Source organism: Podarcis melisellensis (genome assembly GCF_964234715.1).
Source record: "Podarcis melisellensis genome assembly, chromosome: 10".
Lineage (NCBI taxonomy): Eukaryota > Metazoa > Chordata > Lepidosauria > Squamata > Lacertidae > Podarcis > Podarcis melisellensis.
Window position 1 is genome coordinate 64,843,091 of NC_138542.1, and position 288,358 is coordinate 65,131,448.

The 288,358-nt window shown below is 44.2% G+C and overlaps 4 protein-coding genes and 1 long non-coding RNA gene across 42 annotated transcripts in view; 2 read left to right on the plus strand and 3 right to left on the minus strand.

Moving 5' to 3' along the window:
• Positions 1-6,126: 6,126 nt before the first annotated feature.
• Positions 6,127-38,460, minus strand: PROSER2 (proline and serine rich 2). Of its 2 annotated transcripts, none has more exons than XM_081927197.1 (4): positions 38,339-38,460; positions 14,799-15,120; positions 9,638-9,893; positions 6,127-7,612 (listed from the first exon to the last, which is right to left on the minus strand). In XM_081927197.1, the coding sequence occupies exons 2-4, from the start codon at positions 14,931-14,933 to the stop codon at positions 6,600-6,602; spliced, it is 1,404 nt and encodes a 467-aa protein (XP_081783323.1). In that variant the 5' UTR covers positions 14,934-15,120; positions 38,339-38,460; the 3' UTR covers positions 6,127-6,599. The 2 variants fall into 2 exon arrangements, with proteins under 2 accessions (XP_081783323.1, XP_081783324.1); XM_081927198.1 differs by lacking the exon at positions 38,339-38,460 and adding an exon at positions 31,950-32,027.
• A 19,967-nt stretch (positions 38,461-58,427) lies between these two features.
• Positions 58,428-68,033, minus strand: ECHDC3 (enoyl-CoA hydratase domain containing 3). The gene is made up of 5 exons (XM_081927969.1): positions 67,840-68,033; positions 66,048-66,169; positions 63,461-63,558; positions 62,384-62,584; positions 58,428-60,469 (listed from the first exon to the last, which is right to left on the minus strand). The coding sequence occupies exons 1-5, from the start codon at positions 68,016-68,018 to the stop codon at positions 60,155-60,157; spliced, it is 915 nt and encodes a 304-aa protein (XP_081784095.1). The 5' UTR covers positions 68,019-68,033; the 3' UTR covers positions 58,428-60,154.
• Positions 68,034-82,376: 14,343 nt separating this feature from the next.
• On the plus strand, positions 82,377-229,117 carry USP6NL (USP6 N-terminal like). 8 transcript variants are annotated; one of them, XM_081926911.1, is made up of 15 exons: positions 82,377-82,489; positions 95,535-95,624; positions 151,393-151,466; positions 152,761-152,843; positions 170,534-170,573; positions 175,019-175,099; positions 186,750-186,857; positions 189,760-189,869; positions 192,172-192,220; positions 196,772-196,892; positions 198,403-198,497; positions 203,145-203,210; positions 203,327-203,426; positions 204,549-204,701; positions 223,304-229,117. In XM_081926911.1, the coding sequence occupies exons 2-15, from the start codon at positions 95,621-95,623 to the stop codon at positions 224,722-224,724; spliced, it is 2,505 nt and encodes an 834-aa protein (XP_081783037.1). In that variant the 5' UTR covers positions 82,377-82,489; positions 95,535-95,620; the 3' UTR covers positions 224,725-229,117. The 8 variants fall into 8 exon arrangements, with proteins under 8 accessions (XP_081783037.1, XP_081783034.1, XP_081783036.1 ...); XM_081926908.1 differs by lacking the exon at positions 82,377-82,489 and adding an exon at positions 82,508-82,620; XM_081926910.1 differs by lacking the exon at positions 82,377-82,489 and adding an exon at positions 82,627-82,764.
• Positions 229,118-283,647: 54,530 nt separating this feature from the next.
• LOC309378870 lies at positions 283,648-288,192 on the plus strand. Its single transcript, XR_014172229.1, has 2 exons — positions 283,648-285,655; positions 287,286-288,192. It is a non-coding gene; the product is annotated as an uncharacterized lncRNA (long non-coding RNA).
• Positions 287,154-288,358, minus strand: part of CELF2 (CUGBP Elav-like family member 2) — a 518,056-nt gene continuing 516,851 nt past the window's right edge. For 29 of the 30 annotated variants that reach the window (XM_081927066.1, XM_081927087.1, XM_081927068.1 and 26 more), the window contains one exon: positions 287,564-288,358. This exon is cut by the window's right edge and continues 606 nt beyond it. The gene's annotated coding sequence lies outside the window, so the exon portion shown is untranslated. Of the gene's footprint in view, positions 287,337-287,563 lie in introns of those variants that run through there. The other variant, XM_081927063.1, reaches the window with a different exon arrangement.

The following is a 288,358-nucleotide window of genomic DNA, read 5'->3' on the forward strand; positions in this document are numbered from 1 at the left end:
CTAAAGTGGTGCTTCAGGTTAAGAACAGTTTCAGGTTAAGAATGGACCTCCGGAACGAATTAAGTACTTAACCCGAGGTAAGGTAAAGGTAAAGGTACCCCTGCCCGTACGGGCCAGTCGTGTCCGACTCTAGGGTTGTGTACTCATCTCACTTAAGAGGCCGGGAGCCAGCGCTGTCCGGAGACACTTCCGGGTCACGTGGCCAGCGTGACGAAGCTGCTCTGGCGAGCCAGCACCAGCGCAGCACACGGAAATACCGTTTACCTTTCCGCTATAAAGCGGTACCTATTTATCTACTTGCACTTAGGGGTGCTTTCGAACTGCTATGTGGGCAGGAGCTGGGACCGAACAGGAGCTCACCCCGCCGCGGGGATTCAAACCGCCGACCATACAATCGGCAAGTCCTAGGCACTGAGGTTTTACCCACAGCGCCACCCGAGGTAACACTGTATAAAAGAACTGGCAGTGATCTACCCATTGTTGGGTAGATTTTTTAAAGGGAGTTTTAGGGGTTTAATACTCTGAAGAAATAAAGGAGGGGGGACTATTTCAGTTCCAGAACGTTTCTAGAACGTTTCGCACCTTCGTTCCACTTTCAAAAGCACAACCACCTGTCTCCTTGATCCTTGCCCATCCTGGCTAATAAAAGCAAGCCGGGAAGGGCTGGGCGATGGGCTCTGCGGGGTGGTGAATGCTTCCCTCTGTGAGGGAACATTCCCAGATCCGCTGAAAGAGGCGGTGATTAAACCGCTTCTTAAAAAACCATCTTAGACCCGGCCAGTATGGCCAACTATCGCCCAGGCTCAAATCTTCCATTCTTGGGCAAGGTGATTGAGCGTGTGGTTGCTGAACAACTCCAGGCACGCCTGGAGGATGCGGACCATTTGGATCCCTTCCAATCGGGGTTCAGGCCTCATCATGGGACTGAAACTGCCTTGGTTGCACTGGTTGATGATCTCCGGCGAGCTAGGGACAAAGGTGAGAGTTGTTTCCTAGTTCTGCTGGATCTCTCAGCGGCCTTTGATACAATCGACCATAACATCCTTCTGGACCGTCTAGAGGGGCTGGGAGCTGGGGGCACTGTTATACAGTGGTTTCGCTCCTTCCTCCTGGGCCGTGTTCAGAAAGTGGTGGTGGGGGATGAGTGTTCAGACCCCTGGGCCCTCACTTGTGGGGTACCTCAGGGTTCCGTCCTCTCCCCCATGCTTTTTAACATCTATATGAAGCCGCTGGGAGAGATCATCAGGGGGTTTGGACTGGGTGTCCATCAATATGCAGATGATACCCAGCTCTACCTCTCTTTCAAATCAGAACCAGTGAAGGCGGTGAAGGTCCTGTGTGAGTGCCTGGAGGCAGTTGGAGGATGGATGGTGGATAACGGATTGAGGTTGAACCCTGACAAGACAGAAGTACTGTTTTTGGGGGACAGGGGGCGGGCTGGTGTGGAGGACTCCCTGGTCCTGAATAGGGTAACTGTGCCCCTGAAGGACCAGGTGCGTAGCCTGGGAGTCATTTTGGACTCACAGCTGTCCATGGAGGCGCAGGTCAATTCTGTATCCAGGGCAGCTGTCTACCAACTCCACCTGGTACGCAGGCTGAGACCCTACCTGCCCGTGGACTGTCTCGCCAGAGTGGTGCAGGCTCTAGTTATCTCCCGCTTGGACTACTGCAATGCGCTCTACGTGGGGCTACCTTTGAAGGTGACTCGGAAACTACAGCTAATCCAGAATGCGGCAGCTAGACTGGTGACTGGGGGCGGCCGCCGAGACCACATAACACCGGTCTTGAAAGACCTACATTGGCTCCCAGTACGTTTCCGAGCACAATTCAAAGTGTTGGTGTTGACCTTTAAAGCCCTAAACGGCCTCGGCCCAGTATACCTGAAGGAGCGTCTCCACCCCCATTGTTCTGCCCGGACGCTGAGGTCCAGTGCCGAGGGCCTTCTGGCGGTTCCCTCATTGCGAGAAGCAAAGCTACAGGGAACCAGGCAGAGGGCCTTTTCGGTAGTGGCGCCCGCCCTGTGGAACGCCCTCCCATCAGATGTCAAAACGATAAACAACTACTTGACATTCAGAAGACATCTTAAGGCAGCCCTGTTCAGGGAAGTTTTTAATGTATGATATTTTAGTGTTTTCTGGTTTCTATGGAAGCCGCCCAGAGTGGCTGGGGAAACCCAGCCAGATGGGCGGGGTACAAATAATAAATTATTATTATTATTATTATTATTATTATTATCTTTACAAGTCATAAAAGCATATATACCTATAAAAAGATAGCAAGCTGAATTTGGCAAGCTGCCATCATATTTCCTTCGCTCCCATGCAACAACAGCACAGACAGAGCCCTACTTAAAAACTAGGACAAAGTCTTAAGACGTGAGGACCACGTTTATTTCAACTGACAGAAGTAACAGCATTGTGGGTCATCAGTGGGGAAGTGTGAAAATTGGCATATAAATAGTTTTAGCACTCTGGAAGGATCTCTTCATGTATATAAAACCAAGTTTACGCCATTTTTAAAGAAGTAAGCAGATTAAATGCTATTCTTAACAACAACAAAATATGAGACACGTTTAACAGCCGTGAAAGATTTAAGTTCCTTCTCAACAGCTTTCATGTATATAAACCTGCAATGGTTTAAGCAATGCATCTAACAGAAAACATATGATAATTCACAACTGCAACGTTTTCCATGCACAAAATAGATGCCCTTATAACTACATACATAATAAAGACATTTCCCCTTATATTCAGGCTGTTAAGAACATAAACCTGCTTCTATGGCTCTTAAATCCTGCACAAATGAGCTTGATAGAACTATTGGGCCTATCTACATGGTCAACCCTATGCCAGTTTCATGGCAGAGTAACTGTCATGGCTTCCCCTCTCAAAGGATCCTGGGAAATGGCAGCCAGGAGTAGAGGTGAATGTTCTGTTAATAAGTCCCTTCCCCTCCCAACCTTGTACAAAACCTCAGCTCTCAGGAGAACATGTTAAACCAGTCTAAGTACACAGCAGAAATATAGCCCAGAGTAGAAAAGGTGGCTGAAATTTATCGAGAGAAAATGCAAACCTAATCACAGATGGTGCTAATTTCTAGTATTCCAAGAACACCGAAGAAGTTGCTTATCTTTCAGGTTCCAAATTGGTTTATAATTACCTACAGAATGATTTAAATCAAGGAAGGGGAAATTATTTTCTAGGGAAATGCTAGCTTTTGCTATATACTTATTTCAGCCTATGATTTCTAAAAAGAGTAATTGCCAGGATAAACACACAGCTGCAGGTTTCGTTTTGGTGTGTTTTTTTTTCCACAGGAAAATCTGTGCCTAGTTCCAAGCAGCCTTAGTGATGAGGAAACTGCAACTTTTCCCAGGTGCTGTTGAACTCCAACTCCTATCATCCCTTGCTTGTGCTGGCAGGGGCTGATGAGAGTTGGAGTCCAGCAATGTCCAGAGTGCCACAGGTCCCGTCCCCCTCATCCATCTCTGTCTTCAGTTGCAAGTAGACGATTATTTTGCATATGCTCACCAGGAGCGATGCAACCTTGGGCAGATACAGAAGACTCAGTCAGGAGGCCAATGAAAAAAAAATATTTATATGACATGATGGGGGGATCTCTTTGTATGTGGCATTTGTGTTCATGGTCAATGTAGCAGTGAGGTCCCAACTACTGGTGATAGTGGCAGTACATAGGAAGCTCCCTTATACCGGATCAAACCACTGGTATTGTCTACAGTACACTGACTGGCAGAAGCTCTCCAGAGTTTAACGCAGGAAGTCTTCCCAGCCCTACCTGGAGATGCAAGGGATCAAATCTGTGAGGCAGATCCTCTATCATATAGCTGCCCTTCCCACAAGAGTAGCAGGCTTTGCAAAGACCTAGACAAACCTAGACAGCATCTTTAAAAGCAGAGATATCACCTTGCCAACAAAGGTCCATATAGTTAAAGCCATGGTTTTCCCAGTAGTGATGTATGGAAGTGAGAGCTGGACCATAAAAAAGGCTGATCGCCAAAGAATTGACGCTTTTGAATTATGGTGCTGGAGGAGACTCTTGAGAGTCACATGGACTGCAAGAAGATCAAACCTCTCCATTCTGAAGGAAATCAGCCCTGAGTGCTCACTGGAAGGACAGGTCCTGAAGCTGAGGCTCCAATACTTTGGCCACCTCATGAGAAGAGAAGACTCCCTGGAAAAGACCCTGATGTTGGGAAAGATGGAGGGCACAAGGAGAAGGGGATGAAGATGGTTGGACAGTGTTCTCGAAGCTACCAGCATGAGTTTGACCAAACTGCGGGAGGCAGTGGAAGACAGGAGTGCCTGGCGTGCTCTGGTCCATGGGGTCACGAGGAGTCAGACACAACTAAACGACTAAACAACAACAAAAGCCAGAGAACCTGGTGAGATGCTAGAATGGCTGGCATAGGACCGTTCCATATGTCAAAGCATGCACAGGTTATTTTCATGCTGCCAAGGCATCATACAAAAACCTGCCCAATATTCTCAACAACAGGTGTTCTGTAGAGCAGTTGGTTTTAATGCTTTCAAGTGCAATAACGTACCATAAGGTTCCCCCGCAGTTTGAAGTTAATCTGTTCCTGCGGTTCCTGCTGATCCGGGCAAATTTAATCATGCCAAACGACAGTCTGTTTCTGGTCAAATTCACGAAGGGGACTATTGCGGGACAAGGCTAAGATGCTGTCCCCAGCAACAGAAGCAGGGTGTGGCCTGCACAGTGCAGCAAACCTAGAGCTGCAATTGTTGTTCTGACGCAACAGTAGCTTTGATACTGGCCCATTCTGAATTAGCATCAATCAGCAAACAGAATAGGTGGGTCAACAATGTTTCAGTTTACACCATTATCACCTGCAAGGAGGTACTTTTTTTACCTAAAAGCACCCAAAAGTGCTAGCTACATCATCCAGTTTTCAGGAAGCCTACACTTCTTCAGCTGCAAGGTGACATCCTACTTACAATGCCACTTTTCCCATACTAAGGTGAGGAGACATCCTCCGAAAGTCAACCATTTCAAAGCTCCAAGGGCCTTCTGGCAGTTCCCTCCCTGCGAGAAGCGAGGTTACAGGGAACCAAGCAGAGGGCCTTCTCGGTGGTGGCACCTGCCTTGTGGAACGCCCTCCCATCAGTTGTCAAAGAAATAAACAACTATCTGACTTTTAAATGACATCTGAAGGCAGCCCTGTTAGGGAATCAGATGGACAGGGTATTATTAATAATAATAATCACAATAATTAAAGGCACAGGCTGAACTGCAATCTTGCCCCCTTTGGCCAGGCAGGATATGAAGCAGCTGGGCTGGATTGGAGTCCCTTATAATCTCTCTCTCTCTCTCTCTCTCTCTCTCTCTCTCTCTCTCTCTCTCTCTCTCAATATATCCTTTGCAGCAGAGGCAACCCTGCTCTGCCAGGATCACTGTGTTGCTTCTAGAGCAAGACTGGCCAGGCTTCCGACTTCTCTAATAATAATTTATTATTTATCTGCCACCCATCTGACCGGGTTGTCCCAGCCACTCTGCCCCAGCTTGCAGGATATTACTAGAACCTCCATTATCCACCAACCAGAGCCTGGTGCAGAACTGGAGAATTCCGAGCCCAGGAATTCCTTCCGAGTTCCAGAACTCAGCTTCATGCAAAAACCCATTTAACAAAAACTTGCATTTACTGACAATGCAAAATTCCTTGCCGACCTTCCCAGCTTACTCAGGCTTTTCTTCAATATGGGGCAGGATAGTTGAGCGGGCAAGAAGACGTTTTGTTGCTGCTCTCTGGGCATTGGAAATCTTTGTCAGTCTGTTGCAAATCCCCTATATTGTCTACAGAAATACATGGAATCGGTTCCCCCAGACCAGTGTTTCCCAAACTTGGGTCTCCAGCTGTTTTTGGACTAAAATTCACATCATTCCTGACCACTGGTCTTGTGAGCTGGGGGTGATGGGAGTTGTACTCCAAAACCAGCCAGAAATCCAAATTTAGGAAACCCTGCCCCAGAAAAATCAAAATGGAAAAGGGGTGAATTCCTGCCAAAAATTACTTACAGATTATGCATGATTTAAACAGACAAATACATGCATGTGAAAGAAAGAAAGAAAGAGTGACAGACAGAAATGTGACAATCAGAAATAGCAGCTTTATTGTATATTTGACCTCTCCAGTACATTACATTATAAATATATATGCATCCCTATATAGTAATTCAAAAGATACATTCCCCCCCCCTTTACTTTTTGGCTTCATTAATGTAGGACTCCAAGGAAAACCCATCACACTTGTGACATACTTGACAGCTACTCACATACACACACACAAATACTGCACCATTAAAACTTCATTTAGTACGACGCCCCTTTTTTTTCATCTAGGTCTCCTGCTAATAAAATGCCTTTTTAAAATCCGGCAGAAGACCTATGTAAGCCATACGACTGGGCATTGTTAAGGAAACCCATGACAATCACAAGTCCCGTTCTGATATATTTAATCTTTCCTTAGACTGCAGGGGCAAGAGAACAGTCCATTTGATCTCTTCAGAAACCGAGTCCGCTGGGGGCGCGATGCTCCCACCATCGCAGAAACCGTCCTTCAACTAGTCTTTGAGAAGCCCGAGTTTCCGCAGCGCCTCTCTCCTAGCCTCTTCCGTAGACCCGCGTCCAGAGAACTGTACAGTTATGCCTTGCGGTCTCAATCCAGACGGTCTGGGCAGCGACCCAGACCTCCTCCTCATTTCCAGGCTGAGGTCCGGCAACCGGTGGTCGCAAAAGCTCTTGGCGGTGTTTTGCCGAACGGGCTTGCCATCGGGGAGATCAGCATCCGGTTTGACCGTCACCGTTTTGCTCACGCTCGGGAAGTGGCTGGTTTCCCTTCTCAAGATGTCGTGGATGTTTCGGTAGCCGTTCGACAAGGGCTGCTCTGGCCTTTTGTCTGTCGGTGCGGGAAGATCTGAGGACTGGTCCAGCGGGGCTGGTCCAGGATTTCTGTCCACCAAGCTAAGCCTGCTCAGGGCCTCGTGTCTCGCTTGCTCCGACGGCAAATCCCGCAAGGATGAGCTTCTGCTCTGTCCTGACAGGTCGTGTTTCTGAAGTCTCTCTTCCAGCTCGCTTATGAAGTAGGGCGAGCCGTTGACGTTGGCCAACACCCTGGCTTTGCGCTCTTGCACGTTGACGGCAGCCCGGGAGATAGTTTTGCTGAACTCCCTCTCGCCAACGTTGGTGATGCTGATGTTGCTGGGGAACCTTTGGGGCTTGGGGGCGGTTGGGGGCGGCAGAGCTTGCTTGAAGGCGGAGAAACGCTCTCTGTTGCGCAGTGGGGAAGACGAGGGTGTGGTCCTCCCCTCCACAGACCTCCCTTCCTTTGGAGAGGCGGGAGAGAAGGGGGTTCCCTCTGCCTGCTTCTCGGATATTTTCTGAGCGATGACGAGAGGGGTTGGGATACAGCGGACGAGTTTTGGGTGCTGAACTGCGGGCGCGGCAGGAAACACCTCGTAGATGGGCAGCGGTGGAGCTGATGGCAACACAGGGACAGGGATAGCAGACTCAGCGCAGGTGTCCTCAACGTTATATTTTGGCTTCAGTGTATCCAGTTTCCCTGCCTCCTCTGGGGCTAGAAAATAAAGGAGAGGGTAGCAGATTATTAGAACCGTTTCCTAGACCGGTACATCTGGAACCATGGAAGTGACAGCGTTTGTCGTAAAATTTGTACCCCGTCAGAAGCTTCCATAGAGGGGGGCTAGCAATATTGATCAGTGGTTCCCAAACCTTTTTCGGCCACCGTCCCCTTGGTTCCCTGAACTCACCCACAGTGCCCAATAAAAAGCATTACAGTGGTACCTTGGTTCTCAAACGCCTTGGTACTCAAATGCTGAAAACCCGGAAGTGTTCCAGTTTTCGAATGTTTTTCGGAAGCTGAACGTCCAAACTGGCTGTTGGTTATTGTTTCCTGGGCGCCTGCACCAATCAGAAGCTGTGCCTTGGTTTTTGAACATTTCAGAAGTCAAATGGACCTCCGGAACGGATTAAGTTTGGTGCTTTTCTTTTTGCTATTCATTTGCTTTTTTGTTTTTGAAGCTTTTTCGGTTAATTTGTTTTTGTGACCATGTCGAACCCAGTTTAGCTACTGATTGATTGACCGTCTGACCGTGGAAATAGATAAAAGCCCCCCCATCCAAACACTGAGTATCATCAGTGCAGGTAAGAAAAGAATTTAATTTTAATTTTTATCATCTACAATACTGTCTTATTTATTTTATAGTACAGTACATTGATTATTGAGGGACACCGGTGGCACGGTGGGTTAAGCCACAGAGCCTAGGGCTTGCCGATCAGAACGTTGGCGGTTCGAATCCCTGTGACGGGGTGAGCTCCTGTTGCTTGGTCCCAGCTCCTGCCAACCTAGCAGTTCAAAAGCACCTCAAAGTGCAAGTAAATAGGTACCGCTCTGGCGGGAAGGTAGACGGTGTTTCCGTGAGCTGCTCTGGTTCGCCAGAAACAGCTTAGTCATGCTGGCCACATGACCCAGAAGCTGTACGCCGCCTCTCTTGGACAGTAAAGCAAGATGAGTGTCGCAACCCCATCGCAGGGATTCGAACCGCCGACCTTCTGATCGGCAAGCCCAAGAGGCTCTGTGGTTCAGACCACAGCGCCACCCGCGTCCCCTGCCTTACATAGTTAAAACTATTTACTTTAATTAAATGGATGAACTTGATCTTGCGATATCAACTTTTCAGAGTATGATAGTGTCATGGTCTTGACGGAGAACGAAGGGGAGGAGGAGGAGAGACAAGCAGAGGAAGGGGGGCAGGAAGTGCCAATGGTGGAAAGGAGGGAAGGTCAGGAGGAAGGGAGGCTCTCAGATGTTGGAGCAGAGCCTCAACTCCGCACAGGAAGCTCTGGCACGGACAGCGATACAGTCCCGGTCCCATCTGCTCAGGAAAGGAGAGGGTTAAAGCGGAGGGGTCAGAGACATCACATGAGAATGCCTCGCCTCTTCTGTTGGAAAAGTCATTTCGGGAATCTGATTCACAGGATTCGGACGCATAATTATGTGTGCTGCTTGTACATATGTTAAATAAAGGATGTATATATGTATCTCCGAGTGAGCAGAGGCATTTCTTGCGGAGAGCACTCGCAAGCCATCACAGATAGTCATTGACATTTCCAGCACAACAGATTTAAAAAATGCAACGGTTAACAGAGCACAAAATAATAAGATGCCCCACCTCCCCACGCCCACTCAAAACAAAAAACCCACATTAGCACAATCATCATTACAATTAGCATGAGAAAAAATGCCCTCCCAGAAACAAGGAGGGATGAAATATTTTTATGCTGTGAACCACCCTGAGATTTACCAAAAATAAATCTAAAATAAAATAAAGTAAAATGAAATGAAGAATGCTGTCAGCAGCCACAATTTACGGCTGCCTACTATGCCAAACCATGGAACCGATCCCCTTGCCCCAAGGGTAACCTAGACCTTATTTTGCTTCACAAGAAGGTCGCCTCTAGAAGGAGGAATGCAGAACTCTCTCTTTCTCCATCTCCAGGAGAAGGTCCTCTTTGCTCACTGAGAGCAGACTCACATGATTATCAACACACTAAACCAGGCCCTGCCCCATCCAGTTTTTACCTGGTTCCATGTCTCCGCTAGGATCACAGTCCTGAACGCTGCTTTCCAGCACCGATTGGACCAGATCTATGATGTCTTCAGACTCCGACTGGCTGGACGTGTTTTCTTCCATTGACCTCGGAGAGTGGCAGTGGATGCCGCTGTCATGGAGAGCTTGCTCCTCCAAGTCATCTTCCAAGGCATCGATGGTTTCTTCAAAGAAGAGGAGGACGTCTTTTTCCTCGTGAGTGAGGTATTTCAGGGTCTCATCGTCATCCTGAGGGTCAACAACAGAGAGCGAGGGTTTGTGTATATATATCTATATGTTAAGACACATGTTTCCAGCCAGTCTTCAAACTCGAATCCTGAGCGATTCTTGAAGTAACCAAGAATCAGACACAACTCTGCTTCCTTGAAAATGCAACATCTCACCTTCTTCCAACCAAGGTAAGACTCATCTGATTATGGAACCAATGCGATTGATAGTCTCTGGTCTCAGGCTCCAGTTGCAACCATGTCTAGATTTTTGGATGCCATACATGGTTCACACCCTCCTCAGTTAATCCATACAATGACCCTGTGAGGTAGTTAAGAAGCTGTATCTCGCCCAAGGTCACCCAGTAAGCTTCACGACTGAATGGGGATTTGAACCCCTGATCTCCCAGGCCCTAGTCCAACCCTCTAACCACTACACCACCCTGGCTTCCCAGACTCCTTCTGCATTGGGGCAGCTCTATTAATTAAGTAGGTAAATAAATAGGGGGGAAACAAAATGTCACCTAGAGAGGGATCTGAAATATTTTCCTTAAAGCTTTATTCGTTTTATTCTGGGTTGTTTCATTTGACGTTTTAACGTGTTTTCAACCGCTTTGAGATTTGTTCTTTAAAATATAGAGCGGTATAGAAATGAAAGGAAATACTAATAATAATAAGAACAACAGTGAATTTCATAGCGGGGTATGGCGCCTAGGTTGTGGCAACCATAACCTAGGTTCAAGGTGACATTTGACGATTGGTGCAGTACCTGAGTTTCTAACACTGCCTGGTCCAACCCTTCTCTGGACACAAAGGGCAACATTACATGTTAAAACAGCCCATTCTCACCGTGAGCAACCAGAAGTTTATACAGGTTGCCAGGAGTTCTCCAGGATTTTAGGCACATGGCATTTCCAGAAAGAGGCTACACCTCATGCTCTCTGTCATTTATGTGGTTGGATAACCTCTCCATACTGAAGGAAATCAACCCTGAGTGCTTACTGGAAGGACAGATTGTGAAGCTGAGGCTCCAGTACTTTGGCCACCTCATGAGAAGAGAAGACTCCCTGGAGAAGACCATGATGTTGGGAAAGATGGAGGGCACAAGGAGAAGGGGGCGACAGAGGACGAGATGGTTGGATAGTGTTTTCGAGGTTACCAGCATGAGTTTGACCAAACTGCGGGAGGCAGTGGAGGACAGAGGTGCCTGGCATTCTCTGGTCCATGGGGTCACGAAGAGTCGGACACAACTAAACGACTAAACAACAACAACAACATGTGGTTGGATAACAATATCTATCATCTATCTATCTATCTATCTATCTATCTATCTATCTATCTATCTATCTATCTATCTATCTATCTATCTATCTATCTATCTACTGTATCTATCTATCTATCTATCTATCTATCTATCTATCTATCTATCTATCTATCTATCTATCCTTGACTTAGACAGAACAAAGGAAAACCCCAAGGTTGCTTTCCTTGGAATATATCCTGAAGACGTTGGGTGGAGAGACTATTATTAGCAGGAGGACCTGCTGTTATCTGGAGTTGTAAAACAATCTTGGCTGCCATTAAGTCCTCAAACACCAGCAGGTTCTGAAGAAACCTCCTTCTGAGTCACCACTCACCTTCCCAAACTGCTTTAGGCCCGAAAGCCATGCATAGCAGATCCATCTCTAATTTTTAGGACAAAAAAATTAATAAATGTCTGCTTGGAACAGAAATAAATAAATAAGCAGGGGGTTGGACTAGTTGGCCTTTGGGGGTCCCCGGCATCTCTACAATTCCATGATTCTATGAAAAGGGGCCTTGGCTGAAGGCAGGGATGCAGCCCTCCTCCAGATGTTTGTTGAAAGTTGTAGCATGCAGAGTCACAGAATTGTAGTTTTGGGAGGGACCTCAAGGGTCATCTAGCCCAACCCCCCTGCAATGTAGGAATCTTTTTGCCCAGTTTGGGATTCGAACCCATGACCCTGAAACAAAGAGTCTGGTGTTCTCCCTGACCACTGACTGTGTCAGGCCCACCACTGGGAAGGAACAAGTGGATTAGTAACCTAGCTAACCCTTCCCCTACCTGGTGCCCTTTGCAAATAGCTGGAGTTGGGAGTTTCGATGCTCAGGCACCGATCTAAAATAAGACAGCCACCCTCACCACCGCATGATGGAAAGGGCAGTGAGGGTGTCAGAAGGGGGCAGTGCCAGCCCCACCCATGGGGTAAGGTGTGATGCCTTGGGTGGCCAACTGCAGTGAACTCCTTGGAAGCAGGATCTGCCCACTTCTTGGCAGGCCGTCCCAGAGCAAATGCCACATCTACAGTAAAGGTAAAAAGGTAAAGGAGCCCTGAATGGTTAAGTCCAGTCAAAGGGTACTATGGGGTTGCAGCACTTATCTCGGTTTCAGGCCGAGGGAGCCGGTGTTTGTCCACAGACAGCTTTCTGGGTCATGTGGCCAGCAGGACTAAACCGCTTTTGGCGCAATGGAACACTGTGACGGAAGCCAGAGCGCACGGAAACGCCATTTACCTTCCCGCCACAGTGGTACCTATTTATCTACTTCCACTGGTGTGCTTTCGAACTGCTAGGTTGGCAGGAGCTGGGACAGAGCCACAGGAGCTCACTCCGTCATAGGGATTCAAACCGCCGACCTTCTGATTTGCAAGAGGCTCAGTGGTTTAGACCACAGCGCTACCTGCGTCCCTCATATTTGAAGTAGCCTCTTGGTAAAGAGGAGGCACTCCTGGTCTCCTCCCAGCCTTGTTCCCAAGACAGATCTTCACTCACCCCTTCTTTTTTGTGGTTTCACTGCAGGTGCCAAATTATCCTTGACCAGCCCTAAGGGGGGAGATCAAAGACTCTACAGGCACCAGAGGATGTTTCCAAGGGCATTATGCTTGAAATCAAGTCCATTACTAGGGCAAAGCCTGAACCAAAAGATTCACATCTTTTGCCCTTAGCAAGGCAGTTCTAAGGGTACATTCTGCAAAGGGAGATCCAAAAATCCAATACTGGTACGGCATTTCCTGCAAATGCAAACATTCTGCCATTTTGCTGCAGTGCAGGTTGAGAACTGTCGCATCTAAGAACTTGAGCTTGGCTTTCCCCTCCTCCCTCCTATATTTTTTCCTTGTGTCATGTATTTAACATTGAAGAGGAATTTAATATTATCTCTGTTTACCCTGGCATTTCATTGCTGAAGGATACAGTTCCTGTCAATACTGAAATTATTAGCTGTGAGAGCAACTGATTGTTTTTAGAAGGTTTTTAAAAAGACAGTTCAACTGTGTTGTTCTATTACTGACATGTTTGCCACCCTGTGTTCCCTTCAAAGGGAAACAAATAAATACTCTTTTTACATTGTGAGTTGAGTGCTGGGACCATATTAGAACCAATCTTTGTAAGCCACTCTTGTTGGCTAGAGAGCAGTTTATTTATGCTCTAAACTATTTTTATAATAATAATAATACACACACACATTTCCCTACTAAGAAGTATAGTCTCATTTCAAGAGAAGGCAACTTGCCCCATGCATTTCAGACAGAATTCTGCTCAAACAATTTGCCACCGGAAATCTCTTAATTCCAGGTGAGACTTTAAAACCACTACCCTCCATCACTGCAGCACAATTAAGTTGTTCCCACCCACATAAACACTACCTCAAAAAAAAAAAACACACCATGGCTTACCAAAAAAACAAAACACAGAATCTGGGGCTGCAGCCTAATTAAAGGATTAGAAAAAACGGGAAGAGCAACCTTCCTCACCTCAGCCAAAGACAGCTTTTCCTTACGCATCAGGTGTTTAAGACAAATCACTCAGAAGCGGCCAACAATTGTCCCAGGTACAACTCAATTGTGGTTTTAAGTTGCACATTCAGACTTTTAATAGCTGCTCTTAAAGGTATTTTACAAAAGGGAAGGCAGGTGGGTGGAAACTTGCCCTGAGGTAAGTTCAGCTGTGGAATCCTGGCTCACAAATCCCTGTGGATTTGCGTCTTTCGAAGGCGATGCCCAGCATCTGCCTTATGGCCCCCGCATTTATTTAGCTGAATGTCTCAACCCTGCTGAAAAAAGATTTCGCGTTTACACACTAGACATTTTCTTTGGAACAGGGCTGGGCGTCTGTGCCGTCGAATTAATTATCTTTTAAAGCCTATGTTTCGTTAAAGGCAGAAGAGGCATTTTGAACAACAAGCCCGATGTGATAATGACAAAACACAAATCAAATTTAAGTGGTATCAAGAAACAATGGCATTTACTGTATTTTTCGGCATATAAGACGACCCCCCCCCCCACTTTTCCAGTTAAAATACAGAGTTTGGGATATACTCGCCGTATAAGACTACCCCTCTTCCAACGCACACCAAATAAAAATTTAAAAAACAAGTCTCCAGTCCGGCTCAGAAATCCGCTCCACTTCCCAGTGGCCGGGGGCTTCTGGGGCCAATTTTCAAGTGTATTTCTGCTTCATCTAGAGAACTTGGTGTCCTCTGATTTAATTTGCTGTCGTTTTATCCTTTGGTGGGGAGTTGCTGCTGTAGCCGGGGTATAAGACGATCCCCAACTTTTGAGAAGATTTTCCTGGGTTAAAAAGTAGTCTTATACGCCAGAAAATACAGTATTTTTCAAGTGTGCTGTGACCACAACTGTAATGGTCTCTAGCCCAAAGCAGCCTTCCTCACCTCTGCTCACAGAGTTATGTTTGTGCAGGTGAGGTATTTGAAAAAAGCCACGTAGCCAGTAAATAAATAAACTAAGTCTTTAAAGGAGCATCGTGGCACTTTAAAAGTCCCAAAGAATCCTGGGAAGAACCCTAGTCTCAGCCTAAACTACCTCAAAGGGTTGTTGTTTTCCTTGGAGGAAAAGTTGGGGCATCAATGGATAATAGAGGCAACAACCAGGACGAAAACCAGGCTACCTACCAGTGTCGAACATCTTCTCCTTGGGCGACTCTTTCCGCTCTCCAGGCGATGCTTTTTTTCAAAGCTACCGAACTGACACTGGGGAGGGATCTCGCAGACCATTCCCGAGTAATCCGACATCACGCTCCTTGGCATCCCACCCAAAAAGGGGGACAGTGCGCTCCTTGAAACGGGGGGGGGGGGGTGTGTGTTTGTCTCGTCAAGCAGCGCGGAGAGATGAGAAACCGTTCACACAAGAAGACTCTCGGGCATCTCTGCACAGGATCGAGAAGGAAGAAGGAGGTGGCTGGATACGAAAGCTGGACGTCTGGTAGCTCCAATGCTGAAATGAGATTACGAATAATTTCAGTCAGTGGCTCTGGGAGTTTCTGCTAGGCTTCTGCCCAACTGATGTTCCTGTGAAATCTCCCACCCCAAACATCACACACAAGGGGCACCCCTCAAGACATTGCTTCTCATCAATTTCCCCCAACAACTCTGTAGTCCGCACCCCTCATACAAAACCCACAGGACACCCCAGCATTGGTTTAATGTTGCCAGCCCCCCCTGGGCAGTGGTATATTCAAAGGCAGGGTAGGAATGCTTCGGATAAATTGTTGGGTTGGCATCTGTCTCAAGAGACAATGGAGTGAGCCTCCAGGGGTCGGTCACTCAGTCAGTTTTATTGCACATCGCCAAAGGCTGCCGCAATGTACACAGAATCATTCAACAATTAAAAGAAAATATACTGGATTGATACAAAAAACTTAAAACTTATCAAGACATTACCTGCTCTAAACAGAGCTATCAAAGTACCTTAATATACAAATTAAGACATTAAACAATAAAATTTATAAGCTAAAATTATCACATGGCCACTAATATATTAAAAAATATAGGGGATCGCCCCAGGGCACAAGGCCAGACCGTGTGTATGGAGGTCCTGGGTGAGGTAACGGTAAAGGACCCCTGGACGGTCAAGTCCAGTCAAAGGCGACTATGGGATTGTGGTGCTCATCTCCGCTTTCAGGCCGAGGGAGCCAGCGTTTGTGCACAGGCAGCTTTCTGGATCATGTGGCCAGCAACGGGACACTGTGATGGAAACCAGAGCGCATGGAAATGCCGTTTACCTGGGATGCCCAGATCACAAGACCCGCCTCTCAGCCTCACTTATGTGGAAGGCAGAGCAAAATGTTTGGTACCAGCTTGGCTGTAGGAGTTGGCGGAAGGAGGCATACAAGGTGCCACCCAACCATCTTAGGGACTCCACTTTGTTTTTTGCGTAGAGTTTATTCCTTGGCCTTTTCTTCTCCCGAAGATAGCCTCATTTCTCACAAGATCTAATCTTTGGTACTTGGGCTTGCTTGCTTTCCTCTCCCCTCCTCATCCTTTTTTTCCTTTTGTGTCGTATCTTTTGGGATTGTTTTAAGCCCAAGGGCAGGAACTGCACTGTATTTTTATTGATTTGTAAGCTGCTCTGACAATGACGAACCTTAAATCTTAAAAAGATGCTTTTTAAGACAGCATCTTAAAAAGCAGAGACGCCACCTTGCCAACAAAGGCCTGTATAGTTAAAGCTATGGTTTTCCCAGTAGTGATGTATGGAAGTGAGAGCTGGACTATAAAGAAGGCTGATCGCCGAAGAATTGATGCTTTTGAATTATGGTGCTGGAGGAGACTCTTGAGAGTCCCCTGGACTGCAAGAAGATCAAACCTCTCCATTCTGAAGGAAATCAGCCCTGAGTGCTCACTGGAAGGACAGATCCTGAAGCTGAGGCTCCAATACTTTGGCCACCTCATGAGAAGAGAAGACTCCCTGAGATCACCTGCAGGAGTGTTGCTGGTGAGGCTTGTTTGACAACAACAACAAGAGACCAAATCTTTAGTACCATCAGCCTAGTCCTGTGGAACTCTCTGCCAATAGAGATTCACCAGGCTCCTTCTGCCCCAATCTTTAAAAGCCTGCTGGAAACTTTTCTATTCTGTCAAACTTATGCAGGCAGCAGTGGTGTAATGGTTAGAGTGTCAGACTATCATCTGGGGGACCAGGGTTCGAATCCTCACTCTGCCATGAAGCTCACTGGGGCGGCCTTGGGTCTCAGTCGCTGCTTCCCAGCCTAACCTACCTCCCAGATTAAATGGAGGAGTGGGTGGAACCAGGAAACCACCTCGAGCTCCTTCAAGGAAAAGATGGGGAACAAATGTAATCAATAAAATTCATTTTATTGAAGAAATGGAGGCAGTGAGAGATTTTACTTTCTTGGGCTCCATGATCACTGCAGATGGTGACAGCAGCCACGAAATTAAAAGACGCCTGATTCTTGGGAGAAAAGCAATGACCAACGTAGACAGCATCTTAAAAAGCAGAGACCTCACCTTGCCAGCAAAGGTCCGTATAGTTCAAGCTCTGGTTTTCCCAGTAGTGATGTATGGAAGTGAGAGCTGAGGCTCCAATACTTTGGCCACCTCATGAGAAGAGAAGACTCCCTGGAAAAGACCCTGATGTTGGGAAAGATGGAGGGCACAAGGGTTCTCGAAGCTACCAGCATGAGTTTGACCAAACTGCGGGAGGCAGTGGAAGACAGGAGTGCCTGGCGTGCTCTGGTCCAGGGGGTCACGAAGAGCCGGACACGAGTAAACGAGTAAACAACAACAACAGCAAAGCTGCTCTGGGAACCTTCCTGGCTGAAAGCAGCGTGCAGCGCTTTGAACGAAATAAGCCGGCACACACCCAGTTGCCTCCCCAAGCCTTTCAACGCAGCTCCCCAGCAGATGGGGCAACACGCCCCCTCCAACGGCTCACCCAGCGAGTGCCATTCCCACAGGTCTCGAGACCTAGGTCTGAACATTCCCACATTACGGCAATGTGTGATTCCACCTGTTCCCTGAATTTGCTCTTTAAAAACATTGAAGCAGGGAAGATTCGCAGGGGAAGGAACCCACAACTCCTCCTGCAATCTATTTCCCCCACGGGATGCCAAGACGATTGCCTAGGTAACCAACCGGGGCTCGTATTAAAGAGCATCCCTCCGAGATGGAACAGCAGGCTTGCAGGAAAGCTCTCCTCTCGACCTTCAGTCGCATTAAAAATTAAAGTTATTCGCAACAGGGCTTAAGCAGTGGGTCGCTGCTGAACTATTATGGAGGTATTAGAAGTGTCTGCGTACAAGGGCCAGGATGGGGGAAGACAGGGGCCCTGTTGTGAGGTTTGTGGAGCAGGGGAAGTGGGTCACTTTGCCCCACACTAACCCAGCACTAGAAGCAACAGGCTTTGCTTCAGCACTCCAGCCACCCACCCTGTAAAGGTAAAGGGACCCCTGACCATTAGGTCCAGTCGTGGCCGACCCTGGGGTTGCAGCGCTCATCTTGCTTTATTGGCCGAGGGAGCCGGCGTACAGCTTCCGGGTCATGTGGCCAGCATAACTAAGCTGCTTCTGGCGAACCAGAGCACGCATGGAAACGCCATTTACCTTCCCGCTGGAGTGGTACCTATTTATCTACTTGCACTTTGACGTGCTTTCGAACTGCTAGGTTGGCAGGAGCTGGGACCGAGCAACGGGAGCTCACCCCGTTGCGGGGATTTGAACCGCCAATCTTCTGATCGGTTTAACCCACAGCGCCACCCACATCCATCCACCCTGTAGCTACTCACAACTCAGCCATGCTCACTCCACCGTGCCATTCATGGCTAAGGGGGTTCGGGATCTTAAGCCTGTTTGCAGCCACATTCAAGGGCCATACCCAAGGGATGGCTCAGTCAGTAGAGCACAAGGCTCTTCATTTCAGGGCTGTGAGTTCGAGCCCCACGTTGGGCTAAAGATGCCTGCGTGGCTCCCGACCAGAGAAGAATGGCGGATTAAGCAGATGGGACTAAGCTGAAATGACCAGAAGAATTAAGAATCAGGAAGACCAAAAGTTTTCAGAAGGAATGGGGAAGATATATAATTTCCCTTAAAAATCATTGCAAGCAATTAAAATTATTAGTAGGATCGGAATGGTACTTGTAGTTGAATGTTGGACTACGGTTGTACAGGTGATTTAATAGAACTGGATTCATAGAGAAGATGCAGGAGGAAAAAAAGTTAACATAAGGACCCACAAAGGGGAGGAGGGAAGTCAATGGGAATTTATGGAATTTTCTTTTTGTTTTGATTGTTTGACGATTGTAAATTTCAAAATCTGAAAATTATTTTTTTTAAAAAAGACACCCGGATGCCAAGGGGTTGGACTAGAAGACCTTTGTGGGTCCCTTCCTCCAATTCTACAATTCTAAGATTCAAGGTCATATTTTCTCTCGCACATACAGAAAATTAATTCCTGGCTAGGAGCTCTCCTGGACGGTGCAACGCATCAGAATGCATTACCTGTGAAACGATACAATTTTTAAAAAGTACAAGAAGCTACATGAAGCAGAAATCAGCAAAGCTGGTAGAGCATGAGACTCTTCAATCTCAAGAGTCCTGGGTTCGAGTTCAGCCATGAAACTCAACTGGTGGCCTTGGGCCCATCGCTCGCTCTCAGCCTCACCTACCTCTCCCAGGGGTGTTGTGAGGTTAAAATGGAGAGGGGAAGAGAAGAAGGTACACCCGGATTTTGAGCTCCTTGGAGGTAAGGCGAAGTGTGGATGTATTAAATAAATGAAAGATTACTGTTCTGCTCCTTTTAACCTTCCGTTTACCTATTTCACATCCTGCTCTTCCCCATGGGCTCAGGACAGCCAAGAGCATTTCCCACACACCCTAGATGTTGATTATTCTGTCCCCAAAGGGCCTGCCACCCAAAGCAAGCAAATCTAGCAATAAATGACATTTTGCTCCGGCCAAGATGCAATCTCTCATAAAACAGCTTGTTGCGCCTTCCAGGAAACTGGGATTAAGAGCTTTGCTGAATCAGCAAGTTACTCCCAAGCCTATTTTAAGATGATGCAAGGCAACACTGAATGTTGAAGCTGGAAAAAAGGCAAAATCGGAAGGTGGTCAGCTGAGCATTGTGCTTATTGAAAGGACACAGACCCCCCCACCTATCCACCCCATTTTTCCTTTTTTGAAAAAAATAACCCCTTTGGATTCAAGCACTGGCTTTAAAGGCAGCGAGATCGGTTCTTCAAAACAGGAACTCATCCAAAGATTTAAGATAAGCAACATGGGCTTCAGTGAAACAAATATCGCTGAGTACATTTAAAAATACGATTCTAGTTTGGTGGGAAATGTTTTTGGGTGTGCTTTTGTTTTAGAAAGAAATAAATTGATCAACATTACAAGGATAGGACTGTTCCAGAATAACAGTGGTACACACAGAAAGATGTCAGCAAGAAATGAACGTTTTATAACTGTGGAAAGCAGGATTCTAGACTAGAAAGACCTTTTGGTCTAATCCGGCACGTTATGTCACTTGGAACAGGGCCGCCATCTTGTCTTTTATTGTGGCCCAATATTCATTCTTGGGGCCTCATCCGCCCCAACAATTGCTGTTGTGGCTTATCCCAAAAAATGTTGGGAATTATAGCTTGGGGAATGCACCAAGGATAAGGGATCCAAAGCACCCCTCATGGAACTACAGTTTCCAGGATTCTCTGGTGAGAGAGAATTGTTAAACCAGACAGGTCCTTAAGGTGTGGTGGCTAAACCTTAAGATGTGGGGAGGCATCTTAACCAATGACCCTCCAGATATTAGGTAAAGGAAACCCTGACCATTAGGTCCAGTCGTGAACGACTCTGGGGTTGCGGCGCTCATCTCACTTTACTGGCCGAGGGAGCCGGCGTACAGCATCCGGGTCATGTGGCCAGCATGACTAAGCCGCTTCTGGCGAACCAGAGCAGCGCATGGAAACGCCGTTGACCTTCCCGCCGGAGTGGTACCTATTCATCTACTTGCACTTTGACGTGCTTTCAAACTGCTAGGTTGGCAAGAGCAGGGACCGAGCAATGGGAGCTCACCCTGTCACGGGGATTCGAACCGCCGACCTTCTGATTGGCAAGTCCTAGGCTCTGTGGTTTAACCCACAGCGCCACCTGCGTCCCCTCCAGATGTTGCTGGACTCCAACTCCCATCAGCCCCAGCCAGGAGGACCAATGGTCAGGGATGATGGGAGTTGAAGTTCAGCAATATCTGGGTGGCTGCAGGCTCATCTTTAAAGCTACAGGAAAAACCAATGTATATGTGTCCACAATTGATGTGCGACAGAAACAGATTGCATCGCAGCGACCTGGAAGTGGCCGGAAAGGGGGGCAGGTGCGCAATAGGTTTATGCGCACTCTGAAATTGCATGCAATTATCCATGGTTGCCTGTATCTTTTCAGCCTCACGCCGTGCAGATACCATATGACCTATTTTCTCTCCAGCCTTTTGGCTGCAAAGCTCTAAGATCTGACTCAGTTCCGCAAGTGCAATTAATGACAGGCAAGGCCTACCGAGTTATTTGGGGTTTACTCCCCAAGTGTGCCATGGGACGCAGGTGGCGCTGTGGTCTAAATCACAGAGCCTAGGACTTGGCGATCGGAAGGTCGGCGGTTCGAATCCCCGCGATGGAATGAGTTCCTGTTGCTCGGTCCCAGCTCCTGCCATACTTGCAGTTCGAAAGCACGTCAAAGTGCAAGTAGATAAATAGGTACCGCTCCGGCAGGAAGGTAAACGGCGTTTCCGTGCGCTGCTCTGGTTTCGCCAGAAGCGGCTTGCAGTCCTGCTGGCCACATGACCCGGAAAAACTGTCTGCGGACAAACGCCGGCTCCTTTGGCCAGTAAAGCAAGATGAGTGCTGCAACCCCAGAGTTGTTTGCGACTGGATTTAACTGTCAGGGGTCCTTTATCTTTACCCCCAATTGTGCCAGTCCAGGAAGTCAGACAGCAGTATGGGATATGCTCACAACACTAGTTATGATGACCAAATTCAATTTGCTCTGGTTTCTGGTCTTACTGGATTTCCAGGCATAGCTTAGTGTTGAGAGAAGCACTCTTATGTAAGCAAGCTGTACGCAGGCCTGTAGCTAGCAGTGCTCTCTCGAGTGCACCTGTGGCTACGCAATGTCACACTGCTTTTATTTCGTAGGAACATAGAACAATAGAGTTGGAAGGAACCCCAAGGGCCATCGAGTCCACCCCCTGAAATGCAGGGGTCACAGCTAAAGCATTCCGGCCTTCGTGTGACCAGTGATGGAAATTCCCCAGGCGCATTTTCGGACTGGCATGAGTCCAACTGCGACCACGTGGAGATCTCTGGATGCCAGGATAGTGACTTGGGAAAGCAAAAGAGAAGGATCTGGAATATTTTCCTTGAAGCCTAAATTTGTTTTTATTCTGGATTGGTTTATTTGATGTTTTAATGTATTGGAAACCACTTTGAGAAATGGAATTAGTAATAATAATACTAACAACAACAATAATAATGATTCCATTGGTAAAAAAAGGCACCTAGGCATTCCATTGTGTTCGCCATAACTTGGCAATTAAATTATATATCTGAGTTTCTAACACTGTGCGTGACAGATAGCTTTCTGCTGAAATCCTGCTACTTTTTATATCACAAACATTATCACATATCAGAAATATACACCCCTGCTATAGCATAGGAGTGTCCATCAAAACAGCAATAATATGGCAGCATTATTATTAACATTATTATTATCATTATTATTAAAGGTAAAGGTAAAGGTACCCCTGCCCGTACGGGCCAGTCTTGACAGACTCTGGGGTTGTGCGCCCATCTCACTTAAGAGGCCAGGGGCCAGCGTTGTCCGGAGACACTTCCGGGTCACGTGGCCAGCGTGACATCGCTGCTCTGGCGAGCCAGAGCCGCACACGGAAACGCCGTTTACCTTCCCGCTGGTAAGTGGTCCCTATTTATCTACTTGCACCCGGAGGTGCTTTCGAATTGCTAGGTTGGCAGGCGCTGGGACCGAGCAGCGGGAGCGCACCCCGCCGCAGGGATTCGAACCGCCGACCTTTCGATCGGCAAGTCCTAGGCGCTGAGGCTTTAACCCACAGCGCCACCTGCGTCCCTTATCATTATTATTAGAACAGCTAATAATGCAGAACCATGTGTGGATAGCCCAGTTTGAATCTACCACTGACATGATTATTGGGTCAGTTACAGGATGCAGAATATACCTGTCAAAAACAAATCATCCGCCTGAAGGAACACTTATTCTTAAAGGGAATCGCAGTTGTCGTTTGGTCGTCTCTGCCAGTCATAATATGCAGTAGATCAATCAATCAAAATGTTTATTCGGCTTTACGCCCATCATGAAACACAACACAACAAAACAAATCAAATAAAACAGCGGACTCGTACAAACCACAAATAGTATAACACAATTCACAACTCACAAGGACAGCTATTAGCCATTCATAAGAAAAGTTTAAGATTAAGATTAAAAATTTTAGGCACTACACTAAAATCAATATAATATGCAGTAGAGCTGCCATATGTCCGGGAATCGGGCAGCGGAATGACGTAGGGGCAGATTTTTGCTAAATCAGCAAAATGTCCAGGAAAAACCCAGACACATGGCAGGGGATTTTCACTTTTGGGAATATGACAACCCTAGGTAACTGAGTGCCAGGAGCAAGGCCTCATCTTTAAAAATAAATACCGTATTTTTCGCTTTATAAGACGCACCAGACCATAAGATGCACCTAGTTTTTGGAGGAGGAAAACAAGAAAAAAAATATTCTGAATCTCAGAAGCCAGAACAACAAGAGGGATCGCTGCGCAGCGAAAGCAGCAATCCCTCTTGCTGTTCTGGCTTCTGGGATAGCAACACAGCCTGCATTCGCTCCATAAGACGCACACACATTTCCCCTTACTTTTTAGGAGGGAAAAAGTGAGTTATAGAGCAAAAAATACAGTAAATCATATTTCCCACATGTGCACTGAGGGCTAACACACTGTCTTGCGTGTTTGGGGCTAATTGTTCTGAACATACACAAACACACAGTTGCAGGACTACATCCCTAGCTTAACATCCACCAGGCTCATACCTGTGGCATGCATAGTATGTTAATTACAGGTGAGCTGCCAACTCATTCAGGCCTTCAGGCTGTGGACCAGCTGCCAATGTAGCCTTCGGTGTGAAACTGGGGGGTGTCACCCCTCCCCGAGTCAGTCAAAGGTCAAAGCTTGGCACAGGCTGCAATTTTGCACCTTGTTTATCCTCTCGACAGGTGTTTTACCTGGCAGAAATTATTTCAGGAACTAAGCTTAACTCCTTCACCTTAGGTGGGGCAGAGATCTCTGAGCGATGTTTCTCAATACGGTAAATTTCCTAGAACTAACTGGAGTTGTAGTTCCTCAGAAAGGCACAAAGTGGCTTTCTTGTAATGTCTTGCTCTAACGTGTACAGTGGTACCTCAGGTTAAGTACTTAATTCGTTCCGGAGGTCCGTACTTAACCTGAAACGGTTCTTAACCTGAAGCACCACTTTAGCTAATGGGGCCTCCTGCTGCTGCCGCGCAGCCAGAGCACAATTTCTGTTCTCATCCTGCAGCAAAGTTCTTAACCTGAAGCAATATTTATGGGTTAGCGGAGTCTGTAACCTGAAGTGTATGTGACCTGACGTACCACTGTACTGGCTTCCTTTTGGGATACCAATATCTTTGGGAGAAGAAAAGGCTAAGGAGTATAAACCCTACACAAATCTGGAGCGGAGTCCCTAAGGCAGTTGGATGGCACCTTGCACGCCTCCTTCCATCAACTCCTGTGCCAATCTGGTGCCAAATGTCTTGCTCTGCTTTCCTTTGGACCCCATCAGTGAGGCCGAGAAAGGGGTCTTGTCATCTGGGCATCCCAGGACTTCCATACTCACTGCCCAAGCTTGCGCCCTGGGAAGGTCTCTTTGGTGAAATGTGACTTCACCCCCAGAGGTGCACTCCATTGTCTATCGAGATGGATGGATGTCAACAACTGACGTGGACCAGACAGTCCTTCAAATATAGGATGCCTTCGAATAGTGGCATGACCTTTCTAAGGCAAGATAAGTGGTCACCCTGCTTTTCAATTCACCAAAATGGAGACCACAGAAAGACAGAAAGTGTCCCTATCTATGCTGCAACTATGGTGCTGCCCTCACCCCAGAAATTCACAACAGCCCCAGCATCTTTCAGAGGCATAGCTCAGTCAGAACGGCAGCACTTAGTTAGGGTGGATCTACACACAGGGGTAAAAAAACCCACTACGAATAAGTCAGAAATTAAGTCATTATAACAAAATAAAAAGTGCTATGGAAAATCGCTTAGATGTTTGTTTTGCTCCCCAGCGCCACCTGGTGTTTCATGTTTATAATGAATTCAAAACACTCTTTCTTGACTAATGTAGCTGAGTCCCCTGTGTACGTAATAAGACTTGCTTACGGTCCAAGATGCAAGCAGTTCAAGAGAGCAGCCCATGGGGAAAACAAATCGAGGAAGAGGTTAATTCTGAGGTGCTGAGAAGCAGGATGACCCAGGCAGGCACAGGCGAACAGTCAGCAGGAGGCTGGCAGGTAAGAACAGGACAGAAGAGTGTCACAGATACTACAGAAATCCTGGAATCTTAAGGAGACTGGCAATAAGCTTGGAGAAGCAAATCTTGTCCAGAGGCAAACACATTTTCCAGAGGCAAGTCCAGTGTTTTTACAGGGACAAGGACCAATGAGATGGCTCCCCATAGCTGCCCAATTCCAGGCCCCGCAATCTCTGGGTTGCGAAGGAGTTTTTTAAAATCCTGGAGGAATTACTGCCCTGTGTCTGAGGGTCACTTTGCCAGCTAAGGCCTCTGACAAACACATCCACTCGGGAGCATCGCAAATGGTACGCTTTAAGCCCGTTCTCCCTCCTTCCTAAAAATATTCCATTCCATGACAGCATTTCGTCTTGCTGCATTTAATATTCACTCTGAAGGTTCAAAAAAATGTGTGGTGGCAATTAAAGGCAGGCTTTTCAAGAACTTAGTTAGGAAACTCGGCTAAACACCGCTGTACGCTGCTGACTCCTTTGCTCGTTAAGGTAATGTGTTTTGATTGCTCAGATCTATGGTCTGGGAAGCAGACAGGACTTATGCTTCCCTCATTGAGGTCTTCCGGACCTGGCAGCTATGCTCCATTTGTGCTGAACAAATCCCCTATTTAATTGTTTATACATTATCTAGCCTTTTAATTTTCATCCTCATCCCCCTGCCAGCTAATTAAACCAGATTCTGCATGGCCTGTCATCTTAAGATTTTAACGGCGATCAGATAATTCCATTTGATTCTAAAATATCTCCATTTACATTGATTTTCAGCTGGACACAGACCAAGGAAGGTTACAGTGTAATCACCTTGAAAACCTCCACGTTTGAGAGGCAATGCTTTCTAACGGCGTCAGAAATTCAGACATATAAACTAATTGACAAATGGCACCTGAAACCTGAGTTGCAGTTGCCACAATGGTATGTCTGGGTGCTATTCCCCACCCCAGTGAGGTTTCTTATTCTTATTATCGTTATTATTATTGATTTCATATGTATACCGCTTTACATTTTAAAGAGAAAAAAATCTGATGGCAGTTTATAAAACGTTAAAGGTAAAGGAAGCCCATTAGGTCCAGTCGTGACTGACTCTGGGGTTGCGGCGCTCATCTCGCTTTATTGGCCGAGGCAGCCGGCGTACAGCTTCCAGGTCATGTGGCCAGCATGGCTAAGCCGCTTATGGCAAACCAGAGCAGCGCACGGAAACGCCGTTTACCTTCCCGCCAGAGCGGTACCTATTTATCTACTTGCACTTTTTGGTGTGATTTTGAACTGCTAGATTGGCAGGAGCAGGGACTGAACAACAGGAGCTCACCCTGTTGCGGGGATTCGAACCGCCGACCTTCTGATCGGCAAGTCCTAGGCTCTGTGGCTTAACCCACAGCACCACCCACATCCATCCACCCTCAAACAATCCAGAGCAAAACAAATCAAGGCTTCTAGGAAAGTATTTCAGATCCTTCTCTAAGTGACATTTTGCTTTCCCCATATTTATTCACTGACTTGATTTATAGAGCTGCCCCATCGCAGAAGTACTGGCTAGAAAGCCAGTGTAGTGGTTAGCAATTTGGACTAGGGCCTGGGAGGTCAGGGTTCAAATCCCCACTTAGTCATGAAGGTTGACCTTCATAGTCACAGCCTCTTAACCTACCTCACAGGGTCGATGTAGAGATTAACTGAGGTGGGGTATGAACCATGGACTCCTGGGAGGAAAAGGTGGAATATAAATGCAATAAATAAGCTGTTCTGCTGAGCTGCTTAGGAACGCTGGAGGGGCCAGCCAGATGGAGATGTCAGTTGCCAACAGTGTTAGAAACTCAGATATATGAAGTACGTGCCAAATGGCAGCTTAACCCTACAACGGAATGTCTATTCGCCAGGGGGGTTGGACTAGATGGCCCTTGTAGTCCCTTCCCACGCTACAGTTCTAGGATTCTGTGACCTCATTGCTTGACTGTAGCTTCCTCTTACAACAATTCGCTTGTCCCAGCACGCAAGGAGGAGAAACACACACAAGGGAAATGGTATTTACAGTCATACCTCGGGTTACAGAGGTTGTGGGTTTTTTTGGTTACAGACTGCCGAAACCCGGAAGTATCGGGATTCGGCAGTCGTGCATGCGCAGAAGAGCTGAATCATGCTTTGTGCATGCGCAGAAGTGCCGAATCGCGCTTTGTGCATGCACAGAAGCGCCAAATCGCAACCCACGTGTGTGCAGACGCGCTGCTCCGGGTTGCGAACGCTGTGGGTTGTGAACGTGCATCCCGCACGGATCACGTTCGCAACCCGAGCGTCCACTGTACTCTGGACTAAGGCAGAGGTTTTTAAACTGCAGCCGCCAACCTGTAACCCATAAATCTCCACATAGTTGCAAGTGGACCCACGCCAGAAGCAAAATGCCCCTGGCCCCTGGCTAATTTCGAACACTGCTTCTTAACACCAGCTGCCGAAGACTGTAAGAAGGGAGAATGGCGCTGTGCTCAGGTCCTGGCCTGGGGAATTCCCATGGGCATCTGCTTGGCCACTGAGGGAACAGGATACTGGACTCGATAGGCTCCTCTTACGCTTTTAAGTCTATTGGAACTTAGAAGTTAGTGCCTGAACTGCACCTCAACCCTAAATACGGTAAGTTGCTGGTGTTGCATGGATGAAGAACGGGCAGAAACGAAACATAAATATATTACAATAAATATTGTAATATAAACAAATTAGAAATTACTTGAAAGAAACAAATAGGCCTAGGATTAAATTAAGTTATAACCAAATAAATGGGATTTAGAATGTTAAGAAAAGTGAATAAGATGGACTATAATTGGAAATTGTTTTAGTTTAATAATGATATTGGGAAGCTGTTACTTTTAATTACAAGGAAACTCAGAAGGGAGGAATTTGAGGAAGTCAACCAAGATGTTTAAAAGGTTGGATGTGTGAAGAATTAAGTTTGTTGTTATTGTTTATCTTGTCCCCCCCCCCTTCCCCTTTCTTTGTTCCTTTTTCTTTTTCTGTTTTTGTGTATCATTTTGCTTTGTGGTTTGTGTTATCACTGTGGAAAATCTAATAAAAAATTACCGTATTTTTCACTCTATAAGACGCACCAGACCACAAGACACACCTAGTTTTTGGAGAAGAAAACAAGAAAAAATAAATTCTGAATTTCAGAAGCCAGAACAGCCGGAACAGCGCAGTGAAAGCAGCAATCCCTCTTGCTGTTCTGGCTTCTGGGATAGCCGCGCAGCCTGCATTCGCTCCATAAGACGCACACACATTTCCCCTTACTTTATAGGAGGGGAAAAGTGAGTCTTATAGAGCAAAAAAATACGGTATTAAAAAAAAAGAAAGAAAGAAAACATGCCATTATCCACCCTACTTTTCAGAACACGGTTAACCATTACATTGCCTGCTTTAACCTTCACAGGGGAGAAATCTTAGCTGAACAAGAGCCAGCTTTTGATAGAATATGGATACAAGGCAATCTAGGAAGCTGACGGTCTTAAGGCAGCTTAACGGTACCAAGAAGCCAAGGAAGCCTGAGCGACCTCAAACCACCTGCCTTGCCGTTCTGTTTCGTTCGAGAGAGGAGCAGCCGTTTTGCCAATGTTTTCGTACTGCCACTCCAGGAGCTGGGTTCCCCAGGCGAGGAACAACTGCAAACAGATCAAAACTTGCAGAGCCGATAAAAAACAAGCAACACAAAAATCCCCTGAAACAGGAACAACCTTATCGGAGCCGCAGTGCACACAAGTTCAGCCACAGCCGTGCAATTAGAGTGCGCCACAAAAAATGTCTTCATGGAGATACAAACCACATCCTAGAAATCACAGCAAAATGCAGTGAAGAAGAATGCCAAGAGAAATGATTTTGTTTTATTTTTTCAAGGCCAGGGGGTGTTTTTAAAAAGGCTTCACATGGTGCTAGAAAGACAATAGATTAAATATCAGGGGGGGTTTCTTCGGAGGGGGGGTGTTCCACAGCCAGTGGAAGAGTGGTGGCTATTATTGAAAAGATTTCTGAACTCCTTTTCATAGAATCATAGAATTGCATAGTTGGAAGGGACACTAAGAGTTATCTAGTCTAACACCCTGCAATGCAGTAGGGGCAGATAAAGGTAAAGGACCCCTGACCATTAGGTCCAGTCGTTTACCTTCCCGCCGGAGCGGTACCTATTTATCTACTTGCGCAAGTGTGCTTTCGAACTGCTAGGTTGGCAGGAGCCTGGACCGAGCAACGGGAGCTCACCCCATCGCAGGGATTCGAACCGTCAACCTTCCAATCGGCAAGCCCAAGATACTCCTGCCGAATTCACAAGACCTATGTTCATGCAAATCAGGAATGGAGGAACTGTGGCCCTCCAGATTTTGCCTGACTCCAACTCCCATTAGCAACAGCCAGCATGGTGAACGACCAGCATGATGGGAGTTGCAGTCCAACAACAACTGGAAGGCCACTGTAGCTGTACTTGCATATAGGAAAATCACCCCCACCATGGTATCTGCTACAGCTGCTAGAATAGTGATTGCTGCTAGGTGGAAGTCACAAACTATATCCACAAAGGAGGAATGGATTTGTAAACTAAATGAATATTTAATTTTGGCAAAAATTAACTGCTATAATAAGAAATCCGTCGAATCAAAAATCAAAAAAAGGAGTGGAAATGTTTTGATGAATATACGGCAAAATATTGCTCAAAAAAAAGATACGCTAATATGCCTAGATTAAAATGTGAAGTACTGGATGGAAGAAAAATTAGTAAGGAAAGATAATAAGAATATATAGATGACTTGAGAAGACTGTAGAAGGCAAAGATAATTGTAAATTGTATAATGTGGGGGAAATCGAGTGGGGGCGGAGGGGAAAAAGAATAATATGAGGGATTGAGGAGATATAAATGTAAATGTATGGGGGGACGGGGAGGAACTGGTGTTGGCTTTGGTACACATGTATTGCAATGTAATCTGTGAAAACCAATAAATAAATAACATATTTTTTGCTCTATAAGACTCACTTTTCCCTCCTAAAAAGTAAGGGGAAATGTGTGTGCATCTTATGGAGCGAGTGCAGGCTGCGCAGCTATCCCAGAAGCCAGAACAGCAAGAGGGATCGCTGCTTTCACTCCGCAGCGATCCCTCTTGCTGTTCTGGCTTCTGAGATTCAGAATATTTTTTTTCTTGTTTTCCTCCTCCAAAAACTAGGTGCGTCTTGTGGTCTGGTGCGTCTTATAGAGCGAAAAATACGGTAAATAAGAAAGAAAGTAAAAAACAAACAAACTGGAAGGCCACAGGTTGCCCAGTTTGTACTGGGAAAAGTACAAACAGCTTACCATTTCATAGCCTGACAGAGTTGGAAGGGACCCTGAGGGTCATCTAGCTCAACCCCCCTGCAATGAAGGAACATTTTGCCCAACGTGGGACTCAAACCCACAGCCCTGAGATTAAGGGTCTCATGCTCTACCAATGGAGCTATGGAGGTCTTAAACGAGGGATGGGTAATATCAGGCCCAGGGTCCAAATCCAGACCTCTCGAAGCACTTTGAAGTCTCTGCACCTTCCTCGCCTGGCTGAAAGGTGCCTTTGAACTCTCGCAAGTCTTCCTGGCAGCGCCTGAAAGGCAGACAGAAAATAGCCCGGAGGGGGCCACAACCAGAAAGAACCTGCAACCATATTTTACCTTCAAGGAGATGGCGGAACCCAGAGCAGGGGGGTCTATTGAAGACCTTGGCGAACCACATTTGTAAACCTGTGTATTGCAGATATAATACAGGTTACCTCAAATGTTGCCGTTTACAAGACACAGGCAAGTTTAAACGCCAATTGCACTTGAAAGCAAGCAGACTCTTTTGATATGCATTTCGGTGACAGCATCAAGGTGGATTAGCTGCTCACATAGCATACTGGACACAGAAATATGCAAGACACCAGAAGACACCCAAGCAAACTATTCAAGGGAAGGGCTGTAAGTCAGCTGTAGAGCATCTACTTCGTGGGCAAAGGTCTCTCTCTCCACCGCCCCCCCCCAATCCTTTCATCTTCCTTCTTTCCCACCTGATATGCAGGGCAACTGATTCCTGCTTCCTTCAGCTGGCAGAAAATGGAGCCAAGAGATAAAACGTACAGGCAGCAGGGCAGGATGAGATAGGAAGAAGATAGCAACAAGAATGGAATGCCATAGGTGCCTCATCTCTGAATTTACAAGCAATTTTAAAATAAGTGCCAAAGTCTCCAAACAGCAGCCTGGCAACCTTATCCCGAAGCAAGCAATGTCTGGGTGTGACCGCACCATAAGTAACAGACACCTGCGTGAGATAAACTTTCCAAACAAACCGATTTAAACCTTCTCATGTGGCTGCCTTTAGTGTCGTGCGCACTAAACTACAATGATGTCTATTTTTAAAATTGAGGAACTATTTGAATCAGTTTAAATCAAAACATGGTTTTGAAAGGGGGGGAAAGGGGGAGAGTTGGGAATGCGCTGAGATAATAGTTTTTACCAACACAAAAATGCTGGCAGGGGAGCAAACTTTTAAGCAGCACAGAAATCCTCATCTGGCAGGAGACTTGTTAGGAAATGGAAAGCCAGCAATGCTGTCCGCATCAGGGATTTGTCACCCAAACCTTGTTGCAGTTTTATTGGGAAGGCTGAGGAATAATTCCTAGCACAATCCCTTGCCCTTCCCAAAAAACCCCCACAAAACTTTACCTAAACTCTCAGCACTTGGAATATTCCTAGTTCTGCTCAGCAGACTGCATTCTTACGCTTCTGCATCCATTCCATCAGTTAAAATAAAATTTAAACATTCTGAATTGCTGGGGGTGGGATTTAAAAAGGAGAGAAGGGGAGACAATAGGTAAAGATTTTCCACACTTCACTCCTCCCCTAGTTTAAATGGGAGCAAGAAACCACAATCCTTTGTTTAGCATTACATCTGAACAGTGGCGTAGCGTGGGGGGTGCAGGGGGGCCGGGCGCACCAGGCACAACATCTGGGGGTTAGGGTTAGGGGGCGCAAATCCACAGGTTAGGGGGTGCAAATTACTTGCCTTGCCCCGGGTGCTGACAACCCACGCTACGCCACTGCATCTGAACAGAGGATCCTGGTTTGTGTCACTCAAACAAACTCTGATAAGCCAAGAATAAACCTTGGCTTCACATTGTGGTTTGTTTGGAGCATAAAACAATTATTGGTCCCCTGAGCGGACACAAAACTGCTAAGTCAGGGGTTGCAATCTGTTACTCACACCAGAGAAGAGCCACCTGAACATTCATAGCAAACTATTAACGGTGGTTTACTGTGATGTGTAAACACAGGCAGTTTTGAGTGTTCACCAGAGATGCAATCCTATCCTACACACACACACACACACTTAAGCAGGAGGAAATAGACCTGCACAGGATTGTGCCAAATTTATTTATTTATTTAAAATTGGCACTAACCCATAATACTCCCCACCACCACCCAAAACATTAGCCTACAGAATAGAAACAAACAGTCCAACTGCAAATGGCCATCAGGATAAAGTGAAATATTTGACAAACAGCAGCATTTAAAAAGGCAATGTTTTATATTTAAAAATAAAAGAGAGAGCATTGGGGTGGGAAGAAGATTCAAAGGACAAGCTTTCAGCAAAACAAACTCTGATAAGAAAGTGAGCCATGTCACCTTAGGGAGGGGACAGAGAAGATTTAGAGCTACAGGTCAGATTTAGTGACAAACCTACTCTAAAGTAGGCTGCTTCTGCAAAGCTGCAGGGACCCAAGGGTTAGATCTATATATAGCTGGTGCTCTATGTTATCTTACATCCAAGCTCATTTAGAGGCAAAATGCCAAATGTAGGAAGCATTGCAGGGTATGGTGTTAAACCAGGGGCGAGCAAGCTGTGGCCCTCCAGATGGAAATGTAGAGCTGGAAGGGGCCCTGGGGTCATCTAGTCCAGCCCGCTGGTGGACTCCGATTCCCATCAGCCTCAAGGTCAAGGATGACTCGAATCCAGCAATGTCTGGAAAGCCACAGGTGCGCTAAAGCTTTCGCACTGTGTCCCATGAAGCAAGAGCGATTGCCACTCGGAAAAAACAGACAAGAATGAAGGGATAAATAAGGGCAACTGTCTTCCTTCAATCCCAGGCAACTTGCTAACATCACGGCAGTTGTCACTTTAGCAACACTCACCTCCTGAAAGCATCCTAAAATCAAAACTACCTGCTTGGGAAGTGAGGCTCCCAGCTTTTAGGAAGGAACAGTTCCTTAGCCATATCCCCTTGAAAATACTCCCAACCCCCGCCAAAAAAAAAAAGAAAAAAAGAGAAAAAGGCCACGAGAGTTTTAATAGCACAAGGATGGAAGACTGAAGAAACCCCAACTAAAGAAGCATGGCAAGAAAATTTGATGGACTATGCAGAATTGGCAAAACTGACATACAAGCTACGGGATAAGGACAACTGTGACTTTAAAGATGAATGGAAACCCTTTACAAAGTATTTGAAGATGCAACAAAGCGAACTGGACTCCTTGGCTGGCTTTGAATAAACATTCACAAACTTTTTATTGATAATAACCAGCTAAATAGTTTGAGGATCTATACAACTGTGTAACATGCAGAAAACAGAATTCTTAGAGAAACCAAAGACTGGAACTGAGGGAAGTCGGGGGGGGGGGGTTCTGTGGGGGGAGGGAGGAAAAACAGGGGGAATAAGGATGATATGTTTCTGGATAATATGTTTTAATTTTGAATAAAAAAGTTATGAAAAAAGGAAAAAAGAAAAAGAAAATACCCCCAATCCTGGCCATTTGTAGCCCATTTGTCTCAGCGGGGCTCCAAAAGGAAAAACTCACCTAAGGGAGCAGTTTTGGAGGTGCATTTTTTGCAGGAGTGACCTCACAGGCACAGGAAAGGTTAAGCACCCCCTCTGCCTACAGATGCTCCCCCATATGTCCCCTGCCCCCAATTTCCCATTATCTCAGGTTTGGAAACACATGTTTGCTTAGGTTAAGAGGTATCTTCTGCAACCCCTGTTGCTCATTCACTGGTGAGCACTAGACCTTTTCCGGGATGCCAGGAGTTAAGCATTTCTCTCTCCAAAGCCGTGGTCTGTGAAATTCCAAGAGAGGGGTTGGGCCCAGAGGGTAAACAGGGCTGGACGGCTGGGCTCTGCCCAAGAGAGCCACCAGCAGCATGAAAAGCGCTTTAAATGATAGGCGGAGGTGGCGAACAAGGATAACAGTTTGCCAGCTGGGGGTGGGGGCTACTGGAAATTTAGCCTTGCAAAGGCTTCCTTTGTCCAAAATCTCCCCAACGTACCAAGGGCCGATGCAGACACCTCGCAGAGTTAAATATTAAATCAGCGGCTGAATGACAAACAAACCGGGGCTTGTTTTGCCAAAAGTACCAGTGAGCACCCACAACAGAGGATTGTAACCACTGTCTGAGCAACCTTGGCAGCGCAGATTTGGGAATTCAAGAGGGAAAAGAGAAAGTCTAGTCTGAAAAGGACAGGGTGCGATCTTCTAAGCCAGGCCAACAAAGCAATGAGAAAGCATGCTGCATTTCACCAAACTTTTCACCAGGAAAGGGAACTTCCATTCTGTCTCAGGAGTTTCCACGAAACTCAGAACGTTCCCAGCCCGAGGGACACATTTCCTGGTGCCACATGCCATTGACTGGCAAGGCAAGAACCAAGGATAGATATGGCCAGGAGCTAAATTGCAAAGAGCAACTTGATGCGAATCTCAAACTTTGCACAGCAAGACCAAATCCCAGCCATGCAAAAGCCAAAGATATCCACATGCAAACCCCTCTCTTTGCATGGGCAAGCAAGAGGCATTATCCTGGCTCAAGAGCACATTCTGGCAAGGCAATGGTGGAGGAGGGCAAGGGGCAGGGCTTCGAGGCAGCTCAAGGGGGCCACACAGGGAGGTCTGGAGGGCCACATCTGCGCCATGGGCCGAAGGTTCCCTCGCACCTGCTCTGCACCGATTCCCACAGGCTCAGGAGTAAATCTCGCGTTACCTCCTTGCATGTCCAGGCTTCGTTTTCTTGGAATAACATGGGGTGGGAGCAGGAGAAGGACTCTTTAGGGAAGTGAACCCAACACAGAGCTGGTGCAGAATAATTGCTAGGTGGAAACTCTGGTCAAAATGTCGGAACACAAGAAGTGGTCTAAGTTATACCAAGTCGGGCCATGAATCTATCTAGCTCCATAGTGTGGACAATAGGCTACAAGCATCTCTCTAGGGTTTCAGATACAAGTCCTCTCCCACCCCTACCAGGAGATGTTGGGGATTGAGATCTTTGGCATGCAAGGCAGATTCTCTTCCATTTAGCTACATGGCTCTGCAGACATGGGGCTCAATTCTATTTATCCATCCAGCTGAAAGCAGCTGTCCTTGGTTTTTGGGCTGGGAAATGCCTCTGCCTACCATCCAGGCTCCATTAAAGCTGGTGATGATGCTAGGAATTAAAACTGGGAACCTTTTTCACCTAGCAGAAGCTGTAGCAGCTGAGATGCTCTCCAGGGTAATCCCACTGGAAGCCTCACTTCAGCCAGTGACTGACAACCTGGCCTTCAAGACTAGCTTTCAGTTGCTCAGCCCGCCCACCCATCTCATTTGTATTATGCGGTTTGTTTTTGTTTTTAGTTCCTTATAAGAATATTTATAAACAGCTAGCATTATGGCGTGACCATTTCTAAGAATGCATATAAACTACCAACTCAAAAGAAATTTCTCAGGAGCATGGTTAAAACATCAAACAAATGCGGACACACAATCAAATTCATTTTCTAAAAGCACCTGGTGAAACATCAATTGCTGGGCCTGCCTTATAAGAATATTGTATTGAACCACTCTGAGAGCAGCAAAATTCTAACTATTGGTGAACGAAACAGAATAATGTATGTGCTGAATTCTGCCCTGTTACCATAAAGAAGGCTGATCGCCGAAGAAATGATGCTTTTGAATTATGGTGCTGGAGGAGACTCTTGAGAGTCCCATGGACTGCAAGAAGATCCAACCTCTCCATTCTGAAGGAAATCAGCCCTGAGTGCTCACTGGAAGGACAGATCCTGAAGCTGAGGCTCCAATACTTTGGCCACCTCATGAGAAGAGAAGACTCCCTGGAAAAGACCCTGATGCTGGGAAAGATGGAGGGCACAAGGAGAAGGGGACGACAGAGGACGAGATGGTTGGACAGTGTTCTCGAAGCCACAAACATGAGTCTGACCAAACTGCGGGTGGCAGTGGAAGACAGGAGTGCCTGGCATGCTCTGGTCCATGGGGTCATGAAGAGTCGGACACGACTAAACGACTAAACAACAACAACAACAACACCTGTAAGGTGCCAAGCAATCCAAACAAGGTAAACTGCCAAAGCTGGAAAGGATGTCCCCCCCAATTGCAAAAAAGGGTGAGGCAAAGCAAAAGGCTGATCTACGCAGCAAGACCAGAACTTGTTGTCCAGTAGGAATATTATTGCAAAGCCTCCCCAGCTATTCTCTCTCTCACACACACATTCAGCAAATAAGATTTACTGTAGAATTTCAAGGTTGCCATTTGAGCCACAAGTGAAATCAACTGTGGGTATAAAGAAATAATTGTTTTTAAGAGCAGAGCACAAGGTTGGAAAGCTAGTTTCCTTGTCTGCCTAAACGGCCCCCTGTGGCAAGGAAAGATAAGGTGGGGGGAGGGAGGGGAGGGGAGAAAGAGGCAAATAAATTCAGGGTTCAACAGCATCCATTTTCAGGCCTCATTTGCACAACAATGGCACATCTCAGTACTACAATTCACAAACTCAGGTGTCCTCATGATCATCATCATTGCATTTAATACAACACCCTCAATGTGCATAGAGCTTTGCAAGGTCTTAAGAGGGTAGGTACCTGCCCCAAGGTACATACAGCCAAAGGTTTGATACAGGGAAGGGAACAGAGGCAACTGCGCCAGGAAGCATCCAGTGCGATTTGTCTGCATGACCCCTTCCCTTGGAAACAGCAGTGCGATTCTTTGGATGCTGGGCACACTGGGCACTCAGCAAATTTGATCCTACAAACTGGCATAATTCCACCAAAGTTGTTGCCCTAATCCCAAAGTCATTTACTCAGAAGAAAATCCCACCAAATTCACTGGGCATTATTCCCAAGCAGACATGACCAGGACTGGAAACCCTGCCCTACACACACACACACTTGGGAGTAAGCCCCACTGACCTCATGCTTACTTCTGAGTAAACATGCATAGAATCAAACTCGAAATGACCCAGCGCAAGGAATACGGAAACCTGAAATCACATTCAGGTAGATTTAATCCAAAGGGGGCTGGAATTATTATTTCAATATTTCAGCATGCTGGGACAATTCTATTTTTCCCTTCACCTTTTTAAAAAGGTGGCTTGTTAAAGACCAATAGGTTTATCCTGCCACAAGCCTTTCGAGGACAGAATTTCACCCTATACATCTTCAGTTGGCAGATTATGTATAAAGACACATGCAGATGCTCACCCACGGAACTGGGAAGACTAAATAAGCAGTGGAGCCCAAAGTACCGAATACAAATGCATGTTGGGCTGCCAAATTTGCAACCCGAGACAGACAAGAAATTAGTAGAAGAAATCGTTCGGCAGCTAAATAAACACAGATGGGGAGGAGAAAACAACGCCGCAGCAAGGCAGGGAAGAAGTTTTGCTAAAATAGTTTCCAAACGTGCCCAACCTCCAGTCTAACCCGCTTGCGGACCCGTCTCCACGTTCCTGAAGCTGTGACCCACGCCCTCGGAATCCGAAAGCCGCTTAAGCCCCCGCGCGCTCGGCATCCCAACAGGGCGAGCTAACGTGGGAAAGCCTGGAGCGCGCGTTCCATCCGCCCTCCGGCTTAAGCCACTCGCGGATGGATCGCTCGCCAGGAGGAAAAGGAGCGCGGGGAGATCAGGCGTCGGGATCCGGCGAGGCTCCTCGGAAGCAAGCAGCTCCAAAGCGGCGCGCGTAGTTTCCAAGCCTGTGCCAAACCTCTCCGCGCCACGGCGAATACGCGCAGGACCTGGAGAGCCACGGATCCAAACTTTGGTGAAATGCAGATGCCCAAAGCCAAGCGCTTGGCACTTACCCGCTCGGTTGCTCGATCGCTCTCGCCGCGCAGCCGGGACGGGGCGTCCGCGGGACTCCGCCAAGGGAGGTGCGCTCGCTCGCGACGCGGGGCGCCCCGCCCGGGTGGGTGGGTGGGGACAGGTGCGCGCAGCAAACAGGCGGCGAGGCAACAATGCGGGGCGGGCGGGCGCTGCGCTGACTCAGCCCGCCCCGCAGGCGCTGACATCACGCCCGCCCGCCCGGCGCGTAAAGGCGCACGCGCGCCCAGCCGCTGCCAACGCCTGTCGCGGGTTCGAGTTCTGCTGGACCCGTATAGGAATCCGAGAGTTGGAAGGGACCGTTGACTGGCATAGCCAGGAGGGGCAAGGGGACAGGGAGGCAGTTGTCTCCCCTAAATCAAGGAAATAAATAAAAATACTAAACTAAAAGTAGAAACTGTAGAACGCAATTATTCTGAGCACTTTGGGTCCAAAGAAAGTGATTTAAAACAACTGCTGTTGAGACATTTCATTCCGAATCTACTAGTGTTTTTCAACCTTGGGTCCCCAGATGTTGTTGGACTACAACTCCCATCATCCCTGAGCTCTGGCCTTGCAAGCTAGGGGTGATGGGAGTTGTAGTTCAACAACATCTGGGGACCCAAGGTTGAGAAAGGCTGTGAGCCAGACAGAGGGTGGTGGGTGTCCCGCCCCTCCCCAAAATAAATCCTGGCTGCAGCTATGGAAGAGACTCCCCAAGGTCATTTAGTCCATCAGGATGGGTGGGCTTGAATCACCAACTTTCTGGTTAACAGCCAGACACACTCACCCATTGCGCCACAGGAGCTCTTCCCTCTCTTATTATGCAGTTATAATAACAACAACAATAATTTTATTATTTGTACACCGCCCATCTGGCTGGGTTTCCCCAGTTATTCGACACCTGGGCTTTTAGTTTGATTTATTGGCTTTCTGTGACACTTTCATTCATTGAATTTCAAATGAATCCCAAAGCAGCTTACAAACAGTATTCTATTTTATTTTTGTTTATAGCCCACCTTTTGATCCATGGAGCTCAAGGTGGTTTATGCATAGTTCTCCCACTCCTCATCTAATCAGCACAACAACCTTGTGAGGTAGGGCAGTTGGGAGAGGCAGAGACTGGCTCAAGTAGGAAGTCAAACCCAGGTCTATCAGGTCCTGGTCCAACACTCTAAGCACTGCACCTCCACCGGCTAACGATAACATAGTAGAGCGGTGCCTCTAAAAATGTTTACACATCACTTGGGAAGACAGGCGAACTCATGCCAATGTACTGGAAGAAGCAAAGATCACTAGTGTCAAAGCGATGATTCTTCAACTTCGTTGCACTGGTCATGTTGTGCGGATGCCTGATGATCGTCTTCCAAAGCAACTACTCTATTCCGAACTTAAAAATGGAAAGCGTAATGCTGGTGGCCAACAAAAGAGGTTTAAGTTTTCTCTCAAGGCAAATCTAAAAAAATGTAGTATAAACGCCGACAAACTGGGAAACACTGGCCTGCGAGCGCTCCAGTTGGAGAACAGTCTTTACTAAAGGTGTCATGGACTTCGAAGACGCTCAAGCTCAGGACGAAAGGGAGAAACGTGCTAAGAGGAAGGCATATTCAGCAAATCCACACCATGATCAGCTCCCGCCCGGAAACCAATGTCCCTACTGTGGAAGGACATGTGGATCCAGAATTGGCCTCCACAGTCACTTACGGACTCACTGTTAAGACCATTTTTTAAAAAAAGTAATATTTATTAAAAGTTTAAGGATTACAGAAAGAAAAAAAAACAAAGTTAAACAAAACAAAACATTACATTACAATACATAAAAAACCAAAAAACACTACTTATCTTAACAAAACAAAAACAAAAACAGAAACAATTAAAAACACATCGAATATTTCCACAACTTATCTTTCATTTACTTGTTTCATCGACCTCACACCTCCCTTTTTTGTATTCTAGTTCAGTTAGCTATTTCAGCAAATCCTTTCCATCTTTCTCAGTTTTTGTCCTATAATTTATGTTAAGACCATTTTCATGGAAGACAATCTTACTCATGCCAAAGAAGAAGTAGAGCATCAGAGATGCAGCATAAATTGCATAAATTATCAGTGAAACAATTACCATCTGTAAAGCACTATTAACAAAGCAGCAACTGAAAAATAAGCTAAACATCACAAATTCAGCAAAAGACCTGTTTTGTGATGAACACATCAATATGCCATTTATAATCTGTAAATCAATATTAAGAGAATAGCAACTAAAATAAACAAATTAAGCACTGTTAAGTTCACACACACAATCTCCACGCCCCCCTGACTCAAATTCTTTCTATTTGGTTCATTGAAATACACATAAAAGACACATGGCGTCTGTTCATCGACTTGTTTAATGCAGGGCATTCCAGTTATTTGGCTTAGTTTCTTGTTTTAATGTATGAAGTTAAAGTTAGCTACCTGACTAAATGATTTAATGTGTGGCTGATCGACTTAATTAATTGGTGGACGTTTTTGTCCCATTGTTCCTCCAGCTGACTGAGGGGACCCATTTCCTGCCTCGGTTTTCACCCTCCTCTCATTCTGAGCCAATTCTGAGTTGCTGGCATGTTTCGTATGTGTGCCTGAGCATGTGTGTGCATGCAATCAGATGCTGAGCACATGTGCGCCCGAGTGCATCCAGCGAGGGCAGAGGATTGGAGACACTCATGAACCGAGAATGCACTAGCCTCCTGAACCCTCGGTGACACATGTTTCATTTAACATAATGAAAGACACGAGGGTTCAGTTCACCACTGTGCTCTCAGTCTTGGTTCTGCCACCGTGAGTCACCGCAGTGCCATTTGTGGGCAGGTGTCGCTGTCACATGCTGGTTATTCAACAGCGTTACAGAAACCTGGTGCTGAGTCAACTCTCATGGGAAGGAGCGATGATGTACACCTAGCTTGTAGGTAATTGGCGATAACAAGCCAGCAAGCGCCAATTCTTTGGTTGATGCTGCTTACGAATAAAAGCCAACGTTAACTTGCAACCCTCCATGATGCTCTTCCAAAGTGAGCAGCTTTTGATGCTCAGAGAGAAGAAACAAATGGAAAACCCCAAATTTTGCAGAATGGTAAGCCCCATCACAAAGGCTCCATAGAGAAGGTAAAAATGGTTTCACAAAATCAGGTGAAAGACCGAAATGCGTTCTCAGCATGTGATTTCAACACACATGATGATCAAATCAGCGTAGGGAGGGTTGAGATGCCTTTAATGCCTTTAATGAAATCCACAAGCCTGGTCACTGATCACTGGCAATCTTAGAAAATGCATGCCCAAAATTCCTTCTAAAAAACAGGAGGAACACAGCCTTATGTAGAATCAGTGGATTGGTATTGCCATAAGGACATAAGAAGAGGCTGGTGGATCAGGCCAGTGGCTCTTATCTCGTCCTACCGGTGGTAAACCCGTGAGCAGGATTTGACCGCAAGAGCACTCTCCCCCTTCTCAAGGAGAAGCCCTTGCAAAGCCTCACTGCGAGACAGAATATCTATCCAGCTCAAAAACAAAGCTCCCTTACTTCCAGACCCATGAAATTCTCCTTCATCAGCTTCACTCTGTTACACTGGGCCCATTTCTGCAATCGGGCCAAACTGGAATACCCAAACACCTCTCCCTCTCTTTCTCCCTCCCTCTCTGGAACTGTTCCACCTACTCATAATTACATGCCAAATCCATAACGAGTGGTTAAGTAACAACCAGCTGCTGCTGCTCATGGCCTCCTGGCAATCTGCAGGACAGGAAAGAGCGGCATACCTGACATGCTTCTAAAAAGAGGCCAAACCGGTTGTTCTGAGGACTGTGTGAAGATTTCATTTCATTTTCATACCATGGTGTACGAATAGAGACGCAACATTCGCGGCCTGGATCCAAAGAGTGAGCAAATAACACACCTTCGCACAACTTGTTTCCTTGAACAACATCCACCCCCTCTGGATCTGGAAACAGTAATTGAGATGACTAATTACTACTCTCTGAAAAAAGAAATGAATGAAATATGAACAGAATGGAGCAACAAATTGTGTATTTTCTCTCTCTAAAATCCCCCCCTTTGCATCTGTGGCTACAAGGGGGGAAGAGATGCTCGAGGTAGAGGACAAAAGCACCACCATGATCCCAAAATTCTCACTTTTTTGAGTATGGATTCTGAAATTCTATCACACGCCCTCCAACATTGCTTTGATGAAAATAGGGACATCCTATTCAATTATTAGGGATGCGGGTGGTGCTGTGGGTTAAACCACAGAGCCTAGGACTTGCCAATCAGAAGGTCGTGGTTCGAATCCCTGCAACGATTTGATCCCAGTGCTTGGTCCCTGCTCCTGCCAACCTAGCAGTTCGAAAGCACGCCAAAGTGCAAGTAGATAAATAGGTACCACTCAGGCGAGAAGGTAAACAGCGTTTCCGTGCACTGCTCTGTTTCGCCAGAAGCGGCTTAGTCATGCTGACCACATGACCTGGAAGCTGTACGCTGGCTCCCTCGGCCAATAAAGCAAGATGAGCGCCGCAACCCCAGAGTCGGTCACGACTGGACCTAACGATCAGGGCTCCCTTTACCTTTATTCAATTATTATATTTATATCCAGGCCATCTGACTTGGTTGCCCCAGCCATGCTGGGTGCCTTCTGACACATATCAAAACATTAAAAAACATTTTTAAAAAATCCCTATACAGGGCTGCCTTCAGATGTCCCCTAAAAGTTGTATATTTACTTATCTTCTTGGCTTGGGGGTTGAATAATTCTATCTCCTCCAACATTTCTCCAATGAAAATAGGGATGTCCTACGGAAAAGTGGGACATTCTGGGATCAAATCAGAAACCAGAATGGCTCCTGTAAATCCGGGACTGTCCCTGTAAAATAGGGACACTTGGAGGACCATGTTGTTGTTATTTAGTCATGACCAACTCTTCGTGACCCCCTGGACCAGAGCACGCCAGGCCTTCCTGTCTTCCACTGCCTCCCGCAGTTTGATCAAACTCATGCTGGTAGCTTCGAGAACACTGCCCCTCTTTACCATGCTAAAACAGCATCATCCGAACAAAAAGGGAAGTATCAGGAAGCTTTGAAGGAAACCTCAAAGTTTGCAGAATTACCAAAAACATTGGGGGGGGGGACCCCAAACACCTCTTAGCTGCTGGAAGGGTGAACAGGAAACAGCCCAGTGAAAACTGAGCATGCTCAGTAGTAGTCATGGAATTCCGGGTTGGTTCTTGGAGCAACGGGTGGGAATGAAGAAATGAATGGAGTGTCCTGCAAAAGGAAATGAATGGAGTCTCCTGTAAAAGCAAAGGGGCACTTTCATGATTGTTTGCGAGGTCTAGAATTCAAAAGCAGGTGTTTCTGAATGCAAGTTCCTGGCAATGACAACTGTTGAAGTCAGTTTCTGCTTCTGGGCTTCCCGAATACCTCTGTTGTTGGCTACAGGGAGAACAGGATGCAGGATTAGAAGGGACTTTGGCCTGATCCAGACAGGCTCTTCTTCTGTTCCTAAAGAACAAACAGAAGTAGTTATAGCCTGGCACTCATAGGTAAAGGTAAAGGGACCCCTACCATTAGGTCCAGTCTGGGGTTGTGGCGCTCATCTCGCTTTATTGGCCGAGGGAGCCGGCGTACAGCTTCCGGGTCATGTGGCCAGCATGACTAAGCCGCTTCTGGCGAACCAGAGCAGTGCACGGAAAGGCCATTTACCTTCCTGCTGGAGCAGTACCTATTTATCTACTTGCACTTTGACGTGCTTTCAAACTGCTAGGTTGGCAGGAGCAGGGACCGAGCAACGGGAGCTCACCCCATCGCAGGGATTCAAACCGCCAACCTTCTGATCAGCAAGCCTGAGGCTCTGTGGTTTAACCCACAGTGCCACCTGCTCATAGTGAACCCATTAACAGAACCAGGATTGAGTCTTCTCCAGCCATGTGAACCTGTTCCACTCTCGAAGGTGACCACTGCTGATGCCGGACACACAAATCCATTCCTAGGTAGAGTTTTAGATGTTGTCTGAAGCCATGGAAAATATGTAATGAAATCGACTGGCAGGTGCACATCTCCCTACTAGCCCCACACATGGAAAGGGGACCATAGCTCAGTTGTAGAACATCTGCTTTGCATGCAGAAGGTCCTAGGTTCAATCCTTGGCATCGCCAGGTGAGACTGTAAGAGACTCCCTGTCTGAAACCCTGGAGAGATGCTGCCAGCAATGGACCAAAGGCCTGCATTAATGTAAGTCAGGCATAGGCAAACTCCGGCCTTCCAGATGTTTGGGACTACAATTCCCATCATCCCTGACCACTGGTCCTGTTAGCTAGGGATGATGGGAATTGTAGTCCCAAACATCTAGAAGGCCGGATTTTGCCTATGCCTGCTGTAAGGCATCTTCTTGTGTTCCTACCAACAACAAACTATAATTTCTAACATTCTTCCTGTCCCCAGAAGAAAGGCTAGATACCCTCCAGAGGAGAATCTAAATATAGACCCGATGCCTAAGCTTCTCATGATGAGCCAAATGGCAAAATAATTGGATTTGGCACCTCTATTAATTGATGTCAGCTTTTTCATCAGGGTAGCATTTGTGAGATCAGCTTAGCCAGCAGAGGAATGTTGAGGAACAGATCTGTTTCTGTTTTTTTCTAAAAGTAATAGGCTGTTTTGGCTTCCAGGGGAAGCGGAGATCTGCTTCCCAATCTTGTATGTGAAAAAAAGTAAAGATCCAAGGCATGGCTTGGTGAGAAGGGTGTGTGTGTTCGTGTGTGTTGGACCACCAACACTAGTAATAGTTGTGATGGGAGGGGGGTGTTTCTCCTTCAGGGCCAGTTGCCATAAAAGCAAGCTCCCTCCCATTGTTTTGAAGCTATAGGTCAAGTGATAGGTCAGGGATGAGGAACCTGCAGCCATCTACAGTTGTTGCACTACATCTCCCATAATTCTCGACCTTTCGCCCTGCAGACTGGGGCTGATGGGAGTTGGTTTCCAACAACATCTAGAGGGCCACGGGGTCTCCATCCCTGTTGTATGTCAAGGGCACATCCCAGCCAAAGGAACGCACATGGCAGATAGTTAGCTCTTCATTGTCAAAGATAACACTTACAGCCGCTTCTACAGCTCTAGGGACCTACATACACCAATATAGCATCTAGGCAGCTATTCCCAGGTCCTTGCTCTGTGGAGCAGCTGCATCAGCAGGGGATCAATGCTCCTTCACCAGTTTCCTTGCCTTCCCCTGCCAGGCTGCACACACGCAGCCAGAGACTGCACCTGCATGGCAACGTCCTCTGCTCTTCCCATTTCAATCCCCTACTGGTTCTGTGAGACAGTGGTGCAAGAGAAAGCAAGGAAGCCCCTGGTCCTTCACTTGCCTTACCTGCCTCTTCCTTCAACCCATCCTGGGCTCCACCTTCCAGCTCTGAAGATTCTCCTGCCTCTGGACTCCTGGCCAGTACAGTTCCCCACAAATCACTGACCCCCCCTCTCCCGTTTCAGACTCCGGCCCCTCTTCCCCCAATGAAGAAGAGTTTGGATTTGATATCCCGCGTTATCACTACCCGAAGGAGTCTCAAAGCGGCTAACATTCTCCTTTCCCTTCCTCCCCCACAACAAACACTCTGTGAGGTGAGTGGGGCTGAGAGACTTCAGAGAAGTGTGACTGGTCACCCAGCAGCTGCATGTGGAGGAGTGGGGAAGCGAACCCGGTTCACCAGATTACGAGTCCACCGCTCTTAACCACTACACCACACTGGCTCTCACATCCTGCCAGCCCCTGGCATGATATGACTTGGGTCAGGAATGGTTGTCTCAGGCCCCTTGGCTTCTTCAGGATCTGGTATGGTTTGGCAGCCCCATCAGGATGAGCAGAAGCAGGAAGGAGATGAAGCAGAATAGGGTGGAGATGAAGGCTGCTCCCAGCAATGGAGGATGGAGGTTCTCCCCTTTTGACTCCAGGAATCAGAGACGTGATCTTCCAGCTCTGACCACCATCCATCTAGCAGAGTGCAGAGCCTCTTTGGAGAGGGCTCCTCAACCAGCCTATTGGGTGGTCAAGCAGGGGCCAGGATGCAGTTTTGTTACCCAGAACCAGACACCACCTCCGCCATAAACACGATCAGATGCATCAACCCAATGCTCATTTGCATTCCTGTAAAGTGAGAGTGTCTCGAAAGTGAGCTCACCACACCACATCTTTAAAAGCTGGGTGGGGAAAGGCGTGGCATCGGTTGGGACATCTCTGCTGCTTTCGTTCAGCTCTGAATCTCCTGCCTTGCTTGCATACCTGGGCCCTCTGCTTGCCGCTGGGCCTCTACCCTTACCAGCATGAAGAAAGAACTCTTTCTTAACCTCTGTCGTTGTGGTTTGGGCAGACACAGGGCAGTGAACCCTCCTGTTGTTGTTGTGGACTGCAACTCCCATCAGTCCCAGCTGGTTGGGTCAATGGTCAGAGATGCTGGGAGTTGTAGTCTAAAGAATTCGGGGGGCACCCCACGGGTCGTCTCTGCCTTAGGTGGGTGGGCAAGCTTTTGCACAGCCCCAAACCTTGTCCAGTCCTGCCAAAGAGGAAGCCGTAGTCAGGTGGGGCAGAGGAAACAGACAAGCAAGTTTCAGCCACAGGTCAGAGCTCCTGGATACAAGAGTGGTCTCAGGGCTTGTCTTTCAGGACCCCGGACAGAGCAAATGAGCAAGCAAGCTCTTTTATACTTCCTGGTTTGGGCAACCTCCACAAGGGGTGCCCCTTTTGGAGGAATACAGAGCCTTAAAGACTCTGGTTGGGATCCAGCAACCTGCCAGCTCTCCTTGATTGGCTCCCAGTACGTTTCCAGGCACAGTTGTTGGTGCTCACCTTTAAAGCCCTAAATGGCCTCGGCCCAGTATACCTGAAGGAGCATCTCCACCCCTATTGTTGAGCCTGGACACTGAGGTCCAGCGCCAAGAGCCTTCTGGTGGTCCCCCTCACTGTGAGAAGCGAAGTTAAAGGGAACCAGGCAGAGGGCCTTCTTGGTAGTGGTGCCCACCCTGTGGAATGCCCTCCCATCAGATGTCAAGAAAATAAATAACTATACAATTTTTATAAGACATCTGGAGGCAGCCCTGTTTAGGGAAGTTTTTAATATTTGATGTTTTATGGCATTGTTGATATTCTGTTGGGAGCTGCCCAGAGAGGCTGGGGAAAGCCAGCAAGTTGGGCGGGGTATAAATAACAACAACAACAACATATTATAATTATTATAATAATTATTATTATTGCTTGCCCAGTGCATTGCCCTTCTACGTGAGCAGGCTCAGTGGAGCATGATAGTATAGTGGTACCTCGGGTTAAGAACTTTTCTGAGTCCGTTCTTAACCTGAAACTGTTCTTAACCTGAAGCACCACTTTAGCTAATGGGGCCTCCCACTGCCACCACTGTATGATTTCTGTTCTCATCCTGAAGCAAAGTTCTTGACCTGAGGTAGTATTTCTGGGTTAGTGGCGTCTGCAACCTGAAGCGTCTGTAACCTGAAGTGTCTGTAACCCAAGGTACCACTGTACTGCTGGGCTGGTTCCACCATTGAACCATAGAATTAATGTCCCCATGGGTCCATTTTTGCTTGCTTCTGCCCCTTCCAACAGATGGGCAGAGAAATCAGAATCCCCTTCCCGCTGGGCTGGGGGAAGAGTTTGGATTGGGTGCAAGTGTCCCTCCACACATCCCGGTTGAGCTGCATTCTCTTGCCTCTTCTTGCAGTGTGACGCCAGCCTCCCTCCACTGGTGTGGACCTCCCACTTTCTCCAGTGAGAAGGCCCAAGCAGAAAGTCCCCATATTGGGCATTGTGGCGCAAGGCAGGGCCGTGTCAATCCAAGATCTGCCAGATCTGGCCCTACTGCCATCACATGACAGCATTGGGCCCAATCTGTGTGCCAGCTTCCACCCTGTTCATGGAAGGACTGCAGATATCACTCCCTAAAGCCCAGCTGGGCTGTCATGGGGGAGGTTAGCCTTGCTTCTTAATTGGGTATAAAGAAGACAAGGAAGCCAGATGTCTTGCAAATGTCCAGGGTTGCTGCAGGCCTGATTGTAACCAAGGGAGACTGATAATGTCTTTATCCCTGCCTGGAGGCGATAAGCAGAAAGCCCTGCCACCCCTTTCTTGCCCTGGCCTCCCTCCTAGCACTTTGGGATATGACTGCAAGATTACAACATGGAAACTGCAATCTTTGTTGGTGCTTAATCGCTTAATGAACTATTCACTTTGCCTAAGTAGCTGCATTGTCAGCACCTCTTGTCATCTGTCCCGGCTCTAACAGCTGGCCTAGGCAAAGCTTGTTGTCCAACAACTAAAGGCAGACGCTGTTCCATCTTTCTGCATGGACTCCTGCCTTTGGAGAGTCAATGAAATACAGGGGCTTCTTCATTCGCTGCGGAGGGAAAGGGAAAGCAGAGCTTGGTACCTTTCTCTGGGCTTCTTAATGCCATGCCAGAAAGGGTTGCTCATTGATGAACAGTGTGACACCCATTCAGTTCCTACTCAAATGTTTTCAATGAAACTGCTCCAGCACAGAGAAGGGCACAAACACAAGAGTCTCAGAATGGAAGGGGGTCTTCACAGAATCATAGAATTGTAGTGTTGGAAGAAGAGACCCTCTGACCACTCACTGTCGTCCCACCACCAGTCTCCTGGCTCTGAGCCTTCTTCCCCTGGTTGGGGGTTCCCTTTGGGGTTCCCCAGCTGCTACCTCTCACCACTCATCTGAATCCAGTCAGTCCATGACACCAATTGATCACAGGTAGATGCCTTCGCTGTACTCTTTCTGGCACCTGCTAAAGCCATTTCTGTCCCAGCTGCATAGAGGGACGCGGGTGGCGCTGTGGGTTAAACCACAGAGCCTAGGACTTGCCGATCAGAAGGTTGGCGGTTCGAATCCCCGCGACGGGGTGAGCTCCCATTGCTCTGTCCCTGCTCCTGCCAACCTAGCAGTTCAAAAGCACATCAAAGTGCAAGTAGATAAATAGGTACCACTCTGGCAGGAAGGTAAACAGCATTTCCATGCGTTGCTCTGGTTCGCCAGAAGCGGCTTAGTCATGCTGGCCACATGACCCGGAAGCTGTACGCCGGCTCCCTCGGCTGATAAAGTGAGATGAGCGCCGCAACCCCAGAGTTGGCCACGACTGGACCTAATGGTCAGGGTTACCTTTACCTTTACCTTTTACCCAGCTGCATAGATTGATGGGGCAGTTGCCCTGCACCTCTCTGGATGCGGGTGGTCCTATGGTCTAAACCACCTAGCCTCTTGGGCTTGCCGATCAGAAGGTTGGTGGTTCAATTCCCCCGATGGAGTGAGCTCCCATTGCTCTGTCCCAGCTTCTGCCAACATAGCAGTTTGAAAGCACACCGGTGCGAGTAGATGAATAGGTACCACTGTAGAGGGAAGGTAAATAGCATTTTCATGTGCTCTGGTTTCCGTCACGGTGTTCCATTGTGCCAGAAGCGGTTTAGTCATGCTGGCTGCATTATCTGGAAAGCTGTCTGTGGACAAAGGCCAGCTCTCTAGGCCTGAAAGCGAGATGAGCGCTGCAAGCCTATAGTCGCCTTTGACTGGACTTAACCGTCCAGGAGTCCTTTACCATTACCTTTTACCTCTCCCTAATGAGCTGGCTTTCAGCAAGGAAGCCAATGCTGTGTAGAGCTACCCCAGGAACCGCTTAGAGAGCAGGGCAGCACTGTTCTCCTCAACAGAAACCTTCAAAACATTACACGTGGTAACAAAAGGAAGGCCCAGCAGAAACTGAGACGGAGAAGGAGAAGCAAGAAAAGCCAGAGAGAAAAACAATCTACAGGTATTTACTTTAAAAAAAAAAGAACAGCTTTTACTATCAAGAAGTTTCCGTTGATGTTCCATCAAAATCTACTATCCTGTAACTTAAGTGTGCTAAAGGGAGTCCTGCCCCCTGAATCAAGAGGACATGGCTTAGCCCTCTTATGATGATAGATGTTTAGCAGCTTCATAATATCCTGCACTGAGACAGGTAATTATCAAGGGCTCTCCTACACTGTTGCATATTTCTTGGGTATGTTGTTCCTAAATAGGAGCAGAGGCAGGATGAGATGGAATGAGTAGCCAATGGGCACTTGGGGAGGTATGGGGCTGAGGGCCATGTAGTCATATGGGACACTCATGATTACCATTCTCGAGGTTCCACAACAGAGGACATGCTTTGCATGATTAAGATGCCAAGTTCAATTCAATAAACCAGCTTCCATCCAATTAGAAAATGGAAGCCGTGGGTAAGCTGAGGTGTGTGCATTTGACCCTGTGATCATCATCTGAGGCCCTTCTTCATGAGCCTCCTCTACAATAAGTCTGGAGGGTGGCAACATGAGAACAGGGAGGCTCACCTGGCGCTTTCATTAAAAATCTTTAGGCACTAGGCAAAAACATTCCTCTTCTCCCAGGCCTTTGGCAAATTAAACAATCTACGGCCTTTTAAACTGGGGGGGGGGGCATTTTGTTTGTTTGTTACTACGTTATGTATTTTTGTGTTTTTATATTGTAAGGCCCCCTGTGATCCTGGGATGAAGGGAGGGACAGAAATTTAATAAATAATAATAATTTGTGGCAGCTGTTGCACATGTGCAGATTACAGCTTCCTTGAATGGGAGTTTGCGGGGCTGCAAGTGCAGGGAAACAAATCAGGTACTCCTCATTGGATGATGAGTCCCCTGCTCCCTCTATGGTATAGTGTCTCTCAAACTTGCCCCCCCCCAGCTGTTTCTGGACTACAACTCCCATCATCCCTGACCGCTGCTTCTGCTAGCTAGGGATGATGGGAGTTGTGGTCCGACAATAAACGGGGACCCAAGCTTGATCTCCTCGAAAGAAAACTGGGATATAGACGGAATCATAAATAAACTCTCTGGATGGCTGCTTCCTTGGTGCAACATTTAGATTTCCTGGGCACAGCCCAAGGTGGTAGCCAAGGGGGATAAGCTGCCCCCCAAACCAATAAAAAATATGCATAGCTAACTGAGGCTCTGCCCCAGCAACAAAAGGCCTGCCCCCCCCCAACAAAAATCCTGTCTACTCCCATGGCACAGCCTTTTCTGTTTATTATTTTTGGCAAGAAGGCGGTTCAGTGATTCAGTAAGGCAGTGATGTGCATGAGTGCTCTTCAGAAATATGTCTTATTGCCCTAAAAGTCAAAATGTTGCTTTAAGGTTCGTTTGTGTTGCTTTCCCGCCCTTTCCTCTCCTTCTTAGGATGGCTGTGACGGTGATGCTAAATCCCTGGCTATTTGAAGCAAATTCTACATCAGGCAGAGTCACTGGGATGAAGGCAAAAATCAAGTGGAGGAAATAAAGAACCTCCAATTTGTAAATTCCTCTTTGACACCGTTGACAACTTTCTAGCAGGCAAGCTGGATTTCTCATGAATGAAGAAATGTGGTCTCAGCAGGGTCATCTATGGAGGGTGGGGTTTTTCTCAGAAGGGTAGTAGGAGATGGGTGATTGACTCAGTGGGTATGGTAAACCTGTTGAGGACTGTTAACGGCTGCAATTAGTCCTACAGGAAAAAGCAAGGGATAGTATGCAGATGACCATACACATTAGCATATGTAATGAGAAAAAGAATCCAATATTTCTATTCAGACCAGGTCCTCTCCATAGTTTTCAGTTTAGTAATAAGTTGTAATTCAGCAACTTCTCTTTCAAGGCTGTTTCTGAAATTCTTTTGTAATAAGACAGCTGCTTTGCGATCCTGCATTGAATGTCCTGGGAGACCGAAGTGTTCTCCTATTGGCTTCTCTGTCTTGTGTTTCCTGATGTCAGCTTTGCGTGGCGAGTTCCCGCCCCCCGCCAGGATAAATAAAGACATGAGACACCAAATTTAAAGTTAATTGGGCGAATTAGGCCACAACTTTATTGAATTCAGGAATGAGAGGCATTGGCTTAGGCATTGGTCCTAAGGACTATCCGGCTCCAGCCCATTTGCTGGAGACACGGGGAAGGGTTAACCTTAAATCGGGGGAGTCTCCTGCCAAGGCACTTCGACTAGGAGCTCCCCCGGGTCACCGCTCTGGGGCGTGCCTTTGGCCCATACCTCCATAGGCTTCGGACAGGGCCACGCCCCCCGGAGTACTTTAACGGACCACCCTTCGCTCGCTGGGGGGAGGTGATGGCGTTCCTCCCCCCCCCACATCCTCTTAACCCCTTCTTACCAATGCCTACCGCCAAATGCCGAGAAGTTGTGACGAGTTGCTACGAGGTAGGCGAAAAACCAAAAGGCCAGAAATTGCCAATTGGGAAAAATTCCTACCATGCCCCTTGCGGCAACAGACCGAAGTCCATAGCAAAGTCAAAGACCTACCTAAGCCTACTTAAAGGGAGGGAGGGTGGGAAAACGTGAGGGCGAGCCGGCGAAAAGAGGGCGAGCCCCCTCCGTGCCGGCTCTAAATAGGGCAAACCACGCCCCCCAAACAGCCAGCTGAATGGCTGGCGGGGGGGGGGGCTGGCCCGGCCGGGATTCCCCTGCTCTCGCGGGGGCTGGGACCAGCCCCCGCTCAAGTGGGGTGGGCGTGAAGCCCGCAACCCCACCTCCTGGGCAGGCCGGAAGTGGCTTTATGTCCATTTATCCTTTGGCATAGGCCAGGCATGTCCAACAGGAAGGTCGTGATCTACTGGTAGATCACTGAACACCTGTGGTAGATCACTGGCCCCCCAATGAAGCTCAACTTTGCCCTGCACCCCCAAAAAACAAGGCTTTCCCCCTCCCTAAAAAAGCTCAAAAACTTTGACCTGAACCCCCAAAAAGTGGGGTAGATCACTGCCAGTTTTTAACTCTGTGAGTATATCGCAGTCTCCTGGGAGTTGGCCTGTTTGTCCAACAAAGAGAGCTGAAGGGCACTGCTGGCATTTGATATCAGTTTGTGGAAGAGAAAACCAGCACTTGGTTTTTGTGTGTGACACCTATAAAAGACAGGCCAATTTCCCTCGCACTCATGAAAGACGATTACCAGATTGGGGTGCTAGTCAAATCACCCCTTGTTCATATTTGAACGACCTCAGTCAACATTTGCTTTCCTGGGGAAGTCTTACAATCGTAAATGCGCTCAGGTTAAGGCTCTGGTGAACCTCCACAGGAAGTAAATTTCATAATAATGGAGCAGGTGCAGAGAACAATTACACTCCTGACTTTTTGTGTGTGGATCATATTGTTCCCTGGAAAAGAAGGTGGACTACTGGAAAAGATCAGACTGAAATTTTCAAATACGACATGGAAAAATCGACCCATCACAAGTCCATGTGTCAAGTGTGTGATTCTTTGGAAGAAAACTTTTGAGTATTCTTTCTTTCTTTCTTTTTTGAGCTCTAGCTATCAGTTTCTATTTCCACAGCAAACACCACAGCGATAACAACTTTGCTAAGCCCGAAGAGCTATTGACCACACCTTTGTTTTCCAAAGGTTTGATTCTTTAAACACTTGGCATTACAGAGTCCTTTAGAACTTCGATGCAGGAAAACTAGTCTCTGCAACATTCTTGGTTCCCAGCAAACAGTTTTAAAGCACTTTTAAAATAACATACTAACACACATGTATTTTTCATAACTGAATAAAATATGTATTTTTAACAAGCATTTTCCCTTAATGTGCTTGTCACTCTTCAGGCTGCAACAAAAGGTTCGGCTTCATTCTTCTCCTGTAGAAAAGGAACAAGCAAGCAAAACACAACACTAGGAGGAATGTGGAACAGAGCAACCAAAATGATGGGGGGCCTCGCTTCAGTAGCAGTTTTGCATGCAAAAGGTCCCAGGTTCAGCTCTTGGCATCCCTAGGCAGGGCTGGGAACATCCCCAGTCTGGAATCTTGGAGAACCACTACCAGCCAGTGTAGACAAGACTGAGCCAGCAGGGCCAATGGTCTGACTCAATAGGAGGTGTCTATCTGTGTCCCTACATTGAGAGTTGGCTAAGCTCATTTTCCTTGTGAAAAAGCCACATTGTATTACAGAAGAGCCGTAACTCAGGAGAACAGCATCTGTTTTGCATGCAGAAGGTACCATGCAAAACCTGCCTGCTTGGATCCTTGGAGAGCTGCTGCCAGTCCATGTTGACGTTATTGAACACGCTCATTCCCAGACCGTCCGCGGACTGGATTGAGAAGGCGATTGGGCTGCATCCGGCCCCCGGGCCTTAGGTTGCCTACCCATGCCATAACATCACAGAATGATCACTTCGCTTTTTAAAAATGTGTTTATTTTTTATTTCAAAGGACTTTAAACTAGTGCAATCGGACTTCTCCCCTCCTGAGCCTCCCCCCAATCTCAAAGGGGAGCTACAGTGGTACCTCAGGTTACAGACGCTTCAGGTTACAGACTCTGCTAACCCAGAAATATTACCTCGGGTTAAGAACTTTGCTTCAGGATGAGAACAGAAATCGTGCTCTGGCGGCACAGCAGCAGCAGGAGGCCCCATTAGCTAAAGGGGTGCTTCAGGTTAAGAATAGTATCAGGTTAAGTACGGACCTCCGGAACGAATTAAGTACTTAACCTGAGGTACCACTGTATTTCCTTCAGGGAAACATGAATGCTTGCACTGACAGAGCAACGTCCTTGGTGCTATGTCGAATTTCACCTTACAACCGGATGTTTGAAATCAACGGCCCATGCAGCTGAAACGGTTTCATTGGCTATCACCCACCTTCACCCAAAACCATTAAGTTCACAATTGCTTTCAACGTTTCCACAGTATGGCAAAAAAATTCTGAATGGTAATCGCTGGGAATTAAACTGTGTCCTACCCCACTGCAAAACACTCTCCCCCTCTCTTTTCTGTTATACTAGGAGAATCCCTGCTGCAGGCCTGTGTGAGGAGCCCTGCCAGGGACTTGTAAATAGTAAAGGTAAAGGGACCCCTGACCATTAGGTCCAGTTGTGACCGACTCTGCGGTTGGGGCACTCATCTCGCTTTATTGGCTGATGGAGCCGGCATACAGCTTCTGGGTCATGTGGCCAGCATGACTAAGCCGCTTCTGGAGAACAAGAGCAGCGCACGGAAATGCTGTTTGCCTTCCCGCCGTAGCGGTACCTATTTATCTACTTGCACTTTGATGTGCTTTCAAACTGCTAGGTTGGCAGGAGCAGGGACCAAGCAACAGGAGCTCACCCCGTTGCGGGGATTCGAACCGCCGACCTTCTGATCAGCAAGTCCTAGGCTCTGTGGTTTAACCCACAGTGCCTCCTGCATCCCTGACTTGTAAATAGTCCTGTTTAATAAACTGTTACACAACCAACACCACCCGCGAAGCTTGAATCGAGTAGCCAAGGTTCAACACACAACAGAAAGACATTGTTAGTGTTTGTTTATGGAACACACAGGGGGGAAAGCTCTGGCTTGGAGTCAAAAAACCCTAAAGCTGGCATTGTTTTATATATCTGCATTGATCAGATGGTTGCAAATAAAAGCTGTGGCAATTCTTTTCCACCTGCCCTGAGGCATTAAGGATGACTCTGCACAAAAACTGAATTACAAATACCCCATTGTTCTTTTTCCAGATCCAATGGGAAGGGAAACCGATAAAATCAGTTCCGCTTTTCAGCTGTGTTTTTGCTATCTCCAGAAAGATCTCTGGGGAACCTTTATAGGCTGCTCCATTAGGAAGTGATTTTAACCAAGCAGTTGGTGGCATTAATCAACCAGCAAGCCGACCCAATGCATGTTTCATCAAGTGTTAGGGTCCGATGGGAAGAACTTGCAACATATGAGGCAGCCCTATGTTAGAGTGCCTCAGGAAAAAACAGTTCAAGGTTCATCAAAGATTTCATGGATTTACAACACAAGGTCTTGCAGAGCTCCCCAATAGCATTTAGGGGATTGCAGCCGAAGTCTGTAGCCCTGAGGATCCTGCGCTCCGCAATATGCAGTTGGACTACAACTCCCATCATCCCAGACCACTGGCCACGCTGATGGGAGTTGGGAGCCCGATAACCTCTTTAGAGCTACAGATTCCCCATCCTTGCTATAGGCCTTAATGAACTTAATGGGGCTCACTCCTGAGCTAATATACATGTTGTTGTTTAGTTGTGCCCGACTCTTTGTGACCCCCTGGACCACAGCACGCCAGGCACCCCTGTCTTCCACTGCCTCCCGCAGTTTGGTCAAACTCATGCTGGTAGCTTCGAGAACACTGTCCAACCATCTCGTCCTCTGTCGTCGCCTTCTCCTTGTGCCCTCCATCTTTCCCAACATCAGGGTCTTTTCCAGGGAGTCTTCTCTTCTCATGAGGTGCCCAAAGTATTGGCGCCTCAGCTTCACAATCTGTCCTTCCAGTGAGCACTCAGGGCTGATTTCCTTAAGAATGGATAGGTTTGATATTCTTGCAGTCCATGGGACTCTCAAGAGTCTCCTCCACCACCATAATTCAAAAGCATCCATTCTTCGGCGATCAGCTTTCTTTATGGTCCAGCTCTCACTTCCACACATTACTAATGGGAAAACCACAGCTTTAACTATACAGACCTTTGTCGGCAAGGTGATGTCTCTGCTTTTTAAGATGCTGTCTATAATATAATATAATAGAAGTTGGCTTCTCTGGATCTCTGCTACTCCAGCCCAGCCGAGATACTTTTCAGCTGAAATGGGATCTGGCAGTGAAATAGATGATCTGCTACTGAGCTACACAAGGGCCGTTAACTCAGAAGAACAGCATCGGTTTTGCACGCAAACAACCCCAAATTCAATCTCTGGCATCTCCACTTAAGGCTGTGTGAATGCCATGGGATCATAGAATTGCAGAGTTGAAAGGGACCATGAGAAACATCTAGTCTAAGGTTACCAGACATCCCCGTTTCCCGGGGACAGTCCCCAGATTTACAAGTCAGTCCCCTGGCAAAATCCATCCATTCTGACTGAAGTTGAAGTGTGTCCCCGGGCTCATTGAAAAAAAATCTGGTAACCTTAATTTAGTCCAACCCCCCTGCAATGCGGCTGTCCCATATGGGGATTGAACCTGTAACCTTAGCCTCACCAGAACCACGCTCTAACCAACTGAGCAATCCCAGCTGACTCCCTGGTCCTGAATGGGGTAACTGCGCCCCTGAAGGACCAGGTGCACAGTCTGGGAGTCATTCTGGACTCACAGCTGTCCATGGAGGTGCAGGTTAATTCTGTGTCCAGGGCAGCTGTCTGAGACCCTACCTGCCTGCGGACTGTCTTGCCAGAGTGGTGCATACTCTGGTTATCTCCCGCTTGGACTACTGCAATGCGCTCTACGTGGGGCTACCTTTGAAAGTGACCCGGAAACTGCAATTAATCCAGAATGCGGCAGCTAGACTGGTGACTGGGAGTGGCCACCGGGACCACATAACACCAGTCCGGAGAGATCTGCATTGGCTCCCAGTACGTTTCCGAGCACAATTCACAGTGTTGGTGCTGACCTTTAAAGCCCTAAACAGCCTCGGTCCTGTAAACCTGAAGGAGCACCTCCACCCCCATCGTTCTTCCCGGACACTGAGATCCAGCGCTGAGGACCTTCTGGCGGTTCCCTCATTGCGAGGTTACAGGGAACCAGACAGAGGGCCTTCTCGGTAGTGGCGCCCGCCCTCCCTTCAGATGTGAAGGAAATAAGCAGCTATCTTATCTTTAAAAGACATCTGAAGGCAGCCCTGTTTAGGGAAGTTTTTAATATTTAATGCTGTATTGTTTTTAACACTTGATTGGAAGCCGCCCAGAGTGGCTGGGGAAACTCATCCAGATGGGCGGGGCATAAATAAATTATTATTATTATTATTATTATTATTATTATTGTTGTTGTTGTTGTTGTTATTGTTGTTATTGCCCCTTGCATGAAACCTTGGAGAGGCGTTGCCAGTCAGTGCAGAATAGACAATACTGAGCTAGATGGACCAACAGCCTGAATCATTTCAAGGCTGTTTCCTACGGCTCCTCTTCTTCCCAGACCCCATTCATGCTCTAGATTGGCCTGAGCGTCACTGATTGCAGCTGGTCCTATTGCAACATTCAGAGCTGTTTAGAACAACTCGCACCTTTTAGAAATCAGAAACAGCAACGATCGAAGAACTTGGTGCATGCGGAGATAACGCTAAAATACTTGGCTTTTTATTGTTTCCTAGATTCGGACCAGGGAAGCTAAAAAAACCATACAGGACCGAAAAAGGCACTGTGCATTGCAACATGAATGGATACCGCCCTCTGGCGACCATGCAAGGAGTAGCTCACTTCCTCCTTTCAAAACGCAAAGCAACCCAGTTTGCAAAGGTGATTCAGAGCACCCCTTCCAGCTTACAGTCAGGCAGCTGCAGGTGCAATTGCTGGGGTTTCCTGTGCGGTGCCTTGTGATAAGATCTCACCTGTGCCTTTCTGGGGAAATGGTGCAAACATCCCGGTTTTTGAAATCATAGGCTTATAGGGTTAGCTGGAGAAATAAATCACATCTGCTCTCTATCCGGTTGCAATGCAGCAGCCAGGAAGATCATGGCTCTTGGTGAGAAATTGTTGTCAGCAAAACTCCTCTGCGATTCATCCAAGATCTAATAAAGATCAAGGCGAGGGGAATGGGGAGTCAGGGGCTCCTCAAAACTCCTTCCAAAAGAAAAGAACCATTTGCAAAATATTTCTGGAGCTATTCTCTATTTTTTGCTGAGAAGCTCCTTGCTGAAAACGCAAACCTGGTAGCCATTTGTCATTGTCTTTTTGATCCAGGTCCTGTTCCCACAGGAATGCATTTCTTCTAAGCTTTTCCAAACACCCTCCCCTCTAGTCTGGCTCCCAAGACCCTGCCTACACCTGCCTGCTGCCCTCAGAGGGCAACTCCTATCACCCCTGTCTGCAGGCCCTGCAGGCTAGGAACGATGGGAGCTGTAGTCCAGCAACCTCTGGAGGGCACTAGGTTGGGGAAGCCCAGGCCACACACACCTCTCCCCCTTCCAATAATTGCCTATTGATAACCTACTATTCATCCAAGGCTGGCTACCAAAACCTGCACAAATATGGCAGTATAACTCGGGATATAACTTTGGGACGTGTGTAGGGGGTCTTCTGATCCACAGCAACTGGAGGGACTGGTGGAAGACAGTCTTCCATGGTGGAAGACAGGAGGGACTGCAGACTCAGAGCTGGCTTAGTAGCAAAGATGCCAACACATAAAACAGGGGAAGGGGCACCTGTGGTCCTTGAGCTGTTGACAGACTACAACTCCCATCGGCCATGGCAACAGGGGCTGATGGGAGTTGTAGTCCAACAACGTCTTGGAAGGCCACAGGTCCCCCATCATCTGAATCAGATATAACTAGCTAATAGACAACACTTCTTTAAAAGGTTCCACAGTGCTGAGTGGGACTTGGCGTGCCGTTCAGAAAGTGGCTAAGGCTAGTGGCATGCCTTGCACAGATGGCCTTGGGTTCGATCCCTTGCATCTCCAGTTAAAACAACAACAAGACTCAAGGAGGAGAGTCAGAAGAAGAAAGAGGCTGCCTGTGAGAGTATTGGCTGAATGTTCTGGCTCAGCGTCAAGGCAGTACTTTATATCCCTATATCTACATAGCACCGAAGGAAGCCTGAATTAAAAATCACTTTGTTTTGATATTGCAACAAGCATCTCTTTCCTGTTTGGTATTGCACCTCTACAGATTAACAGATCAATGTGTATCAGACAGACATTTTCAAAGGCGGACCTGTTGCATAATCAAGGGATCACTTTTAACAGGATGATAGTCCCTAGGATTTTCAGAGAGAGAAGGCACCAGCTATGACGATCTCAATCGATTTGGCTCTTAAAAGAGGCTGGGCATCCCATGGGAAGTTTCGGTTCAGGAATGCGACCAGGCCGGCTTGCGTTTGGAGACGAAGGCCTTGATGCCCTCCTGCCCATCCTGCAAGGCCAGGTTCTCCACCATGACCCGGGAGGCCGTTCTGTAGGCAGTGCCGACGTCCTGCTCCATCTGTTTGTAAAAGGTGGATTTGCCCAGAGCCACGACAGGCCGGCTGCTCTCGCATATCCTGCGGGCGATTCTCAGGGTCTCGTCTTCCAGCTTGTCCTCTGGGACCACTTTGCTGATGAGCCCGTGCAGAAGAGCCTCCTGAGCGGTCATGGGCTCTCCCGTCAACAGCATCTCCATCGCAACCTGGAAAGAATTGTCGCAAACAAAGAAATTAGGAGCCAGGCGGCCAGAGCGGCAAATGCAAAATGTACAGTGGGCCAGATTCTGCTCTCTAGTCTTCATCCAGGCGAGCAAGAATCCTGATCAGATTTCAAGGACGCAGTTTCCAAAAGCTTGGGTCGCCATCTGTTTTTTTTTGGACTACAATTCCCATTGTCCCCAACCACTGGCCCTGTTAGCTAGGGATGATGGGAGTTGTAGTAGGGTTTTTTTTCCTGAACCACCTGGCTCTGTCATTCTGTTGGAGGACAGAGCGGTGTATAAGGATGGAGAAACCTATCCACTTTGGTTTCTCTTTGTCCCAGTTTTAAGTACAGTTCTCCACATCAGCTCACAATTTTCTTTTGAAGTCCTCATGAAAATTCACCAGCATTTGAATGCAAATTTCTCCAAATAGGCATGTTTGTTTGCAGTTTTGCCTAATATATACCGTATTTTTCGCCCTATAGGACGCACTTTTTCCCCTCCAAAAATGAAGGGGAAATGCGTGTGCGTCCTATGGGGCGAATGCAGGCTTTCGCTGAAGCCTGGAGAGCGAGAGGGGTCGGTGCGCACTGACCCCTCTCGCTCTCCAGGCTTCAGGAGAGCCGCAGCGCCAGTGCCACAAGGTCGGGGGACAGCGGGGAGGCGGAACGCCGCCATCCCGCTGTCTCCCGATGTGGTTTGGAGGCTGAAGGCGGGGAGACGCGTGCTTCTCCCGGCCGCCAGCCCCGCAAGCTCCGGGGACAGCTGGGAGGCGCAGCACGTCCTCCCTCTGTCCCCGGACCTGATCTGCAGGCGGGCGATGGGGAGAAGAGCGCTTCTCCCCGCTGCCTGCCCCACAGGCTCCAGGGACAGTTGGGAGGCGCAGCGTGTCCTCCCTCTGTCCCCGGACCTGATCTGCAGGCGGGCTGCGGGGAGAAGAGCGCTTCTCCCCGCTGCCGGCCCCACAAGCGCCTGGGGGGGAAATAATTTTTTTTTCTTTATTTCCCCCCAAAAAAACTTGGTACGTCCTATGGGCCGGTGCGTCCTATGGGGTGAAAAATACGGTACATTTTTTTTGCAAATCAATTTTCCCTAATGTAATGCACCTTTGTATGTTACTTTCCGTAATGCATGCACATAAGTCCATTTTGGCTCAACTGAAGAAGACGAAAAAAGATGTTTCAACTGTCCAAAAACAACCGGAGACCCAAGTGTGGGAAGCTCTCTTCTAGTCCGTCGAAAGAAATTGAGGGAAGGTATGAAGTAAGGCCAGTGAAGAGAGTGGCTGGGAGAGGGGGACAGTGATGAGGGCCGGGCAGAGAAGTTTGGAGGGCTCCATTTGGACCTCAGGTCAGAGAGTCCCCACTCCTGTACTAGGAAGATCATAGTATTTGGTGGGAGCCATAGTATATACATGTTGGGAAATCCCATGGGATGATAAAAGAGGAATGAGCCCCACATGGATGACTGGCCCATGGAGACCAAGTCGCTGTGCACATATTGCCAGACCACAGGGAAATTCTTATTGTTTAATAATCAGTGGGGCGAGCCCAAACCTTTGCTGCCCAAGGCAGAACAGCAAATGTCTCCCTCCCACCTTGCTCAACCGAAGGCTGACCAAGTTATTTTAGTGCACGAGGCAGAACGTCACACAAGTGTGCCTCTCTGTGGGAGTCAAAATGCACAGGGTAAATAAATGAAAACTGCTGCCTTTTTCAAGACATCTTAAATCAGCTGCCTGAGGCAACAGCCTCACTCTGCCTAACGCTTTGGCCGGCCCTGATAATGGCACGTCCACAGTTCTGAAGCCCCTGTAGTTCAGGCGCCAACATGACCACTGTGTTTGGGGACTATCTGCAAGTAGAGCAAGTGAACAAATTACGGCAACAAAATCCTTCTTTTGACAAGGCCAACCTTTCTCGGGAGAGATCTCCCCAGGGCCACTCCAGGCGTTGAGCAGAACAGGCCAACGTTCACGCCCGGTGTGGCGAACCTGGATTTCTCGCTGGCCACAGCAATATCGCAGCTGGCCACCAACTGGCAGCCGGCGGCCGTGGCCAAGCCGTTGACTTTGGCGATTACAGGAACAGGTAGCTTGGGGAGCAACGTCATGACCTGTAAGAAAGCAGTTTTTTTAAGTGCTGGTGCTGACCTATAAAGCCTTACAGGGCTCAGGACCACAACACCTTAAGGAACGCCTCTCCCCATATGAACCGATCCAAACCCTGCATCTCAGGCCCTCCTCTGTGCCCCTACTCCCAGAGAAGTTTGGAGAGTGGCAACACGAGCAAGGGCCTTTTCCGTGGTGGCTCCCCATTTGTGGAATGCTCTGCCCAGAGAGGCTCACCAGGAACCATCATTGCAGGCCTTCAGCTAATATTAGACAATCCAGGGCCTTTTAAATGGGGGGGGACTATTATGATGTGATTGTTTTATTGCCCTTATTATTATGCTATGTGAATTATTTTGTAAATGTTGTACACTGCCCTGGGATCTTTGGATAAAGGGTGGTATATAAATCTTATTCTTATCATTATTATTGAGGAAAAGTGTCACCCGTATTCTTCTAACGACAAGATCCTTTATGACTTTCATTAAGGCAAATGAACGCATTTAATAATACAACACGATGCATTGCTAATCAAATACAGAAAACATCTCAAATCTATGGCCCCTAACCCATCTCAAAATTATGCTCAGACCATCCTGTTCCAAGTTAACAGTCCTCCAATACTATTCAAGGGGCAGGTCGTAGCAGTTGGGTCTTCTAGGTATCAAGGTAACTGGCTACACAGTTCCTTACCCTTGCCAACACTCAGCCAGATGTTATTCCATTGATTCTACCTTCAGAAAGATCAAGCAATGTTTTATCGTTTGTTTTTTTTGAGCAGACCATCCAATTAAAATTTTGTGGCATGATGGGAAGCCGATGAACTGCCTCCAGGCAGGCGAGCTCTTTAACAGTGGCAGCATCAATGTGAACCATCTCACCTCAGAGCAGGTCTCAAAGATTTCTCTGTGGTGCTTCTCCCCCTTCTCAAACTCCAGTTCCTTCAAGTCGTGCCCAGAGGAGAAAACGGGACCTTCTCCTGGGTGGGGGAAGGCATGTGAAAGGAAGCAAGAGAATTTTATGTGCATCTTGTACCCTTGACATGACCAAATCCCTGCCAAGAAAACAACAGGCCGACACACACATTACTGCAGAAATGGGGAACCTGCAGCCCTCCATTTCCTGTTTCTTCAGCATGCCCACGGTTCACTAGATGCCAGGACCAGACACCTCCCTATCCTCCCATTCTGAGGGGGAAAGCCCTGTTCATTTTGTGGAGGTCTGCCTCTTTTGTTCTTTGAGATGTGGCAGCCATTTTGTGTTACGCCACTGTAATGGTTCTAGGGGTTGCTCGTGCGTAAATCGACACCACACCTGGCTAGGTTACCTTGGTGAACCCTTTCTGTCTGGACAGCCTCTCACCCGTGGCTGTCTCAATCGCTGGCAGAATCCGTCAGTGGGCGTTTCTTGAACTTCTTCCAGCAAAGAAGCTCTTTGACGCCTAGTCTCCGCCTACTCTCCATGCGCAGAAGCCTTCTGCGCAGGGAGGGTGTGGGCAGCGGAGGACCTGTGCTCTCCCCGCTGGTCTCCGGCGAGGAGTCATGAGGCCACCTCGCCGATTCCCCCATCTGCCCCCCTTCTCCACTGGTGCTACGCTGATTTCCTTCCCCAGAAGATGGGCTGCTTCTCTCCCTCCCGGGACGCTCTCCGGAACCCCTCTGGAGCCCTCCCTCTCCCTCTGGCGCCGATGGCAGTTCCCTGACAGCCACGCACCGCACCTTCAAGCAGCTGCCATTTTGCAGTCTGGTACCCACTGACGTCCCTCGCCTTCAAATAGCACAATACAGTGGTACCCCGCAAGACGAACGCCTCGCGAGACGAAAAACTCGCAAAACGAAAGGTTTTTTCGTTTTCGAGTTGCCTCGCAAGACGAATTTCCCTATGGGCTTGCTTCGCAAAACGAAGCTTGCCCCGGGGACAGCGGGTCTTCTCTTTTGAAGCAAGGGGCGGCGGGGAGATCGCTTCTCCCCACCGCCCCTTGCTTCAAAAGAGGTCCGGGGGCAGCTCTTCCCGCTGCCCCCGGACCTCTTTTGAAGCAAGCGGCTGCGGGGAGATCGCGTCTCTCCGCTGCCGCTTGCTTCAAAAGAGATCCCGGACCTCTTTTGAAGCAAGCGGCTGCGGGGAGATCGCGTCTCTTCGCAGCCGCTTGCTTCAAAAGAGATCCCGGACCTCTTTTGAAGCAAGCGGCTGCGGGGAGATCGCGTCTCTCCGCAGCCGCTTGCTTCAAAAGAGATCCCGGACCTCTTTTGAAGCAAGCGGCTGCGGGGAGATCGCGTCTCTCCGCAGCCGCTTGCTTCAAAAGAGATCCCGGACACCTGCCCCAGCCGCTGGGCTTCGTAGCGCTGCTGCGAAGCCGGGCGGGGGGGCGGGAACACCTGCCCCAGCCACCCCGCTTCGGAACGCTGCTCCGAAGCAGGGGGGGGCGGGAACACCTGCCCCAGCCGCCGGGCTTCGTAGCGCTGCTGCGAAGCCGGGCGGGGGGGCGGGAACACCTGCCCCAGCCACCCCGCTTCGGAACGCTGCTCCGAAGCGGGGTGGGGGGGCGGGAACACCTGCCCCAGCCGCCGGGCTTCGTAGCGCTGCTGCGAAGCCGGGCGGGGGGCGGGAACACCTGCCCCAGCCACCCCGCTTCGGAACGCTGCTCCGAAGCGGGGTGGGGGGGCGGGAACACCTGCCCCAGCCGCCGGGCTTCGTAGCGCTGCTGCGAAGCCGGGCGGGGGGCGGGAACACCTGCCCCAGCCACCCCGCTTCGGAACGCTGCTCCAAAGCAGGGGGGGGGGCGGGAACACCTGCCCCAGCCGCCGGGCTTCGTAGCGCTGCTGCGAAGCCCGCGCCCCCCAGCCTTCAGAAGAGGTCCGGGGACAGACTGTCCCCGGACCTGGTCTGAAGGCGGTTTCCCTAGGAACGCATTAATTGATTTTCAATGCATTCCTATGGGAAACCGTGCATCGCAAGACGAAAAAACCGCAAGACGAAGAGACTTGCGGAACGAATTAATTTCGTCTTGCGAGGCACCACTGTAACTTCTGGTGGCAAAGCAAGATGGAAACGTAGCCAAATAACGAAATTGTAAGGATGCTTTAAAAGCAGAAAGGAGAGGAAAATTGTCCGAAGAGGGGAAGAAATTAAATATGATCTGATAGTGAAGAGATGTAGGAGAGGGTGGAATCTGGGGGTGAACAGATGGAGATGTCAGAGATAGAGTGAAGACAAGTCTCTTCTTAGACAAAAGACTGTTCAAGGATGACAAGGTGGCGCAAATACTTTGAATGGTTTTATAAGATCAATTTCCCCACATTATTATTATTATTATTATTATTATTATTATTAGTATTAGTATTACTATTACTATTATTATCTATTAAATTTCTCTACTACCCTCCATCCAAGACTCACAGAGCGGATTACAATATATAAAACCGAAATTGCATACCTACCCTCATACTGTAGGTTTGATGAGCAAAATACCTGAAATTATAATGACTCTCAGATCGGTGCTTTCAATATCACGCAGAATATCCTCACGGAGGGAGCTTATCATGGAGAGCGAAAGTGCATTTCTCTTGAGAGGATTGTTCAAAACAATATTCCTGTGAAATATAATTTTTATGAGAGACGCTTTCATACATAGCTGTCAGTACCGTGTTAAGATTTGTGGGTAACAAAGGATTGGGTTGTATCAATGTGCATGTAACCTCTCCAGTAAAAATATGATTCACATTACATCATGAAACGGTGGGCATGCATTCACACTAAACCACGGTTTGCTTCTAACTGTGGTTTCATGTGATTTGGCAGCTAGACTGGAGGTTGCGTTGAAGGATTTCACAGAGGGAAATTTCCAGTCCAACCCGGAGATGGCAGGAAGCGAACCAGTGACCTTCTGCAACCCATGGACCAAAAATGTAGCTCTCTAGCCTAGCATCCAGAGACATCAAATTTGCATCCCATAAATATATGTTAACTAGCTCACATGGTTGCGAAGAAAGTTATTTTTCTCTCTCCACCAGATAAAAAATGCCTAACGAACAAGCAGAGTTGCCAACAGCCACAAAGCAAAAGAACATTAAGTATAGCAGTTGCTGTTGTTTAATTTCCAATAATTCATAGAGTTAGACATTGTCTTATTACACAAATATAAACTCCTACAACGTTAGTTAATTCTGCTCTGTCAGTTCCCATATTCTTACTATCTAATCTTCAAATGTAGGGATAAAAAGAGTGTTTTAAAAACTTTCTGAGTACAGTGGTACCTTGGTTCTCAAAAAACCTTGGTACTCAAACAACCTGGAACCCAAACACTGCAAGTATTCAAGTAATTTATTTCTTGCTTGAAAACTTGGGAGCTTTGTAAAGCCGAGAGCCTCCTAGGTTGCAGCACAAAAGGCCTACGTTTTTGGTTCAGCTCCAGTTTTATTTGGGCAATAGGGTTTTCAAAGTCCACCATTAAGCTCCACCTTTGCCACTTGCCCCAGTTCAGCTCATGCATACATTCTGTAAACTACCATGCTCAGCGGCAGAACATTTCCATTGCATGCAGAAGGCCTCAGGCACAATCAACATCGTCTGCAGGTCCTAGCAGCAGGAACAACAGAATTTTGAAGTCAGAAGAGGTCCCCAAAGGTCAACCAGACTAGCCCTTGCTCACTGCAGGATCTTGCCCATTCTCTATGCTCATATGTTTAAAAGAGATGAAGCGGAACCCTCAAAAAAGCCATTTGCGCAGCATGAGGGGCGCGGGAACATGTTCCAGCTCTTGCTGGAACCCAACTCTCACCAGCCTCAGCCAGCATGACCAATGGTCACGGATGGCAGGAGTTTGCACCCCCCCCAAAAAAAAACCAGAGGAGGGTCAGTTTCTTCACCCCCTCCCTAAGCAATTTCCCTGTCCAAAAAAATGCCACTCACTCTCTTTCCAGTTGACATAAAAGCTCAAGGGACTTGGAAGGGACTAGAAACTTGACCCTGGCAAAGAGATGAGCAGTTGGTAGGGAGGCGAACAGGCAAACCTCCCTAACCCAAATTCTCTGGGTCCGTTCGTGCGTCACAGGCAGTGCTGTGCAGTGGTTAGAGCGTCGGACTAGGACGTGGGAGAGCGGGGTTCAAATCCCTAACCAACCTCACGGGGTGATTGTGAGGATGAAATGGAGAATGGTGCACGGGGTGAGAACCGCGCATGCCAAATTCCTGGAGCTTTTTGGAGGGGAAAGCGGAACAGAAATGCGAATAAACAAGCCCATTCCTCCTGTGTCCGGCCCACCTGATCCCATCCTGCTGCCACGTGCGAGTCAGCCTCGGCTCCGCGGGAACTTGCTGGCAATGCTGCCTCCGCCCGGGCGCGCCGCCGCCCCTTGCAAAGGCGCGCTGGGTGCGGAGCAGCGGCCGCGGGAGCTGCGCGCTGCAGAGCCCGGCGCCTCTCGCAAGAGCAGCTGCAGCCATTGCAACCTGCCTCCCTGTCCGGGCCGGGGGCGGAGCAGGAGGAGGAGCGGTTCTGCACTCTGCTGACCCCTGCCGGCTGCCAAAGGACAGCCGAAAACTGCTTCTCTCTCTTTTTTTTTTAAATATAAATTTTTATTAAGATTTTTTTTTTAAAAGGTTACAGAAAAACCAGAAAAAACAAATGAAGAAAAAATATAAGTAAAAAACAGACAACACAATAAAAAACAATACATAAAAGAAAACAGTACATAAAAACCCTTGACTTGCTTTCATTCACTTACTTCCTTGACCTCCTCACACCGCCCATTTTTGTATTCTAGTTCAGTTAGATATTTCAGCAAATCCTTTCCATCTTAATATATACAGTAATTTAATTTCTCTTCTTTCATCAATTCATTTTTACTTAATCCTTTATATCTTTTCTGCTAAAACCACATAGTTTTATTCCGACATCTTTCTAACATTCCTTAATTTTACAATATTTCTGTAAACGAAAACTGCTTTTCTCTCCCCCCTTTTTTATATAAAAATTTAAATCTCTTAAAACACTATACCAATCTTTAACCATTTCGATTAACCCCTTCACCTCCCTCCCCCACAACCCAGTACTTCCCTCCACCCGTGTGCGATCTTCTTTACTATTATTTTTTGTTATTGTTGCGTTATTCACTTTATTTGTTATTCCATCCTTGATATATTATTATCCTATCTCCTTGTGCCTTGTAAACTTTTGCATATTAATTTTTAAACTCCAGCACCGACTTTTTTCATGTATTCCTTTACGCATTCCTGCTCTTTATTAATTTTTTGATTAGAGTAGCCTCTAATTGATGCTGTTGATTTTGCCGTCTCCGCAAATTCAATAAATTTGGTTCTCCCTTCTAATAATTCTGGTATTTTATCAGTTTTCCAAATTTTTTGCCACTACAATTCTGGCTGCCGCGGTTGCGTAAAGGAATACATTCCTTTTATCCTTAGGGATGTCACTTGATACCAAACCCAGCAAAAATGCCTCTTGTGTTTTAAAGATTGAACTCCTAAATATCATTTTAGGCTCTTCATGTATCATAATCCAGAACTGCTTTTCTACTACTGTAGTGGCTTTTTGAAAAAAAATAAGAATTTGATCGCGCCGCACACCAATTTTTTTTATTGCTAAGAAATACATCGGAAAACCAAAAGAGCGCAACCAGGATTGTCCTTCTTGATGCTCTTGTTCTCGTTTTGAAAAAGATCTGTATCCATATTCTGCAAACAAACAAACAAAAATATTTCAATAATATGCTATACAGGACTGGATTTAGGTTTGATGAGGCCCTAAGCCACTGAAGGTAATGGGGCCCTTTATATGTTCAGCTGTCCTTTGTCCACATCAAATGGTCGCTGTTTTTGTGTGTTGAATATATGCTATATGGTAATTTATGGACCTAATAGGTATCTAAAGCCATTTGCACACAACAAAATATGTATTTTATGAAAGTAATTGTTGAAATACAATTAAGAAAAAGTGATATTTTAGGGATCAGGATAGCAGGCCATTACTTACATCATAGCAGCCTACACAACACAAAACACGGTTGCTGCATATAGGTTTTATTTTATTTGTTTTTTATCTTATATTTTGGAAATATACATCCAGGTTTTTTTTTACTTCAATTTTTTGAGGGGCCCCCAAGCTATAGCTTGTTTAGTTTATAGAGGCCCTAAGCTACAGCTTGTTTAGTTTATACGTAATTCTGGCACTGATGCTATACTATACTATACTATACTATACTATATGAAATGTTTAAATGTTTCTTTGTCCTCGATTCACGCTTGCCATCCTCTCCTCCCACACCGGTGGGGCATGCCCCACCCCCTTTGAGAACCACCTATACTATGTCAGGAGCTTGTCCTACACTTGAGTAGGACCCTGGCAGAGACACATGCCCAACTGGCACGTTTTCTCCCTTCTGGTCTTTCGTTCGGGAGCTTCAAAAGCTTTCTTGAGCCCGAACATCACAGCGACCGATGCCAACCGACATTGGCACACTTAGGGATCCGCAGAGTTTGCACAGTTTGCATAACAGACCTCAGCAACTCAGCATTTTGGCTAATCTACTTTATTTACATATAAACACACACAGAGCACTGCAACATGGCTCCCTCTCTCTCTAGCATCAGACAGCAAAGACAAAGAACAAAGGACAATAGTCCCACTTCATGCAAACATCCTGTGGGCTTATCCACACTTAGAATCATAGAGTAAGGGGTCCCCAATGGTCATCTAGTCCAACCCCCTGCAATGCAGGAATCTCAGCTAAAGCATCCAGGACAGATGGCCACCCAACCTCTGCTTGAAAACCTCCAAGGAAGGAGAGCCCATCACCTCTTGTGGGAGTCTGTTCCACTGTTGAACAGCTCTTACTGCCAGAAAATTATTCCTGGTGTTTAGTCAAAATCTCCTTTCTTGTAACTTGAATCCGTTGGTTTGGGTCCTATCCTTCAGAGCAGCAGAAAACAGGCTTCCTCCATCCTCCATGTGACAGCCCCTGAGATATTTGAAGATGGCCTTCATATCTCTTCTCACTCAGCTAAACAGCTGCAAATACAGTGGCACCCCAGTTGTTGAAAGTAATTCGTTCCGGAAGACGGTTCGACTTCCGAAACGTTTGACAACCGAGGCGGAAATGGCCGCCTGCAATTTCAATTGATAAGCTGTTTGACTTCTGAGGTGCGTTCAAAAATGGAAGCAATTACTTCCGGGGTTTCAGTGTTTGGGTTCTGAAACATTCGGCTTCTGAGATGCTCGAAAACCGAGATTCCACTATACAGTACAGTGGTACCTCTGGATGTGAACAGGATCCATTCCGGAGCCCCATTCGCATCCTGAAGCAAACGCAACCTGCGTGTGCGCAGGTCACAACTCGCTGCTTCCGCTCATGTGTGTGACGTCATTTTGAGCGTCTGCGCATGCGCGAGCGGCAAAACCCGGAAGTAATGCGTTCCGTTACTTCCGGGTCGCCGTGGAGCGTAATCTGAAAATGCTCAACCTGAAGCTACTTCAACCCGAGGTATGACTGTGCAGTGGTACCTTGGGTTACATACGCTTCAGATTACAGACGCTTCAGGTTACAGACTCTGCTAACCCAGAAATAGTGCTTCAGGTTAAGAATTTTGCTTCAGGATGAGAACAGAAATCGTGCAGTGGCAGTGCAGCAGCAGCAGGAGGCCCCATTAGCTAAAGTGGAGCTTCAGGTTAAGAACAGTTTCAGGTTAAGAACGGACCTCCGGAACGAATTAAGTACTTAACCCGAGGTACCACTGTATAACGTTTTAAATGCGCTTTAAGTGCATTATATAAATGTGATACTAGATAACATTTCACAGCATTTTTTATGTGTCTAGATTCCATCCCTGTCTCCTCTTCTCCAGATGAAACAGATAGGGATGCATGTGGTGCTGTGGGTTAAACCACAGAGCCTAGGACTTGCCGATCAGAAGGTTGGCGGATCAAATCCCCGCGACGGGGTGAGCTCCCGTTGTTCAGTCCCTGCTCCTGCCCACCTAGCAGTTCAAAAGCACGTCAAAGTGCAAGTAGATAAATAGGTACCACTCCAGTGGGAAGGTAAATGGTGTTTCCGTGTGCTGCTCTGGTTCTCCAGAAGCGGCTTAGTCATGCTGGCCACATGACCCGGAAGCTGTACGCCGGCTCCCTCGGCCAATAAAGCGAGATGAGTGCCACAACCCCAGAGTTGGTCACGCCTGGACCTAAAGATCAGGGGTCCCTTTACTAGAATCCATCCCTGTCTCCTCTTCTCCAGGTTAAACATGCCCAGTTCCTTTTGCCCCACTCTTTACAAACAGAGGCCTGCACTTTCAAGCTCCATGTCCTGCCCCCCCCATTTGCACCCACTGGAGAATTCTCTGTGAACCTTTCTCCACCCACCTTCTCCATACCAGGCATAATTGCTCGAAATATTACCCTCACATGGGAAATTTTTCACATATCCTCATCATTACAATCATCCATATCCTCTAAATTTCCATACTGCCCTTCATCCGAAGATCAAGGGGTGACTTGCAATATAAAAACACAAAAATACACCCCATAATAAACAAACTAACAAAAACATCACCCCTCCCATAGATTGTTTAAACACCATAGATTGCTTAATTAGCCAAAGGTCTTTGATACAAGGCATGTTTTACAGGCAAGAGGAAGAATGAAAACTGTAAACATTTGTGACAAATGTCAATGAATGCAAAACATATAGCTAGTGAGAATTTGCTTAAGGATGAAATGCGTGCAAAGGAAGCCAAGCAACCTTTTACAATCGTTGCAATACCATATTAGGTATTAATATATAAATCCAGTTCTACTTTAATATAAAGGCAAATATAAACTTGCTAAACTTACTAAATTCCGCACCTAGCTGCTAGAGGGCAGCACTTTCCAATGAAATAATAGCACACTCTCATTTTGTTCTCCTTTTGCGAAGCTACCTGTTTCATCAAATCCCTGCTTCTTCAATTGCTTCCCCTCTCTGCCTTTCCACTATTCCTTCCTGGCTCACCTTTGCTCTAGTCCAAGTTGCATTCTCTGTTTCACGGCTTCCCATACCTTGCAAGACTCGAGCTTATAGGGCTGGTCACTTTTCAGAGCCACAATTACATTAGAATTTCTGTAAGTGTAAGTGACCTCCCTGGGACGCAAGCCTGGGCAGTGCATGTGGAGGTCCTGGGGTGCCCAAATGACAAGACCCCCCCCCCTCGGCCTCACTGATGTGGTCCAGAGGAAAGCAGAGCAAGACGTCTGGCACCAGCTTGGCTGCAGGAGTTGCCGGAAGGAGGCCAACAAGGCGCCATCCAACTGTCCCAGGGACTTCACTCCGGATTTCTGTAGGGCAGGGGTCAGTAACCTGGGGCCCATGGGCCACAAGCGGCCCATGGGGGTTGTTTAAATAGCCCCTGAACCAAGCCGCCTGCTCAGCGAGTCCCTGCGCGCTGCGCTAAACTGTCGCAGCGCGGAGCGGGGATTCGCTTTTGCAGCCCTGAAAATTGCGTCTGCGCCGACACTGGAAATTGCATCTGCACGTGCGCAGATGCCAAAAATCACATCTGCACAGACGCGATCTGGCCCACGGAGCGATCTCTGTGGGAGTGAACCAGCCCAGGTGAGGTAAACCTTAGCAACCCCTGGTATAGAGTTTACTCCTTAGCCCATGGGTAGGCAAACTAAGGCCTGGGGGCCAGATCTGGCCCAATCGCCTTCTAAATCTGGCCCGCATACAGTCCGGGAACCAACATGTTTTTACATGAGTAGAAAGTGTGCTTTTATTTAAAGTGCATCTCTGGGTTATTTGTGGGGCATAGGAATTCTTTCTCCCCCCCCCCAAAAAAAAATAGTCCGGTCCCCCACAAGGTCTGAGGGACAGTGGACCAGCCCCCTGTTGAAAAAGTTTGCTGACCCCTGCCTTAGACTTTCTTCTCCTGAAGATGTCCCGCAAGGCAGCAGAGGTTTAGGATCAGAGTTTTCCTCCTCTTAAATGTGCTCCCTTCCCAGACTGAGAAGCACCACCCGCCCCTCACTTCCCTCTACAGCATGTGCAGAAACCACAATCTTGACCAGGGGTCAGCAATGTGCGGCCCATGAAGACTGTTTTACTGGCCCACGAGCTGCCCCTAAACCAATCTGCTCACTTGGCGAGCCCCACCCCCCCAGCTGTGCTAAACTGGCGTGGCGCGGGGACTTGCCGAGCAGCACCAGAAATTGCGTCTGCACATGTGCAGATACTGGAAACTGCATCTGCGCATGTCCAGACGCCAAAAATAGCTTCTGCACAGGCTTGATTTCTGGTGTCTGGGCATGCGCAGAAGCAATTTCTGGCGCTGCGGACACGCGTAGGTGCGATTTCCGGCATCACGCTGTGCCAGTCCGGCCTACAGACGATCTCCATGGCAGTGATCCAGCCCATGGCCAGTAAACCTTGCCGACTCCTGATCTTGACCATTGGACCCACAATTGACCTTATTGGTCAATCTGCCAGAGTCTGCTTTTGCCTGCAGGTAAGGGCCCCAATTCACCAAGGGTTTGAGACCCATCGCCTACCCTCACCTGGTTTAGCCAGCCAGTCAAAGTTGTTTCCGGGGTGTGGCTGCTCTCTCATGCTGGCATCTTCTAGGAGCCATAGGTGAGAGCTGAGTGGGGCTTTGGTGGGGCCCAAACTACCCCAAAAGGATCACGATGTTTCCCCACCAGAGGTACTACTCCCCCCCCAGCACCCCATGCATTTATTAATCTCTATAAATAAGCAATAATATCAGGTGATTAGCAAGTAGCCTGCCTCTTCTACCAGAGAGTGGGAGACTCAGGCAATGTCTACAGTTTCCAGGAACTCTTCTCATGGTGAGACTTTTGAGCTGAGAGTTTGTTTGGATCCTGGGCAAGGACCTGGAGCTTGAGAGGGAAGGTGTGCTAGAAGCAAAATGAGCTGAGATTCATTTTTATGTATTAGCATGTTTGCATCGATGTGCCTTTTTTATGCATAACTGTGTGTTTTCGTAAAATTTTGTTTACGCTGTCCGTTGTTGCTTCAGTTTTCTTTATGCCCTTTAGAGATATTTTTAATCTATTAAACGGTATAGAAATTCAATAATCAATAGTCATTCTCAGGCTGCTGCCAGGGTAACCACAACCGATTCCTTCTGCAAGAACTAGGCCACAGGTGCAAGACTGATAGTGATCTAATCGAGACTCAGTATGGTAAGCATGTCAACAGGATTCCTGAATAGTACCTTTCTGGGCATGTTGCACCAGCGATTGGGACACATCAGGTGTGTGCAGAAGGTTCTGGCCAGAGGATAGTATTCTTATTTCTGTTGTACAGGTTCGGCTGCCACTGAGTCATGGAGCTGTACAGGCCAGAGGAATTTCTGTGTGCATGAGTGTGTGCATGTACTGTGAATGTTGTACTGCAGATGATAAGAGGAAGAAGGCATCCTTGGCCAATGGAAACAACTTCTTTACTCAATGGGTGTGCTATTCCACACCAGTTGTACTTGGAGCAGACTCACTGAAACTAATGTATTTAAAGAGCCAGTGTGCCATAATGGTTAGTGTGTTGGACTATGACCTGGGAGACGAGGGTTTGAATCCCCGCTCAGCCAAGAAGCTCGCTGGGTGACCTTGGGCCAACCTAACCTACCTCACAGGGCTGTTGTGAGGATGAAATGATGATGATGAGGAAGAAGAACCATGTGCACCACTTTGATCTCCTTGGAAGATGAAGGTGGTTTATAAATGTAATAAATAAACACACTGAGTTCAGTTGGTCTACTTTAAGAGATGGACAGCACCCAACTTGTGGTCTCATTCCCTCTTTTTAAAGCTGTGTTTAAAGATTCTTGGTTGATTTGTGCAACAGTCTTTTTTCCTAAACCAGGATGGCTTGGAATAACTCCTCCACCCCATTGCCCTAGGCCAGTAGTGGATGAAGGAACCTGTGGTCTTCAGGATAAATGTTGGACTCCAACTCCCATCAGCCCCAGCCAGCATGGTCAATGGTCAGGAATGATGGGAGTTGTAGTCTAGTAACACCTGGAGGGCCAAAGGTTCTCTGCCCCCGATTTAGCTACTGTTGTTTCACCATGGGTTGTTTTTACTTTCTGGAACAGCTCTCCCAACAGGAACCTATGCAGTCCTTTTCAATTTGTGCCTTTCCATCTGCAGAATGCCCTTCCTAGCAAGTTCAAACTGGTGCCCTCATTGCCATCACTTTGGCACCAAGTAAAGACTTACTTTCCCCTTCCCAGGCTTCTGATAAACTGAGATGGTGTTGTTGTGCTGCCAGCGTGCTGCCAAGTTCCCTGTGGCAATTATGAGGGTTATTTTATTTTGGGTTTTTTTATAATGGTCTGATGCATTTACATTTTTAAATGCGTTGTAAGTCGCTTGGAGACCTTTGGGTAACAAGCGACTAAATAATAATAATAACAGCAACAACAACAAAAACAATACTTCCTTTTCATTGATTCAAAAGGAAAAAAAATCCTTCCAGTAGCACCTTAGAGACCAGCTAAGTTTGTTATTGGTATGAGCTTTCATGGGCATTCACACTTCTTCAGACAGACTGAAACAGAAGTCACCAGACCCTTATATATAGTGAGAGGGTGGGGAGGGGTATTACTCCGAAGAGTGGTGGGTATGGGTGATTGGCTGATGGGTGTGGTAAACCTGTTGACGACTGTTGAAGACTGCAATTGGTCTTACAGGTAGAAGCAAGGGGTGAGATGGCTAAAAATAGCTTTATCATGTATAATGAGATAAGAATCCAATGTCTCTATTCAGACCAGGTCTCTCCATGGTTTTAAGTTTGGTAATAAGTTGCAATAATAAATTTGAATTATGGTGATGGAGGAGACTCTTGAGAGTCTCATGGACTGCAAGAAGATCAAACCTATCCATTCTGAAGGAAATCAGCCCTGAGTGCTCACTGGAAGGACAGATCCTGAAGCTGAGGCTCCAATACTTTGGCCCCCTCATGAGAAGAGAAGACTCCCTGGAAAAGACCCTGATGTTGGGAAAGATGAAGGGCATAAGGAGAAGGGGACGACAGAGGACGAGATGGTTGGACAGTGTTCTCGAAGCTACCAGCATGAGTTTGACCAAACTGCAGGAGGCAGTGGAAGACAGGAGTGCCTGGCGTGTTCTGGTTCATGGGGTCACAAAGAGTCGGACACGACTAAACGACAACAGCACAGTGGTTTGACTTCACCCCTGGAGGCACACTCCATTGTCTCGCAAGACAGACAGATGCCAATGAACAACAACAGACTGATATTAAGGCCACTTACGGCCGTTACCTTTATTGATTATACCTGCTACAGTTCAGAAGCAAACCTTTCTCTTTCTGCCGTGTGCTTGCCTCTGACTCAGCTTTGCCTTAGCCTGGATTTGGATTTCACTCATGCTGCAGAATTCAGCTGTAGCAGGGAGGGTGTACTGAAAAGAATGTAGAAATAAAGGATGATCTGAAACCCAGATATCAGAGGAGGGGGGGAAGGAGGAAGGGGGGAGTCAACGCAGAAAGTGGAGAACCTGTAGGGAGAAAAGGGATAATTGGAAAGTGGGGCAGGCAGTGGGGGAGATGGAGGGCACCTGTATTGACAGAAATAGCTTCTTTTATCAGGTGCTCAGGAAAGGCTAGCTGACAGGGTGCATTCGGAACCGATTCAGAAGATAGGCGCTAATGAGAACAGCGTCCTGGGCTGGCCAATGCGAGGTTTGGAAAACTCCGAACGAAGGCTGCCAGGGTGGCAGTCGGGAAGAGGAACAATAAATGAAGAGGAGCTGATTAAGAGAGTAAAGATTAGGAATTGTGTGTTAAATTGGAGATTGGGTTTAATAAAGTGCAGCCTGCAACAAATTGCCTGTAGGCCCACTCTTGGAAAGGTGTGCTGCGTCAGCCTCGTGGCAAGTGATGGGAGCTGTGTGCGGGAGGACAGCTTGACAGAGGGGCCAAGCCCACTGGAAAAGAAATGAAGATGGGTGTTTTAATTCACATGGAACGGGTCACACACTAAGAAGGGAGGTATTATGAAGCACCTTTCCTTTAGCTGCAGAAAAGGTTGATACGGAGGGCCGAAGGTGCACCAGAAAATTTGTTAAGTTGTTTATTATTACATTTATATTCCATCTTTTCTCCAATGTAAGGTAAAAAGGTAAAGGGCCCCTGGATGGTTAAGCCCAGTCGAAGGTGACTATGGGGATGTGGTGCTCATCTTGCTTTTAGGCTGAGGGAGCTGGCGTTTGTCCATGAACAGCTTTCTGGGTCATGTGGCCAGATGACTAAACCACTTCTGGCGCAACGGAATACCTCGACGGAAACCAGAGCAAACGGAAAAGCCGTTTACCTTCCCGCTGCAGTGGTACCTACTTACCTACTCGCACTGGTGTGCTTTCAAACTGCTTGGTTGGCAGGAGCTGGGACAGAGCAACGGGAGCTCACCCCGTCGCAGGGATTCGAACCGTCGACCTTCTGATCGGCAAGCCCAAAAGGCTCATTGGTTTAGACCACAGCACCACCTGCGTCCCAAGGAGCTCAAGTTCTCCAAGGAGCTCAAGGTGATGCATTGTCTCTCTCCCCCTGCCCCACCTCTCCATTTTATCCTCAAAGTGTCTCCTGCTTGGAAATGAAGAAGAGGATGTTCTGGCCCCAAATAAGAGGGTGTTTAAATATGGCTGTTTGTTTTAAGAATGGGAACTCAGCTCATTTTAACTGATGAGCATGCTGCGCCTGACATTGCCTGTCACTTAAGTGCTTGATAAACAAATACTGCCTAACGTGTCTAATTTTCCCAATTTTCCCAACAGCACTCAATCAGCTTTCCAACTGCACATCCCTCTCCCCCTGAACTTCACATTTTGTTTCCAACTGCACCCTTAAACAACAACAACAACCAACCAACAACAACCTTGGGCCATAGCTCGGTTGTAGAGCACATGCATTGCTCGCAGAAGGTCCTGGGTCCAATTTTTGGTGGACCCTGCACTGCTCATGCATGCAAGCTCTGTGCTGTGTCCACACAACTTCATCCTCACCAGACACTGCTGCCTGGTATTACTTTCCCATTTAATCCGGATTTATGTTTCCGTGGAAAATCCGATTAAGTAGGAAACCCCCCAGCAGATACAGTAAATCCAGATTAAAGCAGGTGTCTGGTGGGGGCGGGGAGGACATTGAGTGGCATTTTGATGAGGACATCATGTGGACACTGTGAAAAACTTGCAAGGCATTAAGCTGCCACGTGGAAGCGTCCCTGGTTGGGCTGCGAAAGATCTGCCTGAAATCCTGCAAAGCTGCCGACTAGCAGACAGTACTAAATTAAATGGATGAGGGATAGGCAACTTGGCGTCCCGCTCCTATCAGTCTGGGTCAGCTTGGCCAATAGTCAGAGATGATGGCAGCTGTAGTCTAAAACAGCTGGAAATTACCAGATTGGCTAGTCCTGAAATGGTCCAATGGTATCACTTTGTATAAACATGCAGCAGTTCCCAGCCTTTCCCTCCTATGAATCCAGCCTTTTCCTCCTATGAATCATAGAATTGTAGAGTTAGATGGGATCCCAATGGTCATCTAGTCCAATTCCCTGCGACCCAGTAATCTCAACCTGTGGTCTCCCATCCAATTTGAAATCACACCAGACCCTGCTTAGCTTTGCAAATGTGCTAGCAGTTTTATTGCTGCACTACTAGGAGGCTATGGGCCACTTGAGGATCACAGAGGGTCTCTTAGTAATAATGCAAGGGTGTCCAAACTCTTTTCAAAGAGGGCCAGATTTGATGAAGGTAAGGGCCGACCAAAGGGCCAACCAAAGTTGTTGACCTTTTTTTTAGGATTTTACCCCCCAAAATAAACTGCCACTAGGGCCAGATTAGGCCCCCAAAATGGACTTTGGACATACCTGTGACTTAATGGTTTTTCTGCCTGTTGTAGCAATTGTAATGAGATGTGCTAGATGCTGCATGCATTTTTATTGCTTCTGTTATTTCCTGCGTATTTCCTGCACAGTAAAGAACAGTACTGTATAAGAAATGAAAGAAGCCAATAAAAACCACAATTAAAAATCAACATAAATATTTCATGTGATGGATGTGCCGTTCCCCATCTCTCAGAGCACCTGAATGGAGCTCACAGACCACCACTCACCAGCTGATAAGGGGCAAGCTCATTCCCGCTAGGAAGTGCACCAGCAAAGTAGACTCCCCCCCACCTTGTGGGTCAGTTTTGACCAATCTTCAGAACCTCTGCAGGGTCAATTTGGCCAATTAATCATCATGATGTTAGATGACTGACAGGTGGGCGGCTCCCCTCGCCTGTCAAAGTGGGCCTGAGGGTTGCATGGCACCAGCAGGCCAATAATGTTTCCCACTAGAATAAGGAGGAGGTGAGCCCCTTAAGAGAGCAGGGACAGGGCATAGGTCCCTCCCCCAAATTTGGGGCTGGCACTAGTAATTTACAGCAGAATCCTATGAACATTTACTCAGAAGTTAGAACCACTGTGTTCAATGGGGCTTTCAATATGTTTGCATGCATGAGTGTTGCTGCATGCAAGGGCCTTGCACGCACTTTTTTGACATCCCCTTCCCCAAGTACGAAGGGACGTGGGTGGCGCTGTGGGTTAAACCACAGAACCTAGGACCTGCTGATCAGAAGGTCGGTGGTTCCAATCCCCGCGACGGGGTGAGCTCCCGTTGATCGGTCCCTGCTCCTGCCAACCTAGCAGTTCGAAAGCACGTCAAAGTGCAAGTAGATAAATAGGTACCACTCCGGCGGGAAGGTAAACGGCGTTTCCGTGCGCTGCTCTGGCCACATGACCCGGAAGCTGTACGCCGGCTCCCATGGCCAATAAAGCGAAATGAGCGCCACAACCCCAGAGTCGTCTGCAACTGGACCTAATGGTCAGGGGTCCCTTTACCTTTACCTCCCCAAGTACGCGCACCAGCATGCTATAAAAACCAAACAAAAAAGATTACAAACCTCAGCTTGAAACAAATTGCATTCAGGGTTGTAACTTTACAGTGCAGCCTTATACATATCTACTCATTTAACAGTTTTTATCTGTTTTTCAATATCTTAGACATAAATTGCCTTGAGACGGTGGTTTGGAAGGCAATTAAAGTGTCTAATAATAGTATGCTAGAGTAAATCCACAGGGGATTGTTCCCAGATAAGTGGGTACGGGATTGAATGGCAGCCCTAAAAACCTACATTTTAAACTGGATCTCTTGTATCTTCTTGGAAGAAAGGCATGCCGTGTTCAGCAGCGATTATTCCTGCTGGGTGCTACAGTAAGAGGGTAGGTGGGTGTGTAACCCATGCTGTTACTTTCATTAAGATCAGAAACCTGCTTTTCTGAGAAAGAAGCCAGTTTGGACGAGGAGACAGAAGGGCACCACAGGAGTTTAGAGGAGGCCTGGATGCTGGTTTTAAGCCTGCTTTCGAGAGTTAACAGGTGTCTCCAGGTCCCTTATCTACCACCAGACATTGTTGTGGTATGCAACAAAGAAGGCCTGAAAAGAACAATGAGATTTATCCCCTCCTCCTGCTGAAACAAGCTCCCCTATCTACTTTCCCCAGAACTAGGAGAAGCATGAAAAGGGCAGAGCGCAGAAACTGGCTGCATGCAGGCAGAGTCTCCAATTGCTTTGGGAAAGCCCTGGGGAGGCGGGAACGTAGGCAGCTGTGTGGAGGTGCAGACCTTCAGACCAGTTGCTGTGCTCATTAGGCCTGACAATCCTTGCAGATCGTGTTTTTGCTAATAAAGAGTTAACTCCAGCTTGCACGGTGTGATTTACTGCTGGCTCACTCCCCACATTGATCTCTATTTAGTGAGCCATGTGACCATTAGGTCCAGTTGCGGACGTCTCTGGGGTTGCAGCGCTCATCTCGCTTTATTGGCCGAGGGAGCCAGCGTCCAGCTTCCGGGTCATGTGGCCAGCATGACTAAGCCACTTCTGGCGAACCAGAGCAGCGCATGGAAACGCCGTTTATCTTCCCGCCAGAGTGGTACCTATTTATCTACTTGCACTTTGACGTGCTTTTGAACTGCTAGGTTGGCAGGAGCACTGACCAAGGACCAGGAGCTCACCCTGTCATGGGAATTCGAACCGCTGACCTTCTGATCAACAAGTCCGAGGCTCTGTGGTTTAACCCACAGCGCCACCCGCGTCCCTACGTAGATGTTTAGTTTATACTAAAGACATATATGTTTTGTTTATACATTGTAAAACAGAGAGGCTGGCAACTCTCCCAGGCTCCCGGCTTGGTCTACGGTGACCTCCCTAGCTGCAATCCCCGCAGGATCCAGGCTAATGGTCAGCATTTAAAACTGCACAGCCTTCACGCAAGGCAATAATAATAATAATAATAATAATAATAATAATTTATTATTTGTACCCCGCCCATCTGGCTGGGTCTCCCCAGCCACTCAGGGCGGCTTCCAACAAAGATTAAAAATACATTAAACGACGTATTAAACGATTTCGGGGGGGGGAGTTTTGGAGCGGGTCGGAAACTGCTGTCCTAAGCCCGACAGAGAAACCTGCTGCCTAAGCAGCGGTGGGAAACAACCCGCTTTGCTTCTTGAGCCTGAAATAGAATCCTCGCTCCATTCGACCACTCCCACCCCGAGGTGGGAGGAGCCTAGCCTCGCTTTCGTCCCAAGATGGCGGCGCCATTGAAAAAGCCCTATGCGAGTGGCCATTTTTTTGCCCATGACGTCACGACGTCCAACGTCCCAGGAGAGGAAAAGGGCGGGGCCTCTGTAGCCGAGCCTCGTTCCGGTGTCAAGATGGCGCCGGGGCTGGGATCGCCCTATGCGCTTGCCTCGGGGCGGCGCGCGGGGCTCGGCAGAGGAGGAGCCGTCGCCGCCGCAGCCTCCTGTTCAGAACGCGGCGGGCGGGGGGAGCGTTGCCATGGCAGCGAAGAGTAGGTGTCACACCGGGCCACTTCCTGGTTGGAGGCCAACGTCCCGGGCACTCAGCTGTGGCGGTTGGGGGGGGGCGGGGGAGGAGGCGGCAACGGAGGCGGCGGCACGAGGCCCCGGAAGGAGCGCTGAGGTAAATTGAAGGGAGGAGGGAGCGGAGGCTGGGCTTGTGGGGAGGGGGCGCCCGGCCCTTCGTGGACCCCCTCGGCTGTGGCGGGGCCCCTCCATGCTGAGGGCGAGAGGAGAGCCAGGCCTCGAGGCCTTCCCTGAGGGAAAGGTGGGCTGTTCCATTCTCCCCCAGGGGGGTGGGCGGGCCGGCAGCTTGGCCACCTCTGCGCGTGTGGTGGGTTTTCCCGTGGAGCTGAGGGCGTGTTGGATTAGTGTTGTGTGTGGGGGGGGGGCGTCTCTTCCTGGACTTTCCCCCTCCTGCTCCTCTGGGGCCCTTTGCAGCTCGAGGGGACAAAGGGGAGGCTCCCCCCCCCCCACTTCCATTCATGGTGGGTCGACTCTGGGATGTGGGGGGGGGGAGTCATGGGGGGGGAAAAGCGAAATGCTAAGGCTTTTCCTTTGTATGGGAAGCGGGGTGGGGTAGTAGGAAGTCACCAGACACCCCAGTTTCGACTCCCTTGGAGGAGGATGCTGGTTTGGGGGGGGGGGCCGGGAAGGAGGAGTTTTCCTTGTGGGGGGAGCTAGAGGGTGTGGGGAGGTAAGGGGTGTGTGTGTTAAGAGGAGGGGGAAATAACTGCAGACACAGCACAGCGAAGGTGGTTTGGAGGTGGTGTGGGAGCAGGAGAGGGAAAAAAAAGGATTTTTGCCCCTGAATCCTGTGCATTATTTGCTCAGAAGTAAGTATTGCTATTTCCAGTGTGTGTGTTTTAACTTCTAAGTAAGCATGCCTTGGATTGTAGACTGCAAAAGGATTGCTGCGGAAGTTCTGAAAAGTGGAGAGGATCTGAATGGTCCCTGGGAGTCTGTGAGCCTTTGATGTGGGGAGCTGAAGCTTATGGTGGATGACATATAGGAACTCTTAATTTGATTTACTCCGTATGTGTGTATACGTTTTTTAATGCCCACAGTTCAGTAAATCTTTTTGCCATCTCTAACAACAAGCAATACCGCAATTAAAAGCAGAAACTTGAAGTGTTTGCCCCTTTTGGTGATATAAAACTTTTGGGAAGGAAAGAAGTTTCCCATAATTTGTGCCTCTGTTAAAGTCTTGGACCTCTATGCCGTGTATTGATACGGGGTTTGGGTAGTGGAAAGAGTCTTGTATTGGGCACAAAAGACTCTGAACCAATTTTGTTGGGTTGATGTTAGAAAGTTATCAACCTAGCAGCCTTGAGTGGGGAGTGAGGTCCACCTGCTCCAGCACATTCGTACTCTAATACAAAAGTCCTCCAAAAGCAGCTTTGCTCCCTCCACCTTGAATGGTCACTTACGGAAGCTATGGCTGTTGAATTGTAAAGTTCCTTCCTTGATCGGGTCCTTTGGGAACGGAACCAAAACCACTGACATTTGCTGTTTGGCTGAATGGCTGGTCCAGACAGTAATTGAAGAGAGCTGCTGTATTCTATTACCGATTCCCTCAGGATTGCTTCTTTTGTTGAAAAGTTTGGAGCAGTCTCTGATACTTGTTTTATTAGAGCAACTGGACTGTCGATTTTATATTGTGTGGCGGTGGAATTGAAGTGCATTGTGTAGTGTATAGTTTAACAAAGAACTCTTTCAGCCTGGTCCTGTTTTATTCAGAACTTACTGAGTTTGGTCAGAGCTTTCTGCCAAGTAAGGCTGAAATCTTCTGCATATTGTACTGAAACTGAGAACACAGTGGGAGCTGCTTTTCAGTAAACATGTGTAGGATCTGGCTGCAAGACTGTATAATATTGCAGCCTTTGTATAGTTACTTTGAATTGTTATTTAAATGATAGCTGCCCTAACCTGATGCACTTCATTTTTCTCCTTGTTGGACAATACCTATGACCTTTTGGCAACTACGAAAGCTGTTTGTCAAGTGATTCTTTGATGTGTAAATTCACTGAAACTGTGAATGAGGATGAGGGTGTGTCCTGGTGAATATTTGATCTGTGCTTCTACTATTCCTTGCCTCACTTGTCAGTACTGCAGGAAAGGTTGTTAAATCATAGGAAGTGATTTGCTTTTGTTGTAACTTGGAGCACTTCTTGGATGGTAATGGTGTAAAATTTAAACTGTTAAGTTGCAGGATAGCTGCCTGCCTTATTCTCTTGTGTTTTGTACTCTTTGGCTGAAGACTGTTAAATTAACTCACTGCCTGAAATTTGAACTGAGGGCAACAGCAAGCTTCTCTGTTTTATAGAATTATCTCCAAATTGACAGCTCGTTGGTCTGTTGATTAGGAGAATTAGGGTTTGTACACTCATGTCCCGAGGAAGTATTTTGAGACTGAAACTGTGACAATAACATGTTTGTGTTTGTATCTAAAAGAAACCAGCCAGATATAATGCGAGTTGGAGTTTCGCCAAAATGGAGTAGTTGCTCAGGAAAAGGCATTGTCGGCAATTTTCTTCTTGTTATATTATGTTTGGCCAAGCATGGATTATCATACCCTTAACTCTGCTTGTGCTGCAATTTATTGAAGCGCAAACTTCCCGCAGCTTGTGTTACTGACTGTAGAAGCCATGTTCTTTTTAAAGGCCACAGACCTCTATGTGCATGGAAGTAACCTTTATTTGAGTTTTAGGGGCTTGTCTCCAAGTAAACATGCATATGATCAGCTTGAAAGAGTCTGCTTTCACAAAAAAAATATGTATAAAAGCAGATTGCTATCTTTTATAATCCTGAAGATAGTGCTTAAAAATGCGTGGGCAACTCCTGCTGAACTCTGAGAGGTGGCTGAATTAGCAGGCTGGGTTTCAGTGTCCTGCATAGATCTGGCCCTCTCTGTATAACTAGTAGAGGCACCAAAATTTATACAGAGAAGTTTCCACAGATTGCAGAATGAAGCATTATTTTGGCCGAATTTAGTGGGGGTTTTGGTACAGTCATTCTTGCAGTGGTAGATCAAGACTTTAGCTAAAGTGGTACCTCAGGTTAAGAACAGTTTCAGGTTAAGAATGGACCTCCAGAACGAATTAAGTACTTAACCCGAGGTACCACTGTATACTGCCCTATAACTGCAGGTCTCACGGTTCACAGGATAAAAGCAGAAACATAAAACCACCAAGTACATTATCAAAATAAAAACAAGAACCCAATAACTCCCCCCTGCACATTTTTAGAGGGCATAGGATGTCAATTAACCCAGCTAAAAAGAGTTTTAAAACTTTGTAACTGAGGAAATGGTAAAACGTGCATCTTGGTGACTGGACATGAGAGGCTCAGTATGGCTGGCCTTGGAGTTATTTCTTGCTAAGTGGCTTCACCCATGCTAAAATAGCACCTGTCCTCATACTAGGTGGAGTTGTAATTAGAATGGAATTTCTAATAACTATAGCAGCCAAAGCTTGCAAAGGAGCACATTTTTAGCATCGTATGATTATCTACAAACTCTCACAACGCTTATGTCTGTGTCAAAATTACAGTGCAGGAGAGACATGGTACTGTAAATGCTGATGCAGAGATCAGGTCTTGTGTGGTGTCTCATCCTTCCAGACCTTGACTGGAGTGTGTGAAAGAGCAGCTTAGTTCTTGGATAATACACACCTCTCTGTCAAAGCACTTGTTGTAGGTCATTGATAGACAGTAGCAGCCAAGAGGGGAGTGTGCTGCAAGTCAAGTATGAGAGCCATTTTATACATCCAGAATTCTGTAGTGAACCCTTCATTGAATGCTACTGCTGCAGGCTGACGGTTAATATGCTTGATTGTACCTTGGAAGATTTTTGGGGTGGGGGTGGGGTTAAGTTGAAGGATTTCATCACAGGTAGAAATGTGACATGTCAAAGAGAAGGCAAAGTTGAACCAAGAACCAGCTCCCCTGCCAAAGTGGACTCTGGTGGGCTTCCTTGGCTGGCTTATGTACATGTGCCAAGGAGCAACTCTGCAGTGATCTGGAGGAGGCAGTGAACTTCCCACCATTTTAATTTCTCATAGATACCTGGAGCAGTGTTGTGGGCATCCTGATAATTAAAAGTCAGGTAGTTCACAGACCCAGGTGCCTGCTGTGTGGGGTGGGGACAAGGACCGGCATCAGTGGTGGGCTCTGACACCTGCCTGAGGATGCCAGGTGCTAGTCCTGGCTGAGCGTTTCCTCAGTCTGCTCGTTTAGAAAATCCAAGTAGATTTATACATGGGAAAATATTCTTGCATGGATTAACCCACCTTCAAGTCTCACTTTTTAGGATTCTGACAAAACTCCACTACTTGATTTTGCTGAATGTATAAAATGGCCAGTGTGCATCATGGGTTAGTCACTTGAGCTGTTGATAAACATACCAGTCATATCTGCCACTTGTACCGTGATTTCTGCAGCTCAGTAATGTGGCTAAATTACTGTTCTCATGTAAATCAACTATCTTTTAAGTCCATGGTGGCAGGGCATTTGCTGTTTACAATAATTTTATCTTAAAGTCCTTTGTTTTTCACTGAAAATCCCCTCATCATAAAAAGAAGTGGGTGCCACTGAAGCCTCTTAGAAAAGAAATGCACACTTTGCTCTTTATTTGGAAGGCGTTTTCTGATGCCTTTCCACAGAATTGACAGCGTTCAAGGCCACTAACAACTTAAAAGCACCATATTGCAGCAGTAGTAGTAAAACGGCAGATATGAAATGTGCACCAATAATAAAAGTTGGCTGTAAACACCTGGTGCCTGTATTTGCAAAACACAATGAGATCCTGGAAGTAAAATGTTGGTAAAGCTATTGTAAGAAATGCTACAGAGTGACAAGTTCAAAGGCTAGTGGAATAGAATGTGTGGAGTAGAATTTTCGTAGGTGCTGCCTGACTTTGCTTGGAATTTACAGATTTAATCTCATGTGGAGACAAGGTCCAGAGCAGATACACCTCCTCCCACTCTTAATAATCAGTGTGCATGCTAAGGTACACTGTTAGTTGTTTGATTGCTGCCAGTTAAAAAAGGAAATTCACCTCGCCTGTGTGCAGTATCTGGACATGTAACATGGCCCCTAGAGGACCCCTGGTTCTAGCTCTGATTCACACATTACACTGGATACAAGTGATTCACACATTACACTGGATACATAGATCAGTGTTTCCCAACCTTTTTTGGGCAAAGGCACACTTGTTTGATGAAAAAAATATCGAGGCACACCACCATTACAGCCCCGTGACGTCAGCGCGCAGCGTCACGCCGGGAGGGACGCACGAAAGTGTAAGTTTCAATTTTTTCCCCTCCCCCTTGCCGGGGAACCTCCAAGCTTTGGGGGTGGGGGGGGGGGAGGAGGCAGCAAAGCGAGGGACTGAGGGACTCCTCCAACGACAAGGGTTGGGGAAGAAGAGAAAGGGCTATTCCGCTCCAGTCCTTTCTGAAGGAGCTGAGGGTGGGGGTCCTCCGGCGCCTTCGGCGAAACGGCGCCGGCCCAGAGCGCTTCTAGGAGGCTGCCTTTGTGCGCGACGTAAAGCCCTCTTTCCCTCCCTCCAGCCCCGTGTCACCTGTGGAAAAGGGGGCTGGATCCAGTGACGCAACTCGGAAAACTGTTAGGGAAGCCAGAGCAGGAAAGTGAGTGGGGGGCGGCGTCGCCGCTTTAACCCATGTTTCCTTTTTGAAAGAGAAACTTAAGACTAGATGACCCTTGGGACCCCTGCCAACTCTACAGTTCTATGGCCCTTTGTGGAGGGGGGCAGCACCTGGAAAGACGGGCTAGGGGATAATTGGGGCGGCCACCTTAGGCACACCAGAAGCAAAGCACGTCCTGAGCTACAAAAACAAACCCAATTCCTGCCTCGTTTTTTGCAGTTTCTGCAAAGCGAGGGAGTCTCCCCCGCCTCCATTCCTCGGTGCCTCCTCCTCCCCCTGCTCCCCACTATGGGTCTCCCCTGCACTTGGCCAGGCCGCCTCGCCCTCCTTCCTTTCCCAGAGCAGTGGCTCAGAGCGCCTCCTTGCACCGCAGGTACACTCCGTGGGGAGGGGAGGGAGCGGAAGCCCAGACCAGCCCCCAACCTGCTTAGTCCGACCCCTCAAACCTTTCCAAAATAAGAACTCTGCGTTCTACAACGTCACCCCCCAGCGGGGCCCCCTTTATTCCCGGTGAGAGGGGGGCGGCGGAGGGAAAAAGCTGCTTCCCACACTTACCCGCCGCCATCTTGACTTCCCGCAATGAGCCGGATGCGGCGCCTAAGCTCCCTGCCGTCGCTTCTCTGCCTCCTCTACTTTGCACAAGGCTTCAGGGTCGCCGGCCGATTCATCCATCGGCCGCTCTTTCAAGCCCACTCGGAGGAGGAATGAGTCGAAAGAGCCAGAGACGCAGCCGCAGTGGAAGCCCCGCCCCTCCCTTCCAGTCTCGGGGCGGGGCAGAGGCCACCAGGCTGGCAAGCAGAGCGCCGAGAGCGAGGAAGCTGATGCAACGCGGAGGCAGACCCCGGCTGGCGTGTGTTAGAGCAGTGTTTCCCAACCTTTTTTGGACTCGCCCGCCTCCCTCCAGGCAACACCTCGCGGCACACCAGGCAACACCTCGCGGCACACAAGTGTGCCGCGGAACACCGGTTGGGAAACACTGGCATAGATTCTACTTCCTCATACAATGACTTTCCCCCTCCAACCTCCTCTTTGTCCTGCAGGAAAGCTCTGAATGTAAGAACACTCACTTTATGCTGGGCACTCACCAGACATGTTGTTCATCACTGAAGTGATATGATAAAGTAGCTTTAAATATCTGAAGGGCTATTGCATATAGGTAATAGAGCAAATGTGTTTTCTGTTTCTCCAGAGGGCTGGGTATAAATCATTGGGTTCAAATGACAAGTCAAAAGATTTAGACTGAAAATTAGGTAGATAGACCTTGCTGGTGGTTAAAGCTGTTTGACAGAGGGACTTAGAAGGTGGGATGCCCTTCTTCGTTGGCAAAGGGTTGGACTAGCTGCCCTTTGAAATGCCTCCTAACTCCATGCCTCTGTGATCTTACCATATTGCAGGAAAAAACCAGTCATAAGGAGACAAACAATCTTCAGAGAAGCTTGTCTGTTATTATTGATCTTTTTACTGAGGAACTCCTGACAGATTTCCCTAGAGCCAAGTTTGAAAACCGCTGCCCTAGCATGTGGGATAATTATGAGTGTACCATGGAAACCTGCTCCCAGGAACCACAGTTGAACATGTTTGCCCAATGCACATTTGCAGGTTATGCACAGGGACAAAACATTTTGCTGCCTGAGGTAGAACAGCAAATGGTGCTTCTCTCCTCAAGTCCATGTTCACAGTACCCAAGGTTGGCCCAGTTGTTTTGGCTCCTAAGTCAGAAAATGCTAAATTCAGTAACTAACAATTCCTTCCTTTTCATGGCACCCAAAACCAGCTGCTAGAGGCAGACACCTCAGTCTTCCTAATGGTAGGGCTGGCTCAGGTGTTGCATGAGGTAAAAAAATGATGTGCGGTGTGTAACTTGCATGTTACATGTTAGCTGCAGGTGCATGTATGCTGTTGTGAGAAGCATCCCTTAGGAAGCGCCTAAGTAACAGTGTTGCTTCTGTGAGCCAATTATGTAATAATTGTAATTAGCCATAGTAAATAGTTCAGAGAAGTGAAAGTTGCCTTCAGAGGATAACATAGTTGAGTCAAAAGATCACCACTATAATCAAGTTCATCATTTAAAACATTTTATCTTTGATTAGACAGTGTGTTGAGTTGCAGGAGCTTAGTGAGGAGTTGTTTCGCTTAGGGAATTGACAGAGTTGATAGTTTTCATGATTTCTTTCAACTTCCACATGAAATCTTTTGTTTCATGTACACCAGATGTGATAGCCCTAGCCGAAAAATGACAAATTATGATTTGTATTCTCCAGACAGTGATTCAAGAGTGCTATGTATATTCTGCTGCATAAACTGGCCCATTCATGCATAGTCAATTTCTGTAATAAGCTGGGCACCATCTAGTGATTGCTACTTCACCGTTAAGAGAGAGAGTATAGGTGTTGCATGCAAAATACATGTATTTATGGGTGGTATATAAAATACAGTGATGTTGTGGGAGTACCTGTTAGGGGGAGCACCGTGCTCTTGACTTTGGAACATCACTTGGGCCTCAGAATAGGGCAAGGCATTTTTTCAGTCTCATCCTTGGGCTCTGCTTCTAGGCACCCGGCTGAGCTCCAGAGAAATCCTCTTTTGCTTTACCACCTCACCCCAGATGACACCAGCTTCCTGCTGTCCCCACAGATCCCTCATGACTACCCTATTCTGGGAGGCTCAGGTTGTTGTTTTTTAAAAGCATATAAATGAAATCATAAATAATATACTATATTGCCAACTCTTTTAAAATATGGCAGTGTACAATAAAACAACCAAAATGTGAAATGCAGAACAGATGACCAACAATCAATCAAATTAATTCTCTAAAAATGCTCGGTGAAACAAACATTTTTAGGAGCTGGTAAAATATCAGTATTGTGGGTGCCTGTCCCAGTTACCTGGGAACAGGGGCCACACTCCTTTATATTCCCCTGCAGTGGGAGGGGCCGCATTCTTATTTTCATGATTATTATCCATAATCACCACTACAAAGAAAGACTTTTCGTGTCCTGTTTAAAAGGTTTGGTGTCTGAAATATTCTTCTACAATCTTCGGTTCTAGAGAATTAAATTCCCTTTCACTTTTCCTTGTAGCCATTTTGGTGGGTTGTGAGGGAATGCAAGCTGCTTAAAAAGCTGAACAAATTTTTCACCTACAGTTTGGGTAGGACCTGAACCAATGCATTAATGTTACAAGAAAGGAGCTTTTGTGGGTTCCTTCCAACTACAATTCTACGAGTTAACTGGTTCCATCTTTTTCTCCCTAGCTTCAGCAGTGGGGCCACCTCTGAAAAACCGATGGCAGAATTTTTATATTGCAGCTTGGGCATGCTTTTCTTGTGAACAAAACAGTGGGGAAATATTCTACCCTATTTTGATAAAATATGGTGTGCTACTGGAAGGAGAGAGAAATATTTTTTTCAGGGTGTGAGAATACCATAGTGTTGGTGCTCTCTTTCCTAAGCAAGAAAACAAAAGAGGGAAGTGTACTGAAAGTGCTCCGAAAAGTTGGTTTCTTAAAAAGTTTTCCTTCATCAAAGGCAATCTAAAACACTTACAAAAAGATACAAATATACTAACAGCTCTTTAAAACCTTTTAAAACGACTTAACAAATGAAGAACAATCAGTTAAGCCGTCCTTTTCTATCTTTAAACTCTGATCTATAAAACAGAAAGCTGTCGCTAGTATAAATCAAACTAATCGTCATGACAAAGTCTTACTGTGAGCCCACTTATATATGGGCAGTTACAAATACACTTTTACAGAAAGTGCAAATAACAGGGGAGTGGAGGGGAAGCTTTTAAGTTGTTACAAATTATTATTGCCTTCAAATGCAATTGGCATGAGCAACAGACTGAGGGGGGGCATTTTGAGAACCCCTTTCTCCTTCCTTTTCTTGCATTCATTGTTTGGCTTCCCTTGTTTCGGTTTTTGCTTGAATTTCTCCTATGACAGTAGCAGTTCCTTTGATAGGTTTTGCAACTGATTAACCAGCAAGCTGCCTTTGTAGAAAAATCCGAAGGCTTTCCAGCTTTCTTTCTTGGATTTACTCTGGATCTGCAACTGGATCTGCAAATGTTATGTTCAGTCACATTTTAAGGAAGTTGGATAATTACTTTCTCTCTCATCTTATCCTGCCTAAGCTTTAAGGAATCAGGGAAGAGAGGCACTGCATGGAATTAGCTCACTAGATTTGCACAGATGGCGGTACTGTGCTCAGTTTTTTAAAAAATACCAAGTTACTGAATATTTCTTACAGCAGCAATTCAAAAATGGAAATACTGGGCATACAATAAACCCACAATTTATGCAGGGTTTTACGTTTTGGGAGTAGCACCTAAAGCCAAAATTGCATATAGCCAAAACACATTGGGTTCAGTGCCGGGTGGGATAGCCAAAGTCATTTTTCACAGAACCCCACCCCCTTTATATTTTATTTTTTTGCCGTGCACTTAAAGCTGAATGCACACAAGTTAAATGTGCAAACGTTGTGGGCTTACTGTACTACTGAGTTGCCATTTAAGATGGCACTCATACTATGAGTAAGGAAGAGTTATTTTCTTTTGTGTGTGTGACAATATGTGTGTATACATGTGGGGAGTAAAGTGACTTGGGGCTGCTCACCCTGCAATGGCCATGGGTTGATTTTGAGCTGGCTGCTTCTCCTTTCTCTGTGTTGGAACTATGAGGGATAGTGTATAGGACAGGGGTCAGCAAACTATTTCAGGAGGGGGCCAGTCCACTGTTCCTCAGACCTTGTGGGGGGCCGGACCCCCCTCCCGAAAGGACCCCCTGCTGCCACTCAAGCCAACACCACCTCGTCTTCGACAGTGTCATTTTTGTCCTCTGCCTCGGCCAGGTGTCCATGGGGCGCAGAGCCCAAGCCTCTGGCCTAGGCAGCAGAGGCAGCCTCCTTGCCGCCGCCGCTTCCTCCCGCTCAGCTTTTGGTCATACGTGGCTGCCCAGAGCTACCTGCAGCCAGTCCAAAGCCGTGCCAGTGTTGCCACCCACCCTGAGGTTCCCATAGCTTTGGATTGGCTGCAGGAGCTTCCTGCAGCCAATCCGAAGCTGTGCCAGTGTTGCGGAAGTCAGTCCCCGTGTGGCGAGGCCTCCGCACCACACTGGTTTAGCGCGTGGACTGACAGAGTGGGCATCAGGGTCCATGGGCTGGATTTACGAGCCCGGTGGTCCGCATCTGGGCCCCAGGCTGTAGTTTGCTGACCCCTGGTATAAGACATACTTGTTGACAGAAAACGGTGTGGGGGCAGGGAGGCAGAACCATTTCAGTTAATTTCTCCATTGTAGGAAGAGTTTGTCAATGATTTTCCAGGACTTGCCATTAGCACTGCAGTAGCACAACTCCCCCCTCTCTTCTTTAGCAGTGAAATCAACAGCAACTGTGCTTTTCAACTTGACCATCGTCTTACATCCTAGGCAAAGCCCCAGGCCTAGTGTAGCTGTGATAAAAAATGAGGAAGGATGTAAGGAGAAAAATCTGACTTAGGTCTAGTATAGGCATTATTTTTTAATCAGTGGTAATCATGTACCTCGTTTAAGCTTTGCCTTCATCTTTCTCATGGCAAGTCATAAGCACAAGGCACACTGCCTAGCCTGGAAGTAAACACTGCGGTCAGTGATGATCTCTCTGACTGAGAGAGACAAATACAATTGCAGCTGGGAACTCTTCCGGGGTTTAATTGGTGAACATGAAGGCACATGTCTGACTATGGATTATTAACAAAGATTGGATTGTTAACAGATGACTGGAGAATGAGCATACCTTACTTAGATGTTAAAGTCTCAAGAAGCTCTGCATATTTCTTTTGATGGTTGTGCCACATAAACATTTACTTGGAGTTTGTTAAAAAAGAGAGAGACATTATAGGCTAACCTCCTTTGGGTGAATGTGGGTGCAGGCCTGTAGCTGGTCTTGTTTGTGGGGGAGGGTAAATGGCAAAGGAGAGTTGCAAGTCACTACAATACAGCAACAGCCTCAGTACAGGTAGACATCTCATAACTAATTTTAATAAAACAAAACTTATAAGAAGTGCGTGTCATTGTCAATCATTCTTTGCACTTACTGGTTAGAATATGGAGTAAGAGCTGGTTTTCTTCCTGAAGCATAAAAGAGGATGCGACTTCTGATGAGAGAGATCTGTGGCTTACTTCAAGCAGGGACTAATCCTGTGAGAAAAGGATTGTGAGCTAGTTGCTTAGCCACAGGACGGCATAACGTATGGTCCTGTAAATAAATGGTTTGTGTCATTATTTTGGACCCTTTCGTGCCATTTTTAAGGTGACCACACCATAAAGTGATTTACACAAAACATCAGTAAATCATGATTATTCCCCTCCCTCTCCCTCCCTCTCTCTCTCTCTCTGAAGGCTCTTTTAGAGATGGCTAAGTTTTGTATCTTGTTCCATCTTCTCTCCCAGAATGAGCAGCTAGGAAAACCTGGTATCAGGTGGCAGTTACAGCAGAGGGAGCTTCTCTGCTGGATTACAGAAAGTCTCACCCTCCCAGCTCTCTTCTTCTCCTCCTCAGTGGGTTTTAGGGGTGGTGTTGGGAAATGATAACAGTCGTCAGCCCAGCCATGGTATTTTTGCTTTTGCTGTTATTAAATAGAATGGTCATCAGGAAAACCTGTTGCCTCTTGTTTCAGCTTGTGCGTGTACATCTTACAAATATAGTTATGTTGTTCCTAGCTTTATTTGCTTCTTGGTGAGCATTTGGAATAGAATATTGCATTGTCTCTTTAGTTTATCAACGTAAATTAAAATGAAAACTAGGGAAGAGTCATAATAATATAATATTTTATTTATATCCCACCCTCCCCAGCCGGAGCCAGGCTCAAAGCAGCTAACAGCAATAAACGTAACACAGCATTCTAAAATCAATATTCCAAAATCAATTCAAAATCAAATGGCAACCACTGGGCCAGAGTTCTACGAGGATCACCAAAGGAGGGGGTCAGACTGTTCCTTGGCCAAAGGCCTGGTGGAACAGCTCTGTCTTGCGGCCTTGTGGAAAGATGTCAAGTCCCGCAGGGTAAGGGGAAGGCCTTCCTCTGGTGATATGGTCAGGGAGTGGGTGTGGGAATGCTAAAGATTTATTTGCTAAGATTATTGTGCTTAGACTTACTGTTAGCGTGTTTTTACTCCCTGTCAATAAAGCAGTTCTAAAAATATGTTGAGTATAAAGATGGATGAATATATTTCATTCCTTTGGGAGCGATAATAACTTGAGAACTAGCTCCTTCCTGCCCCCATAGGTCTTGAGAATCTACTGCAAGAGTTAGATTTGCTGATAAAAGTAGTAAATGTAATAGCATGAATATATTCTGTCACTAATAATACCTTCCTTGTTTTCCCTCCTTTTCGCTAGGACATGTATACCTCTGAGAGATCTTCTTGGACAAGATACCTTAGTTTAAGACCTGTTTGGGACCATATGCAAAGAGGCTACCAGTCATGAGTAAGTAAATGTTCTCCAGAGCCCAGAATTTCAAACCGCATTTTAAGTCTTTAGCTTTTAAGAGCAAATTTCTACCTCTACTATAGTGAATGTAAGTGCCTCTGTCACAGCAATCAGTAAGTGAAGCTTGGCTGTTTTTGACTACCCCCTGTTTTTGGTTGTTTGAATTGTGCAGAAGACTCTCTGGGTGGGTTGTGCCCCAACCCCCATTGGGATTAATGTCAGCTGAGCCGGCTCAGTAAATGTATGGGATGGCAACAATTTCCAGTGCATCGTTGAGTACTGAGTATGTTGCCTGCATCTGGGCTGATACACTTTTCCAGTTTTGTAAATGAATGTTGCTTTCTTTTGAAGCGGTGTCTCATGAAAGTTAAGAAACGTTTTGGTAGGCCAGAGTAACTTATATGTGATAAGGATATTGTTGGGCCATGTGTTTCACGGGTCATTTCACTTCACTGTTGTACGTATCTCAAGCATACACATTAATGGTCTATTAACCGGGTCAATTACTATGGTTTTGCAAACCTTTCTAGTCATCTGGTCTTTTTCAACACACGCAATGTATCTCTAATGGCGTAGGAGTTGCTGTAGTGTGGCTGCTTTTCTTGGTTTGTTAATAATCAGAAATCTGCAGTCAGGTGAGAGGAGTTTGTGCTGTAACTTCTTCCTTCACCAGAAAGTTCTTTGTAGGGATGATGGTTCATGGGAATGAGCTGCTGTGTGAAGTCATCTAACATGACCTAACAAGTAGCACAAGAAGGGAACATGCTATACTTTGTTTGTGTGTGTGTGTGTGTGTGTGTGTATGTGTGTGTACTCCCATCAACCCCGGTAGCATGAACAGTGATCAAGGATGCTGGAAGTTATAATTCAGCAATATCTGGATGGCTGCAGGTTCCTCATCCATGCCAGAGTGGCTTCCAAGCTGCTGAAAGGAATATTGGAGAAAACCTTACTGTTTCTGGTGCATTGATATGACATCTACTTAACAAGAAATAAGCAGTCTATTGTTAGGTAGGGTTTTCTTTCCATCTGGTCTTCTGTTCTAGCTGGCAGCCATATACCATCTCTTGTTGTCTAGAATGTAGTAGCCTACAAGTGAATGATGCTTGGAGTCTGCAGGGGTAGTGCATATGTTCTCTAACTGGCATACCAGTACAGAAGAAGTGCATTACACTTTGCTGTGAATTAAGTTTTTGAAGATGGATGGATGATTTTCAGTTGAGAAGAAGCAGGTTACTTCTGTGTCCAGCCTGGGTTGGTAGATGTTGGAAGGGAGCCTCTATCTAGCTTGCTGTTTTTAAGAGTCTGAAGCATGGCTGCCCTGTGAGAAGGAAAATAATATGCAACATGCAAATGGAATTATGACAATCATGGCTTATTTGCTGCTTGTAACAATAAGACAAATAGTAGCCAAACAGAGATCATCTTTGGTACAAACCGCAGAAAGAACTCAAAGGAAAATAGGGAATAAGAGGCACTGCTAATCTTGGGGATCGAAAGCAAAAATACCCCAAGCTTGGTTTGCATTCTGTTGAAGAATTTCACCCTCATCAACCCAAAGTGCTCTGTGACCTTTTTGTTTAAAACAATACTCTTAAGATTGCGTAGGGACTTTGTAGGCATAGCTCCTTCATGGAAAGGTCAACCACTAATACATTGTTATCACTGTTTTTGCAGACACAGAAACACAACCTACAACAAATTGTCTGGCAGTCTGCTTTGCGGACTAATTATATAGCACTTGGAAATTTTAATAACTTTTTGGACTGTAAATGAAAGTGTTAACAGCAAACTGTTAGACAGAAGATGAATAATGCAGCAGCAAAACTGTTTCCAATGCTGGCCGTGACATTGTTCATGAATGTCTTTTGTAAGATAGCAATACAAAAATAGGGGAGATAAATGTTGCAAGAACTAGTGCTATCTATCACCTGCCAGCACTGAGAGCTTGAATGTAGAATACTCTCTCCCACTTCTTAGGCCTGGTTTGCACATTGTAGCTCCTAGTTGTGTTGATCATACAGACATAATGCTAAACCGTGCTTAACACTAGCCTTGATTTGTTTTTGTTTTTTTGCTAGTTCCAACCAGGCTGGTCCATTAGTGTTAATAGGCCACTGCTACGCCAACCCCAGTCTACTCTCAGCCAGCTCCTACCTGTCTGCGTTCCTACTTACTACCAGTCTAGGAGTGATTCTGTTTTTCAGCTTCCTCGTCTTCTTTTTTTAGTCTCAGTGTTGCCCTTGGGGAAAGCAGCAGGGAGGAAGAAAGGGGCAAAATTAGAATCATTTGCCTCTGCTTGTAGCTGGCTTTGGCTTCACCCACCAGTTTCAGTGGATACCAGCCACATCTGGATCCAACATACGGTACCTTGAATCTATGACTAAGCTAAACCCTTCCCTTGGAGGACATGTATTTAGAGATACCAGTGAGACCTGCTATTTTGCCTTGCAAGCAGGGAGGTTGGAGAGTTGCTGAAATTGCCCAGAACGGCTGGCTTGGTAGAGGTGGGACAACTAGCCACAGTCAATGGAAGCCATGGCTTGCAAACTCATTTCAAACCATTGTTTCACATCCCAAATTTGCAGCAAATTCTTAACTGCAAAAGAATCTGCAGCAAATTCTTAACTATAGTTTAGGTAGTTAAATGTCTCTCTTAACCATAGTTAAGGATGATTACCACAATGTTTTTACTGAGGCATTTAGTGATGGAGGTAGGGGAGGCAGCAGAGATTCTACCATGTTAGTTTCATCCTGTTGGTCTGCCAACACTGCCTCTTGTAGAATAGCTGTGGCTTGATGTGAATGTGGGCCTAATGGTGAATTTATACAGTCAGTAGCTGTGATGATACCAAACAGACATGACTACATATCTGTGCTTGGTAATGTTTTGGGGACAGTCTCCTTCCTCAGTGTATGGAAAATATTGGTGCTCCTACATGTGCTGCTGCTCATTTGCTGTGTCGCTCTCTGGCTCTGGAAGCCTAGGCAAGTGGTTTGCTGAGTGAAGCTAAAGCTGTTGCCTTGCCTGGCTCCTCTCACTGCATCCTCCTATGCTATTCAGCCATAGGTAGGATTGTTTGGTTCTTTGGCTTTCTCTCTGGGCTGCATTCTCTCCCTTTACCTGTAATCTTTGCTGCTGGCAGCCTCTACTGGTGGTGTAAACTTGACTCTCCCCAGGCCTCAAAGTTCTGAATGACAGATGATATTGCTAATAGGAAGACCTATCTACATGTCAGTATATCAAGGCTCAAGTCTTATTAGGGCTGAGGCCTCTGTGGTATAGCTTGATTTTTTACCTTCTGCTGTCATATGAGTGGTTCAGTCAAGCTTCACAAAGCCTTGACTCAACACAGAAGTATCGGGTTCAACACTACCACATAATGTAGTTGCTGCTTACTAACAGCTCTTTATGCTTCCAAAACTTACTTTCTCTCCAGCCCCTCCTAGAAAACTAATCTGTCCCTGTTTGGTTCCTGCATTAATTTTCAAAACCCTCAAGCGCCTAGGGAGTCATGTACCTGGAAGTCTGCCTATTCCCAAGGAAGTTCTCTGGGTGGCCTATTCTGAGGCCCAATCCCTAACTGTGGAAATTCCTCCAGAGGGAGATCTACCTGTCACCACCTCTATTGCTAAGATTCCTCAGTCCCTGGGTTTTTGTAGGTTAGTTTATTTATGGTTTGGTATTGTGCTCTTTGGTTTGGCCTGTGGAGCTGGCTTTTCAGAAGTTCCGTTACTGATGTGTATTCTGTTGCTGCTTTGTATTCTGTGATTTATTATTAAGCTGCCTTGAGTGTTAGTCTGCAGAATGGTGATGCATAAGGGTTTTTCTCCCTAAATATTTTTGTAAAGAAAAAGTACAAAAGCTGATCTGCAAGAACATGGGAACTGGTCTTTAAAAAATGGAGCCTATACAAGCGTAGCAATAATGGTGCCTTTGGATCATTATACTCTCCAAATGTCAAACCTCCTAATTACAGTTCAGTCAGAATATTTGTACTGCCTCCAAAAGAAAAAAAAGGAAGTCTATAACTGAAAAGTTCTGACTTATCTCTCCATTTTAGTCCATGGGGCAGCCTCGAGCTCATTGCTTGACCCAGTAAATATAGGAAGTGTTTCCTATGGGCAGAAATAAGAAGAAAATTGAATTAAATTAACAAAAATAAAATAAAAATCATAGGTAGCTATATTGGTTTATTAGAAAATTCAACAGCCTCAGTAGGGTAATGCCTTTATTAGGACCAACTAAAATGTCACAAAGTATTGAGCTCATTACTTTATAAGAATTTAGTTAGAAGTATTACGCTACTGTGGGGTTTGGATCTGAATTATATAGCAGTAATTTCTCCCCTTTTATGCCATGTTGCTGGTTAAGTGAAACTCACTATAATTACACCTATTGTAGCAAATAATTGTATTAATAACACCAGAATTGGTTTCTTGGTAGTCGTGATTTTCCGACCTGCTGCTTCCAAGGAATGTTATTTAATTTGACTTGTCTGCCTTAAAAACCCAGCTTGTTGCTGTGGATTCTGGGGTCCATGGATAAGATACTTGTTGCATCCACCTTCCTAAAACTGAACAAGTTGACTCTGGATGGGAGACCAGCTGGGAAACCTGCGTATTCACCTTGAGCTCTACAGAAGAAAGGCAAGATGTAAGTGTAATCTAGGGTGTACATTTGTTTCACGTGTGGCACCGATCATAACTACATAAGAAAAGCAGTTACTGCTGATGTTAATGACTTTTAAAACATTTATTTAGTCCCCTAGACAGTACAGTGGTACCTCGGGTTAAGAACTTAATTCGTTCTGGAGGAATGTTCTTAACCTGAAACTGTTCTTAACCTGAAACTGAAGCACCACTTTAGCTAATGGGGCCTCCTGCTGCCGCTGCGCCGCTGCTGCACGATTTCTGTTCTCATCCTGAAGCAAAGTTCTTAACTCGAGGTACTATTTCTGGGTTAGCTGAGTCTGTAACCTGAAGCGTATGTAACCCGAGGTACCACTGTAGTGGGCTGGATGAACAACTAGTTTGATCTGGTGTATTCCTACTCCCACTTCATAATGTTTAGCGAGCACTTGCCACATAGATTGGGCCCATGAGATTCTGAGTTACCATACCTCCATTATGATCCCCAGAAGTTGTAACAATGATGCAGAGATTTGCATTCTGATGGTCCTGGTGAAGTCTGTGTTGTGTTGTTTTCGTTACTATGTTGTGCATTTTGTGTTTAGATACTGTCAATCACATTGATACTGTCAATCACATTTAAAAATAATAATAACAGCCAGGGAATGAATAGCCACGTTGTGTGTGTAAATACATGGGTTGTGCAGAACAGGCAGAACATGCCCTCCTCCTGAGATGAATAATTAATGGACCCACAGTTATCTTCAAATTTCAAATGCTTATCTCTTGGTTCTTGTATTAGAACACTATGTGAAATGTCTTGTAGCTATTTTTAGCTCTGGTAATTGATTTTCAGTTGAACCTTTTCTGTGACTTTTCTGTGTTTATGTCCTTTCTGATTGGGGACAACAACATTGATTTAGAAGAGCAGGTGAATGTTCTGGAGGGAATTGGTACCATGTTTCAAGCAATTTCAAAAGGATTCAGGTACCAGCTGTGGACTTTCTCTGAGAAAAGATAAAAAATTTAAACAATAGAGCCTGTGCATAGTCTGTTTTGGCCAGAGTTCTAAAATTATCATTTGCAAATGTTTCAATTGGCGACATGGGGCAGAAAATCTAGAAAATTTTCCAGTACAGTACTTTCTTTTTCTGCAGAGACGTTTGTTGCAAAAAGTCATTAGTGACAATGAATGGATGCCAACTGCAAATAATGATATTAGGCAAGCTTGGCGTTCAGCTTTGTTTACCAAATGCAAGTAAAGCAAACATGCTAAATTAGATCACTCTCCAGAGCATCAGAACATTTCCCCCATGCAAATTACCCTGCAGAAACTACCAATTTTCTGCGAAAACCACACCGCTGGTTTCTGTATTATGTATCAATGCGTCAGTGGTTTGGGATTCTAGTTTCATGTACCAGCTATACTATTGGCAATCCTGTTGGAATGCCTTTTTGAAAACTATAATACAAGGATGAGGAATCTGCGGGCCTTCAGATGTTGCTGAACTACAGATGCCCATTAGTGGTGCCATTAGCTCTGTGGGAAAAGGTTGAGCTAACATTGTAGCAGCAGTAATAAATACTACCAGAAAGGCAAATAGTAGATGCAAAACGATAATAGCTTGTAAACTAAGCGGTGGGCACACCTGAATCATAGTAATGTGTTCTATAGCCTTTTAGGTAGCAATTTTATTCCTGCTGACCTTTTTAGGCTCTTTTAATTTTCTTTTTACGTACTTACATTTTTTTGTAAGTGCATATGAATATTGTCACGGCCACCCAGGACGGGTCCCAGCTCACAAGAGACCTCACTCCGTTGCAGTTTATTTACAGGAAAAGTTTATTGAAGATTTCTGCTTCTCGTACAGTTCAGCATCGTGGCCGTACGTCTGTCACGTTAGACCGCTGAAGTCCCCTCTGACTCCTCCCCTCTTCCACACCAACTTAATAGCCTGGCTCTAGACCACCTCTTCCTCTCCTTTCTTTTCCGCAGGGTCTTCCTGCCCCCCTGGGTTCCCTCTCTCCGTGACTCGCCTGAGGCTGAATCCTCTGCCGCCTCTTCCCCCCTCCTTCTGGCTTTAGGGCCGGGCTCCTCCCCTGAGCTCTCTCCACTTCCGCGCGCCTCTACGTTTGAACTTGGCGCGCGTACGTTGCTGCTGACCTTTCTTTCGACCGCTACACCACCCCTTGTTCTGCTCTCCACCCTTTCCGGCTGAACACCTTGCTCCAACCCCCTTTCTCTGTTCTCTCCTAATCCTGCTCCCTCCGAGAGGCTGACGACTCCACCCCCTTTACTCCGTTCCGGCTGAGACGCCTCTTGCTGCGTCTGTCTTCCACTGGGCTCCTCTCCGCTTCTCCCTTCTCCTCCCTTTTGCTTGATTAAGGTAACCCCCTTTTGAGAATCCTCTGACTCGCTGCTCAGACTCGTGGATTCCCTCAGAATTCCGTCATCTTCTTCCTCATCCTTCTGCCCCTCCTCCCACTCGCTCTCCGTCTCCTCTGTCATCTCCTCCTCTCTCCCAGAAACCCTGACAAATATGATAGTATTTGTAAGATCATATGAATATGATCAAAGTCAAGGTACAGTGGACCCTCCAGATACAAACTTAATTCATTCCAGGGGTCTGTACATACGCTGAAAAGTCTTCAAGTCAAGGTGCTGCTTCTGCACATGCGCGCATGGCAAAACCCAAAAGTATACACTTACATTTTTTTGTAAGTGCATATGAATATGATAGTATTTGTAAGATCATATGAATATGATCAAAGTCAAGGTACAGTGGACCCTCCAGATACAAACTTAATTCATTCCAGGGGTCTGTACATACGCTGAAAAGTCTTCAAGTCAAGGTGCTGCTTCTGCACATGCGCGCATGGCAAAACCCAAAAGTATAGACTTCCAGGTTTGCCGCGTTTGCAACCCGAAAGTTACGTTACCCGAAGGTAACGTAACCCAAGGTACCACTGTATATACTGTATTTTTTGCTCTATAAGACTCACTTTTTCCCTCCTAAAAAGTATGGGGAAATGTGTGTGCGTCTTATGGAGCGAATGCAGGCTCCGCAGCTATCCCAGAAGCCAGAACAACAAGAGGGATCGCTGCTTTTGCTGTGCAGCGATCCCTCTTGCTGTTCTGGCTTCTGGGATTCAGAATATTTTTTTTCTTGTTTTCCTCCTCCAAAAACTAGGTGCGTCTTGTGGTCTGGTGCGTCTTATAGAGCGAAAAATACGGTAAATTATTATGATAGATGTTGATACGGAATGACTATTGAATCTCCCGTCTGCCTTTCACTTGCTAGTGTAGTACGGGACTGTTTGTTACTAAGAGCTTTTTTTTAAATGGTGGATTTGAATCTGCTTCAATAAGAAGCTTGTTGAATACAGTTAGTCATCCAGGGGTCATTTGCCTTTACCTTTTTCAATCTGATGTTTCAGTGGCCCTTTGAAGCCCTGTTCAGTCCATCGACATCACACTCCCTTCTCCATAGGCAAGGACTTCATAGACTTTCTTAGCAGTGTCTTGGGTGGTGGCTAGAGATGTTTGTTTCCCTCTCCTTTATATATGTATGTTGAACTCCACTGCAGTGTGCTAAGCAAACATCCATTAGAACTGCAATCCCAGGATTGTAATGTGTCACAGAGATTTATTTAGCTATTGGAAATTTCAAGACTTAGGAACACATTTAAAATAATAATAATAATAATAATAATAATAATAATAATAATGATAATAATAAAATTTATTTATATTCCGCCTACCCTGGCCAAAGCCGGGCTCAGAGCGAGTAACATACAAGTAAGACAATGCATAAAAACAAGTGATCAGTAAATTAAGATAAACCCCACAAGTAATTCAAACCAATTAAAATGAAAATTAAAACTGGACAAGTGGCAATTTTCAGGTTAAAATTGAAGGCGGTTACCAACTATTTCCACTGATATTATAAGCACCTATGAGCGGGCTGGGAAACTCCTTCGTGCTTGTTCTTATACAAGGAGAAAATGAGTCAGACTGAACCCTGACCAAAGGCCTGGCGGAACACCTCTGTTTGCAGGCCCTGTGGAAAGATGTCAAATCCCTCAGGGCCCTAGCCTCTTGCGAGAGAGCGTTCCACCAGGCCATGGCTGAAAAGGCCCTGGCTCTGGTTGAGGCCAGTCTGATCTCTCTGTGGCCTGGAATCTTTAGGATGTTGTTATTTGCAGACCATAAGGTCCTCCGTGGGGCATACCAGGAGAGGTAGTCCCATACGTATGAGGGTCATAGGCCAGATAGGGCCTAATTATGTTGTCTTAATATTAATATAAAAACTGTGCAGTAAATTAAATGATTAAATGGAATCTGTTATTACGTGAAGGATGCACATGTGTGGTAGACTGAAAAAATCTATTCATGCTGCAGAATTTGGCACCCTTCTTGTAGAATCTGGTTTTTTAGACATATTTATTTTTGACATTGTTCTGATCCATTGCATGACCTGAATTGATCGCTCTCAAGAGACTGTGCTTTGCTTACTTTCTTTAGATGAAATGGGGGGGGGGAGAGGGGTTCATATACCAAACCACACCACTTGCACCAGGCTTGAATTCATGCATCTAATGGGTGGAGTTGAAGGGTTGCCATATTTCAAACAGTGAAAATTCAGACAGAAAAGTTGTTCAGCTTTTTTGGAAAATTTGAAAGTTTTTGGGCTTTTTTAAATGGAAATCGCCAAAAACAACACTGCCGACATGGGCTGCCATATGTTCAGAGTTTCCCATTTTCGCAATTTCTGCCCGGACACTGCTGTCAGCTGCAGTATTATGGATATGCCTGGGAAATTCCGGATGTAAGGAAACCCTAGTTTAAACGGAAATGACAAAGGCCATAAAACTTGCCTTCTTTATGTGCCTTGTACCGCACCCTGACAATAAATTGTGGAAATCTCTTCTTCAGCCAGTATGGATTATCTTTACCAAGTATGAGTTATATCCACTTGGTGCCCCTCTGGAAAGCTCTTTATTTTTTAGGCTGTTTGCCTCTCCAAACTAGCTTGTAATCAGAAACAACAGAGGATAAAAAGAACAAAAACACAAATTTAAAACTACCACTTTACACTCAGCACATTGCTTTTTTAGTAGAGCTGGAAAGAATATAATTGAGTCAGCTAATAAACATCATGCCTGGAAAGCCAACTGAAGGGGAAATGTCTTCAGGAACATCTTGGAGCTAGTGGAGCCTTTGGTGGGGGAAAAATATCACCTTGTCGCCTTTCTTCTGGGGGAAGTCTCCACTGGAGCAAAGATCCTTTCATTAGGGGATGAACACCAAGTAGATATATGCCTATATGTATGCTCTACTCTTACTTGGTCCTTCCAGAGATCCCCTTTCCAGATTATTGATCAGATGCTTCAGGGTGTGTGTGTGTTCTGCTGACCTCTCACTGGGGCAATGTCCTTTTCTGTTCTATTCAGGTTAGATGAAAACGTAACTCTTCACTGTCCCCTCCACCAACCCTGAATTTCCTTACTTTTATTATAGCCTGCAGAGTTGATGGTTTTATTTGAGTTACTGTTGAAAGAGAAACTTCCATTGTCTACTAAGAGCTTAGTATAAAATGTATTTAAAGGCCTTTGACAATATGTCTCGTGATAGAACGGCGTTTTATTGGATAAAGTAAAATGCACACTTTAGCAGGCAGAATTTATTACTGCTGTCTGTTTGCTCTGTGCTCCTAATGAATCATCTGTTTCTTCCAGTGGTTAAATAAGGGCTGATGTCCTTGTAGTGGCTGCGTCCCATTATGTCTTGGATTAAATATCACCACAGACATTTCCATGCAGTGAAGTATTTGATCTTGTTAACAAACTGTGGCAGATGGAATTGTGTGGTTACCTTCATGTTTCTGGGCGATGTGAAAATGGGTAATTGTGTCCCATTCATGCCGTTTTTCAAGAGAAAATTGAAGAACCTTGATGTATAAGGGCAGCAGCAAACCGGCTTTCTTCGCTGTCTCTTTGAATTGGATTGAGGTGGAGGGAATCCAAAATTTTCACTGATTCATTTACTTCTGACAGAACTACTTTGCTTTTCAGTGTCAGCATGTGGAGGTTAATATTGGTTGCTGTCCTTGAAATTACTGTGTTGACAGAATTTAGAGGGTCCCCCCCATCTGTACTGCATTTTGTTACTATATATACTGTTCATTCCAAAGCATGTTTGTTCACAAGTAAGTTGTACTGCTTAATAATAAGGCTTAGCTTTTATATAGAACTTCTGGGTGTTCAGAGCACTTGACATGAATTATTCACATTGTAAACTGCTCTGGCATAGTATGAAAGGCAGTATATAAGGCCCTTAATTTGTTTTATTTTTCTAGTTTTAGCTAGGGATAGTCAAATTCTCTCAGTTTCATATTTCCCCAATTTTAAGTTCAATTTATCACATTTTCACATCAGTTCTCTGATTTTGTAAAAAAATGAAAATTTGTATTTTAGCATGCCTTTCTAATATACACATTTCCCCCCCCAAGCATTTCCCATAGAACAGTTGCAATTATTTGACTAATAAATGTATTTTTATTTACACTTTAGCCTATGCTCAATTTTTTAGTTGCATTACAAAATTCAGAGAAGTGCTCACTTTGAAGGATAGCTGCAATTTGATTCCTGCATTGTTTCAGAAGGTGTGAGTTAGCATGCAAACCATACTCAGGATTTTATGCAGCTAAGTTATCCCTAATGTATACCCACTGAAATTAATGGACTGTAATGTCTATTAATTCCATGGGCAGGCTCTGAATATGACCAGCCCTGATTTCTCCCCACTCTCCAACTGTAGACCTCCAGTTATCATAGAATAATAGAATTGTAGAGTTGGAACAGACACCAAGGGTCATCTAGTCCACCCCCTGCAATGCAGGAATAGCAATGCAGGGTCCCCCATCTAATTTTGTAACCTATGTAACAGTTTTCAGGTAGGCCACTATTCCCCCCCCCAATACATTAGAGGTGAACTCCTGAGACTGAGTGGCTTAGCTAAGACTGCTTAATGAGTTAATGAAAGAGGTGGGAATTTCCTGACATCACTCTGTCTCTTGGCATTAGTTCTTGAACATTAGTTATTGACATAGAAGAACCACAAAAATATTCCTTTCCTTTTGTGTTTCGCTTTTTATGAATGAAAATTGAGCACTTCCAGCTGCAGCCCTCCCTTCTCTCATGAAGAGAGCCATCTCTGATAAACCTTAGCTTGGGGCGGTAGACCTTTCTTTCTTTCTTTCTTTCTTTCTTTCTTTCTTTCTTTCTTTCTTTCTTTCTTTCTTAAAAGAACATTTTATTGAACATTTTACAGTGAATTAAAGTAAATAAGAAAAAAAAGAAATACACAAAAAACAAAGCAAAGGAAAATGACAATAAAAAAGTAACAATAAAATGTAATTAAGGTTACAAAACTACATAGTATATATGTAAGTAGATAAACTTACTATTTCCATCAAGTAAATGTCAGTTCATGAGTCACTATGGTTTCAATAAATATGTTCCAAATATCATTAAATTTGTCCATACTTAATCTTTTTCTGAAAGCAATCCATTCATAGGTTGCAAGAGCTGTCATGTTGTCAAAGGGGGTTTAGCTTGGGTGGTACTTGTCCAAGAAGCAGTTGTTGTGGCGTATCTTGAGAGAGTGACTGCTGTTTCCATGATTTTCACCTGAGGAAATCCTAAGGATTGCATCTTTCTGGATAACCCCTTGAGTGGTTTTTCTGGCAGTTGTTGTTATTTTATTTTGTCCAGATAGGGGCTGAGCTGGGCCATCGGCCAAAGCTGTTGGAAGACACTCCACATCACTGAGGCCACCTGAGCCTCAAGTGACAGCCATGGATGCAGAAGTACATGCAAGCTGCATACCTCCTCCTTCAGAGGGAGTGTAACCCCATCAAGAGCAGGCAACCTCCCATCCATTGGGTCTAGGGAACCACCCACTAAGAGTCTCTCTGCAAAGGAATATCAGCTGAACATGGCAGCAAAGCAGAAAATGCCAGTATTTATTCTCTGCATAGTTGGTTGAGCACTTGGCTTGCATTTGAAGCCGAGTGTGAGGTCAGTGTTGAGCTCCAAATGTGGGAGGAGGAGATTGGTGAGCGGTTCTCTCCATCATGGCTGCCCTTTTTAGAAATAGGGCATGAGAAGGAAGCAGCTCATTCATCTCTCAGTGAGCTTTTGGAGGTGCTTGCCAGAGAGGAAAAGGATGCTTGCCATGGTGAGCGTGGTGTGAGAATTTGTAGGCCCCTGTGTGGGAGTCTGATGTTTAGAAAGTGCTAAGTGCCTGTTCACTGATAACTACTTTGGATTCTAGCAGGGGAAGGGAGAATAACTTGCCAAATATAGCTGTGTAATATCGGAAGAATCATAATCTGTATTGATGTAAGTATGTAGTAGAATCAGTGATGAAGGCAACAGATGGTTCAGCATCTAACTTCCTGCTTCCCAGTAGCATTCTCCCATGTGGTTTTGAACAGAATGAGTGCAATACATTTTTATCTTTTCCAACTATACTATTTCTAACTTGTAAATATCTAAACTTTAAACTGAGGCCAATATCCATCTGTTTGCTCGTGGCATTTGCAATGCTAATAAATTAAAATACATAGTATGATGTTGGTGTGTGTAAGTTTGCACACCTAAACCTATTTCTAATATCCTTTCTTGCTCTAGAGCCTGTGCAGGCAATCTTTCACCCTTATTCCCCATGCACCCATTTGGTTGTGTGAATTGGTCTTAAGTCACAAGAGGTTTTTTTGATTTTAGAGGAATAGCATCATTGTTCATTGTGGAGTAAAGGCAGCTGCTGTTTGGAGAGATTTTTTGATATTTTCATGGCTTGATGCCGTAGCAGTACTTACCCATCAATTTGCTCTAAATGGTAGCTAATGACAGGTCTACAGTTAAATTGAAAGCAAGATTCTTACACCTCTCAAGTGGATAACTTATAGCAATGTTTTTCTTGTTCATGATGTTTAACCAGTTATCATTGTTGGGGCTTCTTATGTACTCGATTTCATTACAGGAGTCTAGTGATAGTACCTCATGTGTCTTTGTATAATTTCCTATATGCAAAGTGATACCTGTGAAGGAAAACAGTTGTGTAAAGAGACAATTTAATGAACTGAATACCTTTCTTGGTGTGGACTAGAAGGTTGGCTCTTCTTAATATATTGCACCCGTTTTGCTAGAGATGGGATGTTTGGCCCATTCTCATTTAAGCTGGGTTTATCCCAAATTGAAAACAGGTGGTGAAGTTCAGTGTTGCATAATGAAAAGCCATTGTCCTTCCCTTTTCTTTGTTCCCCAGATCTGCTCAAAGGGTCCCCCAACCCTCTGGAGCTGGCAACCCCTGCTTATAAGCATTTGAAATAAACATTGAGTGGTGGGTTTGACTAACAGATTTTTGGCTGTCCTTTGTGCTGTAAATGTGTTGCCTTCTGGCAAAAATCCACAAAAGCTGTTTTTCAAAGAACAGCTAATTCTAATTACGTTAATGGAGACATTTTTGATCTTGGTGACAGCTGAGTAATCAGAACTGAGGTCACCCTTTCATATGCTTCAGGATATCAAACATAGGAGTGCTTAAAATTGTAAGCTATGCTGGTAGTTTTTTGGCATCCTGTGTCATTTCAGACAGTTATTTTAATTTGCTTTTAATCTCAGGATTTTTCCACTTTTATTTAGGTGAAAGAAGCATGTTCATTGTCAACTTGATCAGACCATATTCAGTGCAGCTATCTAACTGATCTATACTGGTGTGAACCTGGCATAAGAATGGTGTGAACAGCATGGCTGTTGCCATCAAGAGAAGTGGCTCTGTCTTGTACAGAATTAAAAATCTGCATACCTGTGTGCAGAGCATAAAATAAGAACAGAAGCATCAGATGAAGGACCCATCTGGTCCTTCATGTTGTTTCACAGTGGACAACCCATTGCCTGTGGAAAGCCTGCAAGCAGGGCATGAGCAAACAGCACTTCCCCAACTTGTGCTCCCCTCAATGTCAGTACTGGACTGTCAGCCTTATCCTTCATGAATATATCTAAACCCCTTTTATATGTATCCAAGTTGGAGGTCATCACTGCAACTTGTGCTAGTGAATTTCCATAGTTCCTTAAGTATGTGCTTTGTGAAGTACTTGTTGATGTGTGTCCTGGATCTTCCAGTATTTAGCTTTCCTGGATGGCCTTGGCTTTTAGTATTTTGAAGTAGAAAAACTTCAGCTTTCTCCACACCATGTGTACTTTTATACCTCTTTTTTGACCCCTATACATCCCCCCCCCAACTTATAAAGTCCAAACTATTTTAACCTTTCCTTTAAGGGGTTGACTCCCGCCTCTTATTTTGGTTGTCCCTTTCAGAATCTTCTCCAGTATCAATTCTGTATTCCAAGTGTGGTTGTGTCATAGATTTGTAGACTGTCATTTTGGATATTGGCAGTTTTGTTTTCAATCTGTCATAATGATTCCTAATACGAAATTCATTGTTTTCACAGCTGGCTTAATGCTTTCATCTAGCTATCAGCTAAGGCCCCAATGTATTGTCCCTGATCAGTTCCCACTAGCCCATTGACATATATGTGAAATCAGGATACCCCCATAAATATTACTTTACACTTACTTTAATTGAATATCATGGGTCATTGTAATTCCCATTCCTCCCAAGATCCTATGAGAACTCCTCTCAGTTCTTTTTTGTTCTTGTCACTCTGGTGTCATCAGCAAACATGAATATCCCACAACTCAGCCCAACCTCAGGCCAGCTATGAACAAGGTAAAAAACACTGATTCCATATTGATCCTTGGGACTCCACTCCTTACATTCCTCCATTGGAAAATTCTCATTTATTCTTACTCTCTGCTTCCTGTTTTTTGGTAATTGTGATTTTTGTCAAGGGAGTATGCAGTGATGTTGCGGATTGTGGTGGCACTACAAAATGCAGTGGTTCTTATATATCTAGGGTTCTGGGGGCATGCTCTTTTGGTTTTTGGTAGGAAGGTTTAAGTTTTTAGCTCTCACGGTTTTTGAGTAAAATCTGCAACTGCACTGATAACTTCTACCAAGACTTTAAAAAGTAGAGCGGCAGTAAGTGGAAGCTGGAAGTGGTTACTCAGTGGTGAAGACTTAGGCTCACATAAGATGTAACACCTGACCATGGTTTGGTGCCACACGAGTGAATCTTTATCTTGAACTCTCCTTTCCCCCTCTCATTGCATGCTGTGATTACCTCCCTGCCTGCTTTATGCAAAACACTGCTTGTCATTCCATGTGACTGTAAGTTGTTTTAAACTATTTTTAACATTATGATTTAAAGTTGTAGCCCACCCTTGGACCTTAGGGTGAAGGCTGAGTAATAAAATAACAATAATATATTTTGAAGAAAATGATGAGCGACAGAGAACTTTTTACAGAGGAAAACATAACTTGAGCTAGTGCTGTGTTTCATCCCCATTCCTTTTTGGTTGGTGAGCGAAAGGGTATTGCTTAACTAAATGGTTAACATTTCCTCCCCAACCTAACTTATTTTAATCACACACAGGCCCTTAATATTGGTGGTGACACAGAGTTCATGGAAAGCAAATACTTCTCTATATATTGCTTTTGTGATCGTGCCCTTTTCCAGCAAGCTAGAGAAACGGCCTCCCATAAACCTGTTGTGTGATTCAGGAAAGATTGGGTCTGAACATGCCTAAATTATTCATTACTTTGTTTATTATGAATACTAATGTAGCTTTCCTTTTGTTTCATGCTGGCTCTTTCGCTCATTCTTCCTCCATGCTTGTCACAAGCCGGATGTTTAATAGCATCCTGACAGTTTTCCAAGATTGCTTTAGTTAGTGCTTAGGATTCCTTGCTCTCTCCCACCCTGCCCCAACAGTGCTAATAAGAACGTAAGATGCTGCTGTATATGGAGTCAGCGCAGTGGTCCATCTTATCTCAGTACTGTCTACTCTGACTGGCAGTGGCTCCCTAGGTTTTCAGGTAGTTTTTTTCCATCCCTACCAGGAGCTGCAAGGAACAGAGATGTCTGCAACCTTTTTGTATGCAGAGCCTGTCTTCTAAGGAGAATAGATTAGTTGAAATCTTATTTTCTTTCTGTCAGACCAAGACAGAAATATGTACACACAAGGGTTAGCATCTTGCCCCCCCCCACTTTTGTTGCACCAACATGTCTATTGTTTGGCATGTGAGATGACCCCCCTTGCCCTCCAAGGCACTACCTATACCTGGTCTGCATTTGTAATAAGTCTTATCTTATCAGTTATAGTGTGGCAGCACCTGCACTTTGGAATTTTGGAAGCCTGCGGTTTGTTTTGGGATAGCTCAGTTGGTAGAGCATGAGGCTCTTAACCTCAGGGTTGAGAGTTCAAGCCCCACGTTGGGCAAAAGATTCCTGCATTGCAGGGGGTTTGACTAGATGACCCTCATGGTTCCTTCTAACTCTAGAGCTCCATGATTCTATGAAATGCAGAACCATATCAAGGTTGCTCTTCCTGTCTCGAGTTCTAAGGTGACAGGTTGACCCAAGTGGGTGTGCTTCTAACTCATGGGTGCTACAGTTGCCTGATCAGTGCAGAGTGAAAGCAGGCCTTTGCCCTTCTCCAGCTAATGAGCTGTTGGGTAGTGCTATTTTTGCATTGGGCAGAATTGCCCTGCTCAGCTGCAGGCTTAGAGCTGTAAAGGAAACCGATTTTGTGCAGTGTTTCTGAGGCTGCATGTGACTTGGGGGTTGTGGCAAAAACAAAACTTCAGTTGGCCATCCAATGTTTGTCAACCTTTGTGTACATGTACCGGTATAAATGTGATGTGCTAACTGTAGCAGCTGCCTGATATGGCTGCACTCCAAATCCAGCCTTCTAACTGGAGCAGGTCAGTGTATGTGTGTGTAAAAAAGGGCCAAAAGGCCAAAGAAGATCAGTCTTTCTGTGCTAAGTTATGTCAGGTGCTTTTATTGTAATGAAACTGTCTTCTTTGAATATTATAGACTTTATAGCAGTTCTGTTTCAGAATTTAAAGCTATACAGGTTTTGGAAGTGTGTGGCTCCAAAGTGCTTTAAAAACAAGCTTAGCTGGCTTCCTTTTGTAGGTTCTTTGACCATTCCTTTCCTTTTTTCAGTTTTGTGGGTTAGATTGGTAAGCAGGTGTTACGGATGATGAACATACATTTTGTGTAATGTTCTGGAACGTTTAATTGCTGGCATTCAATTATTAAGATTACCTGACAGAAGCAATAGGAAAGCTTCAGACTGAACGTATGTTCTGTGCCCCTGCTGGTAGGATGAAGCATTGCCTGAAATGCTCATAGGATTTTTCACTGCGCTGTGTAAGAATTCTGCTTCTGTTCAGGAACGTCAGAGGCAGGTGCTCATGAAATGGGTACTGAACTCTTATTGGGATGCTTGAAAACATTCTTGATTTTCTGCTAAGGCTCTTGAAGTTCAACAAGGTGGATATTTGGTTTATTCTCTCCCCACCCCCAGCAGCTTCACCGGTAGATTTGTTGTCTGTCTCATGGCTGAAATCCTTTAAATATCTTTGTGCTGTTGAAAAGTGCACAAGTTCATGTTTTGAGCAGGCGCAAACATGCTCACCTTCTGTAGTCCTAATTGAAGAAAGGCCGTGCTTACTTCTGACTTGCTTGATGGAGAAAGCGATGAGAGTTGCCTGCCTGGTGTTACTTTTGCATCCATGTGCTGAAGTCACTTCAAATCCATCACCTCTCGCTGTACAGTTGTCAGGCACCCTAAGCGTATCCCTGGAAAGGTAACCGAGTTGCTGCTGCGTCGCTCTTGCTCCAGCTTATTTGAAGGCAGACGTGTAATGATCTGTAGGGATGAAACCTGTTGGCATTCCAGAGGAGCAGCTGGTGGCTTTGATCTTGCTAACTAGCAATGATTCAAGTCTTGCAGATTGTGAAAGAGCTGGTGTCACCAGCACGACGTAGAACGGACTCTGCAAAGAAAGGTAGGAACAGGCTTGAAATATTCATTCTTAACTGTTCAAGTAATTCTTGCGGAAGCGTAATCCTGCAGATTGGCACTTGAGCAACTGTCTGAAGCCTATGCCATCTTTATTTCAAGGCTGCATGTTTCACACTGGCATTCAGCTGCTGCAGCCTTGCTTTGAGTGGTGATAAATCTGATAAGAACAACATCGACAGTGCTGAAGAGAATTCTAATAGCCCTCAATAACTGAAGATGAAATTTAAGTATATATAGATACTTTATTGTAAGGATCGTATTCTATTGTCTCTCTTCTCTTGTCACCCCCCCCCCCCAAAATAATTTTCTGCCTTTGTAATTCAGAGTGTTAAAATAGCACTAGTATGCTAGAAACTATGCAGATAATATTTTGTACCTATTATATTTGAGAAACTAGATGTCAGTGATGCTTGGGAATAGCGGCTGTATAAATCTCATGTGCATTACTTTTAAAGTGGGTTATATTTAGCATGTTTAACTTTAAGATTAGATACTCTGAAGCAATTTTACTTGATCCTCTTGAATGTCAGTTGTTTTGATGTAATTCCACTTGCTATTTTGTGCTTTAAAAATGCCTTCACAATATATCTGAACTGGTTCCGCCTACATGTGAGGGTTTAGTGAATTACTCTTGTTTTTATGACAGCAGCCAGCTTTAGAAATATACACATGTAGGTAATTATTTTATAGATTTTTGAAATTAAACATTGTGATCACAAGCATATATATAATGTGCGTGTTTATGACATGTAGGTTGAGTGCATCTGTATTTTAAGTTCTGATACCCCAGTAATAGACACACTTTACTTGAAGAAAGTCCAATTTGTTTAATTAGAACTTAATTTTTAAGCAAATTTGCCCAAATCTGCAGACACAAACTAATGTTCATCTAAATGAGCTCATCTACAGACACTTAACTTTCAATTTTTTGGTTCTTGGATATGCTATGATGTCATAGTGAGGGTACGATTATACCTTCCCCCTAGAACTTAGCTTTACATTTGTTAGACAGTATGTGTATTGACTATATATCAGTGTGAGTATTGGCCATCTATAATGATGGAACTCATGTATGCATGTTTCAAAGAACTAACTCCAGATGGGGTTAAAACAAAAAAAATTCCTTCCAGTAGCACCTTAAAGACCAACTAAGTCAGTTCTTGGTATGAGCTTTCATGTGCATGCACACTTCTTCAGATAGGTATCTGAAGAAGTGTGCATGCACACGAAAGCTCATACCAAGAACTGACTTAGTTGGTCTTTAAGGTGCTACTGGAAGGATTTTTTTTTTGTTTTGACTATGGGAGACCAACACGGCTACCTATCTGTATCCAGATGGGGTTGTACTCCACCTGAAGACCTAGAGATGCTTGTCCTGGAGATGCAGGTGACGTTAGTGGTCCAGGACTACTCACCAGTTGCAGCCTTATTTAGAGATAACAGATCTTGCCTTGGTTATGCATCTGGCTATGTCCAATATATGCCCGGGTTTGATTATTCTAATGTACTTTACATGCATTTGAGGTTGGTCCAGAAACTAAAATTGGTGCAGAATGCAGTGACTCTAATGCTTATAAGATATAGGCATCTTCTGTACCAGGTACACTGATTGCCTATTCTTTGCAGGGCCAAATTTAAGTTGCTGGTGTTGACCTGGCCTAAATTCCTTGGAGCTTTAAAGGTTAATTGAAATGGGCTTCTGATGCTCTGTTCTCTGATTCACTCTATTCTCTGATTCACTGGTGAGAATTGTGAAATTAGTGAGTACCAGGGACCATATTGTTTTCTGGGATAACCCCACATCTTTGGAATGCCCTCCCATGGAAAGTGTGCCTGGCTCCTGCTTTGCTTGCCTTTATGAGGATTTAAAAGACTTTTTAAAATTCCAGTTTGCATACACTTAACTTTAATGTATTGTGCTTTTAATTGCTGTATTATCTGCTGCCGCTTTATTTTAATGCATAAGTTAAATATTGCTTTTCAGGTTTGGTTATTTGCTCTGTAGGTTAAAGTATGTTGATGTTATTGAAAAGTGGACTAGAAATGTTTAAAAGATTATTGGTTGTAGATATTATTCTCTCTTCTTGCTTCCGCAGTGAATCAAAAATTTAAAAATACACTCTCCTCCCTCCCTTTTTGTGGGAAGAAATAAGTTTTCAGTCTACTCCACTTTTCATTTTTCTCTTCGAAACTCATACTCTATTTAGCCAGAATTCAGTCAGTCACTGAATAGTTTTAAAGTTTTATATGAATTGTGTTTGCTATGTCTTATGGAGGTAGAATATAGGCAGTTCAGCAGTTTATGTCCCTGTGACATTGAATTATTTTTGTGCTGCAATCGTAGACATGCTGACCTGGAAGTAAGCCCCATTGGACTCAATAGGACTTATTTTTGAGTATATTTCTATAGATTGCGCTGGTAAGGCTTTTAATTTTTATCTGTATCATTTTCTGATTTTGTACAGTAGATAACATATGAATGTTGTCTTGATGCTTTGACAGTTTGCCCCCCCATATCCCCCCCCGCTCTCACTACTTCTTGTTCATAAGAATCAGCTTCATTCTTTTCTTAAGCTGTGTTTAATGGAGTTGTGTTTGTGTCATACAAACTGTGTGTGTGTATTAAAAAATTACTACCAGACCAGCCACCGCCACCACTTAGCATGATGGATCTGCATCTGAGGAAAGTTCATTTACAAGAGAATGGCCTCTTCAGGATAATCTCCATGTAGGCATCTCCCTCTAAAATGGAAAAAGCCACTCTCTCCTCCCCCCACTGTACCCCCAACGGATATGATTTTCAAGTATCCTCTTGGGTATCTTGAAGGAACAGGCTCCTAGCTACCATATTACAATATTTCAAGAAGGGGCCTTGGTCCAAAGTTCTACATAGTTTAATTTATGTGAATTCTGACACCTCTTCTCTCTCAGTTTTCGGAGGTCTTCTTCAGGGGCCTTCTCAGTGTACCCTTTTGGTTTGTGTTATAGTTGAGTGGATCGTTACTTTTTAGCTGTGTCCAGACTCCCTAGTCTTCTCCCTAGGAAGACTCATCTGGCCTCTAATTTCAGGTGGTAGTTTTCTATCCTTTTTTCCCCTGTTGAACCTTTGAGAGAACAGGGCTCTTTTGTTCCCCTGCTTCGTCTACTCCTCTTTTTGTTGTGGTCACTGCAATTTTGTCTATTGGTAATGCTATTTGCTGTCATGATTTTATGACACAGACGTACCTTGGAAGTTGAATGAAATCTGTTCTGGAAGTCTGTTTGACTTCCAAAATGTTTAAGGCGCAGCTTCCGATTGGCTGCAGGAGTGTCCCGCAGCCAATCGGAAGCTGCGCCAGATGTTAGGCTTCCGAAAATCATTTGAAAAATGGAACAATCATTTGTGGTTTTTGCTCGTTTGGTAGCTGAAACGTTCAAGTTCGCAGGCGTTCGGCTTCCAAGGTTCCACTGTATTTTGCATTTTAAAAACACCTTATCCGTTGCCTCAACAAACATTCATTTGATGGGAAAAGTGCATGTAAGTATTCCATTTTTTAAAAAAAAAATCTAATTATATATTGATGAAAACCCTATGAAAAAGTGAAACAGTCCTTTCCTTGTCCAGTATCTCTGAAAGGACTCGTTGAGTTTCAAAAATAAAACTGCCAATATATGAAGTAATGCCATTGTATGAGCATAGATTGAGACCACATTCGGAATGCTGTGTCCATTTCTGGTCACTGTACCTCAAGAGGAATATTCCAAAGCTGGAAAAGGTGCAGAAAACAGGAACAGATATGATCAGGGATATGGAGCAACTCTTCTAACATGACAGATTAGAACATTTGGGGCTGCTTAGAAAAATGGTGAGGGGCTATTTGTAAAAAAAAAGGCACATGTTAGGGACAAATGAGAGAGAGAGAGAGAGAGAGAGAGAGAGAGAGAGAGGGAGAGGTTTTTCCTCTCTTACAATTCTTGAACCCAGGGCCATCTAATAAAGCTGACCTTTGGAAGATTCAGAGCAGAAAAAAGGAAGTACTTAGCACAGATTATAGTTAAATTACGGCATTCACTTCTTCAAGACATGGGGACGGCCACAAACTTGGATGGCTTTAAAAGATGGTGAGACAAATTCATGAAGACCAGGCTGTCAATGGTAACCAATTATGATAGCTGTATACCACCTCCAGAATTAGGGGCAGAGTGCCTATGGATACCACTTGATGTGAAACAGTGGGGGATGGCTATTACTCCTGTCTTCTGCTTGTGTGCTTTTAATATGCAGTTGTGTTGGCCACTGTGGGAAATTGGATCCTGGACTATATAATAAAGCCTGTGTCCCTGGCCACTAAGCTTGTTTGTTTGCTTTAACATAGCAAATATTCTTCCAGAGTCACACAATTAAACAATGTTCTAAGTTTGTCTCCTGACAGGGCTTTGCTGGTAGAATAGATTGGCGTATTGTGTGGGCAGAGCAATATTTGATTATGATATTTAGACAGCTACTTAAACAACTTGGTCATTTGAGAATTAAAATGAATGTCTTAATTTATTGAGGGAGTTGTTTCTTAATTAATCTGTTCTTATTTTAGGTGAGAACCATGGCTGATGTTTAACATTTTTTTTACTGTGAATACCAGATCTCTTGCAGCCGATATAAATTGCTGTGTTACTAAGCATTCCGTTTCCTTTTTCCTTTTTAAAAAAGGGCAGTACATTTATCTGGGTTGCCCAAGCCAGGTAATTTACTGTCCTTAAAAAAGAAAAAGAAAAGACTGCTTAAACAAGTCTCCTGATTTCTTATGAGACACCAAACCTTAATATACCAGCATGTGACTCCTCCTCTTGGCTCGTAACCGAGGAAGGGCCATAGCTTAGTGTTGGAATACATGTGTTGAATGACACAAGAATGGTTACTGGAATCTTAAGTTAAAATAATGTCTTATCAGACTTTGTAGTATTAGACTAGATGCAGTAATGGTCCAACTTTTTGTGAGCATGTTTATAGCTTGTTGATGCTATATCAACTGTTAAAGCAGCAAATGTCAATTAGGAGACCAAGTCAGAACACTATAGGTTGGATCAACCATAGCGCATTGGACAGAATGGTGTATTCGGAAAAAGGAACCAAGGGTTTATATCGCTTTGGATGCATTAAGGCATTGAATGACTTCAGGCCAGTTACTCAGGATTTGTACACCGTCTGTGAACTGGAGATGCTAATCCACTTTACTGAGATAGCGATTGGGTTTGTGGAATGAAGATTTCAATGCACTTGTATAACAAGTGCTAAAGAAACTATAGGCAACTCGCAATATATATTTAAATGCTAGCTGACTTTTTCTGTAGTACTGTAACGTAAAGAGGTGGTCACCTTGACAAGTGGTCAGTAGGCCGCAGCAAAGTATATTGGTGTTCATTCCTGTGGATTCATGACTATGTTTCTGTTCATAGCCTTTCATATGTGGTCTGAAATGTTAAAGAAGACTAAGAAAGGAAGGGAGATACGGAATAGTTGATATGCTCTTCAGGGGAACACTTCGTGACTGTTTAGAAGCTCAGGTATTTCATAACACAGCTGCAAGGCTGCTAAGACATTTAAACCTCAGCACATCTCAGCACTCAGTAAAGAATTCCACAGGTTAGCAAATTCATTTCCTAGCATGATTCAAAATGCTCCTTTCCTTTCCTTTCCTTTCCTTTCCTTTGAAAAGCCCCTCAGCAAATTTCCGTCAGAGGCAACTATCAAGACAAACAATATAATCAGGAAGAGCAACAAAATGAAAATAGCAAAACATGGTGGATAACACAAACATGTAAGAGAGAAAGGGCTTTTTAAAACCCTAAATCTAGGGTATTTGAAGTACATGCTTCCAGATAAATCTGCTTGGATGTTAAGCTTGTCATTGGAGTTGTCTTAAGGGTGCCCTTGGCATCTCAAGTGAGATAAAGCCTTCACTGTAGTGGCCCCTCAGATTTGAAACTTTCCTTCCTGATCTGTTTGCCTGGTGCCAAGATTATTGGTTTTTGGCAGCAGCTGGGATAGTCTCTTTGGGGGTGGCAGCTTCTAAGGGTAATGTGATTGTAGATCTATTGTTGGTATATGCTGCTGCCTTTCTTTGTGGCTCCTGTTGTGTATTGGCAGCTGCCCTGGGAATTTAAAAAGTGGATTCAGAACTAAAAAGGGAAATGTAGACAGAACAGAAGTGGTGTTCTTATTCATTCATTCATTCATTCATTTTCATTCATTTATACGCTGTCTTTCTCCCAAGTTGGGATTCAAGGTGGGCTACAGCATTATAAACAACAATAATAAAATACAGAATAATAAAAACAAACCAGTAAAAACAATAATAAAACACATTGCAACATATTTACAACCAACAGTTAAGATACAATTAAGTTCTGCTGTACTACAGCTGTTATTTCTGGCTGGGGGCAACATTACTGTGAATACACTTGAAAATGAGATGTTTTAATGGTACTTGGTTCTGAAGGAACTTGGTGTTCTATTTTGCTGATAGTCTACGTGACTAGCAGGCTGGTCTCTCTGTGGGCCTTAGGATTTCTTTACTGAACTCTGTGTTGATGGATGGATATATTCAGAATCTATTTAATCTCTTTGGTTTGCCTTAAAAAAGGAAAGCTAGTCCTTGAATGTATGAACATTCTGGTTTGGGTTGTTTGTGTGTGCTCTTTGTGCTGGGATTTTGAAGGAGCAAAGTGGAAAAGGAGCAGTTTATTTTCATCTCCCCACAAATAGTCACTTGTTTCTCCCTACCCTGGTCTTTTACTATCAAGGCTAGCTTGTGAGGCCTGCATATTTTCCTCAGACAGTTTTCTCGAAGTGTATGTTTGCTGTTTATGTTCCAGTACTGATAGCAGCTCTGTTGCATTTCAGGGTGGACGTGGTCAGCCACACCAATTTTGTTTGTATGCTCGAGCCATTGGGTCAGGGTCCTCAGATAAGTACACTTACACATCCTAGAGTTGGGAAAGAGCTGGGTTGTGTTGGGAATAGTGCTTTTCTTTTCAGGCCTGAGTCAGTGTAATAATGTGAGATGGAAGCAACAAAGAAACAGAGTCATTTAGTGCTCTACTGAAAGTGAGTAGCCACTGGCCTAAATCTGGTCTACAGGGTCAAGCTGCAATGCAGGCTTGGCTCTGAAATGTGGTGAAAAATATATATAATGAAATGAGTTCACGAATGGTTCTGCTATTTATTAAACCATTCCTATCTTGTTTATCTGCTCCTCCCTGCTCAGTCTTCACTAGATCTAATATTTCCAGAGATGTTTACTGATTAAATAATTTTTTTGCCAAATAAAATTTTATATTTTCAGAACTTTAATATGGGTGCCTTTTTGAGAGAGAAGCATGTGAGAATTTGCAATTCAATAAAACAAACACTGGCTCATTATTAAAAGGAAAGGTCATTTTTAATATCTTTTCACTCCCCTTATCAAATTGCACAGCAGAATCAAAGTAACTTTGAAATTTGATGTGTGCTCCATCAATGAATCAGATTTAATATGTCAGCCACAAACCCTTGCCAGACACTTTAAGGACATATTGTGTGATGGTCTCGAAAAGTGCATAGGTAGGGCCATGCAATAATTTCTCTAATTGCTCTGAACAAAATATCTCCTCCACAGCTTGAAAATGTGTGATGTTAATTTGTAAGCACCCTATAGCTTAGGTCTATATGTATTACAGTGCATTTGTGAATAGAGTGCTTTGATATTAATATTCCAATGGTTGGATGACTAGAAACATTCCATGCTCTCTAAAAGGAAGAGCAACCTTGTGATGGGTTTCCCTTGGCAAGAATGAAATAACCTAATCCAATTATGCTTCATCTGCTTTATTGACCTCTTCGTTCCACCTTCTTGACACATAGTGGCACAATAAAGGAGCTCACCAGCAAGTGCTTTTGCATTTATTGAATTTGCAAAGCTGCTATTAAAGTTTTGGAAATGCATGGATGGAGCTTGCAGGTTTTCTGTCCTCATGGAATTGGTTTTGGAAGCGGTCTTACTTTCAGTTACTCCAATTATTCAGCCCTAGAGCAAATATATTGCTCTGAGTAATCAATATTATTAGAGAGTCAGAAACGTAGCGTGTTCATGTTGACTCTAAACATCGTGGACAGTGATGGCTTAAGTGTTGGTGCAACATTGCCTAGATGCTTTCCGTACACTTCGGACTAAAGTAATGCTAGGAGGACTGTGGACTTTTACCATGGAAGTAAGCAGCGGGGAATTTGGGAGCTTGTATGTGCACCATAGGATTGTCTAGTTCTAGGTGAATATTGCCAGTTGTTGCTTCTGCTTTCACTGCAGCACTGTGTGTTAACAATCCTAAAGGGGCAGTGAGGAACTGACCAAGAAATGAGGTGAAGGGCTGAACTTTACACGTTGACTTGAACTAACATGTTATTTGATTGCGGGTTTCGTTGCCTTAGCAAGAGGAGTTTGGATATTGCAAGGAGTTTGGATATTGCAATTTCAAAAATAAATTTCGAGATAATTATACTTAAGTTACGCTGCCTGACAAGAAAAGATATTTGGCATTTGAAGTCCAGTTCTGTCTTCATTTAACGCCATCTATCAGCAAGTAGAAGCGTTACCCACACATCAAGCTTATGTGGGTGAGGGATGACAACACTTGTCTTCATGTGTGTGTATATGAGCAGGATTCAACTGCAAGTGAACAAATGCATCCTTCTCTCTCTTTCCCTCCACCCATTGTGGTGGTTGTGTTTAAATTTTATCTTGCAGACAGTTGATTGTAAAAGTGAGAGATGAAGGGAGGTTGTCAGCACAGCTCTCTTGGTCAGGCAGTTGATTTCTCCCGAGCAGAGAGAGCAACTCATTTAATTTGTTTGCTAGACAAGACTGTCATTGTTGTTGTACGGATGGGTAGCATAGGCTGTAAATTTTGCTGATATGAAACCCCAAGGAACTGAGTTGGCTGGGCCCACAGTTTTTGAGGAAGTCACAGAAGTCAAGAGGGCAAATCTAGTATACATAATACTCAGATATTAAACTTGGTGCCCAGTTTAGAAGATAGAGGGCAGAGATTGTTCTTCTAATGTGAGGAATCCACAGCATCAGGTGTTGATCATCCAATGAACAGATTTTGTGTTTTCCTCTAAGCTCCTTTAAATTCTGCCTTAAATCTTTAATTGGGGACAGTGTTTTCCTCACTCCATAGTTCCATAGTTGATGCTGGAAAGGGAAGAGAAAAAAATCATACAGGAGAGAAGGTGGAGAGGGCACGTATAAGGCAGTTTCCTATGTTCCACCCAGCCTGCAGCTTGGCCATTCATGGGTTAGCCTGTTGTATTTGCAGCCTGAAAACCCATGTTTCTGCTGATCTTTGGATAGAAACCAGAAGGAAAACCTATCTTAAATATATTTTTCATAATCAGAGGGATCAAGATGCTGGTACATCCATGTTGTGATGGAGCCTACATGAATGGTAGAGTCTCTGCTTTTAGGTCATTTCCTGCAGTCATATTTAATCAAAGATAATCACATGGGTTCAGTATTAAGCTGATCTTCATACATAAACATTCCTTTTCTGCTAGCGGAAGAGACTTCCAACTGCTGAGTAGAACACATACACGCCAGCAAATTTTGGGGGGCATGCAGGAGGAGTGGAAGAAGGGAACTCCCATTGCCTGGGCAGCGTTCCACTCATGGAGTATTGGATGTAACCTCTTGGTTTCCAAACCCTATTTTGCTGAAGTAATATGGAAGAGCGAAAGTGTCCATAGAGGAGAATCATCCTCAAGAGGCTACATTGCTTAACGCTTCATGCACAGCAGTTATCTCATGGAAATAATCCCCCTACACTTTTTCTCAGCCATGTTTACCTCTGTTTTTAGAACCTGGCAGAGAAAGAATCTACTACAAACTTGTTGAAGAAGCACATGCAGAGAATCCCATTCCCCACTTACTGCTTTCCCCCTTCATATCTGGGAAAGCCTGTCTCTCTGCCTTGTTATATAACATGTAGCTCCAAGAGTCTTGTTTATAGATTCTCTTTTCCGAGCAGCAAACTGACAGATTCTAGACAGCACAACAGGTGTTAACATCTGTAGTATACTTTGGACATAACAACTGACAGTCAAGCACACTTCTCCAGGGCATTTTTACTGTTGGGAGAGTTGAGCTTTGTCGGGTATTCTTGGCACAGAAGGAAAAACTTTTTTAAAGCTTGCCTCAGCTGTGTACTTGTGGTTGTTTTTTTTAATGGAAGCATGGGTGATTTTTGTGCATTTGGCCAATATGTGTTGTCATGTACAGTTAATTTTGCAATACTGACTTCTTTTAATAGACAGATACAACCCCCTTGAAGCATTTATTGCCTTTACAAACAAATGTGCCATGTTAAAAAAAGAATTTAAAGTTTTGAAGAGGTGACCTATTTTTTAAATAGTTTATTTTTCTTATAACTCGTAGAGCACTGTTAAACACCCATGAGTATGGGATTTACTATGTTTAAATATGAATGTTAGCCTCAAGCTTTGGCCATTAAATCTGCAAGCTTCCTCATTAAATTTACAGGTTGTACTAGCATGTCCAACATGTTGACAGTGTTTATGATATGTACTTTGTAAGACACAGCTATTTATATACATTTGCCTCACATTGGGCCAGGCTTGTGCCTTCTTGACTTTAATTTAAGAGTTATTCAAAGTGAAATACAAAATGTGCCAGGACCCCAGATTACACCATGATTTGTAGCTGTTCGTTGGAGCTCATTGTTCCAAGACACATGCTTCTTAAAGACAACTGTGTGGTCCATTTTTTTTTACCTAGAATACTGAAAAGCCTAGCTTCTTTGTAGGAGAAATAGGTTTCTAGCCATCAAGGTTGTACGTTTGTTTGAAAATACAAAAGCAATGAATAAGAAAGAGCCAAATTTTCAGTATGGCTTTTGATTCTTATATTCCTAAGTTCATGTATCAAAAGGGTGCAAATACTGAAGTAAGTTCTTTAGGCACAAGAATAGCAAATCCTAGGTTTAAAAAAAGGGGGGCTGTCTGGCCTAGCTTTAGAGAATATTTTTTTGGGTGGGGTGGTGGGAGCTTCTGCTTCTCTTTACCATGTTACTTCAGGAGTTAAAGATGCAACTGCATTTTGCCTGGGGGGGGGGGGAGGAAATTCAACCAACTTTGGGTTGGTTTTGGTATCAGAGCCCAAAATGGTGCTGTCCAGGCCCTTCTTCTTCCCCCTTCTGGGCTTTCTGTGTTTTTAGACTGTATACACACATTGCAGTTTTTATGCTGCAAGATACCCCGATGATGCTTTGTTTATGGCGCAGTCTGGAAATGCTGTAAACAAATTCTGCTGCATGGCTAAAACAGTTCCCTGCGTCCCTTTCTAGCAGGAAAGGAAGACTGAAAATGTTTTGGCTTGCCTGCTGCCCAGATGAGCCATGCAGCAGCCAAACAACCCCCAACCTTTCCTGCACCTTTGGGGAGGAGACTGGAATTGCCTTGCAACTCTCAAGAACGTCCCCACTGACCTCCTTGCTCTTCATGCTCACCAGCGAGTTGATTCTCATGTTCTTAAGCTGCAACACGCCTGTTGTGACAGGCCAAAATGTGGCCCCAAAGCATAAAGAACCAGCTAGTAGGCCACTACAGGAGTCTTCACAAAGGAGCTGGTGACGCAGAGAGCCTCTTTCAGAATGGTGCTCTATTGCACAGCATTGTGGGATTGCACCCAATGTTAGACAGCCCATTGAAATTAATGAGCATGACTCACTTGGGTCCTTTAATTTAATGGGTCTACTCTGAGTACAACTAACTTATATATCATCCATGGTTTGGAGGTGAGGGATTGTGTTAAAAATATGCATAATGCTGCTTGTATTTCCTCTATAATTGCTTCTTATTGGACAGCATATTCAAAAGGGCTGTATGTTTCTGTGGAGCAAAACATAAAAGAAGAGCCTGTTGGATCAAGTCAGTGGCCTATCTAGCCCAACATCCTGCCATTACAGTGACCAGCCAGTTGTTTATAGGATGTCTGCAATAGGGATGCAAGAGCACTCTTCCTTCCTTTTAAAACTGTCCAGGTTGGTGGCAATCCTTGCCTCCAGGGTTTGACTATGCACTGTCTCTGCTGCGTAAAGAAGAGTCTTCAAAGTATTACCTGTTTGTTCATTTTGACATGCATCATGAATATGAAAATTATACGTGGGTTTTCTTAATGGGTAAGATATGCAGCTTAGCATTCTGGAAAATTTCTGACATGGTGCAATAGGCTTGATTAGATTCTGCAAAAACGTATTTCCATCTGACTTGTAGGTGGCCTGTTGCTCCAGTTCCTGGAAATGGTAAGTGCCCAGTTTGCTAGACAGTGGTCCCTACTGTTTGACTGTTCAGTCTGCAACAGAAATAAAACTTGGAATTCAGAGTGGAAGATGTTTTCCTCTTCAACTACAGAAGGTCCATTCTGCAGACTTGAGAGGAACAAAGGTCCCTTTTCATAAGTTGAGTGTGTCACCGCCCTGCCTTTCTCAGAAATCCAACAAACCAGGGCTAGGTTTACACTAGCCAGAAAAGGGCAGTATTGCAAGGAATGTCTGCTCATCTATCTCTGTACTAATTAATTAAATGGTACATAGCAATCTGAAAAAGAAGCAAGCTTGTGCATTTATTCATTCATTCAGTATCCCAAATGTTGAGAAGCTAGCCTTCCCTTCACAGAAGTAAATTCTGCTTTGGAATATTCCTGCACACTCTCATGGCAATACAGTGGTACCTCAGGTTACAAAGGCTTCAGGTTACAGACTCCGCTAACCCGGAAGTAGTACCTTGGGTTAAGACCTTTACTTCAGGATGAGAACAGAAATCGCGCGGTGGCGGTGCAGCGGCAGGCCCCATTAGCTAAAGTGGTACCTCAGGTTAAGAACAGTTTCAGGTTAAGAATGGATCTCCGGAACGAATTAAGTTCTTAACCAGAGGTACCACTGTATGTGCAGCCCAGGATACTTTTCCTGCTGCCATTCATCATTGTTGGAGGCAGTGGCTTTTTACATAGGCAACTCTGCACTGCAAGTGCAGTTTTCTGATGTTAAGAACAATTTTGAGTATTAAAGGGGAAACACATGATACAGTCCTCTCAGGGAGCTTTCCTCCTTGTGCTGGATGGCCTGTATTTGGACTTGAAAATCAATGTGTGGAAAGTATATAATACAAAGTAAGAGTATAATCTTGACAATGGCAGCAAAGTCAAAAATAAAATTCAAGCTTTCTTATGTATGGAAAGACAGCCATCTTCAATTAATGGCAACACTTGATTTGTATTACCTGACTACTCTTCCCTGAATTTTTTAATGACTTGTTATAATGGCCATTGGTTAAAAACAGACCTTTCCCCTAGAATGTTTTGAAGATTTAAGTTTGGGAAATGTGTGTGTTTTATATTAACATCCTATTATCTACTTGCTCTTCATTATATTTCATGACTTCTGTTAGTTCAATTCTCTGAAAACAGATTTTCTAACTAAAAGAGTAATAAGTTCAACAGAAGTTTCAAAAGAATTTGCTCTTATTGGAAGAACATCCAGAAATTATCCCAGTAAGGGAAGGAATTAAGTTCATTGTTGTTGTTGTCATCGTCATCTCTCCTCCCATCCCTCGCAGTGATGTTTCACAATTCCTGATAGTTTCTTTTTCATGGTGCATTTCCCAGAAAGAGACAAACCTGTTGAAATGTGCTCCAGTCTTAGATCATGAGTATCGGCACACAAGCCCGCACTTGTTTTATTCATAATTTTATATTAGAATGCACAGCTTCAGGGCAACTGCAAAGCATTGCGCTGTCCTGTATTTGAGACCTGAACTGCCGCATTTGAGACATATGTAAAAGAAGGTGAACCTGTCACAAAATGTTGTTGTGTGCCATGCTCCTGTTCAGGGATCCTTCTTTTTGGCATGCTTATCCAGACATGTATAAATAGACATGTGTTTTAATCTGTTTTTAGCTTAACTGTTGATTTTAATTAAATTCTAGTTTTTTAAAATACTTGTTTTTAATTTTGATTTTTAAGTGTTTGCTTTGTATTCATTAGAAATGCTTAGCTGTTTTGTTTACAATCAAGTGGTATATACATTTTTGGTCAAATAAATAAATATGATAGTAAGACAGTCTTCCTCACAAGTAGACCGGGTGCTTCTTTCTAGTGTTCCTATTATAACCTCTTCTGTTTTTAATAGTGCTCTGTGTTTGACTTTTGACAGTGTGCAGAGGATCTGGAACCTAGACAAAGCTTGAAGTTGACATGTACTGAGATACTGCTATGGATTTATAGTTTGGGATAAATTAGTTCTGTAGGTTTGTATCCCAAAGATTTTGTCAGTGTTCCACTCATGACTCCCTCTTTCCTGCTGTTGCAGTGGCTCCTACTCAAGCCGCTTGGAGACCCTGTAAAACAGGAATGGGGAATGTGTGGCTAACAAAGTTTTGCTGGTCTGCAACTCCCATCATTCGTGACAGTTGACCATGCTGACTGGGGCTGATGGAAGTTGGAGTCCAGCAACATCTGGTAGACAACAGGATAACAACCTTTGCAGCAGACCAGTGTGGGATGCAATTTGGAAAAGTGCCGCTGATTGAGGCGGGAGAATGAATGGGAACTGGCAGCTCCTCCCTTGCATAAATGGAAGTCTCAGGGCACTGTTGGATTGAAGCCACTGTTGGTAGCTCCCACTTACGCCTGTTGTCTGCTCCTATAGTGTAAAATTCTGTACCATTTGAAACATTTAAAATGCTTACTTGAAATATCTAAAGGCGCACTATATTACAATATTGAGAATGCTGCATGTAAAGTTGTTTTCCCTTTAAAATGAACGTGTAATGAAAGGTTCGATCTCCCTTCCTCTCAAACGTATCTCCACATTTCATCTGAAATTGGCTAAATTAAAATTCAATATTGATTTATTTATATACAGCGAGCCACTTTTTCATTTCTCAGAGAAATCTATATGCTGGATAGTCTGCTTTATGATCCCTCTTAGGTATATTTAACATTCAAAGCCCTGAGGTCTCGTAAAGTTCTTGGCTCCTTGCCATCCCCCACCACTGCCAAATTTTCTCCGTGAACATGAGAAACTACCTTACACCAAATCAGAACGGTTGTCCATTTAGCCCAGCATTCTCTATTCTGACTGGCAGCAGATCTCCTGGATCTCAGGAAAAGAAAAGTCTTTGCCATCACCACCTCTGTGATTATTTTTTTTAAGAAACTGATGCTTGGGCTCTTTCCTTTGCCACTTTAGGAGAGCTAAAGTCCCACTTCTAAAGGATTCATAACTTTGGTTGCCACAATATTTGTGGGGTGGAGGAAGGAGCACTTTCCCAATGTGTAAGTCCTTGGGCAGAGCACTGTAAGGAAGCCTTTTAGAAAAACACTGCCAAGTTAGCAGAGAAACACAGAAACCTGATCCTTCTCCAAGATATGAATTGGGCATCTTTCAAACACTACAGCCGACTTGCAGGCCAAGATCATTGCTCTGGTATGCTATCTTGGCTTAGCTGAGTTTGCTTTCCAGATGGCTTGGTGTTGGCAGTTCCTTGTTTCCTTCTTGAGCAGCAAGCCTTTTTATCCCCTCCTTGAAGCATTTGTGGATGTCTTTGTTCAACCCCTTAGACCACACTCCTGTTTCCATTTGAACCTTGCTTTGATTAGGTGCTTCCCATATTCACAATTATACAGTACTACATTCCAAAGAAATGTAGTACATTCCGAAGAAATGAGCTAGAGGCAAGGCACAGCAGTGAGAAAACTATTCATATATGACAGCCTTTATCCACCTGTTGTCCTCCAGATGTTTTCAACTACTGTTCCCTTGATCCTCAGCCAGCACTGCTGGTGGGTGCTGATATACAAGAATGAATAAAGTAAACATTGGACTGTGCACTCATGTTAAGGAATGCTCAACTTTATTGGGTGTGGGCAGTAAAATGGAAACTTGAACTCTGGCCGTAAAGGTTCAATCCTGAAAACTGAATCTACTTAGAGCCCATGTTTTTAACAAGGACATTTGTTGCGGCTTACTTACATATTATAAAAAGGTGCATGCTGTGGGCTTGTATTATTCTCTCCTTGCTTTCACAAATTCCCTTCTCATTTTCCTAGTGTTAACGACGGTTCAATGTTTCATCTGAATCCTTGGCGCTAACAGTGGTTTGCTTTTAATTTAGAGATTGAACTCAGGATTAAAAACTGGTTTGTCTCCACATCAAAGGCTAACTATAGTTTGTGGTAACTTTTACACTGGTTTAACATTGAACCATGGTTATCTCTTACCTGCTGAGAGGAAGAAGCCCATGAGCCAGTGATCACAAAACTCAAATTTGTGTCAAATTTAGTGGACTATTATATTGTGTAACTTTTTAGAATTGTGGAAAGGGAGGTGGTGAGAGAGGAGATACTGTACAGCCACTGGGTGTAGGTGCTGCAAGAGAAAGGACTTTCTGGCCATTAAAAACCACTTAAACCACCACATACCCTCTCACATTCTACAAAATCCTCAAAAATATTATTTCACTGTTCATCATAGGAACTGAAAATCATAGGAACTCAACAACAAAACATTAGTGTAATGGTCAGCATTGTGACCAAAACCCACACCTTTTGATTTTGCTTATACGTATAAATGAAAAATTTTGACATTCCCAGCACGATCTTGGCTGTGCAAATTTTAAGTCCTTAGCTACTGACTGTGTGCAGTCTTTATTACTTTCAATTAATTTTCAGGATATGCTGTACAGGTGACTCTGCAAGATGTCTTCAGGGTGCTGCATTTCTTTCAAAAGTATAGGAACTGCTTTTATATGGAGAGCCATTAAGTAATAGTGCGGCACAGCTTAGGTCTAGTAAAATGTTCACAGCTCCATTGCTAACAAAATATTGCTAAGCAACTTGCAGGTGACAGCTCCTGGAACAGACATAAAATTGAATAGGTTGAATTTCCCCTGTTTGTTTGTAATGGAAAATTATTGTTGCATGTAAGTATAGCAACCTTGGCACCAAATTCAGCAGGCATTGTGCGCTAAATGGGTGGCACTCTGCAAATGCAATGTGTACTGTTAATGTATCTCTGAGTAGTTCAGTCTGCTATAGCTGGGTCAACAACAAACATCAAGAAGGAGACAAGGACTTGGAGGCTTCCTCTTAACTCCTGCTTTCCTATTCCTTAGCTCCTACCATGTTCAAATATATAAAAGGATGTCACATAGAGGAGGGAGAAAGGTTGTTTTCTGCTGCTCCAGAGAAGCGGACACGGAGCAATGGATCCAAACTACAAGAAAGAAGATTCCACCTAAACATTAGGAAGAACTTACTGACAGTAAGAGCTGTTCGACAGTGGAATTTGCTGCCAAGGAGTGTGGTGGAGTCTCCTTCTTTGGAGGTCTTTAAGCAGAGGCTTGACAACCATATGTCAGGAGTGCTCTGATTGTGTTTCCTGCTTGGCAGGGGGTTGGACTCGATGGCCCTTGTGGTCTCTTCCAACTCTATGATTCTATGATTCTACCCTTAGTTGGTCATCCAAAGTGATAACATTGAACAAGTCTTCTAATTGTTCAGGCTAATGAGCAGCTTGAACCCTGGAAAGCTCTGTAATGTAACAGCACCTGGAGGGCCACTGGTTAGGCATCTTTGCTTTATTAGGACACTGGTATATTGCCTGATTCCCTTTAGTCTATTGATACATGGAAACTTTCTTGGCTGTGGTGTCACTGTATGTTTTGCAGTTCCTCCTCAATCTTTGCCTAAAGTTGTGCTGTACAGGCAGAAGTCTTGCTAGCTACCCCTTGTGCCTCCTGTTTGTGACCCAAGTGTCTTGAGTTGATGTGGGTTTGTCCTTGCCATTTAAGGGTGAATCTCATATCCTCTTCTCCGTTTGAAAATTTGTCTTGCTGGAAGTGTCCACAATTCTCAGATAAAAAATGATCCCACCTTTATCCAAATTAGAGTCAAGTCAACTAGCACCATCTGAATAAAAACAAGCCATCGAAATGTTTTTCAAAACCCATAATGAGCTGTAAAATTCAGAACTCAAAATGGTGCCAATTGGTTGACTCCAAAGAGCCTCTAGCGTGAATAGAAGACACTTGTACAAAGGGAAGTTCTGCCTTGGTTTCCAATAGGAACCCCTTACTCCACATCCTTGCCAATCGTGAAGACCCCCTAACACTAGAAACTTGCTTCTTGATGGGCTGTAGCGTGATGTGTGGGGAGCATAGGATTTCAAAGCCCCCTTCTAGCAGAATTCCACTCATGATTATGAGAAGTGAAGACTCTTGGAAGATAGATCTTTCCTTCTAAACTTAATATAATGTAAATAGTGTCCTCTGAAGAAAGGGTTCCATGATGTTGCAGAGCTTGTGAGTCTCTCATGCAGAGAGAGAAACAATCACTAAGACGAATAGTTGCTGTTTATGTAGTACCTAAATACCTGTACAAAAATAAAAGCAAAAGGCAGGCCTTGCCCCACAGATTGTGTGTGTTTTAAGGAGAGCAGTTTGGCTGGAATTTTATAGCAATTGATTGGAGCTTGTTTCCCAATGTGTAAAGCAAAATGAGGAAACGATACTCGGTTACTTCATAAAGAGCCATTCATTTATTTGTACGCTTGGCAGAAAAGAATGAACTTGTAATGTGGGTGAATTCAGACTACGCCCATTTGGGAGGAGAGGTGGGAGTGAAACAGAGTGAAGGATGACCTAATCTCCATTGTGGGATAAGCTGGTTAAGGGGTTGTCACACAAGCCGAACTGGTCCAGAGGCAGTGACGAATCCAGTATCACACCTAGGCCAAGTTTTTGTTTTTGTCCTTGTTACTGGAGTGTGCTCCAAGGGCTGTATCTGAATTTCATTTTCCCTTTCTGCATTTTTATATACTATAGAACTGCTTTTGGCACATCAGACTCATCTGCACTCTATTACAGCAACTTCTTATACAATTGTGGCACCTAGGTGATTTTGCTTTAGATTTTCCATTCTGTCTCTGTGGTCCTTTACTTTTATCAATACACTCCTCATGTCGTAGACTAACATGGATACAAGCCAGGAGCTGCAAGGCTGTACATGTTTCTGTCTGGAAGCCTTTCTAGGGCCTGGGATGCTTTGTTGAGAAAGGGTTTGGGTTTGGGTCTACTCTGCAATGAATCTTGGAGACCCTTTCCTTGCTAGGGATTACACAGGTGTTGAAGGCTCATCACAGCCAGCACCTGCCTTATTTCAGAGTGCGGGAGGAGGTTCTGTTGTGCAGGCGCCCCCATACAAAAGACCCTCTCTCAGGTTTGCTGCATACTGTGCTTAGATAACAGTGGCACCACCCAAAGAGTCTCCTTGGATGACCTTGGTAAATAAGCTGGTCAGTATTGGAGCAGGCATTCACTCTGATAAAGGGCTTTATTTGTCAGCACAAGCAACTTAAATTTGGATGAGCAGCAAATTGGCAGCAGTCCGGTTCCTGCAGAAGTAGTGAAATATGATTGCAGTAGGCTACCCCACTCAGCCTAGAAGCTGCATTCTGCACTAGTTGCAGCTTCCAAACCAGCTTTGATAAGGGCAGACCCACATGGAGCACATTACGGTAATGTAGCCCTGAGGTTCCCAACACGTGGGTCACTCACTGTCCTGGAATGACTGTAGCTGTTATACCAGCCAAAGCTGGTGAAATGTCCTTGTGGGAGTGATACTGTAGGAAAATCAGGGAACTGACTGCTTCTTGATATGTATTGATCCCACATTGTTTTTGTTTAGTCGTTTAGTCGTGTTCGACTCTTCGTGACCCCATGGACCAGAGCACGCCAGGCACTCCTGTCTTCCACTGCCTTCTGCAGTTTGGTCAAACTCATGCTGGTGGCTTTGAGAACACTGTCCAACCATCTCGTCCTCTGTCGTCCCCTTTTCCTTGTGCCCTCCATCTTTCCCAATTTCAGGGTCTTTTCCAGGGAGTCTTCTCTTCTCATGAGGTGGCCAAAGTATTGGAGCCTCAGCTTCAGGATCTGTCCTTCCAGTGAGCACTCAGGGCTGATTTCCTTCAGAATGGATCAGTTTGATCTTCTTGCAGTCCATGGGACTCTCAAGAGTCTCCTTCAGCACCATAATTCAAAAGCATCAATTCTTCGGCGATCAGCCTTCTTTATGGTCCAGCTCTCACTTCCATACATCACTACTGGGAAAATCATAGCTTTAACTATGCGGACCTTTGTCGGCAAGGTGATGTCTCTGCTTTTTAAGATGCTGTCTAGGTTTGTCATTGCTTTTCTCCCAAGAAGCAATTGCAGCATCCAAAGAGGGTTGCACAGGAAGTACCACACCTTGATTCTGTTCCTTTCTGCTCAGACATCATGATAGTGTGCTGCCACTTGAACATGAAAGAACCATAAAGTTTGCATCTGTTTTCCTCTCCCACCCCACCGCCATGTATGCCTGGAGGCCATCTTTCTATTTATTTTATTTCATAAAAATTATACACTGCTTGATTGTAAAACCACTCAAAATGGTTTACGAAAAGATAAAACCATAAATTTAGGGGGAAATATACAAAGCATTAAAGCACCAAGAAGCTAAATTTTAAAATGGATTTAAATTCACACCAGCTTTTCAAAGCATCTAAAAACAAAAATGTTTTTCAGCAATGACAACATTGTCAGTGACAATATGCACTGACTGCTTTGTTGACATTTTGCTATAACAGCATTATTAAATTGTCCTGCAGACACTGTGTATCTCTCTCGCACCAATCCAATATGCAGAATCTCCCAGGAAATCTTAGAGCTGTCAACTTGCTGCTCTAGTGAAATTTGATTCTGCATGGAAGTGAGTTTCTTCCCTGCAGGCAGATCTAAATCTCTCGCCTTTCCTTGTTTATATACACAGCTTCACCTTCCCTTCACCTACCCCACCCTGCCTGATTATCTTTGACATTCCTACAGTATCTTCACACACTTTTATATTTAGCATTGTTTTCAGTTGGGTTAAGTTGTGGACCCAGCATGTGACTCATAATAATAAGTCATTGACGAAACAGCTTTACAAATAATAATAAAATGTATTGTCCTTCCCACTGCCTTCTCCATGCTAGATCTAGCACTGTTTGGTATTGTTTTATATTCTGCTGGAAGCTGCCCAGAGTGGCTGGGGAAACGCAGCCAGATGGGAGGGGGATAAATAATGAAATTGTTGTTGTTGTTGTTGTTACAAGTCTATATGACAGCTCTTGAAGCAGAGAGTTGTCAGGGAGTAATACAATCTGGGTATCAATAGCCAGTTCTGGCTGAAGGTTGGAACTGCAGGAAGACTAGCCAGGAAGGAAACCTCTGACTGACAACAGGTCAGTGTGGATCATATGATACTACAGGATCCCTATAAAAGCTTTCCATTATAATATAATCAGAGCTCTGCTGGACGACATCAAATGTTCATCTAGTCCAGCATCCTAATCCCACAGTGGCCAAACAGTTGCTTATGGGGAGTCCAGTAGCAGAAGCTGAGCCCAGCAGAACTTATCCTTCCCAGCAAATGGTATTCAGAGGCACACTTTATTCAATACTGCTGGTAGCGCACAGCCACCAGGGCTATTGATAATCTTACTTTCCATGCATTTGTGTAAACTCTGTTTAAAGACACCCAAGTTAGTGGCCGTCACTGCCTCTTGTGGGAGCAAACTCCATAGTTTAACTGTGTACTCTGTGTGGGAGTACTTTTTTGTCTGTCCTGAATCTTCCAACATCCATCTTCATTGAATGACCCTGATTTCTAGCACTGTGAGTGGTGGAGAAAAACTTCCAGCTTAGGTTTGCTCTCTCATCTGGCAAGGGCCTTTGAATATGTTCTTTCTGATGACTACCTGTGATCTCTTCCCCCTTCAACATAAAAGAAGCCAGGAATAGCTGATGGGTTAAGGAAGTAAGCAAAGTGATACTCTCTATTCAGAACGCCTAAAATGTGGCCTTCAGTTGTGTTGCTGGAGAAGCGAGGAAAAGGGTCGAGTGGGGCTATCTGGGGTGATGAAGAAGCAGCAGCAGCAACACTGTGTTGGAGAAATTGGAGGAGTACATGATCTTTGTGTGGAAAGTAGTTTTCTTATTCAGATCTAATTTCTTCCCCAAGGAAAATGTAGCACATTTTTTTGGGCAAGAAACTACCATGCATATTCCAACAATTTTATTTCTTATCTTGTAAAATTAAACAGTAAATTTAATTAATGAGCATTGATTGTGTAGTATAAAGAGTAATCATGTCATTGTTATGATTATGTCACTGGTATGATCTTTGCTGTGTCCTTAAGAGCCATGGAAAATAGCTAAAGAGGAAGATAGGTGGGTTTACAAAGTTCCCAGCTTGTTTATTATATAAATGTAGAGGGGGGAAGATGGAGAGAGGTGATCTCATAGATGTTTAAATGTGAACTTGGAAACAGGAAATAAGGAGACAAATATGCACTGGAGCCAAGTGAGTTCTTGTTTGATTTACAGTTAACCCATTTGTATGCTGGCAGGAATATGGGCTGGTCTGTGCTATCAGTTATAATATCATAGGGAACTGAATTTTATATTCTGATATTGTTTTTGTATTCAAGTGGGCATTCAGTGATGGAAATAAATTGCCAGGAGTTAGCATCTCCCTCTCAAGATCAGGCTTTTCCTAAGCCACTTGTTCATTCTAGTTTGAATCAGATGAACAATGGTGGAGTTATCTAGCTTGCAAATGTCCCAGGATAGTCAGCAAGGGGTTACAGTTGAAACATCTCAGGTGTTGTTGTTTTTTAAGCCAGCTTATTTTAGGTTAGAACTTGGGGAGCCTGTGGCCTGTGGTGTGGGACAATCCTGACCACTTTTAAAAATACACACACAGATACACCTGTCAGTCAGGTGATAGTACTCTGATGGGAGTGATCTTGGCAGATGGTTGGATGCTGGTATGGGCTTTGATTCTGTGTTGGCTGCTCATTTCATTTCTCCTGCTGGGAACTGGTGTGGGCAACCAAAGCAGCTGGATTTAAACCATCCTTACCAGCTGATACTGTAATGAATAGAATAACCACCCTGATATAGTAATCTTTGTCTTGGTTATCATTGACATGCGACTTTTTTTTTGCTCAGTATATCTGTGATAAACAGCAGACTTGCTATTGTTGTTCTTGGCTGGTTTAGCGAGCTGTCCTTAATTGCTACCTTACTATAATTGACATTATACTTCAAAAATGGTCACTTGGTTGACCACCAGAGTTTGAATCCAGACACCCAGCCTATGTTTTATGGACCACTTACATAACCACCAAGGACAATGCTACTCTGTTTGGGAAGGCAAGCGAATTGCAGCTCCTACCACTGCTGCTGCATTATGTCAGCCCCTCCTGCTTTTGTTCATTGCTGAATGTCTGGACCATTTTTATTGTCTGCTCCTGTGCGTGTGGTTTTATATGTCTATAAAAACACAGTGGTTCTTTGCTTCATTTCTCAGTATTGGCACTGTGGTACTATAAGGAAGCCTCTTGGTGTATTGACTTGTAATTTAGGTTAACACCTAAGGAGGCTAGTGCTTTGCATGTTTCAAGAGAGCGAAATGATTGCGATCCATAGAAATGAAATCCAGGAGGGTATCGCTGTGGAGCAGTGCTCAGTATGGAATGTCTGGAGTCTTCCAGCTAAAATACAGCTAGAAAGCGGGGTTGTAATTTCATAGGTTCCTCTTTGCTAAGTTTGTTTCAAACAAACATCACTCTTTGAACAGGAACATTCTGATCTGTGTTGATGTTTAACAATTTCAACTAAAATACTCTGTAGCCAAGGAAAATGCCAGTTGGTATTCTCTGCTGCAAACACTGCTGTCCTTGATATGCTTCATCTGTCTTTGTGTGAAACAGTTTATTGACATCTTCTTGTTTCTTCTGGAGTGGAATGCTGGGAGTGTAGGCTGGAGTGGAGAATACTTGCATGTCTCCTGAAAGACACTTTGCTTTCAACAGACAGTACCATTGTTTCGAAAATCTGTAGCCTGTAAAGTTGACTGCATTGGGCTTGGTGTTCAAATGTGAAAAGATGAGAATTCAAACTGGCTGGCTTATCTGAAACCATCATTTGCAGCAAAGCAAAGGAATGTATTCTTCATCCTTCTTGCTTCGGATTTTCAAGCTGCATGAACAGAACTGGCCTTGCATTGTTATACTATGTGGTGATCTGAAAAGAAAGGATCTTGCTCAATGAGGACCAAAGCTGGAAGCAACATTCGCAACGGGAGAAGAAAAGCAAACTTTAAAAAGGGTAAACTATCATATCAGAATGCAAGCTATGGTTTGTTGCTGTTTGTATGTTGGAAGTTTGAGAAAATGGCACATGCAATCCAGTCCTTAAAAGACATCTGTTTCCAGGTCACTTTCTTTAAAAATAAACAGGACTTCATTCAAGTAAAAGTTGTTAGGATAGATCATAACATAGGCTCTGTTTCCCACTTTTAAGTGAGCATTCTGATATATTTTTTTAAATTGCGCTCTTGCACTAGAAATTTAGAAAATGTAACTTTATTTAATTACTATTGACTTACAAAGATAAAACACGATTTTAAGTGCAGTAGCCATTTTAATAATTTATGGGGGTTTTAAGCATGTTGCTTGGTGATATCATGAACGTGCAGCTGTAATAATATATAGACTCATACATCTTTAAAACACTTTAAAATATTTTATCTAGATGAGATGTCTTCTGTGGCTGGGTTTAAGCAGCCAATGGGCCATTTTTGTTTTGTGCTGAGGAGATTTACTGAATTTTGATTTTAAGGTTGAAACTGAAATAATGTTCATATACATTTGGTTGCTAACATGGATGGTTTTAGTGAGCAATAACACTGTAGAATAGTTAACTTTTGGTTGCACTGCAGGGCATGGACTTTTTGCTCATATTTCTTAGTGTTTCTGTATAAGTATTATTAAGCTATTGGTGGAGGAATGACAGAAGTAACTATAGAAGGAAAAGATCCTCTTCTATGAGTATATTTTATCTTACCTATATCCATTATTTCCTCCAGGTCAGGGCAGGCAGAAGGTAGAGCACACGTTGCTGTTGGATATCAAAACCATTTGCAGTAGATTGTAAAGGTGTCACTTTATTACTCAATAATACAAAGTAAAAAAATAAAAATAAATCAGTTTTGTTATGTTATTTCTCAGCTTCTGTGTTCCTTACTTGTTATATAGGGTTAATAATAATAATAAAATTATTTATATCCCACCCTCCCCGGCCAAAGCCGGGCTCAGAGTGGCTAAGAACAAGTAAAAATAGCACAGTGTACATAAAATCACACAGTCAATTAATTAAAATACATTCTAAAATTACTAACATCGCATTTGTCTAGGCCTTTGTGCAGCCCTTCTGGTCAGTTAGGAATTCTTGTAGAATCACTGGTCTGTAGCAATTCAACTGCAGGTTTCTACTTGTATCTGCAGTTTATCCCAGTGTGTATCTCATGGGTTATAACAGGTAATTAGCTGAACCCCTTGCATCATTATTTTGCATCCTGCTGCAGTATCTCGCTTTTGCTTTTGCACTCTGTTCTTGTTGGTGGATCTTCAGTTCTAATAAAAAACAAAATCCTGCATCTGAAGGTGATTCATAGCTGCTCTAAGGAGCTGTCTCCCATTCAAACCCCAGCTTCAGCAAGGATTCTGCATTCTGTGCCTTTGGCAAATGTCCCGAGTTGTTATTTTAATCACTTGTAAGAACTTTCTCAAAGTGATGTTTCAGAAGACAAACATCTGTTTATAAGGGCCTGCAGTCTTAGTGGCTTAAGTGTATGAACTCTGCACAGTGGAATGTAGAAGCAAGAAGGAATTTGAATGATGTGATGGGAAATAAAAAATGATCTTCAATTTCCTGACTGCTAGGTAACCCCTGCAGTCCCAAATGAGTCACTGGCGGAAGATATCTACCCCCCCAACTCTTCCTTTGGCCTGTGCACTAGAACAAGACACTGTTCACTACTAATTACTTCACTTTTCCCTCAGTAGTTGGAAGTGTCACAAAACGTTCATACTTAGGGAGATTTGACAATTGTACTTGAGACCAGAGTGTGCAAATCATCTGTTTCTCCTCTCTTAGCAAGCATTTTGTAATAGTTCAGCCGCTTAAATACCCTTGGGTAATTAAGAACAATGTCCTTTCCCCTTTTCTTGTATAAATATTGGTCAACAACTGGGTGCTTCTGGCTTCCTTGTTGCCTTGTGCCTGAGCTCTGTGTCCTGCTCCAGGGTCTTTGCAGAAGGAATTTTGCCCAGGCTATGGCAAGGCTTGATGTCTGCAGGCAGGGTTACCCAATTGCAGCCTTTTCTGTTCTATATTGGGGAGCTACTTTACATCATACAGCTCTACTACTGTCTGTGGTAGTTCCTAGTAAGAGTCTGGTGGAAGGGAAAGCAGTGAGCAAAACTGGGGGTACTGGAAGCCCTCTCCATATTGCTCTGCTGTGTTTGTACCTAGAAGGAATAGCAAACAGCATCTTTCTGCTCCTTTTTTACCTTCTCTATTAAGCAGCAGTGAATAATTACAGAATACTTCCCTGTTTAACAGTCATGTCTGCAGAATCAAAGTGAAAGGAACTGTGATGACTCTTAATCTTTGCCCTTTTAGTAAGATTTGAAAAAGTAAAATCTCCATACTTTTATACCAAGAACTCATTTTGTTAAATCGCAGCAGTGAGTTTAAATGATGGAACAAAGGTTGTCAGAATAATAGTTGAGACAGGCGAGGACAAACTTGAAGCATGGTGCTGATGTAACTATCCCATGGTTAGGAGATTTGGAATAATATGCCGTGTGTGCACATGCACCTGTGTCTGAGAGAGAAAGAGCTATCTGTCTGTCTGTCTATCTATCTATCTATCTATCTATCTATCTATCATCATCTATCTATCATCTATCTATCTCTATGTGGTTTTATACAGGTTTTGCTGTCTCCTTTGTTTAGAAAATAGCCCCATCTTCCAGTTAATGCCCAGACTGCTGCTTTCGGCTCCTAAATAAGCAAGGAGGCTAAATTTAAGCTCTTTTTTTTTTAAACACAACGCCCAATTAAGTACGCATTATGTTTCTCTTAACCAATTTAAAATAGACTGTGAGCTGCAAAGAGATCCTCTGGCTCGATCCATAACTGTTAGTCCAACCAAACTTGCCCAAGTTTATGTTGGTTTTAGGAAAAGCTTTGGAGCTTTTCAGTAGCTCTCCATCCCAGAGGGCATGGCTTGTGTGGGTGGCTGTTAGATCACTTGTACAGTAGTTACAGGCAGCTGCCAAACTGCGGACTGTGGATCTCTTGTATGCTGTTTTCAGGATTACAGCTGTGCTGATCTTGGTAGAGCGTTTTTGAATTGGTCCAGTATCTCTTCTATATGACAGAAATAACAAATAACAAGAGGAAGGAGGTTTAAAAAAACATAATCCTCAACCTCTTTTCTACCTCCAAGACCTGTATTTTAACCTTGCATTCAGCATGGGACCCACTTCTCTTTAGTACTTTCACTTTATATTGGCCATGTTTCCCCTGCTGCTTCTTGAGTGACTTAGATGTGAGGGAGGATATGGCTCTTGTGCCTTTTAATAGTTGCATCCAAGAGGGAATTTGGACTGGTGCAACTTGTCACGTAGGAGTAAGAGAAGCTGCATCTGCTCAAATCTCCACTTTGGTGCATCTACGAAAAGTAAATAAAATCTGTGCTTTTCTTGTCTCTCTTTTCTCAAGTAGGAGCTGCAAACAGAAAACTTTGGTGCCATAATACTATAACCACCCCGACTCACCAGTCAGAAAACACTGCTTTTGCAGAAACTTTTTATACTTGACTTCAAGGTCTAGATCTGGCACTTTGAAAACTGATTAATACCAAATTTGAAAACATGTAAATCATTTTCATATGTTAGAATGGAATTCTTCCCTCCTCCCGACTTCTCTTAATGCATACTTTAATTTCTGTCAATTTCTTGTTGCTTTTAATAAATCTCATGCGAGGCTGGATTAGCATAAAATTAAACTGTCAAAGTGGCTTGCAAGAAAGCTTATGTTGATGATTGCCAAAAGTAAGGAGGATTATTTCATGTCTCTGAGTGTGTGATTTGTGTGTGTGATAAATGTAGCAAGTTATCAAACGCTATGGGGCATGTCAGATTTTATTACTGTTCCACATGCCGTAGGGAAAAGAAAGCAGAATCTTGTTACAAATCTTTCACTTAAAACAACAATACACTGCATATTCTAAATATTTTTTACCCCAGATTTTTAAATTAGACTTGTAAAACATGAGTATTTTGGGTTTGCTTTGTTGTTATTCTGGTCAAGTCTTTTCCTTAGTGTATGCCTTAGGGTGGGCTGATTTTAAATCATCCAGAAAAGTTACTCATTTAAGTAGTTTCCCAATGTGCAATTTGTGTTTTCTGCAAACATGTATACAACTTAAGTTGTATCTCACCAAAGACTCCTGCATAGGCTTAGCAGTCATGGAATAAGAGGAGATGCCCTCTTGTGGATCAATGATGGGTTAAATCAGTGGTTTTCAACCAGTGTGGTGGCATCTTGGGGTGCCTTGAACGATGGTCAGGGGTGTTGCAGGCAACACTGGCCTCTGTCCTTCTTCTCTCCCTCCTCGGATGCCCTCTTGTGTCTCTGCCCCCCAAAGGCTTGCACAGCTGTTTATTGCAGCAGCCCTTGCTATAAGCTCCTCAGGCAAATGGTGCCTCTGAGTGGCATATCTTTTTGGGGGTGCAGCTCAAAGACAAGGGGCCTAAGGAGAGGGGAGAGGAGGATGAGGGAACACGCTGCAAGGGGAGGGTGACATAACTGGGCTCCTGAGCCCCACAGGGGTGCCGGGGAAAGAATGTACCGTATTTTTCGCTCTATAGGACGATCTTTTTCCCCTTCAAAAATGAAGGGGAAATGTGTGTGCATCCTATGGAGCGAAGACGCCATAGCCCCGTGACCCTCTCCCAGCTGGAGAGGTGACGTGCGACTGCTCTTTGGGGCTGGTGGTGGGCTTCCCCCGCCAGCCCCAAAGAGCAGGTCGAAAGGAACCTGAAGCCTGGAGAGTGAGAGGGGTTGGTGCACACCGACCCCTCTCACCCTCCAGGCTTCCAAGGTAGCCGCCTGAACAGCACCTTGTTTTAGAGCGGGAAAACAAGAGGGGGAAAATTCCCCCCCTCTCTGTGCAGCGCCTCCTGCCGCTTCGCTGAAGGGGCGCTGGGCAGAGGGGGGGAGATTTTTTTTTCTTGTTCTCCCGCCTCTAAAACAAGGTGCGTCCTATTGTCCGGTGCGTCCTATGGTGCGAAAAATACGGTGGTTGGTTAAGGAATCCATGGACTCAAAAAAGTTGAAAACCTCTGGGTTAAGTAACAGGAAACTCAGGGTACAAATTAGTAGGGAGGGATGTCAGAGGTGGAGGGTCTCCCAAGTCTCAGTATTTTAACTTGTTCATAAATGATCTAGAGTTAGAGGCAAGCAGTGAAGTGGTCAAGTTTGCTGATGATACTAACTTGTTCAGGGTTGCTAAAACAAAAGAAGCTTGTGAAGGACATCTCCAGACTGCGTGAATGGGCAATAAAAAGGCAAATCAATTCAGTGCAAACAAGTGTAAAGTGATGCATGTTGGGGCAATTTTTTTTAAAATTCTCATAACATTAGAATTCATCAACACCGATTGGAAGACTAAGGACAGACATTTTGTCTTCACACAGTAAACTATGGAATTCACTCCCACAAGAAGCAGTGATAACCATCAACTTGGCTGGTTACTGTCCGAGGCAGTATGCTTCTGAATATCAGTTGCTTGAAACCCAGGAGAGAAGAGTGCTGTTGCACTCAGATCCTGCTTGCAGGTTTTCCATAGGCATCTGGTTGGCCACTGAGAACAGGATGCTGGACCAGCTGGGACGCTGGCCTGATGCTTCTGGCTCTTACGTTCTCACGTTTGTTGGATTGTATTTAATGTAGTGTTAAGGAGAACGTTTGGTTAGTGTGTAGAGTCAGTGGTGAAGTTCTGATAAGTACTGGAGTGCTACCATCTCATGCTTTGTAATTGGGGCACATTTGCCCCAAAGGATGCCCACATCTGAAAGAGAGAGAGAGAGAGAGAGAGAGAGAGAGAGAGAGAGAGAGAGAAAGAGAAAAACTTCTCTTCTTAGCTGTAAATAAATGAACTACAGTGGAACCTCGGGTTATGGCAGGGATCCATTCTGGAGGCCCCGCTGCAACCCAAAAATGATGCACATTGAAGCGCGATGTGCGAACCCTGAAGTAACCCGTTCTGGTACTTCCAGGTTTGCCACGGACATTCGCCGAAGCGGACACAAGCAGAGGCGGATGCAGAATGAGGTTTGACTGTAGTTTGAAAGTGGACCTTGGGGTACCTTCAGTCTGTTAAACAGAGTTAGCCAGTGGCCTCATACATACAATTTGCCTGCTCACAGGGTGGAGCACAACAGGGGAGAGCAGAACTTGGAAGGATTCAATGGTTACAGATTTGTAACTCTGTTCATGTTCTGCTTCACTTACAAGAGGCAAATCTTGCTTAGCGTTACCGCGTGGGAGGATATGTAGCTACAAAAGGTAGCATGCCAAGCTTTAACCTCTGCATCTTTTTCTCCAGCAAAGGGCATTTATTATTTCTGTAACACCACCAGTTCTGAATATTTTTATGCACCTGGAAAAAGAATTCTAGGCCCTCCAGAGTTTATACTATGAAAATGAATACAACAACAAATACTTGACTGGGATGGAGGGGGTGGGGTGGGGTGAGATGGCATGTCAGCTGCAAGAGAGGGGCTAATTTGCTCTGCAGTCCTTTTTACTGTTACACTGCACTGAGCTAAACCAAAGTGTGGCTTAGCATGCTGTCCAAGCCTGTGGTTAAGATATCTCATCACTAACCACAGTTGGAGTGCAAGGTAAGATGACACATTAAGCCAAACCCTGGATTAATTTATCGCGGCACAGGAGTGAAAAAAGAATGGGGAGAAGCAGAATGGCTGTGGGCTCCTCTCCAGACTCCCACACATTTGTGAAGTTTCCCTAAGTCACAGTTGGGTTTACTGTGTTGTGCGAACCAGCTCATCTCTGATGTCTGCCTAGTCCTGCATTACATGGGTGGCTGCTACAGAAAACAACCACCATCACATTTCTGCCTCTTTTCTCCCAGCAGTATTTAGAAATACCAAAGAAAGGGACACAGTGTCTGCCCATCATTGTGGGAGTTTGCAGATTCCATGCTGCTGGCTGCTAAGGTTGCAGGAACAAGAACACTCTTGATAAGACTTCATGGTGTCTGTTGAATTGTTAGATGTTCCTGAGGTGAGAGGAGAAAGGGATCTGGGACTGCTGCTTTGAGCAATTGCTTTAACTTATTCGCTGTGATAAGTGAAATCTCTGATCCACATTCCTTATTAAAATCAGGTGTATTAATGACACCGCTATCTGGAACGTCTTCCCAAATGCAGCTGGTGTCCATCTAACTTGTTTCACGATCAAATAAATACTTTTTTAATCAAGGAAGGCATTTCTGAGCCGTTGGATCTTATTACTTAATGCTGCTGCTTAAATTTTACTCTGAAAATTACTTTAAGATTTATGTCTTTGGCTATATCTTTTTATAGTACGATTGCTGGTTTGATTAATTGATTACTTTGATGGTGATTTATGTTGTACGTCTCTTCAAGTATCTTGAAACCAGAGAATGAGACAAATAGATTTTACAAATAAGCAATATTTTTGTGGAAACGTGTGTTGGGTGGAAGAATAGTCTTCAGTATTGTCCTATATATCTTAGAACACGGAGTGTTATCCAGTCTTGGGTCCCCAGATGTTGCTGGATTGCAACCTCCTCCTCCAAAGCCAGCTTGACCAATGGCCACCAGGGATGGAGGGAGTTGTTGTCCAACAATATCTGGGGACTAAAACGTGGGGGAAACCACTTAAGCATCCATTGATTCAGTAGGTCTTGTTGGGAATGCACATCTATTTAAATCAGGATTGGGTATTCACACACCTGGAAGCCAAATGTTGATCTCCAGGACTCTTTTAGGTCACATCTTCTCACTATATAGTCACTCTGCCCCCCACTTTGAGTGCCTGAAATGTGTTCTTGAAATGTTGTGCCGCCGTTTTCTTTCTTGCATGGATAATGTATGTGTGTGTGTGTGTGTGTGTGTGTGTGTGTGTGTGTGAGAGAGAGAGAGAGAGAGAGAGAGAGAGAGAGACTTTTGTGTGGTTGGAATGCACATTACTGTGCACAGAGGTGAGTGTTGCATCTGTTGCTCAACCTGCTTTTGCTTCTGGCTCCACACACCACTGACTGGTGCCCCACCCTCTCTCGAAGGCTGCCCACAATGGAATGCCACCTTTGTACTGAAAAGGTATCCCTACTCTGAATTTAAGCCCTACTTGGGAAACAGCCCTATTTATTTTTGTTGAGCTGTCGTCGTACTCATGCAACGTGTGCAGTTTTTCTCTGAACTTTACAATTAGGACTCTTGTTAAGTTAAAGGTTATGTCTACACCATACTTAAGGGACGCGGGTAGCGCTGTGGGTTAAACCACCCAGCCTAGGACTTGCCGATCAGAAGGTCGCCGGTTCAAATTCCTGCGATGGGGTGAGCTCCCGTTGCTCTGTCCCAGCTCCTGCCAACCTAGCAGTTCGAAAGCACGTCAAAGTGCAAGTAGATAAATAGGTACCGCTCCGGCAGGAAGGTAAACGGCATTTCCGTGCACTGCTCTGGTTCGCCAGAAGCGGCTTAGTCATGCTGGCCACTAAAGCGAGATGAGCGCCGCAACCCCAGAGTCGGCCACGACTGGACCTAATGGTCAGGGGTCCCTTTAGCTTTACCTTTACACCATACTTAGAATTGATGGAGTCACAGAATTGTAGACTTGGAGGGACCCCATGGGTCATCTTGTTCAACCCCCCTGCGATGCAGGAATCTTTAGGAGACCGCTCACAAAGCTACAATTCTCAGCGCCCACAGCAAATTACAGTTTCCAGGATAATTTGAGAAAAGTCAGGACTGTCCAAGTGGCATAGGAGTACTTTAAATATATGGAGTGGATGTGAGCACAGAAGAAGTTGCTTCATTTAAAAGGTCCAGGAGCAGAGCTTAAGTTGATGACCTCCCTCTTGCCCCCGCCAAGTATGTAACTGTCAAGAGAGAAAGGGGGAGTCCCATAAGTGTGGGAAAAAGAAGCAAGTCTCACTGTGCATAAGCATGTATGCAGGCTTCTGCTAAACTTGTTGAACTACAGGTAGGATTTCCTACCTGATGACCTATATAGGATGTTGGCAGCATTCAGAATTAGCCAGGTGCCGGGCACATTTTGCACCTGGCTATTGGCCACTTACGACCAATTGAAGATGCCTGGGTGCCAGGATGGTGCCTGATGTCTCCACCATCTGGCTGGTGTCTAGCAGCAGGGATTGTGTTGTTATTCTATGGCACGAGTCAGATTTTAGCTGGAGCTGTCAATATGCACAATTCATTTTCAGCTTTGTAATGTTGTAAAAGAAGCAGTGGGAGGCACCTAAACATTTTGTTAGTGTGCCTGTAACCTAGGTTTAAGGGGCCGTATGGTGAATAGCTTTTAAATTTCAGTTTCTAACACTGGGTGTTGGATACGGGAGAATTTCCATGGCTGCAACCTCTTGCGTTTGTCATCTTTGAGGTCTACACATGAGCTTATTTTTCACAGTTCCCCCCTCTCAACCTGGGCTGATATGTGCAAGATGGAAAGAGATGCGGATATTCCAGAAAAATAGATGCCGGAAAATTTCTCACTGATTCCAATATCCTGGAAAATATATGATCGGACTAATTCTGCCAGGAATATAGTAAGCCTGAGCCCTCAGTCCCAGGGAGCCCACTAAGCTAAATCCCACCCTGAGACTAGGAGGTTCCTGGTTCAAGCTCCTGAGTCCCTGACACCCAGGGTATCCCTGATCCTTCTTTGTGAAAGGCATTACTTGCATTCAGGTCTTCCCTCTCTTTCCTTTCCTTCATTTTGAACATAAATGGAAATATTCCACGAAATGAAGCTGACCCCAGAAAAAGTGACGCGAGCTTTCCACTTCCTGAAGAACAGGGAGTGAAACTGCTGACTGGCCCTAGGCATGTTTTGTTTCCGCCTCTTTCCCTCACCCCATCATTTTCTAACGCAATTTTCAGCAGGAGTTTCCTCCAGCTGCCTCCAGCTGCAACGATCAACTTGTTTGGCTGTAATCAGTCCAGTTAGCCTTGTGACGCGTTAAGTAAATAGAGTTTTAGGTGAGAAGATGAATAGTTATTACTCTGGAATCAACACTTTGGGCAGCAGCATAACAACAAGTAAGATGCAAGTGAGAACAAGGCAGGTTGCTATCACCTTTGTTCTCTGAACACAGTCTGCTTTAGCAAAGCATAGCAATGATTTCTTTCTGCATGCTAGAAGGTTATGAAATGAATGGAGAGCTTTTCACCTTGAGAAGAATAGAACCTTTGATAAATTTAACGCTTGCCTATTTGATGTCACGTCCGATTGTCAACATTTTAATCTTAACCATGCACAGGTTGGCTTTAGCAGTTAATGTAGGATGAATAGTAGATAATTGCCTGATTTTGTTGCTTATTATGTGGTGTGTTCCTTTAACTTTTGGCACATTCTGGAATGTACCAAGTAATTGTGGTGTAGCTGCTGATGTATTACGTTTGGCACTGGGAGAGTTCTTGGTCCAAGTCTCCTTTCCAAAGAAGCTCATTGCTTGGGCTTTGACAAGTCACTAATGTTCAGTTTAATCTCCTTTGCAAGGCTATTTTGAGGATAAAATGGGACAACTTGCATATGGTACTCTGAGGTTCCTGCAGGAAAGAGTAGGATATATATATGGTAATCAGCTCGTTTGTTTAACAGATAGAAGGCTCCTTCACAGCTACACACAACTGGCCCCTAGAACCACAGTGGCCTGCTGCCAAATCCCATTGCCACAGGGACCATGTTTTTTTGCCTCTAGGGAAATGAGAGCCAAGTGATACTCTTCAGAGAGCCAGGCTTGGCCCAATGGCCTCTAGTTGCTATCTGCTGGTGTATAGTTTTCACCTGGGAGGCGGTGTTGGTCAAATCTGATTTCTCTTTTCCTTCACTCTCTTATTAGGATTCGTACTGCTATGCTGTGCCTGATGCCCCATAATCCCTCTCGACCTCAGGTCACCTTACCTGACATTTCAACTTCCCTGTTGAGTCAAGCCATTATTTCTGTTGCTTGCTCTTACTCGCCTGCTACTTTTCCTTGACATGACCAGTGTTTTCTCCAGCAGCATGTTCCGTGTTCATTGAGTAATCCTGAGGGGGAAAGCAAAGCATAGTAATATCTTTTAGCTGTTCAAATACTTTCCAATCGTCACACTTTCTAAACTGGTTTGTGTTGCAATTCTCAGGAGCAGTAATGTCTCAACATAGGTAGTAGTTAAGCTGCTATCACAGTAATCTCACCCTACCAATAACCAGGAGAAAATAAAAGGTGATAAAAGTTAAAACACATGCTTATTTTCATGTGTTGTTTTGTGTGTGTGTGTACACAAATAAATGCGAGAATACAGTTCTATATGCACATATGCATATACCCCCTTCCCAGTTTGTGCAGAAGTAAAGTTGGCTAAAATGAGAGAAGCAAACTGGTCCTTTCAACACACCTGCGTCTGTGCAGTTCCTTCTGTGCATCAGTTGGGTTGAAGAGGAATCATTGCATATTAGCCATAGAATCATTGTCCTTGCAGAGGATTCTGGGACATGATCTCTGGTTATGCGGAGCACTGACCAGGCTTGCTGGGTCCTACTGCAAATCCTGAGGGTTTTCTAGTGTGTTTAGCTGTCATGAGTGCACACCGGGGAGCTGAGTGTTGGCAAAGGATGGCATGTAATAGAAATGTATCTTTGTACAGCTTGCCTATCTTTACCATCTTTTTCCCTGAGGAATTGTACCGCTTTGCATTCTGTGCTCTTTCTTACTCTAAGGAGGTCAGTTTGTTCTGTGTTAATGTATAAAGGTAAAGGTCCAGTCGCGGACGACGCTGGGGTTGCGGCGCTCATCTCGCTTTACTGGCCGAGGGAGCTGGCGTACAGCTTCCGGGTCATGTGGCCAGCATGACTAAGCCGCTTCTGGCGAACCAAAGCAGCACACGGAAATGCTGTTTACCTTCCCGCTGGAGCGGTACCTATTTATCTACTTAGTGCTTTTGAACTGCTAGGTTGGCAGGAGTTGGGACCAAACAACGGGAACTCACCCCATCGCGGGGAATCGAATCGCCGACCTTCTGATTGGCAAGCCTTAGGCTCTGTGGTTTAACCCACAGCGCCACCTGCGTCCCTTCTGTATATGTATAATGTATATTCTGTATATGTATAATGTATATGTAGCTTTAATGGCATGATTTCCCAGTTTAGGGTTTGCAGGTTGGAAGTTACAAGTGGGGGCCTGGGGAGGAAAAGGAGCTTTATTCCTCTTACCCTGCTTCCCTCCCTTGTTTTGCATGCTTCGGTATGAGTTTACAAATGGAATATTGACTCTTCCTCCAGTAGCGTATATTGAACATTAATATTTTCAGCGGGTTGCAGTTATTGCAAATAGTTTTCTGTTCTTCCTTGTGTTTTGAAAAGGTTGGGTTCATTAAACTGCAGGTACCTTTAAAACATATTGTACTTTTTAATAGCGAGGTCTTTTGAGACCCATATATTATCCCTTTATATTTGCAAGACTAATATATAAAACACTACCTGACTGGAGTCATTATCAAATGCATCTTGTTGAATCCCCCCCCCCTGTGATTACAGTATCAGATTTGTAAAAGATCCCTCCCTCCTTGAGTCTAGAAAGGCTAGAACTGAGTAGTAGTTGTTCATGATTTTGTTAGGGTTTTGCCAATAGGGGTAGGAAAATATACTTTGAGATGTGATTATATAAAATTGTCAGTTAAAATACACGGCGTTCAAAGCCACAATTTTGTTTTTAGCATTATTGCATTACATTTTTGAAACTTTTTTTGCTTTCCAGTAGAACTTGCTTCTGTCGAAAGGATCACTGTAACCTATTCTTGCATGTTTATTTTATCTTTTTCCAGGTTCTGATGCTGAGCGGGATGCTGCTATCAAACTTGCCAAAGAACGAGCTGACATAGTTGCCAAGTATGACAGAGTAAGTTTCTGTACTTGTTAAGGCACCCTTGCAAATTGCTATTCTTCTGCTCTCCTGAGGCAAAGACCTATTGCCACAGGTCAGCAGATGGCTGGCAAATAAAGATGCCTGCCCCTTTCTTCCTGTCCTCGTGTGCCATTCTTGGACAAACATGGTGATGCCACACTATGTTTTTTTACAAGGAGAGAGGAGGGGCAAAGATTCACTCCAATTCCACATTGGAAACAATGCCTAAATTGCGTCAACCTCCTTTCTATGTTACAAGAGAAATGGCACGGGGAGGGAATATTTAGTGCTTCAAAAGAACATATGAATTGCTTTGCTGGGTCAAACAACTGATATTATGTTGCCAATCATGCCTAGGCAAATGCCTTTGGGAAACTCATAAGCGGATAGTCTTATCTTAGTTGCTGACATTGTCTGGTAGTTGGAGATCCAGTTTCTCTGAACCTGCATGTTCAGCTTAGCTAATATGAGAAACTTGCGCTGTTGTTTTTAATGTTCTGTTTATAGCTAAGCATGATAGGCATCATTATTCCTGGAGAAATGGTAGGAGCGATTGTAGTAGTGGTAGTTTATGATGCTTAAACATTAGAACAATTGTAATGCAGAAACATGGGAACAGCATAGACATGGCTGCTAGCCAGAGAGTGATGTCACACAAGACTGAATATATGCACTGGGGTTATTTATGTACTCCTCTTCTAAAAACAGGAAGCAAAAAAGCCCCCATTGCCCACATGGACCCCTGCCCAACTTCTCTGGATAATAGCTGTGTGTGTAGTACAGGAGTCTAAACTTTTTTCAGCAGGGGGCTGGTCCACTGTCCCTCAGACCTTGTAGGGGGCCGGACTATTTTTTTTTTTTGGGGGGGGGGAGAACGATTTCCTATGCCCCACAAATAACCCAGAGATGCATTTTAAATAAAAGCACACATTCTACTCATGTAAAAACACGCTGATTCCCAGACCATCTGCTGGCTGGATTTAGAAGGTGATTGGGCCGCATCCGGCCCCTGGCCCTTAGTTTACCTACCCATGGTGTAGTACATTGTTGTTGTTTAGTCGCGTCCGACTCTTCGTGACCCCATGGACCAGAGCATGCCAGGCACTCCTGTCTTCCACTGCCTCCCGCAGTTTGGTCAAACTCATTTGGTGAATAAAATTTAAATGGTCTTGCACAGTATTCTTCAGTTATTTATATTCTCCACTTTTCTTACTCTGTCCTTTGCCTTCCAACATGTTGTACTGTAATGAATGATTATTGTCTGTCTTTGTTGTGTGTTTTTCTGTAGGGCCGTGAAGGTGTGCAGATTGAGCCTTGGGAAGATGCAGACTACCACCTTTACAAAGTTACTGACAGATTTGGTTTCCTGCAGTAAGTTGCATAGTTTGGCAAGGGAATTACATTAAAAGTTTGTCTGCCTTTTTTTCCTTTTTTCCTTTTTTTGGGTGTTATTCACTTTTATAAGCCAGTCTGGTCAAAGTATTGACTGCTTCAGGTAGAATTGCTTTGCGAATAGTATTCCATTTGGTGAATAAAATTTAAATGGTCTTGCACAGTATTCTTCGGTTATTTATATTCTCCACTTTTCTTACTCTGATTTGAAATTGATCCGTACTTGGTAATGGAAAAGTATGGGCAGGCACCTTTCCTGTGTATAATAGTAGCAGAGAGAAGCTTTGTGCAGCAAAAATCAGGTCATGCTAGATACTTTCTGTAAGAACTAAAAGAATAATTCTTCACGGGACTCTACAGAAGATGCTTCTACAGAATGTGCAACTGATGTTCCTTGTTCTCCAATAGAAAATAGTTTTATTTCTTAAGATATATGTTACAAACATATCACACTTTTATGTAGCTAAATTTATTTGCAACAATCATGGGGCACAACAGAGGAATAGTGAAAAATACCATCGCTTTACTACCCAACATCAGTTACAGATGTAAGGTTCCCGGTTGCCTAACACCTATTAAGAAATTCTGGGATGCTACAGGCTGACATACTCCCTCATTCTCTTCTCTGTCTTTGAAGATGTTTTGTGCATTATGATACTTAAAACCTGCTTTTCAGACTTCAGTTAAAAACATACATCCAACTGAATAAATAAATGAAATTCAGATAAAAAAAACATTGTTTGAATTAAAGGGAAAAGTTAAACTGAAAAGTAAAAGGAGACCAACATATCACTTGTTCATCTCCATTCAGCAAGGTAAAGCCAATGCCTGCTGCTGATGTCAATGTATAACAGCTTGCAGATGTGCATTCTGAACTAGATTGATGCACTTGATGGATATGCTTTTCCCCATCCAGGGCCAGGACTTGCAAACAATGGGGTGCAACTAGAACTGAGGCTTTTGACCAAAACTACAGTGGTACCTCGCAAGACGAAATTAATTTGTTCTGCGAGTTTTTTCGTCTTGCGAAGCACGGATCACCAAAGGCTTTAAAAACCTCAAAAAAGGCTACCACACCGCGTGCTATGAGTTGCTCCTCGAAGTCAAGTTGCAACTGCACCTCTTCAAGCAATGCACCCTGGGTATTAACGGTTTTAAGAAAAAGGAAACAAACTTGCAAGACGTCTTGCGAAGCAAGCCCATAGGGAAATTCGTCTTGCGAAGCAACTCAAAAAACGAAAAACTATTTCGTCTTGCGAGTTTTTCGTCTTATGAGGCATTCATCTTGCGAGGTACCACTGTAGTTGAATTGCTGATCAGTTCAGGTGACCCTTGATCAGTTCTGGTGACCGTTGATCTGACTTTAGTGGTAGCCTGGGCAAGGTTCACAATGGCCTAGGTTAGCACTCTATTTTAGCTCCCAACAAGAGTACAGGTTTCCCCTTCACTTCAAGAAGAGGTTGTGTTATCTAAAACTTGGACCATTCTTTTTAAATCTATAAGTTATATGCAGGCGGCAACTCTAGTAAATAAGGAGGCAAGTCTTCAATCAAACAATTGCTATAACAAAAATTGATGATAATTTAGACATCTTCTGGAAGTTCTCATCCTAATAGCCATGGTTTGAAACCTTAACATTGTTAAATTTTCTTTAATGATTAAGACAACTTGGAGAGAGGATTCTCTAGCTTGGCCAAGTGTTTATGAATTTACACGAAGATAAGCTGCTGTGTTCATGCTTGTGTGTTTGATTATGGTTTCATTCAGTCCAGAACTGTCTATCGTAAGTGGAAGCAGCTCTTCAAGGTCTCAAGCATGGCTCTCTACTAACCCTGTTACCTGCAATCCAGTTCACTTCAAATGCCACAGATTGAATCTGGGAGCAGTATCCAGTTAATAGTTATGCTAGCCCAATGACTTACAGCTGCACAGTGTAGCTTCTCTGCCCTCTCCTGCCGCTGCATTCATCCTCAGCCTGCATTGGAGGGTTGGAGAAACCCCCAGAGCAGATTTAGGAGACATGTGGGGTGGACCGCAGGGAGAAGAAAAGAGGGAATGGAATTTGCTTTGCACACCTAAAAGCCCTTATGCTAGTGTAACTCCTTAGTTGGCTACCTCCCTGAGCTCCTACATAGGGCTGGGCAATATTTGGTTTTCAGTATGGGTTTGTTATGGACTTGAAACCGGTTGAAAAACATATCATGATTCGCGATATATTGCCAAGTTAAAAACTATGAAACTGATTATCACAATAAGGACTTCAAACCGGTTTTGGACGATATATCAGTATATATCCTATATGTGCAAAGCATGTGCTCTGCTGCTTCGCTATGCCCCCTTCCCACTGTGCCATGTATAACTGCCACGCTTGTCTGAACAATGTAATGGTGCACTACTGTGCAGTGGCTTTAATTTACAAGTCGGCGTTGAGGAGTCCTTTCGTTAACCATTTCCCCAAGGGAAATTCATAAGTAGAACATTTCCACAGAATTTCCATAGAGCTACCAGTATTGTGCTACTTAGTGTGCATGAGCCTTGCATATGTCCAGAAAAGCTATTTGCGTGGACACAAAAAGTTCCAAGTTTGTATGTGTGTTTGCTTGTACATCTTTCATCAAGAGACAGTACTGTAGCTGGAGCACTTATATTTGATTGAGGCCAGGTAATGCTTATCCAGTTATCTAGGTTGTATGAGAGTTCACTTCCTTGTATACCTTACTGTTAAAACAACCAGTCTGCTATAGACATATGGTGACTTGGGATCTCTTACCAAAGCAGTAAGGAAGGAATTGCTCTGCAGGATCCCATATAAGGGCTGTGCCTGAGAACCATCGGAGGGGAGATGCACGCATGAGACCTAAATGTGGGTGAGAAAAGCTCAAGGCCCTCTTGCTTTTTCCCACACCACTTCAGTACAACATTCAAAACACCCACACTTAACTAGCATATACATCTAATTAAGCAAATGTTCAGAGTTGAAGGCCAAGGCTGAAATGCAGGAAGCGGCTTGGGCACAAGCTCAGTAATTGCATAGTATCGTTTGTATATTTATCTTTATCTCCTTGGAAACTCATTCGAAACTGCAGGACCTCTGCTTAGCAATTTGGTTTCTCAAGCATATAGCTACTACAGGAACCTTTGCTTGAGGGCATGGCCACACCAGCTGTACTCAGTTGTTGCTTCCTATACTGTATTCCCTTCACTGTATTTATATTTTGCTTTCTGCACCTGCCTCAGAATCCCCCAGGTGTGTTTGTGCTGCCACATCTCTTCTCAAGTGAAGAAATTATTTTTATTTATTAAATTTGTATACCGCCCTTCACCCGAAGGGCAGTTCACAACATAAAAATACAAAATACAAAAAAATACAAAATGAGAATGCAGAATACCTAATAAACAAAATAACCCCTTTCCCACCAACACATTTAAATAACCAGAAAATGTTCAGTCAGCCAAAGGCCTGGATATAGAGACCTGTATTTGCCTGGCACCTAAAGATATGTAACAAAGGCAGCAGGCGAGCCTCTCTGGGAAGAGCATTCCACAAATGGGGAGCCACCACAGAAAACGCCTGTTCTTGTGCTGCCACCATCCAGACCTCTTGTGGAGGAGACACCCAAAGAAGGGCCTCAGAAGGTGATTGCAGGGTCCATGTCGGTTCATATGGGGAGAGGCGGTCCTTTGAGGCATTGCAGTCCTGAGCCATTTAAGGCTTTATAGGTCAAAACCAGGACTTTGAATTGAGCCTGGAAACTAATTGGCATCCAGTGCAGTTGGGCCAGAATTGGCATCACATGCTCAAACTGTCTTTGCTGCATCTTACCATTTGCATACTCAAATGGCAGCAGTTGGCACACTATTGTGGCTATTCTCGAGTACCGTATTTTTCGGCGTATAAGACGACCCCCCGACTTTTGAGAATCTTTTCCTGGGTTAAAAAGTAGTCTTATATACCAGAAAATACAGTAAATAAATGTGTTTGAGAAGAGGCAAGACAATATGCTGCTTGAAGGTTTGAAACGGCATATCTTGAAGGATGGGTACCGTGCTGTTGCTGGGAAGTTAAGGCCGCATAAGGATTTATAGATTTTCGGCAAATGTACTTGTTATGTCTGAAAAGGTTTTGCTGCATGTGTTATGTGTGGAGGCCCAGCAGTTGCATATATTGCTGTGATGTACAGTTGTTGGAAACCACTGTTGCCCATGAAGCCCTGCTTACGGCAACACTTTAATACTGGCTGCTTAGCCCTTTAAAACACTGCAAGCCCATCATGTTATCTTATTAACCTATGCAGGCATGTTCAACAGGTAGATTGCTGGGAATCTGTGGTAGATCATGTGATACATAGTGATTCCCCCCTCCCAATAAAGGGGGTAAATAAAGCTTTGGCTCCCCTAAAAATAGCTCAACAACTTTGCCTGTCAATAACAATGGGTAGATCACACAGCCAGTATTTTTATAATGTGAGTAGATTGGTCTCTTGGGAGTTGGATGTGCCTGTCCTATAGCAATCTGGGAAGGTATATCAGGATTGCTATCTCAGTATTGCAGATGGGGGCGGGTGGGGGGATAGAGAGAGTAAATGAAGACCAGTCTACTGAGTCTATGGCTTTGACTGGCCAGCCTATCAAATATTTCCAGTTCTTGTTGGAATCCCATCTGTCTCAAGAGACAGTGGAATGCGCCTCCAGAAGTCAAACCGCTGGAGAATCACAGCACCTGCTTTCGCTGCAGAGACCAGTAGCTTGTACCTGCTGCATCCCACATTGTTTTTCCTGTGTTTGCAGCACCAAAGTGACCTCTCTAGGGCACAAGCCTGGCCAGAGTGTATGGAGGTCCTGGGCTGCCCAGACAAGACCTCTTTGGCCTCAATGGTGTGGTCCAAAGGAAAGGAAAGCAATACATTTGGCACCAGCTTGGCTGCTTATCATTTGACCCTGGTGAAATACTGCCAAATATTCCCACAGTGTCACAGTGCAGTGGTACCTTGGGTTACATATGCTTCAGGTTACATACGCTTCAGGTTACAGACTCCACTAACCCAGAAATAGTACCTCGGGTTAAGAACTTTGCTTCAGGATGAGAACAGAAATCATGCTCCTGCGGCGCAGCAGCAGCAGCAGCAGCAGCAGCAGCAGGAGGAGGAGGCCCCATTAGGTAAAGTGTTGCTTCAGGTTAAGAACAGTTTCAGGTTAAGAGCGGACCTCCAGAACGAATTAAGTACTTAACCCTTAGTACCACTGTATCTTATTCCATGATGTCAGGACTGGGCAAACATTTGTGTGCTGAATTTGGTAGGGGTGTAGGTGGAGCCACAGCAGCCGAAGGGTGGAGCCAGAGGCAAAAGTGTTTTGCATTTAACTAATCTGCATTAAAGAACTCCTGCTTCAGTTTTCACCATGGAAACCACAGAATTCCCAGTCCCACGCAGATGTACTCAGAAGTAAGTGTCAATGGAATTGATTAAGTTGGTCAACATTTTTCTTTTCTTTTTAGTTCAACAGACAAAAGCAGCTATTCTGGAAATCAAGTGAAATTAGCTAAATTCTGACTTTAGTTGTAATTGTCTATCCGGGTGAGAGCGAACACTAATACTCAGGGAAGACATAGTGGTCTTAAAACTTAAAGCTCTTGATCTGAAAGAGTCAGGAATGAATAACTGCATATCTCAGAGCATATTTGTATGTCCTGCACAAAGTTTGGGGGATGCAGACTGCAGTGGGAAAGACTTGTTTTAATTCTTTTCAATGGAGCTAACTTAAATACCACTGTGGAACTCTACTTCCAAAGATGGTTGTAGTCATCTATTCTGTGTGAACATTTTTATTTGCAAAGTTTTAGAATCTAATATGCTTCATTGCCACTAGTTGTTGTAACTAACTGGCCTCTGGAATATTATCAATTATTCAAATTCAATTTTATGGTAATGCTGAATTTGAACGTGCTGGTTGGGGACCGGCAAAAGAACAAAATTTACTTGTGTTCTAATTTTAAAATGAACCTGTGGAATATATTGCTACAGATAGGGCTCTTAAGTGAATCAGATGTATTTGCTATAAAAATGCAGAAATCCATCATGTTAATAGTATGTCACAGTTGCAAAGTTAACCACCCATAAGTAAAACAAAAACACTCTCCTCCCCCCAAGAATTAGGTGTGGGCAAGCCTTATGTAATACTCCATTTAATGGTCTTTCCTCTAGCGTTTTGCATTACTCAGATTATTTTATGCTCAAATTAGTTGAATTCTCAGAGCAGCTAGTAGAAAACAGATCCCAGCTTTCAAAGGAAACTACACGAGCTGCATTTTCCCATGCTATGAGATTTGGCTGATGTTGCTACTTTAAAACCTGTGTGTGGTCCAAGAATAGAGATGCGTGCATGGGCAAATGTATGGGGAGAAGGCTTGTGGCTTACCCAAATGCAGCGGATATATGATGCACAAGTTCTATTTCTGTTATGTTGTCCTTCTATATTTTCAGCCGCTGACTTTTTAGTGGGTGACTAGTTCTCTATTGCTACTGCCATACTTAGGGGGGTTCAGGGCATGTCTAAAGGGCCATGGTACCTTGTGGTGCTTCTGCCCGTGAAAATGAACCAATTAAATGTGTGTGGGGCAAAGTTTGATTTCTCCCATCTCCCAAGTTAGCTGCCTCTAACTTGCAAAGTGGAGATAATCTGTGCTCTCTAGGACTGACCAGACAGCTCCAAAGCTGCAGTGTTCGGCTGCATCTCCAACAGTGCGAATTTAAAAATGGGCTGTGTATTGGATCTATGTCAGTTGCTGCTCTAAACTGGTGCAGCTGCAATATCTGTGTCAAGGATGGGGTTGGGTGTCAGCCAGCATGGTGCCCTTCCAACCTGAATAGGTTGTGTGCCAGATAATTCCTTTCTCCTTCGGACCTGGACCTGCGACACTCAGCAATACAGAAATGGCCTTGGTCCTCAATAACTTGACCTCTTACCGTCTCCCAAGAACAGCCGGGCACATGGAAATAGAGGCTTCTGAAACAAATAAAGATTGTAAAAGAGAAACATTGGCAAATTTACACTCAGAAGCACCAGGACAACCTAAAAGAGACCAAGGAGCTGGATTGGGTTAATTTGTGGGGTAAACAAACCCACTAAAATCAGTATCCACTCGTATACAAGAAAATACATTAAAATTATTACACTGGTGGCATCTGACACCATTACGATGTAGCTATATTAATGAAACAATCTTGCTATTATCATGGAGAGGCTGTAATAGTATGGACGCAGCATTTCACATATGGTGGATGTGGGAACATATAAAAACCTTCTGGCAGAGGGTATGTACAGAAATAAGCTGTATTACGGGTTTACAAGTGGAAAGTACCCCAATTTTGGGATTATTAACTTTTTTAAAGAAGGGCAATCTGATCTTCATTATGAAGAACTGATTACTTAGCATGCATACGAGTGGCACAGAGTTGGCAAGGATTGGAACATCTGTGTATCTTTCATTGGAAACCAAATGCACGTCCTATTGCTGCATCAGAACAATTAACAAAGAGATTACATGCATTGAGTAATACAATTGACGTAGATGCTTTTGTTGAAATATGGAATCCATTTATGAAATACTTTTCTGATAACCCTGAAGAATGGCAGCCACCAAAATCACAGAGTGGCCTTTGCAAATTTAATAGGCTGATTCGTCCTGCATGGGGTGGGGGTAGGGATAAATTGGAATTTTCTCCCTCCTCCCCTGGTAATTGTTATATAATGGAAATAAATACCACCACCACCACCTCTTCTAGACCTGAAGACACTATCTGAGGAGCTTTCCATAGAGGGCAGGAAAAAGGGACCACAATAAAGTGTATTGAAATCCATGAAAAGGAATTCAGCAAAGGAATACTTTTAACAAACAGGCACATTTCATTTCTGGCCTGGAAGAATGAAATGCACAATTTCAAAGGCTATTCTTACATCCCTTGATGATTTTGCCCATCACCCCCTACTGGGGAGTAAGTGTGGAAGGGTCCACCCCCCATGGTTTGAACAAATGTACATGCAATAACTAGGGATGGTAGTGCCTGCTTTTCTTTGGCAGACCTAATCTTCCTTCCAGTCTTATTGTCCCCCAAAGCTTTACATTATTGGTTTGTATCAACAGGCACAGCTCCAGCAATTTTGGCAGAGCTGCTTCTCTTTTCTCTAGCCAATGATCCAAAGTATAATTTTATCTGCTAGCTTGTGAGAGTTCGTTAAAGTGCTGAACGTGTTTTGAGAAGGGATTGCTAATGCAAGGGATTATGGCTCTGCCTGGGGCATACATCAGGCAATAGAAATCTGTCTTCTGTGTCATGCTAAGAGGCTGGCATGTACCCTTCTTTCTATCACACTTTATTATTTAAATGCAATACATTGTAGCAGCAGGTGGGAAAATGAAAATAATGAGCCAAAGAAATAGATTTTATTCAGAACTGAAGTACATTAAATGTCTCCAAGTGAAATAATTGACTTCTCTTTTTTAATCTAACTTTATAAAGGAATATTTTGATCAGCACAGCTATATGCTTTTCTGTTCCTTCTCCTTTTTGTGTGCACAATAGGCTTCAGTGGTGTAGACTTCAGTGTTCTAATCTTAATCCCATTGCTATCCTGAGATTCCAGCTATTTCCAGGTAATTCATAAAAAAATATATCTAAGGAGCTGATGGTCTTTGCTCAGTCCTTGCCTTGTTATCATAAGTCAGTAAAGGCAAAGGTAACCCTGACCATTAGGTCCAATTGTGACCGACTCTGGGGTTGCGGCGCTCATCTCGCTTTATTGGCCGAGGGAGCTGGCGTACAGCTTCCATGTAATGTGGCCAGCATGACTAAGCCGCTTCTGACGAACCAGAGCAGCGCATGGAAACGCCGTGTACCTTCCTGCAGGAGCGGTACCTATTTATCTACTTGCACTTTGACGTGCTTTCAAATTGCTAGGTTGGCAGGAGCTGGGACCGAGCAACAGGAGCTCACCCTGTTGCGGGGATTCGAACTGCCGACCTTCTGATTGGCAAGTCCTAGGCTCTGTGGTTTAACCCATAGCGCCATCCGCGTCCCATCATAGGTCAATAGGTAAACCTAATTATGGGTATCTAGTTTTATTTTAAAAAATCACAGCGGTTTACAACAGGAAAGGTAAAAGGTAAAGGACCCCTGGACGGTTAAGTCTAGTCAAAGGTGACTATGGGGTGCAGCACTCATCTACTTCAGGTCGATGGAGCCGGCATTTGTCCACAGAAACATAAAACCAAACAATAAAATCATAAAAAAATTAAAACAAGTTTAAACAAGAAGAAGTTAAAAGCAAACATCAATAGACCCTTCTGAGGGACTCTTAATTGCCTGCACAGACCTGGTGGAATAGAGACATTTTTATCAGGCACTTAAAAGTTAGCACATAAAGTATAGTAATAGTAATAGTAATAGTAATAGTAATAGTAATAGTAATAGTGTAACACTTTTTCAGAACACAACATTAGGAAAGTAAACAATGACCCTGATTCAATGATGTAATTTTAGTGTGAGCATTTAAATAGACAGAGGGTCCTCAATAATAAGAGTTGAAATACTTTATTACCATATGGGTGGGGAGGACCTAATATGTTGTTTTAAAAGAAGATGCGTTGTTTGGACATTCCTGGGTTTGTGTTGGCATCAAATGCTTTATCCCTATTCCTCAGGGGCATGTATTTACTTTAAAATGCAGTAAACTGAGCAGGCTCTTACAAAAAACCAATCCCAGCTAAGTCAGAGGTGTCTGTAAATCTAATACTGCATTTAATGAGCCTATATAACTTGTCACTTGACATTTGGAATTTCTGTAGTGAAAGTGGGCACCTCCAGAGTTTTTATATATTGCCTCAGTTCTGATGAGGTGGTAGGATCAGCTTTTATATCCCGTATCACCCTCCCAGAGGCACCATGTCCCGTTTCTAAGCACCTTGCTATTTCTATAGCAAAACTGACTATAGCGGTGGTCAAATCCTACATTTGCAGACCTTGTATGATAAGGACCTACGTTTGAAGGACATTTGCGCAACACTGTCCCAAGGAATACATTTCAGCATGTGTCGGTGCCTGTATTGGGGCAGCTGTCATTCTGAAATAAGCGAACAATATAAGGCTGAGATACAACTTGTGTGGGAAAACTTTGTCCTTCTTTCTGATGCAGCCCTTTTGTAGCTTCGCTTGCTGGGATAAAACTCCTTAATTATGAAAAATGGCCTCCTATAATAATGGCCATGGCCATATATCTGGGTGAGTTACAGAATTGGATGTTATAAGATTTGAGCTAGCTTCTGTAATAGTCTTAACCGATGAGTAATGCGAGTGTTGCTTTTGACACATTTTTCTTGAAAGATGTATGAAAACCAGCACCAGCTGCCTCTCTGTGTGTAATAAATTTAAAGATCTAGCTCCATTCATCACTTCAAATCTATTCTCAATGTGCTTCCCTCAATAAAGCACATTCTTCAGAAATTCTGGCTTTTCCCGAAATGCCGCTTATGTGCTGGAGAAGCCTTGGTATTGCACTGTTCTTTTCCCTACGCTCAGTCATTAGAATAGTGTGGTAATATTACATTTTTCTATTCGTAAGAGGCTTTATTTGCCATTAGACAAATTTTGCACTGAAACATGTCTCATTCTACAGAACTTCGCATATTGTGAACCTGCTTTTTTGATTATTATTATTTTTTAAATCAACTTTCTGGTCTTCATGGTGACCAACAGGTTAAATATAATACAGCAAATGCATGCTTTAAATATTTAAGCAAGGCATTGAATATGTAGGACTTCTAGCAGACAGAATTTGTACTCGGGTACTAATAGCTAGCTGTCTCTCTTCTGCAAAACTTGGAAGAACAGATGATCCACTGACTTGCTGTGACTCCCTTTTGGCAATTCCTTTTATTTCCCTCCTTCAGTTTCCCTTTGGAACACATATCTTCGAGGAGAGCTTTAGGGAGATGAAGTTTGCAAAATGCTTGGATTTTTAAACCATTATGTGGGTATTCTTACTTAAGCCCTGTCATTATAGAGATTTGGATCCACTTCCTTCATTGCTGTGTTTGTAACAATACCTGGATTGCATGGTGTTTCTCATCTCGACGAAATGTGGAACATCCCGTGGTTCAAGCCTGATCTACACATGCGACAGAAAGCATGTGGTAGAATCATGAAGTGGCTATACTCTTTGATGTACTATTTGATGCTGCAGGTGGGTGATAGCATTCTTGAAGGCTCTGCTGCATGTACCATATTTTTCGCTCTATAGGACACACTTTTTCCCCTCCAAAAATTAAGGGGAAATTTGTGTGCGTCCTATGGAGTGAATGCAGGCTCCTTGGCTTCAGCGATAGCAATGCGAAGCCTCCAGAGCACAGAGGGAGCGCTCCCTCTGTGCTCTGGAGGCTTTGCGTTACTTTCGCTGAAGCCTGGAGAGTGAGAGGAGTCAGTGCGCACCGACCCCTCTCGCTCTCCAGGCTTCAGGGATCGCCATCTGAAGTCTTCGGAGCGCAGCGTGAGTTCCCGCTGTGCTCCGCAGGCTTCGGGTTCCTTTTGCTGAAGCCGGGAGAGCAAGACTCTCCTGGCTTCAGCAGAGAAGGGAGAGCTGTGCGGCACCCCTTCAGCCAAGCGGGAGGAGAAATGGAAGGGCCTCTGTTTCTCCTGCCATTTCGCTGAAGGGGCGCTGAGCAGAGAGGGGGAGATTTTTTTTCTTCTTGTTCCCCCCCTCTAAAACAAGGTGAGTCCTATGGTCCGGTGCATCCTATAGAGCGAAAAATACGGTATATCCCTGTAGGAAGAAAACTAGCATAGCAGAGAGATGATTTTGCTCAGCCTGCTGAGCTAGTTTTCTACTTGCAAGTAATTGTTAAAGTATTCAAAAAGAAGTGTGAAATAGTTCAGCCCAATTCACCACTTCATTCCCCTGCATGTGTAGACCCAGCCAAGGAGAAATATAGGGCAGATGCTATGCCTCCCATATTCCCACAATCTCCAAATATAGATATTGGGGAAACAAGATAGTGGCATTTGTGATGTATACAGTATCTCAATCCTTATAACAATAGGAACAGAGGCAGCTATACCAGATTGTTGTCCTCCTGATGTCTACTCTGACAGGCAGTGGCTCTCAAAGGTCTTTCCTATTCACCTGCTAGCTGATCTTTTTAACTGCAGGTGCCAGGGATTGAAGGCATGCCAAAGTCATGTGCTCTGGCACCGAGCTATTATGGTCCTAAATCCTATAATAAAGTAGTTTATCATTCTACCCCTATTGCAGTTGGAAGATCGAGGCTGGGGAAGAGTGATTTGCCTGCCTAAATGAAGAGATTTATGCAAGATCAGAGAGGGTGCTGGCCTGGGCCTCTTAGTAATACTGCACCAGGTTTTGTCAAGGAGAGAATGACTCCCTCCCTATTTAAGGCCTTTGCACCTAGTGAATTCATAGCTGAGGCAAGATTTGATGTGGCACCTTTTCAGCTCAAGACTTTTAACCATTACAGTTCACTATGTCAGGGAGAAATCAGTTGTCTTCAGGCTTTGTAAACTTGGTATCCACTCTATATCTGTCTGTCTGTCTGTCTGTCTGTCTGTCTGTCTGTCTGTCTGTCTGCCTGTCATCTATCATCTTCCTTTTACATCTTTCCAATATGATGAGATATGATAGAGGGCAGCTGGCCTCCTTTACCTTTAATAGAGGAGATTTTGTGGGTGCAGCTTGTGGAGATGAGAGAAGCTTTATGTGCTGAAATTATTCTGCCTCCCTTTATAAGGTAGCCCCTGGTCACTACATTTGGGCTTTTTCTTTCTCTGCTTCTGAAAGAGCACACACATATTGGTAGTGCCAATAATGTGGACTTGAGATACGATCAACATCTGCATCTCCACTATCCCTTGGAAGACGAGTTGTCTTGGAGATAGGCCGTGAGGTTGTATTCTGTTTGCGTAATGATATGGGGCAACTTTGAACTTTCCTCCCTCCTCTTTCTGATTCCACTGTGCTTGCTGTTATGCAACCCGTGGAGTGGGCCTGCATAGTTCATAGAGGCATGCAGACTCCTGTTGCTGTATATTCATAAGCTGCACCAACAGAGATTGATTTGTGTAGGCAGACTTTGCCTGCAAACAGCCAAAGCCTCTTGAGAGTTGTGGTGTGGGCAGGAGTGCACACACACTGTGGAGGAGAGAAGGAGGGGAATTGAAAAACACACACTTTACAAACAGGAGATGTAAAGATTGGTATTCCCTGGCTGCAAGGATCTAAAAATTTCATTTCGCCATTGATACAACCACGCTCTCATTGTTCTGTTCCCACTTAGCTATTATCTACGTTAGAAGAATATCTGAAATAAGAGAAGGGAGCATAACAGGGACAGGCATCAATAGGGCTTGTGGTCTGTGGCTCTTGTTAGAATACCAGAGTCCAGCATTTGGGTGTGGGCGAAGGGCGACACAGGAGGGGCATCTCAGTCAGCTTGATATGAGCACTGAAATAAATAATAAACAGTTAACAACACAAACTCCTCTGTGAAGCCTTGTAGAGCTTTGCCTTTGAGTTCCGTAGCGCCAATCCCAACGTTATAGCAGCAGACGTGTTTACAGTCTATACAGAAAATTCCTGAAGTGTGGTGAAGCTGGCTTCAAAACAACTTGAGATTTATGTTGATCATACACTGAAGACACATGTGGCTGAATGTGGGATTATTGATATGTATCTGCTGTTTAGTTTGGAAATGTGCATCTCTCCACATGCTTGTCACAGCCATGTTTGCACCACTTGTTAAATTTGTACTACAATTCCCAGGATTCTTTGAGGGAATTCCCCCAAAGAATCCTGGGAATTGTAGTACAAATTAAACAAGCAGTAATAGTTTGTTAAGGGGGCTGACAACTCGAGGCTCCCGTGGGAAACTTACCGTTCCCTGAATTCTTTACCATGACTGTTAAAATGGCTTGAGAGTACTTTAAATGTCTGGTGTGGATGTGAATACTGTGTTTGCTGCAAGGAACACGGATAAAAACATGGCAGACTTGCTTTAAAATGTTAAATGGGCCTAGGAGCAACTAATCAAGTGAAGAGTGTCCATGTAATACCACTGTCTGAGCACCCTTGAAGGACCATAGCAATCTGTTTTCAGCAGCTGGTTAACTTGCAAGGAGCTAGCTTCTCCTGGACATTTGCCAAAGGCCTCACTCGAACACATTTTGGAAGCAAATCAAGACATTTCTGCTTGGGTTAAAATTGTCAACTGTGCGCGCATGCAGGGTGGTGTATTTAAAAACATACTTAAAAAAAACAACAACACAGATTGATACCCACTGAAAAACTCTGGGAGGGTGTAACGTACTAGCCCAAATACCTAGCATAATGCATTTATTTTGACAAGCCAAGGGAGTTTAAAAGCATAAGGCCCGCTGTGGTTGTCCTTGTTTGAGCTGTGCTCACAGTCCAACACAAAGCAGTTGTAGATAGTAGTGCAGAGTTGGCCTGACCTTTTATTTAAAACTTCTGTGCACCAGATTTTAGCAGGCAGTTACTTCTGGTGAGGTCAGTGTCTTCAGGTGTGTAGAAGTCTCCATCCTTGGACCTGATCTGTTTTACCATTAGTTTTTACTGTGGTAGAAATTACCAAGAACAAAAGACACACCTATTTCTTCGATTCTAAAGGGTGTATGGATGTTTTTATTTTACTGTTTCATCTGCTTATAGAGCACTTTAAAGCCTCATTGATTCACTGGAAAGAAAGTTAAGCATCAGCCCTTGAGGCGACATATAGAAGTACATATCAAATGTGCCTTTTTTTCTTTACATAGCATGCTTCTGTGTATTTTACACAGAGAGGCAACTTGTCAGCCACTCATGATGTGGTACAGGAACATTACTTTGGTTGGGTGTCTACTCTCGGGTACAAAATACTTCTGGTGATAGAAGCCGTGGCCCAAATCTAAAATGTATTATTTTGTGAAAGTCCCGTGATATCTTTTCTCCCCGTTCTTTTAGTGAGCAAGATCGAACATTTAAGGACCTGGGACTTGAGTTTAGATTCTGTTTTTAGCCTGATTATCATCTGGATATGTGCTATGTGTGTCTTAAATAGTATCACACTTTGGAGTCGGGCTTCTCTTAGCTAAAATAAGTAGAGCATCAGACATAGCTATAAATGTAATTGCTTTCCATGTAGACACAATTTAGTCTTTTAAGCTGCAATAGTCTTTAGTGGATGTCTAGTCATTTAATTTAATCACCCCGTAGCACTTAGAATCTTGTCCTGATAATGTCAGCACTATTTAATTACCACCATAAACACCATCCTGATACTCCTAACATAGGAAGCTACCTTATACTGAGTCCATCTAGTTCACTATTGTCTTCACTGACTGGCAGCAGCTCTCCAAGGTTTTAGGCAGGAGCTTTTCCCAGTCCTACTTGGAGGCACTGGGGATTGAACCAAGGGCCTTCTACCAGCTGCTCTACCAGAGAACTAGGGTCCTTCGCCACAGTGAACAGGAACTAAGGACCTTATATAAGATGTGCAATAAAATGGGTGTTGGTAGTGGTTCCCCTGGGGACCACTGTAGCTTATTTAGCACGATATGTTTGTGGCCCATTGGTGATATGGTACAGCAGAAGCCTAATTCTGTAGTCAGACACACAGAATTAGACACACAGACACGCACAATACAGCAACCGCCAGTGTCCGGTCAGCGCTTTCATGGGAGACCACAGGGAACGCTGTGTGTGCTGCTTTCTTGGAAGGGAAGTGGGATGTAAATGTGTAACTTCCTCTCCCCCACCCCATCCCCAAACCCCCTCCAACCAAATCAACCAAACTTGATCAGAGGATGCTGGTTGATGTGGGAAAGCTGTGTACAGTGGGCAAGACACTGTGTTGTCAGTTCTGCTAAACAATCAAGCTGGGTTTTTTTTTTTTGGGAAGATTCAACATGGGAACAAGCATCCCCATGGCAGCTGTATTGTTCAGGCAGCACTCTCCCATTTTAAGCAATGCACCAACTGGCAATACTGAATTATTAAAGTCACTGATGAAGTGGCAGCGGGAGAAGTGGCGGAGTAAAATTAATACAACCCAGTCCAACCCCGTAGCTTGCTCAGCTGGAATAAGAATGTGCATCTTGAGAACTTGAGCAGTGTGCGTGGTCAGTGAGCAGTAAGCTGTAAATTGCTATAGCGAGCATCTGAATTAATACTTGCATTCAGATCATCCTTTCCAAAAGATTGCATATTATTTATGATTCGCTGAGACTTGGATGCAGAGCCTCTATGCAGCTGAAAATAAAAAATTAATGGAACAGTATGAGCCAGACAATTCCTGCCTTACCAATGGCCCTCCTCCTGCTAATTTTACACAGTTCGCACCACGTTGTGTCACAAGCAAAGAGCAAAAGTGAAGGAGTATAAGAACCACAATGGCTGTTTGGCGGGGAGCTCTTGCAGGTTGAAGAGCATTACATGCTACCAAAAAACGGAGAAGGCAAGAAACCTTAAGAGTCATGAGCCAGTGTAGAGATCAGTCAATTCTTTAAAAATCATTTCATATACTGACCCAGCCAAAATTCACTGGCCCAGTTTGGATGATTATATGTCAGCTCAATAAGCCCAGATAAGCGTGAGACTTTTACCAGCAGCACACACTGTCTTCGTGCTGCTCCTTCCCTCTTTTCTTTTTGGTGCATTGCTGAAAGCTAAGAAGTCTTCAGTGAACCATAGTTAATTGGGAACTATGGTTGGCAACAACTCAGGATCTTAAACCTTGGCTTGTTCTGAACCTGGTAAACATACTTTTTCCTGGTTTGACTGAAACAGGAAACTATGATTAATAGCAGACTTCCAAGTTTAATTGTGGCATGTTGAGGAGAGAGGGAAGGGGCTGCATATGAATATCTCAGCTTATTTCACCAAAATAAATAGTATATAAATATATGAGTGTTTGAGCGTGTGTAAGGACCCAACAGTTCTAAGCATATTACTAGGCAAGTGTCTTCCTTCACCACACCAAACTGCTTATAATAAAAGGCAGTCTTCTTTTTATCTTGGCTTCTGACTTTAAAAACATTTTCTTATTTTGTGTGATTTGGATGCAGATTTGTAAACTAATTTATGGGTTGTGAAATCACCCACCCAAGTGATTCGCTAGGTATCGATCTGTGTTTAAAACTGATTTAACAGTCAATCCACAGCACAGAATTTGACGTAGTCATTAATTTCAAGTATTGTTCAATTGAATTTTCTGAGTGCTAAAGTCAAAATAGATTTTTGGATACAGCCCAAGTAAATATTTGACTGTTTTATATGACTAATACATACCTGTCCATCCTACTTCATTGTAATCTCCTCTCTCTATTGTAGGCCCACAAACTTTTCTGCTTTAAAGAGCTTGTAGAATGTTATACAGTAGAAACAGCACCACCATATGCACTTGAGCTTCCACTGAGTTTTATCCCCAATCAGAGGATATGTCCACTGTTCTATTATCTTACTTTATTGTGGCATAATGTTTTGCAATTGACTCTTAAGTCTTCATCTTCTGCACCATGCCTCTGAGTCTCCATTAGTAGCAATCTGTTCGAAACTATCATTTTGTTCATATTCAACGGAAGTAATAGTCTATTCCCCTTTCTTTTTAGCCAAGAGGAGCTACCTGTCCATGACGCAGCAACAGAGAGGGTAAGTTCTTCATCTCTCACTTTAAATTACCAGTGATTGTTCTACTCAGTGCTGTACCACTGCTGTAGCTATATGTGGGCAGGTCATTGTGCATATGAAGCTGTCTTGAGTCAGACCATGACTCAAGACTAGTGCTATCTGCTCTGACGGGGAGTGCTTCTTCTAGGTCTCAGGCAGTGATCATTGCTAACCCTTTAACCTGTGATTCTGCAACTTGAAACTGGAGATATTGTAGATTGAAGCTGGTGCACAGAAGGTGTCTTACACTGAAGCAGAACATGGGTTATACTATGCTATGTACACCACTATGTACACGTGGTCTCCTCCACATGTTGGTCTCCATCTCTGACTAGCAAGGGCAGTGGTCAAGGGCAGTGGTTGGGAGTTGCATAACAGCAATATCTGGAAAGCACCACATTGGCTGCCTCTGGTACTCCTTTGTCAACAGTAACTGGCAGCAACTCTCTAGAGTTTCAGACGGACATTCCCAGGGCTACCTGCAAATGCCAGAGATTGAACATGGGGCTTTCTGCAGGCAAAGTCTGTACTCCACCATTGGAGTTGTACTGAGTTCTAACAGAAGACTGCGAAAGTACTGTTTTCGCAGGGGCAGACTTTGGTGCAATGGTGCCCCGAGCTAAGCCAAAATTTGGTGTCCCTTACCCAGCGCTGGTGCCATGCCAGGCTTTAGGAAGGAGGCATGAGGACTCTGGCAGAGTCCTAGAGCCCTCCCACCTCCTTCCCAGCTGGGCAAGTGCTAACTCAGCTTTGGGAAGGAGGCGGTAGGACTCTAGGACCCTGTCAGAGCCCTCACACTTTCTTCCCATAGCGAGGCAAGTTCTTATCGATTTATGTTGCACAATCTGCATGGTGTTTTGGCCCAAAGCTTGTGTGCTGAAGACTTACTTGTGCCAACAAATTCCACCACCCTCTGTGCATTCCACAGATTACGTCATTCTTAGACTTGGCTGTGCTGCAACTGAGGCTGCTGTGAGTCAAATTTAGCTCTCTCTGTTAGTTGTGCCTATTAAACCCATTCCCTTGTTCGTGAAATCTCTCAGTAATGCCTTTTTTACTCAGATGCAGTGAGCTACTTTTCCTGCCCTTGCTCTTGGTGATTATTTGGCATTGAGTGTCGTCAAAAGAAGGCGGCTTATGCAGTCCCCATAGAGCTGTTAACACTCCTAGGATCAACTGAAAGGTCACTTGCCAAGAGGATGCTGAGCCCTGCTAGTCTGGGAAGGTGGAAGAGCCACTTGTGTTCTTTTTGCAGCTGTTTGCTGAGCTTCTACTTAATTAAGCCTCTTTAAATTACACTTGGGTCTCTGCCTAGTCCAGGATGCTCCCTAACTTAAATGCCCTCTGAAAAGTTTTGCTCTTATCTGAAGATCCAGAAGCTATTTTCATCTAATGTATGGGAGAATGGAAAATAGGGCCTTTTGTTGCTACTTTAAAAACTTTAGGAGAATTTAGGGCTGAATTTTGCATACTCCATAATTCCACCAGTATATCTTTTGTGTAGGTTTTAGCAGAGATTTTTGTCCTTGAATTTTTGTTTGCACACATTATTTGACTTTTACTTGACTTTCAGATGGAAATGATGAAAGTTTGTGGGTAGGAGCATTTTTCAGTAATTGCTAGGTTATTGCTACTTCTCTTTTCTGCATAATCTGTAATCTTATAGCCAATAATTTTTGGAAGGAGGAAATTGGGGCGTTAAATGTTGAAATCACAACTTACCAGCTAATCAGCATTTGCTCTAATTGTGCAGTGGAGTGTTTTGATAAACTGTAGAACATAAAAGTCAGGAGAAGGAGCTGATAACAAAGGCTAAGGACTGGTCTTCACAAAAAAGTTCAAGACGTGTGGCCAGAACTCCTCTTTTATGTATCAAGTACCCTCCAAAAACATAAAGATGGTGCATGTTCCCAGTGCTATGGTCACAAGGTTATGAAGCCTTTTTGTATCAAAAACATGACCCAGAAATTGCAACTCAACTCAACTCAAAGTAAAGTTTACAAGAAACTAGGGAAATGAGCTGCTTAAACAAATCTGTACTCCTAACATCTATCTGCTTTTCACTTGTGGGTGGAATATCAACATTTCTGAAGTTTACTATGCTAGGACTACATAAGACTTCGGGGAACATCAGTGGAAAAGCTCTTTGGGACTATTTTTTTATTTTATTTACAGGAGTGTTTATAAACAGCCAAGTAATAAGAAAAATATCATGGTGGTGCACCATAAAATTATTAAAACATAGTAAGATTATAGAATAATAAAATACAGAATGACTAACACTGAACCGAACAAATTCTCTAAAAACTGTTGGTAGTCAGGGGGTCAAAAAAATAAGGTTGTAGGTATCTGTCTGATTTCTGTAGTAACACTGTTCTAAAATACAGGTGTCACTGTAAGATCAGGGAGATCTCAGATTCACATATGCAAAGGAGAGAGTAGGGTAACGGAAGTCCATTATAGCTATTCTATACAGAAGCTGAAAAAGTAACTTCGTTCAAATGCTCAGGGAGCTATTGATAAATCTTTTTGAGTATACTATCTCTCCAGTTTTTAAGCCAGCAAAAAAACTGTCCCGAACAGCATATTTGGGAAGCATTGCTGCAGAAGCTAAAATTCAGTTGTTGCCCACAATTTATGATGCAGTCAACTAGCTGGGGAACAAAACTGTCACTAAAATGCATTGCTGCACATTTAGTTTCTTGCACATTCTCTTGTGGAAGTCAAGTGTGTGCAGTTTTCTCTGAAAGTGCACATTAGTGGGAAGAATCTCTGCTTAACATAATATAAAGTTACTATGAAATTGTAGGGCTTCAGATAAGACTCTTCCTAAACACTGTTACAAAATGTTTTTGTTGGGTAGACTTTGCTTGATGAACGAATGCAAACCTTCCATAGGTATTTATCAGCAAAAGGAAAGATTATAGCATGCACAGTGGCTCTATTCCATTTAAGTATTGTGAAGTGGTCTTAAATTACTGTAATTATGTCTGTCTTTGGAATAACCTGTTGTTGCTTAGTATCTCTTTGCAGTGCAATGCACTGATTAGGCTGCACAGTGGCATTTAAAATAAACTCCACATCTCTTATGGGTGTGGCAAAGTACAGAGCGGAGTACATAATTTTCATTGTAACTTTTACTGGTCAGAATCTGGAGGTTGTTATATGGGAGATAGTCAAAACTTTGTATGTACAGTCAAGTAGATATTTCTGGAATGGGCAGGTTCAGGGTGAAACTGACTTATCTACACGTTAGGTGGCTGCTGTTGGCTTCAATCTGTCTTGGGACACAATGGAGATCACCAAAGTGATCTCCCAGGGTGCAAGCCTGGGCAGTATGCATGGAGGTCCTTTGACAAGACCCCTCGCTGATTTGGTCCAGAGGCAAGCATGGCAATATGTTTGGCACCAGCTTGGCTGCAGGGGAATTCTGTTTTTATTGCTTGTTGTATTAAAATTTGAATGCCATTTGATTTTTTAAAAAAATTATGCACAGCACATTAAAATTTCTAAACAGGCAGGAAACTAATTAAGTGGTTGGCCAAAACCACCAGCAGCTTCTAAGTTACCCAGAAGAAAAATGCTTGGGGACCATTCACTTAGAGCAGAAGCTTTGCAAGCAGAAGGTCTCAGGTCTGACCCTTGGCATCTCCAGCTAAAGGAATCAGGTGGCAGGTGCTGGGAAAGCCTTTTTCCTGCGGCCCCCAAGTGTCACTGCTGGCCAGAGGAAACAATAGAAGACTAGCTGAGAAACAACCATGTGGTCACTGCCAGTGGAAGGCATATCGCAGGGGCCAGCAAACTTTTTCAGCAGGGGGCCGGTCCACTGTCCTTCAGACTTTGTGGGGGGCTGGACTATATTTTGGTAAAAATAATAGTGAACGAATTCCTATGCCCCACAAATAACCCAGAGATGCATTTTTTTAAAAGCACACATTCTACTCATGTAAAAACACCACAAATAACCCAGGGTTACATTTTAAATAAAAGGACACATTCTACTCAGAAACACGCTGATTCCTGGACTGTTTGCGGGTCAGATTTAGAAGGCGATTGGGCCGGATCTGACCCCCTGTGCTTTAGTTTGCCTACCCATGGCATATTGCTTAATTCTGCTTCAGTTTAGATTTATAGATGGCCTTATTTGCAAATATTTGTGTTTTTAATTTTAATTAATTTAATTTCTAATTTAATATGTGCTTTTCCTCCTTAACCTCTCTGTATTGGTTGGACATGATCAGCATCAGCTGGGGAGAAGAAACCCCAATGTATTTCTTAAACATTTGCATTTGATTTATAATACCTTGCCATTGGTTTTTCTGATATGAAATGCGTAGCTGCGTCTGTTCCTAAACGCCTGTAAATGTCCAAACATTCTTTAGTACAGGTGAGATGAAGGGAATAACGCACTCTAATTTTATTTTCAGCAAAAGCAGCTTGAAATTGAAAGAACTACAAAATGGCTGAAGATGTTGAAAAGCTGGGAGAAATACAAGAACACAGAAAAGGTAAAGTTAAAGTGCTTCCACAGGCAGTTGCATTTACTGAATGCAACAGTATTAAATTGGATTCTGTGGTGCCGGGCTTTCATTTTTCTCCATCATAGCTTTCATTATAGCATTCATTTTAAACAACAAATGCACAAAGAGCCTTCCATTCAGCTAGTTTCCAAGAGCTTCATTGCTCTGGAAGTTAAGCCGCAGAAGAATAATTGCTTAGGAAGTACCAATTTTATAATTGTGCAGTAGGAATGGAGATGGTGAACACAAGTAGAAAGTTGTGAAGTTTCACTTAAATGTGTGCATGTTTTTTTTTTTTAAAAAAACCAATATTCACTGGTAACATTCAGCCTATTCTCTCTCTCTCTTGTGTGCACACAAATCCCTCCCCGGTGTGTTGATCTTCTCATGCTGCAAGATTCTGAAAGGCATCAATGCAAAAAGAATAATGTTTCAGGAAATACATGTGCGTTACTGCACATCAGTGTTGTAGCTCAGTTAGTAGACTATGATATTTTTAATCTCAGAGTCATTGCTTCGAGCCCCATGTTGGACAATAAATAAATAAATAAATCCTTGCATTGCAGGGGATTGGACTAGATTATTTATTTATTTATTTATTTATTTATTTATTTGAATGTAATCCTGCTGGTAGGGGTTGCCTTGTTTGGATTTTATATAAGCCATTCTGGGAGCCTTTTTGGCTGAAGAGCGTTGGGCACAAATACTCCAAATAAATAATATGCAAATGCCTGAAGGAGTGGCTACTACCCAACCCAACGAAGGCCAGTATTTTTCAGATCTGCTGAGTGCCTCCACCTTCAGAGATGAGGCAGGTGCCAACTAGGGCGTTTTTGGCTAGGGTGCCCAGGTTATAGAGTAGTCTTCCCAGGGAGCCTCACTTGGCACCAACATTTATGTCATAGGTGCCAGATGTAAACCTCTTTATTCACCCAGGCTTCTTAAGTACAATACATTTATAACATTTTACCTGCGCTCTCTCTCTCTCTCTCTCTCTCTCTCTCTCTCTCTCTCTCTCTCTCGTACAATACATTTATAACATTTTACCTGCGCGCGCTCTCTCTCTCTCTGTGTGTGTGTGTGTGTGTGTGTGTATTTATATATGTGTAGATGTGGGGATTTGAACCCTGGCTTCCCCAGGTCATAGTCCAACCCTTTTAATTGTTACGCCACACTGGCTCATGAACATTCTACATGCTCAGAGGAAGCTTTCTAGCTATAGAACGTTGACAGGCAGTGAAGCTTCCATGGTAGGGTCTAAGAAGAAAGAGGAGCTTCACATCGAGCAGGAAATACAACCAGTTTGTCTGTAGGAAGTGGGTTGGAGGTGCTGAGGTTTGAGGGAAATAATAATATTAATAATAATAATAATAATAATAATAATAATAATAATAATAATTTATTTATACCCCGCCCTCCCCAGCCAGGGCCAGGCTCAGAGCGGCTTACAAGCAATAATAAAAACAAGTTGAATGATTACAACATAAAAACAAAATTAAAATACAACATTGAAACATTAAAATGTAGGCTCATCGCAGGAGGAGAAGGAAAAGAAAAAAGAAAGAGAGGGAGGGAATCAAATTGGCTCCAAGCCAAAGGCCAGGCTGAACAACTCTGTCTTACAGGCCCTGCGGAAGGAAATCAGATCCTGCAGGGCCCTGGTCTCATGAGGCAGAGCGTTCCACCAGGCCGGAGCCAGAGTTGAAAAGGCCCTGGCTCTGGTTGAAGCTAATATAACTTCCTTAGGGCCCAGGACCTCTAGGGTGTTGCTATGTATGGACCTTGAGGCTCTCCGTGGGGCATACCGGGAGAGGTGGTCCCATAGGTACAAGAAGAGAAAAGAGAAGAGCAGGAGAAGATGGTCTGGGAAGAAATCCAAGCGGGACAGAAGGGACTTACACTGTTGGGTAGAAATGTACAGGAAAGGAAGATTTGCAAGATGGGAGGGATATATAGCAATTAGCTTTTGGTCTCTTTGCCAGAGAGCAGAATCCTGATTGATCAGATTTGGGTAGAAAGTGTTAAGAAATGGGCTTGGACCATCACTGTGTTCAACAGTGTTCATCTAACAGGAATAATAGGGTTCCTGTAGATGCAATAACTTTCTTTTCTCTCCTAACTGCCCACAAACCAGTTATGTACAAGTGCACAATTTGAGATCCCCAAACTCCCAGTTTCCATGTTGGGCATGTTTTGGAACTCCTTTTCTTTTAATAATCCTATTTTAAAAATAATAATTATTATTCTCCTCCTACTACAGCAGCAATTGTATTAACTGGTACATGTTTTGTGTGCCGCATTGAAAAAGAACCTCAGAAACTAAGCACATTGCACCAATTTGTGATACAGCCCTTTCTCTCTGGAGGCTCTTACTATAGAAAATGTTTTACTATTTAGCCTCCCTCCTCCTCCCTCCCTTTGTTGGTCTTTTCTAAAGTTGGGAAGAGAAATGCTGGCAAAGGCATTTAAGGACGTTGAAGCTGTTCTGTGGAATGTAAGGGAAGGAGACATTCGCTATTCTTTCATTAGGATGGTCCTTATCACACCAATTTGGCAAAGTTTTTGAAAATGGATGATATGTCTTGGCCAAGCCTCAATTTTGACTTCAGCTTCCTATCTCTAAAATGGGCATAAGTTATTGCCTTGACTTGCAGCATTGTTTGGAGCACAAGGACAGCAAAAACTTCTAAAGCACTTCTCAAATCTTGTGTGCTGCATAATATATAAATTGTAGAGAGGGAAGTACTTGTTCAACACCCCACCTTCCTAACATGAACACACACACCCCAACTCCAATAACCTGCAACCTTTCTTTAGTAGCATAGGGAATCAACACGTTTGCCTCTCTGTATGCTGCTTGACAGCCCTTCTTGACCTGGTGCTTTGAGTTTATGTGTTTGCATCTTAATTATATCCTGCAGCTGAGATAGGGCATATCAAGCCATCAATCACGGCAGGCATTAAAGCCTCCTTTGTCCTGGTGTGACCATAACTTTCAGGGTGCCTTGAATAAAAATGTCATTCACTGTATTCACATTCAAATGTCTTCTTTGCTGTGCCATCTGACTCGCTTGTTGATGGAGTAGCTATCTGACTGAGAGAAAAGAAATAAGGAAGCATCAGGGAGGAGGGGGGAGAAACTGCCAGGCTTGAGGTAGCTGAAAATAATTTAGAGTTTATTGAGAGACTCTGTGTCAAATTGTCCCCTTGTTCCCCATTCCCCTGTCCATAGCTTCCAAAGAATAAATAAAAGCCTGTCTGAGATTCAGAAGGAGATAGCAACAAGGCTTCCTCTTGCTGTCCCATCTCTGATTCACACAGAAGTCCATGATTGAGGTTCTATATGGTGTGAAGCCTCCACGTGACTGTAGTAGCTATGGGTTCTAGCAGCTGCTACAGCCACTTGCAGATCACTTCTGTTTATTTATTGTATTTAGATAACGCCGTGTAACCAAGCTTACATCAAGAATCAAAATTAAAAATGGATCCAGCAAAACATACACAGTGGTACCTCGCAAGACGAACGCCTCGCAAGACGGAAAACCCGCTAGACGAAAGGGTTTTCCGTTTTGGAGGCGCGTCGCAAGACGAATTTCCCTATGGGCTTGCTTCGCAAGACGACAGCCCATAGGGAAATCTCCGGGACAGTGGGGAAGCGCAGCGCGTCTTCCCCGCTGTCCTCGGACCTCCTCCGAAGCCTGGCGGCGGGGCGGGGACACCTCCTCCTGCCGCCGGGCTTCGGAAGGATGCCCCGATGCCGGGCGGCGGGGCGGGAAATCCTCCCTCCGCCGCCCGGCATCGGAACGATGCCCCGATGCCGGGCGGCGAGGCGGGAACGCCTCCCCCCCGCCGCCCGGCTTCGGGGCGGGAAAGCCTCCCCCCGCCACCCGGCTTCGGGGCATCGTCCCGATACCGGGCGGCGGGGCGGGAAAGCCTCCCCCCGCCACCCGGCTTCGGGGCATCGTCCCGATACCGGGCGGCGGGGCAGGAACGTCTCCCCCCGCCGCCCGGCTTCGGGGCATCGTCCCGATGCCGGGCGGCGGGGCGAGAAAGCCTCCCCCCGCCGCCCGGCATCGGAACGATGTCCCGAAGCCGAGCGGCGGGGCGGGAAAGCCTCCCCCCGCCGCCCGGCATCGGAACGATGTCCCGAAGCTGGGCGGCGAGGCGAGAAAGCCTCCCCCCGCCGCCCGGCATCGGAACGATGTCCCGAAGCCGGGCGGCGGGGCCGCGAAGCCTGGGCGCGCTGGCAACTCTCCGCAAGGAGCGCTCCCGCTGCTTGCGGAGAGGTCCGCGAAGCCTGTCCTGGACCTCTTCTGAAGGCAGGCGGGGGGCAAAAGTCTTTGTCCCCCCTGCCTGCCTTCCCAGGGGCTTTAAAATCGCCCCGGACAGCGGAGAAGTCCTCCGCTGTCCTGGGCGATTTTAAAATGCCGCCCGCCAGAAGAGGTCGGGGGAAGGCGGTTTCCATAGGAACGCATTAATTGATTTTCAATATAATTTTTATTAAGTTTATAGTATACAAAATCCAACTTCCAAACACTTATTTCCATAAATCTAGTGGACTCCCCCCATCTTCCGAACACTGCATTCTCTGTAAATTTAAGACCTCAGCAAATTGTTAACTTATTTTAAACATAATAATATATCTTCCATTTTATCGTGATATCTGGTCTCTAAACATTTCAGTCCAAATCCATTGTTTTAGTTTCAACACAATAAAATTATTTCATTACACCACTTCTGTCTTGTTGTTCCTTATTTTCCAATTCAAAAAATTAACCGATGCTGAAGCTGTAATTTCCTAAAAAGGAGCATTTTTTAACATTCATACAACTTATAATGCTTTTTCAAATAATCCTTAAACTTTTCCCAAACTTCCTCCGTTTCTTCTTCTCCCGAGTCTCGGATTCTGCCAGTCATTTCAGCCAGTTCCATATAGTCCATCAGCTGCGTCTGCCATTCTTCCAATGTGGGTAGATTTTGTGTCTTCCAGTGCTTTGCCATCAAGATCCTTGCTGCTGTAGTAGCGTACATAAAGAAAATTCTATCTTTGTTTGCCACCCTCTGGTCCACCATGCCCAGGAGGAAGGCCTCCGGTTTCTTGGGTAAGGTAAATCTAAGCACCTTTTTTAGTTCATTATGTATCATCTCCCAGAAGGCCTTCACCTTCGGGCAGGTCCACCAGAGGTGTAAGAATGTCCCTTCCTCCTCTTTACATTTCCAACATTTGTTGTCGGACAGGTGATATATCTTTGCAAGCTTGACTGGGGTCATGTACCACCGGTATGTCATTTTCATAATATTTTCCTTCAGGGCACTACATGCCGTAAATTTCATTCCGGTGTTCCATAACCTTTCCCAGTCTTCAAACATAATGTTGTGCCCCAAATCCTGCGCCCACTTTATCATGGAGGATTTAACAATCTCATCCTGTGTATTCCATTTAAGCAACAAGTTGTACATTCTCGAAATTAACTTAGATTTTGGCTCAAGCAGCTCTGTCTCTAATTTCGACTTTTCCTCCTGGAAACCCACTTTTTTGTCCGCTTTAAAAACTTCCTGAATTTGAGCATAATGTAACCAATCTCGCACCTTGTTTTTTAACTTTTCCATACTCTGCAACCTCCAATTATCTCCAATTTTTTCAATTATTTCCCAATATTTAGGCCAGTGGGCCTCCATATTGAGTCTTTTCCGTGCTTTGGCCTCCATCGGTGAGAGCCACCTCGGAGTTTTACTCTCCAATAAGTCTTTATATTTTGACCAGACCATAAAAATTGCCCTTCTGACAATATGGTTTTTGAATGATCTATGAACTTTAACCTTGTCATACCACAAATATGCATGCCACCCAAAAGCATTATCAAATCCTTCCAGGTCGAGGACATCGGTGTTCTCCAATAAAATCCAATCTTTCAACCAGCAGAGGGCTGCAGATTCATAATATAACCTCAAGTCCGGCAGGGCAAACCCCCCTCTTTCTTTCGCATCCGTTAGTATTTTAAACTTAATTCGGGGCTTTTTGCCCTGCCAGACAAATTTAGAAATATCCCTCTGCCATTTTCCAAAACATTCCACCTTGTCCACGATCTGGAGGGCCTGAAACAGAAATAGCATTTTCGGCAATACATTCATCTTTATAGCAGCTATTCTACCCAACAAGGAAAGTTTCAGTCTTGACCATGTTTCCAAATCTCTTTTGATCTCTGACCAACATTTCTCATAATTGTCCTTAAACAAATTCAAGTTTTTGGAGGTCACGCATTAATTGATTTTCAATGCATTCCTATGGAAAACCGTGCATCGCAAGACGAAAAACTCGCAAGACGAAGAGACTTGCGGAACGAATTAATTTCGTCTTGCGAGGCACCACTGTACAAACAATACAATAACGAGTGGCAAAGAGAACACTGATTAGCCCTTCCAACCCTCTCAGTTTCCAGCTAACGCATCATGTCAGTGCAAGGAATTCTGCTTATGGAACAGAACTCCCTCCACCCATACATGCACCCCATGACCTCTGGATATCTGCTCTGGAAGGTTGGGGAAAACCCCAGAACATATTTAGTGGGTGTAGGGGGTTAGAGGGGTGCCGTGGCACAAGTGGAAATCCTTGCAATGATAGAATGAGTTAGTTGGATGCTATTCTGTGTCTCCAACACCATTTTGCTTGCTTGCTTTCCATATTGGTAGCACGTGGTTTAATCTTGGACCCCAGAGCAATTTCTGGTACTTTGTTTCCTATTAATTTATTTCAGCTGTTAATTCCTGGTTATTTGATTCCAGTAAGAAACCAGGTGCTCTGAAGAGAGAAAGGATGAAAGGAGAGAGGATGAGGGCTCTTTGCAGGTGGATATAGCAGCTGGTTAAACCTTTAGCTTCTACAGTGACCCTGAGATTTTTCTCCTTATGCTGAGCAAGGTCTTGGTTCCTACAAACTCAGAAAAGTAAGAATACCCCTGAAGCTTCTTCTTTGTACAAGATAATGAAGCCCTAAAGGAATACACAGGGCTTTTTGTCCTTTTCATGAATGATTTGGAGGGATGGAGATGGCTGGGGAGATGTTTATCTCAGTCATTATGAAACATAAGAGTCTAATCCTTGATTTTTGAGCTGTGGAAGGCTTGCAGAAAAACATGGCTGCCAGTGCTAGCACAAGGGAAAAAATGCTTGAGAACCAGGTTCTCTTATTTTTGAAACTAAGCCTATATTATCAAGTAGGCGCATTCAAATATTGGAGCATGATTGTGAATGTGAAGATGAGAACATTATATAATTGAATGGTATCAAGCTATTGACAGAAATATTCCATTGCATGGTTGGGAATACTTGTGGAAAACTGGAAAGGCCTTGCATTTGAAAATACTTCTATATTTTCTTTGGCTTTCTATAATAAGCCTCTTCCCGCCTCCAATGGAGATGCCTGGAGCAGCCAGCAACCAGTATAAAGGCATAACCAAAATAGTAAACAATATCCAGAAACAATTTAAAAGAGGAACCACAGTATGCAAAGGAAAGATTTCTGAGATGAAAATGATTACAAAATGATGTTACAGTGCTGTTGTTGTTTCATGGTGGCTATTGGCAGAAAATGTACCACTGTGGGGAGTTTACAGAACTAGATTACAGCCAGGTGTGCCCCACCAGTAATAGCCTGATAGAACCTCAAAGATTGGAGGCGGCAGCAGGAGCCACAACAGGAGAGAGGGTCATTACTTGCACACACTGCTTCTTCTGCAGTTTTCCAGAGCCATTTGGTTGGCTGCTGTGGGAAGCAGGAAGCTGCACAAGACTGACCTTTGGTCTGATCCTGCAGGGCTCTTCTTCTCCTCTTCTTAAAAAATACCCTGAATATAGGAATCTGCCTTACACCAAGTCAGACCATTGATCCATCTAACTCAGTATTGTCTGCCCAGACAGGCTGTGACTGTTGAGGGCTTGAGGCTGCAGAGAATCCTAACCCCACCTGGAGATGCCAGGAATTCAACCTTCCACAAGCAGAACAGAGCTAAGCTCAGGGTGAGGCTGCCGCCACAGCTGGATTTCACCCTGCCTGTTTCCTTGTGATTGCATGGCCTTCATTTCGCTCCCATAAAGACGTTTTTAAAAAAATCTCTTGTATCAGCTAAGCCAGTGCCAACAAAAGGATATTTTTCTTCCTTCGAAGAACATACCCTCAATATTGGCAGCTTATAAGATTTTCTCTGTCTTTTCTGTGTCTCTGAAATCTGAGACAGGCAGTGGGAATCCTTAATCCAGTTTGGTTTTCCTTTTTTAAAGCCAGAGTCTGGTAACATCTGTCTGTAATAAAGGACTTCCTTTTTGGAGAACAAGATCAATTAGAAATTAGATTTAAGTGTCAGTAGCCTGCAGGAAAGTCTGGAAAAATACGTAGCATGGGTCTGAAGGCTTCTTTTTGACTGCTAGTACTGTCCCGACGCTACCCTTCAACATTCTCAGAATCTTTTCAGCAACAATTAATGTACATTTTCCATGCGTTTGATATGGTCCATTATTTTGTGACTTCGCTTCTGAATTGGAATTGGCTGGAAAGGCCACTCAAACTCGAGTGTTGTTACCCTTTTTAAGTGTGCACCTGAAAGCAACGTGTAAGCACAACAGATCTGATTGCAAATATAAAAGTATTTTTGTAAAGGAATCATCATCTGGCTGCAGCACTCTAAAGTAGACGTGTGATGGCAAGTGATATTAGAGTTTCAAAAGAATTAACACCGCCCCGCCCCCCTCCAGTGCACACAGTTGCATTCACTAACTGAGAATAGTTTCAAGGATTGGGTGTGTATGTGTGTCAGTCAGTGTAAAAAGCTCGGGATTTTAAATAGCAATAGGAAACATTTAGTTGTGGGTCTTATGGTGATTATGGAAAGTCAAGGTGTACATATTTATTTTCATAAGCCACGTTTGTGGACCATCAGCTTTACTTCCCATCATGTGGGGAAATGGAGTAGCCGTGGCCTATCTCACAGGGTTGTTGTGATGAAGTACACAGAATATAAAGCACTTTGCAAATTTATGATAAGAATCTAATTTGTCCAGTTTTTTGCCACATTTTTTCTTTTTAAAAATACCTTTGCTTTCCCCCCCATCACGATAACTTTTATTGCACATTAGCTAAGCCTGATTCGATTTATCCCTTCAGAAAGAACTTAATGAACTGCTGTTTCCGAGAAACATTGTCCCACTCGTCTAGTGCTGTGTAATCGGAGCAGATTTACCATTCTCACAGCTGGCATATTCCCACAAGGCCCGATACCCGCTTGGCCTGGAGTGCGCGGCAGCTGTTGATGCAGCTGTTTGCGCTGCATCCCGCCATTTCCTCATTCTGCCTTGATCAATTATAATTGCATCAGACAGCGGTGATTCATCCGTTATATTTCATTTACCCTTCGTGTGCATGACAGATACTGCTGTTTCCTTATCCTGTTCACCCTTACAATCAGAAAGAGAATATCCACATTTTAGAAATTGGTGTCTGTGTATAGTGATTTTCCTATGGTGGTCCTTTAGCCCATAGCGGAGTGCAGATGCTTACCTGGGTCAAAGATCCCTTTTTCTGGGCAGAGGACTGAGCAAACATGCCCATATTCATAACGGAATACGTGATCAAGATGTTTCGTGATGATGCTTCTATGCACGAGGGCTGAATCAGAATTCTCCTTTCCTCTTCCTCTTCCTTTTTCTTCTCAGGGGGTATAATCACACCATCCTGACTTGTGTACAGAAGCATTAGAAATATTTATGCAGAACACCCACCTCTGCCCTTACAGTCAGAGTGTAGCAATGTGTGAGAGTATATGAGAGCTACTCTCCCACGAGAACGGGATGTTGGGCCTTCATAAGCACCCAAACGGACCATATGTCTGAGCCGGCTTTTGAAGAAGCTAATCACAGTTTCCACAGCCAATGGGATAGAACTACATCCTGGTTGTCGCATTGTAAGTGACCGAGGGTAAAAGTGATGACCACATAATAGGAAAGATTTCTAATACTTATTATCTACAATAATTTGGAACTTTAAGCATCCAGTTATTTTTTAATTTGTGTGTGTGGCTGTGAGAAAGGGTGTTGCTTTGAAGAATTTAATTTTCATTGCAAGGTTAAAAGTAACAGTCACGCCATGTAATGGAATTGAACCGCAGAGCTAGCTTGCAAAATCCTCCACTAGTTTTTTCCCCATTCAGTATTTGACATAGCAGCTAAAGGTTTATAACTGTGAAATCCTTTATGAATTCATTTGATTTGTAAATTACAACGTGGAGCCAGGAGATTAAGTGTCTAATCAGTTATTGATTTTGTTTTAACCTTCCAGAACGTGGTGCTTTTGGTGAGACTCATCTCAGCTGAAACCCACAGCCAATTAGCCATTTAGCTAGGTGTTCTATATCAGTATGCCTTTCAGGGCCAACTAGATGTTGCACAAGAGATGCGTGAACAGCCTTCTGATTCTCTCTTTTTTTAAAAATTGATTAGATTCTTATGGATTCAAGCAGAGGAATGGCAGGAGGGGGAAAGGTGTAAATGGTGAACAACTGTGGTTTCCCTCCAAATGCTTGCATTAGCTTATATTTTGAATTTTGTACACAGTATTCTATGCAAACAGTTTTTGCATTGTAAAACAGCTGTAGGAATGATTTTGAAGTTATGGCCATTCTTAGCATTGTACACTTGGGAACATTACTGCACAGGGGTATGGGGGTGGATATTAGGACCCTTTAGGAAGGAAGGAGCAAGGAAGAAAGGAGTAGGCCACAATATGATGCAGCTGCGGAAAGTTGCCACTGTGTCTTAAGTGTTGGGGTTGATGGTGTGTGTATATTTCTTATGCTGTACATGCGGCATCCATGGTGCAGTCTAGTCTCCACTTTCTATACTTTAAAGAGGGGCTCCCAAACTGTGGTCCACCAGTGTCCGTGGTTTTGTGGTTGAAGACAGGAGAGGACACCTGTGTCAAATTAGTCTAGCGTGGTTCATATATGGCTGCTCTTTCAATCCTGGCATCATGTCCTGTATTTATATTGCCACGTTTTGCACCATTGTCTTTGGAGACATCACACTGATCGCAGTTCAACTCAATTTCATTTTGCCGCTGGCCATAACAATAGTAGCTGGTAAGTTATAAGTAGTGGTGACAGGTGACATATTGTGATGAATGGTGGTGATCAAGGCTCTGGTTTGACCATATATGTATATGTGACCCTATTGATTCTCTCCCCCCGAAAATTGCTGTTTACACAAATAAAAGAACTTTTGTGTTTTTAAGGAGCAAAATCAGTGGTCTTGTATGAGTGCTCAAACTGCAGCCAAAAAGGTCTGTTAGAGAGCACATCTGATTACCTTCTGTGAACCCACATGGCAGAGCAACTATTTCCCTTATAATTCCTCACATTACCCCTTCCTCCTTTTTTCAGATACTTTTCAGTGCATGGCACACCTACTGAATCAACAAAGAGAGAATATCATTGAAACTGTCATGCGCATACACACAAAACACAGGCCACTTCTGTCTAAATTAATAATACCATTTACTTTGTTTCCAGGCTATAGGTCTTGGTATAGTTACCACGTCAAATCTTTTCTGGTTTACTTCTGCTTGATGTTGCTTATTTGTTTATTTACACAGTTTCATAGGAGAATTTATAAAGGAATTCCACTGCAGCTGAGAGGTGAAGTCTGGTCTTTGTTGCTTGATGTCCCTAAAATGAAAGAAGAAATGAAAGACTATTACAATGTGAGTTTCTAAAAAATCAGAAATACTATATTTGAAAATTACTTACCGCATAGTGCTTTAGTGTTCCATGATATGACTAATACAACAAATTGTATTATTATTACAATTATTATTTAATTAAAATCTAGTTAGTAAGGACTAACTGCTTTCATAAAGATTGTTCTTATCCGTTTCATACCTCCAACTTTACTATCAGGTAGAATGATAACCTGTGTATAGCCTTCATGATTCCCTTTGCCTCAAAGGAGAAAAGGTTGATCAGCTTTTAATGAAAGCATTCATTGTGGAAGAAGTCAGTGACTAATTTCCATGGTTCTGGCACCAGTTTCTATATCCTTGTTTGTTGAATATGCGTCAGCGTTCAGGTTCCTTTTTAGAAGCAAATATTTGAGTTCTCAGAAAATGTAGAATCCACACAGAGAACAATGGCTTGCAAATACTCTTGATTAGCACACTTAAAATGTCCGCTGCTCATGTCGCCCTTTAGATGGAAAGGTTCAAAAGTTGAGAGGCATCTTTCTCGAAAGTCCTGATTAAATCCTATTAATAGGAACCTAACTACGTCCAGTTCTTTTCCAGGAAATGTCCCCATTTCTCAGCCTGCAACTGCACTACTCATAAACAGGATAGTCTTGTTCCTAGAAGCCATTGGGCGCTTTCTCTTTAGCAAGCTGTTTAACCTTTTCTGCCTCTGCTGTTTCCTCCCATGCTAAAGCATACATACCCACTCCACTCTCTGAAGCTGGAGACAGACGTGATGTGGCAGAGCTATGATCAGGGCTCCTCTACCACCACGCTGCCAACTTTTAAGAAAAATGGGGGTGGTGGTAATTGGCAAGTTCTGTCCTACTCTGATTCCCACTGCTCTTTGCCCTCCTTGAGGGAAAATGCAGGGGTGTTTCAGATGCTTGAATCTACCCCCCACCCAACACAGCAGACCTAATACCATATTTGGGGAATGGGATTCTTTTTTTATATTGGAAAAATAGAATAGGGAAAGGGTTGAACTCCTCTTCCTCCTAATGCCAGTGGTCCATTACTCCCATCAGAAGGAGACCCTTTTGTGGTTGCTTTAGAGTAAAAACAAAGAATACCACCACACAAAAGAAGCCTTAGGAGCATAGGAGGTGTGTTGCAGTGGTGTAGCGTGGGTTGTCAGCACCCGGGGCAAGGCAAGTAATTTGCACCCCCTAACCCGTGGCTTTGCGTCCCCTAACCCGTGGATTTGCGCTCCCTAACCCTAACCCCCAGATGTTGCGCCTGGTGCGTTGGTTTTTTCCTCAAGGCCGACCACCGATCCATCTAGCTCAGTGTCGCCTGCACTGCTGGCAATAGCTTTCCAGACAGGGGTCTTTACTAGCTACCTGCAGATGCTGGGAATTGAAGCTGTGCATGTAGCCAGTATGCAATGGCCACTTCCCTAAAGTCAGTGCTTTCCCCCCCTGAAAAAAATGTTTAGGGGTACTCTCATTTTCCTACTCATATTGAAATACTGCCCCTCAATGAGGCCAGACTTAGGTTCACAAAATGTTTCGGTGTATGCATACCCCTGCGTCTGCCACCGAAAAAAAGCACTGCCTAAACCTAATCAGAGACCTTGTGTTATACCAGCTTGGGCTCCATGTCCTTGACTGGAAGCAAGCTTTTGAATCTAACAAAAATAGACCTTGTATATCAACTCCAGTTTCATTTCCCTAATACCCTGAAAGCCTTTCTGACAAGCTTCTGTCAGCTTTTAAGTCGTATGTGCTTGACTGACATGCTCCATACGGAAAAAGGTGTAGAATGGGCTGTACCACTTTAGATTCGATTGGGGACAGGAGATGTCACATATTGGGGTGTCCTCCCTTATGTTTAAAGCAAACAAATGCAGCCTTCCTGCAAATAGCAGTCCAACCTGGTAGGCAGCAGGTTAGAATAGACTTTGTTTTTCTCAGACCTGATTTTATTTGAAGCTAGCATTTTAAAAATGGCATTTTTTACAGCCTGAAATGGCACAATCCACTCTTACTTTCTTAGGAGTCTACTATCTCCAGTCTTGCCAACCTGGTATCCTCCTGCTGAGAGTTGTAGTGCAAAACATCTAGAGCTCGTCATATTGGTGAAGGGGTACTATCTCCTTCCGCTTCATGTGTGAGATCTCTGGGCCAGTCATATGTAATATGAATAGATGACATAGATGTATAAATCCAGATTCAGGCTATAATCTAGTCACAGTTATATCTTTCCAACTAAAATTGGTGGAACTTAAAAGTACTTAAAGCATTTGCTTAACTTTCCTATTTAAATCAATTGGCCTCAGAAGTATTTTGTCCGGATCCTGCCCTTTCTTCTTAGTTATGGGTCACGGCTGTCATCCTGTGTTCAGTTCATTGCTGCTTGTTAAGATCCTGTGGAACTATTCATCAAGATTCAGAAGAATTTGAAATGGCCTACAACTAATCTTAACGAAAATTACAAGTTAACTACAGAAAAAAACAGATAAAAAGGGTTTAAGAGAACCGGGCCTATCTTCAAAGGTTACAGATGCCATCTAGTGATGTGTGCAGGAAAAGAAAGAAAAAAAGTCCACCAGGACATGAAAAACTCAAGTGTCTACATTTAAAGGGAAGGCTTGTGCAAATTTTTTTTTAGAGGGAAATGGACCATTGCTGAAAGTCTTAGAATTCTTTAGGTATGAATTAATAACTGATCTACTGTTAGGGAAATATAATAATGAAGCTTTAGTTGACTTCAAATGTAGGGTTGGGTATGCAGGTGTGCAGGTGAACTATTGAAAGAGAACTGGTTTGCATACCTATGTAGAAATTCTCCCAGCTGCATGCCCAGTCTAGAACATAGGCATGAACTGTGAGGTTGCGATACATACACTTGCTGATTATTTTCTCCTTCCTCCCACAAGACCTTAAAAACCCAAGCAAGAGGTACCTCACCAGATATCAGGCAGATTGACCTTGATGTAAATCGGACATACCGGGATCATATCATGTTTAGAGACCGATATGGAGTTAAGTAAGTAAAGCTAAAATCTACTATTCTACACCTTTTCTTATGTATTGCAGACCTTCAGAACACCTCCCCAAGATCCTTTGCCATTATTGATTTGTGGAAACAGTGGCCACATTTGGACATTGTGCTAAACCAGGCGTGCTCCCCTTCTTCTCCCCAACCCTTCTTCCCAGGCAGGAACAGGAGGAATTGGAAAGCTTTTGTTTTCCCTTTATTGCAGCCGTCGGCAAACTGGTGTCTCCCCCCTACCCCATTTTTGGACTACAGCTCCCATCAGCCCCAGCCAACAAGTGCTGACTGAGGCTGATGGGAGTTGTAGTCAAAAGCCTCTGGAGGGTGCCATGTTGGCCAGGGCTGCTTTACAGTGTACAACACTAAGAACACATTTTATGGAGCACAATAATAAAAACATAATAAAAAGCACAATGATAGCATAATAAAATAATAATCAAAACAACAGTCTCTCTCTCGCCTCCCCCCCAAGTTTGAACAGGTCATAGATTATTAAATGGCCAAAGGCCTGGGTAAAGAGGAATGTTTTTGCTTGATGCCTGAAGACATGTAATGATGGCAAGCCTCTCTGGCGAGAGCATTCCATAGACAGGGAGCCACCACGGAAAAGGCCCGTTCTTTTGTTTCCACCCTTGAGGGGGTGAGGCGCAGGATCCGGGTCAGTTTGTGTGGGGAGAGGTGGTCCTTAAGGTATTGAGTTCCTGAGCCATGTAAAGTGTTACTGGTCAACACCAGCACTTTGAATTGGGCCCGGAAACTAATTGGCATCTATGACCAAACTAGGGATTTTGATTCATTACTAACTATGGCTAGTTTTCAGCAAATCGGCTTCATTACTCATTGTTTTAGGTTAATCGAAACTCATTGGGTTTCATGTGACATCTTAAGGCAGCCCTGTTCAGGGAAGTTTTTAATATGTAATGCTGTACTGTTTTTAACACTGATTGGGAGCCGCCCAGAGTGGCTGGGGAAACTCAGCCAGATGGGCGGGGTATAAATAATAAATAATAATAATAATAATAATAATAATAATAATAATAATAATAATCTGAGGGAAGGGCCATTGAGATGGGCTGTGAAAGCGGTCTTCCGTGTTAAATGTATGGAAATCCTATCCAGATGTCTGAATCTCCAAGCATCCTCTACTGTTTGTCTATTATTCATAAAAAAACATTTTTATACCACGTGGTTGTGCACTTGGAAGTAAAATTGTAAGAGCATCATCTGGAGAGAGACTGGAAGCTTTTAAAATAAGGACGCTTTAAGAGAAACAAGATAGAACCTATGGTGCTAAAGCATTTCCCCAGATTTAATACATAAAGAAGCTTGTGCATATGGGAGGGAAATGCCTCATCTAAGCTTGATCACAGGAGTAATTTAATCTCTCACCGAATATGTTTTCCCTTACAAAATCCTTTTCTGCATCCTATAGGAGAACGTGATGAACATGGTTTACTAACATAATAATATATTCTTAGTTTAATATCTGTGAAACTGGTGGTTGAAGTGTAGTGTTCCATGTATCAGTGAGGGTCCTTGAATGCTCCCTTTCATTTCAAACTTGTGAAATCAGATATAATGAAGTATTGATTCTACCCAGTTTTGAAAATGCCAAATGCCACGTCTGTATGAACCCAACAATCAGTTGGGATTGAAACGTTTCATCCCACATCCTCCTTGTTCTGCCTGACTGGAGTGTCTTTCCATGTATTCTTTGTCATCCTTCTAAATTGGGTCTGTACTGGGCGACACCCGCCCCTGCCCCATCCCACCCCCAGCACAACACAGTTGCACACAGCAGAATTATATTCTTTTTCCTGCTATAAGGTATGCACTTAAATTTCTTGCGTGCTACAGTCACCTTGTGTTTTAGTGCAAAGCAGAAACCCAACTCCATTGTCTATAACTAGTTACCAGAGAGGAGCTCTCCTCACTGCAACATTTTGTTGCACACCTAATTGCAATAATAGTTGCACAAACTCCTTCCCTTCTGCAGAAGTCCTCCATTTCTTTGGCAGCCGTGGGGCTCTTTTAGAACTTTGGTTTGAAATTAGGCTTGACATAAAATGGGGTTGTTGGAGGACTGGCTTGTTAGCCTTCAGATGTTTCCAAATGTATTAAAGTGTGCAAGAATTTTACAAATATTTATCCTTTTACAAAGGTTATGCAAATGTACAAAATGTGCTTCTTAAGTCCTGATGGTAGTGAAGTTTTATATCATGATTCATTAAGTATTTCACTAGTGTGCACAAAGAATGAGTTACAAAATTTACTTTCTGTCTTTTCTCTCTAGACAACAAGCTTTATTCCATGTTTTAGCTGCATATTCTGTGTATAATACGGTAAGTCACATAGTATGTGGGTGCATATTGATCTAAATCCATACACACTCAGTTACTACGCTTATTCTTGATATATTGCATAGGTAATGTGTGTGTGTGTGTGTGTGTGTGTGTATATATATATATATATATATATATATATATATATTTGCTTTCGTAGATTTTCACGGGTACAGGAATGCAGGTTTTGGTGTCCTCGGGTGTCTTCCCGTGTAAAAGTTGGGGTGTCTAGGCGACGTTTCGACGAGGTCTCACTCGTCATCTTCAGGCTGGTGCTTTCGGCTTCTTGTTACTGGAACAGAGCAGGATCTCAGTGTTTGAGTTCCTATAAATACTGTTGAGGGGGTGTGGTGTATAGCCTCCAATGTTCTGGGCAGAGAGGAAGTTCCCAGGCTAGTGTGCCTTTTCTTCTTTTGTTCCTTAATTACTTGAGGGATATCTTGAGTGATTTCTTGAGTGATATCCTGAGTACCACTTAGGTGGGTCATTAGGTGTGGATTAGTTGCTAAAGTCTTTGTGTCTTGACCTCTTGAACTTTGTGAAGAGTTTTTCTGAGAAGATGGCTGTACTGCACTTAGTTGTGCTCTGGCTTGGCTTCGTGTATAGGGGCGAGCTGTGGTTTTGTGGCCTGTGTCAGCCAGATCTGTGTAGGGATTGCAGGGGGGTGCAGCATCCGGAGGTGCCACCATGGTTTGGCTACTGGATGGTGTCTGTAATTTATCTGTGGAGAGGGTCTGGGTTTGGGTCTGGTGTGGTTGATTGGTGATGGCGTTCTGTGTGCCTCTGGATCTGGTGTCAGTTTTTGTGGGGAGGGCTAATTTCCAGATGTCTGGCAAGCGGGATGTGTCGTCACGCTTGTTCATGTTGTGAGGGTGTTTCTCTATCTCGATGGCTTCCATGATTATTCTCTTGTGGTGATGTTCCATGTTAAAGAGCAATTTGGAATCTGCAAAATTAATTTCGTGTCCTGTTTCTTTCATGTGTTGGAAAAGAGAGGAAGTTTTTTCTTCTTTTTTGACGGCATTCTTGTGTTCTGCGATACGTGCATTTATTCGTCTGTTTGTTTGTCCAATGTACGTGGCTGGGCAGACTTTGCAGGGTATTTCATAGACCCCTTGGTTTTCCAACTGGATTTTATCCTTGGGGTTTCTGAGGATATTGGCTATTTTTTGGTTGGTGCAAAAGGCTGTTTTGATATTGTGTTTATGGAGGATTTTGCTAATTTTATCTGTAGTGCCCTTGATATAAGGAAGGAGGGCCATGCCATTGTTTTCTTCTGTGTCTTGGTTTTTGGGGGGTGTTTCTTTTTGGATTAGCTTCGTAACCCTGTTTTGCTGGTATCCATTGGCAATTAACACATTTGAGAGATTCTGTAACTCAGTTGTCAAGTGGTCTTTGTCAGCCAGGCGTTTGGTTCTGGAGATGAGAGTCTTGGCTACGGAGTTTATTTGTGCAGGGTGGTGGTGTGATTGTGCATGTAAGTAGCGGTTGGTGTGTGTTTTTTTCCGGTAGATAGTGTGTCCTAGGGAGCCATCAGGTTTTTTGTAGATTAGGACGTCAAGGAAGGGAAGTTGGTTGTTGGCTTCTATTTCCATAGTGAATTGTATTTTGGGGTGTAGGCTGTTGAGATGTGTGAGGAAGCTATCCAGTTTTTCCTTCCCGTGTGGCCAAATTACAAAGGTGTCGTCAACATATCTGAGCCAAAGTTTGGGTTTGTGTTCTGACTTGTCTAAAGCATTGGTTTCAAAGTGTTCCATGTACAGGTTTGCGATGACCGGTGAGAGGGGTGATCCCATAGGTGCTCCTTCTATCTGTTTGTATCTTTGTCCATTGTGGATGAAGTACGTGTTGGTTAGGCAGTGGTTGGTCAGGTCCAAGATGTATTCGGGGGGATTGTATTTGTTTTGAATGGCTGTCAAGGCTTCATTAATGGGCACTTGTGTGAAGAGAGATACAACATCGAAGCTCACAAGTAGGTCATTAGGATGTAGGTTTTGCTTCTTTATTGTTTCTATGAACTGGAAGGAGTTTGGAACGTGTGAAGAGATGGATTCTGCATAGGGCTGAAGTTGCTTGGCGAGAAATTTAGCGAGATTTTGTAGAGGTGAGCCTATGGAGCTGACTATTGGTCTGAGTGGTGTTCCTTCTTTGTGTATCTTGGGGAGGCCGTAGAGTTTGGGGCATCTGGATGATTTTTCTCTGGGGATGATTCTTAGCTGGATTTCTTCACTGATAGGAGAGGCTTTTATTTTGGATTTGGTGGTTTTTTCCAGATAGGTGGTGGGATCTGTTTTTATAGGTTGGTAGGTAGGATCTTGGAGTAGATTTGATAGTTTTGCTTGGTAGTCCGATGTGTTCATCACAACAGTGGCATCTGGAAATTAGCCCTCCCCACAAAAACTGACACCAGATCCAGAGGCACACAGAACGCCATCACCAATCAACCACACCAGACCCAAACCCAGACCCTCTCCACAGATAAATTACAGACACCATCCAGTAGCCAAACCATGGTGGCACCTCCGGATGCTGCACCCCCCTGCAATCCCTACACAGATCTGGCTGACACAGGCCACAAAACCACAGCTTGCCCCTATACACGAAGCCAAGCCAGAGCACAACTAAGTGCAGTACAGCCATCTTCTCAGAAAAACTCTTCACAAAGTTCAAGAGGTCAAGACACAAAGACTTTAGCAACTAATCCACACCTAATGACCCACCTAAGTGGTACTCAGGATATCACTCAAGAAATCACTCAAGATATCCCTCAAGTAATTAAGGAACAAAAGAAGAAAAGGCACACTAGCCTGGGAACTTCCTCTCTGCCCAGAACATTGGAGGCTATACACCACACCCCCTCAACAGTATTTATAGGAACTCAAACACTGAGATCCTGCTCTGTTCCAGTAACAAGAAGCCGAAAGCACCAGCCTGAAGATGACGAGTGAGACCTCGTCGAAACGTCGCCTAGACACCCCAACTTTTACATGGGAAGACACCCGAGGACACCAAAACCTGCATATATATATATATATATATAAAAATCCTGATTTAGTACACCAGGATGTGCACAGGTTGTGTGCATCTGTGAACAACAAGTTAATAGCTTCCAAACAAGTGAAATTTTATCCATGGCTTGGTTTCTAAATCCTTGCTTGCATGGAAAACGCTAACCAGTGTTTCCAGCTCACATATAACAGGAAGCTGTGGTTAGCTGTGTCTTCCTGGTCTGTTTTGCTACTCACACAAACAGAGAAATTGATTCAGCTGTAAATGGGTTGTGTGTGAGTGCACACAGCTCATTTGTATCCTGGCTTATTAAGCGAATATTTGGTTGTATGAACATTACCAATGTGACCATAGCCACGGAAGCAGAATTTCAAAAGCAGAACTAAGGTTGTTGGATTGTAGTCAACGTGCTGCCTACAAGTTGTGACTCAAAGAAGGTGTTTCTGATTATTGACCAGGTGCTACCAAAACTTTTGTTGCTGTAATAATTTCTCTTTTTTTGTCTAAAACCATGGAGATCAGAAACAAGCTTACAAGATCAGTAATAAAATATTGTATTTTATTAAGAGCAGCCAGTGTTAACAGAGCATAAGGAGCCAGTGAATCTGGTGTCAACAAAGAGGGGTTTTTTTTGCCTTGCTCTTTTGTTCTTTACAAAAGTTTAAAGCATCCCTTTCCACCTTTGGGGTTTGGTTTTCAAATTCCAGGGGAGTAATCTTTGCAGCAAAGCCAACTAACACTCTGATGGCGCCATAAAGCCCAACAGGTTTATTGTAGCATAACCTTTAATGAGGTATTCCACTTTATGTGGTGCTGAAAACCTGTTGGTCTCTGAGCGGCCACAGAATTCTTAGTTTGCAAATTGCGGTACACACTTAACCTCTGGGGTAGGGTAGGGTAAAAATCTAAACAAGGAGATATGTTATTTTTCAGATTACACGGAAAAGCAATTCTTGCTCATGCTGGGTGAACATTTTCAAAAGGGGAGTAGGGAGGAAAGGTGAATTAAAGAGAGAGTTTGTGGCCTAAGCATCTCCTTGAAATACAAACTTCCTATACGCAAGGACTAGATTTGAATACAATAGCATTCCACCATGTGAGCTTACACTTACAGTCTGAAGGGATTCAGGAGAGAACTAGCCCAAAGTGTTGCAAGGGCTAGGTGGAACTGCAGATCTGGAATGTGCCTTCAATGGTTGACCATGCGTCTTGCTTGCCTGGAGAAAGGGTGAAGAAGGGCGCGTGAATGTGTGGGTGTAGAAACCTCTGCCTTTTGCATAGTTCCATCCATTGCTCTGCATCTGGCCCACTGGCCTGTGGCTCCAGGAAGATGGTCCACAACAAAATGAGACCTTCAGCAACATCACCACTTGTTCTGCCGCACTTTTGAAGTGATCCACAGGGCTGCAGTTCTTCTGTCCCTAGCAACTTCCTATTCACGCCACAAGAATCAAATTGACCATGTAATTTGTGGCGTGTTTTTGTTGGGTTTTGTCGCTGTTTGCAGATTCCTAAACGCTTGTCTACCTTTTCTCCTCCTAGGAAGTTGGATATTGTCAGGGAATGAGCCACATCACAGCTTTACTTCTTATGTACATGAATGAAGAAGATGCCTTCTGGGCCCTGGTGAAACTCTTCTCGGGACCCAAGCATGCTATGCATGGTATGTCACCCAAATCTTGCTTCAAAGCACTGATTAATTCTCATCTGATTTTTCAATTATTATTATGAAGTCTGGACTGGATTTGTAGTACGGCAGGCTGGGCCTTTTGGCTATTAATATGCTCAAAATACTTAGAAAAAAATGTGTTGTTTTTTAACCGAGAATTTTTCTGCAGTCTATGATAGGTCTCTTAAAATGCTCTTTTGAGGTCATTTGTGATGATGTGCAGGGACTGTAACCCTGCACATGACCTGCTTTCTGTGGGCATGGAGCTGGCTGCACAGAAAGTTTTGCCCTCATTTGAATCCATTATTGCAGCTGGAAATCAGGAGTGGAATTAAATTTCCGGTGTCCGCATACTCAGAGCAGGAATTTCCCCTGTAGGGCAGCATTCTTCCCTGGCCATTTTCAACCTGGGGCAAGCAGTTTTTGCATTTAGGATAAAGGGCGTGGTGATGCTTTAAACATGATTATGGGAAAGCAGCATAGAAATAAACTTAATAAACAGTAACATAAGATTTTGGCGATCTCAAATGCTCAGCAACTCTTAATTCAGTCTCTCGCTCATTGTTGGTAATGTTGATGTTGTGCTTACTTGCACCATCTGGCCACAGTGTAAACAGGACATGCCTCCAGCAAATCAGTCCTTGGATGGGAGAACCATGACCTTCTAGATATTAGGCTACAACTGCTATCAATCACCATGGCCAATGATCAGGGATGATGAGAGTTTATTACAATGTCATCTGGAGAGCCATAAGTTCCCCATCCTTAGTCTGTCTCCTTCTTAATCAGATTGGTTCACACCTTGTACTTATTTGCCTGCTGTGTGCAAGCTCCACAACTTTGGCTCCCTAAAAAAAGCTCTTTGGTGAAGTCTCCCCCCCAGAAAGCTCAACAACTTTGGTGAAGCCTCCCCCAAAAAGTCAACAACTTTGGTTAATCCAATGGGTAGATCACTGCCAGTTTATTTATAGTGGGAGCAGATCACAGTCTCTTGGAAGTTGGACACCCCTGAAGTACAGCATCAGACCATGGTTTGATATTACAGGAACAGACCCAGGCTTATGTGTTCTTCCTACCCTAGCTGGCATGGTTTTACCCAACAGCAAACGATGGTTTGCTGCAAACTGCAGTTGGGAGCTTCTAACCTTTGCACATCAGGGTAAAAGGGAGTGCATCAGTCTGGGTTTGCAATGCCAAATCACCCTTTTGGTATTGCATCTCAAAGCCCCTGTGCAAAGCCTGCTGCCTTTTCTGTATGCCTTACCAGCTTTCACGCATCTGATGAAACGGGCTCTTGGTCATCTATGTTACGTCACAATGAGTAAATTAATCTTTAATACGCCACAAGACATTACATTGTATTTTAATGTTTAAGTGATTTCCGCCCCCATCAGAATTATTTCACTGCAACACGTAAACCTGTGAACATGGTTTTTTTTGTGGGAATTTGTTAGTGTTCATCATGTTTTTATTCTCTCTTCCCCTCACCACCCCAACCTTTTAGGTTTTTATATTCCGGGTTTTCCCAAGCTGTTGAGATTTCAAGAGCATCACGAGAAAATAATGAAGAAATTTTTGTCTAAGCTTAAGCAGCATTTTGTAAGTAAATGCCATCAGAATATGCAGTACATAAAGGGCAACCCATCAGCAAAAGGTCCAATATGATATTTAATTCTTCCCTGCCTGCTTATGCTGGTGTGTAGGGAATTTATGGAACTACTTTATGCCAAATCAGGTCATTGTTCTGTTGTGTTGCTGTTTTCTGTATCTACTTTGCTGGACAGTGGTTCTGTCGCAGACAGAGATCTTTCCCAGTACTGCCACTGAAAGCCTGTTTAACCTGAAACACTTTTAAAGTGATGCAAGGGATTGAACTTGGAACCTTCTCCATGGGAAACATGGGCAGGGTGTGTGCAAAGATCTGGGGGTAGTTGTGCTGTGGTATGATTCTAAGCCTGTAATGAGTTTGACCAAACTGCGGGAGGCAGTAGAGGACAGAGGTGCCTGGCGTTCTCTGGTCCATGGGGTCACGAAGAGTCAGACACGACTAAACGACTAAACAACAACAAAACAACAACAAATGATTCTAAGCCTGTAATGATATGTAGATTATAAATATTTTAGGTTGGTTAATTCTGCATAAGCAATGTGTGATAATAGTATATAGTCCTGAAAAGCAAGGGGTGGGGCTTCTCAAGCCAGGGATGGGAAACAAACCCCCAGCATCTCTATTCACTAGCCATAGTTGGGGTCCATAGGGTTGGCATATTTGTGAAAATCTGGACAGAGAAGTAGTTGAGCTTTTTTTGGCAAACACAAAAAAGAGGTTTTCAAGCTAATTTTAAGGAATATTGCCAAAAATGATACTACCAACATGGGTTGCCATACACCCGGATTTTCCCAGACATATTCGTGATTTCCGCCCTGCCATTGCTTTTGACTGCAGTGTTCCAGCTATGGCAACCTTTGGACCCATCAATATCTGTAGAGCTGCAAATTCCCCACTCCTGTCCTATGCTTTTTAATAGGAAAGTACAGCAAGGGACGCTGGTGGTGCTGTGGGTTAAACCACAGAGCATAGGGCTTGCCGATCAGAAGGTCGGCAGTTCGAATCCCACAACAGGATGAGCTCCCGTTGCTCAGTCCCTGATCCTGCCAACCTAGCAGTTCGAAAGCACATCAAAGTTCAAGTAGATAAATAGGTACTACTCCGGTGGGAAGGTAAACGGCGTTTCCGTGCGCTGCTCTGGTTCGCCAGAAGCGGCTTAGTCATGCTGGCCACATGACCCGGAAGCTGTATGCCGGCTCCCTCGGCCAATAAAGCGAGATGAGCTCCGCAACCCCAGAGCGGGCCACGACTGGACCTAACGGTCAGGGGTCCCTTTACCTTTACCTTTACAGCTAGGATAGGAAGTTTAGAGTACTCCATGGAATCCCATATCTCCCCACCCCACACTCTTTCCATTTCAGAGCTATCAGTAGTAAGTGTTGCATCTGCACCAATGTTAACTTCTATAATCCTAGCTCTTGTCAAACCACTGTTTTGCAGTCCATCTTAGAAGCAGGCTTTCAAGTTCCAGTTTGGCCCAGCTATGCTTAGCGCTAACATCAATACAGTGGTACCTCTGGATACGAACAGGATCTGTTCCGGAGCCCTGTTCGCATCCTGAAGCGAACGCAATGCATGTGTGCGCGGGTTGCAATTTGCCGCTTCTGCGCATGCGCGTGACATCATTTTGAGCGTATGCGCAAGCGGTGAAACCCAGAAGTAATGCACTCGGTTACTTCTGAGATTGAGACGTGCGACATCTGAACATCACTATGTTTTCCCCAAGAAACCTATGGGGGTTTTGACTTGTTTTATTTTTTTTATTTTCAAAACATTTCATTGAGACATCCCAAGCATCTGCATTTGAAATTCTCAGAAAGATACAGGAAGGGAAACTTGACCATGCCTGCCATAGCTATTCATCCGACTTTATGAACCCAACATATAAACAAGTTTTTTAAAAAGGGAAATATACATATAAAGAAACAAAGAATCATAGAATTGTAGAGTTGGAAGGGACCTCCAGATATCATCTAGTCCACCCCCCCTGCAATGCGGGAATCTCAGCTAAAGTATCCATGACAGATGGTCATCAAACAGTAACCAGTAATTATCTTCTGTAGCTTGATCAGGATGAATATAGCACTTTTATGCAGTAACAGGTGTCAAAAACAAATTGGTGGTGGTATTTCCACATTGATCGATCGATCGATCGATGGATAGATAGATAATGCAGGAATTGTAGTCTGAGATAGATGATAGATAGATAGATAGATAGATAGATAGATAGATAGATAGATATAATATTATTTCAGTGCAGAGAAAGGAAGAGATGTAATGGTGAACCAGGCTTAAGGATACAACCCTTGAGTAACGGGATGTGCCCTTTATATAAAGGTCTCTACTTCTGTGCACATTCATGCGCAAAGTACTTTTTATTTCAGTGAAGACCCACTATATTTCCAAATGCATAAAAGCTTCCAGCCTTTCATATATTTTTTTGTCCATTGTGCTGGAAGCTTATGAAACATGAAGCATATTCCTGCTAGGAAGTATAGTACATTTAGTTTCTTTTTCAGGGTGTTTGATATTAACTCTCTGATCAGATCTAAAATTGCTAGAGACAGGATCAACAGTAGCCTTAGGTTGTGGACTTGAGCACATTTATAAGAAAGGAAAGTTCCTGCTGAATGCAGACGGACTTCATCCCTAGTCTTTAATCTTTGATATCTGCAGCAAATGTTCTAAACGTAGTGAGTCGCCTCATGCATGCCATATTGGTTTTCCAAAATCTGTTCATGGGTAAGGGAGAGTTTTAAAAAGGATTATTTAAATCTACTGGCTGGTGAAAACCGAAATCACTTTCATGCTTACCTCTAGGCTGTAAATTGTGGTTTTAATTTTCACAGCAGAGTTCATACAGAGTTTGGACTGTAGGTCGTTGCTACTTATTGCTTTAATTTTGGAGAAGTGTGCCTTCCAAGGGAGGAAACATCAAGTGCATCTTGCCTTGAGTCCGTAGGCTTCCTCGTCTGGGTGTCTGAAGGTTCAGGGAGGCTACTTCTAATAAATGAAAGTAAACAGCAAGCTGCTAAATCTGTAAAGCAAGGGAGGCACAACCACTTTTTTAAATTTGAAGAGTCAAAAGTTGGGTGTGTTTATGTAGAAAATTCTTAACAGCTCCTCAACTCTTTCTGTCAGGCTAAGAAATCCCAGCGGAGCCTCTTTTATTGTTGGGATGCTACAGTGAAGGGACACTTATTTGTAGAGCTGTTCTGTAGAGACAGAGCCACGTACCCTTGTAGGGGAGAGTTATTGCCTTCTCCATGGTGTCTGCTACTTCCTCCCACTGCACCTTATTCCCAGGCTAGTGTGCTGTTCCATTCATTCTTCTCAGTGTTCCAGGAGCCCCATGCAATTAGATCACACAGCTGCCACTTCCGCCTCTGCCCATTCAATCTCAGCAGGAAGAGGGGTTGGCAAGGGCAAGTCTCTGTTGCACCCTGCTGCGTTCGAGCACACTGGGCTTTCTGATCAGCTTCAAGCAATTTCCACAGCTTCCCAAGAGCTGCACTTACAAACAGCAGCAAAAACCCGCCCTGCAGAAGCACAACATACAAACCCAACTTTCAAACCATAATTTCTAACTCCTGTTCATGAGGTCTGCAGTTGGCACGCACCCCTTGGCTCAGCTTTCTCAGACCCACCAAAAGTTTTGGACTACGTCTCCCATCAACCCCAGCCGGCATAGCCAATGGTAGGGGGTTGATGGGAGTTGTAGTTGAAAACATATGGGATGCACCAGGCTGCTCTGAATAGACTGTGGGCAAGAATGGGGAATTGGCCCCAGAAAATGAAAGGAGTTATGTCCCAGGGCTTGGTTCCTGGTTTGCCATAGTGTGTAGGGGTGGGGTGGGAAGCTACTTGCTATGCTGCCTCTGCATGAAAGAGGCATTCTGTACATGCTCAGGTATGCTGTGTTCCTTCATCCCTTTCTCTAGAGGAGAAGCATGGCCAAAATTGGTGAACTGGATCAAACTTTTCATAGAGGGGTATGGCCACAAGAGGTTTTCTCTTCTTATGCCAGGTGGATCAGGCTTTGTGCCTAAATGACTGCTTGTATGCAACCCTGAAGCTTCAGAGTAAGGCAGTCTCCCCCTATGGAATCATATTCCAGAAAGTGGGGCATTGCAGTAAGTAGAGAATGCCTAGGCACACATTTTAACCATGCTACAGGAACCTTTCTTCTAAGCTCTCCCCAGCAAACCAAAGTGATTGTACAGGGAGAGGTATTTTTAAAAGTACACATGACCCAAACCCTGCATTCTTCGCAACCACCCTCTTCAATGTTTAACCTCTTTGGATTTCTTTTGTCGACGGAGGGGAAGACAGAATGCAATAGAAATCAGTCAGGTTTCAGGCTGAAGATATTTTGGCCATTTCACTTTGGGTTTGCAGTCCAGAAGTTCATGCTCTTAGTTGCCAATGTTTATGCTGTGTGCTTAGCAAGGAAAATCTGTTTTTGTATGTGCTGCCTTTTTTTTTTAATTATTATAGGGGTTTTTTTTAAATTACCTTGTTTGTAGGGAATATTTTTTAATGGGCTGCAATATAAATTCAATAATACTAACTATTTGACTACTTTGCATGATGCTGTGTTGGTATCTGAAGTTCATAAAACTGCTTCTTCTTGGCAGGACTCCCAGGAAGTCAACACTACGTTTTACACAATGAAATGGTTTTTCCAGTGTTTCCTTGACCGTGTGAGTTCCCTTTGTTTGATGCCTTTCCCACCCCAATCATCCCAAGCACACATTTTTACGGCAAATCTGGATTTCTGTTATTTTTCTGATGCTTCCCATGGCTTCTCTCATTGCAGACTCCCTTTACGTTAACCCTCAGGATCTGGGATATCTACATACTTGAAGGAGAACGGGTTCTCACTGCGATGTCTTACACCATTTTGAAACTGCACAGAAGTAAGATCTCTGTCCTGGCTCTAAACTCTTAACTCACCACATGGCATGGCAGGCACTTGTGAATAAAATGAATAAATTAAAATCCAAAAATTTTCTCCAGTTGGGTATTTCTCAGTACTATTTATTTATTTATTATTATTATATTTTTTATATTTGTTCATCACTTTATCTTGCCCAGGGCAACCCACAGTGACTTACAACCTACCAAGCCATTGATGTTCTCTCCCCCCCCCCCCCCCGGCACTTCTGGGGAGAGAGATCTTGTGGGTGCTTATTTCACACTGTCTCCAAAGCCACCACAGCTTCACTGTTGGGAAGATTCTAATGATTAGAAATAGGTTGCAAAAGATGTGGCTACAATATGCACAATAAATCTGGTGGCATGGTATACTTCCCAGCCAACAGGAATATAGACGCTGGTCAGACGGGCTCTACTCAAAAGTACAATTTCCTGAGGAGATTAAATCACAGCAATGAGCGGAGTCTTTTTGGTGATAGCCCCAAGGCTTTGAAATGAGCATTCTCTGTAGGTCCTTTGCTGGGCCTCCTTTTTGACTTTAGGAGACTCTGTGAAGCCCACCTTTCAAAGCAAGCCTTTGTTGGCTGATGCTCCTGGTGCTTCTTATCGCTATGATTGCAATGTTTCAGTTATGTTGAGTATTCGTTGATTTGCTGCCGTTTCAGGGGGGTTGTTTTTGTCAGATGTTTCTGCAACCTGTTTCAGTCTCTGAGAGAGGCAGGACTGAAATGGTTTAAATAAATGGAGGGGCTAACAGGAAAGCATAAGGGCAGTGCTCACTCCCAATAACAACACCACTTTCCATGGCTACTTCCATGCTTATGCCTCCCTCTTGATTTTCAGTACCCTGTGATCTGCCCCCATTTCTGTCTGCATGTACCACCTGTGCTTGTTGTTAGAGAGAGCAATGTTAGGGGATTGGCTTGATATATGACAGCCTTATGTTTCTGTCAAGTTCTAGAATTACACTAGGTGTTTGTTTAATTAATAGATATGAATTGACAGAGAGAGAGAGAGAGATTTCTGTTTCAATAGAGAAAGCAAATATGGCTACATTTTAGTCTACTCTCTGATGTCGTACTCTTCTCCCCCTCCCAACCTAGAACACCTGATGAAATTGCAAATGGAAGAACTCGTGCAATTTCTTCAGGAGACCCTCGCCAAAGATTTCTTCTTTGAAGACGACTTCGTAATAGATCAGCTCCAGAGTTCCATGGCAGAGCTGAAACGAGCAAAGTTGGACCTGCCAGCAGCAGGTAAGTAACTCAAGACACAGCCGCTGCTTTGGAAGCAGGCAGCCAGTTTTAGTTGGTTTGTGGGTCTACGCAGCTTTTGTCACTCTGCCCGGCCGAAACACCACCTGAAATGGAGCTGCATAAATATGGCACGGTGCAGGAAATTCACAATTTGGTATCCCGTTCCTGGAAATCCTGATCATTTCCCCAAAAGGTATGCCCACTTCTATCATGCTCCTAATCTGGAAGTGTAACAAAAGTCCCTGCAAGGAGCAGGTAACATTGTTCTCCTGATGCATCTATGCCCACATCAGGAAGTTGGCCAAGTACTGCACACCCTGAAGGCAGTGCCTGACCAGGGTTAGGAGATCAGTGTTTGGATGAACAGATGCATTTTGCAAGCAACCCATTCTGCAGAAAGGTGCATGTGGGTCAGGCTCATTGTCCCATCCTGGAGAGCACAGGAGGTAAACTTGCGGCCTTTTAGTTAGCAGGAAGGCAACATCGTTAAAATGCTGGTCTTGTGTTCATGCCTTAGCATGCGGCGCCGGAAAACAATTTTCGCCTCTGAGTGTGAACAACGATCAGAGATGCTCTTTTCTAGACCTATCAATCATTGCAGAAAGAGGGGAGGGCTGGGAGGGAGGTTTCCTGGACTGTTTGCCCCCCCCCCAGCATTCATAAGAATGTCTGTGCTGTTTAATGGATAAGTGGGTTTTTGTGAGCTGAGAAAGGAAATTGAATTTTACCCTCCACTATTGAGAGGGCCCTTCAGGATTTCTGCCAGTTTAGTGTAACATGAGAGAGTGAGCAGAAAAGTCAGGCACTAGCTCTTCCTTGGGAAGATGGGGAGGAGATCGTAGAGGATGTCTGTTGTAACTGTCAGGCTTTTAATGTTCTTAACATTTATGGGGTTGGACTAGAGGACCCTCGGGCTCCTTTCCAATTCCACGATTCTATCACCATTGCTATGGGCTGCTCTGTTTTCAGCCTCTTTCCTAAGTATTCCTAACACTCCAGATTTATTTCAGTCAGAGTTAAGTCTTTATTCTTCCAGTGAAAATTTGACTACAATCCCAAGATCTCTTTCCAAAGTAATTAGTCAAGTCACCCTCTCTGTGTGTGGTGTCCTCAAAGCTGCACATCATTTTAGGCATGTCCCAGTTTTGAACCTTATGTGACCCATTTTTTTAAAAAACCCTCTTTTTCTATTCTGAAAGTTCTCTATTTGTCCCTACTTCAATTTCTTTTAACCACCTGGCATTATGTGCAAGGATACCATTTTCTGATCGCTTTGGCTTTTGCCTTATTTTCTCTCTGCTTGGCCAATAGTAGCCTGGACAGGAAGTGGGGGAGGAGTGGAAACTGACAGCACTGGACCAGAGGCTTTGAATGTGGAGTTATTGCAAGCACTACTGGAAATACTGAATATTATGATTTATTCCTGTTGCAAACTGAGGCCTGTAAGAAATTTGGGGTGGGGAGGAGAAACTCGGCCTGTTTTCCACCCCTCAACTTCGCCTTCCTCCCCTCACTTATGAGTTGGTTGAATGCAGGTGTTGCTCAAGGCACCTATGGAGTGCTGGCTTCCATGGAGGAAAATTGGTGTTTGGGGCTCCTCCCCTTCCTGCCAAGCCCAGCCCTGCTCATCATCTTGGGAGACTGGGGCTCAGTCAGTCTCCAGCTCACAGTCTCCAGCAGCAGGGATTGGCTAGAGAAGAGGAATGCGGATGAAGTTCTGGTCCCAGCAGCTGAAGGATAGCACTAACATTGTGCTGCTCTCTGCTTCCAAGGACATTCCCCCAAGGCATGAAGGATTCTGATTCTCCATTATTTTTCTGTGGATATAATGGTGACTCTTCTATTGATAGACATCCATACTGTCTCCCCCCCCCCCACTTTGGGCCTCAGGGATGGATGCCCATGCACGGGCATTCCACTTGGGGCCGCCGGGGGGGGGTATTTCTTCAACCCCCAAATGGGGATTTTCTTTGTGCCTAAATACCCACAAGATACATCTTGAAAATCTGTCACATTTGTTTTCAGTTCTTGTTTAGCTAAGAAAATGGATGCCTCATTTGTTCTTCATCTGAATTTCATCAGCCCTTGAGTTTTATCTCCCCACTCCGTGTTCAATTCTTGTTTTTCTAATCACTATCTCCAGGCGATGCTATCTGTCACCAACCTCGCTCTCAGCGTCTTCTAGACATTACCTCACTCTTGCATGCCTCGTCTGTCTCTAGTTCTGCAAATGTGCAGGGGGCAGACAGCTTCCTCCCCAGGCAAGCACAGGGTTGATCCTGTCTCATGTGAGCTCAGTGAAGGGCACTGGCTGCCAGCTAAGGCTTCCTTTTGCACCTCCACATCAGCCAGTTTGGGAGGGAGAATAACAGGGCCACATCAATACAGAGAAGCAGCACCAAAACTGAGAGAGGCATAAGGAATTATTGGGGCAAGGTCACCTTTTGGCTTTGGAATAAATCATTTCGCTCTGCCTTGCTTCCAAAGTAGACCCACAATGTCCAGATATAACCCTTGGTTATTTCATTCCCACCATGGACAGATTGCAGTGTCTAGGGCATGACATTGCAAGTTGAAATGAAAGCTGCCTTGTAGGACTTGGAAGCTGAGATGGACAGGGATGTTTGCCCCGAGTGATGTGTATCCGAATTCCTTACAGGGTATTGAATGGAGAGGTGAAAAGGAGGTTCCGGATTTGGATCCTGGGGCTTATTCTTGTTTGCTTGGCAGGAAAAGAGACAACACTCAGGTTCTTTTCTGCATGTGACCTTGAGACAGCTGCTCTTTCATTCTCTCTCAGCCCAGTCTACTTCACAGGGTTGTTCTGATGATAAAATGTAGGGGTGGGAGAAAACCCCGTGAGCTTCCCTGAGTTGTTAGGAGGAAGGGTGGGATAAAAATGAAGTCAAATGAGTACAAAAAGGCTAGGGCAGCTAGAACTAAGGAGGGATGGAAACTCCCTTCTGACCAGCTGGGAGAGTTAGTGAGATAAACCTTTCCCGGAATTTAAATATAAACTCCTGGATTTTCTACAGAAAGCTTATAGGGGAAAGGTAGAAAACATGAACTACTACTTATAGTACCAGTCATGAGAACTCCAAAGTTTTCATTACTATGAGTTATCAGGAGAGCCTCTGGCTCACATCATCTCTGACAATGGTCACTTGCTGGCTGGAGCTGTTGGAAGTTAATTGCTAGGCCAGCAAGATGTGGTGGGTTAAAGGTTCCTCCTCTGTGCTCTAGTGCTCAGGGTGGCATGGACTGTTTGCAGCATGTCATCCTCACAACATCCCTGTTATGCAGGTTGTGCTAGGAGTAGAATATGCACCTTCAACTTAATCCTTTTAGGCTGCAGTGAACACTTTGGGACTTACTCCCAGAGTAAAGATAAAAAGGCTTGTGCTTTAAGATTACAACTGGTGAGGAATGTCATCTTCTGCTTCATACTTGTGCCCTAAGCTGCAGTTGCCTTATGCCACCAAGTCAGACCATAGACCCATCTAGCTCAGTATTGTTTGCACTGACTGGCAGCAGCTCTCCATGGTTTCTCTCGGCTCTAACTGGAGATGCCAGGAATTGAACCGCGGACCTCCTGCATTTGCAAAGCAGATCCTCTACTACTTCCCTTTCCCTGTAATAATGAAATAGTTATTGGCGGCTTGCAATTCTAGCCATACTGTTAATTTAGGTCCCTCCCATATGGGAACATCCGAGCACTAATTAGGCTTAGTGGAATTCTCCATCTGGCAAGCCTTGTTTAGGGTGCTAAGAGCTTTCCAGAGCTGTTTGGGCAGACTTTGGTCTGTTGTCAAAGACATAACTTTGCACAGCATTGAAAACATGGCAGTCCATCTGGAAGGGAATTTGTAGTGTGTACTCTTCCCTGTTTTCTTCTAAACTCTCCTTCAGAATGAGATGGACTGGGCAATCTTAAGGCTTGTGCTGATTACCAGTTTGCTTTGGGCTTTTTCTTTCCTTCAGACATGGTCGAAAAACACTTAATTGCTCAGTTAAAGCATTTGTGTTCCAGAACCACGGTCAGATATAGTTCCTTCACACCCTATTCTATCCCAGGAAAACTGTAACACCCAGAGAAAAGGCTGTTTTTGCAAAAGGAAGATCTTCTGATGGTCCTTCCTATCAAGCACAGAATGTCTTCTGTGGAGCAGATGGGGGAAGAAGAAAGGGTACAGAACTTCACAAATTGCCCGATCACAGCTTTTTCCTTCTCTCTGTTTTTTTTTTTTTGACGTAAATTTTTATTAAGCGTTTCAAAATAGAGAAAGAAAAAGAAAAAAACAGAAAAAGAGAACAGAAAAATATACACGAATAACAATACATCAAATAGATATTTTTACATCACTTCTTTCACATAGTTGTTTCTTTCCAGACTTCCTTCAGCTAAATCGCAAGTCATTCGTAGCCAAAATTAATGTCCGCGTTTCTTCGTTTATATTGTCGTTATGTCTACTCTTACTCTCTATTTTCTTTGCACAATAACCTCTAGTCTGTTACAGTACGTCTTTAAATCCCTTGAGCGTTATTTTTCCATCACAAACGTATTCCAAGTAGTCTACATATTTCCCCCAGTCGCTGGTAAATATCTGGTCCTTTAAATATCTAATTCTCCCCGTTAACTTATCAAGCTCAGCATATTCCGATAATTTACCTCTCCACTCCTCCACCGTCGGGATTTCTTGTTGTTTCCACCTTTGCGCTATTACAACCCTTGCTGCCGTAACCGCATAATATACCAGTCTACGATCTTCCTTTTTTATATCTTGTCTTAATATCCCTAATAGGAAAATCTCGGGTTTCTTTATGAACGTGTATTTTAATATCTTTTTTAATTCGATGTAAACCTTCTCCCAAAACTGTTTTACCCTTCCGCACTCCCACCACATGTGGTAGAAGGAGCCCTCTACCTTTTTACACCTCCAACACTTATTGTCCACCTTGTACATTTTGGCAAGTTTCATAGGTGTCAAATGCCACCTGTAAAACATCTTCATAACATTTTCTCTTATCACAGTACACGCCGTAAAGTTTATCCCATCTTTCCATAATTTTTCCCAATCCTCAAATTGAATACTGTGACCTATATCTTTAGCCCAGTGAATCATTACAGATTTAACTTCTTCGTCAGCCAAGTTCCAATCAAGCAGCATTCTATATAACTTAGATATATTTTTCTCTTTGTTGTTAATTATCTCCGTCTGGTATTTAGAGTCTTTGTCTGCATAACCTCTTTCTTTGAAGTCCTTGCTGAACATCTGATTCACTTGTTGGTGGTGAAGCCAATCGTAAACATGTTCTTTTATCTGCTCATAGGGTTTAGTTCTCCATTTCCCTTCCACTTTAGTTACTAACTGATTATATGATGCCCAGTTCTTTCTCATGTTAGTAGTTTTTATACTTATAATTTCAAGAGGTGACAGCCAGTGTGGTGTCTTCGGCTCTAGCAAGTTCTTATACCTTTCCCATGCCTCGATTATCGGCCCTCTAAAGATATGGTTACCAAACCCCTTATGTGCCTTCGTTTTGTTCTTCCATAAGTAGGCATGCCAGTCAAAGCAGTTGTCGAAGCCCTCCAGATCTAGTAGCTCCGTATTTTCTAGCTTGACCCAGTCCTTTAACCAGCTTAGGCATACAGCCTCATAATATAGTTTTAGATCTGGCAGGGCGAAGCCCCCCCTTTCCTTTACATCTGTTAAGAGTTTAAATTGTATTCTGGGTCTTCTGCCCTGCCATATAAACCTCGAAATTACCCTCTGCCATTCCTTAAAAATCCTATTCCCTTTTATTATAGGAATAGTCTGAAACAAAAACATTAATCTTGCTAGCACATTCATCTTGATTATGTTGATCCTTCCCCACATTGACAGTTTTAGTCGTCCCCATTTTTCCAAATCCTTCTTTATTCCCCTCCACATCGGCTCATAGTTGTTTTTAAAGAGATCTATATTTCTAGGTGTTAGCCAGATGCCGAGGTATTTAACTTTTTTGACCATCTCTATCTGTGATTGCTGTTGGATTGTTTCTATTGTCTTCGGATCTATATTTTTACATATCATTTTTGTTTTTGTCTTATTTAGTTTAAACCCGGCCACTTCTCCAAATAATTCTGCTTCCTTCAATATCTCTCCCACAGAGGTTTCTGGGTCTTCTGTCATTACTACCAAATCGTCGGCGAAGGCCTTGGTCTTATACACATTCCGTCCTAGCTTTACTCCTCTAATATTCTCATTTTGTCTTATGGCGTTTAAAAGGACTTCTAACACTGTTATAAATAGTAACGGGGAGAGCGGGCATCCTTGTCTTGTTCCCTTCCTTATCTTTATTTCCTCCGTTACCATATTATTTACGATCAGTTTGGCCCTCTGTTCTGTGTATATTGCCCTTACCCCATTAAGGAAGTCTTTGCCTACATTCATGTGTTCCAGGATTCTCAACATAAAATTCCATAGCACATTATCAAATGCCTTTTCGGCGTCAATGAACATCATTATAACTTGTTTATCAATCCTTACAGACAGGAATTCTAACATATCAATGATATTTCTTGTGTTGTCTCTCATCTGCCGGCCAGGTAAGAAGCCTGCCTGATCTGTGTGTATGATATCTGCTAATACATTCTTTAACCTTCTTGCCAGAATTCCTGCAAATATCTTATAGTCTACATTCAGCAGCGAGATTGGTCTATAATTTTTGACTTGGGTCAGGTCTGCGTCCTGTTTGGGGATAAACGTGATGTATGCCTCCTTCCAAGTTTCTGGAATTTCTCCTTTCTTTAAGATGTTGTTCATAATGTTTTTCAAGGGTCTTACTAGAATAGGTTTCAGTTCTTTATAATAGCTGGCAGTAAATCCATCGGGGCCTGGTGCTTTGCCCCTCTTGAGATCTCTAATTACCTCCTCGATTTCCTCGTTTTCAATTGCTATGTTTAATCTTTGTCTCCCTTCCTCCGGGATTTTTTGTCCCCCTTTATCTTTCATGTATCTTTCTATTTTCCTTAAACCTACCTTTTCCTGGTCCTTATACAGGTTTCTATAATAATTAAGAAACTCCCTTCTAATTCCTTTGGGGTCAGTTCTCTCCTCCCCCTCTATTATTATTTTATTAATCGTCCCCTGTTCTTTCCTTTTTTTCGTTTGCCAGGCAAGCCATTTGCCTGGCTTGTTCGCAAATTCAAAGTTTCTTTGCCTAAGTCTTTTAATATTCCACTCTACTTCCTTGTTTATCATTGTAGCAAACTGGGTTTGTAGGATTTTTATTTTTTCTTTTGTTTTCAGACAATTGGGGTTTTGGGCTAGCTCTGATTCGTTTGTCATTATCTGTCTTAGAATTTCCTCTTTATTTTTCTCTCTGTTCCTGTTTTTGATTGCGTTTTGTTGAATGAAGTACCCTCTTATTACCGCTTTACTAGCATCCCATACTATATTGTCTTTTGTCCCTTTATCACAATTCTCCTTAAAGTACTCTGACAATTCTTTTTTTGCCTTTTCCACCACCTTCTGATCATCTAACAAGTAATCTTTTAGTCTCCATCTAAATGTTCTTTTCTCTAAGCTTTCTAGTTCCATCTCTACTGGATTATGATCTGATATTACTTTCGGTCTTATCTCTATAGATTTAACTCTTGGACATAATTCCTTTGAGATCCAGATCTGATCCAGTCGTGAGAGTGAGTGGTTAGGTTCCGAATAAAAAGTATATTGTTTCTCAAGAGGGTGTCTAAGACGCCATATATCCACTAAATTGTAATTCTCCACCATAGAGAAGAAGGATTTTGGTAGTTTCCCTTCTTTACTTCCTCCATCTCTGCGTCTATCCATCTCCAATGAAATAACCGCATTCATATCCCCCATTATGATTATTTTTTGATCTGCATACTCCATTAGTTTTTCTTCTAATCTTTCGAAAAATTCCGTTTTGCTACCATTCGGGGCGTAGATCCCGACTACCATCATCCTTTCTCCTTGCCAATTGATGTTAACCCCTATCATCCTCCCCTCCTCGTCTTTAAACATTGTTTTGGCTTCTAGCTTTTTCCTTCTCTCTGAAATGTATCAGGCAGTAATGGAATTGCCAGGAAGCCTTCCAGTGATTCTTCTCTCCCAGGATCCTTTTATCATATCTAGTGGGTCTCTGGTTATTCTTCACAGATCAAGGACCTCAGAAGGCTCTTTAATTTTAGCTCATCTGTGAATTTTTCACAAACTTTCTGAATCCTTCCCCAGTGCCCCTGATAAGGCTTCTGCATTTCCTTAGAACTTAACATGCATTAAGAGCTTCTGAACAAAAAAAAAAAAATGTTGCCCGTTACACAAGTAGGCACCATCTTCTTCAGAAAGTAGACGCCATGAATGGTGCTGCAGAGATATTATTTTGTTAACTGGCCATGTCGCCATTAATCCATTTTGACTCTTAAAGATGACTGTTGTGCCTCCATGTGCACCAGCCTTCCCAAGTCTGGTGAACTCCAGATAGTCTGCATTACAACTCCCATCAGTCTGAGCCAGTGGGGCTGATGGGAATTGTAGTCCTGAGTGCCCATTGCCTTTCCATTAAGAAGGGGAGTTAAGTGTGGAGCCTTCTTTCAGAACGCCTACTTGGGATATTTGTCTCCCTCTAGACAGGGTCAACAAATAGGGGCTTTGTTTGCTTACGAATCCCTATCTGCCACCAGCTCCTCCACCATCGCCACTCTGCAAACTGCAGGGCAAGTGAGAACATGGAGGAAGTGGGAATTGTGTGTTGCCAGGTGTCATTTCCACCAGAAAGCCATATGTGCTTGCTGCTAAGTGATGCTGCTAACCTCTCTGGCAGACAATTTGCTTAATGCACGCACATGAACAAAGGACTGGGAACTAGGGAGTTATAGGACTAACTGATACCACCACCACCACCACCCCGGAGATGCTTCCTGCCTTTTGTGGGCATCTGGCCAGCCCAGCCGCTTTCTGTGGGCGAGTGGAGGGCAGAGGGAGCGTTGCACATCCTTACTTTGTACAGAGCAGACAGTATGTGGTTTAAACTGCAGAAACCACCACCACAGCATGTGCCATTGGTCACCAATTCAGATGCATTTAAAAGAGGACGGGACAAGTCTGTGGAAGTGAAGGCTGTCAAAGGCTACTAGTCACGAGGACTTTGCCATCTCCAAGATCAGAGGCAGCCCAGTGCCTCTGGGCAACATGTCAATGAGGAACAGCTGAAGCAGAGGACCATTGCGCTCATGTCCTGCTTGCTGATGTCCCACAGGCATCTGGTTGGCCACTGTGGGAAACAGGATTCAGGACCAGACGGGACTTGGGCTCTCTGAATGTTCTTATATCTCATTTAGTTCACAGCTCAGTGCTAAAACACAAGCATGTTGTTGAAATTGTATATTTAACATTGTTAAATGTTAAAATTATATAGCTGTATGGAGCGAAAACTAACATGACCTCCTCCATGTTTAGAATAAAAAGATCTTCCCAAGTAGCAGAAGACTGAGAAGGGAGGAGGCAACGTGGGCGGGGGAATTCCTTGTGTGAATGCGGAAAGTTCCCTGTTGCCTCACCACTGTAGCTGCCTGGATGTTGGATCTTTATCTCGGGGAATATAATTGATAGGGCATAAATAAGGGTTGTAGCTCACTCATAGAGCATCTGCTTTGCATGTAGGTTCAATCCCCAGCATCTCTAGGCTTGACTGGGAATGTCCTCTGTCTGACACCCCAGAGAGCTGTTGCCAGTCAGGGTGGACACTACTGAGCTAGAGGGATGCAATGGCTAGACTCAGTGTTCAGCAGCTTCCCATGTTCCTAAATAAAAGACTGTGCATTTCTCCTTAAACTTTCTGTTTTGCGTTCTCTTTTTGTCTCTTTCCTTCAGTAGACCACATTGCTTTTCGTTCTTCACAGGAGTTTAAGAGTTTGGCTCCTAACTTTATCAGCTTCTTCTCAGTTCAGACTTCTGTTTTAACTAATGGCTTACTGGTTTTTCCCTTTCTGGCATCTGTAAAAAATAATAAAGGAACAAAATTGTAAAAGCACCAGTGCAGCATACTTTCTCTTCTACAGCTCCTGCAATGTCACTTTTTTGTATTTGTTTTTCCTTTTCCAGATGAATATGGAATTTTTCATTTATACGTTTGGAGGACTCACACGTATCTGTTTTATTTTTCCTTTGCACTCCACTTCATTAACCAACTAACTCTCCCGATACTTTTCCGTGTTGTTGATGTTTTTTTATTCCTACTGATTTCTCGAGTGCATCTAAATGTGATGAAGTTAGAGGTTGCCATGGAATCTTGGTTTCCCCCCGGCACTTTGCCTGTCTCTGTGTGATTTGAACAATATAGTTTGAGCCATTGAATTTCTCTCCTCACGTCCTTATGGATATAAGCGGTGCCACTAACTCTGCTTGTGCCTCTTCTGAATATCCACTTAGACTTGGTAAAATCTAGCACGGCTTGAAATTGTTGTCTGCATCAGAGGACCGCGATGTGTTTGCCTGGGGCTTTTATTTCAGGAACAAGCAACCTGTTAATTTCCCCCCCTGCTTTTAATTGTCTTCCTCTTAATCTAGGTAAGAGTTTCCAAAGTGAGTTTATACAGTTAGCACCTCAAACATCAGTGCAGAACTAAATTTTGTTAAACCAATTCTTCAGTGTTCTGAAAATTGCTGGGATTGGCATGTCCCTTTATTTATCATGATGATCCAGAAATGAGAAAGGGAACTGTAGTGAAGGACAGATCTAAATGTCACCCTGAACACATAGTTGCTTCTGAAAAATAGCTTCTACTGCACACCTGGTTTTGCTCCTTCGCCCCACAAACCTGCTAGATCTTGTTTTGACATCGTGCCACAATGTTCTGTGTTTTTGTGCTTCCTCTTCCATATCACTGTTGTGCAGTGGGAAAATGTCAGATGTCATGATGGGGAAGAACCATAACTCAGTGGTTAGAGCTTCCTCTTTGGGTCCAGGGGGGTTCCCAGTTCAGTCCCTGCCATCTCAGTAGCAAATCAGCTACTGATTTGGAAGACCACAAACCCATCAATCTTGTAACATGTTTCCCTGCAATTGCCTCCCCTTTAAGCTCTGTGAGGGCTCTCAAGACATGCACATTCTGGAGCTGAAATGAGGGTCTGAAACCGGTTACTTACTGTGTGGCATTCAGTTCAGTGTAATTGGCTGTTAATGCATCTTGGGACAATTAACCTGGAAGGTTTTGCAGTTGTGATTAATTTCCACTGGGTGGTGACAAAGATCAAGAATAAGCCAGTAGCATTTCTTTTTTTTTCCAAATCTCTCTACTCCCTTGTTTCCTTTAATCCTTGTCAGCATGTACTTTCACCATACCAGCTTTTAAAAACAAGATGACTTGAATAGCAGAACCAGATATTCCCCCGCGTTTTAAAGGGACACCTGTTTTTTCCTTCTGAATGACAAAACCCACAGTAGAAGTATCCTAGAATGCCATTGCTAGGAACTGAAAAAGCATTTCTTTAAGCGCATGTATTTGAAGGCTTTTTAAAAATGACAACTTTGGAGTGCTGAAAGACTAACAGGTTTTCTTTTGTAAATTATTTGATATGTAGCCATGAGCGTAAAAGGCAGGCTTAGAGTATATGTAGGAATCCTATTGCCACAAACCTTTATAAATTGTCTTGCAAAAATTGTAAGACTGGAAGCTGGAAGAATAACTAGCTGAAGTTCAGCAGGTCTGATCCAACCAAAGTTAAGCACTTAGTATCCTATTACTCTCCAGGGGAGAGTTGGGCATGTACTTAAATCTCTGCTGTTGAAGTCAGTAGAACTGGGAAGTCCTAACTGGCTGGATCATGACCCCAACCAAGGGTACTTCCTTCATTTTGTATTCCTTCAATACTGTTTTTCTTCAAGAAGTGTCAGTGGGTATGGGAAGAGCATAACTCTGCCATTCAAACATAAGGAGACTCTGTAGAAACATGACAGATTTGCTTTATTTAAGAGAACGAAGGAAAGAAATAATCCTATTCATCTGTTAGGTTTGCCAACACCTAGGCCAGCACTGTCCAAACCGGCCGATTGTGTGCTATGAGTAACATTAGGAGAAACTTCTTGACAGTACAATTAGACATTGTCAAGCTTCTTAGCAATGGAATCTCTTGCCAGGGAGAGCAGAGTACCTCCTTCTTTGTAGGGCTTCAACAGAGTCTGGACAGCAGCTTATTGAGGATGAGCTAACCTTAGACTGCCTGCATCAAGCAGGTGGTTGGATCAAGAGGGCCTCTGAGGCTCCCTCTGATTCTGCAGTGAAGTGGATCGCAGGACACCTAGTCTTTCTTTAAACTTTGCCCTGTGACTGTGAATATGGAAAAGGGCAGCTCTGCAAGTAATAATCACCTGGAGAAGAGCAGCTTGCAGTTGTGGGGTGCCAGAGCATCTCGTTATGAGCCCTTCTATGGGTACTTAAAAGATTCTTTAAAAATATTGCCATTGGTGATGCAAACAAGGCCTTGATTTGGTGTGCTGTGTCACACTTTGAGACAATTACATCCTTTGTCTTGGCTCTCTTCCCCCGGCCCCTTGGGAGTGATGGTTCCAGGCACTACTTTATGACTTGCTTGCTTTGGCTGACTCCGCATGTAGCTCAGTTTAAGTTCTGTTGTCTTTTTTTCGAGGGAGGTTTTTACGATGGTGATAATGAACTTGCCTTTCCTCTTTCTTGCCAGCACCCGATATCGTGGCCTTCCTGTTCGCTACTATCCCCCAAGTGTCTCCTGGTACTTTTGCCTCTGCCTGGTTCATAGCGTTCTTGTTCTTTGTGGTTTGAGCAAAGGTTGCTTTTATTTGATTGATTGATTGATTGATTGATGGGCTTGTAAAACTGTTTTGTTTCATGTGCCTGGAATAATGGGCTTATTTTACATTCAGTAAGTCTCTGTTCTTTTTAACAACAATATAATAATCCTGGTATTTCACCTGCATTTTACCTCCTCTCTCAGAGTAGTGGTAGCTGTTCCATATATATGCATGCAGGTTTGTTTCACCCATTGTCATTGCAGCGAATGAGCCCATATGTGGAAGTGTTCTGTGTGTGCATGCACGACTTTTGGATTGTAGCAAGCGTGGCTAACAACGTATTATAAAACAGGGTTTTAGAAACCCAATTGTCTGGTTGCCTATCATGAAGAATAGCTTCCAAGTGGCTAGATCACATTTTATCTAACCTAGTGTCTTCTAATTGCTGTTTTACTACAACTCTCTATCATTCCTGACCATAGTCCAGGCTGGCAGGGGCTGGTGGGAGTTGGAATCCCAACAACTATTGGACATCAGCCGGTTGGGGAAGGCTAGAGAGGTTTTCCAAAGTGGGAAAGGTGTCATTTTATTCTTCTGTGCTATGTGCCTAACAGAAGAGGGTAAAGGGACCCCTGACCGTTAGGTCCAGTCGCAGATGACTCTGGGGTTGCGGCGCTCATCTTGCTTTATTGGCCATCATGATTAAGCTGCTTCTAATGAACCAGACTCCTGCCAACCTAGCAGTTTGAAAGCACGTCAAAGTGCAAGTAGATAAATAGGTAGCGCTCCGTCGGGAAGGTAAACGACGTTTCCATGCGCTGCTCTGGTCGCCAGAAGCAGCTTAGTCATGCTGGCCACATGACCCGGAAGCTGTATGCCGGCTCCCTCGGCCAATAAAGCGAGATGAGTACCGCAACCCCATAGTCGGTCACGACTGGACCTAATGGTCAGGGGTCCCTTTACTTTTAATGAACCAGAGCAGCTCACAGAAATGCCGTTTACCTTCCCGCCGTAGCAGTACCTATTTATCTACTTGCACTTTTGATATGCTTTTGAACCTCTAGGTTGGCAGGAGCAGGGACCGAGCAACGGGAGTTCACCCAGTCATAGGGATTCGAAGTGCTGACCTTCTGATTGGCAAGCCCTAGGCTCTGTGGTTTAACCCACAGCACCACCCGCGTCCCTTTTGCCTAACATATACCCAACAAAAAAGATGTGTTGGCAGTGAAGGTGGTGAACCTTTTCAAGTTTATTTATGTATTTTAAAAAATGTGTATACTCCCATCTTCTAGGCAGCGTACAACACATTATTAAAACAATGCCGAAAGCTTCCCAGCTGCCCTTGTTCCTCTGAGCAGTGGTACAAGTCAAACTGTGCTTTGCTTCTGCAGTCCTAGGGCAACTTGTCGTTGCAGTTGAGTTCTTCCTGACATCTCCTATACATGAAATTGGGTTGGCGTGAGCAAGGGTGGCAATGGGGTGCAACATGGTTGCTAGAAGGGACCTGGCCAGCTTTCCTAAACTGGAAAACATCTCCTCCCCCCCCCCAACACAATTCCAATTTGGTGCTTTATAAGCCCTGATTGTCTTATGCAAATGCTCCTGGCTACTTACTTGGACTGTTAGATTTGCTTGTGTTTTCCTTTCTCTCGGATTCATATGCCGACTGCATGTTCTGTGTGCAATGGATCAGTGATTCTAGGAGTAAACTTGAGAACCCCATGGGGGTGAGGTTAGGAATAACCATGGGCTCTGTCTGCTAGTCCTTGGGGTCTTCCTTGAGCACAGAAGGTATGTATAGGTATGTACAACATCAGTCACTCTGCTTGGAAGATGTTGTGAAGCTTCTAGACTGGACTGGTTTAAGGACTGATGGTCTGCCTTTTTCCAGTTCAACAGAGGAGTACTGAATGCTGCACTTTAGGTTCTGGCTTCTCCAGGTTTCATCTCCTTAAGGCAAGAAAGGAGAGATCTTATGAGCATAGATCTCTTTGTGTTTAAATGAACCCTGCCGTAATGATAGGATAGCAAATTGGCCACCTGGTACGGCACAAAACACATAATGTGAGCGCAGCCTCACACCATAATCGTAATCATATTTTCATGGAAGGAAACTCTGCTGATTTCAAGGGGACCATTCCAAGCATTAAGCAGGCAGAACACAGGCACAGTACCCCGAAGAGAAGCACCTGAGATGAGAGTGGTGTTCAACTTTCAGCCCAGTTCCTAATTTAAGGTTCACCTAACCCAAGACCATGTCAGCAACACAACTAACAAAATGAATTTCAATAGGGACAAAGGTCAGATTCTACACTTAGGGTAGGAATAACCAGATGCACAAATATATACTAGCTTGCCAGTAGTACATGTGAAAAAGATCTAGGTTTTAGTAGGCCACAAACTTTAATGTGAATCAGCAGTGTGATGTAGCAACAAAAACGCTAATGCAGTTATAGGCTGCATCAATAGAAATATAGTGTCCAGGTCAAGGAAAATCACTCTATTCTGCCTTGGTCAGACTCCACCTGGAATACTGTGTCCAGTCCTGGGCACCACAGTTTAAGAAGGATATTGACAAGCTGGAATGTGTGCAGAGGAGGATGACCAATATGATTAAGGGTCTGGAAACAAAGCCTTATGAAGAACGGTTGAGGGAGTTGGGAATGTTTGGCCCAGAGAAGGCTGCTGTGATATGATGTCCATCTTCAAATATCCGAAGGGCTGTCACCATGGATGATGGAGCAAGCTTGCTTTCTGCTGCTCCAGAAGATAGGATCTGAGCTAATGGATTCAAACTACAAGAAAGGAAAGTCCCGACTACGGAAGACCTTTCTGGGGGTTATTGCTGCTTCGCAGTGGAATGGACTCCCTCAGAAGGTGGTGGACTCTCCTTCATAGGAGGTTTTTAAACAGAAGTTGAGTGGCCATCTTTCAGGTGATTCTTGCATTGCTGGGGGTTGGACAAGATTACACTTAGGTGCCCTTCGAACTCTACCATTCTATGATTCTACAACAATGGACATCCAGAAAAATAAAATCGCATTAGGAGCAGAGCATCTGATTCATAGTGGCAGGTGAGGGAAGGGATGCTTAACCTTTCCTCACCAGCCACTTTCCTCCTGCAGTTTTCTCCAAGCTGTGTGTCAGACCTGTATTTGCAGAGTATAAACAGGCTTGCCGCTTCAGCAGCAATAGAAAAGCATCTGGGGAGGATAGTTGTAGTGGGAAATGACTTACTATGAGGAAAGGTTGTAGCATCTGGGACTTCTTGGTTTGCAGAAAAGGCAAGTAAGAGGTGCCATGATCAGTGGTTATAAAATTATGCATAGCATGGAGAAAGTAGATAAGAGAAAAGCTGTATGTTAGCAGATTCAGGGCAGATTTTTTAAAAAGTACTTTCTCACACAGCTCATGGTTAAATGATATAACTTGCCACTTCAGTAGGCAGTGACGACCCATCAGCTTGGATGGCTTTAAAAGACAAATTCATGGAAGGCCAGGCTATTAGATGCTACTGGTAAATGATGGCCACCTTCTCCCTCCACTGTCTATTCATCATGCCTCCATTTGCTGGCAGTCGTAGGTGGGCAGAGTGCTATTGCATTCATGCCCAGCTTGCAGGCATCCCTCAGGCATCTGGCTGGCCACCGTGGGAAGAAAATCCTGGGCTAGATTGGGCATTGACCTGAACGAGCAGGTTCTTCTTACGTTCTCATGGTAGGGGCAAAGGGCTGAGCACCCCCTTTCCACTTCCATCCTGCCCGCTCCAGGTGCCACTTTGCAAAGGAGAGACAGGTCTTCAGTGACAAGATGGCCGCACTTTGTGTTTTGGTCCATAGATCCTTGTTGATTATAAAAAGGTAAAGGTAAAGGTACCCCTGCCCTTACGGGCCAGTCTTGACAGACTCTAGGGTTGTGCGCTCATCTCACTCTAGAGGCCGGGAGCCAGCGCTGTCTAAAGACACTTCCGGGTCATGTGGCCAGCATGACAAGCTGCATCTGGCGAGCCAGCGCAGCACACGGAACGCTGTTTACCTTCCCGCTAGTAAGCGGTCCCTATTTATCTATTTGCACCCGGGGGTGCTTTTGAACTGCTAGGTTGGCAGGCGCTGGGACCGAGTGACGGGAGCGCACCCCGCCGCGGGGATTAGAACCGCCGACCTTTCGATCGGCAAGTCCTAGGCACTGAGGCTTTTACCCACAGCGCCACCCGCGTCCCTATATGGCCAGCTTAAAAGTTAGGGGCCAGAATGATGTTGGGAGATCTAAGCAAGCTGTATACTTTGTGTTGTTTCATGCCTCTTTTTTGACACTGAGCCTGGGGTGAGAGTTCATCTGTCTTATGCCGAGGCCACGTGACTGGGATCTGAAGCTGTGGCTCTATTCATCCCTCCTCCTCTCCTTTTGCTTTTGTTGCCGATGTGCTTTCCTTCCAATTATTTTCCACATCTGATAGAAACCCACGAGCCCTGTTTGCGCATGGCTTTGGTCTTGGCAATCAACAGTTGCAACCTTGGAATGCTTTTTTCTTCATTAGTGTGCCTGCTAATTCTTCATTTGTATCCCCAGGCTCTTGACTGGAGAACTAGTGTGGCAGTTTAGGTCATTGTCATATCATCCCCCACACCTTTCAGATCTTCAGGTGTTAGCCTACAACATCTAAACAGTTTTAAGCCATTCATACCGGGGGTGAACACATTCCCTCTCCCTCTGACTTGTGTGTGTGTGTGAGAGAGAGATATTATAGAGAGTAATCTTCAAAGCGACAAAGAATTCAATAAAAATGTCTATAGTATTCTCACTGGGGTTTCTTGAAAGCTTAGTGGTAATTAAGAGACCTTAAGTGTACTAAATTAAAAAGAATAAAGCCGCCTTATTAATCAACCTACGTACATTTCAAAAGTTTTTTCTTAAAAAATAAAGCAAACCCCTATGCATTGAACCAATATATAAAAAATGAGGAAGTGCAGGGAGTTGGACTTGATAGCCCTTGGTGTCCCTTGTATGTGCTTTTAGCGATGCACTATTGGCCATTCTGGCGAAGGCCAAAATGGGTTTCTCAGCCCTGCTCTAACTTGAATGACTGGTGCATGTCCACATGCCCCTTCTCATGTTGCAGAAAGAAAGTACCAAATGTATGGAGGGCACATTTATTTGGAACGTGGCGTCTTCCAGGTTGCAAGGTTCTAAATCCACCCTCCTCTTCAGAAAGCAGAGAGAACAGAGGTTTAATTCAGAAAGGGAGGTGACATTTTCGAGTAACTGTGGTACAACTCAGTTCATTGAGTTCCTCTCTGCTTTGTACACATATGCAAGACTCACACGAGGTGGAGAGTTCCCCCCCAAAGTCCTAATCACCTTAGACTCAGAAGGAAGGCTGTGTTGTCATCTAAAATTAAGACCGTGAACTGCTGCAATTTTAGGAAAAGCACAGCTTAGACTATTGTGCCTTTATAGTCAAGACCATTCGAGGTCAGAAAATCAATTTCCAAATTTGATTTGTGTTAGTAAGACAGTTCTTGCATGCCTCAATATCTTGCATGCTTTTGGTATCAAACTGGCTGACCACTGGCAGTTCCTATTACTGTTAGAGTTCATGTATAGGACAGAAGACTAAATCTGCTACAATCACCAACCTCTTAAGACTTGATTTCAGCTGTGAACCCTCAGTTCTTGTTGCTTTATGTAATTCATACATTGACATGTGTTCTTTGGGAGAAGAGCGGGTAGAGGCGGGGAACCAATTAACTTCCTTCGCCACAGGGAAGGATCCATGGCAAGAGTTTAGTTTATATATGTAATGCTTATTTTGGTGTCTATTCTTATAGGTAAAGATGACGAACTTCCAAAGAAGTTGGGGAAAGTTCCGCCCGAATCTCAGCCTGCCATGCTTAATCTTACTCATCTGGTCAATGGGCAGAGCGGCACTAGTGCAGCAAGCAATGGCCGGGCTAGCCAGAGGGGAGGACGCAGAGCATCTATAGAGAGAGGCCAGGAAAGCTCGCCAGGCCACCGGAGGAGAAAGGATTCGCTGGAAAGGAGACAGCAAAAGCCCGCGACGGCTAATGTGCGGAGTGGGTTGTTAAAGCATGACTTGGAGAGCCCCAGGAAAAAACCTGAAGTTCAGCCAGAGTCTGACTCCAAGCAAAATTATAATGCATCTGCTAACCAAAATTCCAACGCTACTTTAAATACAGGAAAGGAATTTGTGCCCAGGTGGATTAAGCCTTCGGACGTCAAAATCATTGAAAAGACTGCAAAGCTGACCATGGAGATCAAGATTCGATCTGCAAACCATGCCAGTTCGGGAATGCCACCGAGTCCCGGGCCTGAGGGACAGGCATTCAACGTGAAGCAAAAGATCAGGGCTTTGGATGTCGATGAGGGTAAGCGAGAGTCAAATGCGTCGCAGTATGACAATGTGCCTGGTGGTGACCCAGAGAACGACAATTCTGTGGAAGAGGTGCTAGAAAGGGCAATCCTGCAAAGTCCGAGGAACACAACTTACTCCCTCGGTTCAAGGAAGTCGACAGAGAAAACATCTAGTCCACCAAAAATATCCAACAGTTATGCCTTCAGCTCCCAACCAAGAGCCCCCAGATTCTCTTCCCAGTCTGATGGGGCAGATATTGGACATAACTTCAAGCCGCCGCCACCGTCTTACAGTAACCCACCTGTTTACCATGGAAATTCCCCAAAGCATGTTACCAACATGGTTCATTCCAGCTTCGTAGCCACACAGTATAATTACGGGAATCGAACCGGCTCTCCCAGCCGGCCATACATCCCTGAACTTCCAACAGAGATGTTTACTGATAGACCACATAGAAATTATGCTGACAACCACCAGCATGTGGTCGTGACTCCTTCTAGTCGAATCGAAGTCCTCCCAGTTGAAACTTATGCAAGCAAACCTAAATCGCCCAATGCCACCAGATTTGTAATCCCCCCAGCAGATTATTTGCCAGACAGTAGAAAGTGGCCTGATCCTTACACACAGTCCTGGAGCCAAGATGGTAGCCGAAGCCACTTGGCTAACTTGAGGAGATACCCGCCTTTTCAATCGACACCTGTTAAAGAACATAATCTCTCCACCATTTCAGTGGATAGCCCTATAAGATACAGGACTTCCCCACCCTCTGAAGAGCTCGGCTTGCCACACTACCAGTATCCTAGTTCCCCAAGCCCTACACACCACTACAGACACCAGACTGACGGGCTGTCCATGCATGAATCAGTCCTGCTTTGAGAAACGACACGTGCTCACCTGAAAGACCAGGGGAGGAGCATGCAATGGTTGCACGTCTGGGGCTGGTGGTCATCCAAGATTCATGATCTTCATACAGGACAATTCAGATAAAGGCATATGCAAACTGACACTATTTCACAGCTCTGTTAAATGTTGACGAAAGCTGAAAGTGAGCATTGAAAACGGATGAAAAGGTTGGATTCTCATAAACATAGCAATAGGTTTGTATGTTCAGCGTGACGACTATGGTGGTTGTTTGTTACGTTCGTGTAGCTAATTGAGCAAATGACCTTGTTGCCTAAAACCTCAGTAAGCTGTTTTTTGACCTGACACTACAATTGATTGTGTGTTCACGTGTGGCAACAGAATTACAGAGTCTAAAGTGGAGGCGTGTGTATTCATGGACTGCATCCACAATTTCTTTTTTTCTTTTTTTGGTTAACTTAATTTATAAACCAACCCATTCACTTGGGGTGGGGTTTTCTTGACATTCTTCTATACATTGTCTCAGTAACCCAGGAGTGAGCATTCTGGGTTATCCAGAGCAGAGATGCTACTGCCTATGGCTCACATAGAAAGGAGAAGGTTTGACACCCAAAGCAAAGGCATTCTGATACTGCCAATAAATGGTGCTTATTCTATCAGGACTGTCTGCGAATTGTAGCATGTGTCTAGGATGTTGATGGTATTTGAGCCCGCCACCCACATTTGCATATCCAAAGGCAGTTCTGCAGTGCATTAGGTCTTCATTTTTAAATCTCAATGTGTGTTTTGATAGAGGGGAGGGCAGAGGTGCAATCAAATACAATACTTGCATCATTCGCACACAGAACTGCTAATATACCATGAGTGTCAATGACTATAGAAGGCCTGCACAGATATTTGGAACATATGCTTGGCAAATGATGGCTTTGTGCTGGTCCATGCCACTCTTGCCTGTCTTCTGAGTGCTGGATTTCATGTTTGCACATGGAGTCCAATGTATGTTGGTCCAAACCCTAGGATCTGTCCCCTTCAAATATGATGGCTCACAGAGCACGTGCTTCGGGTCCACGTGGGCCAGGCACTCTGTGTGTGCAACCTGATGCAAGCACGAAAGCCAGCATGTCAGCTGCAGGTGGGAGTGAGCATGCTGCGATGTGGTATCCTTCTCCTGCGTCGCACTAATGTTCTGTACACCCACAGAGGGCTACCTGAAATGCAGCCAGAAAGCAACTTTTGTTTAATGGGTTCATTAAGCGAGTTGCTTTTGACCATGGTGGCTGCATTTCAGGGCTTTCTGTAAATACACAAAAGTGCAACACGAACAGTGTTTAACGGAAAGATTAAAAGGCGTCTTTCAAGTGCCACTCTTTCCTAGAGATGGCATTTCCCTTCATCAGCCCTGACAAAGAGGTTTTGATCCCTTGAAAAGCATCGGCTATTCCTGTAATAATAAGAGTTTTGTCTTTTCAGAACCAACTCTGAGAAACCAAGATGCTTTTATCGCTCTTTGTCGTGTACACCATTGATGTTGCCTTTTGTGTCTGGCACCGGGGCTGCCCATCACATCCAGTGTTCTTTTGAGTGTACCACAGGCACAGTCTGCCAGGAATGCCTATTAATTTTCACTGTGGCTTAACCAGAGGGTGTTTCTGGTGGGCTGCAAAAAATATATACCTCCATAACTGGTGATCCACCAAAGTCAAGGCAGCATACGGGCTGTAGATTGTAGCCTACCAGGCACCTGCTTTCTCCTTCCTTCTCCTTTCACCCACATCAACGCCCACATTGCACCGTGTTCTTGCTGTCCCAGCAAGTTGCTGTAAACAATGGGCTCCTTGAGCCTTTGGAGGGTTGAATTTGACTTGGTGAGCTGTGAGCTGTGCAGGCCTGTTTCATAGCCCGTCTCAGGTGCACTTCGAAACACTAATCTTCCACGTTCAAATCATAGCCTGCCCTTTGTAAAGACAGAAATGCGCAGTTATGATTTGGGAACATCGGCAGCAAAGGTGGCCGGTTCATATCCCAGCAGGGTTTTGTGATGGTCTCGGAAACGTTGGAGCCGTCCCCCCCCCCCACCTCAATTTGTATTCCTGTGTTTCTGGCACCCCCTCGCTCCTTTGCTTCCTTGTCAATTCCCACAATGTGCTTGAGCGTCTTGTTTTTCTTGAGAGCAATAGACTTTTATGCCCTTGATTGGGCTAGCGCTGCGGTACCATTAGGCCCTTAAGAGATGATTGTAGGTATAAAGTCTAATGCCGAAGTGCTCCCTCATTGTTAATCGGAAGCCAGCAAATTCATTGTAGCAAAATGCTTTGCAATCAGGGCCTGCAACCTTGTGTGGGTGAGTATGTATGTTGCTTTCTCCCTCCACTCCCATTTTGTTTCGATAGAGGAAAAATAATCTTGTAGGGTGGCTGGAAGAGAGCAGGTCTCTTCTATCCCACTGATTTGGATGAAGTGCACATGGAGTCAGTCCTGTGTGATCAGCAGCTGCCCTGCTTGGCTCAAATGTCCGGGAATGGGCAGCAGTGCACGCATAGCTGCTACTTTCTCAGTGCTTCACATGCTCACATCTTGAGTTCTTCCTCAGGAAATAACCAGAGATCTGAACCTGTGCTAAGCCTATCCTTCTTCCCAAGCAGAGCTAAATGCGTTTGATTAGGATAACAGTGGTGGTAGGATGTACCAAACACACCCTCCTCAGCGTGGCTGTTCTGATTCAATTCACACATGTGTCCTTAGGCTATGCTGAGATGTTTTGTTTTTTAATTGGGATTTCCGGTCACAGATCTGCCCCGTCTGTTTTGGTCATAAGTTGAAGCAAGGGGACCAGTGCCCATGGTCCAATCCAGAGGTAGCCAGCCTAGGATCCTCCAGATGTTGTGGACAGCTGGGCTGAGGCTCATGGGAGCTGGAGTCCAATCACCCCTAGCCGAATCCCATTTTTGAGCTGACCTATTCAGCTATGTCTGCACTCTGGAGGCTCCGTCCTCTCACACACTAAACCATGGGGTTGACGTCATGCTTCACTCCCGCCCACAGACACAAGAGTGATGATGAACCTGGAAGAGACCCAAAGCTGATCCAGCAAATGTCTCCAGCCCCTGTGATCCCTCAGTGGTTGAAAGATGTGCACAACTTACTGCACACATGTCTCCGTTTTGCCAATCCCTTCCCTTCCTCTGTATGGCTGCTGTACAGTTTGACCCAAGCTCTGGAACCAAACTCCCTGGCTTACAATTCTGCCCACATCTGGCTAAAATGTTGGATGGAAGTATTTTTGAGTATTCTGTTCTAGCTGAAAACAAACAAAGCACTGGTAGTCTCCAGGTTTCAAAAGATTAGGTCCTCTCTTTCTTTGTCCACGAGGTTTTTTGTGTGTGTGTGAAGGTTTATCTGGCTGCACTGATGGCAAAGACTTAGACCAGGCTTCCTCAACCTTGGCTCTCCAGATGTTTTGAGACCACAATCCCCATCATCCCTGGCCACTGGTCCTGCTAGCTAGGGATCATGGGAGTTGTAGGCCAAAAACATCTGGAGGGCCGAGACTGAGGAAGTCTGACTTAGAAGTACAAGTGTGTTGCTATTCCCTCCCCACTTTTTTTCTAAATTGGGTTTGTACAACTTGTGACCCATAAGGCTAAACACAGCCTGCCCAGGCGATTATCAGCCTCCCTAATTCTGCAGGCCCAGGCGGGCAGCAAAATAAACCCAGGAGGATTATTGCGCCCTGTCTGGGCCCCCATGTATATTTGTTGGGCTGGTGGGTCATGAGTTGTTCAAGCTTCCCCCCCCCCCAAGCAATGTGCTATTGTGCCTATGCTCGCTGCAGGTTGGCGCTGCTAATGTGTTGACGGTACCGAAATCTTTAAAAAGAAAAGGAGGGGGGGAAGCAACATTTAGCCAACGTGATGGACATTTTGTGTGTGTATATACTGAATCTGATGTAATTTTTAATTAACTTGGCAAATGACTTTTAATAAAATAAAATAACCCTGCAGAACGCAGCGAAGTAGCTACTTAGTACTGCGTTGAGGAGGGGGGAGAAGAAGGCTTTAAACTGACAAACAGTACTTTGTGGTTCCAATTTACTTAACTGCCGCGTAGAAATGTATGTATATAATAATGTGGCTGTGTAATAATCTCAGAGTTTTAAACCATGGCTTTGTGATTAATAATAAATATAATAAAAAAGCGAGCTGTACAATTTACTGGATGCTAAGCAGCGGAGAGAAAGCTGCTCCTAAAATATGTATTGAGACTAGTAAATACTGTAGATTTTTATATATAAAATATATACATGCTATTTTTCTTATGTCATCTTCGACAGTTTTTTTTAAAACTCTGTTTTCCTATTTTCTTGTGACCTGTATTTTTAACCTGTTAAAAATCATGATTAAGCCTATGATTCTATGTCTTGTGTGCCTGACTCAAAACAGTATTTCTGGTGTTCATCAAAGCAAATCTGAATCAGAAAATCATCGGATACCAGATAGATAGATAGATAGATAGATAGATAGATAGATAGATAACTAGATAACAGAATTATTACCCTGAAATTCTCTCTTGGACCCTCATCTACCATATATCATCCTTCCCCAACTTGGGTCTCTCCTGGTGTTTTGAACTACAGCTCCCATCGGCCTGAGCCATCATAGCCAGTAAGAGGGCTGAGGAAGACTGGTTGGAAACAATCGTTGGAGCTGTGTCCAATTAATTTCTACTCAGAGTAGACCCAGTGAAACTAATGAACCTATATATATTAAATTAGTCATGTCTCTTAACTTCAATGGGCTCACTCTGAGCATGACTAGAACTGGATACATTAACTCTTGGAGTACTGTATTATTTTAAAGCCTTGATGTAGGAAATTTCCAGGCTTCAACTAGAATGATGCAGTGAGCAGAGCATAACTTTCCTATGGGGGGGGGGTGCATTTGTCCCAACCATTTGTGTCATCTTCAAAAGCAAATAAGATAGAAGGCTGCTGCTGCTACAGTAGTAGGCTAAAAAACAAACAAAAAACTATTATGTATACCAGTGCCCATCTGGCTGGGTTTCCCCAGCCACTCTGGGCGGCTCCCAACCTAATATTAAAAACACAATACAGCATTAAACCTTAAAAACTTCCCTAAACAGGGCTGCCTTCGGATGTTTTCTAAAAGTCATAGTTTATTTCCACAAGGCGGGTGCCACTACCGAGAAGGCCCTCTGCCTGGTTCCCTGTAGCAGTGAGGGAACTCCCAGAAGGCCCTTTGCGCTGGACCTCAGTGTCCGGGCAGAACGATGGGGTAGAGACGCTCCTTCAGGTATACTGGGCCAAGGCCGTTTAGGGCTTTCAAGGTCAGCACCAACACTTTGAATTGTAGGTCTTTCAGGACCGGTGTTGTATGGTTTTGGTGGCCACTCCCAGTCTCCAGTCTCGCTGCTGCATTCTGGATTAGTTGTAGTTTCTGGGTCACCTTCAAAGGTAGCCCCACGTAGAGCGCATTGCAGTAGTCCTAGCGGGAGATAACCAGAGCATGCACCACTCTGGCAAGACAGTCTGCGGGCAGGGAGGGTCCAGTTTGAACATGCATGCTCATGCCTTGAGCAATACAGCATCAAGATGTGACCTGGTGTGGAGAAGAGGGGAAAACCAGGCTCCCAAGCCACTTTGTAGGACACATACTCCAAAGGTCAATGGAACTGGTTTGCTGCCAATGTCTCCTGCCTGAGTTTCATTCCATTATTCAGTGCCCCCACCCAATCTGATCAGCCGTTGTGGTGCTTTTCCTTATAGTCACACACATATGCGCGGGGGGCGGGGAACGCTACCCTCTTCCTGCCACAGTCGTCTTTTCTCTAGGACCACAACTTCAGTTTCCCTCCCCTGAGGTTTCCTTCTTTGCAACTACAACTGCCTTCTCCATGCTTCAGTTTTCCTCCCCAAGGCCACACTTGATCTTCTCAGCCTTCAAAAGGGGGTAATAATATTCCCACCCCCCGTGACCACCACCTCTCCCACCAAGAGGCCACTACTATATATCTAAATATACTCCTCACCTGCCCCTGAAAAGGCCTCTCTTAGTACTAGGGAAAAAGTGGGGGAAAGGAGCGTCCCCACTGGGCAGGTCATAGATCACAAGGGTCAACTACTCCAACCCCTATGCAGTGCAGGAATCTTGCCCCTTGTGAGACTTGAACCCACAACCTTGGGATTAAGAGTCTCATGCTCTACCAACAGCTAGCAGGTACTTGCCCCTCCCACCATCCTCTTCGTGAGGTGACCTATATGGATGGGGTGGATTCCAAGCTTCAGCTTAGTTCATGCGCCTCTTGTGCCCCCTAGTGGCTCAGACTGTTACTATGGTGTGATGACAGATCAGTACAAATACTATATATAACACAACCATTACTGCAGAGCAGATCTACATGTTGCATGGTTTTTAAAGCGTACCAGTTACCCCACTGAATTGCTTCACAATGTGCATAATGAACACCTGCTATCCATTAAGGTCCTTTTTATTTTTTTATTTTTTTAATTCAACTTTTCAGCAGGTATAAAGCAAGAAAAACAGTTGGCGCATCAGAACCACAAAACTAAACAAATACCCAGGCGTGCAAAATTAAGTGCAAAGCTCCTTGCTTTGTTACATGGCGTCAACTTCCCATGACTTCCGTGTTTGCGTGTTTATGTCGTCCTGCCTTTTCCCAAAGTGGCCTTAAAAGCAGCTTATGCTATAGGAGACCAAAATACAATTAACTACCAGCAAATGAAGCAATGGAGGCAGGCAACAATTAAAGCTGCAATCAAACCAGCAGGTAAAAGGTGAGTCGCAAGGCTCCCCGATATTATTAAAAGCCATTAAAGAGAAGAGAAAAGGCGTCATGTCACCAACCTTCTTCTTTACTGGAACAACAGCCGGTATATAAACCTGGCGATGGATCACAGCTCAGCACACAGCACCTGGTCGCTGGCATGGGCCGTTACAACAGCCTTTTGGGGCTCTCTTCCCAGTTAGGAAGTGTGAGCTTAGAGGGAAGAAAGAGCAGGTGAGACTTGTAGGAGGATGAGAAAGGGAGGGAGGAGGCAGAAGGGGAAGCAGCAAAGTGGAGGCAGTCGGGCTGGTGGTGGAGGAGGAGATGGAGATTGAGGAGGACAAGAGCAGACTCAACCCCAGTGGCTGTGGAGGAAGTCAACTGGCAGAGCAAGAAAGGCGACGAAAAGCAAACCTTTTTAGTTTCTTTAAAAATAATTTTTATTAGTTTTTTAACATATCATTTTCAACAGTAATTAAACATACTTTTACATCTTATTCATTTTTTTTTACTTCCATCAATCCTGTCTGAAAATTTTCCAATCTAATCTCTTAGTATGCATTTATTATTTTCCCTATTACATTTCAAACTCATAATCAGTATTGCTTATCTTTTTCTACTTTGTAACACTTTGTATAGTTCTCCTTACAAAACTTCTTGTAATCCTACTAGCGTAATTTGTTGATTACAGTTGCTCTTCAGGTAATTCCAAAATTCATCTTGGATGTGCAGGAAACCTTCCAAGCCCAACATTCTCAGACATCTGCTCCTTCTTGAAGGAGAAAATTCTAGCATTTTTCTTAATAACCTCAGTTCTTGGACTTGCAGTCTTAAGACTTGAAAATCACAGGGCTTTCCCCCTTTCCAAACATGAAATCTTTCATCACGTTCCATGCTCAAAGATGTGCTGTGCTATTCAGAGTGTGCGAACAGCCAACAACCCTTCAGTCTCACATTCACTCGGACTGTTTTCAATAAGGTAAATCTGTTGACATGATATGAACAGCTTTCAATGGCTGTTCGGCAGCGCCTACGTTTGCTTCTTTCCAGTTTGTCAACTCTTTTTCAATAAGCATGGTTATTTATATATATATATATATATATATATATATATATATATATATATATATCACAGTGTTCCTCACGTTGCACATTCAGTCCTGGCATTTCTGCTGCTGGGGAGATTAAGCCAGCTCTGTTCGTAAATGTGCAAAGTGTGGAGATGGTTCCAGCCAGTAATAAGAATTGGAACAAGGTCTCTGGTAGTCCTAGCAACAGCTGCCACCTCTCACCGCGCTGGAGAGAAATAAACTGCTCTGTGGCTTCTTTACGTCGCTAATAATTACTTCCTGCAGAAGAACTGGACACACACGTTTGTGTATTTGACCCTTTAATTTGCTTATCAGATTTTTATTTTATAACAAGGGCTTACAACCTAAGAGAGAAAGAGAGCACAAAAGGGGCATAGAATGGGGAGGGAAGAGGAAAATGAAATGAACCCAGGTAATGGGTCCATGGGGTCATGAAGAATTGGACACGACTAAACGACTAAGCAACCACCACAACAAAATGTCATTGCATAATGGCCAGCGGAAATAGGTTGACTCCAGGTCTGAGGGGCTCTGGTGGTCTTACTCCTCGAGAAGTGGGATTACCTGCTTGTGTTGGGTCGGGCTCAAGCGTCTAATTTCCCACAATGCATCGCTGCCTGGAAGCATTTTGGGAAACAGAAAGGATGGCTAGATCCAGCCATTTGGTGCTGCTCGGAGTACTGAACCGGGAGGTAGAAATTAAAAGGGGGGTAACTTTGGCCCTGTCACTGCAGGAAACTCTTCTGAAAGAGGAAACCAACTGCAGTTGGTCTCAGCATAGCTGAGCCTCGCTGCTTCCCCTCTCCTTCTGTATTGCCAGCTGGAAACAAATGCCTAATGGTAGGGTCGGTCCTGGCTCAATATTTGAAACAAGCTTTCAGAGTTTTAACCATCACCTTGGGGAATGAGTGCTGTGTTCCTTTCCAACAGTAGTTCGATATATAGAAATCAGCAGGGCAGTCCAAAGTTCACTACCAGATCCTTTTCATATCCAGTGGGGGGATGGGACCTTTTTAAGCCAGTGGGTCATATTCCACTCTGTGAGACCAGGAGCGAAAAGCAGGTGAAGCAACAAATGCAATTGTTACCTGTGCACAGTAGGTTAGTTTCTATACACACTCTTCTCGTGTCTCCCCGTCCAGACAAGCAAGAGGCATTATCAGAGCGCAACCAGGCAAAAACATTCAAGGAGAGGGTAAGACAGGGCCAGTAAGACCCCAGTTCTCCGCTGGGGTGGCAGACCTGCATCCCCTTGAGCTACAGTTTGGGTTGAGCTGAAGGAATGCTCCACCACCGTACAAAAAAAAATAAATGAAGAGAAAAATCCTGCAAGTTAGCCCTGTTTATGGGGCTTTCCCCTTTCCTTTCCTTTCCTTTCCTTTCCTTTCCTTTCCTTTCCTTTCCTTTCCTTTCCTTTCCTTTCCTTTCCTCTTTCCTCTTTCCTCTTTCCTCTTTCCTCTTTCCTTTTTTTTCCTCTTTCCTTTTTACTTTCTCCTTTCCTTGACATGCTTGTTTTCTACGTGCAGGGGATTTCTCGTAGGCTGGAAAAACTCAACCACACAATCCACCTGTTTTAGGGGAAGGGGAGAGAGAGTGTAGCTGGACCAAAGTTGCTTTGTGTTGCCTTGAGATGGCCGCTGAGGGAAGAAAAGAGGCCACCTCAGCTGCAGCACGAGGAGGAAAATGGCGGCCAGCTGGCCGGCTTGTTGGCTCTTCTTCCTCTCTCTTTCCTCCCCTCAGTGCAAGGTGGTTCACGCAACCCTGTAATGGCCGCTGAGGGAAGAAGAGAGGCCACCTCAGCTGCAATGAGGAGCAAAATGGCAAGTAGCTTGCCAGGCTCTTTGGCTCTTCTTCCTGAGGAGCCTTGTGGAGATAGGGGAGGGAGGGAACAGCTACCACCCCAAGCACTCGATGGAGGAAACATTGCCTACATGACTTCTGAGTAGGCCCTCTAACTTTCCCGGCTCCTTCAAAGGCAGATGTGGCAACGAAGCCTGAGAATCCTGCCCAGATGTTGAGTGCCTCCATTGAGTCTGGCAAAATGCCTCTGTGTTTCATCATCCGGCCCCTTTCCTTTCTCCCGGCGTGGAAAAAGCATTTCGACAAAGACCGTGGGCGTCTAAGTGGTAGCTATGTGCCCTCCTCCGCCTCTGAGAGAACGACGCGCTTCCATTTAATGGACCTTTCTCAAAAGCCGGCGTGTCCCTGCTTGACCTGAGTCTGGGGCGCTTTTGGAATGAGGAGTTTCTTTTGAGGAGCTGCTACCTGCAGGCCCACCGGAACGGCCTGCGAGGGTGACCCACAAAACCGGCCGTTAAAGGGGAGAACCTTTTGTTCTTGGGCAGCCATTGTACGTGGCATTTTCCTCCCTCTGCATCACACTAAGGTCTTGGGGGTTGTGCCTTGAATACCCTTTGTTCACCAGTACTAATTATACTCCTGTGTGGTTTCGCTAAAGGTTGGTCCCCCTCGCCCACAATCTCTTTAGAAATGAATTAGGCCCTGGTTAGGAAAATGAGCAGAGGGCGTTGTCATTCCCCTTTCGCTCGGATTCATCGGCCTGGTAGGAAGGAGATTTACTCTGCGGGGAAACAAAACGAGAGCCTCGCAAACGAGCTTTCCGCACGTCTAATTAGCTACAGGTTGGGCCCCTAATGGAAGGAAATGACAAGCTGTCAATGAAGTAGGAAATAAGCTGGCTGTACTCAAAGAGAATCATGAGCGTCGTGCCAACTTCGAACTCGGCTCCTTTCTCTTAAGCGCTGCGTTTCCTGGAGATTAACCCTCGTTTTTTATTTTTATTTTTTCCCTGTTTCGCACTTGACTTAGGCTGCAGCCTTGTCCTGGCGACAACCCCATTTGGAATGGACGACGGGTTCCGATGGTGCCCACTGCCAGCTCCGTGGTGCGTCATCTCGGAAGGAGACCGTGTGGGCAATGAAATCGTTTTTCCGCCTTTGTTAGAGCGGGGTTATTTCTCTCGGCAATAAAGTACTTTGGGAGGGAAGGGTCCTCCAGCGAAGGAAGTTGAAAGGGAGGCTGGCCTTCGAGGCCCATGTACTGCATGCTTACTGAGCTGCTTTTCAATGACTGCATTAACAGCCAAGTAGGTTTCCCAGTGCTCCTAATTGCTTCTATTCACACGCAGAACGCACTTTACCAAGGTTAAATCCCTTTTCTACACCTCCGGAAGGTAGTTATGCATTATTATCTCCACCCCACCCACCACTTTAGCTGGTTATTTAAAGCAAGCGTCGTTTCGGTATGTTTGTTTGTGCATTTTGGCAGGTTAGCTTGACCAGAGATCAGGAGAGCCCAGCGTTCCAGCGGTCTTCAAAAGGCCTGAGGAGAGCTCTTATGATTTTAAAGCGTTCCAAATAGTAAGAATGCAAGGGCTTTTCATTCCACATACCCCTTCCCACCGCAGAAACGGTGGGCCCAAACCAAAAGGCATTTAAAGCAACTAGGGCAGGGGTAGACAACCTAAGGCCCAGGGCCCGGATCCGGCCCAATCGCCTTCTCAATCTGGCCCACGGTCTGGAAATCAGCGTGTTTTTATATGAGTAGAAAGTGTTATTTTATTTAAAATGCATCTCTGGGTTATTTGTGGGGCATAAAGGTAAAGGTAAAGGAACCCCTGACCATTTGGTCTAGTCGTGGCTGACTCTGGGGTTGCGGCGCTCATCTCACTTTACTGGCCGAGGGAGCCGGCGTACAGCTTCCAGGTCTTGTGGCCAGGATGACTAAACAGCTTCTGGAGAACCAGAGCAGGCACGGAAACGCTGTTTACCTTCCCGCCGGAGCGGTACCTATTTATCTACTTGCACTAGTGTGCTTTCGAACTGCTAGGTGGGCAGGAGCAGGGACCGAGCAACGGGAGCTCACCCCGTCACGGGGATTCGAACTGCCGACCTTCTGATCGGCAAGCCTAATCCCCCCCAAAAAAATATAGTCCGCCCCCCATAAGGTCTGAGGCACAGTGGACTGGCCCATGGCTGAAAAGGTTGCTGACCCCTGAACCAGAATGGCCATAAGTTCTTTTCTTTTATTTTGTGCCAATTTGCATTTTGCCATTTACCTAAACTGCAGCCTAACACAGATACGAACTGTTGTATGCACACCATGCAGTTTAAGAATCCTGGGAACTGTAGTTTGTTGGGGTTGCTGGAAATTGTAGTTCTGCAAGGGGTAGACAACAACTCCTGTGATTCTTTGGTGGGAAGAGCTGTGTGCTTTAAATGTCTTGCTTTGGGGGCTCTTTGCGTTTCCTTTCTTAGAGCAAACAAGGCAGACTGCCTCAGAGTATGAAACTGCATTGTGGTGGAAATTACGTGTGGATCCCTGTCTCTCTCTGAAAGGTTTCGAAAAATAAAAATGAGAGAATGATTTGCAACAGCATAGCATTGTCAATTCTACAAGAGTCTTAGAGGACTCTCGCAGCCTTGACATCTGAAGCCTTCCAGAACGAGTTAAGTAGGTCCTGCATTTGAAGTGGCAGTACAATGCTGATTGTAGCAGAAGGAAGACATGAATTCTATTAATTCCAACAGACTTCAAGAAACTTGCGGCTCTGAAAAGTTCTGTACAGCTTTTGGTTCAGAGGTCCTGGGTGATAAAGAAGTGTGGGAAAAAATAAAAATAAAAAATCAAGGATAAAGATTCAGACAAAGACTGACAGGAGGACGGCAGCTTCCCAGCCTGAATCTCTTAGTTGAATGTCGCGTGTGGTTTCAGCTCCGGCATTGAATGGTTATTCTTATTTTGAAAACACTGATGGCATAAAGAGGAAAAGAATAGCAAGGAGAGGTGCCCCGCTTAGACCTTTGTGCCAGCAGAGGTTCTTCATTGATAATTGCATCTGGAAACAGGCACTTGTTGCACCTGCTATAACCCTATGCCCCCGGACAAAATATTTGTTGCATCAAATTTTGTGTGTGTGCATGCATGTGTAGACGATCCAACCTAGTATTTGACACCATCCTGCTATTCAGCAATGTAGTCCTTTTTGTCTTTTACATCATCATCATCATCATCATCATCATCATCATAATATTAATAATAATAGGAAAGGGTTGAGGGAGCTGGGAATGTTTAGCTCAGGAAAGAGGAGACTGAGAGGAGATATGATAACCATCTAAAGGGCTGCCACATGGAAGGCAGAGAAAGCTCATTTTCTCTTTCTCTGGAGGGTAAGACTCAAACCAATGTCTTCAGGTTGCTGGAAAGGAGATTCCAACTAAACGTCAGGGAAAACTTTCTGACAGTAAGAGCTGTTTGGCAGTGGAACAGTCTACCTGGAGTTTGAGGACACATTCCAGCCAGCCAACCCTCAAGGCTAGTGAGGATTGTAGCCTGGAGACTCGGAGGGTCTGGGGAGGGAGTAAGGCCTAGGAATCATAGAATCACAGAATTGTAGAGATGGAAGGGATCCCAGGGGTCATCTAGTCCAACCCCCTGCAATGCAGGAATCTCAACCCACGGAGTCTGAAACTAGTGTTTTCCTTTACCTACAATTTAGGATTTTTTAAACCATTTTGTAACCAAGGTACGTTTTACTGCCTGTGCAACTTCTTCTGACTGCTGTATGAAAAAGCACGTGAAATTAACCTTTGGGAAACTGGTAAGTAAACCATGTTCTAGCTTGCCAAATGTGTGGTCTTTTTCTGTGCCAGAGGGGGTGGGAAGGCACTTTTTCAAGGGGTCAGTTCGGAGATCACTGGAAAGAGCACATTTTAAAGCTTTCAGAGCCTATATTTCCATGCATTAAGTAGCTGCATTTTTTTGTCGTGTTAAATCTCCGCTGGGGTTTTCTCACGAAAGAGTACTTGCGTGAAACTTGGATCTTGGCTTCCAAGGATTTTCCAACTCATTATGTCCTACTAACATAATAATAATAATGATGGTGATAATAGTGATAATAATAATAATAATAATAATAATAATAATAATAATAATAATAATCAGGAGCATGTTGCCCATCAGCAGGCAGTACCTAGACACAACCCAGGATTCTCTGAGAGAAGCCATGCAAATTAAATGTGCTTTAAATGTATGGTATGGATTCAACCTCGCTTTCTCCTAAGCATCCATGACTTGGCAGACACTTACCGAATTCCCTCCAAATGGATCCAACACCTTTTCTTCTTTAGTTGCAAACTGTGCCATTCATTGTATTGTCCATCAGCATGCCTGGATATTATTAAGCATCATCACCCCCCCCCCGAGAAGTACACTGCCTGAAGTACTTAAAGGTAATTCATTCCTGTAGCTGATGCATTTGGGTTCCTATAAACAGCATTGATTTAAGGTTTTTTTTAAAATTTTATCTTAAATGTGAGACAATTGTAAGCTCTCTATAGAGCCTGTTACTAAGGAAAAAATCGCTCTTTCTGAAGGCGTGTGTGATTAAAGAAAGAGAATGTTGAATTGCTTCGGCTAAGCCAGTTTAAAATGAATTGTGATGGGTATTTGCAACCACGGGAGGTTGGGGAATGGCAGAACCAGTGCAAGAAAGGGGCAGTTCTTGCAGAAGATCCATGGGTTGTTTAGTATACTAATGCCATCACCCTGAGGAATACCTGCCTCCTAACTGCAAGAACTGCCCTACCTCAACCTCACCCTTCTTCTTCTGCCCCCTCACGCAATGCCTAACTACCCTCAAGCTTCCCGAGAAAGGAGAGGCGCCTCCTTTGCCTGAGAGAGGCCTAACCAGCCTGGGCTTTTCCTCGCTACTCACCCCCAATGCACCCACCCACACGGGTTTAGAAATTGGGGGTCCATCATGACTGAGGGACCTGGAGCCTCCCTCCGTGATTCACGTGTTGGAATTCTAGCCCGTCTTGAGGTATGTGCCTATCTGTTCAGGCACCGGCTGAATTCCTTAGACCTCCCTCCGGCGACTCCCGGCAGGAATAAACATACTCGAGGTCCGTTCCGGCGATTTTCCTCAGGCTGTGAGGAAAACACACCAACTGCTCCTCTCTCCCCTTTGGTGTCCCCAGGGAGGGGAAAGAAGCAGACAGAAATCTATTTACATCTTTTATTCCTGTCTTTTACTTCAGTACAGAGAAAACATGTCTGCACTCATCAGCAGTTAGAATAAACTCCACCCATGTACGTCCTGTACAGGTCATATGACAAACCCACTGAGCTAACATCCGGTGCTCAGTACAGAATGGACTGCCCCTTTGTTCCCATGGCAACAGTCACAAACTTCCTGTTTGGCTTTCCAGCCACAAGCAGCAGTCTTGGCTGCTATAGCCTTTGCTTGCTGCCGCATTGCTGCTTTAGAATAACATACTCCCCCTAAAGTATCAATGCGTGCTGCGAGCAAAGCGTCATCCAGAGAAGAAAACAAACAGTTGTTATACTTATAACATTCCCCTGTTGTTTCAGTTCCACCCTTGGAACTACCCGCCACTGGTTTTACCAATGTACCTCTCTGGTTGTGTGACTTCCAAGGAATGAGTGCTTCTGCATTGCCTTGGTTAGCAACTCTCTGTTGTGCCTTTGTCTCTGACTCAGACACAGCTTCAATCTGACCTTGGTCGTTTACAACAGCAACACATAAGTTAGCAAACTCTTGTGAATACCTCTTGGGTGGTACACCCTTCGTTGCTCTCTCAGACCTACGTAAGAGGTGCTGCTCTTCTTTGATTTCTGGTTCAGCCTTTGGACTCTCTGGAGAACCAGTACTAAGCTTAATCAGTGGTTCATCCTCCTCTTCTGAGGGTCTAGTCATTGTGTGAGATTTCCTCTCAATGACTGTGACAACTGAGCTGTCTGAGCTATCGCTGTCATCATCAGTACTACTGAACTCAATAAGATCAAACTCATCATCAGACTCATCAGAATCATCATCACCTGTGGGAAATGTGTGAACAATCACCCTCTCCTGTTCAGGAGCACTCTCTAGAAATTTTGTGAGAATCACCTGACCAGATTCAGACAAAATTACTCTGTAGAGACCCTTTTCATAACCCACAAAAATGCCTCTGGCATTCTTTACTCCACCTGGAGCTTCTGTTCTCACATGAGATCCAAAAACCTTGAAATGGGCAACAGAAGGTTTTCTGTGGAACAGTTTCTCAAAAGGAGAACATCCCAACTCTTTTGAAAACTTTCTCAACCACGTGTAACAGAATGACATTAGCGACTCAGCCCAGTACTCATGTGGCAGATGTGAACTTAGCAATTGCGCATGCATTCCCTTTTGCAATTCTTTGTTCACCCTAACACAAACACATTTGTTCCAAGCTTCTTCAGAACTAGCAACTTTGTGTCTTATCCCTTTCTTCTTCAGGAACCTCTGGAACTCCTGTAAAAGAAAAATTGGCTTCTCATCTGTGCAAAGACAATCTATGTCAGCATCATGCATATTTTTAACCTTGTCACAAAACTCTTTAAACCTTTCTAAGGCTTCTTTCGGTCGCTCCAAAAGATAAATCCAGACAAAACCTGTAAAAGAATCAACACATATTAGGTAATACTTTGCATTGCCTCTAGATGGTGCTAAAGGACCAATCACATCAGCATACACCCGCTGAAATGCATTGTCGACCCTCGAGGTGACCTGCTTGGTGTTCTTCTTGGCTACACCTGTAAAAGAGATCATGTTAGAATCACAAGAATTACATTCCATGTAATCACTTTGATCAAAAGTCAACAAATACAGTCCATCTTTCTCTTTGGCAGAAAGATACAACTCTCCATCTTTGTAGATCTCGCAGTTCTGATCATCATAGGACAGTTTTAGTCCCTTCTTGGCAATCTGCGAAACACTGAGCAGATTGTACTTCAACTCTGGAACCAAATAAACATTGCTTATAGTCAAGTTCAGACTTTTAAGATACACAGTTCCAATTCCGGTCGCTTCCAGCTCTTGACCGTTGGCTAGTTGCACAGCGAAGCTTTGCTTCTTAAACGTAGAAAATAGTCCTCTGTGTCCTGTCATGTGAACTGTGGCTCCAGTGTCTAGGACAAAGAAGTTTCGCGCTTCTGGCGTGGCTTTTAGCGACATCAACGCTTTTGCAGTCTTTGCCTTTGGCTTGGTGTGACTTTTGTCTGACGCCTCAGACTTTGTGGAGCTCGCCTTGGCTCCTCTGTTCTGACGTGGCTTCTTGCAGTACCGCTGAAGATGCCCAGTTTGGTCACAATTGTAGCATCGGACAACGTTCAAAGCTACAGCATTTCCTCCAGTAGCAACAGCAGTGGGGGCGTTAGAACTCCGTTCTTGGCTCCCCCTGTCCTTCACTTCCAGGGCGGCAAGTCTGTCATGTTCATTCAACACGACGGCAAAGACCCTCTCCGAAGTGAGATCCGCTGCTGGGAGAGACCCCAGCTGACTGGCAACTGTTTTGTAAGTCCGATTCAGACTGTTGATCACCATGAAGCAAAACACTTCCTCCCGCAGACGGAAATTGCGTTCCACCATCTGTTGACGCAGAAATTTCATTTCCGTCAGGTGCGCTTGAACATCTCCATCAGGCGCAAGCCTCAGGTTGGTCAGCTTCTCAAAATACAGCAACGCAGAAGAACCTGCATCTCTCTGATGTGTCCTTCTCAGCGTGTCCCAAACATGTTTCGCGTGGTCTAAATCTTGTATGTGGATCAACTGCGAATCTGACACGCACAGAATTATAGTAGTTCTGGCCTTCACATCCTGTGACTCCCAAGCACGCGTTGGTGCTGCTGGAATGGGATTTTCAATCACCCCAAACAGTCTCTGATTCTGCAGCAGGGCCTTCATCTTAATAGACCAAGATGCATAATTGTCACTGGTCAAAAGGGGCGGAGAAGGCAAAGCTCCCTTCTTTGCATCCATTTTGAGTCCTTGCATTGACTCTCAAACACAAGCCTCTAAAATCCAATAGCTGGCTTGTTTACACTCTGTGCACCTGGCAGCTCTCAACGCTGGCTGCGTTGGAATTTTCCAAGAGCTCTTCAGACTGTGTAGTCAAAACATTCCATTTTAACTTTCACTTCTCCTCTCTGAGGCATGGCCTTTGTTGCTAAGCAACAGCATTCCTTCCCTTGAACAGGATTAACCACAGGAATGTTTGGAATGCGGTTTCTCTTTTGACTGGAGCTGTTTTACCCAAACGCTGCTCCCCGTGAAGCAGAGAATAACTCAATCTGCTTTCACTCTTCTAAGCCCGAAAATCTCATACCTGGGCTCCGTTGCTTGGCTTTCAGATTCTTCTGGTCAGCTTCTGGCTGCAGAGGATCAGCTTTCTCACCTCAGGCGTCCATGGAGGCCACTTCTTGATGCAGAGGTCGATGAAAACAGCAACCGGCGTCTGCTACCACTGTTGGAATTCTAGCCCGTCTTGAGGTATGTGCCTATCTGTTCAGGCACCGGCTGAATTCCTTAGACCTCCCTCCGGCGACTCCCGGCAGGAATAAACATACTCGAGGTCCGTTCCGGCGATTTTCCTCAGGCTGTGAGGAAAACACACCAACTGCTCCTCTCTCCCCTTTGGTGTCCCCAGGGAGGGGAAAGAAGCAGACAGAAATCTATTTACATCTTTTATTCCTGTCTTTTACTTCAGTACAGAGAAAACATGTCTGCACTCATCAGCAGTTAGAATAAACTCCACCCATGTACGTCCTGTACAGGTCATATGACAAACCCACTGAGCTAACATCCGGTGCTCAGTACAGAATGGACTGCCCCTTTGTTCCCATGGCAACAGTCACAAACTTCCTGTTTGGCTTTCCAGCCACAAGCAGCAGTCTTGGCTGCTATAGCCTTTGCTTGCTGCCGCATTGCTGCTTTAGAATAACATCACGGTCCCAAAAATCACACTGGCCTTGATCCTTCAACTGCCGCCTCTCACCCCGCCCCTTTTGTGTAGGACGGCGGGACTTAAAACATAATTTGGGAACTGTATTTTTATGCTCGTTTGTTTTGGCCTATCCCCATACACAAGCCTGCGCCCGCCTTCTCCCAATAATTTGTTGCCACAAATAGAGCTCATCTTGCCTACTGTATAGGGAAGCCTTTTAATGTGCAATGTTTCCTGGTGTTTTTATATACATTTTATACATCATACATTTATATACATCATTTTGTATATCTTGGGGGGGGGTGTTATTGGGTTATTGTTCTTGTTTTGATTTTATATATTGTGATCTTTTCTGTGAACTGCCCTGAGACCTCCAGGTATAGGGTGGTGTATAAATTCAAGGAAGGAAGGAAGGAAGGAAGGAAGGAAGGAAGGAAGGAAGGAAGGAAGGAAGGGAAGGAAGGAAGGGCATGGAGGATTAGCCAGTCATCTATCTTTCCATCATCTGCATCTTTCTTCCATCATAGAACCCAAGGCAACGTGCATTGACTGGATGCAGATGTGCTTAACTGCAGCACAGTGATGTCCTCATGTGTCTTCAGACCTTACCCTTTGTAAATACCCTAAAGTGGTATATTTAGGCTCAGTGCTGAATGCTGGAGAGCAACAGCAGGACACGGCTATTGCCCTGATGTCCTGCTTCTGGGCTGCCCATAGGACCTGGTTGGTCATTGAGGAGGGAAAGGATGTTCGATTTGATGGTCCTTTTGTCTCATTCAACGGGATGCGGGTGGTGCTGTGGTCTAAACTACTGAGTCTAGGGCTTGCCGATCAGAAGGTCGGTGGTTCGAATCCCCGCAACGGGGTGAGCTCCCGTTGTTCGGTCCCTGCTCCTGCCCACTTAGCAGTTCGAAAGCACATCAAAGTGCAAGTAGATAAATAGGTACTGCTGTGGCGGGAAGGTAAACGGCATTTCCGTGTGCTGCTCTGGTTTGCCAGAAGCGGCTTGGTCATGCTGGCCACATGACCCAGAAGCTGTCTGCGGAAGCGGACAAACATCGGCTACCTCGGCCTATAGAGGGAGATGAGCGCGCAACCCCAGAGTCGTCCGGGACTGGACCTAATGGTCAGGGGTACCTTTACCTTCTTTGTCTCATTCAACAGGGCTTTTCTGATGCTCTTATTGCAAGGATGTCCAAGTTTTTAATTGTCTAGCTTTAGTGCCTCTGCCTGATTGGGGGGGGGGGGAGTTTGAATATGTATGCGGACAGACACGGATTGTGCAAAACTTTCCAGGAACTTAGCAGAAAACCCCCAGGTTTTATTTGCCTCTTGGTTGGTTTGTTTTCCCCTTTAGAAGTTGCAAGGTCACAACAAGAAGGGAAAAAACCATTTGAAATTTTCATATTAAAGTCTACAGGAGATGAAGTAGAGCTACCAGAGATGAGCACATTAGCAATTACCGAGACACGATGTTGGGACTAAATTATCGCCGCTGTTCAGCCCAACTTTGTTGCATCTCAGAACAGCAGGAGGGAGCCTTATCTTCCTTTACTTGTGCTTGAATTATTGCATATATCATAATGCAGAATAAAGCACATTTGGAGCATGATATTGTGCTTCTCCCTCCCTCCTCCTTTACTTCTGTCACCAGCAGGTGGTCAAGGGCATTTGCATGATCCCAGCGTTCTTGCAACTGGGCTGAGCGGAAAGTTTACTGGGTATGCTAAGGCTGTGGACACACCATACATTTAAAGCAGATGTAAAGCACATCCCCCCCTCCATCATGGAAACTGTAGTTTATGCCTCAGAGATTTATGATTCTAGCACCCTTAACAAACTACACTTCCCGTGAATCCTTTTTTTTTTTGAGGGGGGGCATTCTTTAAATCTATTTTAATTGCATGGTATGTATGCAGTCTTAAATTAATCTGGGGAAAAAAGCAAAAACCTGTACAAAAGCCACTTAATAGCCGGGATGTTATTTTAATAAAGGTATCTTCCAATCAGGTCCGTATCGTTAAAGCTATGGTTTTCCCAGTAGTGATGTATGGAAGTGAGAGCTGGACCATAAAGAAGGCTGACTGCCAAAGAACTGATGCTTTTGAATTATGGTGCTGGAGGAGACTCTTGAGAGTCCCATGGACTGCAAGAAGATCCAACCTCTCCATTCTGAAGGAAATCAGCCCTGAGTGCTCACTGGAAGGACAGATCCTGAAGCTGAGGCTCCAATACTTTGGCCCCCTCATGAGAAGAGAAGACTCCCTGGAAAAGACCCTGATGTTGGGAAAGATGGAGGGCACAAGAAGGGGACAACAGAGGATGAGATGGTTGGACAGTGTTCTCGAAGCTACTAACATGAGTTTGACCAAACTGCGGGAGGCAGTGGAAGACAGGAGTGCCTGGTGTGCTCTGGTCCATGGGGTCACGAAGAGCTGGACTCGACTAAATGACTAAACAACAACAATTTTCCAATCATAGAATGGTAGAGTTGGAAGGGACTCCAAGGGTCAATTCAGATATATTCATCAAATGCTTCTGCAACACTGGAAGCTGGGCAAATGGGTAGAACTTGCATGTCTGCTATGGACCATGCATGGTCTCTGCATGGGCAATGGGGGCAGGAACCTTGCCCAGACCAGAGCCCTGGAAATACCTGCCTTGCCAGAGATTTCCACAAGAGGGGAGCCACAATAGCAATGGACTAACAAATACTTCACCCAACAAAGTATCACTGCCCCGCTTGTTTAGCAGATGATGATGACTCAGAACCCTGCAGTGTGGAAGGGGAACTTTGGTACAGTGGTACCTCGGGTTAAGTACTTAATTTGTTCCGGAGGTCCATTCTTAACCTGAAACTGTTCTTAATCTGAGGTACCACTTTAGCTAATGGGGCCTCCCGCTGCTGCTGTGCTGCTGGAGCACGATTTCTGTTCTCATCCTGAAGCAAAGTTCTTAACCCGAGGTACTATTTCTGGTTTAGCGGGGTCTGTAACCTGAAGCATCTGTAACCTGAAGCGGTTGTAACCCGAGGTACCACTGTACTAGCAGAAGGCTCCCAACACCATGAGAGCCAGGGTCTAAGAAATAGGACACAATCTCTTTAAATTGCCTTCAGTGAGGGTGGAGCGAGGGACAATCTCATGGTTACAGACAGGCCTGGATTTAGGTTTGATGAGGCCCTAAGCTACTGAAGGTAATGGGGCCCTTGATATGTCAAGCTGTCCTTTGTCAACAACAAATTGCCGCTGTTTTGTGTGTGTTGAATATATGCTTTATAGTAATTTATGGACCTAATAGGTATCGAAAGCCTTTGCACATAACAAAATGCTTATCAAAGTAATAGTTGAACTGAAATACAATAAATAAGGTACCACTGTGTATAGAAAAAAGCAAACCAGTGATATTTTAGGGAGCAGGCTAGCAGGCGGGACCCATTGCTTACATCATAGGAGCCTATACAACACAAAACACTGTTGCTGTATGTAGGTTTTATTTTATTTGTTTTGTCTCTTATATTTTGGAAATGTACATCCATTTTTTTTCCTTTAAATGTTTTTGGGGGCCCCAAGAGAGTTACTGCATCATTTGTTAAATTTGTATACTGCTCTTCATCTGTAGATCTCATGGGGGTTCATAGCATTAGAGGTGGGTTGTAGCTAGCCTCTAATATTTGTTGTCTACAAAAGCATTATACCCTGTTTTTCAGCAAAAAACAAAACAAAACAGGTTTCCCTAATGATTTAGCAAAGCTCAGAAATGAGACAGTCTCTTCTGAGAGCCAGTGTGGTATAGTGGTTAAGAGCGGTAGTCTCGTAATCTGGGGAACCGGGTTCGCTTCCCCGCTCCTCCACCTGCAGCTGCTGGGTGACCTTGGGCCAGTCACACTTCTCTGGAGTCTCTCAGCCTCACTCACCTCACAGAGTGTTTGTTGTGGGGGAGGAAGGGAAAGGAGAATGTTAGCCGCTTTGAGACTCATTTGGGTAGTGATAAAGCGGGATATCAAATCCAAACTCTTCTTCAAACTCTTCTTCTTCCTTAAGGCTTTCAGTCAGAAAGGCATGACATGAAAGGGAAAAGAGTTGGTGAGGGAGGAGGAAAAAAGCAAACCCAGGCACTGGACTTTAGTTACACAGACCAGCAGGTAGGAGTGCAGGTGGCCATGGAACCAATCACAATGGTTCTGTACTATCTTTGATACTGGAGAGGGCACACCTCTGAAATACCAGTCAAGGAGGGATCACAAGTAAGGATCATATTGTTGTGCTCAGATAATGAGAACAGGATGCTGGTCTACTGTAGATGGTCCTTTGGTTTGAGCCACCAAGGCTCTTATTAGGACTTAGGTTCTTAAATGACCTTTGAGGCCCCTCCTGGCTGCCTGATTCCACCATTACTCATGGTCCCCAAGCTGCCAATTGCTTGTCCTCAGTTTCCCTGATGACCTGGAACAGATTGCCTTGTTTTCGAGTAGCTTTGAAATGGCTCCATTCTGAATCCCGTGAATTTCAAGGAGAATAAGTGATTGTGGCTGTGAGCAGCCAACAGACCAGCTCTATCTCAGCAGGAGATCAATTATACCCAGTGCTGGCTGATGAGGGTATGGGATTTCATTGCTGAAGGCGGACAAATGTGGAAGTCAAGTAAGTGTAAAGCAATTGCATTATTAAAGGGCTCTGCAACCAAACAGGATCTGGGGCTTAGTCATAGTCAAGCAAGCTCGACTTGTGTGTTCCTAGGCTGTACAGCAATTCAGTATCGCTGTCACCGTGCCTGAACTTTCCAGGGAGAGTTCAGTGTCATAAGACGCCATCTCCTCAACCCTTAATATTTCTGAAATAAATGAAGAAAAATGGGGGAAATCTGCCAACTTACAAGTAGAAATGGGCAAATACGTCAATTTCAGTTTTTCAGTTTTTCCATTTTTCCTATTCTTAAGTTCTCCACCTTTCTACCTCAGTGTTTGTGTGGGTTTTTTTTTTAAAAAAGTGTGCATGAGAATTTGTCAGATTTTTAGTTCAATATACACATTTTTGTATGCAGTTTTGCCCGATATAATACAGTTTTTAATTTTTTAATAAAATAAACCAAAGATCAAGAGGATAAGGCAATACTGTTACAGTAGGTACAAAACAGCATAAATTGGGCATTATCATTGAACTTGCTGTTCCAAAATACTACAAAAAATACAATTATTTTGTAACAAATAAGCTTAATCATAGTTATAATGGACCAAATTTTCTCAATTCATTCAGATATGATAGGAGAGTTTCTTCTCCCGCTCCCAAATCTTTAGCTATTATAATCTTAGCAGAGGTTATAAGATTAAACACTGTTTCTTGATCATTTTCCGGAATAACGTGCATACACTGATAGGAGGGTGTTCCACAGGGCAGGTGCCACTACCAAGAAGGCCCTCTGCCTGGTTCTCTGTAACCTCACTTCTTGCAGTGAGGGAACCACCAGAAGGCCCTTGGCGCTGGACCTCAGTGTCTGGGCTGGATGATGGGGGTGGAGATGCTCCTTCAGGTATACTGGGTCGAGGCTGTTTAGGGCTTTAAAGGTCAGCACCAACACTTTGAATTGTGCCCAGAAACGTACTGGGAGCCAACGTAGGTCTTTCAGGACCAGTGTTATGTGGTCTCAGCGGCCACTCCCATTCACCAGTCTAGCTACTGCATTCTGGATGAGTTGCAATTTCCAGGTCACCTTCAAAGGTAGCCCCACGTAGAGCGCATTGCAGTAGTCCAAGTGGGAGATAACTAGAGCATGCACCACTCTGGCGAGTCAGTCCACGGGCAGGTAGGGTCTCAGCCTGCATACCAGATGGAGCTGATAAACAGCTGCCCTCTACACAGAAATGATCTGCACCTCCATGGACAGGTGTGAGTCCAAAATGACTCCCAGGCTGTGCACCTGGTTCTTCAGGGGCACAGTCACACTATTCAGGACCAGGGAGTCCTCCAAACCTGCCCTGCCCCTGTCCCCCCAAAACAGTACTTCTGTTTTGTCAGAATTCAACTTCGATCTGCCCTAAGGTCACCCAGCAAGCTTCTGGGCTGAGTGGGGATTTGTACGCTGGTCTCTCAGATCCTAGTCTGACACTCTAGCCAGTACTCCACAGTGTTGGACAACCTGTCTTGAACAAACAGGGGTGGCATTTCAAGCTCCGCCAGATCCCATCCATCTCTATGATGATGCGAAGCCAGAATGTTAATGAATGAATAAGGTAGTGCTTTGGTGACAAGACTGGAGGGAGCCTAACAGCAGCAAAGTTTTCCAAGATAAAGCACACAAGCTGTTTTCCCGCTCCCATCAGGGCCAAGAATGGAGCTGGCCAAGAAGCGAGAGTCTAAGCCAAAGAAAAACCCAGATGCCATTGCTGGAGATGAATAGAAGAAAAGCGGTCGAAGAAAACCACCCATTTCCTTCTCGGAGGCCTTGTCATTTGGATTTTGGCAGCCCACTTAACTGAGCCTCGTGAGCGATCCTGGAGACAGGCAAGGCTCCTGAAGCAGAAAGATAAAGAGCTTGTAAGGGGAGCGCTTGCCACACAGCAATTAACAAGGAGAGATGGCACCGGGCAAATATTTCAATTGCTTGCACGGGGCTGCTGCCAATAGGCTTTGCCATTTTGCCCTTATGCTCTGGAGGTGCCCGCAGTCTCTCTTGAGATGGAGGGTCTGTTTTGTTGGCATTCCTATTCCAAGCTCCTGCTTCGTTCTTCCTTTCCTTTCCTTTTCCTATTGCAAAAGGTCTTTTGAGTCTGGGCATTTTAATTAACAAGGGGATTACACTTGGCAATCAAGCTGCCAAGCCAGGATCCTCGCTGTCACTCTCCCTTTTAAAGAAATTCAGGGTTGTTTGCCACCCCCTCTCCCAATCATCTTGTGCAAGAAAGACTGCTCTGCGGACAGTTATCTAAGGAAGACGTATCAACAGTGGAGCCTCGTTTGTTTGGGGAAGACACAAACGCCTCATCGATTGCTTTTGGCCCCTTTGGAACTTACCTGAGTAAGCTACTCTCCTGTGAGCAGAGTAACGTGGATTTGACAAATTCATGGAGGAGAAGGTGTCCGGTTGAGCTGCTGCAGCAGATGCACCATGGTGTTTAGTCACTCTGCACTCCTCCCAGTGGTCATTCCTCCTCTGGTCACTGCTGTAAGTCTGCATAACAGAGCTATGTATGTGAGCCTTAATGTGCACCTCAATGTGCATGATGATACGCACTTTGGACTCCCCAAAAGGGCCGGCCCTACCACTAGACAGAGTGAACCAGCAGCCCAGCCAGCAGATGCTGGGAAGTAGGAAACCACACTGAGGTGCCAGAGGACAGAGATTTATATGTGTCACATAAGGTTGCCAGATTTTTTTCTAAGGATCTGGGGACACTTTTTTCTTTTTTGAAAAGAGAAAAAAAGTTATTTTTTTTATAAAAAAGTTATTTTTTTAAAAAAAGAAGAAGTAATATCTTCTCTTCTGTGGTCTCCTCTGTTGCATGGCGTTTCTCTGGGCCTCAGCCTGCTCTCTTGGGGACATTAAATGAAATCCGGGGATGTTCCGGGGATGGATTTTGTCCGGGGACAGATTTGTAAATCTGGGGGCTGTCCCCGGGAAATGGAGACGTCTGGTAACTATAACATAACCTGCCCTGAACCCACAAAGCTGTCCCATCGCTAGTATTGAAACAAGATTTGGCTGCCAGGTGAGTCAGCTTCTATGCATTGAATGGGGGCGGGGTACCATCTTGCTCTTTGCCTCTGGCAGCAGAAGGACTTGGGCTTGCCCTGCTGCTTCTACACTAGCTGCCATCCTGAAATGTTCCAGAAAGAGACAGTGGCCCATGGCATTCCCACACAGGGGGAAGGACTGTACATCAATGGCCCCAATGGTCTGACTTGGTATAATACAGCATCCTAGATGCTTACGAAAGATACCAGTGCCAGCAGTGGTCAATAACTTGACCATTTGCTTTCATTTTTTTAAAAAAAATATTTTTTGAGGTTTTGAAAGATTACAAAAATAAAGAAAAAAAAGAACAAAAAAACCAGAAAAATAAAAACAATTTAAAAAAGACAAATCAATCCTTCCATAACTTATCTTTCATTTGCTTGTTTCCTTGACCTCCTCACACCTCCCTTTTTTGTGTTCTAGTTCAATTAGGTATTTCAGCAAATCCTTTCCATCTTTGTTTTTATCCTAATAATTTATCTTTATATAATGTAACTTTACATTCTCACCAATTAACAATCTATTTCTACTTAATCCTTTATAACATTTCTGCTAAAACCACGTAACTTCATTCCAACATCCTTCTAACATTCCTTAATTTTACAATGTTTCTGTAAATAAACGTTAAATTTCTTCCAATCTTCTTCCACCGACTCTTCTCCCTGGTCTCGGATTCTGCCAGTCATTTCCGCCAGTTCCATGTAGTCCATCACCTTCATCTGCCATTCTTCCCGGGTGGGTAGATCTTGTGTCTTCCAATACTTTGCAATAAGTATTCTTGCTGCTGTTGTAGCATACATAAAAAAAAGTTCTGTCTTTCTTTGGCACCGATTGGCCGACCATGCCCAGGAGAAAGGCCTCTGGTTTCTTCAGAAAGGTATATTTAAATACCTTTTTCATTTCATTATAGATCATCTGCCAGAAAGTCTTAATCCTTGGGCATGTCCACCAAAGGTGAAAGAATGTACCTTCAGTCTCTTTACATTTCCAGCATTTATTATCAGGCAAGTGATATATTTTTGCAAGCTTGACTGGTGTCATGTACCACCTGTAAATCATTTTCATTATATTCTCTCTTAGGGCATTACATGTGGTCCATAACTGTTCCCAGTCAGCCATCATAATATTATGTCCAACATCTTGTGCCCATTTAATCATAGCTGATTTCACCGTTTCATCCTGAGTATTCCATTTCAACAGCAAGTTATACATTCTTGACAAGTTCTTAGTTTTGGGATCTAACAGTTCTGTTTCCAATTTTGATTTTTCCACCTGGAAGCCAATTTTCTTGTCCAAATTGTAAGCCTCCATTATTTGGTAATAATGAAGCCAGTCTCGCACTTTGTTTTTTAGTTTTTCAAAACTCTGCAGTTTTAATCTATCTCCCTCTTGTTCCAAAATTTCCCAATATTTCGAACTTGACAATTTGCTTTCAGCAACCTGACACCCGAGGCAGCCATCTCACTTTGTCTAATAATAGGGCCGGCCTTTGTTGAAGGTTTTGGTTCTTACCGTTCAATAGTAGATGGAGGGGGGTGATTACACCTTTGTACCTTTTCGTCCACTTTGGGAAATGTCTGACTTTCTTGTCCTTGGTCTTTTCCATGGGGCCTGGCAGTTTCTCCTACTCTAGCCCTATATATCTCACATGTATTAATTCCCCTTACCACTCCCAGATCCACTTTCCGACGCAGTAAACATGTTATTTCAAACTGTTCAACAAGCACTCTTAACTTGGCCTTTGATGGGTTCAGTTAAAGATAGGTAGCCGTGTTGGTCTGCCATAGTCAAAACAAAAAAAAATTTCCTTCCAGTAGCACCTTAAAGACCAACTAAGTTAGTTCTTGGTATGAGCTTTCGTGTGCATGCACACTTCTTCAGCTTCAGATGTGTATCTGAAGAAGTGTGCATGCACACGAAAGCTCATACCAAGAACTAACTTAGTTGGTCTTTAAGGTGCTACTGGAAGGAATTTTTTTTGTTTTGATGGGTTCATCATTTTCGCGGCCGTGATCGTCTGCCGCAGGTAGTGTAGAGAGAGTTCATAACATTCACGTCCCTGTTCCTGCCATTGCTGCGGCCTCCAATTCCAAGAGAAATCAAGCCTCCATGTCTGGTCCTCTCTGGGGTCCACCTCTTGCTCTGTCCCACCCCTCACCCCCCAGCCTCCGGCGTGCAAAAAGGACACCTTTTTCCTGTTCGCTTACCTCATCGCCCACTGCAATTCTGGAGACTTTTTCCTGAAGGAGTGGAAGGAGGGGCTTCCCCCATTTTCCTCCTGGCCCAGAGAGTCTCTGTTAATGGCCTTCTTAATGGGTTAATGGCCCAGCCGTCATCAGCCTCTGTTCTTCCAATGCCCCTCATCCAGCAAGTTCTGCCCGCTGACTTGGCTCTTTAGCATAAACTGACTCCTGTTTTGGCACAGTTTAGTCAAACCTTGATTAATTCAAACTTTTACTAATTCCAATAGTTATGGGTGACGTGTAACGGCAAACTCTGGAACTCAGAACCTCTAACAATATAAATTAGCATTTGCAAATGATTTGCGAGTCTGTGCTGTACCTCACGTATCTTAAGTGCCAAGTGATAAGGATTGCTCTGTCTGTAAATTTAGATTTTATTTTATTTTTGCATTTCAAAATACTGTAATGTTCCCCAAGTCACCAAGAAAAGGCAAATTGTGTTTTTAAAAACAATGTATATATATTCTCTCTCTCTCTCTCTCTCTCTCTCTCTCTCTCTCTCTCTCTCTCTCTCTCTCTCTCTCTCTCTGTCTCTCTCTCGGAATAAGTCCTTTCTTGAAAGTTTGGAAATAAAGTAACAAGAGAAGTAGGCTGTGATGCTAAATGTTATGTACTGAGTTGAATAGGATCCAAAATGCAGCAGTCTGATTGGTCCTAGAACAATAGGATTCAGAATGCAGCAGTCTGATTGGTCTGCAGGAGCCACCCAATCTGGCTCCAGATTCAAGTGAATCCACAACCTGATTGGCCTACAGGAGAATTCTGGAATTAGCCAATCACGTGCAGCCCATTGTGTAAATAATGTATATAAAGCAGATACTTTGAGGGGGCATTCATTCCTCCTCACCACTATGAGCTGAATAAAGAGCATGAAATCCACTCTCGACTCAGAGTATATTTCACTAAACTTATTACAGAGTAAGACCCACTGAATACTGCGAGGGACTTACTTCTGAGGGTGGCATTCAACTAAATTTTACTCACGAGTAGTTCCACTGAAATGAATGAACATGACTTGCTGTGCAATCCTATGCATTTTTTACCCAGAAGTAAGAGTCACTGTGTTCTGTGGGGCTCACTCCCAGGTAAGTATGTTTAAGATGGTAGTCCACATTTGTTTCATTCCTTTCAATGCATCTACTCTGAGGAAAGCTTAGTTGAATATCACCCCAAGTAAACAAACATGAGTTGTGCTGTAAATTCTTTCTTTCTTTCTTTCTTTCTTTCTTTCTTTCTTTCTTTCTTTCTTTCTTTCTTTCTTTCTTTCTTTCTTTCTTTCTTTCGCATAATAGAGAAGGCAATTGCAGCAGCCCCATTGGGTGAGGCGGTATAATTACTGGATTCACTTCCTTGGAAAAGCATAATTAACGTAACTTGAACTGTGACAGTGGCAGAGCCAGCTAGTTTGCCGCTTCAACAAATTAATGGCCAGACCTTGTTCTCCCAACTGCTGTTAACTTTACCAGATTGTGGGACTGGATACCTTTCCCGCCTCCAAAAATCCCTGCCTGGATAACGAATGAGTCACAATTTTGGGGCCAGTGGCTGTTGCTATGGCCAAACTCTTGCGAAATGAAAAAGCTAAAACTCTGTGAAGCCAGAAGGGGGGGAGGTAATAAAATCTGGCAACTTCTGTGAATTATGGGAATTAGTGGAAATATGCTTAATTAACAACAATCTGCCTGCATTTTTTTTAAAAAAGCGATGTGAAATTTGGATTTTAGTTTGTGGAAAAGGTTGCTGGTTGGAGTGCACCTCTGGGGGGTGAACCATCTTGGGTTAGAAGCACCCAAGTGACCTCCCCAGGGTGCAAGATGTGCCTCTCTGATGTGGCCCAAAGGAAAGCAGAGCAAGACACTTGGCACCATCTTGGTTGCAGAAGTTGCCGGAAGGAGGCATACAAGGTGCCATCCAACTGTCTTAGGGACTCCACTCTGGATTTGTGTAGGGTTTACACCATATGTAGGCAAACTAAGGCCCATGGGCCGGATGCGGCCCAATCGCCTTCTCAATCCGGCTCACAAACACAGTGGCGTAGCGTGGGTTGTCAGCACCCGGGGCAAGGCAAGTAATTTGCGCCCCTTAACCCGTGGATTTTAGCAGGGGGCAGAGAGCTGCGAGTGCGAGCGCACCCCCCAGATGTTGCGCCCGGTGCGGCCGGCCCCCCTGCACCCCCACGCTACACCACTGCGCAGACAGTCCGGGAATCAGCGTGTTTTTACATGAGTAGAATATGTCCTTTTATTTAAAATGCATCCCTAGGTTATTTGTGGGGCATAGGAATTCATTCATTATTTTTTTTCGGAATATAGTCCGCCCCCCCACAAGGCCTAAGGGACAGTGGACCGGCCCCCTGCTAAAAAAAGTTTGCAGACCCCTGGTTTACACTGTAGCCTTTTCTTCTCCCTAAGATATCCCACAAGGCTGCTGAGGTTTAGGATCAGAGATTTCCTTCTCCTAGATGGGCTTAACAAGCCCCATCTGGCCCTCACTTCCCTCTACAGCACGTGCAGAAACCACCATCTTGACTGCTCGACCCACTGTTGGTCTTGTCCCCTCAATTTGCCAGAGCCTGTTTTTGCATGCAGGGGGAGTCCTTAACTCCACCAGGGTTTAAGACCCATTGGCTACCCTGACCTGGTTTGGCCAGCCAGTCAAAGCCATTTGTTGGGGTGAGGCTGCTGCTTCATGCTGACAGCTTCTAGAAGCCCCAGTTGAGAGCTGAGTGAAGGATGGGGACCAAAGGTGGACAAACAACCCCAGAAGGACCACAACATGTCTCCCACCAGAGGAGTACTGCATTACCGCTTACTCCTCATCCAGATGTGTTGTACTACATGGACCAGGGCTGCAGTCCAAACCACTGAGCCTCTCGGTTCAAATCCCCGCAACGGAGTGAGCTCCCATTGCTCTGTCCCAGCTCCTGCCAACTTGGCAGTTCGAAAGCACCCCAGTGCAAGTAGATAAATAGGTACCACTGTGGCAGGAGGGTAAACGGCATTTCCATGCGCTCTGATTTCCGTCATGGTGTTCTGTTGCACCAGAAGTGGTTTAGTCATGCTGGCCACATGACTCGGAAAGCTGTCTGTGGACAAACGCCGGCTCCCTCGGCCTGAAAGCGAGATGAGCGCCACAACTCCATAGTCACCTTTGACTGGACCTATCCGTCCAGGGGTCCTTTACCTTTTTACCTTTACAAGGACCATCTTGGCCAATGGTGGGAGTTGCAGAGGGTACCATCTTGGGGGAGTTCTTCTCTGTGTCCTTACAAAGCTTATCTCTCACTCCCTGTGAACAGCAGCCAATTACGTAGAGGAAAGGGTAGAAATGTGCATGCCAATGGTGCCGTGGGTACAGGCATGGCTGGAACTTAATGTGTGAGAGGGCGATGTGACAGAGTTTCACACAGGGTTGCCATTTGTTGTGCTCTTTGTAACATACCGTTCTGCCCACTTTTGATCAATACGACACAAGAGATCAGATTACGTTCCTGAATGTTCTTTCGCTAAAAAGAAAGGAAGGAAAGGGAACAGGCTGAACTTAATTTCCCATGGTGAAGCACTTATTCTGACTTGAAATGGTCGGGTTCCTTGCACTTTACAATAAACACCGTTTTGCATACATTACTCACATTCTCTGGGACTGCCACCCGCTGCCCACAACATTGTTAAGGGTAAGTTTTGCCATGCCAAAGATTTATTCCTCCAGCCCCCTAAAAGCTTTGTGGTCTCGGCTGAAAGGCAGATTCCATGCTAGTGATTACCGGGTTCGAAACTGAAAAACAAAACCGGCACTAATCCAATGCCTTTTTCTGCAATTGTATGTGAGCACACTGTGTAGATTTTGGGCCATCTCGTCTCAAGAAGGGTAGCATAGAGTGGGAGAAGGTGCAGAAAGCAATATCCAAAATCTTTTTGAATTGAAAACTATCCTTCCCGGTGCCGGTTGAAATAAACAAATAACAGGAATAACTGTTGTGTGTTTGTGTTTGTTGACTTGCAGAGTCGTTCTCCTGCATTGGGAGGTCACTGTGCTATGCAGTGCAGTGGGTCATCAAGTGACAGACTTGCATGTGTGAGCCAAACTTTCACTTTCAAATAGCAATGGGGTATAGTTCAGGCACTCTAAAATCGTGCACATAGCAGCCTCACAGATACAACTGGATGAAAGAAAGCAATGTCGGATCTTGCACACCTATATTGGCACTGGTGCAAGCTTGCCAACTCTAGGGGGCAGAGGTGTCTTACGCCCCCTCAATATTTGTTTGAAGGGGGTCCAGGCCCAGCCCCATATTGAGGGCCCCCGGTGCAGCCTAGTGGGAGGCTGCCCTGCATTGTGTTGGGACACGTGAGTTGGCTGGAGCTTGTAGAGGCTGAAGCCAAACCATATCTAGAGGACACAGGTTCACTACTCCAGGTTTATGGGTTTGAATCAGCAGCTCAGACGGCAATGACTTGCCACCTTGTCATCTGAAATATACTCGGAGTTGAGAGTGGATTTCATGCTCTTTATACAGCTCATAGTGGTGAGGAGGAATGGAAGTTCCCCCAGAATGTCTTTATGAATGGAAGCTCATAGTGGTGAGGAGGAATGGAAGTTCCCCCAGAATGTCATTATTTACACAATGGGCCCCACATGATTGGCTAATTCTGGGATTCTCCTGTAGGCCAATCAGGTGGTGGATTCACTTCCACCTGGAGCTGGATTGGGTGGCTCCTGCTGCATTCTGGGTCCTATTGTTCTAGGACCAATCAGACTGCTGCATTCTGAATCCTATTGTTCTAGGACCAATCAGACTGCTGCATTTTGGATCCTATTCAACTCAGTACATAACACCACCCACAGTGGTCTTGTTGGGAGGCAAAGCTTTTCTATTACCCTCCTTATCAACCTGCTGTCTGGCAACCTCCATACTCTTCCCCTCTTTCCTGACCGCCATGCCAAAAAAAGGAGAGACTCCTTTGGGCTGCCCAGTAATCTCAAAACTGGGTTCCTTCTGCTTGGTGGGACTAATGGGCTTGCCGTTGCTCTCCACCCCGCTCTCCAAAGGTGCTATTTTGACCCATTTAGATCATCGTCTCTTGCCCCCCCCCCTCATTTCTTCAATGCTGTTTTCAACCATCTGTCTCTCTTCCCCCTGACTCCTTTTCTATCTATTCTTTCATCTTTGCCTGCACAATGCCTTTCCCAATCCACCTTCCCTCCTGGCCGAACTCTGTTTTCCTTTCTAGCAAACCAAAGGTTGGGGGGGGGGTGAGTAAGATGGGAAGATGTAAGCTGACCTTTCCTTTTGCACTTCCAGGAGGTCTTGTAATATCAAGCAGAAAATAACTTGAGGTCTATTTTTTCCACCTCTCTTCCCACTTCAATTGATGCCCACAGCTATTCTAATATCCACTGTATTAACAGTTGCAATAACAGTTGGGTGTATTCATGTGTCTTTTAGTACTATGGCAGTGGTAGGAAACCATTCCCCCCCCCCCGACCCAAGACCACACTTCCACCTGGGGACCCTTCTGGGGCCCAAATGCCAGCAGTGGGTTGAGCCACAAACAAAAGCAGGCAGGGCATTATATGCAGTTTCTAATCTTTGTTCAACTGCCCTTTCTATCCACCATCCAAACTGGTAGATAGAGTTGAAGGGCACATTCCAGCCTGGCAAAAACACCCCATGAGGAACGTTCTGACTGTAAGACCTGTTTGACTCTGGCATGGACTGCCTTGATTCCTGCATGGCAGGGAGTTGGACTGTATGGTAGCGCTGTGGTCTAAACCACTGAACCTCTCGGGCTTGCTGATCGGAAGGTCAGCAGTTCAAATCCCCATGACAGGGTGAGCTCCCGTTGCTCTGTCCCAGCTCCTGCCAACCTAGCAGTTTGAAAGCAGGCCAGTGTAAGTAGATAAATAGGTACTGCTGTGGCGGGAAGGTAAACGGCGTTTCTGTGCGCTCTGGCTTCCATCATGGTGTTCCATTGTGCCAGAAGTGGTTTAGCCATGCTGGCCACATGATCCAGAAAGCTGTCTGTGGACAAACGCCGGCTCCCTTGGCCTGAAACCAAGATGAGCACTGCAACCCCATAGTCACCATTCACTGGACTTAACTGTCCAGGGGTCCTTTACCTTACTAGATGGGATTCTTTCTAGCTTTACAATTCTATGATTCTACACTGGTCAGTGGGGCTGCTGTAATTCCTGTCGCTATGTTTATAGGGGATTTATTCCTTCCCCCTCACTCCCCTTCCCTGATTTGGATTTGGATTGATCTTTATTACGGCCATTGGCCCATCACACGACAGTTTCCCATACCACCATAATGTACTTGAACCTCCAAATTTAAAACCGCCAAAACTTACAAAATACAGACAAGAACCAAAGCAAAACAAAAACAAAAGACCAACATCATACATTACAATAAATTTGTAACATAAACATCGCCCTCTGCTCATAAATTAATAGAAGACATCAATGGTGATATTACCTAATTACATCCTAAAACATAGATCATGGTTTAAAGGGATTATCCGAGCCACACAAGAGTCCGTTTCTCTTCTTTAGGGATAGGACGCTGATCAAGAATCTGGCAACCTGATTGCAGGCTAACCTAATTGCAAGTTGCCTTCTGGACTAGTGGTCCACAGTGTCTGGCAGCATCTCTCCAGGGGTTTTTTAGGTAGGGGACTCTCTTTTTTTATAATAATATTTATTAAAGTTTCAAAAAAGTTACAAAAATGAGAAAGAAAAAAAGAGAAAAAAGAGAAGAGAAAAGCAAAAAATACAAAATACAGAAAAATAAAAGCAATTAAAAACATTTCCCTCTTTCCATGTCTTATCTTTCATTTACTTATTTCCCTGACCTCCTCACACCTCCCTTTTTTGTATTCTAGTTCAATTAAATATTCCAGCAAATCCTTTTCAACTTGGTTTTTATCCTAATGGTTTATCCTAATGTAATATAATTTTACATTCTCGTCTTTCAACAATTAAAGAATCAATTTTTACCTAATCTTTTATATCATTTCTGCTAATACCACATTACTTCATTCCAACATCCTTCTAACATTCCTGAATTTTACAATGTTTCTGTAAATAAACTTTAAATTTTCTCCAATCTTCTTCCACCAACTCTTTACCTTGGTCTCGGATTCTGCCAGTCATCTCCGCCAGGTAGGGGACTCTCTACCAGACCCCCAGTCTTACCTGGACATTGAACCTGTGACCTTCTGATTGCAGGGCAGATGCTCTACCACTGAGCGATGGTCCTTCCCCAAGGAGAGAATCCTGCACCACATCACAGGCAGCAGGCTGGATTGGGGAAGGGGCAGGACAGGCCCTGGGGCAACAGAGGAGACGGGCTGGAGGATTCAGAAGGAATAGTTGGGGTGTGGGTTGCTACTTCCTTTACCTGTGGGACACCCAGACCAAGACCCAGAATGTGCTGCCTGAGGTGATTGCCTCTCTTTGCTTAATGATAGTGTATGTGGGGCTACCTTTGAAGGTGACCCGGGAACTGCAATTAATCCAGAATGCGGCAGCTAGACTGGTGACTGGGAGCAGCCGCCGAGACCACATAACACCAGTCTTGAAAGACCTATACTGGCTCCCAGTACGTTTCCGAGCACAATTCAAAGTGTTGGTGCTGACCTTTAAAGCCCTAAATGGCCTCGGTCCAGTATACCTGAAGGAGCATCTCCACCCCCATCGTTCAGCCTGGACACTGAGATCCAGCGCCGAGGGCCTTCTGGCGGTTCCCTCACTGCAAGAAGTGAGGTTACAGGGAACCAGACAGAGGGCCTTCTCAGTAGTGGCGCCCCCCCTGTGGAACACCCTCCCTTCAGATGTGAAGGAAATAAGCAGCTATCCTATCTTTAAAAGACATCCGAAGGCAGCTCTGTTTAGGGAAGTTTTTAATATTTAATACTGTATTGTTTTTAACACTCGATTGGGAGCCGCCCAGAGTGGCTGGGGAAGCTCAGCCAGATGGGTGGGGTATAAACAATAAATTATTATTATTATTATTATTATTATTATTATTATTATTATTAGTGAGTTTATGCATGCAGAGACAAAGGGCAAGAAAGGGTTAATGTAGGTGTGCTTGCCTCACACCTGCAGCTGCTTAAGTGTGAGTCAGCACACCTGTATAAATGCCCTTGTGTTTATATAGCAAGCCCATGTGTTTGTAGCAAGTTTGCCTTGGCCCCTGCCCCTTGGCTAGAGCCTAATCTGTTGTGGATCTCTCCAGGGAGGATGTGTTGCTGGAAAGATCTTTCACTACTTTTGCTGTAGGCTGTCTGTTGGGCATTAACAACAGGCTCAGGTAGGATTACTTCATGCTACACCTGTATGTAACTGCTAAGCTGAGGAACTGCATTATATTTTGGGCTAGCCATCAGTCAAGGAACTGACCTTACCCAAATTGTCTGTTGTTTTTCTTCAACAACCCCATTGTGAGCTTTCCACTTACAGTTTCTGCTGGCGTGTTGAGTGAGCACTCTGCACGTGCCCTGACACTGGTGCACTCAACCAACCATATGGCAGCCAATTTTATAGAAGCCACTGAGAGGTTTTTGCAATGAAGCGGTAGACCAGTTCTGCCAAATGATCAGGGCAAGCGTTTGCATATATGTATTTGTGCATATACTAGTTTATATGTGTGTAGTTTCAAATTTAGAAATAATTCATACAAGTCTGCTACTGATGGATTATCTATTAAAATACCACCAATATATGAAGTCGTGGGCAGGATTTGAAATATAAGCAGTGGATTAATGAAAGATTTAACAGTAGTGTTGTAAAACAGCTAATATAAAGGAGTGAAAGACAAACATCGGGAAAGGCGAGGTGGGAAGTCAAGAAGAAACATCACACATTTTTTAAAAAATGTATATGATGATAAATGCTTTGAAATGTTGGAGAATTAATAAAAAGTATATGAAATATATATATATAATTCTGCTGTCCAAAAGCTCATTTATGATGTGCAACTGCAAGGCTCTCCTTTCTTCCTTTACAGCCAAACCTTGATTTTTGAACGTCTTGGCTGCTGAACGTATCAGAAGCTGAGTGCCGAAAACCCGGAGGTGAATGCTTCCATTTTCGAACGTGCCTTGGAAGTCTAACGGCTTTTCATTTCCCCCCACTGGCTTTACAGCCAGCCCATTGATGCTCGGTTTTCAAACGTTTCGGAAGTCGAATGGACATCCAGAACGGATTACGTCTGAAAACCTAGGTTCCACTACTACCCTGTGCTATCCGTGCAGGAATGCAGGTGGTGCTGTGGTCTAAACCACTGAGCATCTTGGGCTTGCCAAACGGAAGGTTGGCGGTTTGAATCCCTGCGACAGGGTGAGCTCTGTCCCAGCTCCTGCCAACCTAGAAGTTCGAAAGCAGGCCAGTGCAAGTAGATAAATAGGTACCGCTGCAGCGGGAAGGTAAACGGTGTTTCCATGCACTCTGGTTTCCATCACGGTGTCCCGTTGTGCCAGAAGCGGTTTAGTCATGCTGGCCACATGTCTGTGGGCAAACAGCAGCTCCCTCGGCCTGAAAGCGAGTTGAGTGCCACAACCCCATAGTCACCTTTGACTGGACGTAACCGTCCAGGGCTCCTTTACCTTTTTTACCTATTTTTACATATGGCTACTGTGCCTTAGAACGGATAAAATATCTGCCCACCCTTAAAATGAGACATCTGGAACCCCAGCGGGAAGTAACTGCACACAATTTACCTGTGCTCTATTGAGCTAAATCTATTGTAGCTCCATGACTGCTGTTGCCTTATGCATCGATGCTGTGTTTATTCGTAATCGCTGGTTCTGCCTTTCAGATGTTGATTATGATGTAAATTGTGTTGCAGCTGCAACTGTGATACTGCACTAAGATTTCTTCAAAAAAGAAAAGAAAAGAAAAGAAAAAACACTGAGAGACAAAATGAATGCTATATTCTCTCATTCAATGTTATGTTTCCTCCTTTAACTAGAGTGTTTATTATGTGAGATGTGGAACAAATGAATTGAGATACCAAATAGTTTTTGTGAGCTGATTTCTCTCTCCCGCTCCCTGTCTCTTCATGATGCCACAATACCATTATAATTGTGTTTAAAGGTTCACTCATCATATATTCTTCAGTGCTTATTACCATAAATACTGCTTGCCCAAAAAACAAGATGATTGAGCCTTCATGCTACAATTTCTCTAAATAATTAAATCGTATTATATTAATAGAAACCCTCTTTGTTTATTTCTTTATTTCAGTTACCTGAAGCAAATAAAACAATTTCTCTCTGATTTGACATTTCTCGAAGTAGTACTTTTAATAGCTTTTAAAGCTAAATGCTAAGCTATAGCTATTGTCTGGCTTTTTTTGTCTTGCAGTTTTTCATAGTGTTTTCATACTCGATGAGTGCTCTCCCCATTTTTTGTTTTCTTTTAATAATATGAGCATATATTCATTTGAATCTCAGTGAGATTTGGAATGGACTGTTAATCAACACAACACTTCTTACGTAGGAGTGGCAAATTTAGTTTGCTGATGACACAACCAGTGAAGGAAGTTACGGCATATAGAAGATGGTGGAGGGAAAAAAACCAAATTTGCCTTACACAAATTTCTGTCTGTTTGTAACTCAGATTGGGTTAGTTTGTTGTTGTTGTTTAGTTTAGTTGTGTCCGACTCTTCGTGACCCCATGGACCAGAGCACGCCAGGCACTCTTGTCTTCCACTGCCTCCCGCAGTTTGGTCAAACTCATGCTGGTAGCTTCGAGAACACTGTCCAACCATCTCGTCCTCTGCCGTCCCCTTCTCCTTGTGCCCTCCATCTTTCCCAACATCAGGGTCTTTGCCAGGGAGTCTTCTCTTCTCATGAGGTGGCCAAAGTATTGGAGCCTCAGCTTCAGTATCTGTCCTTCCAGTGAGCACTCAGGGCTGATTTCCTTCAGAATGGATAGGTTTGATCTTCTTGCAGTCCATGGGACTCTCAAGAGTCTCCTCCAGCACCAGAATTCAAAAGCATCAATTCTTTGGCGATCAGCCTTCTTTAGCAGACCTTATTTTTGCATGGACCTGGAGCCATAAAGTGTTTGAGAGAGAAAACTCTGGCTGACAAATTCCATTATGCTATTGGCCTGGATATCATTTTCATTCACCCATTAATTAGGTTCAAAATAAAATAATAATAATTAAGTTTGTTCTGGGTATAAGCATGCACACTTCTTCTAAACCCCAGAAGCCAGCAACAGCCAGGAGCTGGAACAGAGAACTATCAAGGCCCCACCTCAAGTTATGGTCTTGATCATGGGTAGGCAAACTAAGGCCCGGGGGGCCAGATCCGGCCCATGGACAGTCCGGGAATCAGTGTGTTTTTACATGAGTAGAGTGTGTCCTTTTATTTAAAATGCATCTCTGGGTTATTTGTGGGGCATGCAAATTTGTTCATATTTCCCCCTCAAAATATATATAGTCCGGTCCCCCACAAGGTCTGAGGGACAGTGGACCGGCCCCCTGCTGAAAAAGTTTGCTGACCCCTGGTAACTAAGTGTGAAATACTAAGTGTGAAATACTGGTAACTAAGTGAAAGAGAAACTTAATTTAGACTGCAGTCCTTACACACTGGGGAAATACTCAGTTGAACACAGTTGGGCTAGGATAGGATCGTACCATTAGGCAAGTTGCTATATTATACCCTTCAACTGCCCCCAAAATACTGGGATTGCTATGAAAATCCAGGCTACAGCTATACCAATCCAGCTCTAGCTTGATCAAGGCAGTTGTCTTTCTTTCATAGCCTAGATATTGCACCCCATCTATTTGCACCTCAGCAATTAAAATAGCTTAGAGGTTTTGAAATTAGAGATTTTAAAAAATATGAAGCAGTTTTATAAATGCTTTTAATAAAACAATAAAGTAAAATAGCGCAGCATAAGGAAGTTCCCTTAAATCTTGACTCAGCCATCTTTAAGCAAGCCATTATCTCTTAGTCTTTGCACACCCACCCAGTCCGTAAAAAGAGGGGCAAAGATATTGCCCTACTGTTGCATAAGGGCTCTTGAAATATTGGTCCAGTTTGCATGTTAACAGTAAGCCAAACAATGGCTTTGGTTACAGTTTGTGAAACGAACCCAAACCTTGAGTTTGGACATAATGCCAAGCTCAGTATGTATGGCTAAGTCTTGGGCTACCACTCCCAGAGCTGTCACGTGATTGGTCGACTGTGAGTCACATGAGAGAGGCATTCCATTCTGTTGTGACTGTTATTCCAGTAACTGACGTTTTTTAACTGCTTTCTGCTTCTCTCTCTGTGTGTGAGGGACAATGGCTGCTGGGAGAGGCTTCTTAGGAGATGCTGTGTTGTGTCGGTGGGATCTGTCTGAAGTGAAACAGGCAGAAGAAGGATCCCTAAACATTAACAGGGAGAAATCTGTGCAGGAGCGTCTCTTTAAGGAGCAGAGAGAATACTGCTGAGGTGAAAGTATAAGATGAAACTGTAAAGCCTGAGTGAGACCTGCAATTCAAGTGGGGATGTGCCCATGTTCAAATAAGCATGAGATTACAAATATATTCTTCTTAGTTATCTGTTCACGAAAGCAAAGTTCTTTTGGATATAAAGAGTCTGGGCATACAAAGAAGCTACCAATCACCTGGAAGTGTTATTTAGCTTCCTAGCTGTAAGCTACTGTGTTCCTTTGCATATCACCAAAATTTTATTTTGTATATGCACACAACAGACTGCAGCTCCCAGAATTCTTTGGGGGAAGCTGTGACTGCTCAAAGTGGTATCATGGCGCTTTAAGGGTGTGATGTGGATTTAGCCTGGGGAGAGCGTTTTCTGAAGAGATTTCTGGCAGAGTGGAAAATGAGGAAAGGGAGCGAGGAGAGTGCACAGAGAGAGAGAGAGAAATGAAAAGTGCAACCTCGTTCCCTCATATTGTCCAGCATTTCTTTAACAGAAGCTCTGCAGTCAATGGAGTGATAGAGACTGAAGCCCACAGCTTTGCTCCTGCCCAGAGAAAGGTCTGAGAGACATACCTTTCTGGCCTGAGCGGTTTTTGTTTTCTGTCGTTCTATCAAGAAGCTGTGCCCTTAGCTAACTGTCACTCTTGCTTCTTCCGCTTTTCCTTGTTAAACATGTCACAGGTCTTTATTTTCTTTAAGTGGTTTTATTGTGAGAGAATCAGTCACGCGTTAAGATTCGTAATATAACAGGAACAGCATGTGCGAAAGAGAAGGGCTGTGTTGTGTACTGAGTTGAATAGGCTCCAAAATGCAGCAGTCTGATTGGTCCTAGAACAATAGGATTCAGAATGCAGCAGTCTGATTGGTCCTAGAACAATAGGATCCAGAATGCAGCTGTCTGATTGGTCCACAGGAGCCACCCAATCCAGCTCCAGGTGGAAGGGAATCTGCAACCTGATTGGTCTACAGGAGAATCCCGGAATTAGCCAATCATGTGGGGCCCATTGTGTAAATAATGTATATAAAGCAGACATTCTGGGGGAACTTCCATTCCTCCTCACCACTATGAGCTGAATAAAGAGCATGAGATCCACTCTCGACTCCGAGTATATTTCAGGCTATAACCAAAACAAGAATTTAAAGAAGTGTTTTGGAAAGCGAGTTTTGTTTCCAAATAATACCGGGAACCCAAAAGTCTAATCAGTATTAAAATATGATGGCTCTGTTGCCACAGCTTTCACCCTGTGTGGATTTGTAGTAAAGCCAGTATTTGTTTTTAGTGGGGTAAGAAGAGGGGTGGCTGTTTTCTGTTTCTATTAAGTGTCCCACTGATTTTTCCATTACATCCTTTCAGGAAATGCTGAATTTTGGGCTCTGGCCCTTTATCTCAAGGGACCACTGGTGGGGCAACTAAGTTACATTAAGAGTTTTACATTGCAAACCTACACATTTCTACTCAGAACTAAGTATTGTTGAGTTCCATGGGGCTTAGTGGATATAGGGTTGCAGCCATAATTGATCCATTAATATATCTGCATAAAACATTTTCACCTTCTTATCCAACAGACTTTGGGGGAAATTGCCTGCTTCAAATGAGGGTACTGTGCTGTTTTTATTGTAATTATCTTTTATATATCAAATACATCTTTTTAATATAGGTAGATGGAGTTTTAATTCTATTAAGGCTTATTCGATTTTTTTTAATGATTGCTTTTCCTCTGTGCTTTGAGCTGTTCTTATTTTAACTGCAAACTGCTTTGAGTCCGTCAGGGGAAAAGGCAGGGTATCAATAAATATATATAAGTATGAAGCGATAGTTCTAAAGAAGACTCATTTTTCTTTTTTTAGATGATCCATGGCACTCAAGGTGGATGTCAGAGAAGATAGCACCTTTTGGCTTCTAAGGCATCACCTATCAACCGTGATATTTGTAAGTACCTGTCTTTATGTTTGTATTAACAATGTTCTTAAACTGCCCCCTAACTGGCATTCTCTGGGCAGTTATCAATAATGTTCAATACTATAAGAGATCAAAATAAATACATAAAACAAGCACAATATAAATTAAAATAAATAAAACCAGTGGCACAAAACATGGACGGTTGCATCCGCCTTAAGTCATACTTATAGTAGTACGACTCATGCAACACGTTGGCGATTAATATACACACAATAATTGCCAAAATGATTATACATTCTTTATCAATCTGCTGAGAAAAATACAAAACATTATGCAAAGCCACAGAGACTTGCGAACTACCCAACCTATGATGAACTTATGATGTCTGATTTCAATGGATTTTTCAAGTGCTTAACTCAATCTTTTGTTTTCTTTATCTTTTTAGGTAAGTTCATGAAGATAACAACAAACGGTAAGTTTGGTGTTGTTCACAATAGTCTTACTATTGAAATGGCAGAGAAAGTGGGGGGAAAAAGATGTAACATAACTGCTAGGCATGCCTCTCTGGGGATAAAAGTCAACCAGGTGCCACCACGGAAAAGTCCCCGTTTTAGTAATCATCTGTTGCACACCATTTGGCTGGGGACATCCAAGAAGGCATAAACGAGTTAACTTATTTTTTTTAGAAAATGCTGCAGCCTAGTTGAAAGGACTCTTCAAACCATGTTTTTTTATTGTTTGGTGGAAGCCTTCTTTTGCTATCACACCGAAGTTATTCTGCCCGCTCTGTTACCTGTGTTTCTTCAGGTAGCTTAGTGATGTATACGGCCGTGTTTCCAGAGATCCTGCTGCTTCATAACAATGTTTGGCAGTTTAGGTCATCATGTCCCCCAAATGAATGGTTGGCGGTTACCATAGGGATAAAAAGGGCTTAAGAGTCTTTGTGAGCCGCAGCATAAAAAGAGAGAGAGAGAAAAAAACCCTTGTTTTGGCATGTGTCTGCAGTAGAGTATTCACAGTGGATTGTGAAGCTTAATTTCAGGAATAATAGAAGGGTCAAGGAACGGCTCATTCCTTTCTGCCTCCATATTCTGTTGAGTGGACGATGAAAATTCACCAGCTGCCACAGCAGTAAAAACATATTTTTTTCCAGAAAAGAATATTTTCTATTTCTGAGGAAAGGCATTTAAAATATTGCGGTGAAAGGCATATTGTGCCGTTCTATTCCCAAACAGCATTTAGTATGTATGTATGTATGTATGTATGTATGTATGTATGTATGTATTTATTATCCTGCCTTTCTTCCAAAATACGGCACCATTTTAATTGTTCCTCCCTGTGAGCTGTTTGTCATAAATAAGCTATACATGTCAAACCACTCTCAACCTTGTTGGGACTGTAGAATAATACTGTTATTTTGAACCAACCAACGTTCACAAAACAGTGCGTAAGCTTTTGAGTTACACAGAGCTCTCTCTCAGACTGGATGCTCAACAATATAAAAAAGAGTGGGTTGGGGGAAACCGACTGGGTGAACAGAGTGAGAGAGGATGCTGGGCTGGATAAACTTTTGGTCTGATGCAGCAGGGGCTTTTCATCTGTTTATTGGTGTTGGCGTGTAGTCAAGTCCTATCTGCCGTTTGTTTCCGTTCTAAATTGCAAGGGCGTGAGGGGTTACAAAACCAAAGCAATTGTGCCTTTGGAAGAGCACCTCAGGTTGCCTAGAGACATACTAGAACCAAGGAGCAAATGTAGGTTGTTCATTTGAATTAGGACGGTCTCTCGGTTAACAAAATTTCAGAAGGAATTCTAGCTAAGAGTTCTGAATTTGTGGTTAGATTTAACTGATCTTAGATTGGCTGTTTGACATTGCTCTGTGGGCACATCTAATTCAGGATTAAGCTGGTTTAATACCCAGGGAGTATTAGGCATTGAAATTCTATGAGAGAGACTACGATTCCCATGATTTTTTTTTGAGGAAGCCATCATGTGATCAGGCATAGCTATCACCACACAGAGGATGATGTCAGTGCAATATGTGAATGAGCTACTATTTCTGTGTGTGTGTGTGTGTGTGTGTATTTTAAACCCCTGGCCCAATAACATAATAGAACCAGCAGATCTGTTGGCCCCTGAGGGAGACCCCAAAATGGCGCCAGGGAAGAAGGGGTGAGGGAAGATCTATATAAGGAACAAGCAGGGAATAAATATTGGCATTGGGATCAAGCACTGTCAGAAACTACGTTCTCCAGAACAGGACCTACACATCATTCTCCATTTAGATCAGATACCTTTTCAATTATGCAAGGTATAGCATGACTGGAACTTCAGCAAACAATTACTGCTAATAGCCCCCAAAACTTTGCTCCGCAAAGGGAGAGAGGTTTGCTAGTCAGTATGATCAAGGGTGATTTCCCTTCTCCCATGGCTAACGTAATCCACTGATACCTTAACTGACAAATTGTTAGAGGAGGCTCCAGATAATTTAATGTATGCAATGCAGGAAATGTTTGTCAGGCTCAGCGTTGGATTTAGGGCAGTGAGGATGGTTGTTGTTATTATTATTATTATTATTATTATTATTATTATTATTATTATTATTATTATTTGATAAGCTATATTTATATAGGTACCTACTGAGAAGTTCCATAAAAAGCAACTATACAGAAAGGAATTATTTATTGATGTAAGCCAGGCATCAGCAAACTTTTTCAGCAGGAGGCCAGTCAACTGTCCCTCAGAACTTTTGGTGGGCCGGACTATATATTTTTTTTGAGGGGGGGGAGAACGAATTCCTATGTCCCACAAATAACCCAGAGATGCATTTTAAATAAAAACACACATTCTACTCATGTAAAAACACTAGGCAGGTCCCACAAATAACCCAGAGATGCATTTTAAATAAAAACACACATTCTACTCATGTAAAAACATGCTGATTCCTGGACCGTACGCAGGCCGGATTGAGAAGGCGCTTGGGCCGGATCCGTTCCCCGGGCCTTAGCTTGCCTACCCATGATGTAAACCTCCAAAATGTATTTTGGATAGTTAAGTTTTTACTTCTGTCTTTAGTACATTTTATTTTATTGCTATGACTGGTGGCTGACGCAAATAAAGATTCTTATGATATGATTGTGAAAATAAAAATATTTGGGAGTGGGGCACACCAAATTTTGTCCTTGCTCGGGGCACCATGTTAACAAAGTCCAGCTCTTTCAGGAAGACAGGATCCTAGATCGCAGAGTTGGAAGGGATTCTGAGAGTCAACTATCCCAACAACCTGCAATGCTGGAATTTCAACTAATGTATCAATGACAGATGGCCACTGAATCTTGCAGCAATGCTACGGCTGTCGGAGAACAGTATTGTGAGAGGCTGCTGTTGACTCTCACATCTCCTTTGAGGGTAGGGTGAAACTGTTCTGCACTGGTTACTGCCACATGTTGGAACCTCTGAATCTGTTGGAATTTTGCCTACGTGCAGCTTCACACAAACACAATTAAGAGTTGGCCAAAGGCCAAGAAGACTGAGCAGAGGGATTTATTCTGCCTAGAGATATGGGACCTTGGATACAGCTCAGCTATAGGTCGAGGTCTCCACATAGGCATTATGACTCATGACCTTCCTCGCTGGATAGTTGGTTGGTCAGTGTGGTGTTGAGAGTCGTTTGGAGTTTGTTAAGAGAGAGAGAATTTAAGATGCGTGTCTGTATCCTGTATATAGTAACTTGTGAGTCTGCTGCAAATAATAAACACCTATAAGTAACCAAGTTACTGGTAGCAGCGTCTTGTTCTGAAGGGATAGGTTACCCAAACCTGACTGTGTAGTCACCCCAACTAGGCCCCAAACTTCCCAAATTCTTTCTTTGAGGATCCATTAGCTAAAATCCATTAGCTTGAGCTGTATAACACAAACCAGCTGAATAAACAAAGCCTTCTCCTTTATCAGTCCATGAAGGCGTAATAGATGGCCTTGTCAGTTCCGAGTGGAGATGGGATGGCGCATCCAACTTACCAAACCGGTTGTAACTATCCTGACCACGCTGACGCACAGACCCCGGGAATGGAGCCTGGAGTGCAAGATAAGAGTACAGGCTACAGGAAGGTCTGTTCATGCTCAAGGATGTAGACTTACATGTACAAACTCATGAGGCTGGATTCCTGGGGAGGGGGAAAGGGGACCTGAAGGGGATATAAGCTGTGTGTAACTGCTCTTTAAGTGTGCTTGCTGTGAAAGATCACACAGTGCCTTTCTGCTGCTCCGGAAAGCAGAAATAAACTCTTTCTCTGAAGCAACCCTTGGTGTCTATTGACTCCTCCCTCCCTCCCAGGAGCAACGCAGACCCAACCAATGGGAAAGGTCTGAAAGGCTACAGTTCCTGCTTCATCCTTCCTGCCTGCAACTGATTGCTTCTGGAAGTCTGTGTATGCTCTGGTATATTCAACTGGGTCTGGCTAAGATCCTGCAACAGGTTAAAGTTGCGAAACACCAATAGAAACCTCACAAGGCAGGCAGAGGCACAGCCCTCTGTTTGCAAAATGCAGGTCGTTGCAGGAGCAGCGGGTTATAAATTGTCCTCCTTTAGACCCAAGGGCAGCTATATTTTGCACAACAGCGAAAGGGTAGTTGTGCTGGCGCTGAAAGAAACAAAAACCCTCCATGTCCCTAAATGGGATACCATTGACTGTGGCACCATATTAAAAACAATAAATCATATTTATAGATTTTATCCGGCGTACGCTGTCCAAGAGCCTGTTTACTGCGACAAAGGGGGGGGGAGCAAGCGAAAGGTCCCATTGCAAGCTGATGACCTGCTCAGCTGGTGAAAGAGCAAGTAGGCATGGCCATTAGCTGAACTGAAGAAACTAATTAAATGAGCATAAATCAGTTCTTAAGCCACCAGCAGGTACACAGCCTTGGGTCTGTTTACTGGACCCAGCTCATGGAAAATTCCAACCGAGGATTGTGAGAACTACACTGAGCGGCTTTATCAACAGCAACATGCAAGAAACCATAGGGACAACACTTTGCTTTGCAAAAGAATACTTGGGTTTTCTTTCTTTTTTGGCAGCTGGGAATCTGCTGGTTATCGGGGATCCCACTGGGCTACTCTGGGCAATAAGTACAGTTTGGAACAGGTATAGATGTAACATTATTGCTTTGCTATTTCAGGCTGATTCTGTTTGTTTTGACCGAAATTCCAGGGCCCTGATCCAGCAAGGAGGTATACATTTATGGAAGTTACTGTGTATCCCAGGCTGAATGTGGGCTTCAGCAACTGGAAAAATGTCTGCCGCTTATAGAGATAATTGCTCCTGTGAGCGATCTACTTGGGTAATCAACATAAGAAGTGAGCAGCCAGCTCAGGCAAGATCATTTTTTCCCCTTCTGTGAACTTGGAAATGGCAGCATGTAATTTTTTTTCCAGTTCATGAAAGTGGAAGTATTCATTCTTTCATGTTACGCTTTTCACTTGAATTAGACCACTTCTGGGAGCTGTTCTTTTTTTTTTAGTGGCTGCCATTTTATAGAATCTAAACTGATCACAGTATGTCACAAACACATATTCTGTGTGTTTGGCTGTTCAGGAGGTAGAATGGGGCTGGGAAAAATATGTTCTCTGTGTGTGCGCTTCCTAATTAGATTAATAGTTGTATAATAATTCCAAAGAAAAGCAGTGAAATTTCCAACTTCTTTTATTCTATTCGAAGAATATACAGTTTCTCAGAATATATAGTTTCTCCACCGAGGAGCAAACTCGTACAAATGCCAGGAAGCTGCAACTCTTTTATTTATCTCATTCCTTATCTAACTAAAACCTCTGATTTGGTGCATTATTTATGCTAGTGTCTGGTTTGGTGTTTGAATCTTTGGTTCTACAGTATAAATGTATGATGCTGCAGTATTTTGAAGCTAGAACAATGTCTATAAAAGTAGGTGATCAGGAATTTGTGCCAGTACTAAGAACAGATGCTGTTTTGAGTCAAGATCTATTGTTTTGTTTAGGGCCATAGTTTTTGAGTTGTTGTTGTTTAATTAAGTGCTATTAAAAGTGGAAATTTTCAAAATTCATACTTCCATTGTGACAGCATTCTTTATTATATAGCTTCATCCTTACCAAACATTCTCCTCCCCCCCCCCCCCGGATAAATTGAGTTTTCGGATGGTCAAATATGCATCTTCACATTGCCAGTCAACAGTCATGGAACTGAAACTGCATATTGCTGCTCAGATTTTTTTCGTTATTTCATTTGGAAAAACATGAGATAAAAGGGAACATGATAGAGGGGAATAAAATTATGGATATTGTGGATAGTGAAGTTTTTCTCACTCATAGTCTCACATACTAGAAGCTGCAGATCTCTGTTGAGGTTGAATTGTAGAAGATTTAGGAGAGAGAAAAGTAAAGGGGATAAGACTAATGAAGTGAGGATGATTATATGCCGCCCCTAGGAGTGCAGGCAGAATGACTCTGTATATTGTATTTTTTCATATAAAAATTATATGCTGCTTAATCAGAAAACTGTCTGATAAAATACCGTATTTTTCGCTCTATAACACGCACCCAACCATAACATGCACGTAGTTTTTAGAGGAGGAAAATCCGTAGGCATGCCACCCGTAGGCATTTCCTCCATAACACGCACAGACATTTCCCCTTACTTTCCAGGAGGAAAAAAGTGAGTGTTATGGTGCAAAAAATACGGTAATCAAAAAGTATAAAATAAAATAATCAATAAAGGACAGATAAAAATAAACAAAACTGTTAAAGAATCACCCCAATAGATACACAGATAAATTAAACACAGATAAAATCAGCAAAATCAGTTGCTAGGGAGCAAGAGTGAGAAAATATATATGGTTGGCTAGTTTGAAATGAGATGCTGCACCAGATCGGGGTGTGTGTGTGTGTGTGTGTGTTGGTAGTCTTTTGTAATATGATGCCCTGTGTGAGGCTCAAATTTGGTGCCCCCAAATAGATCATCTTAGTTATGGACCTTCTCAATTTTATGCCCCTCAGTTCGGCGCCCTGTTTCTCCCTAACCATCTTCCCAATTTGAAACAAGAAGGTATTAACAATGAGGTGGCGGAAAGACCACGCCTGATTTTCCATCTTGTGTAGCTATTAACAGCTTGGGGGGATGTTGTTTGAACAGTGGATACGGCATGTGAGAAAGGGATAAATCTTTCTTCCTCTAATGCTCATTGGGCTCCCATGTTTGTTTTTATGTTCAACCTCCCCACCAGACATTGGGTGATCTGATCCTAGGTCTTGAACGTCATATTCAGTTAGGCCCTAAAAATCCAGGCACAGCTGTTTTGGTTTGTAACTAGCATTTTTGGGTTGTAGGTACAGTGGGAGAGGTTGAGTATGCTGAAATTATATAATTGTTGAGTTGGCATTGTTGAGTTGCCAAGGGTCATCTATTCCAACCCCTTGAAATGCAACAATATTTGTGACCAACGTGGGGCTCAAACCCACGACCCTGAGATTAAGAGTCTCATGCTCTGCCAACTGAGCTATCCAGGCAAGGAAGTAGCATCGCTGGCCGATGATTCTCAAGGTTCTGTGTAGAACAGTCTTGCATGTGAAATACCAATTGAGAGTCTACAAAAATGCATTGGCTCTGCTTTGCCTTTCGATAGGCAGGGGTAGGAGGGTGCTAGAAGCTATTTCCCCCCAGTTATAGTTCATGTGTAGGCTGTGCTCAATTCTAGGGAACGTTTTCGCATGCTGGTCCATACTTTGTAACCTCTAGGATTGTTTACTTTACTTGAATGCCCTTGAAGGCGAATTTGGTGGAACGTTGCTGGCTCCTCTTCTAAGCTGTAGGACGGCAATTCTGTACACACTTACCTGGGAGTAATTCCAGCTGAAATGGATGAGACCTGCTTTTGAGTAGACTTATCCTTCCATCACTATCAGTTCTTCACATTTGTGGGTTTTTCCCCTGCCTACAAGTGCTGGTGTTTGATCAGATATAATGAGTGTGCTGCTACAGCTAGTTCCTCAGTGTTTACATTTCCAGTTTTGCTGCTATTCACTAGATGTCACTGCCTGTCCACATCCTATAAGAGCAGCAGCAAATATAATGATAAAGGTTTGGCCCTTCTAGATTCCCACAAATGTTTAGGGCAATACCACTGGGCTATATACAGTATATATTTTAGCGTATAATAGGTTTAGCTTGCAAAGAGGTAGTGGTGATGAATAACGTGTATTTGGAGATTTTCATAAAAGATGGAGCTTTGAAAAAGAGGGTTCCATTTTAATTCTATAGACTTAGTCATACCTCGGGTTATAGACGCTACAGGTTGCATTTTCACGGGTTACGGACCTCCAAAACCCGGAACGGGTTACTTCCGGGTTTCAGCGGTCATGCATGCACAGAAGCGTCGAATCGCAACCTGCGCGTGCGCAGACGCACAGCTGAGGGTTGCGAATGTGCATTCCGCACAGATCACGTTCGCAACCCGAGCGTCCACTGTATAAGCTTATAAGCCTATTCATTTTTGTTTCATTTGTCAGGCTTAAAAAATAGAATAAAACCCATGAGATGAGCTTACAGCCATGAGGCAGTCTGGACTGCAGCAAGCCATTCAAAAAGTTTTGACACCCCTCTCCCCAATGCCATACTGTTTGTCATCACTGGTGATACATCTTCTCACTTTTTTCCTGTGAGTATGGATAGGTGTACAGGCCATTGCCTTTCTCTAAAATTACAGCAATCTGTTGATCAGAGTTTACACCCCAAATCAGGCGTTTTCCATGTGCAATCTATAGTAATACACAAACAAAAGTTCAGACACAGAATAAGTTTATTATGGTATATGGCAAACATCAGACACTTTAAACTGTTCTCTGGTGTCCAAAAATGGCTTCATATTTAGTAAGAAAAATAGTCTTTCTCCTTAATATAGCCTTTACATTGTAAAAGGAACATGTTTTGATAACAATCTTGGCTTTCAGGAAATTTTTGCTCTGTGCTCAAGGAATTCCCATTTCCCCTCTTCCCTGTAAGTCCATTTTTTCCAAGTTTCATGGATAGATTAAATATACCATACAAAAAAAAAAAAAATTCATTTGGCATGGAGGAATTTAAAACTTTGCATCCCCTTTTTTTAGATTTAACAAAAATAAAATCCAGACCCTAGAAACTCTTTGCTTTTAATCCCTCGTTATTTTTTTTTTTTTACAGACAAAAGTATCCTTTCAGTAGTTTTATTTAAGAACTCACGCACTAAATAGATATAAGACACATCCAATATTGTGTTCCTGATAGCAAGTGCATAGATTTTGTTAAGATTTTTGTTCCCCACTTGGAGAGCATGTTTCATGGTCAAAAGAAGGGATATTTCCCAGTGATTGTGCTAGAGCATATATGAGAGAGAGAGAGAGAGAGAGAGAGAGAGAGAGAAAGAAAGAAAGAAAGAAAGAAAGAAAGAAAGAAAGAAAGAAAGAAAGAAAGAAAGAAAGAAAGAGAGGAATAGGGAGGAGTAAGAATAGGCAGGTAGGAAGGAAAAGATAGAACGAAAGAAAAGCATAGGAGAAGGAGGGGAAAGGAAACAAACAGGACACAGCAAAGTTGTGAAATCACAACAGAGAATGAAGAACAAAAACAGCCAAACCAGCAGTACAGTCGATTCCTGATAAGTGAATAACCTGATTGCTTGTACACAATGCTTTATTCACTTATCAGGAATGAAACACAGTACACTGTTTTTTCCATAGCCTGATACCTAAGGACCACCAAATTGGGTTGTGTGTTTTTTTTAAAATAAAAAAAACATTAACACTCACTCCAGCGAGGTATTCAGAAATCTTTTGGACTTTGAAATAAAGCTCCTATGGTGAGAGAGAGAGATACTAGTGGCACAGCCCTTTGCTGTTAAGACCACAAAAAGGTTTGCCACTGCCATCAACTGGATATGGATTGCAGCCTAGGTGAAGCACAAGCATACCTGAATTGTAGGTGGAGACACAGATACCTTCTAAATGCAAGAAGGGCTGCCCTTACATCTTCCCCTCTGGAAAAAAAACAAACCACTTTGTTCTTGTAGACGTTCCTGTAACACTAAAGCCTGAATTTTGAAGGGCTAATGGAATATGGAAACACTGTAATATAAAACATACAGCGGCTGCCATCTCAAAATGGCTCATCTACAGGAGCAAAGGAATCTCAGGTTGTTTGGGGTCCTTGTGCATATTAGCAAAGTGGAACTAGGAACTGGGAGCGCTAGAAGACCCTAGAGCTGCCACTCATGACTGTGGATTGAACAATGTGTTGTGTATGGGGTGGAGATTACCAAGACGCTGGTTTCCCCATGAGGCAAACGTGGGGGTAGAGGAGTACTTGGAGGGCAGAAATTGGGTGGGCAGGAAGGTGATGCTGAATGCCTCCCTCTGCTGCTATTTTGGCGAGATGGAGCGTGGTTCTACCCGCCGCCTTTGAATCAGGCCCCTTGCGGCTTGCATAACCCACCAAGCCCAATATAGACCACTAGCTCTGTAGGGTGACCCAACAGGAAGTCAAGAATAGGTCTATCATTTTTCAACTTTCCTGAGGTAACAGAGGTAACCCCCCACTGTTTGCCACTTTGAATGGTATTAGGCAAACAATGAGCTTTAGAAACTCCTGAAATAATAATAATAATAATAATAATAATAATAATAATAATAATCAGAGTCCCTGACTCTTCAAAGGTTTCCTGACCCTCCCCAACCTCTGCTTCATCATCTGAGTGTTCCAGGCAAGATGTTGAAGTGACTTCAGCAGTTGTTGTACCATGGCAACTAACTCATTGCTATAACTAGCCCATGGAGGTGATTATGATTTACATTTCACAAATGTAAAGGTGCAGCTGAGAGACAATGAATGGCTTGGCAAAGGCCACCAAATAGCAGAGGTGGAATGTGGACCTAAATGTCCCATGTGTCGGCCATTGCATCCTATTGGTTCCAATCATCCCCCGTTTCATTTTTTAAAATGAATAATAATAATACTAGAGATGCTTGCATCTTTTACACTGAAATAAAATGATTGTCAGCACTTATCACAATTAAGGCTCATGAAACTGACCTGGGAAGATGAGTTCATTCCCAGCCATTCTTGTTTCTATTTTTACTTTTTAACAAGAGTGTCTACTTTCTTGTGACGCAGCAGGCACACTGTTGCATCATGGGATATGGTCCCATGATGCAGCTGTACAGATGAGGTACTTGGAAAACAGAACCAGGGGCTGGGGCTGTGGGAAGCAGGCACCAGTGAAGCCATGTGAAAGGCAGCAGGAACAGCCCCCCCCCCAGGAGGACAGCTCTTCCCCCAACAATTTGCGCCGCTTTTGAAACCCACAGACATAGAAGCTTGCAGAACAAGCTCCTCAGAACAGGGGGGGTCATGGGGGGGGAGTTGCCAGAACCGTGAGAGAAGAGCTTCCATTGAACAATATTTCTATTCTGAAGAGGTTGCCATTTTGGACTGTGCGTGACCGGCTCACACAAGTCAAGACCAGAAAATAAAAGTCACAAGGGAAGTCTGGACTCTATCTTATAAGAGCACTTTTAAATGGCCTTCAATTCCTGAGTTCGGGATAAAGGAATGTATGTATGGCTTGAATCCCAGAAAGCATGGGGTAGAACTTTCTCTATCTGCAGAACCCCTCCCCAACTTGATAAATTTGAATCTCTAATCAGTCGAATCGATAACGACAACAACAGCAGCAACAACAGAAATCCCACCCGGGTCAGTGGTATCGATGAAATGGAGACAGAATTTATAAGAGCACTGGGCGGAATCAAGATTGCACCAGCGACAAGCCTGCTTCCAGCTTGTTTTTGCGGCAGTTTGTTTTCTCTGATAAAAAGAGAAAATACAATTGTGGGCCAACCAGCCACTTGGCACCCAGGAGGGCAATAAATATTGTAATAATCACTTTTCTCCTTAGAAATTTGTGCCGTTTCATTATCCATAGCGTACCATGTATGCCAAGATCAAAATAATGCCGTTCGGCACCTATGGCGATGCTCTTTATTTTATTGTTGACTTCCACTAGCTTTTTCTGAGCTCACATGCCTCTGTATGTCTCTAACAAGCTTGTTCACCTGGTGGGGTTTTGGCTCAGGCTCTCCTACCTGGAGTTAAAACATTATTACTTCTGAGAAACAGTGGGCTAATTCCATATGCTGCCAGAGAACACAGAACTTCTGGAAGAAATCCCAATATTTTCCACATTCTACTCCCATCAAGCAACTTTTTGGTATTAAACTTAATATGCTCCTGAAAAACAGAAACATGTAACTTTTCAGCCATTAATCAGAGGAAAACTTTACTTATGATTTTTGGTTTTTGTGTATAAAACACATGTGATTTTTCTAAAAACTATGACTAAAAAGGCATCTCCAATGTGACTTCAGGCAAGCAATTAGATAATCTTATATTATCAAAATGATGCAGGGAATTGGGGGGGGGGGAGAGAGCAAGAAGTTGGGAGGTAAAATAGAGCAAGGGTATCTACAAATCTGCATTCACTCTCCAATCAGATGTTCACTTAGGTGGAATCGACTGTATCTTTTGTACACGACAAATAGAAGAAAAAAAATCAACAGGGACGTGAAACAGTGAGGTGTGCAGATGTATTACCAACACGGAATGACCACCAACATTACAACACACAGAGAGAAAGAGAGACAAGTATTAGGAAAATGGTTTAATATTGGAGACAGAAGCAAAAAACTGCATCACACAATAACATACGTTACAAAAATAAGTTTGACTGTTTCAACTACACGGTTATGTCCACAATGAAGACAGAAGAATCAGAAAAAACTTTTGATCTAAACAGCAAAAAAGCAAACCCCTACTTTTTTTTAACTAATACATTTATCCACATAAAGTGACTGTGTACTCCTAAATTCTAATTTATCTTTATATTGTGTAACAGCACAATACAGAATAAAAAGTGAAACTTACCGCTTGCTTTAAAGACAAAATTCTAAACACTAAATATAAGCAAAGGGAAAGAATTAAACCAAGCCAAAGTTTGTTTGTTTTTTTAAATTCTCTTAAACAAAACCAACTTTCTTTCTACCAACTGGAAATCAAACTTGAAAATCAGCCATGATCTGGAGGCCCACAAGAGTAAGCCACAAAAATTTCCATATTATTATTTTTTTAAATCTCCAGTATAAAAAGTTCCACTGGTACAAAATGCATAAGTACAATCAAGTTTTAGAAATAGGAAAGCCTGTGGTTTGTGTGGTTTGTGTTTTTTTTTTTGGCTCAAATTCCATCAAACACCAAAATCCAAATTCATCAACGAAACAGAAACAATACTCAAATGGTCTTACAAGTTTCCCACTACTTTGCAGTAACTTTGGCTTTTCTCTGACAAAATTTCAAAAGGAAACCTAGGGGCACAGCCCGTTTGCGCCACAGATACAGCACCACCACCCATGTGCAGAGCGCATCCCCCATGGGGATCAACAGAACCCTGTTTCCTTCTTCTAATATCTGTTTGTACACAGCACGACAGGATGGTTGGGGAATTGCGAGGCGTGTGCCCTGGACGCGCATCCCTCCCCAGACCCACCTGGTTTTGATGCGCGTCTTTTGCACACAAGTAACTTTCCTCGGACAATGAGGGAAGGCCAATAATGCTCATGGGACGATGTGCGTAAACCACAGAGAGAAGGAAACGGAGTTTTGTTGAGCTGATGGGACTCCTTTGTATATGGACACTGTACCCATAGAGCAAATGGATTATGTCACAAGGTCCAGACATTCTCAACTAAAAGAGAGTTATTCATAATCTACAAACAACATGTTCTCACAGCACAACACCCCGCCCGCCCACCCACCCTCCGGTACACAGGGTGACTTTTTTGTTTCGTTTTGTTATGACATCATTCAGAAAGATAATGAAAACTACAGCTTTTTTTAAAACAAAACAAAACTCTTTTTTAAAAATTTGTTTGTTAATCAGCACTTAAGTTAATAAGAACAGAAACAGTAAAATGATTCCAGAGAGTAGCACAAGCCAAGGAATAATAATAACCCCTATGGTGAAAGAAAGATGAACTTGTTACTCCTTTGAAAAATGGCAATTTTGCTGAAATTGGTTGATTTTGGTTGGAAAACTACTTCTTTGTGCTTTTGGAGTTTGGTTTTTGTAAAGCAAATTCCCCTCGTTCGAATGATTTTCCTTCCTCTGCTGTAAAGCTCTTTGCACTCTTGCAGCTTCCCACCCCCCCACCCCCAGCATTTGATATTTTAGGAGTGACAGATAACCTGTGCGGGATCAGAAAAAGCAAAAAAATAAAAGGGGGGGAGAGTGTGTGGAGCACGCGTGTAAGTGTGAATACTGTGTACAGTTAAAGAGCTTCACTGGCTAGTTTTCCTTGTGGCAGTTTTCCCCTGTCAAAGAGGCAAGCCCAGGGCTGGCCCAAGACATTTTAGCGCCTGAAGTGTACCACAAAATGGCACCACTTCCCCTCTAGGGAAGAAGGGGCTGAGTGAAGATCTACGTCGAGGACAAGGTAATAAAGATCTACATTGGGACCTGCTGCCCCTGTGGAGTCTGCCATCTGAGGCATTTGCCTCATCTTGTCTCATGGCTGGGCCGGCCCTAGGCAAGCTGCTTTTAAAACGTTATAGCAACTTACCTCTTTGACCACAGGAATGTCAAGGGAAACAGTCAGCAAAGCTCCAGATCTGTTGATGCTTCTCTCCCTATCATATACATCTCCCTTCTTTGGATCTCTGCCTTTGTCACTACGGAACTGGTCTAGGCCTGTGAAATTCTTTTCCGGTTAAGTTCAAGATTTCCCCCCATTGCAAACGAGCGTTGCTTGAAAAATAGCTAGCGATGGGGGCAGGGAACACCTGCCGCAGTTGACACATGCAAATTGACAAGGAGATCTAGAGTTCTTTGAGTTTGGCACCGGCTGGTTGCGTGGCAAAGGATCAGTAGCTGGGTTGCTCACACTGGGTGCAATCCATTGTGCATGGCTGCCATTTTAATGGGGCTTGTATGGGGCTTTGGTGCAAGTCCCATTGAAATGAATGGGGGGAGTGTCCTCACTGAGTTTTTCTACACGAAAGGGATCCGAAGAGTTTGAAATAAAAGCACAATTATTTGGGAAATTTAAATGCCGAACAACAATATGTCCTGGAAAGACATATTATGATGATCCTATATTGTGGATCGGTATACATGTGATAATCCAGTAGGCAAAAATTGCTGCAAGAAGTACAAAATAGCCCTCAAAGGGTTTAGGAAGGCCCCAGCAGTAGTAAAAACATATGAGAATAACACAGAACATTATCTATAAGTGCGTGTGCTAGAAACCTTTTTTTATTTTTTTTATTTTTTTTGCATCACTTGGATTCTAGTCCTTTCCATCCCAGGGCTTCTCTATAAAACAATCATTTGAAAGCAAAGAAGGGGTGTGTGATCATTATTTTGTATTTTTAAAAGATACTTTACAAGGGGGATTTTGGGGGCAGGGGAAAAGCAAGGGGAGGTTTGACTGAAGTAGGAACAGACAATGGGGAATGATTATGGCACTTTCATCAGTAGCTTATAGGGCTGCTGACATATTTTGGCCTGGAAAGGGGATGATCTGCCAAAATAGAAGACCCAAATTTGGTTTAGGAGTAGGAATGTTATCCGATCCAAAGTAAAAATTTAAAAAGCCATGAAGGGTGTTATCAGCATCTTTTCTTGTTTTCAGTTTCCTGGGCTCTTTCCTGCAAACACTCAGGATTCGCAGAATCCCTCTCTTCTCTCTATGAAAACAGTTTCTCCATAGTGAATGTTTGCAGGGCTTTGCCCGTATATTGTCGCAACAGAGAATAAGGGATACAAAATAGGTAAGGCCTTTACGTTGGACCACTTTCTGTTGATGTAGCATGCAAGCTTCTGAGTTGCGCTGGTGATAAGTTAGGCAAATGTAACATTTCATTTCAGAGAGATACACAGAGAAAGCACCACCTGTGCTTGCTCCTGCACTAAATCAAATACGTGACGCGTTAAGGGCGGGTAGGAAGTCCTACACCAGACTTCCTCAACCTCGGCCCTCCAGATGTTCTTGGCCCACAACTCCCATGATCCCTAGCTAGCAGGACCAGTGGTCAGGGATGATGGGAACTGTAGTCTCAAAACATCTGGAGGGCTGAGGTTGAGGAAGCCTGTCCTATACTGTACTGTTAAGGACACAAGCCAGAAAGCTTTGATTCGCTGTAGCTACTCTCCATATGGCCGTTGCATGTTCAGAAATGTTTGCCTGCTCTTCACACCTCGCATGCGCATTGTGGGGAACACCAGCATGGATGCAGCAAACCTGTCGTCTACGGAGTGCGTGCACTGATAAGCCCTAACTGACGGCAGCTCCCGGTTGAATTTGCAAACACCAGCACATAGATGTGACGTGCGATTGCAGTGACACGCCTGTGTGACGCCAGCGCAACGACTCTGACCGATTATCAACCCACGAAGCTTAGCGTCCAGGCATGCCCGGAGGCTTCCATTTGCCTAGCAGAACTTCTGCCCTTGCTCCGAACCACTGCCCCCCTCTCTGACACTTTCCGTGTCAACTCCCCTGAGTTTAAAAAGTGATATGCCATGCCGGGTGGGAAGGGGAGAGACTCTCATTAAAAGAAAATCCGAAGTGCTTACCATTCTCCCACCCAGTTGTGCTTGCAAGTTATAAAAATAAATAACTTCAGAGCAAGGCAGAAGTACTTGCTGGATACCTGGAGATGGTTCAAGGGTTGTTTTGGTCTGTGGTCCAAGGCATTTTGGAACGAGGGGGGCATCGGCGTACCTCTTAGGACACCATGTTTTAAAGTTTTGTGCTTTGCTTGGATAATATATATGCACTGGCTGGTTAGTACATAACTGAGCCTCTTTTCCTTCTCCCCTGCTGGTGTGCCATCATACCCTCCAACGACCTGCTGCTCAAAATCAAAAGGCTCGTCTTTTTGGTCCTGAGCTCCTGTGGGAGCCAGCTGAATTCGTGCCAGAATGCCGGACCAAAAAACCAGGACATTCCAAGATCCAGGATGGCTTCCATAATTCTGGGTTGAGGGGTTGAATGGAATGCCTTGTTTATTACAATTATTTCTGTCATGCCTTTCTGGATACAGACCTCTCCAATACATAGATCTAACGGGACCTGATCCAGTCCAGGTTACCTGCACTAAGAGTGCAAACAGCTTGTTTGCTGTGGAAACATCTGAGCCCATGAAAGCGGGTGGTTCGTGTGCCTGGTTTGTTCCCAAGACTAGCTGAGTGACTGCAAGATTTTTCCCTTCTACCTTTCAAAGAGTTTTGCAGCAATTCAAAAGTTTGCACGCTCCATTATCAACAGAAATCAGGTCAGCAAATGATATTGCCTCACTTACTTTGCATCCATTAAATCTGCATCAATATATGACGGACAATTCAGGCAGATAACACATCAAAGCATTACGACATGTGTAAACCTCATCCATGAAAGTAGTTTTTTTTTTAATCTGCAGTGCACAATGAAGATTCATCCAGGAAGTTCTAGTGCATTGGATTTAAGCAAAAGTTTATTTTATTTCATTACAAAAATATGTTTCCCCCCTTAATGATTTCAAATGGTGGGTTTACCTCTCCTACCTAGGAGTGGTCATACAATACATAATTAAAGAATTTATTTTATTTTATTTTATTTTATTAATACTGAGTAGCATATTCCAGCAGCATATTAAAAGCTCTTTTAAGAAAAGACAAAAAAACCCCCAAAGGCCTAAAAAGGAGATCTACAGTTACTATTTTTAAATATTTTCTTTTTAGTTATAGATACAGAAGAAATTTAGACAGCAGTAAAATATTATTATTATTATTATTATTTTGTCCTTCAGGTCTGCCCTGTGCATTTTTCTGATTTCAACCATGTATTAAATAAACCACAAAAAGTAAGTATATATATATTTATAGCTATAGATATATATATATATATGTATATATAAAAATAAACAGCAAAATGGTGAATGTATAAAAGTATTAACACTCAAGACAGCTCTGGGTGGAAAGGGTTAAAAGTTCAAAACTTTCTCACCTTAGAGGTTTCCATACATTATGAAGAAATTACATTGTGAGGTTTGCTTTCACAGCGTTGATGTGCAGAGTGGTTAGAAAAGTGAAACATGGGCACTTATACAATGTTTTACAAAAAACATCCAAGAGAAATAACAAACAACAACAACTTCAGGCAACAAGACCACAGGATAGCAAGTTAACAAACTTTTTAACCTCTTTTTCCTTTAAATATTAGGGATTCATACAAAACACATAGTAAAATACCCATGTTATCAAATTACTTCACACAGGAAACACACTGAAGCTCTAGGAAGAAAAGTACCTTTGGAATTTGGCACTGAAGATTTTTTCACTGATTTCTTTTTTTTATTATTATTTCTTTAAAAGAAAAAAAAACTGATCACATTTTGCTGAACACAAACACATCTAAATTGTCCACAATAATAATTTTTAAAAAAATATGACACCAATGCGTCACAGAAGCCAACACAAACTTAGTCTGGAATAGTTTTATTTTCCACATGAAAACTTTTTTTTTTTTAATTTTAAGCAAACAACTTTTTCCGTTTTTTGAAATTCGTTTTTTTTTTGTTCTGTTGTTGATATTGTGTTCAAGTAAAAACCAATTTCAAACCTGTTGCTTATAAACACAGAACACTTAAAGACCGTAAGACCCATGATGAAACCACAACTTAATTCACAGAAGCACCAATGGAACAACAACTAACAGTAGCCTTTCTCCTGTACATTGAAACAGTATAAAATATAGGTAATTTTCATGTGCATTAATTCATGGATTGTCTAACTTGTGAGTCAGTTCAGCAAAAGGTGACGGAAATAGGTAGCATTTGCCCTAAAACAGGGTAAATTATTATTATTTTTTTGTTATACTAATCTACAAAAAGTGGTTCTATATATATATTCTTAATGAGAAAGTGAGCCACCTAAAATGGCCTTATCAAAAAACTTTACACTGCCTGAAAAATGTAAAAACTATTACAGACCTCTAGAGACTTAAAATCAGACAGTTCTTCATTTCAAACTGTTTTGGAAGTAGTCTGTTAGAAACCAACATTCTGTCTCTGGGCACATATTGCTATTGTCATCAATGACCAGCCAGAATGCCAATCTCTGTATAATACTTTCAAGTCTGGTTTTTTTTTTTTATTTGAACACAAAAAGAAAAGGGGGGAAAAAAGGGAAAAAAGGAACAACTAAAAAACCCTAACAAAACATTTTGCCACAGGTTGTGTGTGTGTCTTTTTTTTTTAAATTTAAATAATCCTATTACTAATTTGACTAGTAATAAATTTTGATCTTGCATAAATGCAGCAATGCTTTTCACATTGACTTCCCAGAATTCGTATAGCTAGATGAGGTCACATGCAAATTTCAAAGGTTCAAACTATAGATCAAAGGTCAGTAGGAGAACCAAATTATGATGTGAGGTCAGAAAGACATCAGAAACAATGACGGGACGATGAAACTTTTTTTTTTTTTTTATAGACGCCACAGGGACATGCTAGGCAAACGATGAGCTAACGAGCATGAAGATGTCTAGGGAAAAACAAGGAAGAGGAAAAAAAGTTACGGAGAGTCTATGCAGCAGAAACAAAATCATTTTTTTAAAAAATGGGTGCAGGAGAAAACTAATGCAAATCTTGCATCATCAGAATATCAGCCATTCACGCAGTTTGCATTAACGGTACACTTGGCCAACAACGACGGCACAATGAAGGACCCCCCAAAAGGAATCCATTTGAAAAGGAGTTAGAGAAGATGGATTCGTGTTTTATTTGGGGGGAGGGGGAAAGAATAAAGAACCAGTTTCAACAAATGCAACGTAAGGGGGGTGCTGTGTTGGAGTGGGTTGGGGGAAGGAGAGGGAAAGAGAGAGGAGAATAGTCCAAGACAACTAAACTTTAAACTAGATAATGGAAACTACGAACAGGTTAACCAGACAAAATACAAACAGGAGGATAAAAAAGCATGTAGGATGTAGAATTCAACGGTGAAAAAGCACCCATTGTTGGCACAGATACTCCAGAGACGACTTCAAAAGGATCTAGCTAGCAGAGAGAGCTGCTCTTTAGGTATCCAATAAGTTAACAATAGGCAATAAATAACTTCCATTATTTCTGAGGCAGTAAAAATTTTTGTATAAAAATAGAAATGCTTTTTACAAATAAAATTTACAGGCCTGTGGCTTTCTTTTGTTATCTATTATTATTATTAAATTTTTTTATCTTTCAAGAAACATCAAGTATTGTCACTCTTTTTATTTATTTTAAACCCTGTAGCTTTAGAAACGGATCTCTAAGTCTTTTTTTTTTTACACTAAAACTCTAAAAAACAAATCCCCTAAGGACTTAAAAAAAAAAAGAAGAAAGAAGAAAAGAAAGAAAGAAAGAAAAACCGCAAGTGAAATATATAAAGATGACCAGTGTTTTAAACAGGATAATATAACATCACGTCAATCTGTAACTCTTTTAAGAACGAAAAATAGTCAAGCCCCTTTAATAAAAATCGAACTGAAGTAAATGTAAATAATTGGTGTTGTTTCTAAATGAGTTCCTCTC

What these genes read in the sequence shown, in the direction of transcription:
- PROSER2 (XM_081927197.1), bottom strand. Translation starts at nt 14,933, where the DNA reads ATGCCAAGGAGCGTGATGTCGGATTACTCGGGAATGGTCTGCGAGATC. An exon ending in GGAGAAGATGTTCGACACTG is followed by an intron (nt 9,894 to 14,798) that starts GTAGGTAGCCTG and finishes GTTGACCCTCAG; the next exon opens with GATGACGATGAGACCCTGAA. An exon ending in TAGCGGAGACATGGAACCAG is followed by an intron (nt 7,613 to 9,637) that starts GTAAAAACTGGA and finishes TTTATTTTCTAG; the next exon opens with CCCCAGAGGAGGCAGGGAAA.
- ECHDC3 (XM_081927969.1), bottom strand. Translation starts at nt 68,018, where the DNA reads ATGGCTGCAGCTGCTCTTGCGAGAGGCGCCGGGCTCTGCAGCGCGCAG. An exon ending in TGGCAGCAGGATGGGATCAG is followed by an intron (nt 66,170 to 67,839) that starts GTGGGCCGGACA and finishes TATATTTCACAG; the next exon opens with GAATATTGTTTTGAACAATC. An exon ending in GGAGATCTCTCCCGAGAAAG is followed by an intron (nt 60,470 to 62,383) that starts GTTGGCCTTGTC and finishes AATTCTTTCCAG; the next exon opens with GTTGCGATGGAGATGCTGTT.
- USP6NL (XM_081926905.1), top strand. Translation starts at nt 114,177, where the DNA reads ATGATTCAAGTCTTGCAGATTGTGAAAGAGCTGGTGTCACCAGCACGA. An exon ending in AATACAAGAACACAGAAAAG is followed by an intron (nt 175,100 to 186,749) that starts GTAAAGTTAAAG and finishes TTATTTACACAG; the next exon opens with TTTCATAGGAGAATTTATAA. An exon ending in GTTGGACCTGCCAGCAGCAG is followed by an intron (nt 204,702 to 223,303) that starts GTAAGTAACTCA and finishes CTATTCTTATAG; the next exon opens with GTAAAGATGACGAACTTCCA.